The sequence below is a fragment of the Prionailurus bengalensis genome, chromosome A2 (assembly GCF_016509475.1).
Source record: "Prionailurus bengalensis isolate Pbe53 chromosome A2, Fcat_Pben_1.1_paternal_pri, whole genome shotgun sequence".
NCBI lineage: Eukaryota > Metazoa > Chordata > Mammalia > Carnivora > Felidae > Prionailurus > Prionailurus bengalensis.
The window spans coordinates 9,149,564-9,380,954 of record NC_057348.1 but is presented as its reverse complement, the minus strand read 5'-3'; the positions used below and the strand labels follow the sequence as shown (position 1 = coordinate 9,380,954).

The 231,391-nt window shown below is 57.6% G+C and overlaps 13 protein-coding genes, 3 long non-coding RNA genes and 1 other non-coding gene across 36 annotated transcripts; 7 read left to right on the top strand and 10 right to left on the bottom strand.

Moving 5' to 3' along the window:
* Positions 1-10,830: 10,830 nt before the first annotated feature.
* IER2 (immediate early response 2) lies at positions 10,831-14,768 on the bottom strand. Its single transcript, XM_043586738.1, has one exon. The coding sequence runs from the start codon at positions 12,505-12,507 to the stop codon at positions 11,836-11,838; it is 672 nt and encodes a 223-aa protein (XP_043442673.1). The 5' UTR covers positions 12,508-14,768; the 3' UTR covers positions 10,831-11,835.
* Positions 14,769-15,694: 926 nt separating this feature from the next.
* STX10 (syntaxin 10) lies at positions 15,695-18,481 on the top strand. Of its 2 annotated transcripts, XM_043586736.1 has the most exons (8): positions 15,695-15,805; positions 16,063-16,232; positions 16,375-16,469; positions 16,547-16,609; positions 17,505-17,612; positions 17,707-17,813; positions 17,911-18,005; positions 18,107-18,481. In XM_043586736.1, the coding sequence occupies exons 1-8, from the start codon at positions 15,771-15,773 to the stop codon at positions 18,181-18,183; spliced, it is 750 nt and encodes a 249-aa protein (XP_043442671.1). In that variant the 5' UTR covers positions 15,695-15,770; the 3' UTR covers positions 18,184-18,481. The 2 variants fall into 2 exon arrangements, with proteins under 2 accessions (XP_043442671.1, XP_043442672.1); XM_043586737.1 differs by lacking the exon at positions 18,107-18,481 and having other exon boundaries at positions 17,707-17,809; positions 17,911-17,999.
* Positions 18,482-20,050: 1,569 nt separating this feature from the next.
* TRNAQ-CUG lies at positions 20,051-20,124 on the bottom strand. Its single transcript has one exon. It is a non-coding gene; the product is annotated as a tRNA-Gln (tRNA).
* A 200-nt stretch (positions 20,125-20,324) lies between these two features.
* On the bottom strand, positions 20,325-40,008 carry NACC1 (nucleus accumbens associated 1). Of its 3 annotated transcripts, XM_043586720.1 has the most exons (8): positions 39,884-40,008; positions 38,985-39,118; positions 24,996-25,973; positions 24,735-24,908; positions 24,043-24,148; positions 23,847-23,944; positions 23,020-23,275; positions 20,325-20,512 (listed from the first exon to the last, which is right to left on the bottom strand). In XM_043586720.1, the coding sequence occupies exons 3-8, from the start codon at positions 25,963-25,965 to the stop codon at positions 20,416-20,418; spliced, it is 1,701 nt and encodes a 566-aa protein (XP_043442655.1). In that variant the 5' UTR covers positions 25,966-25,973; positions 38,985-39,118; positions 39,884-40,008; the 3' UTR covers positions 20,325-20,415. The 3 variants fall into 3 exon arrangements, with proteins under 3 accessions (XP_043442655.1, XP_043442656.1, XP_043442657.1); XM_043586721.1 differs by lacking the exons at positions 38,985-39,118; positions 39,884-40,008 and adding an exon at positions 38,662-38,855; XM_043586722.1 differs by lacking the exon at positions 20,325-20,512 and having other exon boundaries at positions 21,822-23,275.
* An 18-nt stretch (positions 40,009-40,026) lies between these two features.
* TRMT1 (tRNA methyltransferase 1) lies at positions 40,027-50,026 on the top strand. 3 transcript variants are annotated; one of them, XM_043586718.1, is made up of 17 exons: positions 40,027-40,138; positions 40,444-40,647; positions 40,752-40,807; positions 41,060-41,202; positions 41,367-41,554; positions 45,815-45,930; positions 46,008-46,120; positions 46,903-47,051; positions 47,228-47,314; positions 47,395-47,464; positions 47,576-47,710; positions 47,802-47,887; positions 48,205-48,313; positions 48,400-48,476; positions 49,355-49,474; positions 49,550-49,679; positions 49,853-50,026. In XM_043586718.1, the coding sequence occupies exons 2-17, from the start codon at positions 40,463-40,465 to the stop codon at positions 50,000-50,002; spliced, it is 1,914 nt and encodes a 637-aa protein (XP_043442653.1). In that variant the 5' UTR covers positions 40,027-40,138; positions 40,444-40,462; the 3' UTR covers positions 50,003-50,026. The 3 variants fall into 3 exon arrangements, with proteins under 3 accessions (XP_043442653.1, XP_043442652.1, XP_043442654.1); XM_043586717.1 differs by having other exon boundaries at positions 40,028-40,138; positions 40,363-40,647; XM_043586719.1 differs by lacking the exons at positions 40,027-40,138; positions 41,060-41,202; positions 41,367-41,554 and having other exon boundaries at positions 40,541-40,647.
* Positions 45,583-46,908, bottom strand: LOC122486957. Its single transcript, XR_006298282.1, has 2 exons — positions 46,160-46,908; positions 45,583-46,042 (listed from the first exon to the last, which is right to left on the bottom strand). It is a non-coding gene; the product is annotated as an uncharacterized LOC122486957 (long non-coding RNA).
* Positions 50,027-51,753, bottom strand: LOC122486956. Its single transcript, XR_006298281.1, has 3 exons — positions 51,638-51,753; positions 51,274-51,423; positions 50,027-50,963 (listed from the first exon to the last, which is right to left on the bottom strand). It is a non-coding gene; the product is annotated as an uncharacterized LOC122486956 (long non-coding RNA).
* Positions 51,466-55,274, top strand: LYL1 (LYL1 basic helix-loop-helix family member). Its single transcript, XM_043586735.1, has 4 exons — positions 51,466-52,176; positions 53,173-53,525; positions 53,609-53,700; positions 54,564-55,274. The coding sequence occupies exons 2-4, from the start codon at positions 53,194-53,196 to the stop codon at positions 54,983-54,985; spliced, it is 846 nt and encodes a 281-aa protein (XP_043442670.1). The 5' UTR covers positions 51,466-52,176; positions 53,173-53,193; the 3' UTR covers positions 54,986-55,274.
* A 245-nt stretch (positions 55,275-55,519) lies between these two features.
* On the bottom strand, positions 55,520-154,536 carry NFIX (nuclear factor I X). Of its 10 annotated transcripts, none has more exons than XM_043586725.1 (11): positions 154,369-154,536; positions 125,696-126,227; positions 79,683-79,745; positions 79,245-79,319; positions 78,757-78,877; positions 77,809-77,945; positions 74,850-74,972; positions 72,465-72,640; positions 66,483-66,630; positions 64,244-64,335; positions 55,520-59,879 (listed from the first exon to the last, which is right to left on the bottom strand). In XM_043586725.1, exons 1-11 carry the CDS (start codon positions 154,393-154,395, stop codon positions 59,865-59,867), a joined length of 1,509 nt encoding a protein of 502 aa, XP_043442660.1. In that variant the 5' UTR covers positions 154,396-154,536; the 3' UTR covers positions 55,520-59,864. The 10 variants fall into 10 exon arrangements, with proteins under 10 accessions (XP_043442660.1, XP_043442661.1, XP_043442658.1 ...); XM_043586726.1 differs by lacking the exon at positions 154,369-154,536 and adding an exon at positions 127,252-128,072; XM_043586723.1 differs by lacking the exon at positions 154,369-154,536 and adding an exon at positions 126,595-126,680.
* Positions 154,537-165,433: 10,897 nt separating this feature from the next.
* DAND5 (DAN domain BMP antagonist family member 5) lies at positions 165,434-169,429 on the bottom strand. The gene is made up of 2 exons (XM_043585800.1): positions 169,103-169,429; positions 165,434-166,387 (listed from the first exon to the last, which is right to left on the bottom strand). The coding sequence occupies exons 1-2, from the start codon at positions 169,427-169,429 to the stop codon at positions 166,142-166,144; spliced, it is 573 nt and encodes a 190-aa protein (XP_043441735.1). The 3' UTR covers positions 165,434-166,141.
* Positions 169,430-179,383: 9,954 nt separating this feature from the next.
* Positions 179,384-181,631, top strand: GADD45GIP1 (GADD45G interacting protein 1). Its single transcript, XM_043586716.1, has 2 exons — positions 179,384-179,778; positions 181,266-181,631. Exons 1-2 carry the CDS (start codon positions 179,429-179,431, stop codon positions 181,582-181,584), a joined length of 669 nt encoding a protein of 222 aa, XP_043442651.1. The 5' UTR covers positions 179,384-179,428; the 3' UTR covers positions 181,585-181,631.
* Positions 181,632-182,141: 510 nt separating this feature from the next.
* On the bottom strand, positions 182,142-188,387 carry RAD23A (RAD23 homolog A, nucleotide excision repair protein). Its single transcript, XM_043586715.1, has 9 exons — positions 188,182-188,387; positions 186,635-186,796; positions 186,280-186,461; positions 186,082-186,137; positions 185,821-185,948; positions 185,468-185,546; positions 185,220-185,350; positions 183,000-183,164; positions 182,142-182,919 (listed from the first exon to the last, which is right to left on the bottom strand). The coding sequence occupies exons 1-9, from the start codon at positions 188,251-188,253 to the stop codon at positions 182,806-182,808; spliced, it is 1,089 nt and encodes a 362-aa protein (XP_043442650.1). The 5' UTR covers positions 188,254-188,387; the 3' UTR covers positions 182,142-182,805.
* Positions 188,388-190,229: 1,842 nt separating this feature from the next.
* Positions 190,230-194,284, bottom strand: CALR (calreticulin). Its single transcript, XM_043586714.1, has 9 exons — positions 193,977-194,284; positions 193,507-193,608; positions 193,099-193,302; positions 192,572-192,666; positions 192,273-192,482; positions 192,080-192,193; positions 191,850-191,993; positions 191,099-191,191; positions 190,230-191,008 (listed from the first exon to the last, which is right to left on the bottom strand). Exons 1-9 carry the CDS (start codon positions 194,065-194,067, stop codon positions 190,808-190,810), a joined length of 1,254 nt encoding a protein of 417 aa, XP_043442649.1. The 5' UTR covers positions 194,068-194,284; the 3' UTR covers positions 190,230-190,807.
* Positions 194,285-194,388: 104 nt separating this feature from the next.
* Positions 194,389-195,922, top strand: LOC122486948. Its single transcript, XR_006298280.1, has 2 exons — positions 194,389-194,563; positions 195,659-195,922. It is a non-coding gene; the product is annotated as an uncharacterized LOC122486948 (long non-coding RNA).
* A 1,222-nt stretch (positions 195,923-197,144) lies between these two features.
* FARSA (phenylalanyl-tRNA synthetase subunit alpha) lies at positions 197,145-207,485 on the top strand. Of its 2 annotated transcripts, none has more exons than XM_043586712.1 (13): positions 197,145-197,765; positions 200,064-200,201; positions 200,284-200,382; positions 200,466-200,584; positions 201,518-201,610; positions 201,695-201,823; positions 201,900-202,015; positions 203,437-203,542; positions 203,638-203,737; positions 203,829-203,997; positions 204,100-204,177; positions 204,328-204,442; positions 205,116-207,485. In XM_043586712.1, the coding sequence occupies exons 1-13, from the start codon at positions 197,619-197,621 to the stop codon at positions 205,252-205,254; spliced, it is 1,548 nt and encodes a 515-aa protein (XP_043442647.1). In that variant the 5' UTR covers positions 197,145-197,618; the 3' UTR covers positions 205,255-207,485. The 2 variants fall into 2 exon arrangements, with proteins under 2 accessions (XP_043442647.1, XP_043442648.1); XM_043586713.1 differs by having other exon boundaries at positions 197,146-197,765; positions 203,458-203,542.
* A 1,501-nt stretch (positions 207,486-208,986) lies between these two features.
* Positions 208,987-223,785, top strand: SYCE2 (synaptonemal complex central element protein 2). Of its 5 annotated transcripts, none has more exons than XM_043586711.1 (5): positions 208,987-209,108; positions 209,745-209,860; positions 220,662-220,836; positions 222,283-222,471; positions 223,611-223,785. In XM_043586711.1, exons 1-5 carry the CDS (start codon positions 209,094-209,096, stop codon positions 223,656-223,658), a joined length of 543 nt encoding a protein of 180 aa, XP_043442646.1. In that variant the 5' UTR covers positions 208,987-209,093; the 3' UTR covers positions 223,659-223,785. The 5 variants fall into 5 exon arrangements, with proteins under 5 accessions (XP_043442646.1, XP_043442645.1, XP_043442643.1 ...); XM_043586710.1 differs by having other exon boundaries at positions 220,626-220,836; XM_043586708.1 differs by lacking the exon at positions 208,987-209,108 and adding an exon at positions 209,144-209,452.
* Positions 222,939-229,175, bottom strand: GCDH (glutaryl-CoA dehydrogenase). The gene is made up of 12 exons (XM_043586700.1): positions 229,055-229,175; positions 228,839-228,968; positions 228,714-228,749; positions 228,278-228,421; positions 228,065-228,127; positions 227,625-227,795; positions 226,793-226,922; positions 226,495-226,711; positions 225,853-225,956; positions 225,466-225,591; positions 224,977-225,137; positions 222,939-223,522 (listed from the first exon to the last, which is right to left on the bottom strand). The coding sequence occupies exons 2-12, from the start codon at positions 228,927-228,929 to the stop codon at positions 223,449-223,451; spliced, it is 1,317 nt and encodes a 438-aa protein (XP_043442635.1). The 5' UTR covers positions 228,930-228,968; positions 229,055-229,175; the 3' UTR covers positions 222,939-223,448.
* Positions 229,176-231,391: the final 2,216 nt, after the last annotated feature.

Genomic DNA, 231,391 nt, shown 5'->3' with positions numbered 1-231,391 from the left:
CTAGGCTGGCACCCGTGCTGGGTGTGCCTCCACTTACCGGGCCTCCTCTGGTTCCTCCCACTCCTTCTCCAGCTCCGGGGCAGGGGTGGGGGAGGGCGGTTGGGAAACCAGGAAGCTCTAAGAGAGAAGATAGGAGCCTCCCGCGCTGGCTCAGAGCCGGGACCTCACTCCTTGTGTGCACCCCTCCCCAGCCCAGGCCGACGCTGAGGTCTGCTGGGTACCACACACACAGTCTCTCGTCCAGGCCTAAATATATTCCAACCTCAGGGACATTCCACACCCCACACTCATTTCCGCCTTTCTGCCCAGCATAGTCTCAAGAACAAAAATCCAAGTGGAAGGTTGGGGGCCGTGGAGGAAGAGGAGGAGGGAGGGAGCCAGTGTGACCAGTCTGAGATGTGGCTTCAAGGGTCCTGGTCGTGATGGGGATGCTGGGAAAGCTGAGAATGAGGGGGCCTCCCCCCCCTCCTCTGCTCGCAGCTTCGTGAGTCACCATGCCGGCATTCGCTGGCACAGAGCCAGGGCTGGGTGGGATGTCAGGGCGGCAGGCGGGCGGGCGGGGAGACCTACTTTAGCCTTGGTTTCTCCCCCACGCCCACAAGGGCCTTGGGTCTCAGAGCACACACCCCAGCACCTACTCAGTACATCCAGAGGCCAGGCTGGGGCTTCCCACGTCTGCTGCCCTGGGAACCAGGAAGGAAGGGCTGCCTGTCGCCACCCACCTGGGGCACTGCGCAAGTCCAGCCACCAGGGGCTGGGGAGGCCAGCACCCCTGTCTCCAGGTAGAGCGGATGTGGCCTAGAAAGGTCGCCCTGCTGGCCCCTCCCCAAGATGCCAGAACCTGCCAATCACCTCCGTGCCCAGGACTCCAGCCAAGGCCCCAAGTTTGACTCCACATCTGTATTTGGGAAAAGACACACACACACACACACACACACACACACACAGTGGGGAGAGGCAGGGCAGTGGAAGGCGGGCGGCGAGCCTACGCCTCACCCACTCCACCCCAACATTCAGCCACGCTGGGGGACGTTTCTCGGCTGCCACAACTACACAAAGAGGCACTGGTGGCACCTAGTGGGTGGAGGCCACCGCTGATGCTCGACACCCTCCGATGCCCGAGGCAGCCCCACCACAGAGAGCCATCCGGCCACAAAAAGTCCAGAAATGCTAGCCATGTGCCCAGGTCCGAATCCAGGCGACAGCACTTTTCAGCTGTAAAGACTATTTGCAGGAGGAAGGCTACCTAACCCCATGGTGCCTCAGTTTCCTCCACGGGAAACAAGGAGAATGCCATAATAAGTCAAGCAGTGAGGACTCTGGGAGTGGAGCACTTTAAGTACTAAGCACTAGCTTCTATGGTTGTTGTCATTCTCCTTTTTTTCTTTTTTTCCTTTAAGTAATCTCTATCCCCTGCGCGGCGCTCGAACTCACGGCCCCGAGATCAAGATTCCTATGACGTACTGACTGAGCCAGCCAGGCAATCCCGCTGTCATTCTGAAGACCTCAGGCTTCAAGTCCCACAGACTTGAATTCGAATTTGACATTTGTCGTGGGGCACCTGGCTGGCTCAGTGGGGAGAGCATGAGCCTCTTGATCTCGGGGTCGTGAGTTCAAGTCCCATGTTGGGCATAGAGCTTACTAAAAAAACAGGTAAACAAACCACACACACACACACACACACAACCCCAAAAACCAAAAAATAACACACACACACACACACACAAATAAAACAAAAAACCCCTGACACTTCTCAGCTGGATTTGGATAAATGCTGTCACTGCCTGTCTCCGGAGTCACTAGGGGCAACAGATGAGCTACTGGGCACACAGCCTTAATGTGCGTTGGGGACACAGGGGTGCTGAGTAAACTCTTGCTGAGCTCAGGAGGGCCTGAGCCTGGAAGGGGCAGGAGGGGACATAAGACCATCTGGCTTCTGGGTTCCACGGATGCCATGGCAACGGGACAGGATGGGCTCAGGTGCAAGAGAGTTGGAGGCGAAGGTTTCAGGGAGGATTCACGCTGGCCACAAGCACCAAGCGGGAAGCATATGGCCCCGTGCGTGCGTGAGGCCAGGCCAACCTGGAGTGTGGCTGGCAGGAGCCTTCTAGCTGAGGAACTTTCCCCAGCTTTCTAGAACATACAGGCCAGCTGCAAGGAGGGGAAGTCACTGAGAGCAGGGAACAGGCACACTAGGGTAATCTAGGACAATCGGGGACAGAGAACTTCTCCGGAGCCGCGTGTGTGTGCGTGAGCGAGCGTGTGGGTAACCCACTGGGCCTAGACTCAGCTCACGGTGTTGAGGGGACTGAGCCCGCTCTCCCCAGCCGACCAGAAACCCGGGTCCAAGCTCAGGACATGGCCCTGGGGGAGGCTCCTCGCTCTGGCCTTCCCAGCCTTCAGGGATAGGGCTGGCTTGAGTCACAGCGGAACTGCTGGGAGACGGTGCATGTGTGTGCCCACACCCCTCCCATGATGAACAGTCATGAGAGAGAGGGGCAAGCCTAAGAAGAGAGGAGGGAGGCACAGGGAAACACGATGATGCCCGGAAGCAGCCATTGATGCACAGCGTCCCCAAGGGCCCTGCAAATGGCAGCCGGGGCTCCACAGAGGGACGCAAAGCAAAGCGGCAGAGGGGAAGACATCCCCCCCCACCCCGCACCCCCCCCATCCCGGCTGAAAGGAAAGCTTCGGTGGTCCCAGTGCGGGCCCCGTTCCCACGGCCCGCTTCTCTGTTTTCTTCAGAACCGGCCTCACACCCACCCCTCTCAGAAGAGAATGCCTTGTCCCAAACCACATGTGGCCTCTTTGAAAATTCCGGTGACTGTTTATAAGGCAGTGTCTGTGGGGATTTGGAGGGTAGCTGGGGAATACATGGAACTCAGTGCTGCAGACTCCAGCCGCTGCTCGGATTCAGAGCCTGAGCGGGAAAGGGTCTCAAGACTCCCCCCCCTCCCCACCCCGCCTCTACCCCCCCCACCCCAAGGAGTCTGAAAGTTGCCGCCTGCGGGGACTCGGCAGTGGGTTAACTGCAGGCCTGCTTTGCCTTCCCCGGTGGGGTGGCGGTGGCTACAAGCCAGGACAAGGTTCATTCCGGAAGGGCGGGCCACAGAAGGGAGGGGAGGAGAGGGGAAGGGGGCCTCAGGTGGATGCTGGCTGGCGGTAGGCTGGCCTGGGCCCGAACCCCAGCTGCTGGGCCTCTAACAGGCCCCCCCTCCTCCGGTCTGAAAGGCAAAGCAGTGAGCCACTTCCTGTCCCAGACACCAGCAAGGGGGCCTGGCAGCAGCCTTTGCAGTCTAGAAGTTTGGTTTTGCTCAGTAAATAATGATTACAAAAAAAAAACCAAAAAACAAAACACCCCAACCCCCAAACCAACTTTATCCTCCTCAAGCCCTTGGGTTGAACGTGCACATATTGGCCCTTGGGGAGGTTTTTGCTGTCAGAAAGGGGAGGAAAAAATGGTACAGTCACCCAGCAAGTGGGTGTGAAAAAGCTGAAGAGGGCATTTGGTGGGCCAACCTGGTGGCGGTGGGCCAAGGATGCAAGGAGAGAGAGAAAAGGCCGCCCAGTGGTGGCAGGGAGACCTGGGGCCCCGTGGCCCTCGCCCCACCCCACCCCACCCCAGCTCTCTTTCCTTATCAGTGAATGGAAGATAAGCCACTGGGTGTATACAAGCAAAAGTCCACTGGTGTGGACAAGGGCCTGTACGTGACCCCTGCCCCCCACCCCATCCCCCTCAATCCAGGAGAGAAAGAAAAACAATGCACTTTGTTTTACTAGACACACGTTTGCTCTAGGCCTTAATTCCCTCATCTGTAGAAAGAGGCCAGTGAAAGTGTCTACTTTAATTTTTTTGTTTCGTTTGAGAGCGAGCGAGCGAGACAGCAGAGAGCCCTGCGAGCACACAAGTGGGGGAGGGGCCGGGAGCAGGAGAGAGAGGATCCCAAGCAGGCTCCACACCATCAGGGCAGAGACTGACAGGAGGCTCGAACCCACGAACTGCGAGATCATGACCTGAGCGGGGATCAAGCGTCGGATGCTTCACGGACTGCGCCGCCCGGGGGGGCCCCAGGCCTACTTTAGTTCTGATTTAGGCTTGCAGTGATGGATAACTGAGAATGTGGGAGGGCCAGGCACAGCACCTGGCTGGGTGGGAGGCATCACTGTGTGCAGTCTCTTCTTAGAACAGGGCATGCTATCTGGCCTGTAACTACCCAAAAGCCTCCGGGGCCGGATGCTGGGGCTCCAGGGACCCTCAGAAGCTCCTGGAGCCCCACAGACTCTCCTGAGGGTGAACCTCTCTGGCTAGCTCTGTAAACAGAAGAGACTTCGCATGAATTCTCAAGGAACACAACAGCTAATTCCCCAGCGTATCTTCCCGGAGCTCCAAGAGACAGCAAAAGGTTTCCCAGACCCCCAGCTCAGGTCGCTCTGGCCCGTTAGGATCACGCTGTGCTCCTCTCAGGCCCTTGGAAGAACTTCCCAAGCAGGGAAACTGAGGCCCGGACCAGGGAGCCAACTGGCTGGGGGATCGTGACCTCCGGCTCATCTGGCAGGGCAGCAAGACCTTGGATTCACCTGGGTCCCTCGGCCGGGCCAAGCCCACCCCCCAGAGATCCTGGGATGTCTCAGCCCTCAGCACAGCAGATTCTCCCAGGCTAGCTATGCCCCGTCCCCCACCCCCGGGGGGGGGGGGGGCGGCCACAACCCTCAGCTCACCAGAGAGCAGAGAACAGGCTCTATCACTCCACTGAGGACCGCAAGGGGTGCATTCGCCTTGCCCTTTCTGATCATTTGTGAAAACAAGACCTGGGACGGGAGAGAAAGAGCTGCCTGTTCGCTAGCTCGGTGGACAAATCCCCTCCGGCTCCCCTTCCACAGGCCAGGCCCCCGAGATGCTCCCCCAAGCTGCACCCCCGAGGGAAGGGTTAACAGGAAGCGCCTGGCCGTCCAGCAGCTACAGAAGCCCATTGTTCTGTCAGTCCCCTCCCCCTCGTCCAGGATGACCCTCTGGGGAGCCCCTTCAAAAGGGCCGGACTGGTGTCTCCAGGCTGCTGGCCAGCCAGTCGGGAGAGTGAGCACAGGAAAAGGAAAGCCGCCGGGCGCGGGCTGGGGCACAGCTGTCACCGCCACATCCCCCGGGGGCTTTCCGAGGAAGGGGCGGGGGTGCTCAGCCTTGCCTGCCCCCGAGTGGGCAGCCCTCCCCGCGGTCCCCATCTGGAAGCCAGAAAGCTTTGATGTCGAGCCTTTAGGTACAACTGAAGCTCCCGCCTCCCTCCACCCCGCTTCCCCCCCTCCCCGCCCCCGCTCCTCCCCCCCCCCCCATCTCTGGTTCAGAAAGTTTCACACCCCGCCCCTCCTCCATCGGATTTCAGATCTTCTCTTCTCCAGGTCCCGTCAGCTTTTTCTGATTAGCAGCCTCGGGTGGGGGGTGGAGGAAGCGGGTGCTTTGGTAGGGCGTCCTGGGTTTGAGGGGCGCTAGGAGGAGGAGGGCTGTTAGCAATTCCCTGGGAGACCCTGGGGGCGGGCAGGGCGAGGACGAGCAGCTGGCCACCAGATGTGGGTGGACAGACGGAGGAGGAAATTAATTGGTGCCAGTCGGTGGCGGTGGCGGGCGAGGAAAGGCAGGTCCCCAGGGGGCCAGGGGAGCCGCCCAGGTGCGGGAGGGAGCTGAAGGAGTGAGGGGGGCAGTGAATGTTTAGGTTATTATTTTTAATGTTTATTTAATTTTGAGAGCGAGAGAAACCGAGCACAAGCGGGAAGGGGCAGAGAGAGGGAGACATAGAATCCGAAGCAGGCTCCAGGCTCCCGAGTTGTCAGCTCAGAGCCCGACGCGGGGCTCGAACCCACGAACCGTGAGATCATGACCTGAGCCGAAGTGGGACGCTTGACCGACCGAGCCACCCAGGCGCCCCTGTTGAGGTTATTTCTTCACTGAGAGCCAACAACGTGCTGGGGGAGAGGGGGTCGATCTTGGGACGATCTTGGGACGGATTGGGTATGTAGGTGGAGGGCCTTAGGCCTTGGGCTCAGCTCTCCTGGACACAGATTTCGAGGTGGGCGGAATAAACCTCCAGGCTGAGCCTGGGGGAACAGAACAGGTGCCCTAGTGAGACCCATTGTGGACACAGGTGGGAAGGTGTGGACCCCCCTGAGTACACGTGTGTGGATCCGAGCGCCACGAGACACTGCTGCGGGGGCTCTGGTTCCCCGTGGACACCGGTGTGGGGTTCTGGGCTCCTCTGGACACGTGGGGAGCTTCAGCAGCCTGCACGACAGCGGTGGGTAGCATGAACCCCAAGAGCTCCCTTTCCCTCCCGCTCCTTCCGCGATTTACCTGATTCGGATCAGGCCCCCAGCCCCACACGCCCCGGCGCGGCCTCCGCCTTCCGGCCCGGCCCCTAAGTCCCACTCCCGCATCCGCGGGGCGTGCTTTGTGGGGGGGGGGCGCCCCGCGCGGAGAGCCTGGGCGGAATCCGGTCCGGAAGAGACCGGTTTGGGGGGCGAGGGGCGTGGCCCAAGTCACTGACTACGCTGGGAGTTCTTGGAAGTCGCTCGGTGCGGCGCGCAGGGGCGGGACCCGGGGGGAAGAGCGCGAGACGAGGTGAACTCGTCTATCCCGCCCCCGTCTGTGATTGACACCCCGATCGCTCCGCCCCGCGTTGTGGTAGTTACTGACCTCGACCTCCCCGCCTAGGACTCACATTTCCTGGCGGAGATCGAGGCCCCGCCCCGCCTGGCCTAGGCCTGCGCCTTCCCGGCTCGGACGCGCGGACCTCGCCCCAGGTTCCTGGAACCGGGCAAACCGGTCCGGGTGCTGTTTCTGTGGCTCAGCCCTTTCCCAGGTTTGCGGAGGCTTTAGCGGGGCGCCTGCCCCTTAGGTCCTGCCGAGAGGAGAGTGGAGGGGATCTTGGATGGCCGACACGACTAGAGCCGTCCCTGACTTGCTCTCCTGCAGGGCGATCCTCTCTGGCCTCAGTTTCCCATCCGTAAAAGGTGGAGTTAAAAGGACCAGTCTCAAAGGAGAGGTTGCAAATGAATCATTCATTCACAAAAACCACTTAGTAAGCACCTGCTAGACTCGTCTCTGGCCTCGAAAGGAGGCCCCAGGCCAGAAGAAGAGAGAAACCCAGAAACGAATATAAAATTGCTTTGTGATGTTACAGGGGGAAAAAAAAAGCTCCTAATCTGAGCGTCCGTAAACAAAGGTCTTGGACCAAAATGGGGGGCATTTGTAGCTTTGTCTCTCTTCCAGAGGCAGAATTTTCCTAACTCTGGAACGGTGGCCAAACTGATTCAATGCTATTTAAATAAGAGGACGAATCCCTTTGTTTCTCTCTTTTCAGCTTTTAGACTTTCCCTAGTCTTCTGACTGAAGATAGGCCCTTTCCTGTCTCCTGTGGTAATAATGTGTCGTAAACCGTGGCTAATCTCTGTGCCTAACTAAGAAAGCTGTCTGGACCCTCACACTGGCTACTGTTTCAGCAGAATCTTATGACATTGTTTTGTTTTCACTGTAGCTTGTATTAAAGGTTACCTTCTAAGTATGGTCCGTGATTAACAAGTGGCTTATGTTCAGAAAAATTTTTAGATAAGTAATAGTACAGTTGTTTTGCAGATATGACAAAAATCCTGGCCATCAACGGTCTGAAATTTGGTAAATTCTATGCTAAGAGTCACGGGCAGCCACTGATTAAATGCGACAATAACTACTAAGCACTTAGCACTTGCCTCCCCCAGACAACCTCATCGACTCTTCCAGGCCTGGGTTGGGCATTCCTGGAACGGACATTTGAATACAGATGCGAACTAGAACATTAATTTACCCTTCCAGACGGTGAGTAGTGTTTGAAGGAAGGCTGAGAAGAGGGGTAAAGGGGCTGGGAGGCAGAGTGGGGAGCATCTTTAGATCAGATGGCCAAAGAAGGCCTCTCCCAGAAGGTGACATTCCGGCAGAGATCTGAACAAAGTGAGAATGGATGTCTGGGAGAGGAGCATTGCAAACAGAAGCAACACCAAGTGCAAGAAGCAAGGCCCTGGACCGGGACATGCCTGGCCTGTTCTCCAAGCAGAAAAGAGGCCACGGTGGATGAAGCCGAGGGGAGCTGGAGAGTGACATTATCCAACTTGCATTTTTAGAAGATCTGTGTGGCTGCGGGGTAGGACAGATTGTGGGGGCGAGAGCAGGGGGAAGCCACTGCCCCTGATCCATGTGAGAGGTAACAGCAGCCCACACCAACATCGGAGCCAGGAGGTGGAGAAAGTGGAGTGGGATGAGAGGTCAAGTTGACAGCACCTGTGACTGGGTGCCATGGGCGGGAAGGAGAAAAAGGGATCCAAGGAGGATTCCTCAGTTGGGAGGCCAGGGAGACATGGGGAGGGCCCTTGGACAGAAAGCCTGGGGGTGGGGGAGGGGGTCCAGGCTGGAGAGCAAAATTTGGGAGCCGGCATAGAGTGGCATTTAAGGCCCTGCGACCGAATGAGACTACCTACAAAGGGGTGAGTGTAGACAGCCAGAGGCCCAGGGCCTGAGGTGGGAGGAAACCAGAAGTGTGGAGGCCTGGGAGGAGGCAAGAGTCAACCCGGTCAAATCCCTAGGATGAAACCAAACTCTGGAGCCGAGCGGGGACGCTGACCCTCATGTACACGGAGCTGTTGGAGGCAGGAACTATTTCTCCAGCTCTCTGGGATGAGCACAGCATCTGTACCCACATTGCCACACCAAATGCCTGTATTGCTGTATGCGCCTTTAAATGGACGGCACTGTTATCATTCTGAGTTCTACCAATAATAAAATAACACCGCTTCCGGTGTGCCAGGCATCCCACCAGGCCCTTTATATGTATTATCTCACTTAATCTTCGCAACGGACCCCAAGAGGTAGGGGCTATTGTTGCCCACAGTGTACAGCCAGGGAAACGGAGGCCCAGAGAGGTGAAGTGACTCGCTCAAATGGCTCCAGAATCTGTGTTCCCACCCCCACAAGGTCTGCCGCCGGCCCTTGTCCCTCAGCGTCATGGTTCTGAGCCATTGGTGTCGCCAGAGAGTGTAGATCTGTCCCCGCTCAGGCCATTTATTCTCCGGGGAGGCATGGATAGTCCGAATTCTACCAGACAGGTTAGATGGATGGGCATGTAGGTTGTTTCCAATTTGTACTGTGGACAACACTGTAATGAACAGCCTTCTGGAGCCTCCTGCTGCAGGCCTGAGGTTCCCCCGGGGGGACTCTACTGGTCAAGGGACCTGTGACACTTTTAGTTTTCACAACTATTGTCCCATGAATTACTCCCCCAGAGGGCCTAGCCCAATGATCGGATGCCATGTAACGGTGTGAAAACCCAGGTTATTGTGAAGAATATTCAATGCTGCCTATTCGGAAGGGTGGAATGGGGTCTTGGGAAGGGGGATATATTAAAGGGATGGGGGGAGGGGGGCTTCTCCTGTCTCCCACTTCATCATCTCCAGCCCCCAGCCCGGAAACCCCCAGGAGGTGGGGCGGAGATCAGCCTGACCGCTTCCCGGGGAGGAAGGAAGGGCCAGGAGGTTCCTGCGACAGGATGCGCACTGAGGGCCCCCTCCCCAGCCGCCGGGGACTTCCCGGGGCAGGCCAGGTTCTCAGGGGAGCTGCTCCCACGCGAACGCACTGAACTGCCGCTGGGGTGTGGGGCTCCAGTCTCCCCGCCCCCCCCCCCCCACGTCCCACTGGGGAGTTACGGGTCAGGACCCCGAGTGGGTGGCGCTTAAGTCTCCGGTGTTTCTCCAGGAAAGAATCAGGTGGCCGCGGAGGCGAGCTGGGCTAGATTCCCCTGGGGGAACCCAGAGGGAGGCGGGGAGCGGGGTGGGTGGACGAGGCTGGAGGGGAGCCGGAGGCGGGAGCTCTGGGGCGGGTCCACCCTCCATCTCACCCTCCTCCTTCCACTCTGCGGCCTCGGGGTCAGGTCCCCCGGGGTCGCGGGAAGCTGGCAGGGCCGGAGCCAGCCGTCTGGAGGCGGGGCGGCTGCTTTCCCGGCGCCTCCCGCCGCCCTCACTGCCCGCACCTGCGGCTCCTTTGTCCTCCTAACAGCCACCCCGCCACCGGCCCTGGGGCGACGCCTCGCAGCCCCTCTCCTAAATCAGCACCGGATACATTACGAGCCTTTTCTCCTCTGGGGTGACTAAAATGGAGCTGGGATGCAGCCAAAGCAAACAACTAGGGCTCTCAGGGGGGGTGTTTCTAAATCTACAGCCACCTTTCGGGGAAGCTGTTTAGAGGCCCACTTCACAGATGGGGAGACTGAGGCTTGGGAACCTCCCCTCCCAGCCTGAGTCACAAAATGGTACCGCCCGAGATAAGAACAAGGGTATAAAGGGCGCCCCAAAGCGCACTTCAGCTCCCCCGCAAGCTGAGGGACCCCCGCCAAAGCTGATTCAGTCGGTCAAGTGGGGTGGGGGGGAGGTGAGATCTGCCTGCCATCCTCCGAAAGCCTCCAAAGGAGGCGTGGCCTTCCCAATTCTGTTTGGGGCACTGGACCCATCGGTAATCCCCCTCAAAGGTCTGAACTCGTCAAGCCCTCTCCGCTCCCCACCCCCCCGCCGCCCCCGCCTGCCCCGAGTTGCAGGATTTCGACGGAACCACCGAATGTGGGGGGGCTGAAGGAGTCAGAGGACCAGAGCACCCAGCACGGAAACGCTCTGGCAAAGAAAAGGGGACCCAGCCCCATCCCGCCCACTCTACCCACGTGATAGCCGGTCAGACCGGTTTCTGGGGCCCCAGCAAGCCGCCGCCAGCTCCTGACCCCTTAACCCCGCCCCTCCCCCACCAGGGAAGAAAACCAGACGGGCAGCACAGACTTTATTCAAATGGTCTTTTATTTTCCTATCTGGCGTTTCTAGCAAAAAGCCAGACAGATGAAATGAAACAGAATCCACCACAGTAAAGGTAAACAGACCTCAGCACGCCCTGGCAAGAATCTTCCCCTTCCCAAACTGGCCCAGTCTCACCAGCAACTGGTCCCAGCGCAGCCTTGCAAGCGCTCTAAACACCCCCACCCACTTTTGTGATTCAGACCAGGATCGTCTGGGTTGTGTCTGTGTGTCTGAGGGCCGGTCACGCCGCCGGAGACTGGGAACGTATTACCACCTCTCACGCACCAGATGAGGAAAATTGTAACCTGAAATTAAATCGGGCCCCCACCTTGCCCCCGCTATACAGCCGAAGGCGCAGGGGCGCGGGGCACAAACCCGCAGCGCGCGGGGCGAGGTGACTCAGGACGCCCTCCTCCCATTCCCCAGGGCGGTCCACACCCCAGACCCTCCTCCCAGGCCCCACGCCCACGCAAGGCAACAGGAAGCTCCCCACGTCTGCCCCATGACGCAACGATGACCGCTTGCACAAGTATGTCACTGGTGGGGGAAGGGAGCGCCTGCCTGGAATTCTGAGGTTGGAAATGCAAACACCAACGATTGAAAAACCTTGAACGGGCAGTACAGCTCCCGTAAAAAATAAAGTCCGACCCTGAGGAGTTTTAAAGAACCTAGCCTCCCTGCTCCCAGTCCCAGAAGGAGAGGGAAAGGTCCACGTCCCAGTCCGTTAAGACAGCACCTGTGGGCGCAGCAGGTCTCGGCGGAAGGCGCTCGCGCTCCCCGCTCAGGCTCCTCGGCGCCGCCGCTGCGCACAGGCGGCGACGGCTCCCCGGGGGCAGAGTCCCTCTTCAGGCCTCTCAGCAGCCCGGGCGGCAGCTCCTCTCCACGGTTTCAGCGGGCGCTCCCCCGGGGGCGGGCCTCGCCTCGGGTGTGCGCACTCCGGCCGACGGTTCGGCCCGCGCTCTGGGCTCCCGTAGCGCCGCTCGGGGACCCTCAGAAGGCCACCACGGCCCGCACGAGCACGTTCAGCATGCTGTCCGCGGGGCGGCAGGCAGGCTTCGCCTCGCATGCCGGCGGCGCCGTCGGGGGAGCGGCGGGGCTGCAGTTCAGGAGGCCAGAGAAGCGCCTCTGTAGGACGCGCGCCAGGTTGGGGAAGGCGCCCTCCGCTTGAGCGGGAGGTGGCTGCAGGCGATCAGGGACCTCCGAAGAGGCCCCTGCCTCCTCCTCCTCTTCTTCTAGACGGGCTTTCTTGCTTGGGACCAGTCCGACGTCCCCGCCGTCACTCAGGCTGCTGCTCCGCCGCTTGCGGCTGACTTTAGTGGGGCGCGGGGCACAGGGAGCTGGGGTCTCCGCGGCTCCCGGCGCCTCCCGCGTGTCCATGGGCTCCGGGGAAGGCTGCTCACCGTCGGGGGGCGCTGCCTCGGCTACAGCTTCCGCTTCCCGCAACTGGTGCAGGCGAGGATCAGGGGAGCGGACGGGCGGCAAGGGCACCTCGGGCTCGTGGGCTTCCACCTTGGCCGAGAGGTAGAGCTCTCGCGCGCTGCGCATGACCAGCGACAGCTGCAGACTCCGGTGCAGCCGCAGGCCACCGCGCTGCATGCGCGAATGATACATCTTCCACACCGACAGGGTCATGATGCGTTGAGCCTCCTTCTGCACCTCCATGGCGGCTAGACGGCGGGGGCGAGGACGGCGGGGGCTCCCTGACTGGGCAGGACAGGTAGCAGGTGCACTCCGGGCTACGCGCTCGTTCACGCTTCTCCCCTCGCGCCAACCCACGCCGTGACACTGCTAGGACGCTCTGCCCCGGCACCCGCCACCCGGGCCCTTTTGTACCCGGGGTGAAGTCACGGAGACGCCCCGCCCAATCCGAGAGCCGCATCCGGGCTTCCCAACGCACCACGGCGAGAGACTCCTTAAAGCGACAGGGTAGAATTTACCGAGGCGGGAGAAGGGAGGGAGTCGGGGCGTGGGGGAGCATTCCCCAGTCCACGCAGAGCTCTCGGGGTGGTCTCCTTTCCCAGGGCCCTCAATGAGCAGGCGCGCGGGCCCAGAAGAGCAGGGCGGCGGATGGGGGATCAGAGTCCACCCACGTGCTTGCGTTTGAAGCCCCAGTGGCTTGTAGGCAGCGAGTTTCCCTTCGCACCGGGGAAGACCGGGGTTCTAACCGGTATATCCCCCCCCCCCCGTGGGCACAGTTCCTAGCAGCTACTAGGTGTCTAGTTAATATTTTTTGAATCAGTAACCGATTCGTATTTTTTGAATCAGTAACCATGCTAACACTTACGAAAGCACTTACTACCCGTCAGGCGCTGTTAAGGGTTTTCCTTTACTAAATGTCTCACCTCCACTCCGCGGAGGGTACTGCTGTACCTGATTTCTTCCGCTGGGGAAATCGAGACAGAGTGACTCGTCCAATGTTTGCTAAACGAATAAACGGCCACTGCAGTGAAAGGGGACACTGGGGCCTCCAGCTCTTGCGTCTTTCTAGCGTAAGCCAGCCCTCCTCACTCCTTCTCTGTAGGCAGTAAGCAGGCGGGCAGCGGGGGCTGGCTCCTAGGCATAGCTGCCCACTCCACGGGCATTGGATGTCTGCCAGACACGAACGCAGCCCTGGGTGTCATTCCTGCGCTCCACACCGAACACCCCCCCGCCCCTTTCCTCTACTCGAGCTCCACGGGTGGGCTGGGTGCTCGCAGGACGCAGGACCCGGGCAACAGGACAGTCCGGGTGAACACGTGGCTGTGCCCCTTAGACAACACGGCCCTGCTCCGCCCCTGCGCCCCAGGAAGCGTGCTTGGGGTAGGAGCTGTAAACTCAGCAAGGCAGAGATAGAGCGGATAGATAGAAAACGTCGGCCCCACCCTCCGCTACGCCCTATTGCTCCAGTTCCTCCAAAACAAGATGCAAAATTGTTCCTATAGCTCCATTCATTCGTGGCAAGGGCCCTTTAAGGGAAGGCTCGTCTCCCTCCTCCCTTGCCGCGCCGAAGGGAGAGCGGAGTCTTCCGGCCACTGGAAGCGCCAGACTTCCACGACTAAATTTGGGTATAATGACGTAGGGCAGGCGCGCGAGCCGCTTCCGGCTGCCCATATAAGGACAGGGGCCGGGATCTCCGCTCTGAGCTGAGGCAGCCTCCTTCCGGGCGGGCGGGGGCGGTGCCTGCCCTCCGAACACGCCCCCTTCCCTTCCCTCCCCCGCTCCCAGCCGCTAAGGAAGGCTGTAGTCCCGGGCTTCCGGACCAGAGTTTAGCGGGGCGGGCGGGAAAGGAGGGGAAGGCTTCGCTTCCTTCCCTCCGGCGGCCGAGAAGGCGTGACGCCTCTCCGGGAAGTCCCCCGCCGGCAGGTAGGGGCGATCTCTGGGCTTCCACTGACGCCATCTCCCAGAGACCCTCCCCAAAGACCTTGCTAACACGAGGGCGATTCGCTGAACAGGAACATTCGTCCCTGTTCCCCCATAGAGACCCACACAATTATTTCTCCCTACAAGGTTCTCTTCCAGGTGTTCCTTCACCCCCCCCCCCAATCATGCACCCTTGGAGAACCCCACGCCCCGCCTTCCCACCCCCTGCACCTAAGGACTCAACAATTTTATCTTCGTGACCCCTCCAAAAACTGTCCCTAGTCATCGATCCTGCCACACACTACGGCGACCCGCTGAGGACGCCCCCATCTCCCCCAGGACCCCCACGGCGAATCCACAATGATATTCCCAGCCCAGATATTCTCTGTCTCTGAGAGACTCCGAAACACAGGCTCTCCAAGAACTTCAGACATCCTGCCCAGACTTCCCAGAGACAGACTAGGACCCCACTCAGGTGATGGCTCCCCCCGGCCCTCCAAAAAAGAGTGCTTTTCCGGAGACCTTGTCACACAGATCGCCTCTGTCACACAGGGATCCACTCTATGAGTCTCCAGACATTCCTGGTCCCTCCCCAGACGGAGACCCCACACACCGAGAACTTTCTTGTATACAGAAGCCACCACCGCGCCCCCTTTTTTCGACTCCTGCCTCACACGCAGAAGATCCCACACCCCAGAAGCATCTCTGGGGCTCCCACTCACAACCACCCCACCCCAGGGCGATCTTGGGGCGCCCTCCTCCGTAGAACAAAAGAGGAGGGGCAGTCCAGCAAGACTCTCCACCGGAGAATGCCCGTACCTCACTCCACCTCCTGCGGTAAAGTGGGGAGGACTACCTCTCCCTCCACCCCTTCCCAACTCTGGGCTGGGACGATCTCCGAGTACAGGATCAAGGTGCAGGCTCAGGAAGTCTGTTAAGAGCGTCTTCAAATTGGGGGCGCCCCAAATTGGGGGTCGTGCTGGGGTCACGACCTGGGGTTCGTGGGCTCGAGACCCGCGTTGGGCTGTCTGCTGTCAGCGTGGAGCCCGCTTGGGATCCTCTGTCCCCGCCATCTCTCTCTGCTCCTCCCCGGCGCTTGCTCTCTGTCTCAAGAATAAACAAACATTAAAAAAAAGAGAGAGAGAGAGAGGTTCTTCCAATCGAATGATCCCCTTCCCTAGTCATAATCTCTGATTTGAAGAAGGTTATTATTATTCACATTGCCCAAAAGGGAAACTGAGGTTGCTGCGGCAACAATGCGAAGGGCTAGCCCTCCAACCGAGAGATTTGGAGCTCCGACCCCCAACCCAGCCAGACTTAACTGGGACTCTGCTGGGGGCGGGCGCGACGAGCTACGGGGACGCGAAGCTGTTTCTGCCCACAATAAAGATGGCCGCGAGGAGGGCGGAAGCGCGGGCCTCCGAGGCCGAGGCCTCTCTTTCTACCCTGGCGTCCAGGTTCTCGATGGTGATGCGGGTCACGTGACGGGGGCGGGGGAGGCGGCGCTTTCCCTTCTTGCTGGGAGGGAACCCGCTACCAAAGCCGAGAGGGGAGGGGGGCTTGGCCTCGGGCGGGGTTTGTGTGACATGTCTCTCGAGGACCCATTTTTTGTTGTCCGAGGGTGAGTGACAGCAATGGGGGAGAGAAGAGGGTGCTCGGTCCCCCCGCCAACTAATGCCCGCGTGTCCGGCAGAGCGTGCTAGGCAGTTTGGGCACGGCCGTCGGGGTGCGCGGGTCAGGGAAGACCCGTGGCCGAGTGGGATGGGTGCGCAGGGGGTTATCAGGATATCCTGAGCCCTGACTCGTTGGGGGCGCAGTGGCCGGCGGGAGGACCGCCTGCCCCCAGCCGTGACCGCTGTGTGTGCCCCTGCCCGGCAGCGAGGTGCAGAAGGCGGTGAACACGGCCCGCGGGCTGTACCAGCGCTGGTGCGAGCTCCTGCAAGAGGACGCGGCGGTCGGACGCGAGGAGCTGGACTGGACGACCAATGAACTGCGGAATGGCCTGCGCAGCATCGAGTGGGACCTCGAGGACCTGGAGGAGACCATCGATATCCTGGGGGGTTGCAAGGCGTCCTGGGAGAGCCCACTGTGGTGGCAGGGGGCAACCGGACACCTGGGTGGAGTTGAGGGCTTGAGGCAGAGGAGGGGGTCATGTCTGGCTTTGGCCTTGACCCTTGACTCGCGACTTACGCATAGTGGAAGCCAACCCGGGAAAGTTCAAGCTCCCAGCCGGAGACCTGCAGGAGAGAAAGGTGTTCGTGGAGCGGATGCGGGAGGCAGTCCAGGTGAGGAGAGTTTTCGGTGGCGCGAGTGTGGGGAGGTTGGAGTATCTTTACTCTCTGATGGCGTCCTCACCCCCCAGGAAATGAAGGACCATATGGTCAGCCCGGCAGCCATAGCCTTTATGGAGAGGAATAAGAGAGAGGTAAGGCATCCGGACCCAGCATCCTCACCCACCCGAGCCCAAGCCTGACCCCTCTGTGTGTGTTCACTCGTCTCCCTTGCACGTGCAACAGTCGGTCTCTTCTGTGTCAGTGCCCATCTTCTCTGAGCAGTTGGTTCCTGGCTGTCTACCTGCCCGCTCTTTCTGGGTGTAGAATCCTTTCTGCCTCCTAGTGCGGGTCTGTATCCCACCCCCTCTCTCTCTCTTTTTTTTTTTTTTTTTTTTGCTTGTTGCGTCACTGTTTCCAGGATGTATGCCTACCTTTTTTTTCTGTGTCTGTACCTGGCACTTCTGAGCCTGTGAACTTGGCCTCTGAGTAGATCCCCATCTGCAGTCGGCTTGCATACCATTTCCCTCCGTGGGTGTGCCTGCCCTGTATGTGCCTGCGTATGCCTTTTGGGCGCACTCCCCCAGCTGCCTCTGTTGGTACTTTTTTCTTCTGTGTGTCCATCCAGCCTGTCTCCAACCCATCATGGGATGCCCATGTGGGATCTGGGAGGGTGTAGGGCCGAGACCTGCACGAGCTTGGGGTCCTATAGCAGTGCCCACGGGCTTTCCCGGTGTGCTGCCTTGAGGGTCAAAGTCCAAATTCTTAAATACATCTGTTTATATGATGAGTCCACCATGGATTCAGGCAATCCGCATTCCAGCCCCAGGAACTCCCTGTTTTACAGAGGAGGAAACTGAGGCATAGGGAGGTCAATTGATAGGACCTTGGGGTCACCTTGTTAGCAAGCGGTGGGCTTGGGGAACCCAGGCTATCCCATTCCTAAGACCACCTTCCTGAGCAACAGCCATCTAGATTTGCCACCAGTCTGTGTCTGGCTTTGCTGTGAGTGGCCCTGTCTCCCTGAACCTGTGGTCTGTGCCCCCATAGATGCTGACAGGCAAGCCAGCCGCCCCAAAGTCATCCAGCGACCTGCTGGACGCCAGCATGGCCGCAGCCACCTCTCGTTACATTGAGGAGCAGCAGGCCACACAGCAGGTTTGTGCAGGTAGTCGGGGATCCTGGGCCGGAGGGGCCTCCGGACAGCTCAGGGCCCCCCGCTGACGGCAGTTCCCACTCCTCCAATCTGCAGCTGATCATGGACCAACAGAATCAACAGCTGGAAATGGTGTCCGGGAGCATCCGGGTTCTGAAGCACATGTCTGGCCGTGTTGGGGAGGAGCTGGATGAGCAGGGCGTGTGAGGCCAGGATCCTGGGGGTGGGCTGGGTGCCCTCAGCTGGCCGCGCTGGTGTGCCCAGAACTTTTGGAGGCTAACGCCATCTCGGTATCAACAGCATGCTGGATGCCTTTGCTCACGAGATGGACCACACCCAGTCCCGGATGGATGGGGTCCTCAGGAAGATGGCCAAAGTATCCCACATGACGAACGGTAAGCCCCCTTGGGGAGGCAGCTCAGGGGTGGTGGGTGGGGGGCGAAGGTGGTACCTCGTCCCCCCACCCCCCCGTGACCTCTGACCCTTTTGCCCCCAGATCGCCGACAGTGGTGTGCCATCGTCGTGCTGCTGGGGGTGCTTCTTCTGGTTCTCATCCTGCTCTTCTCCCTCTGACGCCGGCCCGCCCCAGGGCGCCGGTCCCTCTAGCTGTGGGAGCTGGCAGGGTCCTGCCCCCTGGGAGAAGGGGCTCCTTCCTGGAGAGCTGTCTCGAGGTTCTCATCCGGAGCCAGTGGGACCCTCGGGGCCCTGGGCCAGAGCCCCTGCCACTGGTCCTGTCCCAAGTGTGCTTAGGAGGTGGCAGAGGTAGGGGAACCTCACACCCGCCCCTCCCCGTTTCTACTCTGGTGCCCCAAAGCCGTTTGCTCCTGTGCCTTCCGCGCGTGCCAACTTGGAAATAAAAATCCCAGCCTTTTTTTTTTTTTTTTTTTTAAATACACGTCTATACCTTACTGTGTGTTGTGGCTCGTTAACTCGTGCCCGTCCCCTAAATGGGACTCCCATCGCGAGCCCCTTGCTTGCACATGCTGGGGCCCGGGTGTGTACCTACGTGCACAGGCACGCGCCTAGTAGGGGTATCAGTGGTCAGGATTTGGTGCAGAAAAGACTAGTCCAGTTTATTTCTTGGTTTCACGGCGGATGAGGCTGAAAAACCCCAAGCCTGATTCTTCCTTGAGCGTTTGAAGTTTAGTCTAAACGTCTTCTGCTCGTTCTCGGCCCACCGGAGGCAACCGCCTCAGCAGTGGAGCTGAGCGAGCCACTTCTGAGGCGCCCGAGTACCGCCGGGCTCTAATGTACACCTGGTCACTGACAAGGCAGTGTTTGTAAATTCCAGGGCTTTGCCAGAGCTTGCCCGAGTGATTCCTATGAGCCAGGAAAACTCGTAAGTGCCGCGAACCTTAGATTGCCATCTCAGATGTTTCCATTCCGCGCGTGACGCAGTCCCGCATCAGAACCACGCGTCTTAGTGGCTCATTTACACATCGCAAAGTGCTGCCTGTTACAAGGGTGTTGTTCCGTTAGGCTGATTTGTCAAACCTTAAAAAGAACCCGTGTTCAATGTGCCGATTCCCTTTTTCATGCAAACCCACTAGAGGTCTGGGTTCTCTTGATCTCTCTGTACTCTGTTCCAAGTCTTCCTGAGGTTAAAAGGTGCACTTCTGGGAGGGGATGGTGTTCGCACGTACCTGGGTTTGCCCGCATGTTAAGGCAGACAAGACTTCCTGTTACCCAAGGTGACTGATCAGTCACCTCTGGATTTTTGGTGGTGGTGTTGCTGGCTGTCAGAACCCTTTCTGGCAGCCGAGGCTGGGGCTGGTGTTCCTCAAGTACAACCGAGCCTCCCTGGGGACTGAGATCCCACCTGATCACCTCCCCAGGACGTCTGTCTGGATGCTCTTGCTAGTTACTAGAGCGGCCAGACCTGCTCCGGGCAGGGATGAAACTTCCTTTTCCACCCCAAGGCAAACAACTTTCTGATTTGATGGGCTCCCTAACCTCAGTGAATAACCTTCCTACACTACTAGAGACATTTCTGAATCGGGGAGACCTGAGCACACATCTGCATCTTTCCCATCTGGTTCGAGAGAACATCTTGGCTTCATAGCCTCAGAACGTGTGGCTCTTCAAGGGATCTTAAAGGATGCCCACCGAACGGGACTTACCGTCTCAACTTCTGTGTTCCTTCTGATGCGTGCGTGGGCCCAACGGCTCAGATGCCGTGAAGGGTGTGGGTGTGCTCAGGATGTGTATCTGGGGCTGGGGGTGGCAAACAGACCACAGAAGGGAGGGAGCCAGCGGCTCTGTCATGCAGCCAACTCAACAGAGGCCCTTCTTGGAGGCGATCCTGTAGGACACTGAGGTAGGACCTAGGGCTCATGCGTGTGTAGGAACAGCCCTGGGGGGATGTATATACATCCCAGTGTCTACACTAGGGTAGCCAGAAGGGGGTTTTAAGCGGAAGCTACTTCTTAAGAATGCTCCATACCCACTGTGGGGCTCGAACTCAGGACCTTGAGATCCAGAGTCCCACGCTCTACCGACTGAGCCAGGTCAGGCACCCCGCCGTAAGTGGAAGCTATTGGCCGCTTGGCTTGGAGCCTGTTTCCCAGTGGCAGGGGCTCTGGCCCAGGGCCCCCCCTCACAGTGGCGTTCTGAGGTGTGATGTTTGCACTGGCTGTCCCGAGCACACGGTGCCCTAGTGTGCAGCGACCGTCCCTTCCTGGGCCCGGCGCCCCCAGAGAGCAGCATGCGGCAGGGCTGTTACAAAGGCGTTTAGTTTATTTTCCTCAGTGTCACTGATATTCTCATGGTTCACATTTCCCAGTGCGGCTCCTCTCCTTACAGTAGTTAATGTGCAATCTCACTTACGGGCCCGGGGAGTGGGGGGTCGGCCCAGGGCGGGGAGGGCGTTGGCACTTCACACGGACAGGGCGGGCGGTCTGTCCTGCGTGAAAGAGGCGGGTGAGTGGGCGGCCAGGGGAGGCGGAGGGGGGGGGCCCACAGTCTTTTTTTTTTTTTTTTTTTTGCGTTGGTTGGTGATTCTCCATTCGTGCTCCTCCCTGGGCTGCCCGGGGTGGGGGGGACCATGCAGCTCAGAGCAGGGCGGGGCAGGGGAGGGAGAGAAGGAAAAGCAGCAGGCCGCCCAGGAGGTGGGGAGGGCAGGGCGGGAGGGGCGCAGGGGTGGCTCCTGGGGTAAGGCACAACCCTGTCTTTGGCTCTCCTGGTGAGGAGTTTCCTCCCCGGCACCCCTGCCCAGCCCCTTCCCCCCCCCCCCCCCCAACACAGTCCCGGGAGCCAGGGGCACCTCCTGGGGTCCCTGAAACGAGGGGCTCTGCCACCCAACCCAGTGCTGCAGGGGCTTGGAGGAGGGACAGGGGCAAGCCCCACCCGAGGACAAGGCAGGGAGGGGCTGGGCAGGGGCCTGTCCAGGACAAAGGGGTGGGGAGGGAGAAGACCCCAGTCCCAGAGAGCCGGCCCCTGCTAAGGCCTGGAAGGAGGGGAGCGCCTGGGGACTCCTTCCTTGTGGGGTCTGGCTGGAGCCCCAGCCCGCCCCTCGGCCTCGGCCGGCCCGGCAGCTTGCCAAGTGACCAGGATATTGTGCTTTGGGATAGATGCTGGGGTGGGATGTCAAAGCCAGGACGAGGGCGTGGGGGAGGTGCGACTAAGGTGCTTGTGCTTTAGCTGGGGCGTCGACTCCCCCCATACACTGGGCCGGCTGAGGGCTAAGGTGCAGGGGCCAGGCCAGGAAAGTGGGATGCCAGGACCCCAGCCAGACCAGACGCCCCCCCACCCCCACAAAAAGATGTCAGGAGGGGACCCCTTCACAGACTGGTGGGGGCTGCTGGAGGCGGTGGGGGGGACCTCTGAGTCAGATTCCAAGGGTTGGGGCTGACCCCCACCCCACCTCCCACAATCCCCCTGCCTCTGGAGAGGCTGCCGGAAGCAACGGGCTGGTCAGATTGGGGAGAAGGCGGCGAGAGGCAGTGGGGACAGGGCTAGAGGGAAAGGTGAAATTGTAAAGGACACCCAGTGTGGGGGGACAGGGAGTAAAAAAAAAGAACCCTCCACAGAGTTCACATGTAAAACTCAAAAAAACACAACCCCCTCGCGCTGGGCGAGGACAGAAAGAGGAATGGTTAGAGAAAATTCTGCAAACTGCTAACAATGGAAGTGGGCCCTGCCTTGTCCCCAGAAGCTGGGCTCAGCCAAGAGGCCAAGGCCAGGCCACCCCCCCCCCCCCCCCCCCGCCTCAAATGGAGCCCCGCTGGGGAACAGAGGAGCAAGGGAGGAGCTGGTCAGACCCACAGGAGCCTGAGCAGAGGCCTGGCCGGGTCCCCACCTCAGAAATGCGCACCCACACTCCACACTCACGCACGCACGCATTCAGCCTGCCCCCATCCCCCACCCCGTCCTGCCTGCCGCGTCCCCCGGGGACCGAAGGGGACATCAGACAGTCCCGTTGGTTTGAAAAATAAAAGGAATCTTATACTTCAATATTTCATCAGCTAAAAAAATGCTTTAAAAAGTATGTACAGGGGGTGGGGGCAGCGTGGGATGTGGGGGTGGGGGGGGGGAGGGCAGCAGCCCCCCAGCCTGCTCCCCTGGCTGCTAGCCCTGGCCCTACTGCCTCGCATATCCATTTGTTTAAAAGCAAAACTTCTACACACACACACACACACACACACACACACACACACACACACACACACTTCTGTGAGCCCAGGAAACCTCTCGTTCTATTCACAGAGACCCTCAGTCTTTCCCCAAGAGCCTCCCACTCGGGACCTGCCCCACTCAGGCCCCAGGGGAAAAGTGGGGGCAACAGAGGTGGGCACAGGGTGGGGAGAGAGAGGGGCGCCGGGCCCGCCACTGCCCACCACCTTAGATCAGTTGTGAAGTTTCTCTGAGCCTCAGTTTCCTCAGCTGTGAAATGGGCAGTCCCCTCAGCCTCGCCTACCCCAGCCCCCAGGCGCAGGGACAGACGAGGGAGACAGGAAGGCGCTTTTGGAAACGTGGAAGCACTGGGAGGTGGTGGCAGGAGGGGTCCTGAGAACCCTGGGGCCCCTGCAAGTCCCAAGAGGTTGCAGCAAGGGGCCCAGGGCCTGGGGAGGGAGCCTTCCTGAGCCCCCCAGGCCGGCCCCTCCCTGCCTGGCCTGGTGAGTGGGGAGACCACTGCTAGGGGTTAGGAGAGGGGGAGCAGGAGCCCCCCTGACGGCGCCCGAGTGTGCTAGGGAAGGCAGTGCAGAGCTCGCACCGGCCGCTGCCCTCTCCCAGCCCGCTCGGATTGGGGTCAGAGAGTGGGATGGGGAGGCAGAGGGGCTGGGAGCATGCAGCGCCCCCCGCGGGTCCTGGGAGGGACAGACAGTAGCTCGTGACCAAGATGGTAGGTGGGCGTGATGGGGGGGGGGGGGGAGTGTGACGGCCCCGCGGGGAGGGTCCGGTGGTAGTTACTGGAGGGCCTCGGCCGAGGGGCCGGCCTCGCCGTCGTGGCTGGCCGTCTCGAAGCTGTGCTCCACGCCCATCATGTCCGGCTCGATCTTGCCCGTGTCGCTGATGAAGGTGGTGTAGGCATCGCCCTCCGCCATGAGCACCTTGAGCTTGGGGATCCAGCTTTTCCGCACGACGCGGCGGGCGTTGGTGCACATGTCAGCTGCGATGGCGTTCATCTCACTCTCCTTGAAGTTGGGAGCAAAGTTCTGGCAGTAGTCTGCGAGGGCACAGACACAGCGGGGCTCAGGCAGAGTGTGGCCCCGGCCGCTCACACTGCCAGCAGCCACGCGGCCACGCTGCTCCTTGATTCCCAAACACACACCGAGGGCAGCCCCGAACCCCCCTCAGAGGTGGCGGAACGGAGGAACCCGCGAGCCACGACGTCAGTTGACCCCATGCCTGACTGGGCTCGGCCGTGTGTGGGGTTTGAGAGGATGGCCCAGGGCTCTTGAAAAGTCTGGGTCATTTGCCAGAATTTAGGAACTGCGAGATTCCACACGAAAACCCAGACCTCTCTCCCGACAGCTGGCTGGGGCCTGGCTGCTTCACCACTCCCATGACTCCCCGAGGACCCCTCCCCCCGCACTCCCACCCCCACAGCTGACACAGGCTGACCTTCAGTGCCCCCCGCCCCTCACTGTGGGGAAATCTCTATCCAGTCACAGCCTTCTTCCCCACAGGCCTAGATTGAGCCTCAGAATCTTGACCCCAAACCCCACCCATCTATCAGGGCCAACGCGGAAGAGGACCATCGGCCTGCCCCGGGCCCCGCCCCTCCAGAGACTCACACTTGACAGCGTGAAGGACGCGACTGTCCAGCGGTTTGCGGCTGGGGTTGTTGGAGGAAGAGCGGATGCCGGTGCCACAGCTGTTGGCCAGCGTGTTCCTGGGGTGGAGGGCACGGAGGAGGGAGTCAGGCCGCCCGTGGCAGGGGGGTATGGGGCGGCCCCCCTCCCCTCCAGCCGGGCTCTGCGAGGGCCTCACCGGTCAAAGAAGGAGGCCAGGAGGCGCCGCAGCAGGACCTTGTGCCGCGTGCCCGCGCTGACGTGGCAGTTCATGAGCTGTGCCCTCGTGATGTACACATTGGTGCCTGGAGTGGGGAGCAGGAGGGTGGCCGGGGGGCCCCAAACTGCCACGTTCCCCGCTTGGCCGGGCCCCGGCCTGGGCCCGGCCAAGACGCTCCCTGACAACTCGCCCCGGCGTGGCCTCGTCAGCGGTCAGGCGAGGACAGATGGTGGTGCCGCTGTGCACGGGGCACCTAGAACATGCCGGGCCCTGCTTGCACACGGGGGGCTTTTGCCCACACAACCACCTGGGCATCAAAAAGAACAGGCAGTGGAAGCTCACGCCAAGGCACCCTGCCTCCAAGAGCCGAGATTCTTAGCCACCGTATCAGGTAACCCCCAAACCACCCTAAGAAGCCGCTCATCTACCCGCGTGGCCAACAGTGCCGACCCACAATTATACCAGCCTCTGGGGCAGAAGCCTGGAGGCCGGCCTTTGGGACGAATCAACACCAAGGGGTGTCAGCTGCCCCAAGACACGGCCAGCGGTGGCAGCGGGGCTGGAGTCAGATCCCAAGTGTGGCTCCTAAACACCGGGCCAGGGGCGCTGGCTCAGAGGGCAGACGTGGGGGAGGAAAGGGGGGTTCTGGGGAGGAAGTGACGCTGGCCCACCTGTCACCAGCTCCAGCTTCTCGGAGGGGTCCCCCTCGTCGTAGAGCTTGGGGTGGCAGCGGTTGCCGATCTGGTTGATGAGCTCGGCCGGGAGAGACGCCAGGTCTTGCCGCACCCGGATGCGATTCCGGGACTCGGGGGCCACCTGCTCAGGGAGGGCCTCCACCTTCTCGGCTTCAGGGGCAGAGAGCAGCACGTGTCGGGGACCGGGGCGGGGGCGGGGGCGGGGACTGGGGCGGGAGGGCAGGGCAGGCACCTCACCTGTCTGGCCGACGTTCATCATGCTGTACATGGTGTACATGTTGCAGATCTGCCGGTACTGCTCGTCCGTGCCCTCCTCGCCTGCATCCTCCTCCTCATCCTCCTCGTTGTGGTAGGAGCCGGGGCTGTCGCTGGTATAGGCACTCGAGGTGCCTGGGCTGGTCCGCTCTGACGTGCTGGGCCCGCTCACCACGCCCCCTGCCGCCACCGCCGCCGCCGCCGCTGCCGCCCCCCCAGCCGGTTGCCCGGTGCCGGCCCCCGCCGCCGCCGCCGCCGCCGCCACGGCCACCCCGGCGGGCTGTGCCGCCGCCACCACCGGGGCCTGCTGGGGCGGCCGGTTGGCAGCCAGGTCTGGCGTGGAGAACTTGGCCATCTTGCGGCTGCCGTTGCCACCGCCACTGCCGCCGCTGTCCCACAGCCGCTTGGCCACGGGCGTGCACTGCACGGAGTCCGACTCCTGCTGCTCCGTCTTGACGCGGGACACGAGGGGCAGCGGGGTGCCACAGGCCGGCCAGCTCGACGTCTGGGCCACGGGGCTCTGGGGCTCGGACGATGGGGCCTCCTCAGCGTGCAGGCCCTGGGAGTCGCAGCTGGGGGAGCTCACCTTGAGGAAGAACTCGGTGCCCTTCTCCATGATCTCCTGGATCTGCAGGAAGCCGGCCGTGTACATGAGCAGGAACTGGTCCCCCACGTTCATGCTCAGCCGGCCTGTGTAGCAGAAGCTGAGGATCCGCTGGAAGGACTGGGGCTGCACGGCAGCCGGCAGCTCCACCACCGCGCTCCGGCTGCTGTTGAACAGGTCCCGGAAGTAGGAGCTGCTGGCGGCCAGCACGGCCCGGTGGGCCTTAAAGGCGTGGCCCTTGACCACCACGGACACGTCACAGTACAGGCCCTGCAGCCGCTGCTCGTTCAGACACTCCAGAATGCTGTTGCCGAAGTTCGGGATCTCCATCTGCAGGGTCTGGGCCATGGCGGCAGCTGCGCGGGGGGGGGGGGGGGGGGAGGGGATAGGGAGAGACAGACAGAGGGACAGGGTCAGGCAGCAGACTCAGCCCTCCTCTCGTGAACCTCACCTGCTGCAGGGAGGCACGTGGGAGCAGCATCCACAGGGTGGACTCGGCCGCGGTTGCGAGAATCACCGGGAGCCACCCACGCCTTCAGTCCCGGCACAGACTTGCCTCCATGACAGACTGTCAGATCAGTTATGTCAGCCACAGGCCCGGGGTGGGGGTGGGGGGTGGGGCGTGCTGGCTGTCCCTTGCAGACAGGAGGGCAAACGCACACTTACACGTATGTGCCTGAATTTGAAATGAGCGAACACAGTGAGTGTCTGTGAGCATTAAGCACCACCAGCACGACACGCACAGATAGGGCAACCCCTAGAGAAGGGCACTGGCGCCAAAACACCAAGAGGCCAGGGTCGTCTGGTTTTTCACACTGCGTCCACAGGGCTGAGCACGTGACCCCCAATCACTGTTTGATGAATGAATGAATAACCTACTCAAGAAACCCCGAAAGCACATGAGAACATCACCAGTCGTCAGGGTAACTACGCGAGCCCAAACCACAGCGAAACACCATTTCATACCAACGGGGCTGGATGGAATAAAAAAGACAGACAAGTGTTGGCAAGGATGAGATCGGAATCCTCCTACGCTGCTGGTGGGGATGCAAAATGGTGCAGTTGCTATGGAAAAAGTCTGGCAGCTCCTCCAATGATTAAACACGGAGTTACCATATGACCCAGCAATTCCATTCCTTAGAATTATACCCAAGAGAAACAAACACCTAGATCCACAGAAAATCCTGTGCACCGTTCACAATCGCCAAAAAGGTGGAAACCCAAATGTCCATCAGCTGATGAGTGGATACATAAAATATGGTCCAGTCATACAACGGAATATTATTCAGCCACATAAAGGAACAAACACAGATACAGGCTAGGATATGGGTGAACCTTGAAAACATTACGCTGAAGGCAAGAAGGCAGACAAAAGACCTGTGTATTATATGATTTTATGTACGGATGGCTTCTTTCATTTACTTATTTAGCTAAAAGACCAGAAGTAATCTCTACACCCAACGTGGGGCTCGAATCCACAAAACTGAGATCAAGAGTCACGGGCTCTGCTGACTGAGCCAGCCAGGCACTCTTATATGATCCCATGTATACAGATCTCCAAAACAGGCAAATCCAGAGCTGGCAAGGTGGGGGGGTGGTGAGCAGAAGAATGCAGTGTTTCTTCTTGCCGTAATGTAAAATGGGCCAAAATTGTGGTGATGTGTGCACAACTCTGAATAAGCAATTGTGATCTTTGAATAACATAGGTCTGAACTGTGTGGGTCCACTTACACGCAGAATTTCTTCAATACGGTTCAGTACCATAAATGTTATTTTCTCTGCCTTATGATTTTATATTCTTTTAAGTAATCACTATGCCCAAGTAGTGGGGCTCACACTCATGACCCAGAGATCAAGAGTCGCATGCTCCTCTGACAGAGCCAGCCAGGTGCCCCTTCCTTATGATTCTCTTGGTTAACATTTTTTTTTCTCTAGCTTACTTTATCGTAAGAACACAGTAGGGGCGCCTAGGTGGCTTAGTCGGTTAAGCGTCCAACTTCAGCTCAGGTCATGATCTCCCGTTCATGGGTTTGAGCCCCCGCCTCTGGTTCTGTGCTGACAGCTCAGAGCCTGGAGCCTGCTTTGGATTCTGTGTCTCCCTCTCTGCACCTCCCAGACTCACTCTGTCTCTCTCTCAAAAATAAAATAAACACTAAGAAAAAAAAAAGAACATAGTATAGAATACTTATACAAAGTATGTGTTAATTGACTGTTTTCATTATCGGTAAGGCTTCCGGCCAACAGTAGGCTGTTAAGTTTTTGGGGAGTCAAAGATTTTGCATGGGCTTTCGACTTTGCACGCCCCCCCCCCCCCATCTCAACTCATTCAAGGATCACCTGTATGAAAACCATGGAGTTGTACACTTTAAATGAACTTCATGGTATGTGTCTCTCAATAAAGCTCAAATAAAGAAATAAGAATCCACAGGACCGGTTTCTTCTGGGCAGAAGACATGAGAAACTTGCCACGAACACTCCTGAGTCTTGCATTTTGAACCTGGTGATCATATTACACCTACTTACAAAAATAGGTAATATTTCAAAAGATGTAAAATGTGTGAAATCGTAGCATACGCATCTAATTTGTGAAAATTAACCCCAAAGTGCTAGAGGGGGATAGAAATGCCAATTTAAGAAACTGTGGCCCTTCTCAGGGAGGCCCAGGCACCTCTCAAATGGGAACTTCTGCATCACAGCCGATTCCATCAGTGCACATTCCAGCACATTCCAACCCAGAACTGGTGGGGTGGGATGGGCATGTCCAGTACTCTAAGGGCACTCATAAAAGGGCATTGAAGGACAAGGCGGCTTTATAACTGTACCCATGGTAAAAGTGAGTCCCCTGCAATTCTATGGAATATAGAAGGCAGTGGTCCTGAATGGGCTGGGTGAGTATGAAAAGAGTCCAGCTGGTGAGAAGGAAGAAAGTCGGTGTGCAAAGGCCCTGGGGCAGGTACCAACTAGAGCCCCCAGCTGTTTCCCCTCATTCTCAGATTAGCTCACCTGCTTCTTTCACATTTTTAATTCACTAGCGAGTCCATTCTGAGCTGCTTCCACGGGCTGAACCCTGGGACACAGTGGAACTCTGGTAACACCAGGTACCACGAGGACAACAGAAGCAGCCATGTGCCCATGGTAAGTCCTGGCTCCAGAACCAACTTGTTACTGAAGGCAGGAACTCCGAATCTCTGCTTCTCCATTTGGAAACAGATGTTGGTTAAGGCCAACCCGATTGTGCAAATCCAGTCTGCATTCACTAAGCTGCTACATGTGATGGACCCTGAGGGAGACACTGGCAGGCCCTGCCCCTCCCAGCACCCGGGTCACCCAAGAGCTGACAGTTGGTGACCTACAGGAGTTCTCTGAATCCTCTTAGCAAACCCACGGGGCTGATTTCATACTCCCAATTTTCAGACGGGAAAACTGAGGCCATGGGGGGATGTTAAAAACAGTCTCAAGGTCATCACTGAGGAAACAGTAGGGACAAGATTCAAATCAGGGTCTCTGTGGGCACTGAAACTTGTGATTTCCCTTAGCTATGCCCTCTGCTTCCTTGTCTTCATCAAAATCACTGTCACTCCCAGGAAAAACAATTTAAGGCAATCCCGGGGGGAAATAGGGACTCCACCATCAGAAGGCAGCACCTTCCTTCAGGAGTTCCAACTCAACACCAGATGGGCTAGGAGCTGGCCCTCTGTGTGTGGATAAGAGAAACTGAGGCACCAAGTGGAGGCAAAGGACGCAGCCCAGAGAGCCCGCTCCAGGGGCCTGGCACCCCCAACCCAATTCCCAAGGCTGCCAAAATGAAGCTACCCCAGGTACTGGGGCCCAAGTGACCAGAGCCAAGGGGGTCAAGGGTGAGGCCAGCTCCCTCAACAGGATCACTAGACCCCCAGTTGGGAAGGCTCTCACGGTAAGGGGAAGGACCAAGGCAGGAGAGGCGTGCAGTGGAGTCCAACCCCAGACCTGGGTTCCATCGCCAGGCCCTCCCCTCTGTGCCTTGGTTTGTTCATCTGCAAAATGGAGACTCACTCATCCAACCCACCCTGACAAACTGCAAGGCGCGAGGGACACAGCCCTAAAGGAGACTGGCTATTTCCACGTGCAGTTGTCTAGCGGGAAGACACCGGGAGTGACACATTTACCGCCGGGGTGAGTGTGTCAGAAGGGCTGGGCTGACTCTGGGAGTGAGGTGAAGACAGGGGGCCAGAGGGCCACCAAGTCTCGGGCAGGAAGGAGTGAGGTGCAGTCAGAAGACCCCAGGAGGCCAGCGGCGGCTTGAGGCGAGTGCAGGGCCAACAGGGCTGCTGGGAAAGGGGTGGGACCGGGGGCCCCGGTCTGGTGAGGGGAAGTGTTTCCGCGGGAGCAGTGGGAAGCTTGGAGCAAGGGAGACACAGGCCCAGACCGCCTTCGGGAGAACTCCCAACCAAAACAGGGGAGACACTGAGGGCTGGGCCAGTGGTGGGGCAGGTGGCAGTGGGGCAGCCACAGAGAGAGGATGGTCAGACTCAGCGGTGAGTGGCTAAGAGGAGGGAGCACCAAGGCAAGAATAAATGCCTCCAGTCTGGGACGTGGCAGCTGCTGGGGGAGGTGCTGCATCCCGGGGCTGCAGAAGAAATTCTGGGGGGTTCTCCTAACTGTGCTGGTGTGCCAGTTGCTGCTAAGGGCACAAGGACCGCCCCGCTTCATAGGTGAGGACTGAAGCGCGGCCCTGCCCCTCCCGAGGCGGCTGGACTTGAGGGCCTGACCGCTCACCGGGAACCGGCACCGGATGGCAGCTCAGCTCGGGGGATGCTCAGCAACGAGAGTGCTGAGGTCCCTGGGGTGACAGCGGGAACACACACAGGGAGGCGCTCCCAAAGGCGAGAACCAACCTGACATTCAGGCTGGGGTCCCCCAGGCCTTGTGAACCCCAGCCTCACAGCCCGGCACCCAGGGCTTTGACGCCTTAACCATTTGGCGGGGGGAGGCAATCAGTGCCAACGGCTCAACCGGTCAATGCACAGGAACCTCCTCCACGGTGCAGGGGAGTGGGGTGGCAGGGCTTGAGATGCAGAGACGCTGTGTGGCCTTGCTGTCCCTGCAAGGGCAGCGAAAGGCGAGGGCTTGGCTGGCTTTAGAAGCATAGGACAGGTCACCCCCAGGCTCCCCTCCTTCCCTCCCTGGGCAAATGCCCCACTCCAGTCCTCTGGACTCAGAAAGAACGGCTGTCCTGGCTCTCCCTGAAGCCCCTTAGCCACGCTAGCCCTGTGAGGGGAGGGACCGTGGAGCACGACGGGCTCCCAGAAAACAGGTCTGTAGTACCTGCTGCCTAGGCAGTGGTGATGGAGTCAAGAGTCGGGGGTTTCTAAACCATCCAGCAGTCCTGTCCCCGCCAAGCACACTGCATGGCTCTCCCACCCGCGCCAGGCGTCTGTCCGGCTGTGCACCCTGCCAGAGAACCCTCTTCCTCCCACTGCCCACATCTTCCTCTCCCACCGTTACCCCCTGGCTCCGAGAATTCTCCAGACTGGAGAAGATGCCCTTCTTCTGCACACTCTCCCCGGCTCCCACACGCAGAGCCCTAATGCTTACCTCTGAGAAAACTAAATCCCACTCGACTAGAGAATCCTTAAGGGCAGAAGACCTCACAATGTGGCATATTAGCCTGCCCATCTTCTGGGGTCCCCAGACTCCCCTCGAAGGAAGAGGCGGCTCCCAGCCCTATGCAGGGCCAAAGGGACCCTCCCAGCATCGCTAGTGTCCTGGCCCCAAACACGAGCAGGTCTCCCAGTGAGATGCAAGGGCCCAGCACTCCGTTTCCATGACCTCCCGAGTCACTCAACAAATATTTGCCGAGCGCCTGCCTGGGGCATGAAGTGCCTGGGAGCCCGGGGCAGGCCATGAGCGAGACAAGGCCTGCCTCCAGGGCTCATGGTCCAACAGGGAACGTGGTCTTACACCCAGAGTTCCACAGATCAACGTGCCGCATGTGTGGGCCTCTAACATTACAGCTGACATATTGGAGCGGGGACGGGGGGTGGGGGGGCAGACAGAACGAGGCGGTGGTGGAATGGGAGCATAGCCCCCAACGTACAGGGAGACCATGCAGAGTCCTGAGAGAGAAGCGGGCACAGCCCTTCCAGAAAGTGAAGGTAAATGAAGGCTGGTGCTGGGCCCAATCCTTGGTTAGTTTCTCTCTTCCCAGGGATTGAACCCAGACCGAGGGCTCTGCGCTGGACCCAACTGTGCCTCCTCGCCCCAATTCGTGGGTTGAACTCTTACCCCCAACACGTCTGTATTTGGAGATGCAGTCTTTAGGAGGTAATTAAGATTAAACAAGGGCCTAAGAGTGGGAGCCCTGATCTGCTAGGACCGGTGAGTCTTAGAGAAGGGAGAGATTTCTCTCTCTGTAAGGACACACACCAAGGCCGTGTGGGCACATCTGGTCTTGGACTTCCAGGCTCCAGAAGTGGGAGCCATGTCTGTTGCTTCGGCCACCCCGTCTCTGGCGTGTTGTTATGGCAAGCTGGCTCAAGACAGGCTTGAAATAGCACCCTCTCGCCTACAACTCCCCCGTGGAGCCCCTGTCCTGGGCTTCCTACGGGTGCCAGACGTGTATATGTCCCCAGTACCAACTCGACGTGCCTGCGGCCAAACCCCTCCCCACACCCCCAAGCCCGCTGGCCAAAGCTCTCACCAGCTCCAGCCTTCCTTGCTCAGGCCAACACCCTGATCTGACCCCCAAACTCTTTCAAAACCTGTTCTCACCACCTGCTCTTGGGACTTCCTAGAATGCTGTCCCCGAGATGGCCACAGCTCGTCACACCTGCCCAGTCACTTATCTCAAACTCCCAAAGACAGAAGCTCTCCCAACCCCAATTCCTTCGCTTCTCCTGCTTGATTTTTCCTCCTTGGTGCTTCCTACCATCGAGCTAGCTAGATGCGTCCTTGGCTTTGTGTCAGTTCCACCAGGGCAAGGTGCCTGCCTATCCGGTTTATACTGCAGTGTTCGGCTGCCCCTTAGGACCAGACAGGTACACAGTGGGTGCTCAATAGTTGTTTGTGGAATGAAAAATGATTTCCGTTACTTCCAACCTAACTCCCCTTTTTGTTCCACATGAATGTGACCCAAACAGGGTGGGAGCCCCCAGGGCCAGTGTGGAGGGTGCCGCCAAGACCGGTGCCCCCCCTCGGGCAGCCGCACCAGGCGGGTGGCCTGCAGTCAGGGTCCCGCTCTGAGCTCAGTGTCACTGCATTTCGGATTCCCACCAACTGTTCACACTACTGCCTGATCGTGCCGGGGTGCGGCAGGCTTGAACTGCAAGCGCTTGGGTGGCAGGGCGACTCCTGGGAGTGGAAACTGGCAGGGATTTGGAAAGGGAGCTCCAAACTCCCCAGGCAGCACAAGCGAGGGGTACAGATGTGCGCCATCACCAGGGACGGACTGTCTGTCTTCCCGGCTGACTTTCCAGGGAAGCTGTGAGCTGCCCGATGTAGTGCAAGCCAGTTCAGGGAAACCACCAACCCCAAGTGAAAGGACCAGAGGCCCGTGGAAAGCCCCACAGGACTTCAAGCAGCTCAGCAGGAGGTCAGAGTAAGGTGGGGGGAGGGGATATACCCCCAGGCTGCCAGAGCAGCCTTCCTGGCCCAGAGCCATTCTGACCCTCAGTAGGCGCCAACTGCAAAGCAGCTGAGGCAAACATTTGCTAATGAAGAACAAAGTGTTACCTGACTGTACAGATCTCTACTGCTGGCATTTAAAAAAGGACTTTATTATTATTTTTTTAGCAATCCCTACACCCAACACGGGGCTTGAACTCACAACCCCAAGATGAAGAGTCGCAGGCTTTTCCGACTGAGCCAGCGAGGCACCCCCCTACTGTTGGCATTTTTAAAGTAGGTGCACATTCCGCCCCCCCCGCCCCCACAAAAAAAGTGGCCATGATATCCACAGTGGGTGACAGGATTGTGACAGGGCATTAGCTGGCAAGTAGCATTTACATTGCCCCTACTGTGCACCTGCACAGGGCAAGGGCTCTGTTACACTTCTCTCTCTGGTTTCTGAGGAAGAAACAACTCTTCCCGCCATTTTCCGGGCGTAGAGAGCAAGGCCCAGAATTGCGCCCAGGCCCTCTGGCTCCTGTCCCAGAATCGGAGGTAACAGTGGCTGAGGCTTCCTCACCACGGCTGGCCCATGCCCAGCTCGTCCCCCACGTGGTCCCATCGCTCCCCGAGGCACGCAGGCCACCGTGACTAGACCCATCCCATGGATGGGAAAACTGGGGCTCAGAGAGGCCAGAGCTGGGGCTCTTTATCTTCACTGGGTATGTCTTCCCCATAAATGGGATCTCGGTCGCCCTCTGAGGGCTAGGCTGCGGGCCGTTCCTGCCTCCCCTACAGGAGGCCTTCTCCTTTGCCCAGCCTCCCCCAGCTACTCCCTCCCCTTCGCCCCTGCCACCTCTGGGAAATGAGCAGTCCAGTCCCCCGCTCGCCCCAGGGTCTCCCTCTCTCCTCCCACTCTCCCTTCCTCCACCCACAGCAGCAGCCCTACCCCCCACCCCAAGTCCACCTTTCGGAGTTACACCCTAATCCCTGTGTGCCTTCAAATTTGAAGGAGGAGATGGTGGCAGGCACACGATGGAGGGAGTGTCACATGCTAAGGCCCTGAGGTGACGCTGGTGTAGCTAAGGCAGGTGGTTCCTGGGAAGGGGCCTGTCAAAACGGGCTTGGAAGGCGCCGCAGGACCTTGGCACGGCTTAAGAAGACGAATCTTGTTATCTTACACAAAGCGCAAAGCTTCCTGCTTAGAATTGTGCTTCCTTTCCTCTACACTGCCAGAAAACATCTCCCTGCAGCGGCGCTGACAGCCTGACATCAGTCTTCCCAACTCGAAAAGGGGCTAACAGCAGCAGCCACCTCCTGCGGCCATTCCAAGGACTGAACCGGCAAGCAATGCAGGCAGACTGGTGCTTACCCTGAGTCCGGGACCCGGTAACACCAGCTGTTATTAGCCACGTCCCCTCTGTCCCTCCCCCTAAGCCCCTCGCAGGGCTGTAAGGTCTCTGACAGCAGCGGCCACGTCCTACACCCCCAGAACCTTATGCCATTTCATGATTAATCGAGCAGTACTTGCTGAGGGCTCCCTGCCTGCCCCAGTGCCTTCCCAGCATCATCAAACACCCCAGACACCAATCTCTGTGCTCCCCATGGTAACAACACAGCGAGGATACCCCGACCTTGTGGCCACTGGGACCAGATCACTCTTTGGCGGGGGGGGGGGGGGGGGGGGGAACGGACGGACGGACGGACCATCCTATACATTACGTACGATGTTGAGCAGCATCCCGGACCTCTACGCTCACTAGAGGCCAGTACCAGCCCCAGCTGTGACCACCAAACACGTCTCCAGACATTTCCCAAAACCCCTTAAGAGGAGGCAGAATCATTCCTCATTGAGAACCACTGCTGCACAGGCAAGCCTGCTTGTCCCCACTCATCAGAGGAGGACACGGGAGGTGCCCGAGGTCGCAACCTTTGCCCAGGGTCTCATGGCTGAGGAGGATGGCGCTGATGGAATCAGACTCTCCACTAGACCGTGGTTGCTCACCTTCAGCCACCCTCCGCCTAATTCAGAAAAGAGTCACAGTCCTCACAGAGGGCCCTTGGGTCTCGAAGGATGCGGAGACCTTCACCAAAGGAGGCAGCACAGGAGAGACGGGACGATGACCGCAGGCAGGCACTGGGCACGACCTCTAACAGCCAGCCACCGGACCGGATTCACTTCACTGCAGCTGCAAGCTGCAGCTCAGAGGGCTCTCCAGGGGGGACCCAGAGACCAGAGGCAGGGAGACGGGCCTCCCCCCCGCACACCCCTGCTAGGCACAATGGGCGCCGAGGGCCTGGGGAAGGAGGAAAGGGATCGGGGTGAGGAGGAGCCGGGAGGACCCCAGGAGGGAGCACAGGCTGTTCAAGCAGCGGCGCCTCGTCTTCAAGCCCAGGGGGGCTCGTCATCGCCTCAAACACAGGCTCCCCTCTCCATCAACCTGCTCTGGCACTGACACTGATGAACTCCGAGTCAACCTGGCTGGACCAACCCCCAACGCTCTTCAAACCCACGCCTGCAGGCTGACCCCAACGACAGATCCTGCAAGACTGACAAAAACTCAGCTGTCCTCACAGCCTTGCTCGCTGGGGCTCCCCACTGGCTGGCCAGACTTTAAAAGGCCTGGAGGCAGGCCAAGGGGTCTGGACTTTCATCTGGGGGCAGCGGGGAGACCCAGGAGACCCTGCGACCCGGGTGCTTTTCTGTAAATGGCACTAAGGGTCTTCATTTCCACACTGGGGTCACCCCCCTCACTCCTTCCCTCACGAGGACAAGATATTTAGAGTACTTAGCAGGAGGCTGGCACATGCTCAATAAAGGCTTTCAATGTGCTGTCCCCTCTGCCCAGAACATTCGCTCCTCCCCTGCCCCAGCTTCCCTCACCAGGCCGATTTCTTCTTATTCAGGGCTCAGCTCTCCCACAAGCCGTGCCTGACCACCCAATTTGAAATTCTCCACTGTCCCCCCCCACCCCCCCCACCGGATCTGTTATTCAAGGCTGTTCCCCCACCCCCACCCCTAGCAGGCAGTCGACACCCTAGTGAAATAAAACTGTCCCAAGGGTCCCCTTACTTGTTGTACTTGCTAGTTTGGCCTCCTCTGGCACCCCAGGTCTGTGTGCCCCGAAGTCCGCACAGAAAAGCAGCCTTTGAGCACCTTCTCCTCTAGCTCCAGAGGCAGCTCAGAGCCACTGCCCTCCTCTGCCATCCACACACCACGGCCAGCCCCCACCAGTCGCTGGCCCCATTCCAGCCATGTGACCAGAGGTAGCCACCCCCGGCCTCAGTACCCAGCCCTGAGCCCCAGTCTGTGCCACAGCAGCCAGCCTCGGCCCAGCCAGACAGGGAAAAGGCACCTTTAAGTGGGGCTGCCGGCCCAGTTCCTCCCGCTCCCAGAACCAGGAGGCTAGCCAGGGAGAGGAGGGCAGGGCCCAGGTGGGATGGGTTCGAGGAACTACAGGCCGACTGGGGGAAGGCAGGGAAGGAGGGTGACAACCCATCATTAAGCCCAGGCCCAGCTGATAACCACTCGGCCCAGCAGTTTGTGGCTCTTGCCTCAGGTGTGGAAGATCCCAGAACACACTGGTAACAATTAGCCCAGAGAGAGCAACGAACGCTGTGGACGTCTGACCGGGAACCAAAGAGGGGGAAAAAGACAAACCAGGCAAGCAGAGCTCCATGCAGCTCTGGAGCCAGGCTTCGTCCTCGAAACTGCCTCCCCGAGCCAGCTCACAGTTCCGTGACCCCTGACCTCTGGGCTCCCAGAAGGGAGCCGGGGGGGATGAGGTGTGACCAGGCCCCTGAGAAAGACGCTTCCACTGTTCCCGCCCCTGGAACGCCAGGAAAACTCTGTCCGCAAGGGCACGGATCCATTCCTTGGGAGGGCCAAGAGGAAACGCCCGGGCACAGAAGCCCCACCAGGGAATCCCAACAGCCATGCCCCTCAAAAGCCAGCTGGGGAGACTGTGGGTTTGAGCCGAGGGCCCGTCAGTCCCAATCTGCCACTGTCTAGCTGTGTGGCCTGGAGCAAGCCACCCGAAGCCTGAGCTTCCTCCCATCATGGAGAAGGCGGAAGCGGATCCAGTGGTGGGCCGGCAACCAACGAGCTCATCCCAGGGCCTGGCCCCAGAGGGCACCTCACAGGCAGAGCCGAGGGGCCAAGAGACCCAAAGGCCTGGGCCAGGGTGTAGACACCAGATTGGTATCATCAGGAGCCTCCAAGACCCGACGAGCAGAGCTTTATTCGCTCCCCTCCCAGTCCTTCACCCCTGGGGAGCTGGTGCCTGGGAGGCCATGGTATAAGATGGTGGGTGGCTGCGAGGTCCCATCGCCGGGGCTGGAGCCCCGAGGCTCTGCTCACAAAAAGTGGGGAAAGAATCTAGCACCCCAGGATACTCAGGTAAGGGCAGCTGGGCGGCCTCCCGGCAGGTATACATGCCCAGCTAGGTGTTGCGGACTTTCCCACACGAACACCCACCCGGTGGGCCAGCGCTTTGGAAGAGCCAGCAGAGGCTTGCTCCAAGGGTAGGTCGGGGACCCAGAGCCCGAGAGGGATGAGGACAAGAGGGCACAGCCCAGGTCTGGCCCGGAGCGGACACCTGGTGGGGGAAGGGGTGGCATGTGCCTTTGGATCGCACTAGTTTCTCGGGACGCCCCGTGTCTCCACTAGCCGAGCCCAAAGGCGCTGTTCCCCCCCCCCCCCCCCCGATCTCCTACAGTAGTTCCTCAACCTACCTGATGGCCCCCGGATCTGGCCTTCCCCCCGCCCCGCGCATCTCTCCAAGCCCTAACCTCATATGACCCCTGCAAACATCTCTGGGATCTCCTATCCGCCCCCACCCGAACTAACTCCGCCCACACCCACCCTGCCCCACTTCCTGGGCTTCTCCTCAGCCGCCCCCAGGCCTGTAACCTGACCCACCCACCTCCTCCGGCGCCCGGACACTACCTGCAGGTCGGCCCCTCCCCGCCCCCCCCCCCCCCCCTCCGGGCCCTTTCCCTCCGGCCGCGCCGCTCTCCCTCCTCCCCCCACTCGGCCGGCCCAAAGCCCGACTCCTCCCCCCTCCCCCCCCCCCCACCCGCCCCGGCCTCCCCGGACGCCTCCTCACTTTTCTTCCTCCGGCCTTCCAACTTCCCGGGCCTCCGGCACCTGCCCGGGCACAGCTCCGAGCCCCCCCAGTCGCCGAGAGTGAGCGGGGGGGGGTTTGGTCTGGGCCCGATCCCGCCACCCCCAAGCCCCACGGCCCGGCCCGGGACTGGACACTCAAGGCCGCTCGTGAGGGCCGGGCCTCTCCGCACTCGCCGGCCCGGGCAGAGTGCAGGCTGCGGACCCGGTTCCTTTTCTGTCGGAGGAGGTCCCCCCCCCGGCCCTCCCCGCTCAGCCCTCAGCCGGCCCTCGGATGCCCTCGGGCCGCCCCGGAGAGAGGAGGCCGGAACCGGGCCTGGGGCGGGCCGCCTCACCTGCGCCGTGGCCGCGCTCCGGGGGCTCCCAGCGGGCTCCGCAGCGGCGGCTGGGGCCGGGCCTGGGCCCGGGGCGCGCCCCCCCTGCGCCGGGGCCTCGGCCTCCGCCTCCGCGGCCTCCGCGGCCTCCGCCTCAGCAGCAGCGGCAGCCGCGGCGGCCATTCATTGTGGGCCAGGCCGCCCCAGCCGAGCGCCGAGCGAGCGCAAGCCGCGCCGCCGCCGCAACCCGGCCGGGGAGGAGCGGCCGCGGCCCCGCCCCCTGCCCGCCTCCGGCCCCGCCCCCGAGACGAGGCCAGCTGAGCGCCGAGCGCGCCTCTTCTCACCTCGGTTTTCTCCCTTCGCCCCTCAGGGTCCCCCGCCTGTTCCTTGATCTGCCGGAGAATTCGACTCCCGACCCCGCCGCTTCCTAGTTCCGCGACCTTGGACAAGTCTCTTCGCCTTTTCGATCATTCGTTTCCTGTAAAACGAAACAACAATGACTTCTATTTATTGTGCCTGGCACTGTTTTAGGCACTTAATGGGCATTATCTCTTTAAACGCCACAGTAACATTTTTAAGTAGAAATGACTACACACTTATACACCCTTCATAGAAAGAGAGGCACACAGAAGTGAAAAATACCTACTGAAGATTACCAGCAAGTACGTGATGGAGGGTGCCAGGATTCAAACGCCGAATCAAGAATCGACGATGAAATTAATGCTTTCATGTTTACGCCACACCTGGTTCTGTTCTAAGCATTTAACCTGCACTAAGTCGTTTAAAACTCACCACAACACAATAACGAACGTTAAAAAGTTATGTCCATTTTGCAAATGGGCAAACTTAAGCATAGATGGAGACAAGAACAAGTAGCAAGGCTAGCTGGGACTGGAATCCAGGCAGTGCAGGCCACTATGCTCCCCTCCCGTCCTACACGGTTAGAACCTCCTGAGAGAGGGGATGCTTTGCACACTTTCCAGGCATTCTGTCCCTTAATTTTTGCTCTATATTGGAAGTTAGCATTTCTATTTAACAGGTAAGGAAAGTGAAGCCCAGAGAGTTTAAGTAACTTGCCAAGACCATGTGATAGGACTGGGATTCAAACTCAATAAATCTGATTTCAGAGCCTTAATTATTCCTGCAGAGTGCCCTGAAATAATGTGCTTACAGCACTCAGTGCACAGAAGCCGATCAGTAGATGTTGAATTTCTCCGCTTACCGCCCCTTTTCTGAGCCTCACCTTCCTCATCCGTGAAATGGGGCGAGTGATGCGTCCCCTCCCAGGGGAGCCGACGTGATTAAGGCTATCCACACTACACTTTCCGAGCTTTCCGCCGTACATTTTGATCCCGGCCACCCACTGTAGGTAGCATCACTGACTGGCTAAATTCTATCATGTGACCTGCCCTCCCACTGTGCCAACATGGCGACGCCCAGGTCCTAATCCGGGAAACGTGCACCCAGGCTAATACGGTCCTGGACGCCGGGAGCGAAGGTGAGAAGGACGTGGGCGACGCGGGGAGGGATCCAGGCCAGTGTCGGGCCCGCTAGAGGGCTTCTGGCCTCTGGCTTCTCAGGGGCCGGTACTCCGAAGATGGGGTGTAGTGTCAGCTTACCGAGGCCGCAGGGTCTTAATCTTTACTGATGTATAGGCCACCTGGCCCGGGGACGCAGCTCCCTGATGCTCTTCCTGTGCCCTCCCCCGCCCCCCCAAACCAGGCTTGGCAGGGAGAGGCTCCCGCGGATGCCCCGTGCGAGAATCGGTCTGTGGCTAAGTCTAACTCTCCGCTCCACGCGCAGTCTCTGTAGAGCCAGGTTTATGGAGGGGCAGCCGCAGGGGCCGCCGAATCCAGCCGGCATGGAGAACGGCACCGAGCCCTGCGGAGAAGAGCGAGCATCCGAGGCTCAGGAGACGACGGTCACCGAGGGGGCCGCCAAGATAGCCTTCCCCAGCGCCAACGAAGTCTTCTACAACCCGGTGCAAGAGTTCAACCGGGACCTGACGTGAGCAGGGGTGTGGGGCCAGCTTGGCAGAGGGCAGTGCATCTGCAAGGTTGAGGGAGTGTGAGCTAACCAACCCCCCCCCCCCCCCCCCGTCTCTCCCGCAGATGTGCCGTGATCACCGAGTTTGCTCGCATTCAGCTTGGGGCCAAAGGAATCCAGAGTGAGTTGAGGTCCAGTCTCCCTGTGGGCCAGGGTCACGCAGAGCTCGCTCCCTGCCCTGCCCCGCCCCCTTTCCCTTAAAGTTCTAAAAGGCTGCAGGCACCTTGCAGGCCCTGGGTTCATTTCCTTCAGGCCTTCCCCAGGGGCTTTGAGGAAGATTTTCTCCCATGAATCTTCTGTATACTGAGGAATAGGGGGAGGTCTCTCAGAGGGAGCTTTGAGACCCCTGACTTGTGCTTCTGGGTGGCTGCAGTCAAGGTGCCAGGTGAGAAGGACGTGCAAAAGGTGGTCGTGGACTTGTCAGAGCAAGAGGAGGAAAAGGCTGAACTGAAAAAGGGTGCAAACCTGGCCTCGGGAGACCAACCTCGAACAGCTGCCGTTGGGGAGATCTGCGAGGTGGGGCCTGGACAGAGGAGGTGGCGGCCCCCGAGTCCTCCAGTAATGGAGGAAGGAAGGCTCCTAAGGCCAGAAAGCTATAGGAAGTGGGTGGGGGGGGCTCCTTGGGGCCCAGCAGAGGATAAGGTATCCACGTGAGTGGGGCTCCCTGATTACTCCAACAGGAAGGCCTTCGAGTGCTAGAGGGTCTGGCAGCCTCGGGCCTACGTTCCATTCGCTTTGCACGAGAGGTGCCTGGACTCCAGTCTGTAGTTGCCAACGATGCCTCTGCCCGAGCCGTGGATCTCATGTGCCGTAATGTGCAGCTCAACGCTGTGGCCCACCTGGTACATCCCAGGCAGGCCGATGCCAGGTAGGTTTGGGGCAGCCGAGCCTCATGGCTGGAACGTGCATGCCAGAGCAAGGCTGCCTGGGCTCAAGTCCTAAGTCCGTCATATTCTTGCTCTTTGGCCTTGGGAGAGTGCCTTAGCCTCTCTGAGCCCCCGTTTTCTTGTCTATAAAATGAGAATGTTAGTATCATAGGAGTTGCTCTGTTGATTAAGTGAGAGATGATGCTTAGATAGCCAGAAGTAAGTCCCATTATGGTTTCCATTTTATTTTCATTTGTATTTTCTTATTCTAGAGACAGAGAGTGCACGAGCAGGGGAGAGGGACAGAGGGAAGGAGAGAGAGAATCTCAAGCAGGCTCCATGCTAAGGGTGGAGTAGGGCTCCATCCCATGACCTCCAGGACCATGGCCCAAGCTGGTCACAGGTCACTGAGTGGTCCACCAGCTGAGCCACCCAGATTCCCCTATGGTTTCCATTTTACTTTTTTTTTTTTTAATTAATTAATTTTTTAATTCACATCCAAGTTAGTTAGCATATAGTGCAATAATGTTTGCAGGAATAGATTTTGTGATTTATCCCGTGTGTATAACACCCAGTGCTCATCCCAACAAGTGTCCTCCTTAATGTCCCTTACCCATTTAGCCCATCCCCCCCCCCAACCCCTCCAGCCACCCTCAGTTTGTTCCTTGTATTTAAGAGTCTCTTGTGTTTTGTCCCCCCTCCTTGTTTTTATATCATCTTTGCTTCCTTTCCCTTCTGTTCATCTGTTTTATATCTTAAAGTCCTCATATGAGTGAAGTCATAGATTTGTCTTTCTCTGGCTGACCAATTTCGCTTAGCATAATACCCTCTAGTTCCATCCCTGTAGTTGCCAATGGTAAGATTTCGTTCTTGATTGCCGAGTAATACACTATTTTGTGTGTGTGTATATATATACACACACACACACACATATGTACATATATGTATATGTATATGTATGTGTATACGTATATGCCACATCTTTATCCATTCACCCATCCACGGACATTTGGGCTCTTTCCATACTTTGGCTATTGTCCTTAGCACTGCTACAAACATGGGGGTGCATGTGCCCCTTTGAAACGTCACACCTGTATCCTTGGATAAATACCTAGTAGTGCAATTGCTGGGTCATAGGGTAGTTCTATTTTTAATTTTTTGAGGAACCTCCATACTGTTTTCCAGAGTGGCTGCACCAGTTTGCATGCCCTCCAGCAGGGCAAAAGAGATCCCCTTTCTCTGCATCCTCATCAACATCTGTTGTTGCCGGAGTTGTTAATGTGAGCCGTTCTGACAGATGTGAGGTGCTATCTCATTGGCGTTTCGATTTGTATTTCCCTGATGGTGAGTGATGTTGAGCATTTCTTCATGTGTCTGTTAGCCAGGATGTCTTCTTTGGAAAAGTGTCTATTCATGTGTTTTGCCCATTTCTTCACTGGATTATTTGTTTTTTGGGTGTTGAGTTTGATAAGTTCTTTCTAGATTTTGGACACTAACCCTTTGATAACATCGTTTGCAAATGTCTTCTCCCATTCTGTTGGGTGCCTTTTAGTTTTGCTGATTCCTTCGCTGTGCAGAGGCTTTTTATTTCGATGAGGTCCCAATAGTTCATTTTTGCTTTTGTTTCCCTTGCCTCCGGAGACCTGTTGAGTAAGAAGTTGCTGTGGCCGAGGCCAGAGAGGTTTTTGCCTGCTTTCTCCTCGAGGATTTTGATGGCTTCCTGACTTACATTTAGGTGCTTCATCCATTTTGAGTTTCTTTTTGTGTATAGTGTAGGAAAGTGGTCCAGGTTCATTTTTCTGCATGTTGCTGTCCAGTTTTCCCAGCACTATTCGCTCAAGAGACTGTCTTTATTCCTTTGGATATTCTTTGCTGCTTTGTCGAAGATTAGTTGGCCATAATGTTTGTGGGTCCATTTCTGGGTTGTCTATTCTGTCCCGTTGATCTGAGTGTCTGTTTTTGAGCCAATACCATACTGTCTTGATGATGACAGCTTTGTAATACAGCTTGAAGTCCGGGATTGTGATGCCTCCTGCTTTGGTTTTCTTTTTCAGGATTGCTTTGGCTATTCAGCGTCTTTTCTGATTCAGATTTTAGGGTTTTTTGTTCTAGCTCTGTGAAGAATGCTGGTGTTATTTTGATAGGCATTGCATTGAATATGTAGATTCCTTTGGGGAGTATCGACATTTTAACAATAGTTGTTCTTCCAACCCAGGAGCATGGAATCTTTTTCCATTTTTTTGTGTCTTCAGTTTCTTCCATAAGTTTTCTTTAGCTTTCAGCATATAGATTTTTCACCTCTTTGGTTAGGTTCATTCCTAGATATTCTGTGGTTTTTGGTGCAGTTGTAAATGGGATCAATTCCTTGATTTCTCTCTCTGTTGCTTCACTATTGGTGTATAGAAATGCAACTGATTTCTGTGCATTGATTTTATATCCTGCGACTTTGCTGAATTCATGGATCAGTTCAGCAGTTTTTTGTGGAATCTTTTGCGTGTTCCATATAGAGTGTCAGGTCATCCTGCACAGAATGAAAGTTTGACTTCTCCTTGCCGATTTGGATGCATTTTATTCCTTTGTGTTGTCTGATTGCTGAGGCTAAGACCTCCAATACTACGTTAAATAGCAGTGGCGAGAGTGGACATCCCTGTCGTGGTCCTGACCTCAGGGGGAAAGCTCTCAGTTTTTCCCCACTGAGGATGATATTAGCCGCGGGTCTTTCATATATGGCTTTTATGATCTCGACGTATGCTCCTTCTATCCCTACTTTCTTGAGGGTTTTTATCAAGAAAGGATGCTGGATTTTGTCAAATGCTTTCTCTGCATCTATTGAGAGGATCACGTGGTTCTTGTCCTTTCTTTAATTGATGTGATAAATCACACTGATTGTTTTGCTATGGTTTCCATTGTAGACTTAACTTCTCAACTTCTGGTACTTTTATTCATTCAAATGAGCCAGCACAAAGCCAGTATCCACCATGTGCCAGGCATCAGTAAACAAAATAGGCAAAATCCCTGACCTTGGGGCATTCACATTCTAATGCTGGGGTCCAGCAAACAGCAGCCTGGGAGGCCCCCTGGGAGGCCAGAGCCTGGGTTGTTGTGTTTTTTTTGGCCCACCAGCTAAGAATTTTTTGCATTTTCTTTTCTTTTCTTGAGAGAGCGCTCGCACTTGCTGGAGAGTGGGGAGAGGGGCAGAGGGAGAGAGAGAATCCCAAACAGGCTGCCTGCTCAGGGCAGAGCCCAGTGTGGGGGTTCCATCCCACGACCTTGAGATCATGACCTGAGCCGAAATCAAGAGTTGGACCCTCAACGGGCTGAGGCAGGCATCCCATGTTTTTTGCATTTTTAAAGGGTTTAAAAAAAAAAAAAAAAAGGCACCATCTGTGGCCCACAAAGCCTAAAATATTTGCTATCTGACTTTTTACAGAGCACAAATAAAAAGTATTTGTTTTCTGGACTGTATTAGAATCTGGTAGGAAACAAAGACAGTGACAGCCAGATCAATGAGCAAACTATATAGTAAAAGTGGTGAAAAAGTGAAAAGAAACGTAAAAGAAAAAAAAAAAAGAAAAGTAAAAGGTGAAAAGTGCTCTGGGAAAAAACCGGAGGTTGGAGGGGATGGAGGAAGGTGGTGGATGGGTTGTAATTTTATGTATTTTATTTCATTTCATTTCATTTTATTTTATTTTTTATTAAAAGTGTCTTTTCAATGTTTATTTTTGAGAGAGAGACTGAGACAGAGCATGAGCGGGGGAGGGGCAGAGAGCGACAGGGAGAGAGAGAGAATCCCAAGCAGAGCCCCGATTCGGGGCTCGAACTCATGGACTGTGAGATCGTGACCTGAGCCAAAATCAAGAGTCGGATGTTCAACCCACCGAGCCACCCAGGCGCCCCAGGTTGCAATTTTAAATAACAGTTAGGGTTGGCAACTTGGAGAAGAAAGCATTTGCATTTCCTCACCTACAAAGGTTATTTGATTGAATGAGTTAATCTATAAACGGCTTGAAACAGTTGTCAGGCATATGTATGTCACAGTCACCATTGGCTATTATCATTGCTGTTGTTAGACACGAGTACGCTGAGGCCCAAGGAAGAAAAGTCACGTGGTTGGTTAGCACATGGCCAGGCCAGGGTCCGAACCTAGCCAGCTGGCCTCCAAATGCAGGCCGAAACCATCACACCCAATGAGAGGACACGTGTAGGGGACAGAGCAGGTCCCTGATGCAGGGCGCTGAGGACCGGGGCCTTCTCGCTCCCAGGATGCTGATGTACCAGCACCAGAGGGCATCGGAGCGGTTTGACGTCATCGACCTGGACCCGTATGGCAGCCCCGCCCCCTTCTTGGATGCAGCCGTGCAGGCTGTGAGCGAAGGAGGTGAGGCCACACTGACCTGGGCACAGAGCAGGGTTCGGGGTTTCCGGAGGATCCTCACTGGTAGGCCTTCCTTGCAGGTCTGCTGTGCGTCACCTGCACCGACATGGCAGTGCTGGCGGGGAACAGCGGGGAGACCTGTTACAGCAAGTACGGGGCCATGGCCCTCAAGAGCCGGGCCTGCCATGAGATGGTGAGCCGCCCTCCCCCCACCCCTTCCCACCCCGCAGACCTGCTTCGCTTCCTCCAGGCAGCAGGGGCCAGATCCGTCCCAAGATGTTAAAGACAAGCAGGTCTATAGCCAGAATAGTTCTAGAGCCCGGACTTCCAGTTCTGGTCACTCGGACGGCAGTGGTTTTGCCCAGGTCGGGAGCCAGTGGCCGCATTATTTTTCCTAGTGCCCTCGGTTTTAACAACTCGTTCAAAATTGTTATTTAGGACAGTTTTCAGGAGTGGGTTTGGCTTTGGGTTCAAATCCTAGCTTTGCTGGCGCCTTTGGGTGATTCATTTCACCCTTCTGGGCCTCGCTTTTGGCCTCTGTGAAATGCCCACGATGGTGAATTGCCCTGGGGATTCGAGAGGGCGGGAGCCGGAAAGGAGGATGGCCTGGCTTTGTTCCGTAAGGGCCCTGTCACCAGGTCAGTCTGGAAAACCGGAACACAGGTCCTTGGAGCACATCACATAGCGCGGGGCACACGGATGTTGCTGCCCTGGATGGTGGGCCTGTGCATTCCGTAACCACGTAGCACCCCCAGGAGGCCCATAAAGAGACTTAGACTGTTGTGATCCCGTCGATGGGGGAACTGAGGCATTCACTTGGCAGGGGTCACACAGCCAGGACGCTTGGGCCTGGGCTTGCAACACCAGGGAGCCGCCTCTGAGCCTGTGCTTATGAGCACCTGGTGTGGCCCCAGGGTAGCTGGGAGGCGTCCGTGGAGGCAGGGCTGCTGGCTGATGCCCGCCTCCCACCCTCAGGCCCTGAGGATCGTCCTGCACAGCCTGGACCTCCGAGCCAACTGCTACCAGCGCTTTGTGGTGCCACTGCTCAGCGTCAGCGCTGACTTCTACGTGAGAGTTTTTGTCCGCGTCTTCACCGGCCAGGCCAAAGTCAAGGCCTCAGCCAGGTTAGTCTGGGGCAAGCAAGGGAAGCAACGAACAGAGGGGGGCAACAGGGCCTTTTGGGGCACGGGAGGAAACGGGACTCCTAACGGGGAGGAGCTGGGGTGCGGCGGTCAGGTTGGGGAGCTTATGAGCCCTGCCCCCCCCCCCCCCCCCCCCCCCCCCCCCCCCCCCCGCCCAGCAAGCAGGCACTGGTGTTCCAGTGTGTGGGCTGCGGGACCTTTCACCTCCAGCGCCTTGGCAAAACGTCCGGAGCCTCTGGCAGCCGGTGAGCACGGGTGAGCCGGGGGAGGAAGGTGAAGGAGGCGTCCTAGGGTCGCCGCCCCCTAACCACCCCTCTCTCTGCAGGGTCAAGTTCTCTGCGGCCTGTGGTCCCCCGATCAGCCCTGAGTGTGAGCACTGTGGGCAGCGACACCAGGTGAGGCAGGGCCGGGGAAACCAGGGAGACGCTGGGGTTCCGGCTCTCTTGACACCTGGCCCTTTGCCCCCACCCCCCACCCCCGCCCCCACCCCCGCCACGTGTCTGTAGCTTGGCGGTCCCCTGTGGGCGGAGCCCATCCACGACCTGGACTTCGTGGGGCGCGTGCTGCAGGCTGTGAGCACCAATCCTGGCCGCTTCCACACCTCGGAGCGAATCCAGGGGGTCCTGAGCGTCATCACTGAGGTGGGGGCCCGGGGTGACGGGGAGGGGGCCCCGCCTGTGCCCAGCCATCCTTCCCCCACCCACCCCGCGCCCGTCCTGTCCCCACCGGCAGGAGCTCCCGGACGTGCCTCTCTACTACACGCTGGACCAGCTGAGCAGCACTATCCGCTGCAGCACCCCCAGCCTCCTGCAGCTGCGGTGAGTGCCCAGTCCCGGGCGGGAAGGAGTCTGCGCCCTTCGCCCGCCCTCTGGATGCCCTGGGGCAAGGCCGGCCCCCCTCAAGGCCAGAGTCTTGGGTAAAACAGCTTTCCAACAGGCCTACGTGCAGGTGCTTAGAAGAGAGCGCGGAGGCCTTGAGCCTTGGGGAGGGAGATAGTCTCCCCAACACGATCACTGGCATTACCCGGGCCGCGTAGTCACCGTGAGACGTTCAGCTGCGTCACACCCGCACGGATCAGCACTGGCTTTGGGGTCCGGCCCCCCGCCCCCCACCCACGGCCCCTCTTGGTCCCCAGGTCAGCCCTCCTCCATGCCGGCTTCCGGGTCTCACTCTCCCACGCCTGTAAGAATGCCGTGAAGACGGATGCTCCCTCCTCAGCCCTCTGGGACATCATGCGCTGCTGGGTGAGGGCTGGCCTGACCAGATGGGGGTGCGAGGCCGGGACATGGTCAGGCCCAGCGTCCCCTGACCTTTGAACTTTACCTCCCAGGAAAAGGAGTGTCCGGTGAAGCGGGAAAGGCTGTCAGAGGCCAGCCCTGCGTTCCGTATTCTCAGCGTGGAGCCCAGGTACGGGCACTGGTGTGGCTGCCCGCGGGCGTAGGGGGCTCACGTGTGGGCAGGGGACAACGCAGATCCTTCCCTCCACAGACACATGCTCATTCACCTGAGATCCAGAATCTTCCCGCTTCCCCTCCCCTTCTGCCCCTGCCCTGGTCTGGCCCCATCACTGCCCAGCTGGACCAGTGCTGCTGGCTCCGCCCTGGTCCCCCCCCCCCCCCCCCCCCCGCTCCGGCCCCCAGCCTCTCCCCACAGCAGCCACAGTACATCGGTGAGGACCGGAGTCAGACCTGTCCACCCTCTGTTTAGAAGCCTCTGTGACTCCCACCTCACTCATTAGAAACCTAAGTTCTGCCTGCAAGCTGTGTGCCATCTCCCTGTCCCCTCCCGCCCCCTTCATCCCCACTCTCCCTACCTCCCTCCATACTGGGCCTCCGCACTCACACTCCTCAGACGCAGCGCCCCCTTAGGGCCTTTATAAGGGCTGCTCTCTGTGCCTGGAGTGCCCATCCCGGGTCCCCTGAAGGCTCTTCCCTCCCTCCTTCAGGTGTCTCTGACCGCTCTGTCCTGTCCTGCGCCCCTTCTCCCGCCTCCCCATTCCCTTTGTCCTGCTCTGTTTTTCTCAAAACTCTCATCCGTGCCCTAACACGATACACTTCACTCACCTCTGATCTGTCCCATCGTCTCCCGCACTGGAACGTCGGCCTTACCAATGGCAGATCTTAGGCTCGTGGTGGGCACTGGATACATGTTCATTAACTGGATGAGAATCCCGACCCGGGCGGACACGGCCTTCCCAAGGCACGTGGAGCTGCACGGGGGTTGGCAGGTGGTCCGTGCACACCCGCGGGGCACCTGCCCCTCAGCCCCCACTCCCACGTCCCCAGGCTGCAGGCCAACTTCGCCGTCCGGGATGACGCCAACCCCAGCTCCCGCCAGCGAGGACTCAAGCGCTTCCAGGCTAATCCTGAGGCCAACTGGGGCCCCCGGCCCCGTGCCCGGCCAGGGTGAGTGAGAGCGCGGGTGGCGGTGGGGCTTGCCCGGGGCAGGATGGGGTGCCAGCTACTCCTCTGCCTGCACAGGGGCAAGGCCGCAGGTGAAGCTGTGGAGGAGAGACGCAGGCTACACCAGAATAAGAGAAAGGAGCCAGCTGAGGACCCGGTCCAGCGGGCTGCCCGGCTCAAGACCTTTCCCTGTAAAAGATTCAAGGAGGTGAGGCACCCCCACCACCCCACACAGCAGCACCCAGGGATCGCCCTCCCTGCAGCAGGGCTGGGAGAACCGGGGCGGGCAGGGCGTGCGAGCGAGCTCCCCGTCTAGGAAGGGGACCCAGCAGAGGCTGCTGAGCACTGAGCCAGGGTTCACACCCACCGTTCTCCCACCAGGGTACCTGTCAACGCGGGGACCAGTGCTGCTACTCCCACAGCCCCCCAACACCCGAGGACACCGCTGCAGCCGCCTCCCCTGACCATCCCAAGACCTCTCACCAGAACCCGCCTGGGTCTGGCGTTGCCACTGGTCCGGGTGTAGACTGAGCCAATAAAGATATGTCACCTTTCCGGCTGCCATTTGTCTGAGTCGGGAGGCTGCCTGCGGGTCTGTCTGTCCATCTGCCTTAGGGGCTCTGTCCGTCTCTCCAGCTGCGTGTCTGGAGCGTGCGTTCCTCTGGGCATCTTTTTTTGTTTCACTCCCTGGGGAAGCGCTACGCATCTGGAGGTTTGTTTGTCCCTGCCCGACCGAAGTGCTGTCAGTATTGCCATCTGGAGTGTTCTGTCTGTATGGGGGTGTGGGAGCTGACCGTCGGTCAGCGGGATGGTCTGTCCCGCAGCACGAGGCGCTCAGCCCGCCGCCCCTTTGCTGGCGCCTGCAGTTCCCCAGCCGGCCACGGGGCGGCAGCCGTGCGCTCGTGTTCGTGGGGCCTCCGCCCCCCTGTTGGCGTGCACCCAGACACAGGCGGGCCCTCCAGTCACCCAGCCCCTACCCTGCCTCGCGTCGCCGCCCGGTTTCTCTGGCCGAGCTCCCCACAGGGCCGCGGTGGCGGAAGCCGGACCGGAACCAGGCGCCTTGTGCATCCGCTCCAGGCCAGGTGCTTCCTGCTCCGCGGCCCCTCAGTCGAGCACACTGAGGCACTAGCCGGCCTGCCGCTTCCCCTCCCCTGCGGGACGGAGGGTTAGCAACGTTAACGGAGAGGCTTAGGGCAGAATCCCCACCCCCGCGTGGTAGCCGTGGGGCCCCCCCGCGAACACCTTTCCCTTGGCTTCCTCCCCGCCTGTAAAAGGAACCTAATCCCAGAACCTAGTTTGTTGGGGTGATCCCTTAACTTGGAGGCTCAGAGCTGACCTCGCGCTTCCCTGGGGCAGTGGGATGGTTGTTGGCCGGCTGGCTCGGGGCTTCACCAGACTCCTGGCAGGGTGGTGGTAGTATCCGTGCTGGGCTGCTCCTGCAGGCCCCCAGATACACTGGAGGCAAAGTGTGATGGATGCGGGTGAGGGGGGCCTGGAGAAAAGTATAGTCTTGTCCCTGCTCCCTACCTATTCCCAGGGCCCTGCCTTCCGCCTTTCTAGCAGGCTCCAGCCCGGTGTTGAGCTTCCCACCACTGCAAGATGCTTGCCCAACGCCTCTTTATCACCGTCCTCAAAGCGGCCTGTGATGTGGGAGGAGGGCCAGAGACCATCAAGTTGGGGCTGTGTGACCCGGTGGCCTAGAGGATCCACATGGCCACAGGGCGGGCTGGGGCACCTATTGTAAGGTTCCGCCAGCCCTGGCTCCCTAGGAAGTCCCTCCCAGCCATGGTGCTTCCTCTCACCCTCCTGGGCCTGAAAAGGTGGTGTGGAGAGCAGGCCTGGGGGCCCAGGACACTTGGGCCAGGCAGGACACGCGAGGGCAGACTGTCAGAACTGCCTTCCCTCCAGTGCCCCAGTCTGGGGTGGGGGTGGCGCGAAGCCCGGCAGGCGGTCTGTAAAAAGAGGAACAAAGCAGGGTGAGGAGAGGAGGAGCAGGAGGGGGCCCTGGGTCACGAGGCCGCAGACTGCCGGAAAGGGCTCTCCTCCACCCCCATCAGCGCGGACACTTGGGCAGGGGGTGTTCAAAGCCGGAGGTGAAACCCAAGCGCGATACTGGAGGCTGCTGCTTCCCTGCCTCAGTTTCCCCCTCTGCGTGCATCCGGGTACCTCACTCCCAGCGGCGCGCTGGGTCGGGGTCCTCAGAGACCCTGGGCCACTCCAGTGCCTGGGAGGACGTAAGGTGAGGCCCTGAGGGGTGACGGCCCTGTCCGTCGCCGGCCGGGGGCGGGGCCGTGAGGCCCCGGCTCGGAGCTCCCCGCCCGCCGGTTTCCTCCGGGGTCAGCCCGGCTCCTTATCAGGCGCGGCCAGTCGGCCAGGGCCTTATCTGTGCCGGGCCGGCATCCTCCGGCGCGGCCCGGGGGTGAGAGGGAGGAAACTGGGCCGCCGGGGGCGGGGAGAGGGCGGGCCGGCCAGGAGCAGCTCACTTTCCCTCGAGGGATCCACGCCGCCGTCGCCGGGGCCCTAGCGAGCCCGGGAAGAGGCGCGGCCCGGCGTCGCTGCCGGGAGGGGGCGGCAAGCTCCCAGCGGCCCAGAGCGCAGAGGCCGGACCGGATCAGGGCCACGGAGCCTGGCCTGCAGCCGAACCCGCATCCTGGCCCTGCAGGACAGAGCCGGGGCTCTCACCAGGCAGCAGGACCAGTGCCGGGGTAAGAGCGGAGTCTGCCTGAAGGTGGGGTATCCTGGGACAGCCTGTATTCATTCATTGCATCCATCGTTCATTCATTCATTCAACGGGGGTGGGGGGGGGCGCGGGGAGGGGAGAGCCCAGGGCCTAGGTAGGGAAGACAGGACAGAGGGGCCAGGAGTCCCAAAAGTTGCTGGGACACTCCAAGCCGTGGGGCCAAGAGTGAACAGGGACGGCTACCCAGGTTGCAAAGGAGTGGATGCTGATGGGGTGGGGAGGGTGGGGGAGGCTGCTGATAGGGCCAGAGAAGGGTTGGGACATGACCCTGTCTACTGGGCAGTGGAGTCAGTGTTTGGGATCCTGGGTCAGCATTTTTTATCATCATGTCAGCAGTGGGGTTACAGGGTTAGTAAGGGGGACATTTTCAGTGGGGGCGGGCGTCAATGGAGCGATTATAGAGGACTTTCAGGGTGTGACAGGGAGGTGTTGGGAAGAGCCTCTCGGGGTCATAGCTGAGGGCCACATGGTCAGCTGGGGGAGGGGTGGGGGGAATCGGTGAAGGGCCAGAGTCAATTACAGAGGGATTCTAAGGTCACATGCTACCGGTGAGGGGTCTTGGGATCAGATCTGAAGGTTACGGGGGTCATCCTGGGGGCCGCAGGATCCGTCATGGGTTCCTGGCCTCGCGCCTCGCTCCCGCCTCCAGGTGAGAAGGGATTCTGGAATAAGGGAAATTTGCTCAGGAGCTGGGCAGCTGAGGCCCTCGTGGGTCACAAACAGCTCAGAGATAGCACTGCCCAGCTCAGCGCTGCCCAGGGGGTCACTGGGTACCTCCTGCCCTTGCGTCAGGTCCCCTCCCGTGTCCTGGTGGTTTCGGAGCCCGCCTGCTTTTGCCCACCGAACCCCCACCCCCACCCCCACCCCCACCTTTTCCCTCTCATCTGAGGGCTCTGCTGGGCTAAGGGATGTGCGTGGCATCTGAGTCTTCCCTCCCCACCGGCTTCCTTGTCTCCCGCAGGTGAGCACCCCTTCGGGGTCCATGTGCCCTCCCCAGGCCCAGACAGAGGTGGGCCCCACCATGACTGAGAAGGCGGAAATGGTGTGTGCCCCCAGCCCAGCGCCCGCTCCGCCCCCCAAGCCTGCCTCACCTGGGCCCCCAAAGGTGAAGGAGGTTGGCCACCGAGGCTCCTCGCCCCCCAGGCTGCCCCCTGGCGTGCCAGTGATCAGCCTGGGCCACACCAGGCCTCCCGGGGCAACCATGGCCACCACGGAGCTGAGCACCCTGCGGCCCCCGCTGCTGCAACTCTCTACCCTGGGAACTGTCCCGCCCCCCCTGGCCCTGCATTACCACCCTCACCCCTTTCTCAACAGGTCAGTGGGGGGCTGGGACCTGGGGGGAATTCGGGGCCAGGGTCCTTGCCCACAAGGCGTTAGTGACCCACGACCCCTTACAGCCTCTACATTGGGCCGGCAGGACCTTTTGGCATCTTCCCCAGCAGCCGGCTGAAGCGGAGACCTAGCCACTGTGAGCTGGAGCTGGCCGAGGGTGAGTGGGGGTTCGTGTGTGTGTCGCCATCTCTGCGGGGGCTCGCGTCTTCCACGGGGAGAGCTGTTGCAGGTGCGCCCAGGCACACACAGGATAGCCCACACGGGGGCTCAGTGCTCAGGTTACACTCCTGTGCAAAAACCACAGGCCCGGGGCCGGTCCCACACGACCACAGCCACCCAACAAGCCACGGAGAGTCATGGCAAAAACGTACCGTGGCGTGGGGGCCGCGAAATGACAGCTCCAGTCGAATGCACGGCCACGCAGGGAACAGCCACAGGACGACCACCACAGCAGGGACAGCCACACAACCACAGCCACTCAGGACCATGGCCCCACAAGAGTCAGCCACAGAACCACAGCCACACGACCACAAGCACCCGGCAACCACAGCCATTTAGATATCCCAGGAGTTCAGCCAGCCACCCGAGACGCGCAGGTCCACGTTCACACCCAGAGAACCTCCCAGACCCGTGTGCACATCCAGCCACGTGCAGGGCCACACTCAGAATGGGGACCGCAAGGACAGCTCTCCAGACTGACAGCCACAGGAAACATGTCCCTAGGGAGTCTCGGCCATTGACATAGAAGTGTGGACAGTCGGGTTGGGAAGGCTTCGGCTGCCTGCAGCCTGGGCGGGTGACGGTCCTTGTCTAGGCCGCTGGGGTGAGTAGGGTGGGAGAGGGGTGGCTACCCAGCAGGGGAGCTACCCATGGATCCTACTTGTGGAGCCCTTGCGTGGAAAAAGCCCCAGCCCGCGCCGCCTGTGTGGAAGTCCCCTCGGAGATTCTGGGCGCTGAAGTGAGGGCCCCAGGGGGCGCCCCCTGGGCCTCCGCGCCAAACCTGCCCCTCGTGTTCCCCAGGGCACCAGCCCCAGAAGGTGGCCCGGCGTGTGTTCACCAACAGCCGGGAGCGCTGGCGGCAGCAGAACGTGAACGGCGCCTTCGCAGAGCTCAGGAAGCTGCTGCCAACGCACCCGCCCGACCGGAAGCTGAGCAAGAACGAGGTGCTCCGCCTGGCCATGAAATACATCGGCTTCCTGGTGCGGCTGCTGCGCGACCAGGCGGCCGCTCTGGCCGCAGGCCCCGCCCCGCCCGGGCCCCGCAGACGGCCAGGGCCAGCGCACCGAGGCCCGAACGACAGCGCCCGCCGCGGGCCGTGTCGCAGGGCCGAATCAGTGATGCGCTCGCAGCCCGCGCCCCCGGCCGGCCCCGACGGCAGCCCCGATGGGGCGGCCCGGCCCATCAAGACGGAACGAGCGGCCGTGAGCCCTGAGGTGCGGTGACCTCCGCGGGCGTGGCCTCGGAGCCGAGGGGCACCGGGAACTCAGCCCGGGGCGGTCGAGAGAGGGGCGGCCGATGCTCTGCGCCTGCTCTGGAACGAACTCCCCGGAAGAGGGACCAGTGAGGACGTTCCCAACGGGGGAATAGGGCCCGGGGATCTGGAGGGGCGACTGTCGCCCGCGGGGGCCCTGTAGGCCTTTCTATCACCCACCGCCCGCTGGAAATGACCTTTCCCGCGTCTTCCTCCGGGGGACGAGGTCCGGGAACCAACATGGCAGACAGGTCATCGGACTAAAGTGGTGCCTTTTTTTCCGGGCTGGGGTCACCGAGAGAGGTGGGGAGGGACGGGGTAGGGGGCTGGTCTTCGCCCTTCTCGCCGGCGCCCCCTCCTGGAGACTCGTGGATACGCGCTCCTGGACCGCGTCTGCGGCGCGCCAGGTGCGCCGAGGGAGGCGCAGAGAATCGACGCCGGGACCCACCCCCCACCGATCCCGAACGGGTCCCGCACGACGGCGTTAGCAAAGGCTCGGGCGCTCTTACTTTTGTTTTTCTTTATTTCTTTATTTCACATACACATTAGCCATTCAATGGAGAAGCCGGAGAGAGTCAGGCAAAGATGGTATAACAGAAGCGCAGTGACGGGGGCGGGGCGGGGCGGGGCGGGGCAGAGAGGGAACATACGGGCTGGCTGCCTACTTGCATTCCGCTAGGACACTGAAAACCCAGAAAACAAAACAGACAGTAAACTACCCTTGTTTCTTATGTATCTCAGTGCAGAGACGGGGGTGGAGGGCAGAGAGAGGGGGAGACCAGGCTGAAGGAAGAGGAGCGGAGGGACGGGGGACGCTAAGGGGGAAGCACACCAAATCCATTAGTACTATATATAGAGATACTCGTATATACTGCGTTTCTTAGCCTAAGAAGAAACTTGTTTGACGGGACGGGCGGCCTTTGCGGTCCGCGATGCTGGTGCTGGTCGGGCGCACGGATCTCCCGGGAGGGGCCGAAGCGGGGCTGGCCCAGGCTGGCTTGGGGGGGAGGGGGGCGCCCCGAGAGTGGGGGGGTGGGGGGGAGCAGAGGCGGGGCTGGGGTGCCCCTCGGGCTCTCGATTGGGGGACGAAATTTCTCGTGACTTTATTGCTCCTTTATTTTCTCTCATGTGGGGGGGGGGGGTCCGTTCAGCACGGTCGGGGTGAGGAAATGGTGGGTCGTCTGAGCCACCCGGCCCCTCTGGGACCCAGAGCGCGGCGTCCGCTCCGCCAGCACGGGGGTGAGAACAAGGCACTAGGTCGGCCGGCCAGCGCGGGGGCGGGTGTGTAAGGCAGTCGACGGGGCTGGTTGCAGGGTGGGGTGGGGCTGTGTGCGGGGCCGTGTGCGTGCGTGCGTGCGGGCGCGGGCCTGGGCGAATCGACCTGTCGGCTTGGCTGGTCCTGTCCTGGAGCTTCGAGCCTTCCTCGTGCTCCCCGGTGGGTGACGGGGCTAGGGGTAGGGGTTGGAGGAATGATGTTGAGTTGGGGGCGCCGGGGAAAAGGGAGGGTAACTACCAACTTGCTGAGCGCGCTCCTGATAATGCTGGTGAGGGTCAAGTTGGCGTCTGGCTCAAAGAAGGGCGCTCGGGGCGGGGAGGGAGAAGGAGAGGGAGGGAGGGAGGGGACGTTTGTTCGTTGGCATTGACCTCTGCGGGGGAGGGGCTGGGGACCCCCCCGCCGCGCCCCCGTGCCCGGACGGGGATGGGGCGAGGAGGGGGGCGCTGGGCCCTGGGGAGGGGGCGCCCGGGGAGACCCGCGACCAGAGCAGCCCAGCCGCCGGGCGTATGCCGCTGTCCCGTTCCGTTAAACTCAACAAAGAAGGGATATGCGTGTTCCTAACAAGTGCAGGATATTTAATTGATTCATAAACTTATGTATAATAGTTTGTGGGTTTTTTTTAAAACGTACTTTATAATGTAAGAAGCACCAGGGTTTTTATGTTGAATTATCTTAAAAATAATTTTCTCTCGTCCTTTTCCTTTTTGATCTTGTTTTTTTTGTTTTTTTTTTTTTTTTTAGTGTCGAGGTGTGTTTTTTTTTTTTAAACTCTAAAATGTGAACGTTTCCTTCAGCCCTCCCACCGAAACCGAGAACGAACGACGAAACAAATAAAAACCCCAGATCATCCTCGTCAACGCAGGAAAACGACTTAAAAAAAAAAAAAACAAAAAAACTTAAAACGAACAAAAAAAAAAAAAAAAAAAAGGAAAAAACACTCAGCTTTCGTTATCCCCGCGCAGGGCGGGGCGGGCCCAGTTCTTTTAGCGTCCCCAGAGCCGCGAGGACATTACAACAAAAATAGAATTTTTCTTAACAATCTCTTAACATACAAAGATAGGAAAACTCTCTGATGCATTGCACTTGGTTCAATGAAAAAAAAAAAAGTTCATTTCCCCCATATATATTTTTTGTGGGTTTTTTTCTCTTCTAACACGTCCCCACATCTCCTGTCGCCCTCGTAGCCCCTCGCCTGCCCCTCACAACGACACTTGGGAAAGGAGCGGCCCCCCACCCCCACCCCACCCCTGCCCGCCCGGGCAGCCCCGCCGGGCGCGCTCCCGCCCCGGCCCAGCTGGCCTGCAGCTTCCGACCTCGCCCGGGCGGGCGCCCCGCCGACCCCGGCTCCCGCGGGCCCACCGCGCCCGCGGCCCCGATTGTCTTCGAGGGAAGGGGCGCGTGCGGCCGGGCAGGGGGTCCCTTCCGCTCCCCTCTCAGCTCTGACCCTGTTTAGCCAACCAAACTGAAAAATCATTGCACTTTGACCGCGCGTCACGCCCGGCCCACCCGGCCCCCCCACCCCCCGCCCTACTCCCCACGCCCCCCACCCCAGGCTCCCGTGGGATCCCCTGTCCCCTGCTTCTCAGTCCCAGGCTTCCCCGAGGGCTGCACGCGGATGGGGGGAGGGCCTTCGCTCAACTTCCAACAAAAGCCACTCCTGGGGCCAGCCGCCTTGTGGCTTCCAGGCGAGGACCGCACGGCGCCGCGCGCTGGCCCCTTCTGCCCCAGGTAAGGGCCCTCCTTGCCTCCCCAGCCAGCTCCCCCCCCTCCTTCCCTCCCTCCCTGCTGGGGCCACAGCCTCGCAAACTAGATTCACAATAAATAAAGCCCACAACCCGCCCCTGCGGTGCAATGTTGGGTTGACTGACTTTCAGAGGATCCTGACCTGTGCTTTGTGTTTTCATACAGTTAAGAAAGAGAGAGAGGCACGAGGACTCGAGAAGGGGGCCTAGGAAGGGAGATGCAGGGAGGAGGGAGTAAGGCACAGAAAGACAAGCCAGAGGGGCCAAGTCACACCCTGGAGGGGGGGCTGGGCATGCTCTCGCTTCCCTCCCTCCCAGGGGGCTTCTGAAGACCCTCTGGACAGGCCCCCGTCCATCCCTTGGGAGGAGGAAGGGGCTGCAGGGAGGGGGAGAGGAGGGCTACTTCCTGTCGTGTGTTACCAAATTGTTCCCAAGTTGCTCAAATGGAGGAGTTCCCAATTGCAACAGCAAAAGACCCAAACGATGAATGCCCCACCCCTAAATAAAGAGTAAAGACATTACAGCTGAAATCCAGAGAGAAGTGGCCGGGAGGCCCGTGTGGTGGAGAAAGTGGGGCTGGGGAGGGGAAGGGGGGCGGACAGAGAAAGCTCCAAAACACTTTTGAAAAAGGACAACACCCAACACCCTCCAAAGGAACTGAAAGTCGGCGAGCAGGACGCCTACCTAGCGCAGGTGGCGGCTTAGCCAATGGCAGTGGCGGCTGCCTCGTCCTCCTCGCTCGGCTCCGGGGTCCCCTTTCTGCTCCACTCTCCGGGCCCCGGCCACAGCAGGGCTGTCTGTGTGAGGGGCAGGGGCAGGGACCGGTGGGGCGGAGCGAGGGCACCTGCATGCGGGGCTGGGGTGTGGGGGCGACCTAGGGCCCGCCTCCCCTCACTGGTGGCGTGGCAAGAGAGTGATTTTCCTGGCCTGCAGAGAGGAGGGAAGAGGGGGCCTGTCCCAGGCTGGGACGGGCTGTTGTAGCATTCCGACTTTTTCCTGTGGACTGTACAGAGAAGTCTGGGGCCCTGAAACTACCCCCGAAGCTCAGGGTGGAGTGGCAGAAGGCCCTCCATTCCAGGAGCAAGAAGCTAGCTCCAGAGGACGCTTCCTGGCCGCCCCGGCGGGAGGGGGGGGGCCTTCTAGCCCAAAGGTAGGGCAGGGAAACCTGGAAGCCACCGTGCCTCACCTAGTCCAAAGCAGCTGGGGGAGGGGGGGGGCGGAGGGGGGCGGGGAGAAGCCAGAGGCCAAGGCAGTGGGGGTGGGGAGGGGGTTGGGAGAGAGGGAGACAGGCAGGGAGGAGGCAGAGTCCGGAGGGAGAACCCTCTGGATCTGCACCCCGTCATTTGTACAAGCTTGTCCTCTGAGCTCCCTAGTGAAGCTCCCGGACTGAGTTGGGGGTGGGGTTCCCCTAGGAAGGGTGACGGTGGAGGAGAGGCCCTTTAGAACCGTGCTGGTTGCTTTGTTGGGTTGATTTTGTTCCTTCCCCGGAAGGTTGGGGCGGGGTAGGGAGGGGAGAAAGGCAGTTCTGCCGCATCCTTTCTTTCTTTCTGTCCTCTACTTAACAGAGTCCATGTTGCATGTTTCTTTCTGCTTGGCTGCTGGTGCACAGCTCCACCGAGACCTCTTCCGAGGGCTCTCCGAGAACTGGGCTGCTTCTGGGGGCCTGCAGGGGTCCCCGGGCTGGAGGAGAGAAGGGCTGAGTGGCTGACGACGTCTAATTTTTGCTTTTTCGGTGGGGCTGGGCTGGGGGATTTTTCCACGTCTCAAAATTTCTTCTCCCCCCGTTTGAGGAACCTCTTCTTTACATTTTGTCATTTCTTCTGTCGATCTTATCAGAGGAACCAGGACTGAAACGGGACAAAAAAAAAAAAAAAAAGAGGCGACATTGAAAAGAGCGGGGGGGGGGCACCGCTCTTCTTGCCCCCACCTGGCCAGCTGACTGCAGGCCAGTGTCCAAGGTCCCTGGAGGGCCCGGTCCCAGCAGAGCCAAGGACACCGGCACCCCACGAAGAGGGACCTCCCCATTCTGTCGGTACCTCCGATGGGAATCCTGCCGCCCCCAAGAGACCCTGCCCCCAGTGCCAGAGTCCAGCTGGCCTTCCCGTGGGCACGGTGCCCAGCGGGTGGGACCCCCGTGGCTGAAGCTGGCACAGGCACAGACCTGGGATCTGGCCATGTTTCCAATTGTTTAGGTTTTTGTGTGGGTCCTGGAGGGTGGGGAGGATGCCAGGCTGGAGCTTTTGTCCCCAGAGGGGTTTTGGGAGTGGGGTGGGGGGTGGCACAGCTTCTTGCTGAGTTTTCTTTCTGTCTCTTTGGATTAAAAGCAGAAATTCCCGTCTGTACTCCCCAGCCAAGGTCCCACAGGCTGAAAGGCTGGGGAGGGGGCGGGGGATGCCACATGGCTTTAGTCCCTAGCGGGACCAGGCCTGGGGGAGGGGCTCTGTAGCCCACTGTGCCTGATCCTCTATCCTCAGGGCACCTGGTGCTGGGGAAGGACCGCAGTCTCCCTGGGGCAGGAGTGGCTTCCCTAAGGGTGCCAGCAGGGGGAGCCACCTTCCCACAAACGAGCTTCGGTGGCTACTGCTCACAAAACACACCTGACCCGGAGGCCGGGCCGCCTGGCAATGCCCTCCACCAGAGGCTCTGGCCCCACCTTGTGGCCAAGGGGCAGTGGGGGAGGGCTGGAAGGGGGACGTGTTCTCTCCGGCCTACAGTACCTGGGTAATACCCTTGGGGCCAGAAAGGGGTCCCTGAAAATGTATTTCAGGGCCCCTCTGGGGCTCTGGGCCGCAGACTCAGATCGGCAGGGGCCAAGCCGGGCTAACAGAGCCTGCACTGGGTAGTGACCCATTCTCCCCTTGCTCCAACCACACACAGAAGCCAGATGAAGAGAGGGTGGCTGATCTGCCTGAGGCTACACCGCCCACCCGCGTGGCCTAGCCAGGACTCAAATGCAGGGAACAGTTCAGAGTCGATGCTCCTAACTGCTTCATGTGGCATGCTCCCAGGAAGCCCAGGGCCAAGGCTGCCACATTGGAGTGAGGGCCGGGGGGGGGGGGGGGGCCGATCGGCCAACTCTTCAAAAGAAGCCAAAAGGCCAGACGGATTTTCATGTGAAAGTTGTCAATGTTTAACAACACTTGTTTCAGACACACAGATCACGCCTGCAGGCCGGGCCTGCCCCGCCGGCTCTGGTTGGGGACCGCAGGTTGTCATCTACTGTGAGATAAACACGTGGAGTTTTAGTGTTAGAAGGGGCCTGGAAGATCACCGAGAACCTTCGGTGATGACGGAAACATTCCCTGTTTGCTCTATCCGATCTGGTAGCCAGTAGCCACGCGGTGGCTTCTAAGCAACTGAAATGGGGCTAGTGTGGTTGAGGGACTAAAAGTTTTCTCTAGTTATTTCATTTAAACTTCAACAGCCACACGTGGCCAGTGGCTGCCCGGGTGGATGGTGCAGATGGAAGGCATTGGGAAACATGGGGCTCTGGGGGTACCCCAATGACTGGGGTGCTGCTGGCATTTACCAGACGGGCAGAGATGCTCACTGCCTGCGATGTGCTGGACGGCACGCACGGAGGAGACCGGCCGTCCTGCGGCGGGGCTCCCAGGGGACCTGCCCGAAGTCCAGCCCCATCCGCTGACTGAAGGCGAAAGGGAGGCTCGTGGGACACGTGGCCGTGCGTGGGGGAAACCCAGGCACAAGGCACCCCCTGAGCTGTTGGCGGGGCCTGAGTCGGCAGCTAGCCCCTGGGCTTCCAGTCCCGGCCTGAGAAGGTAGGGGAGCTGTCTGCAGTGAGCCCCTGTCACTCAGGCCTCGGTGTTCTTTGGAGCCCCCTTCCCAAGGGGAGACCACACGGGAACCCTTACGCCATGGCTGTGCGAGCCTGGTCCTCACCCTCCCTGTGACGGAGGGGGCGGGGGACAACCGGGACACGGAGGGCCTGCTTGGCCCCTGTCTTTGTCGGACCAGGCCCAGACCCCAGGCTGGTCCCCTTGGGGTCCCCTGAGCTGCACAGCAGGGGGACAACCACCAGTGCTCGGGACGGGGGAGCCCCCCTCCCTCAGAGGAAGACGACTCCAGTTCAAGGCCTGGAGTTAGGGACAAAGGTGTTTCCAGGAAAGCTCCCCAGCACCTCCTCACGGATCCCAGGAAAGGGGGGGGGGGGCGGGCATCGGCTGCCAAGCACAAAGTGGTTTTTTCTGCTCACCCTCTCTGCTTCCTGAGCCAGGTCCAAAATTGATTAAAACTAAGTAAAAAGCGCTGCCCAGGGAATGACAAAATTGCTAAAATTCTCTTTTCTTCCCTCATTCTATTGTTCTCTCTCCATCTGGTGCTCCAGAGATCAGCTAAAGTCACTGGTTACTGTGGAAACCGCCCCCCACCGTACCCCCTGCGCCCGCTGCAGTCGCCTGCCTGCCCCCAGGCCCAAGGGCTCTCTCAGCGGCTGGGCCCTGTCCGGCTGCAGTCTCCCCCACCGGCACCCCCAGACACACCTGCCTGCTGGGGCCCGGGGCCCAGGCCCCTTGCAAAACAAGAGGGAGGAAGACCGTTTCCCAAACTTGACTCAAACTCTGACTTGGCCCCAAAGTCTAAGCAAAGTGCGCAGAGAAAGTGAAGAAGGGAAAGCACAGGGAGGCGGAAACAGGGTGAGTGGGGGAGGCCGGGCCGTGGTCCCCAAGAGTGAGCAAGTAACACAGTCAGAGCTATAGGCGGCTGGGGCGGAGGGAGGGAGGGAGGGCGGGAGGGCGAGAGTGCGACGCGGCCCTGCTGCCTGGTGCCGGCCCACAGCCAGGAGGGGAGGCCCACCTGCTGTCCCTTCCTCTGGTACCCCCTCCCGCCCTCTGCCAGCAGGGCTCTCTCTGCCTCCCTGGCACAGAGCAGCGGAGGGGGCTGGCTCCAGCCCCTGCTCGGAGCCATTGTTTTTCTTCTCAACACCCCCAAGTTCAAGTTCATCTGGGTGTTACATCATGTCTGGTTGCTCCTGGAAACCAGACGGGTCAGACGTGACTCTGGGGAAAGGGGGTGGGAAGCTGGAGGGGGTTGAAGTTCCCCTCCCCTCCCCTCCTTGCCACTAGGGAGCTCTGAAGTTTGAAGTTTGACAAAGTTTTTTGGGGTTTTTTTTTTTTTTTTTTTTTGAGGGAGGGAAAGGAAAAGGGAAAAAAAAAAAACAAAAAGAAAAAAACAAAACCTCAAACCACACACACAAAACTTCCATCCACCAACTTTCTCTGGACTCAGGCCTCAGAGCAGTAAAGGAGCAGGAGCCAAAAGAGGTGGCCCTGGGGCCCTGGGCTGAGGTGGATTTCCTGGGGCTGAGAAAGCCTCCAAGGCCTTGGGCTCACAGGGTGATGTTTTTGTAAACCGTGAAAAAGAGAAAGATATTTGCATGTTCTTTTCCGAGAAGCCCCGCGCTGTAAAAGCTGCCTCTGCCCGGCGCCTGAGGTGGGTCCTCCCTGCACCCCGGGGCCCTGGGCTCCGTGGGCTATTCCCAGCCTCTTGGGGACAGGCACAGGGAGGAGGGGGCCCACGTGCGTGTGTGTGCACAGATGCCTGTACAAAGGCGGATCCAGGAGATTCCAGCAGGAGGGCTGGAGGTTTCCTTGTGAGGACTGGGGACAGACGGGGAGCTGGACTGGAGGCTCCGGCAGCCCAGCCTCCCCTCTAACGGGATTCATGGGGACTTGAGGGAGGGGCCTCCAGGGTGGCAACAGGCCCTGCCCTACCCTGGGTGCCAGAGTCTCTGGGCACGCAGCCCACCAGGACGGCTCCGTCCCTCCTCCACCCCTCGCCCAGCCCACCCAAAGCCAAGGAAGAAAGGAGGGCTGGGGGCCAGGGCTTCCAGCTGGAGCGGGAGGAGAGCAACAGGCAGACGCTGTCCTCTTCCTGACGGGGCCTCGGGCTCCCACCAGGCCTGGCCCAGAGCGCCTCTAGCCTCAGGTCTTTGGCCGCCTTCCCCAGGGCCGGGGCTGTCAGAGCTAATTATCCAATTAGCTGATTAGCCAGAGGACCTGGGGGCTGCCTGGGGAGGCAGGCTCAGCTGGGCGCGCAGAAGCCCGGGCCCTCCAGCCCTGCCCTGGCCCTTTCTCCCGGATTGGCCCCAAGGAACCGGCCTCTTCCCCAGATGCCCCCGCCGCTGCCTGTGCGGCGCCCCCCCCCCCCTCCCCTGCCCCTTGCCCACATCCACAGCGTGGGTGGGGCCTCCTACCTGAGACTGCTGTGGGATGTTCAGAAAGTTGCCGTCCCGGGGTCCGATGCTGACAAACCGGTTGGCAGAGGAGGCGCCTGTCGTTGCGAATGCTGTGGGGAGCAGGGAAGAGAGGGAGAGACCCCGTGAGGCCTTGGGGCCTGCCCGGGCACTGCCCTTCGGGGCTGCTGAGAGAGGGAGAGACTGGATTAGACCATGTTGCCAGGGCTTAGGCTGGCAGTGGGAAGGACAGGCCGGAGGGGTCCCATCATCCTCTCACTGACCAGGAGCACACTCCGTCCCCCACCCCTAGCACCCCGCCTCAGCCAGGCGTCCTCTTTCCTGGCCCAGGGTGAGGGAGGGGCCCTGGAGGCTTCAGCCGAGGTCCCACGGACCCTGTTCTGTTCCCTAGCCAGGCAGCGAGCAGGACTGAGGACAGCCTTCACGGAGGCAAGGCACCCTTGCTTTCCCACTGACCCTCCCGGGTCCGGAAAGAGGGAGCCTGGGAGGGCGGGAGGGTGGGAGCTCTGGCGGGCTGGCCCCACCCTGCTCAGGGAAGGGCGGCTCAGCCAGGCCACCTCTCCAGCCAGGTCAGCTAGGTGGGTGCTGCACCGCTCAACCCCACTGGGCAGTCCCAAGGATGGGGCCGATGGCTCAGGGAATTTGAAGGGGCCCAACAGAGGGCTGCGCGGGGTGGGACAGGGTCAGAGAGAGGAGCCGGCTGCCAGCTCGGGCCCAAAGGTGGCAAGGCTCAGGCCCAGCAGACGCTCTCGTCCTCTGATGGATGAGCCGGGCCCTGTGGTTCCCAGGGCCTGAGGTGGGCCAAGGCACCAGAGGAGGAGGACGCTGGGGGGCCTGGCAGAACCCTCGGGCTTCGGTGCCCCGGGGTGGTTGTTCTGGAGCCTGAGGGGGCAGATGGGCAGCCAAACGGCCCCGAGCTCTTCTCAGGTTTTCCGGCTGGAGCCCCATGGGAGGGAATGGGTCCTGCACCCCCGGTAGAGAAGATGTCCCCAGAAGGGACAAGGAGTGTCACAGGCTGCCGGGGACCCCCCTCCCCCCGCCCCCACACACCCTCCCCACCAGACACACTCCAGGGACTGCGTGCTCACCAGATTCTGTCCAGGGTGCCCCCCCCCCACCGCCACCCTGCAGCCTGGCGCCTCCTCCCCCCACCCTGCCCACCTCCAATGACCATGACCATGACTTCGTGTCTTATGGCGGATGCAGATGGGAAGATGGCATGAAGAGGATGGAAGGGGGAAAAGAACTCAAACCATGAGAAAGAAGGCAACAGAGAGCGCGAGACGGAGAAAAGTGAGATGGGCCGCCCCTCCCACTGCTGACCAGGAAGTCCTGCCAGCCCCCAGGGCGCCCAAAGTGCTGCCCACCCCGCTGCCCGAAGACGGCACGCTGCCCACCCTCCACCTCTCCTGTCCTTCACGCGTCGGGTCTACCTTGGGCCTCCCAACTCAGATTTTCTTTTCCCTTTGACAAAAATTGTCATTGGTTAAAAGAGAGAGACAGAGAGAGAGAGATGAAGGAAGCCAAGGCCCAGAGCCCGCCCTTGTCCTCGGAACATTCAACCTGGGGAAGGGACAGGGATGGGAAGGGGGGAGGAAAAAAAGGAGGAACAACGAGAAACCAAATGTGAGATTGAGGGGGAGGAGGTCAGGGGCTGGCCTGCTGTACCGTCAGAGGCCCACGGGCCCACCGAATGGAGGTGAGGGCTCAAGGCCAAAAGGGGATGGTGGTGGCGTCGCCTTGTGGTCACATTTAATTTTTTTTTTTTTTTTTTTTTTTTTGGTGTAGCGGGGCACAACGAAACAACAAAAATCAAAAAACAAAAAACAAAAAAAAAAACGAAAAATGAAAAAAAAACAGCAATCAGGCATGAAGATGGCATGGCTGCGCCTCCCACCCCCCTCCCACCCTGGCCAGCACCCCTGGCCTGCGTGCCCCACTGTGCTCCCCCTCCCGCCCCCGGGAGGGGCCTGGGCCGGGGGGAGGGGGGGGGCGCCCCGGCTGGGAGCCGCGGGGGGGCGGGGGGGGGCTTGTGGGGTGCTGGCTGGTGCAACTGAGGCCCAGGAGGCCGCGACTGGGGGGCTCAGCTCTGCTCTTGTCCGGGTGGGAGGCTCCATGGCGCTCTGGGTTGGGGTGCTTTGGCGGTGGGCGGGGCAGGGGTTTTTCTTTTTGCAGTGGAGACTGTTTGGATGGGCCAGGGATGCTGGGCGTTGTGGTTTCGGTTTCATCGTCCACTTACAAGGTGATGGAGGAGTCAAGGCGGCGCCGTCTGGGGCAGTGCTGGTGGATTTGGAATCAGGCATAGGAAGGGGCACAGGTCTGGCCACTGGAGGCGGCGGCGGTAGCAAAAATGACCCCGGGACTTTGCCCTGGCCGCTACCGTTGGGCTGCGAACAACATAAATAGAGTGACGCATGAAGGCACATCACACACAGACACACGCTCCCCTGCGCGGCCACGCCAGCTCGCTCCTGAGAGCGGGCGCTCCCGGTAGAAGATGCAGGATGGGGTCCTCTCCTCCGGGGCACAGGGTGGGTGAGGGTGTGAGGCTTCTATTTGGTCTCTCAGGTGTTTCTCTCTTTTTTTTTTTTTTTTTTTTGTGGTCCTCTTTTGAAGTTGAGGGAGGGACGAAAGGGGGCGTCCGACGAGCGGTCTGTTATTTCTCAGGGAACATGTTTTAGGTACTAAAACACGTCACCTAGCCATATAAGCAGCTGCGCCTAGAACTCTCACGCTCTTGAAGACCTTCTCCCTCAGCAGGTAAGATGCGCCAGCTCGCCCCCACCCCACACACACTGTCCCCGGAACACACACGCATGCCTCCCTCTGTGGGCCCCCGGGGTGGGGCCGGCTGACCCAGCCAAGAACTACAGGCCCTCCAGCGTCCATCCCACATCGCGGCCTGGGGAGATGCTGGGCGCTGGGGGGCTCGCCCTTGGCTCCGGCAGCCTGAGGATCCCGGGGTGCCGGCCTCTTCTCTACAGAACGGCCCGAGAGGAGCATCCGTCGCTGCTCAGGTTCCCACGAGGCTCTTTGAGAGGACTTCCGTGTCCAGTGCCCTCGGAAGCCTGGGCTGCCCGCTCACCAGGTCCACTCCTTGTCTCTCTTCCCTCTCTGGCGCCTCAGAGTCAAGTTTCCTCCCCAGACCCGGACGTGGCCTTGGGTGCGTCAGCCTCTGGGATTCAGGGGCGCGAAGGCACCACAGGGAGGGGCGGAGCACAGCTTCCCTGGAGAGGCCTCCCTGGAGCTCCGCACACGCATCTCCCACCGCTCCGGGCGGCGCTCTCAACCACCACCTACTCCTGCCTGGGCTGGGCCAGACCTCTGGGTCCTGAACGGGCCCCTGTCCCGAGGGGCGATGTTCTGCCACCCAGCCACCCGGGTGTGAGACCTTGGGAGCTTCCTGTGCTCCTTCTTCTGCTGGTGGGCGGAGCCTGTGGAGTCCACTCCCTTGATGTCTCCAGCCAGCCCCACTGCTATCCTCCCTGGTTTCACCCGGACGAGGACAATGAGACTCCCAAGGGGTCGCCCCTATGCCAACGGTATACTCGTCAGCCCAGGGTCTCGGCCTAGCTCTGTACGAGGCACTTGACTCACGTCGCGTCCAATCCTCAGACCCAGTAAGGCAGCACTTTTTGCTTGGGGCAGGGACGGTGCGGTGGATTCTGCCCCGGCAGGGGACACTGGCAATGTCTGGAGACATTCTGGGTGGCAAAACTTGGGGAGGGGGGTGCTGCTGGCATCTGGGGGCCGGGGCTGCTCCTACGCACCCTGCGGCCCACGAGATGGCCCCCAGGACAAAGGCGCAACGATCCAATCGTTAATAGTGTCACAGGTGGGAATCCCTGATGCAAGGGGAGCTCCATTCTCCCCCCTTTCACAACTGGGGAAACTGAGGCTCTGTGCAGCTAAGCGGTTTCTCCAAAGTCACCCAGCTGTAACTGGTGAGGCCTGAAACTCACAACCGTGTCTGTCTGATTCTAGGGATCCTATAGATTCTTTCCAGCAGGCTCATCCCCACCCTCTTCTCCAAATCCAAAGGTTCTCAGGCTTCTCCCCTTCCTTTCCACAGCTCTGACCGCGTGTAACACAAAATACAAGCTCCCCAGTTGGGCATTCAAGGCCCATGTGGTGGAGCCCAAATGGGGGGTCTCCACCATTCATGCCCCTATACTCCCTTCCCGCCAAGTACGTCCCACTGCCGACCACCTGGGGTTTCCGGAACACAGCCTGAGCAGGAGTTGCACACGCGCTCCCTGCAGAACGTCCTGTCTACAACACCCCTTCCCACGCCCTTCAAGGCCTGCCCAGAAAACACCGTCCCCGACGTGGGGCCAGCCAGATACCCTAAGCCACCATCCATCTCTCTCTGCCCCTGTTTTCTTTTTTCTTTTTTTTTTTTTAATTTTTTAATGTTTATTTATTTTTGAGACAGAGAGAGACAGAGCATGAACGGGGGAGGGGCAGAGAGAGAGGGAGACACTGAATCCGAAGCAGGCTCCAGGCTCTGAGCCATCAGCCCACAGCCCGACGCGGGGCTCGAACTCACGGACCGCGAGATCGTGACCTGAGCCGAAGTCGGACGCTTAACCGACTGAGCCACCCGGGCGCCCCTGCCCCCTGTTTTCTAAGATGCTCTTGACCTCCACCAGAGCCTTTGAAGTAGGCTGCCTCCCAGGCTCCCCAACAAGCCTGCGGACTACCACCTCTGCGTGGCCCATGCGGCACCTGTCGAGTCCCACTGACTGAGTTGAATCCACTCGTCCATCCGGCCGCACTTTAAACCGTCGAGCCCCATGGCTGACTCGTGCAGGCCACACCCTTCTGAACTCTGGCTGTTGTACCCACTACCCTTCACCTCTGATGACCGACACCAAGGTCTAACACCATCCCTCCATATGGTTCCCTTGACTTCATCTTTCCTGCGCGCTCAGAGGCCCCTGACCAAAGCAAGCCGGGGCTGCTGGTCCCTGTTTGTGTCCTGGGCTGGAGACCCTTTGTGCCAGGTGTCATTTCAGAAACAGGCAAAAGCGCAGGCCAGAGGGCAGGGGTCTCCAGCCCTACAGGGGTGAGGCTGAAATGCACACGGCATCTGCCTTTCTCCATTTCTACAGCCTATCTTGTGCCTATCCAACATCAGGGCAGGAAACAGACAATCGCAACAGATCACAGCCTCACTCCTTCAGGCCAGGTCATCCTGAGCTTGGGCCCCCAAGGAGCTGGGACACGTGGCCTTCCAGGCAGCCCTTGCTCCCATAGGGTGGCCCGCGCCTCCTCCTAGTCCTCAGACCCTGTCTCCCCTCAGGAGGATCTAAATCGTTAATCGCACTTGATAAAGCCAATCCCAGCCCCATAGGGCCGGACGTTGAAAACCGCTGATGTACGACATTTAGTTTCTGGAAGCTACTTCCAAGCAGGCTAGGATGTCTCAGCTCTGATTGGGGTACAAGTTGAGGTTTTAAAATCGCAAGGTCTTGTGATTTTGTGGTGCCTGAAAACCTCAGGAGTTAAAAGCTAGAAGGAACCTGGAGGCTGGGATAGCTCTTCATTCTCCTCTGACAGGTGAAGACGCAGGCCTGGCTGCTCGGGCGCTGCTGGATGAGGCCGAGCTACGACCAGTCTTCCCGCCTCCCAGACTCACGCCATCCCATCAGGCCCTGTGACCTCTCCATCGCGGTCGCTTCGTCGTCTCTTCTCCGCCAGAAAATACAGCGAACCAGGCATCCTCCTTCTGCCCTTTGCGTCTCCTCCGAGCGGTGTCGCCACTTGGCCTTGGCCGTCAGTGATTGGGCGCTTCTCAATTAGGGGCTCGCGCTGTGGTCCGAGGATGAACACAGGGGTGCCTGGAACCCTTCTGCAAACGGTTAACATTTCTGGCTGCGTGTATTTTTCTGCAAAGATGGTCTGTAACTCCAGATTCTCAAAGAGGTGAGGCACTTACTCCTTCAGGCTGTAGATCGGTGAGTCTCAAAGCGGGGTCGCCCGACCAGAAGCAGCATCCCTGGGGAACTTGGGGAGAAGTGCGGATTCTTGGCCCCACCCTGGACCTGCTGAATCGGGATCAGGCGAGGCCCAGGTAGCTGTGTGTTAGCGGGCCCTAGAGGTGAGTCTCTTGCATGCTAAGACAGAACTATTGCTCTGGAGGTAGCCACGGAACAAGTGCAGCCTGCTACTGCCACTCCCTGTCACCAGGTCAGCTGTGGAGTCTGGGGCCTCTGGCTCTGTCCTCCTCCATAGCCTGGTGACGTCTCTAGCCTCCTCTCAGAAGCTGAGCCCCATGGAGCAGGCTCACTGAAGACAACCCTCCTCCCTACCACCCCCCCCGCCCCCCAAACCCCGGCTCTTGGCACAACGGGCCACAGGAGGAAACCCAGAGAGACTCCCCAGCCGGGCTAGCCTCTCTGTTTAACCAGGGTGACTGTTGGCCCTCCTGTCTGCAGTGTTTTATCCACGGAGCAAGCATCTGCCTTGAGAGGAAAACTTCCGGACCCAGTGAGCGCTTAATCTTGAATGGTCAAGTCAAGGGAGAGGCTCAGGACCCAGCCAGGATCAGGATGCTTAAAGATGACTGACCCATATTCTCGAAGGTCCTGTGGGTTTAGGTTTGGCTCTCTGGGCTAAAATGGTCCTTCAGGTCAGTCTCATTTTGATTCCAAACCCCAGCTGCCTCTGTGGGCGAGAAGGCAGGCAAGGTGGAGCTTCTGGCCTCTCTGATCCATAATCCAGACCCCAGGCCTCTTGGACACTGGGACAGGGGCCGGCGGCTCCCGCAGACTCGGCTGGCATCTCTGAAGGAGGTGTCGTAGCTGTCGGGGGGTCATGGCCACCTCTCCCTCCATGCCCCTGAAAGTGGACAGAGCTTGTCCAGAGACGTGGGTAAGGCTCCGAATGTGCTAAGGAGCTACAGAGCCAGCAAGAGAAGACCTCACAGGGAAAAGGGGAAAAGGGAACAAGGAAAGCAGAAGGAGGGAGAACAGGAGACGGAAGAGGACTGGCTTCCGTTCTGGACAGCGAGAGCGAGGAGGCCGAGCTGCAGCCCTGCCCCAAATCAATACACCAGCACTTAGAAAATGCCCACTCTGCACAGGGCGCCCCGAGGCAGTACTGGGCTGAGTCGCCAAGAGCCGCCCACGGCTCTCCCCGGGCTGCCCCTGGCACGGGCTTCCGAACGCCTTTCCCCACCACGGCCCTTTGAGCATCCCCCCCCCACCCCACCCGACCTCTCACAGCAGGTTTCCAGCCTGGACCAGTGGCAGGGAGAGGAACTGGGCCCTCTCACAGCGCAGTGTGCTGCTGGGGCTCTAGAACCTTCGCAGAGGTCTAGAGACCACCCGTGTCCCAAGCCAGAGTGGTCTCCCAGGGACTAAGGCAGAACCACTGTCCCACTGAAGGGTCACCTGTGGCCCAGCACTGTCTGGAATAAGCCCTTTGCCGAGTGGCCTTTGTTTCTGCTGGTCAGCGACTGGGCCCTGGGGCTTGCCGACGGACAAGGGCAGTGGGGCGGCAGAGCTCCATGGGGGAACCAGTGTCTCTTCTAGGCTGAGGAGCGCAAGGGCTTCGCTCCAGAACAGCGACTGGCCTGGGAAACTCTTGTTAAGAGTTCTGCCAACAGGAGACTCCGAACAGCTCCCGTGGCAGGGGGCCTTTCCTCTACTCAGGCCTTCTCACCAGGAAACAACGATGCCCCTGGGGCCCACTGAAGTCTGGAGACATCCTGGTCATCGGGGCTGGGAGGGGGTGATGCTGCTGGCATTGAGTGGGTAGGGGCCACAGAGGACACAGCTCCACAGAACAGAGAATGAACAGCCCCAAATGCTAACAGTGCCGAGGCCGGGAAACGTTGGTCTAGAACCTACCAAATCCCTGTAGCCCTGAGGTTTTGAGAGGGGTGTTAGGAGGCAAGGAGCCCAGGTCGGGTCGGATAGATCACGGATACACTCCTACCGGGGGAACAGAGACCAGGGGCGGGGCAAGGAGCCCGAGCAAGGTGGGCCCAGCCACTGCCCCGCCCTTCTCTAGACCGTGACAGACAGACCCCGGCATCACACACAGACCCCTACCCCCAGATCCAGGAGATCGAGGCGTCTGGCGTTACTGGCTGTCTGCTGCTCCAGCCCCAGGAGGGCTCCTGGCTTCTGGACCCTCTCCCTGTGAGCCCCGAGACAGACGGACAGATGCAGAGATGAGCTGTGGCGGGGCTCCTGGGGCCCTCGGGACTCACCTGTCCGGTAGCCTGGCCCGAGCCGTCCGAGCACACAAACTGCACAAACTCCTTCAGCGAGTCCTGCCCGTGGTGGTGGTGGTAGCGGATGGTCGGGTGCGTGAAATACGGGCTCGACTGCTGGATGATGGACGTGGAGGGGAAGTGCAGCGCTGATGCTGTGGCCCGAGGGCTCCCTGCGTGTACATGAGCGGGAAGAAAAGGGCATCAGGGCCTAGGAGGCGGGGGGGGGGCCACGATGGGCGACAGCGGGGGGCGGGGGCCGCTGGTCAGACAGAGAGCACTGAGGAGCCAGAGGAAAGGGGAGAATGGGGTAGGAGCAGGGCCAGGACCAGGGTGAGGAGAGTGAGAGACTCAAGGCAGCGCCTACTAACTCAGCAACCGGGGTGAGGAACATCTTTTTCAACGTTCTCCGTCTTCTTTATTTACGTAATCTCTGCACCCAACGCGGGGCTTGAACCCATGACCCCAGGATCGAGAGTCGCAGCTCTACTGACTGAGCCAGGCAGGTGCCCCGAGGTAAGTAACGTTTCCTTTCTAACTGGAGAGAGAGCGTGCCTGCTTTTCCAAGCACGACTGAGGGAGGTGCAGAGGGAGAGAGAGAATCCTAAGCAGACCCCGGGCTCAGCGCAGAGCCCGACGCGGGGCTCGATCCCACGACCCTGGGATCACGACCTGAGCGGGCATCACGAGGCGGGAGGCTCAACCGACCGGGCCACCCAGGCACCCATGAGGTAACTAACATTTCAATGCAATATTTTTAAAAAGTCAAATTGGCAAACTAGGGCTAGTCAGCCAGCTGCCTGTCTTCGTAAATATTGATTCGAACCAGGGCTGGAGTTAGAGCGACACGAACAAAGCAGGACCGTGCAAGTACAGGGCCAGCCCCGTCTTTTGTTGAGAACGTTGATATCTGTTCGTCGCGTGTTTTTCGCACTGGTTCTAATTTTTAAAAATACGACGCTACGTTATCGTGTGTCTCGACGGCTAGGGTTTCGGCTCCTCGTGACGTCCTGCATCCTGGTGAATGCCGCACTGGCTTCACCCCGGCCCAGGGCCCAGGTGGGAGCCTGGATGAGGGACAGAGGAGGCCAACAGCTCCTGGTCTCCGGGTAGAGACGGGGCCCCTTGCCTGTGTAGGATGAGCCCTGGACACGCATACCCACCCCCCGCCCCCCCCCATCCCCCGCCCCTGCATACAAATGACCGTGCATCTGGCCGAGGCGCCCAGGCCACGTTCTGGAGCGCTCAGCCCCACCGTCCTCGCACACGCGTCCTCCCTACATACAACTCCCACCCCAGCGCAGGCCCCGGCTCTTCCCTGAGCCGAGTCCTCCCCCTCCAGTCTGTTTCCAATCAGCTCGCTCTTGCTCTCGGTTTCATTAGGGGGCTGAGGAAACTTGGCTTCTCTCTGGAGTTCATAAAAGCGGAGCCGAGCTGGGCCTGCCGCCCTCCCGCTGCCTGCACAGAGGGCCTGGGGTCCCCGCCCCCACCTTGCGGCCACCACACCCTGCCCCAGTGCAGGCTGCCTCTGGGCTCTCAGCCAGGAGGCCCTGAGGAGGAAGCCGGGAGGGTGAACCTCACTCTTCTCTGCATCCTACAGAAGGGCCCACAAGACGGCGGGCGGGTGGGCGGGTGGACACGGGGCAGGGTCCTCTTTCTGCCAGAAAGTTACCAAGGGGGTGGGGGGCAAATGAGGGAGTGGCTAGGGTGAGGACTCAGCTCCCACAACTCCCTGCCTGATTCCATCCCCTCGGGAACACTGAGGTGTTCCCCCCGCCCCCACCGAGCCCCCTCTCCCAAGACTGAAGCGAGACAGCCCCCCACAGCAGTGGGCCTGTTCCTCTCCCCGGAAGACAACCCAGGAGCCAGCATTCATCCCCTGTGGCCCAGCCCTTCGCTTTCGGGAAAGGGCAGGGAGGGCCTCAGAAGGGAGCCTGGCTTCCTGCGAGTGCTCCTGTCAATCTGTGCCCCCACACCGTCCTGGGCTGGTGCCGGGGACACCGGACCCCCGACCCCGGGCAAAAGGGGGACGGAGGGAGGAGTCTGTGCTTCCCCACCCGCCGCTGGCAGGAGGAAAGAACTGGGCAGGCGCAGGCCCGAGGCCTCGCGAGTCACACGGCAAGCCGCAGAGGGCCTCAGGACGGGCCCGGGCGGCACAGCACACACGTGCGCACACACCCAGGCACACACGCAAGCACACACGCGTGTGAGAAGCTCGGGAGCGAGGTGAGGGGGTGCCGCCTGGGACGCAGGGCCCGTTCCCGTGCCCTCTGCCTACTCAGAGGGCCTGGGGCCGTCACTCGGGGTGGCCCTAGCTCCCTCACCTGGCCAGCTGGCCCACCGCCTCCCCCGCTGCCCCCCCTCGGGGCCCGCAGTTCTCACCTGGTCTGACTCCAGCAAGCACAGGCAGCGGGTGGTGAGTGAAAGCCATGCGCGGGGAGCTGCCCTGAGAGGAGAGGGCACTGCAGAAGTCCAGCTTTCCTGACTTCTTTAGAGAAGCCGGGCCTGGGGGGAGGAATCGGCAACACAGGGCAGGTTTAGCTGGGCTGGGGGTGAGAGCAAGGGAGGGCGGGAAGCCAGCAGCTAGCTCCTTCTCTTCTCAGGCCCCCTCCCGGCTGCCCCTGCCCCACCACACCCCTTCCTGCCTCCTTTGCCCACTTCCAGCTCTGACTGGCCAGCTACTTCTGAAGGGAGAGGAAAAGGAGAGCCCTCGGGTGTGCTGGGGAGGGGACAAACCCGAGGGCCCATCTTGCTCTCCGCCGAGCGGATAAGTTCAGAGGGCACAGAATGAAGGGTGGGATGCGGGGGGCGGGGGGGGGTGGAGAAAGGTGTGCAGGAGGAGCCCTAGAGAGCTAGGTTCAGGGTGAAGGAGACCTCGAGGAAGCACGTGCCGGGGTCTGCTCTGTGGGGCCCTGCAAGGGGGGAGGCTCTGGTAGGAAGAAGCCACCAGTCCTCAGGAGGGACCGAGGGGGTGATACCACACCCGACAAGAGAGTGGGGAAGGGGCTGGAGGGCCTGGGTGGGCCCTGGGGACAGAGCTGGACAGGAAAGGACTCCTCTGCCAGGGGATCCAGAGGCTGGGCAGCCCCAGGGAGGGACATTCCAAGGCTTTGCTCTGCTCCCGCTGCCAGAGATGGGATGGCATTCAGTGGGAACCGGGGCACAGAGCACACCCCATCAGAGCTCCCCGCCTGTAGGATGCTGACGATGCCAACCAAGTTCATCTCTGAGCCCAGGGGGCGCGATGTCCAAATGGTGCTATGACACAGCAGGGCCCCTGGGCCAGGTCCTCCAGGGGAGTCTGTCTCCGGTCCTGGGCTGAGCCTTGAGGCCGTGCCCAGGGCTGGGGGGTGGGGGGTGGGCGGGTAAGATGGTGTGGAGCCCTCCAGAGCTGCCACCTTTGAGGCAGAGAATCGGTTTGAATGGGGGGTGAGGGGGCTGCAGTCTTCACTGCAGGAAGGGTGGGGGGAAGGGCGAACTCCCAGCCGCCAGCAGAGGCGTTATCTGGCAGCAGCTGTGTGCCACCTGATAGCTGGCACAGTGAGGGGGTGGGGAGCACCCCCACCAGCTGTGCACAGCTGTCCCCGTGGCCGCACAGCGCCTCCCCAGCTGTTCCCTGTCCTGCAGCTGGGCTGCTTAATTGGCGATTTGTCGCAGCACGGGGAAACAACACAGCGGGGGGGGGGGGGGGCGGGCATGGAGGAAAAGAGGGGAAAGCGAGGAGCCAGGGGTGCTGCAGGAGGATGTTGGGGGCCGTGCGCGGCAGGACAGCTAGAAGGAGCAGAAACGTCAGGCACCAGAGCAGACAGCTGAGAAAAGAGAGCGGGAGCCAGGGAGGGGACATCTCCTCGGGAACCAGGTCTGGGCAGAGGGACTTGGGGGCTGAACCCCAGGAAACAGCTGTGGATGTGGCTCTCGAGGCGCTTGAGTCCTTGAGGGGGCAGTCCCTTAACTGAGGCCCTGGCTGGGGAGTCTTCAGGGCCTTTTCAACCCCTTCTCTCTCCCCCGGGGAAGTATCTGGGCTGTGTTGGCCCAGGCACCTGCTTGCCACGAGGGAACCCTGGGGGAGGCACCCAAAGGCCTGCCAGGGAGCTGTCCCACAGGGATGAGCTTCGCAGTGGTTACAGCCCGTACCCTCAGACCCCCCTCCCCCCCTCCCAGGGAGCTGAGAGCAGGAGCCTGTGTCTGGGCCGCGGGAAAGCAGGAGCGCCTCCCCGCCCTTCTGCCTCGCTTTCCCCCAGTTCCTACCCCTGCCCATCCACGTGGCCCATCTCTGTAGACGCACTTCTGGAAAACACCAGGCAAAGGGACATCGGGTCAGACCCTTCTCTTCCGGCTTCGAGAGCAAAGCCCCAGGCCCGACCACAGCAGACGTGCCCCACGTACAACGCCCACACATGGGTCGCACTCTCTGGCCCCGAGAAACCCACACCTCGAGGACACACACAGGTTGTACCACCCGTGCGTCAGGCAGAAATAGCCTGCAGCCAGTCTCCTCACACATTTATATGTGCATGCACGCGCGCGCACACACACACACACACACACGCGCGCGGGAATACACATGCACACACTCTCCCTCCTTTCCATCTGGGCTCTCTGGGTCTGCTTATGCCTCCCGTCAAGACTGGAGGTGAAGGTGGGTGGGTTCACCAAGAAAGGGGTGGTTGGAGGCTATTGGGAGGACTGAGCTAGCTTCCTTTAGACCTCTGCCCTTCCCTACCTTTCCTGCTTGATTGGAAAACGATTCTGGTCATTCTTTCCTAGGCTCTGCTCCTCTCTGTGATGCTGGCCCCGTCAGACCAGTGGTTCTCAACTCAGGATGATTCTGGTCTCCTCTCCCCCTATGCCAGAGGATGTTCAGCAATGTCCAGACGTTTCTGGTCATTAGACTTTGGGGAGGACGGGGGAGTTGCTACTGGCTGGCGGCTGGAGGCCAGAGCTCTGCTCAGTGCCCTGCAGTGCATAGGATGGCCCCACCACGGAGAACGACGTGGCCCCAAATGTCAACAGCGCCCGGATTGAGAAACTGCTTTAAACCATGAGGACCGTAGGAGCTAGGGCAACCCCTCCAGAGAAACAGCAGGAGACGGAGACCAAGGAGGCTCGAAGTCTGGGGCCTCTGCCTTCCTTCCACCGCACCTGTGGGCTCTGCGGCCGAGTTAGCCGCAGCCCAGCTCCTCACCTCCACTCCCTCCTTTGGCCCGGTCCGCCCTCCTCTGGGAGATCAGGAGGTAGCGCCTCCCACAGCAGGGGAAGCAGAGGGAGGCGCGCCAGGTAAACCGAGAGGGAAAAAGAGGCGCCAGCGCCCCGCTCGGGGTTGGCCCTGCAGCACCCATACCTGCATCCACATCGTTGGGCCACCCACTGGACTGGCTGCTGCCAGCTGCTGGGGAGCGGCCTGTGCCAGGATAGAAGACATCATCGACAGGGCTCTCCATCTCGCTGTCATCGATGGACTTGGGGCGCTTGGTGGTGCTGGGGAAGAGGATCAGGCGGGACAAGGGAAGATTGACGTACCGGCCCCCGAACTGCTCCCCGGTTCGCGCCGGTGACCCGCCGGGTGGGGAGCAGGCGCCTGATGACAGCAGCGTTCCCAAGCACTCGCTAGGTGCCTTCCCCTGAGACCAGACGGGCCCTAGAGTCCCTGGGGACCCCGCAGGTCTGCTCCTCCTCTTCGAACCCCTTCTCGGCCCGTGATACCTTCATCCGCAAAACCCCCCTCAACTGCTTCTGTGGTCCCACTGCCCAGCTGAGGCCCTCCCCTACTCCAGCCTGCTGGGAGGGCCTCTAACTGGCTGTCAGCCCCGCCCACACGTGCTGCTGCTAGGGGTACTTTCTAGAACACAAACCCCCAGCATCTCCTGCTTAAAACCTAAAACCCTTCAGTGGGTTTTACGCCTAAACACCTTCCGCTGGCCTCCAAAGCCCTCTTTGGGGGTCCCACCCGCACGTCCATCCTTGCCTGGGATAGAGGCTGCTCTACCTGGAGCACCCACCCCGTGCCTGTACCAGCCCCCCGTACGTCTGGGCTCATGTCACTTGCCCAAGAGAGAGGCCTTCTCAGATCCCCACGGGGAGTGCCTTGTAGGCAGAGCTGTGCCCCGTGGGGGCTTATGTCCCCAGCACCAAATGCCCAGCGACAGCACAAAGCAGGAAGCTCAGGGGGCTGGCGGCACGCTGGGCCCGGGCTGCTCTGGAGTCAACACCCTCAACAAGGGGTGATAGCTGCCTGCAGCCCCCGAGACGGCCTGGGGATCGGAGGGGAGGGCCAGGGTCCTGGGCTCACCTGGTGGAAGGAGGGGAGGTGATGGACCGCCGCCCCAGGGTCACCTGGTTTATGTTGTAGTAGCTGGGACTCTCCAGGTCCGCCAGTGAGAAGTTGGGCCCTGATGCTGTGGCAACAGGAGCTGGGAAAAGGCGAGAAGGTGATGAGGTTTGGAAGGTGTGGAAGGCTCAGTGGGGCCTGTTTTGTTGTCACGAGCACCTCCCCAGAAGCCTCGTCCTGGCTGGGGTGGGGGGGGGGGTGTCTTTGGGGAAGAGCCCTTGGTTATGATTTTGTTTTCCTCCAAAACAGTGGAGATTAGAGATAGGGCTCTCTGGGCACCTCTGCTCCACCTAGCCCAGTACCAATGGGCAGAGTGTCCCAGGAAATCCTGTCTGCCCCCTACTAGGACCCCACCAGCTGGAGGGGGGACACATGGGGTCCGAATCCCCCCCCCCTTACACCCCCGGTCTGCTGAGCTCAGCCACGGCTGGAAGAAAGAACTCACTTACTCTGTGATACTCTCACCAGCTCCGTCACATTCCAGACCCCGGAAGTCACAAAACAGTCCTGGAAACTTAAGTGCCCTGAAGAGTGGAAAGGACAAGTGAGTGAGTCAGGCAAGGCTCGGAGGGGCCACCTGCCCGTCTCCCCAAAGCTCTCCGCACTCTTGCTTCGACTCGCTTCCTCCCAAGCCTCGTGTTCCAGACACAGGCTGGCCCTCAGGGCCCTCACATCTACACGGAGGACCGAGCAGGCTTCAGGGGAGCCCCCACCCCCTTGGCCATCAGCTGAAGTTCAGCTGAGGAACAGCTGAGTCGAGGGGAAGAAACGGGGGCAGACAGGAGGCCAGGTTGGCCAGGGTGTTGGAGGGCAGAGGAGGGCGAGGGGGGCAGGGCAGGCCCAAGAGGCCAGGCGTGGGCCAGCGGGAGTTGTGGAGGGGCACTGACCGTTGGGCAGTGGTTTGATGTCCGCATCTCCTTGCTGGTTTGAACTATCTGATTGTCCGGATTCTGCGGGAGACACAAAGGGGAGAAGAGGTCAGGATCGAAGCGCCCCACCAACGCCAGCCAAGGAGCTGCGCCTTCGGCCCTGCAAACACCTTCACAGCACCCTCTCCTCGGAGGGGAGCAGCCTGGGGGGACCTGGAGAGAGGAGGAAGAAAGTGCTACTGACAGTGAAGCCAGACCATTCTCCGCGGCGGGGCATCCTGGGCACCGCAGGGTGTGTCTGGCAGGAGCCCTGGCCTCCACATTCTAGATTCTAGTAGCACCCCAGTGTGCCAACCAGAACTGCCTCCACGCACACTGCCCCGTGCGCCCCGGGGGGCGAAGTCGCCCTCAAGCGGGCAGCAGTGGCTGAGAACCAGGGCAAGGCGGGTGCCCGTGAAAGAAGCCAGTGACCGCCTCTCTGCACAGCTGGGACGAACCCCAGGGTCCCCCCATCCTCCGCTCAGCCCAAGCCCCCAGAGGAGCAGCCCTGTCCTCTCACTTCATTAATTACAGCCATTCCTGTCAGCCTGAACCACCCCCACCTCACCTTTATGCTTACAGGCGGTGCCTGGCAACACAGAGGGGGGAGGCCTGCCCTAACGCTGTCGCCCGCTCTGTGCCAGCCTGTCTGGGCTGTCTCATGCCCCGGTGCCACAGCTGCTCAGAGGGAGCCCCGAGACAAGGGCCCATTGTGCGGTGGGAGCTCACAGAGGGCTGGGGCAGGGTGGAGTGTGTGTGTGAATATTTTGCTGAGCTTGGGAAAGCCCCCCCCCACCCCCGCCCCCCCCCCAGGTCCTCAAAGCTTTGTGTGCCAGGGGCACAATGGGGACCTCCAGAATGCCTGCCCAGGCACGACAGCTGGCGAGAGGGTGGCAGAGGGGGGCCAGGGCAGGTTGTGGGGCAGGAGGAAGGCAGGCATTTGGTAAAGAAAGGGCTGCTCACAGGAAGACAACGTGGGGGTGGCATCAGAAAACCGTGCCCTGGTATTGGCCGGGGCTTTGCCCAACTCTGGCCCTGCCTCCTGGGGCTCATCCACCGCCCCGAGGTCAGCCTGCTGGCCGGAGAGTCCACCCCTCGCTGGCCTCACCGCCAAGCTGTTCACACTGGGGACTGACCAGCAAGGAAGTTCCCAAAGGGCAAGGTGTGGGCCCAAGAGATTGCGGCAGGGGGCCCCGCGGCCACTCGGGAGGGACAGAGAGTGATGGCCACAGCGGCTGGTAAGAACAGCATCCCTATGGGAGCGAAGGCCCAGCCTCGGCTCAGGCCGAGTTCTCGGCCACCTGCCTCAAGGTGACCAGTGGGAAAGGACAGGCTGCCTCCAGGACAGGTTTAGGCCCCACTCCCCCCCCGATTCTTTACCTGTTCAATTTTTTTTTTTTCTCTAATTCCAAAAAAGAACAGTAAACCTTGCCACACATCAAACACCCAGAGAGGTTCACAAGGGAAGTGCTAATGGCGGTCCTTCGCCCCCCCCCCCTCCAGTTTGGGGTGCAGCCTTCCACGGTTCCCCTTGTGCTCACCCCTGTGGGGTGCGGAGGGGTGGCGAACCCTATCCCAGGCCGCTCTGGAGGGACTCCACAGGACCTCCCCCCACGCGCTCCCAGGAGGGCAACCTCTCTGTGCCACGGTGCCTCGTGGGTATGAATTCCGTCTTTCACCTTGGCCTCTTCCCGGCTATCTCGGTCTGATTCCACCCCCAGCTTGTCCAGGAAGGAGCGGCTGAGGGGCTAAAGTCGTGGACACCCCACGCTAGGCCCTCCCTGGCCCCTGAGCCTGCTTCCCCTCTCCTCCATTCAAAAACTCAGGAAGGGCACAGCCAGGCGGCCAGCCTGTGGAGCCCACCGAGGGGCACACACTCCAGGCTCTGCTGCCCTGGGGTGCCCGCTACCGACCCCACCCATCCTGGGACCAACTCTCCCCACCGGCCTTCCCGGGGCCGGGTTGGCGGAGCTGGGGGAGACAGAGGAGTCCCCCCCCCACGGGTGCGGTCCCGGGCCCCCTGAAAATGGCCACGTGGAGACAGAAAGCTGCGCGCACGCGCACACCCAGCCCAAGGACAGAAAGGCTAGAGAGAACCCGACAAAGAGATGGAGATGGGCCAGCGACTAAGGCAGAGACAAATGGGGCTCCAGGAGAGCGCGATAGGCAGGAAATCCTTCTAAACCAGGACACTGCCCCGAAACGTTATTGCTGTTATTACTATTAGCTTGATGTAAAGGAGCAAGCGGGAGCGAGGACCCAGCGCGGGCAAGGCCCGCTGCCACGCGCCTCCAGGCGCTGCTGGCAGCCATTTTAGCCCTTGGCAGCCATCTTACGGCTGGCGGCCCAGCCAGCGTCCCCACAATGCCACCCCCGCCGGCCCCCGGCATGCTCAGCTCGGCTCCGGGACAAAAGGCAGAAACACTGGAAATCTGGACCCAGGCTCGGAGGCTCAGGAGGCAGCCCTGCAGCAGGGGCAGCTTCAGCCAGGGCCCCACCGTCCTGCTCCAGCGTGCGGCACCCCCTTCACCCTCGGGGGGGCCAGCACCCAGCAGAAGGAGAAGGGAGGGTTGAGGCAGGGGCCCTGGGGACGCCACGTGCTACTCAAAGGCAGCCGAAGCCCCCCATGGGCCATCGCCGGGCCCAGGGGCTCAACTAGGACCCCTGCCCTGGCAGGACAGGGAGGGACACGAGGCGGGGCAGGCCCTCGTCCACCCAGTGGGCTTAGGGGTGCGCCTTGGTCGGACGGGGGCAGGGGACTGGCAGGAACCCATACAGCAGCCGTGGGGCCCAAACCGGCCACCGGGCCCTGGTGGACAGGCTTCTAGGGAGGGTAAGGAGAACCCCCACCTCTCCCGCCCCAGGAGCGGGAGCCAGCTGGGCCGGCCTTTGTGGGCTCTTTGGGGAGCCGCGCCTGGAGGTCGGGGCTTGCTCTAGACAACCCTCTGGGATCAGAAGCCCTCTGGGATCAGCCTAGCCCACCGGGGGGCACGCCAACCCAGCATCGTGACTCCCTTCCCTGTTGGGCTCCCTGGGGGAGGGGATAACCCCAGGCCTCAGGACAGACAGGAGGAAGGTCCCTTTATGACACCCCTCCCCACGCCCCGCCTCATGGCTGCTCAGCTTTTATCTGGCAGAATGGGGCTTATCAGAGCCACCAGCTGAACAAACATACAAATCCACGGTTAGTGAGAAAAAACCCTCTGCCTGAACTCTTTATCTCCTGTTCACAGGCCCCACGCACTGCCCCCTGCCAACAGCACAGGAGGAGACCTGACTGCTGCGCGGCGGGGGCTCCTGTCTCCGCTGCCCCCCCCCCAGCTTCTCCCCTCGCCCCCGACCCAGAACAGGGTGGCTCTCCCCTGGCAGTCCCTGCCGGGCGGGTTTGCATGGGAGCCCCCCTCCAGTGTCTGCTTTCTCGCCAGGGATAATGGGCCAGCTGGTGGCCTGTGGGCCAGTGGAGGGGCAGGGACAGTGTTGGCTGGCACAAGGCAGACAGGTGCCCAGCTCCATCTTTTATCCTCCCTCCCCCAACCACCCGGCCCACGCCCCCCCCCCTCCCCGCCCCCAGAGGCTGTTACTCTGGTTCCCCGGGCTTCCTGGGCCACATCCCCTGGAAGCCTCTGTGGCCTCGGCTCTCCCCAGCCTGGCTGCCAGAGCAGTGGGGACCCTAGGTACACACCCCCAGTTCAGGGCCACCCTGACCAAGGTCAGCAAAGCAACCCTAACCCCGCTGCCTACCCCTCTCTTCAGAGACAACTGCTGCCTTCACATCCTAGAGACCGGAGAGGGGATGCAGCAGCCGGGGCGGGGGGGGGGGGGGCACCACTACCCGCTCTTGGCCTTGACGCAGCTCAACCTTTCCCTCTTTCCTGGCACTGAGGACCAAAGCACCTTCCCTGGTTTGAAGCCTATATGAGGCCTATCAAATATAGCCTCCTAGGAACAGTCCAGCCACTGTGTCTGATGCCCTGGGATGCACGCCCTGGGCAGGCAGGCATCAGGGTCCCTGAGCCCGGGGCCAGGTTTGGGGACGGAGAGAATCTCAGAGCCCACAGCTTATTCTTCAGGCTGCCGAGGGTCACGCCAGCTCATGTCACCCACAGGAGCACGCTCTGCTGACTGCCCTCTGCTTGGGACCTGGCTTCTCATGTGATCCACACCTTTGAGGGAGAGGCCACCTGCCAGTAGTGCCTTAGGGCTCTGGCCGCTGTGGAGGCTTCCAGAAGGGAGGATTATGCAGAGGCAGGTGACAGATCTGGACTCTTGTCTCAGCATGGCTCCCGGGTCTGGGGCTACTCCCCATTCGTCTGCACACCTGTCATCGGTCACCCCCCTGCATCAATGGCTTGTGGCCTTCTGCAAATACCCGGACCTGGGCCAAGCTCGGCCAACGGTTGGCAGGCAGTGTGGACCCCTCTCTTCCTTAGGTCCCTTCACATCCCCTGGAACAGCCACGAAGCTCCCCCTCCAGCACTGCCTCTCTCGACCCTCCACCAGCCCTTCTCAGCCCTTGAAGCCCCACTACTTTTTTATGGAGCTCTTCGCCGTTCCCTCTGGAATCCCATTTCTGATCTCCTTTTTCTCTGTCTTGGCTCCACACTCCTCTCCGTCCTTCCTTCTCCTTCATTTTCCCTCTCTCCAGCTCTCTTTCCTCTCCTGACCTTGCCGTTTCTGTGTGTGTGTGTGTGTGTGTGTGTGTGTGTGTGTATGTGTGTATCCAAAAGGGACACTTCACTGGAGCTCTGGAGGGGAAGCTCCAGCAGCCAGGAAGAGCCCAGTGTTGCATCCGAACCCCAGTTGACAGCATGTTATATATATATATATATATATATATATATATATATATATATATATACATATATATATATATATGTATATATATTTCCACTCACAGACGGGGAGATATTTACGGCTCCCGCTAGGTGAAGGACAAATTCCTGCTCGCTGCAGGGAACGCTCTGCCTCAGCTCCCACCCGAAACAAACTCTCTCCGCGAAAGGGGCCACATGCAACTTGCTGGCCGGCTGCCTCCACGCACATCACTGACAGAGTGAGCTCTTAGGTGGCCAAGAGGGGCGGAAAGACCCAGCTCAACCACACCCACGACGTGCGTCTACTGAGGCAAGCGCAGTCAAACGCGCACGCGCTTGGACACACAACAAGCGATTTCCTGCTGCCCCGTAGGGGTAGGAGCAGACGATGCACGCAGAGCCGTGGTCCCACCGGGCACGGCACGTTCAGTGCTAAGCACTGGGCCAGACAGGAGGCCACCACCTCTAGCTCGGCCGGACCTCTGACCTTTGGGGGCTAGCGAGGACAACCCCCGGAGTTTGCAGTTTGCTTGCCCCTCCCCAGGCTTTCTCCAGGTCTGGGGTTCGGGAAGCAGGCGGGAGCGTGCGCTGTTCTGGGGGGTCCTCTGAAGGGCCGATGCAATTCAGGAGCTGATCCTGGCCCTCCCCAGTGTGACACTCCCCTCCCCCTACCTGGCTCCCCCTCTTCTGTGATTCCGGAGCATCCAGGGCACTGGAAACCCAATCTCAAGGGGAGCCAGAGGCCTGGCCTGCGGCAATCAGAGCCGGAGAATGTAACTATTGTGCCTCTTGAAACCTAAGTCTGAGAATCTGAGACACCCTGAGGAGGGGAGCCGTGGACGGATGGGGGGCTAGGGAGACGGGTCACAGAGGGGTTCTCCCCATCTCTGCCAACAGGAGACCCAGGGACCGAGGAAGTCCTTGAGAGTGCAGGGCAGCCAGAGGGCAAAGAGGGGAGGGGCTCGGCCTGGGCCCGGCCCAGGGGGCTTCTAGGATCTTTCCTTCCTTCTTTCCACTCTGTGCTCCGCCCCCAGCTTCATGCCTACACACGGGCCCTGGAGCCATCCTGAGGTTTATCCCTCTTCTGTCACCCCTAGAGCCCCACGTGGTGGGGCAGGAGCATGACCAGGAAGCACAGCCCCGACGATCTGGGCAGGGGTGTGGCCAGGGGCAGGATAGGCACACACGTCACCCCCTCATTACCTTCCTCTCTCCTGTCCTCACTCCCCCTCTACTCGTGGATCTGAAGGGGCCTGAGCCTTTGACCTGAGTCACCAGTGCAGGGGGGGGAGGTGGCGTGCCGGTCACACCTGCGTAGGCTAGACCTGCTCTGGCTGCCCCTGAGGCCTGAGCTCAAGAAGGCCATGAAGGGAGGATGGGGCAGGGACAACAGATCAGGCCGCAGGGAACATCTGGATGGGACACGGCAGTCGCAGGCCCTGGCCCTGGAGGCGAGCACGACCGTTCCCACCTCCACCCACCCTGCCTCCGCCAGTGCCGTCTGTGATCCTCCCCTGGTGTGAGCTGCTCAGCGTTCTCTGCCCCGCACCCGACGGGAGAACCTTCCTTGGCATTGCCCCCAGCCCAGGGAGAACTAGAGACGCGACCCGGTCACTGAAGCCCAAGGGAACTGGGTGGCCGACTGCTTATTCCCATGAGAGGACAGACAGTGGCCCATAAAGGAGACAAGAGGAAGGATACACCGTGGTGCAGAGCACAACACCCAGCAGGTGGATGGAGGGGCAAAGGCCAGGTCCGTCCGCGAGTTGGGGGCCTCTCCGCGCCCAGCCCGGCAGGCAGCCCTGGGGGATGCGGGCGGACCCACGGGCTCCTCCCGGATCCCCCCTTTGCAGGGGACTCAGCACCGACCTGCGAGACCTCAGACGTCAGTGCTCCGTGGCTCTCTCTGAACAAACAGACCCAGTGCCTTGCAGTAACACCATCTGGGGTGTTCCAGAGGTGCCCAGGGGCCAGCAAATCCCATCAGATCAGAATTCCTGTCAGACAGGGATTGGGGGTGAAGTGGCCACTACTGAAGAAGCCAAAGGAAGGGGTCTTTGGGGAGGAGGGAGGAGGGAGGAGGGAGGCGGGAGGCGGGAGCACCCCCGCCCCGGGCCCTGGCCCACCTTTGCCCAGAGCCTGCCTTTGGCCTATCCAGGGGAGATGTCCTTGGTCTGGACCCCATGTCTGCTCTAAGGGGGGGGGCCTCACCCCAGCACAGGGAAGGCAGAGGGGGATAGAGGTGGATAACCAGCGACAGTGGAAAGGGGCTCCTCTTGAGTTCACATCCATGCTCTAGAATCTACCAGTGCAGTGACCTTGGCCAAGTTCTGAGCTGTTTCTTCCTCTGTTAAACGCAGGTGCTACCCACCACCTAGGGTTCCTGGGCGAGGAAAACGAGAAAACAGGTAAAAAGGTGCTTCACCTCCATGAGCTGAAACTGCTCCTCCTCCTCCCACTCTGCTCACAGGCTGAGAGAGCTGAGGACACCAGAAGCATAGGTGCTGCCCCAACGGGTGCCCAGCTGCCTCTCCTGGGAGCGCCGGCTGGTGCCACGGCTCAACCAGCAGCTGGAGCCAACACTTGCAAGAGGGCCTGGGGCCAGGAGTCATGTAATAGCGGGGTCCAGAAGAGTGGCCCCCAGCCCCTAAAGCTTCTGTCCCCTCCTCAGCCTGACAGACAGAAACTGACAGTGGGCCCAGCACACCAAGAAAAGGTGGGCCCTGTGGAGGGTGTCCCCCCGCCCCGTCCAGGCTAGGGGCACGCGGAGCTGCTCCCCCACCCCCACCCGCTCTATTTCCAGCATTGCCCTTTCTGGCCCTGTAAGCTGCCCAGGCCTGGCCAGACAACTGCCCCCACCTCCAGCTGCTCTTAGGACTATTAATAGTGTCCCCACCTCCCAGGGTCAGGCATCACCCTCCCCCCATCCCCCAAATACACTTGTCCTTGGTCTAATTATTTGTTAAGGCACAGAGTCCTCTGGGCGCTAATGCCAACCAGGGATGAGAAGTGGGGGGGGGGCGGCGCAGAAGCTCTGGAGGGACACACCTGACACAAGTGGCAGTTTGGGGAAAGGAGGGAAGCGGTCACTGAGCCCCCGAGCAAGAGAATGACAAGAAGACAACATGAAAACTAAGAGAGAGAGAGAGAGAGGCCAAGACAGCACATCGGAACCAAAGCAAAGTGGTTCCAAACAAGGCTGCCATAGAAAGAAAGCAGAGAAGGAGAAGGTTCCAAGAGGGAGGAAAGAGGGAAGAAAGCAGAGAGAGAAAGAGAAAGGAAAGGAGGAAATGACTCCTTTAAAAAAAACCAAAAAACAAAAAAACAGAAGGGGAGAAAACTTTCCTGAAAATACTCAGGAGTGGCCTCCTAAGCACAGCTGTGCTGCAGCCAGCCGTTGGCTGCAGAGGGCACTCATCAGGGTGAGGGCCTGGAGAGCCCCCAGGCCAAGGAGCCTCTACCCACACACCCTTGCGATGTGCTGGGGAAGGGAGGGGAAGCAAAGAATGAGAAGAAGGGGCAGAAAAGGAACAACTGACCAGGAAAAGAAGGTGGCAGAAGTGAGTCCCCACAGAGAGGAAAGGTACCCTCAGCCCTGGGCAAGGGGAAGCCTCCCACATGTGGAGCTTCCTTACCTGTGGAAAGACGGACAGACTGGCCAGGAGACGGCGAGGATGGGGCAACACGAGGGCTCCCTGGCCTCCTTGTGTTCCATGCTACCTCTCCCGTTGTGGCCATGAGCACGGTCTTACCCCACCTGCCCCCCTTTCCTAAGGAGAATCCAGGGGGCCTGGGAAGGAGAACCCACCTGAGCGACAGCAGGCCGAGGCCACCTGCCTCCTCCCCTCAGGCACTCTAACTTCCTCAGCCCCCTAAGGGGCAGCACCTGACATTCAGGCTAAAGGAGGCTCTTTAGCAAGGACTTGCCTTCTGCGGGGAGACAGACTTGGGCTCACGGAAGGGCAACAAACACAAACATGTGCCACAACCAAAGGTCTAAGTGGAGGACTGCTGTCTGGAGTCTGGAGGCCAAGTAGCCCTTCCTTCAAATCCCATCCACGCTGGGAGCCTCTGGCTGGGCCAGGGCTGGAAGAGTGGAAAACTCTGGCTTTGGAGGGCTCAGGAGCCCTAAGGACTTGGCCACCAGGCCTCCCAGGTCCAGGGGTTCCTGCCTGGGAGCACCCCACCAGACCATCATCCCCTTGGGGTCAAGGCCTATCAGTGTTTTGTTCACGACTATATCCACCACACCTGGACGTGCAGTTGGGAGCGGTTGACAAGACTCTAAATAGATCCTTCTAGATCCTTCTTCCAACTGTGGCTACACTGACCCCCCCGGGGGACAGAAGCACCAGGTGTTTGGCACCTTCCGCGTCCCGAGAACATTTTTTCCTGCAGGTCCGTCCTTGACGCTCAATACCCGAGGAATTGATGTGGAAACCCCAGTAGCACTAATTCTCCTGCAAAGCCCAGGTGGGCCCGGAGTGCAGGCCTGGCCACACAGACCCCCCGCGCCCGAGGGCTGCACTAACCAGAGGAAGGATGCAGTGTCTCCCTGTGGAGGGCAGGGCAGGGAGACGCTCTCGCCAGCTTGCTCTGCTCCCCACTCCCCAGCCCCCGACGCCTTCAGGCAGCCACCGTCCAGAGCTGTCCAGATAAGACGTGAAGAATCTGGGCCTCTGACTCAAAATCTCCAACTTTCAGCCCTGAAAGCCCAGGCTGGGTTGAATAAGTGGGTAGGCAGGTGGCCTCCTGAGGGGAGGAGACGGCTCTGGGTGCCAGAGCGAGCCCTGAGCCTGGAATCCAAATCCTAGACCTGCTGTTATGAGGCACCCGGTGGTCTCCCAGGCCTCCTTTCCCTCCCGGTCCAACCCCTGCCAGGCTTGCCTTGGACGCCACAGTGAGCTGTGAGTAGGGATTTTTACAGAGAAGACCCGATGGTTTTATACTCTATAAAGCGCGAGGCCCACATAAAGACAGCACAGATGGGGCAAGGAGGTCAGCTCCCAGGGCCCTGTGTCTCAGCTTTGCTGTGATCCTGAACAGCAGCTTGAGGGGCATCTCCCAGAAGCTTGGACCTGCACACAGTACTGAGGCTGGCCACCTGTCAAAGGGCAGCTACACAGAGTCACAGGGCTGGGATGGTCCGGGCTGCTAGATATCGACCCTCCAGGTTGGCAGGTGCCGAGTTCTCCATTGACAATGCCCCGAAGGGCCGGATGGGGGCTTTCCGGAGAGTGGGGCAGCTGGGCCCAGGGGCCGCACCCCGGGGGAACGGCGCGCTGCATTCCCGGACGCCGTAGCTAGGTGGCGCAGCGAGTTAACACTAGCTGCCCTCCGCCGGCAGCGCCGGGGACCCGGCCGGGGGCGGGGGCGGGGGCGGGGGCGGCGAACCTGCGCGCCGCCCGCGGGAGGCTTCAGGGGCCCGGGTTCCCTCTGCAACACCCACGAGGCCTGAGCAGGAAGGAGGACCCGGCCAGACCTAGGCCGCTCGAACCCAGGGCTGTGCTGCCCGAGGCAGCGGCTCCCGTTGCTGCCGTTGCCGCTGCCAAGCACATCCCGTGATGTAATGTGAGGGCCGAGCTTCCCGTTCTCATTGATTAGGAACAGCTTGCGGTGCGGGGGCCGGATGGAAGGGGGCCGGGGAATGGGCGAGCGAGGAGGAGCGGGAAGGGGGGAGCTGCCAGGTGCATGGCTGTGGGGGTAAACCAGCGAGCCCGGGCCCACCCTGCACGGCGCCGGCGCGCCGCTCGGTCCCTACCTGCCTTCCCCGGAGCGGGGCTGCTCTGGATGTGGGCGAGTCTGCGGCCGCGTGACCCCAGGACTGTTCCCAACACTCCCACGACGCCCCCACCTTTGGGCAGCACAGACCTGCCCCTGTACTTGATAAACGCTTGTACTTGATAAACGCTTGAAGAGGAAGATTTCCGCCTCCCCCCCCCCGCCCCCGCCTCTCAAAAAGTTAAAAATGGAGACTAAAAGTCAGAGATCAGGCACCAAAATGAGGGAGAGAAATGGAGAAAAGTCCAGAAGAAGAAGAAGAAGAGGAAGAAAAAAACAACAGCGCTCTCTGCAGTGGCGGCAGCCGTCGGGCAGGCACACCCTCCCAGGCGGGTGTGGAGAAAGGCCCCTTTGTTCGGCAGGGAGGTTAGCCGAGGTGAGGCCCGCTCCCCCCACCCCCCTGACCCTGGGCAGTGCAGATCGCTGCTCAGGGCTCCGGACTGGGTCTGGCCGCTTCCCTGACCCCCCAGTCCTTCTCCCACTCCTCCTGTCAGCCAGTGGAGCAGCCTAGCAGTGGGGGGTAGTGGGGGGAGCCCTGCTCCGTACCCCCTGCCTTGTCCAAGTACCTAGGGTCACACATGTGGGGCTGGGCTGGGCTGGATCCTCCAATGGGCCTTCTGGACGCCTGCACTACCGGCCATTAGCAGTTTGCCCTGGCTGCTCTTAAGCTGTGGGTGTTTTTTTTTTGGGGGGGGGGCAGATCTGCATGCAGCAGCCCCCCCCCCCAAAAGCATGGCCAGGGAGGGTGGCACATGCTAGAAGATGGAGCCCCAGGAGGCACAGGCTGGCTGACTACACCCCTCCCGCCCACAGTGAGGCCCAGGGCGTCCCCTGTACCTATTCTAGACATGGGACCTTTCTAATACCCTTGGGCTCTGGGCTATAGACGTGGCTCCTGCAGGGCTTCCTCAGAGTGAGGGCTGGGTTCTGGTGCTGGAGTCATCCTCAGATGAGAGACAGGGACTGAGGTCACTCCTGTTTCCCAAGAAGGGGCCAGAGCGGGGTTGTAAAGGGAGACTGAGAACAGGCCCACCTCCACAGCCTGCCAAAGCACAGGCTGACAGAGGGAGCCTGGCAGCAGTGGGAGGGAAGAGACGTAGAAAAGCATCCCCTTCGCCTTGCACGCCCTATGCCCTACCCCACCCCATGGGCTCAGGTTGGGGAAAGGACCTGAGGCACGGTAGTCCTCCCACCCCAGCACTGTGTGCCCTCTGCTGGCAATCCCGCTCTGCCCATTAGGGCGGGCGGGCGGGCGGGCGGGCTCCCCGGAGCCCTCGGGCCTGGCAGACAGAGCTGGATGGCTGTACGTGGGGCCAAGAAGTGCGTCCATTTCCAACCAGTGACACCCTGTAGCTCCGGACCCTGGCACGGGGCAGCAGGAGACCTGGAACGAGGGACTGGACTGGACCGGTCTGCTCCAGTCCCCTGGCCTCATGCTAGGGGGTACCTGCTTTTCAGGAGGCCCGACCCCCTGCCAGCAGTATCTGAACGCAAGGCAGGGAGCGGAGAGGAGTAGGGGTGTCGCTGACCTGGCCCTTCCCAGGCCCCTGGCTTGAAAAGTGGGGGAAGGCGAGGGGAGAGGAACAGCAGGGAGCCTGGACCATCCTGTCCAGAGCTGAAACGGCTGCGAGGAGCTGCAGCTCAGATACACAATGTCCTGCCAAACCCCAGTCCTTTAATTCAATTAAGCGCGGGACAGACTTCCCAGATTTTTCTCTGTGTGTGAGTGCATGTGAAAGTCCTGATGTGTGTGAATCCGGGAGCTGGGAGCGTGTGGATGTGTGAATCCTGACGGGGGCAGAGGAAGACAAAAAGGATGCAGATATTGGGGGAGGAGAGGGGTGGGTGGGGCAGGATGGCTCTTGGAGAGGGTGGGTATCTGAATCTTGCCCGAGGGCCAAACTCCAGGGTTCTCAAAAACCCCACCCCATGGCCCATTCCCTGTGGTGGGGCAAGATTTGAGCATCTCTGGCCTCCACCCACTAGATGCCAGTAGCATCACACCCCCTCAAGTAGTGACAACCAAAAGTGTCTCCGCCATTGGCGAATGTCGCCTCGGGGAAGAATCAGCCTGGTGGGACCCGCCACTCTGGGGCACAAGATGAAAACTGAGACTCTCGTATTTACTACCACGGCCTTGCCCTACCTCTCCCCCTTTGGGCTTAAATCCCAGGGGCTTGACTTCCCAAGTGTCTCAGGTCTGGCTCTTTTTTTCGGAAATATTCTCCCCACCTTACCCATCTGGCCAGAGGAGTCTGAGGGCAACTCCAGCTCAGCAATGGTCTGATAAGCAGCACGGAGCTAGGAAGTGACTTGCCCCCACCTCCACAGAGGAAGGGAAAGCTGTCATGGTTAAAGTCAGAAGCCAAAGTCATGCCCTGAACCAGACCTGAAGCCTGACCTCTGTATCGCTGGAGTGGGGGGACAGCGGAGTGGGGGGACAGCAGAGTCCACAGGAGAGGTGGGGACTTGCCTGGGGACAGACCCCTGGAAAGGTACGCTACCCTGCTCAGTCCCTGGAGGTGGGTGGAAGGAAATCAATGCACCCCCCTCTCAGCATCCTACCACCCCTCCTGCTTGGGGGCTCCAGAAATGCTGGAGCTGGGTGTCCCCAGCTCAGCCCTAGCAGAGGCCAACTCGCCTCCCCTGTTCCCGGGGTCACCTGTGGCTGTCCTGGCAGGGATGGGGGGAGGGGAGACTTAGTTCCAGCAGCCCTTCTCCCCGGGCCCAGGGAGCTTGCTTCTCTCCCTAAGCCCTCCTGGAGCCTCGAACAGCCCCCTTCTGGGAGCAGAGCCAAAAAGATGGGAGAAGGATGTTTATAAGCTGCTAAAAGGGAAAAGGAAAAAAAGTGGGAGGTGGGGCAGAGAGGCCCAAGCCTCCAGGTAGTGAAGACTGGAGACTCAGGTAGGGAGAGAAGCAGGGAGGCCACCTTCCCCAGTGAGCCAACATCTGGCTAAACTGACAGGTGGTGCCCCCCCGCCCGCCGCCCTGCCCTGCCGGACCACAACCAGGCCTAACCATGTACACACGCAGGGGTCTCTCACCCCACGCTGACCTGCCAAGTGACTCTCATCCCACCCCAGAGGACGCTGAGACACTACTGGTTTTAGCTTGTTTCCTCCGCTCAGCCTGAGAAGGACAGAACCAGGGAAGGGTGCAGGGCCCTGGGGAGCCCAGGCTGGGGGTGTTGTGACAGGAGCCAGGCTTGGCGGGAGCGAAAGCCGAGTCCCCAGCTCTGGGGCTCGGCACACAGCTAATGGGAGGCTGGCAGCGCAAATTGTTGTTTACTTTTAATTAAGTAAACAATGTCGGCTTTCCGCCTCCTCCCCTGCCATCCCAGCCAGTAATTTGGGGGATGACAATGGGGTTGTTTCCTTCCCCCTGCCTCCTTCCCTCCCTCGAGCACTCCTGCTCACTCCCTGCTCTGCTCAGCCTTTACAACTTGCCAGTGCTGGGTGAGGCCCCACCCAGGGGGTCGGGGGGGGGGGGGCAGGAAGGTCCAGGCTGACGGGCGGGCTCTCTGGGGAGCAATCTCATGGTCAGGTTCACCTCAGGTGCCAAGGGCAGCTAAGCACTTGGATGCGGCCCATTCTCTTTCTGCCCCCTCCCCCCCCCCACAACCCTCGTCCCTAACCACCAGCTCGAAAATCTAAAAAAAACAGGTGATCCAGAGTCTGAGCAAAGCAGCAGCGGAGACCAGAGCCCCAGGTGAGGAAAAGTATTTTCCCAGGAGTGGGATAGGTCTTCCCCGCAGGTAACCAGAAGGTGGACCTTCTGGTTCACTGGGGCAGGGCAAGGGCACGCCCCGAGGCTGGTTCATCTGTGGGGCTGGAGTTCACGGAGCCAACTGGCAGCTTTCCTCAGAAGCAGGGCTGGCTTCGGGGCCTCGGTTTCTGCTCTTCCTGTAGGTGGTTCTCCTGAAAGGCTGGAGCAACCGAAGAAAGCAAGCTAAGCTGGCTTTTCACTGAGTGGGTCCCCTAGCCTGGGGGGGGGGGGTGGCGCAGACACAGGGCTCCCCCCCGAGTGCAGGGGCAGCAGGCAGGAGGGGCTGAACCCTAAGTCTTTGGGAGAGGCTGAATTTCAAATTACTCCTGGCGGGATCGACTTGCACCCAGGATCTCTGTGGAGACAAAGCGCTCTTCGCACCCTTTCTCAGTAAACCTGTAAATGGGTCCACCTCTCTGAGGACCTCCGCCCGCAGTGGGGGCTCTACGAATGTGGTGGAACTGAGAGGAAGGGAGAGGAGGAGAGTCTCTCTGTCCCCTCTCCCGCCTCTGCCTCCCAAGGATCAAGCTGTAGGGTCCTGAGCCAAGCCTGGCCCTGGAGTTCACTTGAGTCCCCTCCTCCCCCGAGAGGCCGGAAGACTCTCTCCAAGGTGTTGGGGGGGGGGCAGGGAGGAGGGGGTCTGAGTCTTGTGCAAGCCCCGCTCCTCCCCCTGCCCAGGGCTGCTCCCCCACCTCCTTCCGAAGGGCGGGACTGCGGCAGCAGAGTTGGCTCGGGCTGGATGCAATTTCAGCCGCAGAGCAGGGCTCCCTGGCTGGAAGCAATTTTCTCATTAGGACCCCAGGCCTGCCTGCCCGTTGGTTCTCAGCCCTCACTCCCCTTCTGCGAAACCGCACCCCACAGGCCTCCCCACAGACCACTCACACGCACAGGGAGCCACACGTGTACAAGTCAGAGGGGGCGATCACGGGGTCACCACAGTGGAGCCGGGCGCGGGAGAGAGGTGCTGGCACAAAGCCGTGGCCGGGGAGGCCCTAAGCGGAGGTCGGAGCTCCCCCTCCACCTCCTAGGCGCCCACTTCGGGCTCCCAGACCCAGACAGTTGGCTCCTCCCTGCTGCCCCAGGGAGAGAGGATCGCGGACCCCAGAACCGGCAAGGGAGGCCGGCGGACCTCGAGCCCCGCGGAGCCTCAGGGCCGGCCTCCTCGCACAGCACTCCCGGGAGCCGCGGGCACTCAGCCGCCTCCACGGCCCTCCTCGCCCAGCTGGGCCGGCGACAAGCAGATGGGCTCTCGGGAGGCAGACCCCCTCCCCCAGCCCCGAGGCTGCTCCGAGTGGAGGGTGGTCTCCGGCGAGGGAGGGGAGCCGAGGCCCTGCGAGGGGCGGCTCCTTGCTCCGCAGACACATGTGGTTGGACTTAAAAAGCTATTAGGGAGCGAGGCGCTGGCGGGAGTGCGGCCGGCCCTCGCACCAGAGAGGGGGAGGGCAGATGCCGAGGCGGTGAGCTCAGCACCTCTCGCCTCCTTCCCGGAGGGGCCCCAGGACTCCTGGAGGACTCGGGGGACCCTCACTCAGCAGGGGAGTGGGGCAAGCCCTGGGGGAGGGCGGGCACGGCTGGGGCCCGGGGCGGATTCTGGGAAGGGCTGCTCTCTGAGGACTCTAGGCCCAGGTCAGAGATCTCTGGGGGCGAGGGAGGTGGTGCTGGGGTTTGGCTGGGGCCCAAGGCGGGGGGGGGGGGGGCGGGGGGCACAGACAGGTCCCCAACCTTCCTTCAGCTTTCTGGGGGTGACAGCCGGCTATAGGTCACCTAAAGCGTGTGTGTGTGTGTGTGTGTGTGTGTGTGTGTGTTTAGTGGGGCTGGGGGAGGGGGATTATTAGGAGAGCTCGAGAGAAGGAAGGGAAAAGTGGGCCCCACCCATCACGAGGCCAGAAAGAACCCGACGGAAAGTTCCCTAGAGCCGCCAGCTTGTAAAAAGCTTCTTTTCTTTCCAAATTATGAACATTTTTTTAACAAGGGGGGGGGGACCCCAGAGCAGCAATCTAGGACTTCATTAGGACCGTGTGTGACCATGAGTAACTGGTGACTGGAGGTGACCGTCGACTTTCCAAAGTGCTCTATTGCTAAAAGCACAGCCGTCTCTCCATTGGGCTCCCTGCCGTCACCCTTCCCAGGTCCCCTTATTCAGAGGTCTAGCCCCTGCCCTGGCCCACGTCTAACCCAAAGAGGGCTGCCCAACGCTGTTACAGACTGAGGTAGGTGCCAGGAAGGGCAGGGGGCACAGGGAACAGGACCATGCCTGGTATTGGTGGGCCACTGTTAAGGACCTAGCTCTATCCCACAGGAGGGCAAGGGTTCCCCTAGAGTAAGCCTTGGGTTCTGGGTCTCCCATGGGACTGCAGGAAGTGTCCCACTCAAGGCTCTGGAGACCCTCTGAGCTCCTTAGCCATCCCCCGAAGTTACCGCCGGCTCCCCAAGCCCCCGGGGTGCAGTGCCGGTGCGGGGAGCTTGAGTTACTTGGTACAGCCACTGTGTGGCAGGCAGGAGCTGGGTGTTTGGGAGACATTTGACCGGTCTGATAGTTCCACGGGGTAGTTATTTCCCCCATTCGCACAGAAGGGAACATTAAGGCTCAGCGGAACGGACTGAGATCAGTCAGAGCCAGGATGGCTGGAATCTCCGCTTGCCCCTGATAGCTCTGTGGGCCCAGAGGCTGAGCTCCTAGGGCTCTCTCCCTTCTCGACCCACATCTGTTGACAGGAGGGATGGGAGCTGTGGGAGGACCCTGGGCAGGGCAGCAGAGAGGGGACTGCTCTGAGCCCAGAGGAGTTGGGCCAATGGGGGAGGAGCTGACCACTGAGCTGGGATCTGTGCTCAGGAAACACGCAAAGAATGTGGCTGGCAGCGGGCCAGTGGGCCAGGACCACAAAGAGGCCTTTGTTTTAGGAGGTGTCCAGGGAGTGGATGGACAGAACGGCAGAGGTGGGGGCAGCGCCCCTTATGGGTGCGACCAGGGGAGGACAGTGGTGCCTGCACGGTCCCCCCACACCACCCCCTCATGTCTGTCCCCCCCACCCCTCGTTCCAGCAGTGGTGGGTTCTCTTATCGGGCCCCAGAATATGGGGGAGGGAGCCCTTGGGGCCAGGTTACCTCTCTTCTCAGCTCCTGACCTCACTCAGCTTGGGGGGTTGGTGCTCTGTCCCAAATTCAATCCTACTGAACCCCAGAAGTCACTTCCTTTGCAATGTGATACTGCAGTCCCTAGGAGCCCTGTGGACATTATCCTCTGCTTCTGCCTCCCCACACTGGCGGGGGGGGTGGTTAAGTGAGGCTGGGCACGTGTTGGGGATGGCAAAGTGGCCCTCTGACCTCCAGGTGGGCTGTCTGAGGTTCCAAAGTCACCCTGTTCCCCTAGTTTTCCTCCTTTCCACTGAGCGGCGGGGAGGCCTTGGAGCATGTTCCCCACCCCACCCACCCACACCCCCGCAGTTGCAGGGTTTCTCTGGCCTCTTCTTGGCATCTGGAAAAGTTTGGGAAACTTAAAAAATTTTTTTTTGAAGAGTTCGTCTATTTCTCTCCAGCCTTGCCAGGGAGCCACAGCCAAGAGGAAGAAGGGAAGGAGGGGTCTGGGGGAGTGGGGGGACAGAATAGAAAGTCACAAGAGAGTAAGAGCACCCAGGGAAGGCGGGGAGCACCCAGGGGTGCCCCACTGGCCAGCTTGACCCCCAGCTGGGATTCCTGGGCCCACCGGCACATCCACAGGCAGTAAGAGAGACCCCCGCAAAATGTCAAGCCCACCCAAGCACACAAGGCCTGTGGTGGCCTCTCCCTGCTGGAGCCCCACCAGCGCTCTGTTCAGCACGCTCCCAGGGGCCATCGCCGGCCGACAAGTGTGTATCTAGTCGAGACGCGTGGGGCAGCCTGTGGCTCTGCCCCCCACAGAAGGAGAGAATGTTACGATGGGCGAGCGGGGCAGTAACAGAAGCTCAAAATGGGGGCAAAGAAGGCAGGCGGACTCTTGGCCTGTGGGGTTTCTTCTACCTGGGTGTCCTTCTTGCTGTCAGCAGGACGAGGCCAACGTGGGAACTCAGACTCCTGGGTGTCAGGGGCCATACGGAACAATGCCAGAGGTCAACGTCCGTGTGCCCAGCATTCTCCCTCCCCTGGTGTGTGGGTGTGTTACACGCACGTGGGGGTGGGGGAGGCCCCCTGCAGCACGCAGCAGCTGATGCTATGCGGAGATGGCCTACGGTTCCATCAATGGGTAGAGTTAAGGGCACATTCCAAGAAAGGGGACACCGGTGGGGCACCTGGGTGGCTTAGTTGGTTAAGCGTCCCAACTCTTGATTTCAGCTCGGGTCATGATCTCACAGTTCGTGGGTTGGAGCCCCGCATCAGGCTCCGCGCTGACAGTGCAGACCTGCTTGGGATATTCTCTCTCTCTCTCTCTCTCTCTCTCTCTCTCTCTCTCTCTCTCAAAATAAATAAGCTAAGCTTAAGAAGAAAGAAAGGGGACACATGTGACACACAACTCTTGAGAGGACCCAGATTGTCTTGTCTAAGTCAGGAGGGTGGCCCCTCATGCTGACATGGCCCCGAGCAGAGTCAGGGCCAGGGGGTTCTCCCTTGCATGACTCCCAACAATACAGGATGGGTCCCACCCGGAAGACCCTGCGTTATCTTTTTCTTTCTTTCCTTTCCTTTCCTTTTTTCTTTTCTTGTAAACTCTACCCCTAACGTGGGGCTCAAAGTCACGACCCCAAGATCAAGAGTCTCATGCTGTACTGACCGAGCCAGCCGGACGCCTCAACCCCTGCATTGTCACCCTTCAGGTGACCCACTCCTGTGCTCTGGGAATACAGTGATTGCTGGAGGGGAGGGTCCGTGCCCCACAGGGATGACTCCCGTCTGAGCTTCCCACCAAGGTGGCCAGCAGTTTGCCTCCTCAGCCTCCCAAGTGTGGCCTCACCCCTGGGGACAAAGGTGCAGACGGGGGGTGGGGGGAGTGGGCAGCTGGCAGAGGCTGGGGTGGGGAGGGGGCAGCCCGGAGGGCCAGCAGCACCTGGCAACTAGTTGGAAATGCAGATGCCCTCAGGGCAGGCCCAGGGATCGATGTCTAACAAGCCCCCCAGGGGATGCTGATGTAGACTCCTGTGTGAGAACCACAGGCAAAGTGGGAGGATCCTTACCAGGAATGAAAATGAGAGGAGGAGGAGGAGGAGGAGGAGGAGGAGGAGGGAGAGACAGAGAGAGGGAGAGGGAGAGAAGGAGTACAGATGGGGGAACAGCACAAGGGGAGCACGACCTGGACACAAGGGGGCATTTGGTCCTGATTTCTACAAGGCAGAGTGGAGAGCAAAGGAAAGACCGGAGGAAGTGGTGGCAGAGAGGAGGGGACCGTGGGCTGGAGGGGGTCTGCAGAGTAAAAGAGAATCCCAGAGGGCAGGAAAGGGGGAGCAGGAGGGCGGGGTGAAGTGGGGAGGGGGCGGTGCTAAGGAAGCTCCTTTCTGCCAGCCGCACTCCCAGGAGCCACCCTGCCCCCTCCAGGCACCTGCTAAGGAGGCAGCTCAGCGGTTGTGTTTCTTTAACCCCTGGGGCCTGTTGACACAGATTAGTATCGCTGGTCAGGGGTCAATAGGGAAGGCTCTTGAGGTCAAGACCTGAACAACTGGAGTTGTAATGAGCCACGTGGGGAAGAGGCCCAGGGAGAGGAGAGGGCTGCTGAGGGAGGCGGAGGAGGAGGAGGGCCAGGCAGCGCCTAGGAAGGCGGCGAGTTGCCAGGAGCGGGGCCACTGGGCCTCCAGCTTGTCTGGGGAACCTGCCTGTGTGTGGCTGGCTGACTACAGCTAGACCCCCAGCTAGGAAAGGGCAGGGTAGGATTCGGTGGCAGTGGGGGGGGGTGGGTAGGCCATAGGGAGAAGAGGGTGGCCTCCCCTGCCTGCTGATTGGTGCAGACCCCCCTCAGGTGCAGACTGCATTTCCCCTTCTCTTTCCATCCCCCCCTACCCTGAGTGAGTGCGCCCCTGCTTCTCCCTCGGCCTGCAGTGGGGTGGCCGGCATGTCCCCTTGAGCCACCCACCCACCCGGGCCACCTGGCAGAGCCTGAGTGGGGTTGGTGCAGGGGGGGCAAGCAGGGTCCTTTACACCTTGTGGGACAGCCTCAGCCCTACCCTCTGTGACGGCATCTGGGATCCAGGCACAGCATCCATCCAAGCCTGGGGCAGCTGCCTCCTGGCTCCTCTGCTCGCCCCCTGCCCTGGCCTCGGGAAGGTCCCCAGGGTGCACAGGGCCCTTCAGGCGAGCCCGTGCTCATAGCCAACAACACTGGGCCACGGAGGCCACTCTGGGGCCACCTCCAGACCGGCTGGGTCTGGATGGGAGGAAAGAACAACCCTTCTGTGCTTAGAGGAGGAGCGAAGAACAGCGAGAAAACAGGTCACAGGTGACCTGCTGTTCACCTATTTGGGTTAAAGGGGGCTGGGTTCCCTCAGAATCACCTCTGGGGCTCTTGGAATCCTGTCCCATACGCCTCCTTTCATTGCTCCCATGGGGCCATGGAGAAGCGAATGGGAGGACGCTAACACCCTGGGGCCCAGAAGGTGATGGGAGGCATACTGCATGAGTATATTCATTTGTGCGTCTGCAGGGGCACCCAGGTGGTTCACCCAGAGACCTGCCCCTTGCAAGGAAGGCACATACGATGCCTTCACGTTAATCCAACAGGTTTGTTAAGCACCTATTACCTGCCAGATGCCCCTGAATACAGGACCAGAGAAGCTGCCCTGGGAAAATCCCCCCCCCAGTTCGAAGCTGGGGGGCATAATGGCTAAAATGCAGGGCCTCCCAAAGGAGGGCTAGGCTCTGGGGGCGAGGAGTGAGGTGGGAGAAGTCTGCACCAAGGGTAGGTGACAGCTGGGCTGGGGTGTAAAAGATAGAGGTGTTTGGACAAAGGGGTAAAGAGGAAGGTAGATGGAGAGAACCGTGAGCAGAAGCCGAGAGGGGAGGACCAGCACAGCATCCTTGAAGCCTGCAGGGAGCTCTGTTTGCAGGAACACAGTGCCAGGGACAGTGAGGGGAGATGATGCTGGAACCACCAGCAGAGGCTAGACTGTGAGAGATCCTGGGTTCCCACCTAAGAAGACGGCAGCTGGTGCGACCAGAATGGTATGGCCACCTGCCCAGTCGAAGGTGGTCACAAAACTCTAGAGGAGAGAGCAATTTCCCTCCTCGGTATATACTCGAGAGAATTAAAAAAAATATATATGTCCACGTAAATTACTTGTAACACACATGTTCACAGCGGCCCTGTCCACAATCGCCCCCAAGCGGAAACACCCCAAATGATCATCAGTGGGAGAACGGATTTAAAAGATGTGGTACGGGGCGCCTGGGTGGCGCAGTCGGTTAAGCGTCCGACTTCAGCCAGGTCACGATCTCGCGGTCCGGGAGTTCGAGCCCCGCGTCGGGCTCTGGGCTGATGGCTCGGAGCCTGGAGCCTGTTTCTGATTCTGTGTCTCCCTCTCTCTCTGCCCCTCCCCCGCTCATGCTCTGTCTCTCTCTGTCCCCAAAGTAAATAAACGTTGAAAAAATAAAAATAAAAGATGTGGTACACCCACAGCCGAATATTACTCGGCCAGAAAAAGGAAGGCAGTCCTGATCCACGCCGCCGCGTGGATGAATGACAACAGGGTGTTCGGTGAAAGAAGCCAGGCAGGAAAGGCCACAAAGCGTATGATTCCATGGATGGGAACGGGCACACGCATAGAGACGTGGTTGTGCCTGCACCATACTGTGAATGCACTAAATGCCACTGAATCATACACGTTATTTCTCTTTTTCAAAGGTTTTATTTTTAAGTAAGCTCTACACTCAGAGGCTCACACAACCCCGAGAGCAAGAGTCGCATGGCCTTCCAACTGAGCCAGCCAGGCCTCCCTAAATCACATACTTGAAAGAGTAGCATGTGGGGGCGCCTGGGAGGCTCCGTCGGCTGAGCGTCCGACTTCGGCTCAGGTCACGGTCTCGTGGTCTGTGGGTTCGAGCCCCGCGTCGGGCTCTGTGCTGACAGCTCGGAGCCCGGAGCCTGCTTCGAATTCTGTGTCTCCCTCTCTCTCTGCCTGCCCTCCCCTGCTCGTGCTCTGTCTCTCTCTCAATCTCTCTCTCTCAAAAATAAGTAAACGCTGGAAAAAAAAATAAACCCAATGGACTCCTCTTAAAAAAAAAAAAATAGTGGCATGTGGGGCGCCTGGGTGGCTCAGTCGGTTAAGCGTCCGACTCTTGGTTTCGACTCAGGTCATGATCTCACGGTTCCGTGATTTGAAGCCCTGCGTCGGGCTCTGTGCTGGCAGTGCAGAGCTTACTTGGGATTTTCTCTCTCTCTCTCTCTCTCTCTCTCTCTCTCTCTCTCTCTCTCTCTCTTCTCCTTCCCGACTCACGTTTTCTCTGTGTCTCTCAAAGTAAATAAATAAAACTTTAAAAAAATAATAAAATAGTGGCTCGTGTTATGCGGATTATTTCCCGATAAAAAACAAATCTGGAAGAGGGAAGCTGAATTTGGAAAGCAACGGTGATGGTGAAGAGGCAGGGATGCTTCAGAGCCACCACAGGGCCACATTAATTTGGTTGCAAGGGCTCACAAGCTTGGGTAGTTGGTGACAACCCAAAGGAGACAGGCATGGAATGGATACAAAAGCGAGGAGCAGGGAGTGTTGTGAGGTCACTATGGATACTGTTTCAACTGGCTGTTGGCCGGGGGGAGCTCGAAAGAAGAGTTTGGAGAAATCAGTCCTGAGATGAGCCAGGGAGATCAGAGGTTGGGGGCAGATGTGCATGGAGGGGACAGGCCCCAGGCTGCTGCTCCCTAATGCACGGCCTCCAGCAAGGTTCTTCTGTCCACAGGGTTTCCAGGCATAACTCGGGGTAATCCTTACAACAGTGGGAGGGGACTGTCGTGGGCTTAGGTGAGATGGGGCTCAGTGACACTGACAGCATCATCAATTACAGGAAGAGGAGAGGAGAGTGGGAGGACCCTGGGGAAATCAACCTTTAGAAGGCAGACGGAGCAAGAGAACCTGGGCGAGGTACCTGGAAAGAAAGGAGCCTGGATGCCGCAGGGCAGGTGGGGGCGGGTGTGTGTGTGTGTGTGTGTGTGTGTGTACCTGTCTGTCTGTCTGTCTGTCTACCCGGGGTCAAGGGACTAACGGGACCACAGGCAATCGCAGATGGAAAGCCAGGCCTGGGAGAACAGGCCAAGCGGCAAGTTCTCGGATCCTTGACCAAGGCACGTGGAATGGGCGGCAAGCAAGGCTCTCGTCCCCAGAGCCTCCGGAGGCCGAGCTTCCACCCTCCTCGCCCGGAGCAACGCCCTGCCCGTGGTGCTGGGCCCCGGAGCTCAACACGGGGCACCACTCAATGGTTTCTGGCACCGGAGAGGAATTTATTTCCTGGACGAAGCAGCCAAAATCGTTCTGCACCTTTGTTGGCAAGACGGTGTGGTTGGAGCCGACATTTTCTAACAGGGCCGGGGAAGAGCAGCGCAAAATGGATTCAGGGAGGGTGTCAGCTGAGGAGCAGCTGAAAGGGAGGGTATTCCGCGGTCTGGAAGGCTGATGGCGGGGAAAACGGATGTGGCTGAGCTAGTAAAGTCAAGGGCACCGGGGTTTTTAGTGAGTTTACTATGAGCCCAAATCCTGGGATAGGTAAGCCACCTGAAGCTTAAACAGGGGGCCAATCTAAGGCAACGAGAAGCCTTACTCTATTTATTTTTTTATTTTCGAGTAGGCTCCGAGCCCAACGTGGGACTTGAACTCAGCCCTGAGATCACGAGTTGCGGGCATTACCGACTGAGGGCCTCAGAATCCTAGATACCCAGAGTCACAGGCCCACCGTCCCATTCCAACCTTCTGAACAGCCAGCCCAGACACACCATAGTACACAACAGCTTCTTTCCGGACATTCTCCTTGGCCCTCGAAGGGTTTGGGCCTTGGGCCCTCTCCTGATCGGGGCCTGTGATTTAGGCCAAGACAATGTCCCAGAAGGAAGGGAACCAGGACCCTCAGCCGCGATCCCTCTCCTCTCTCCTCCTCCTTCTCTTTCTCTCTGCTCCTGACATTCACACGCACGGAGACGTGCACAGACACAAAAAGACGCTCTGGTGCACAGGGATCCGTGTAGAATTAATGCCTCACAGCCTATTTACAGACACTTTACCAAACAAAACATCAACTCCCAATGTTTGACAGGAAGCCCCACCCCTCTTGTCAGGAGCGATTCCTCCTAAAGGGGGTTCCCAGAGACGAGCCGCAAAAAACCCCAGGAAGGGGAGAGGGAAGGAAAGGAGCAACCACGAGACGGGAGAAGGTAAAATTATAAGGTTGGACCTGTCAAGGCAGAAAAAGGGGGGGGGGCAGGCAAAGTGACTCCACTATTAAGGACTCGGTGTGAAACACAGAATTCACAACAGCTGAAAAGCTCAGCGCTTTGTCTGCGGAATAACAGAGACTCGGCTGCCTGAGGGCGGAGAGGGCACCAGAAGCCGCTCCACACACAGGCCGCTCGCAAGGAGTGCACACACCCTAAGAGGGAGGACCGAGAAGTGCCCACATCCACCTTGCCCGGCACCACGGGCCCCTTCCTAGTGTGCCTCCTACTCGACCACCCTGTCCTCTCTCCCAAGGAGCACCTTGCGGCGGCGGGGAGGGCTGGGGGGACAAAGTTGGGAGCAAAAAGTGGAAACAGAAGTGGAAAGGGGGCAGCAGTGTCTCTTTTGTGGACAACAGCGAATAGTGGAGGAAGGCTTCCCGCGCCCATCCAGAGAAGGGCAAACTTGGGTTCACTGGTGAGGCCGCTGCCCTGCTCTGCTCCATGCCTCAGAGCAGAAGCCGGGCCAGATGTGCATTCCGGAGAAGCCAGGGTGTGGCTGGTGTCCTCGCAGGATGGCAGCAGGAGGGCGCAAGCCCTTCCCACCCGGAGGGGCCCGGGAGGCTCCAACTGAGGGAGAATATCTGAGCCCCTCCCTTCCAGATGCCTCAGTGGGCCATGAGGACGTGGGCCGGGGGCAGTGCGAAAGGGCGAGAACCCCAATCTGGGTCTAGCTCTTGCTGCCAGAAAAGGGAGCCAAATGGCTAGGAACGCCCATAGCCTGTGGTCCCCCGACATGGGGTCAGGACACTGGGTTGCTGGCCTGGGCTGCCACCAGGGACAGACTTGCTCAGGTCTCCAGGAAGTCCTCAGGGCCTTCCTCTAGTCTGACTTGCCCGCTGCCATTCCTTTCCTCTGCTGTGTTGAGGGTTCCCCTGTGACACCTGTGACATTGTGACACCTGTGACATTGGGGAAGGATCATTCTCTGCTGTGGGGGGCTATACTGTCCACTGTAGGACAGTTGGTAGCATCCCTGGCCTCAGCCCACTGTCACCAGTAGTGACAACCAAAAATGTCCCCAGACATTGCCCGAAGTCCCCTGGGGATAGAATCTCTCCCTCTCTTTCTCTCTCTCTTTTTCACACACACACACACACACACACACACACACACACACACACGCTGAGAACCTCTATGTCATATGATCACCCGGGTCCTTTTCTAGGAGCATGTCACACACAACTCTGGGCTGGCACAGACCAGGTGCTCCTGCGTGTCCACACAAACCAGTGGGGGGCTGGTGACTGCGGAGCCCCTTCAGAAAGAGCCACTGTCCCATCCTGACAAGTGCCACCATGTCTCCTCCATTCTCGGCCTGCAAAGGCTTATTCCTTCAGCATGGGGCCCGTGAGGTCAGAGCGGCCGGGGGCCCTCGTCCCGCCCTCCCCGTCCTTAGCCCCGTTGACCTCCTGTGTCATGCCAGAGCCCACAGTGGGAACCCATCCCACCCCCTCCCCCCGAGCCCCCCTCCCCCCGAGCCCCCCTCCCCTTCCCCCTCCCAGCCCCGGGAAGGGCTGTTGTCCCTGTGCCATATCAAAACATGGGGCTTTTAATAGCAGCTTCCTGTGGGGCTGGACTCCCCCCACCCCTCGCCTCTCACTCAGCCCTGCTCCTGACGGTGGAGCCATAGCGCCCTGTAATTATGGCAATTGTAATCTCTTTTACTAACAGGTAGATTAATAGCGAGGCAGGTTCACAAAGAGCCCCAGAAAGGAGCTGCTCAGGCGCCGAGCAGGCAGGGCAGGGCCTGACACTTTGTGGCAAGTGCACACGCTCCCTCCGTGGACGCTCGCTTCAGGCCAAAGGGGCTCAGGGCCTGGAGTCCTCCGGCCGTGCCCCTGGGTGAACCTGGGTGCCACTCACTGGGTGGCGGGGGTGGGAGGGGCAGGTAACCGCACTCTCCTTGGGCTTCTGCGTCCTCATGGGAGCAAGCACAGGGCGAACCGGGTGACCCTCCAAGTTGCCTCTTAACGTCCCCAGGGTGTGATTCGCGCTGACATTTACGCACACCCTCCAACCCACACTCACACACAGACGCCCACCTTCTGACACTCAGACACACAAGCACCGCACAGGCACTCACAGGGTAACACTTGCCGAACCCTCGCGGAGGAAAAGAACGGGCTAAGTTTCATAAACACGCGTGCCACCCACGGTGGCGTGGCCACGGGCCCTGGAGGCAGGGATGCCACACCACAGCTGCTGCGGCGAGGAGGGAAGAAAGGCCTCCCTGTCCGCGGCTCCCTCCGCCGCTGCACCTCACAGGCCTCCCGCTGGGCCGCAGGGGTCACGAGGAGGCTCCGACCTGACCTTGCCGTGCCTGGGGACGGTCCAGTTCCTGGCGAGACGGCGCACCGAGCAGAAGGGTGGGGGACGAGAGTCGCCGGGGGTCTGAGACCCTGCAGCCTCAACGGGCCAGAGAGGGAGAGAGTGACACAAGGCCCGGGTTCAAGGCGAACCAACACCCGCGTGTGCACACGCAGAGGCAGGGGCACGGGGCAGGTGCCGGTGGGGACGGAGCCTGAGGAGAGCAGCTCACGCACGCGTGCCTAGACACCTGGGGGAGGAGACAGTCCTGGTTCCGGGGTAGGGCACGGGGGCTGTGTGGCCCTGGGGGATGCCATCTCTGGGGCATAGGATGCACGTCCGTGTGTGTGTGTGTGTGCGTGTGTGTGTGTGTGTTAGTGAAGACAGCGTCCACGGCCCAGAGTGAGGGATTCGCCCTCCCTTAGCCTCCCCTCCAGGCACAGGAGGAATGCACCTCCCCAGGCAGGCCCAGGGTGCTGGCGGCAGACGGCCGGCCGGGCTGGCCTCGGGGGTCAGCAGCAGCTGCTTCCTCGGGAGCTCTCGAGGCGCTTGCCGGTGGCCACCATGGGCCCGCGCCTCCGCCGTGGCGCTGGGGGCTGCTGCCTTTCAGATGCTGTGTCCAGCACCTGCTCACTGCCAGGCGGTCCTGGGGCTCCCCTGCCAGCTCCCGGCCCGAGGGAACGGACACTGCCATGCCAGGGCCCTGAGGACCCCTCCCCTGCCAGCAGTGCTAGCCCAGAGGTGTCCAGGGGTGATGTCCAAGATTAGCTCTTACAGCGGATGACAGCGCCATGTCTCCTGGGGACACGTGAGCTGACGCAACAGACAGACGTCTATGACAGGGACGGGAGGGTGGGCTCATACAAAGCGCATCCTGGGGGCACCCGGACACGGTAGAGGACATGACTCTTGATCTTGGGGTTGTGAGTTCGAGCCCCACGCTATGGGGTGGATTGTATCAATTAAAAAAAAAAAGAGACATCCTCATGTAACATATACAGGATGGGCATGTAATGTGTGTAAATGATGGTGGTGTCTTTCTGGGGCTCTGGGTGGCATGAACGAAGTCCTCATGTGTCGTCTGTGGGAACCAAACTGCCAGACAGCAATGTAATAATCCACGTGAAGAAGAGTCTGTACCCCTTGCCTGGCAATTCAACTGCTAGGAAGTCTTGTCTGAAGTTCATACACAGAGCTGCAAAGTTTGCTGCACCAGGATGTCCGCCCCAGCAGGCTGTGCCCCGTAAAGGCTTCCACCGATGAGGGATTACGTCAACTCTGGCCCGCTCAAGTCTCATGCAGCAGTTTACAAAGCATGTCTGTATTTTTTTAAGTTATCTGTACACCCCACGCGGGGCTTGAACCCACGACCCCAACATCAAAAGTCACATGCTCTTCTGACTGAGGCAACCAGGCGCCCCTGTATTTTTTTTTTTAAACAAGCACCAATAATAGGGCACCTGGGTGGCTCAGTCGATTAAGCATCTGGTTCTTTTTTAAAAAAAAAAAAAATTATGTTGTTATATTTTTTAAAATTTTTTTTAACATTTATTTATTTTTGAGACAGAGAGAGAGAGAGAGAGCATGAACGGGGGAGGGGCAGAGAGAGAGGGAGACACAGAATCGGAAGCAGGCTCCAGGCTCTGAGCCGTCAGCCCAGAGCCCGACGCGGGGCTCGAACCCACGGACCGCGAGATCATGACCTGAGCTGAAGTCGGACGCTTAACCGACTGAGCCACCCAGGTGCCCCTGTTTTTATTTATTTTTGAGGTGGGGGGCAGGCAGAGCATGAGCAGGGGAGGGGCAGAGAGAGAGAGAGGGAGACAAAATCTGAAGCAGGCTCCAGGTTCCGAGCTGTGAGCACAGAGCCTGATGCAGGGCCCGAACTCATGAACCGTGAGATCATGACCTGAGTCGAAGTCGGATGCTTAACTGACTGAGCCACCCAGGCACCCCAGCATCCAACTCTTGATCTTGGCTCAGGTCATGATTTCACAGTTCATGACTTCGAGCCCCATATCGGGCTCTGCACTGACAGCGCAGAGCCTGCTTAGAATTCCGTCTCTCCCTTTCTCTGCCCCTCCCCTGCACACACCTGCTCTCTCTTTCTCTCTCTCTCTCAAAATAAATAATTTTTAAAAACCCAAGCACCTCTTACATTAATAATAAAAGGTAATTTCTCATTTCCAAAATGAAAAGAGGATAGAACTCATCAGAAATGTTGAAAATGAGGGGAAATGCAGCTAAGAAAAGACGCTAAACCACCAAAAATTAGTTTTTGAAAAATTGTGATACGGCTGAATACACAGAGGTGTTAAAATTTTAAAAGTAGCACCCAAAAGTGTTAGTATCATAAACTCGAGAATTTTTTAAAAATAAAACGTGCACAAATAGGTACAAAAAATACAACAAAAGCTTAATAGTGGCTATTTAAGTGGCAGAATGGTGATCATTTTAATTTTTTTAATCGTTTTGATTTTATTTTTTGAGAGACAGAGACAGACAGAGTGCTAGTTGGGGAGGGGCAGAGAGGGAGGGAGACACAAAATCGGAAGCAGGCTCCAGGCTCTGAGCCGTCAGCACAGAGCCCGACGCGGGGCTCGGACCCACGAACCGCGAGATCATGACCTGAGCCGAAGGCGGACGCTTGACCGACCGAGCCACCCAGGCGCCCCAGAATGTTGATAACTGTTGACCCCTCTAGACTTTGTGCTTATGTGGTGTTTTTATGATGAATGTGCACGAGTCTTAGAATCGGGAAAATATCTTTTTTTTAAAGCAGCGGATGGATGAGAGACTGTATGTAGGTGACCGCCCCCCACGTCGTAGAAGAACATAACGAGGCAATGGGAAACCACAGCACTGCGGGTCCGTCGGTGTTCACATGAAACTTTCAGGCTCACGTGGACACTAGGCCAAACGACACAGATCAAGGAGGAGCGTGACACCCCCAAACTGCTGCCACACCGCAGCACGCCGTACTCCCACCTGCCCCACCCCCGAGACCGGGCAGGGGGCCACTCCTCTGGACAAGGGGGACTCTGGAGGGGAAAGGGGCCTCCTAGAATGTATCGGGCAGGCGCGTGGGGCCTGAGGAAAGAGGCTCAGGGAAAGGAGGAAGCAGCTGGCTGGAGAGTCTTCAGGCGGAGAGGGAAGAGCTGGGAATTACCTCGAAAACGAATGGGACCCACTCTGAGGTCTGAGGCCAGCAAAGGGGCAGCAGCAGCGGAAGAGACGTTGGGATTGGCCCAGAAAGGTGACTGTGCGTGTGCCACTGTGCGAGAGACTGTTCACATTCCTTTAATAATTTATCGTTAAGAACCAAATCCAGCCATCAGAGCCAGGAGCACAGGTACCAGCTGGGGGACGGCGGTCATCTTCGGCCGGGGAGGCCAAGGCCAGAGGGGTCTTCCCGAAGACAGGGCTGGAACAGCAGCCACGAGTCTGCCTCCACACAGGGGCCTGGAGGCCAGGGCTTCTGAAGCAAGAGGAGGGGGGGCGAGGGGGAGAGCAAAAGGCAAACACTTCGGATGCCTGAGCTCCACGCCAGCGGGAGCGGATGCTCCGGGCCCGCAGCCTCCCAGCCTACGCTGCAGGGCATCTACGAGGTTAGCAGGGGGGGAGAGGATCTGACACGGGAGGAGATCCTGTCACGGGTGAGCTCGGCAGCCCCGCAGGCTGCCTCTGCAGAGGCCACAGGCTCAGGGGACCATGTGCTTGCCGCAAGGCCAGGAGGGGGGGGTCGCCCCTTCTGGTCCCGCAGGGCCAGCCAGAGAGACAGAGGGAAGGCCAGAGAGCGCGGGCCGGCCGAACCAGGGCCGGTGGCCCACCCAGAGGGGCTCCTCTAACAAAGGGCCAGGGGAAGGAGGGGGCCAGGAAGAGAGCTGCTCTTTCCCTATCTTCTTGATATGTCAATGGCCATAAAGCAAAAAAAAAAAACATATACATTTTTTGAGAAACCGAACCCCTTTCAACCCACTAACCCACAGCTTCTCACTTGCCTGCCGCTGTCCTTCCAGAAGCTTCTACCACTCCTCATCTGTCAGAATGCTCCCCTCGTGATGGCTGCTTAGCACACCGGCCACTCTCCCCTGCCTTCAGTCCCTTCCTTCATCAGCCCCTTCTCTGATTTGTATGCCATTCGGTGCCTTTGTGTCATCTCAAGGATAGGCAGTGGGCTACTTCCCATCTGAAGGTAATTCAATATTCAAAATGGGTTTGGGGGTTGTACAAAGCTACACACTGGGCAAGAGACCGATGCAAAGGCAGATACAACACAGTCTTAGTTCCAAGATTCTAGCCTAGCGAGAAAAACCTACGAAATGAGCGCAAAGTGTCCCAGGGGAGCAAAATTTCCCGGCCACCCGCCGAGCCCGGGTCAAACTTGCATTCAAATGGGGCCTCGCCCAGCTGACTGTTCACTTCTGCCGGCAGACTCTCCAGAGGTGCCCGTCTCCTAATGAGACACATCAAGGCAGGACTTGCCACCATGGGATCGCCCAGCCTCTCCCAGAGAGGGTGTGCCAAGGAGGCCAACACATGCCTCTGCCCACAGTCCGCAAACCAGTGAGTGGGGCTCTGGCACACCAGGGGCATCCCTGCAGCCAGAGCGCTTTGTCGGAGAGGAACACAATTCAAGAGACCTTGCCAAGCCAGGCTGGCATCTGAGTAATTATATTAATGAATCTCTGAGTTACAAAATCTAATATTAAATGGTGGCTTCAGAATCATCATCCTCAGTTACTGACCCACGTGGCCGAATACTCCTGGGCAGCAGCACGGCTTGAACAGACCGGGTGTGTGTGTGCGTGCGTGCGTGTGTGTGTGTGTGTGTGTGTGTGTGAGAGAGAGAGAGAGAGAGAGAGAGACAGAGAGAGAGACAGAGAGACTGCATGTGTTGTTTAATTTAAAAGAAATGTTTGGATTTGAAACTGTGCCCAGAGATCCGTGTGCCGGGCCCGCTTCATAAACCACAATACCATAAATAAGTGAGAGAAATCTGGCCCATCCTCGGGGCAGGGGCCTCTCATTTGGCCATATTCTCGGGCTGGCAATACCCTGAAGATTACTCCTCCGTGGAGCAGCGGCCTTTGTGCTTGGAGCCAGCACTGCTCCCCACAGAGTTCCCCGTGGCACAGCAGGCAGGGCCTTGCTTACAGACTTGTGGGCCCTGCCTCCCCAGCCCGTGCTCATTAGCTATCTCGATCCCAAGTCCAAACTCAAAAGTTGAGCTCAACACACATAAGGGGCAGCCTGCAGCCCAGCTGATCCTCCTGCTCTGGCCAGCTACCCGGTGCAGACGAGACCACCGAACCACCATATTGGCCATCGTCTGTGGGCCCCCTCCCGGCAGAAACAATGACCTAATTGGCCACACTATGCATGTGATCAGGGCCAGAGGGCGCCAGGCAGGCCACAGCCAGGCAGGCCACAGCCGGGCAGTGAACGAAACAGGCACGAAACACAGGTGAGAGAGAAAGTGCTATATACTCTCGTGATTACCTTTCACGCACGAAGGCAAAATGTTCAATCTGCCACCAATGACATCAGGTAAACCAGATTTCTGTGAACCCCACATACCAGAATAGGATTCAGAGCTTCCTCATCTGTCCCATTTGCAAAGTGTCCCATTTGAGTGGCAGAGTCCTGCCCTCGTTGCCGGGTCTGGGAGTGGGCTTTTGTGGAAACAAGCTCTTGCCCTGGGACTGGTACACTCAGGGGACCCCTAGGGCCGGCAGCCACGGTGGCCTGCTCAGGTCTACACGGGAAGAGCTTGCCTGAAAGGCGAGGGAAGCAGGCAGGTTTTGCCTCTCGGGAACTCTTTGGTAGGCAACCAGGGACGGCTATTTAATGGCTTTTCCATTTTTATTATTTTTTAGTAACAAGCAAACGATCCACACCAGTGCCATGCTGCCTAGCAGGCCTCATGCTCAGCACGGTCTTAGCTGCAAAAGCCTCTGAGCTTTGAGAGGGGGAAGGACCCTCTCAGAAGCCCCAGGATTCCCTAGAAAAAAGCCTCCGGGCCCCAGAACCCTGCACATAACCAATCAAAGCACAAAAAAATAGAGCTGCAAGAAATGCAGGGAGGAGGCGGGGTAAGTAAGGGGCTCTCTGCTAGGCAAGGGAGGTCTTGAGGAGACCCAGAAGCTCTGCTTACCACACCCCCCGCAACACAGGGCTTCTCCGTCTCACCACTAGTGACATTTGGAGCCAGACGATTCCTTGTTGAGGGACTATCGACTACCCTGCGCCCTGGCCTCGACTCACTAGATGCCTGTGAGCATCATCCTCCCCTGGCTGTGACAACCAAAAGTGTCCACGGACATTGCCAAAGGATCCCTGGAGGGCAAACTCACCCCTGGTTGAAAACCATCGTTCTAGGATGACCAGCCGTCCTGGTTTGCAAGGGACAAAAGGATTTCCTGGGACAAGGGACCTTTAGTGCTGAAATCAGAAAACTACCGGTCATACTGTGACAAGTTGGCCACTCATCCTTCCTTCCTCCCAGCTAACCTCAATCCCACCACCTGCCAGCAAACGGATCTCTTCCTCTACCCTCAGGAACTCGAAGAGTAGCTCTTGGCCACCCAGTACGAAACTACTACGTCTCAGACACATAAATAGATTGCATCCCACCCCCTGGCTTCTTCTGGGGCCAAACACTTTCCGTGTCCCCTCTTTCTTCCCGGGCGCCATCTCCCAGTGCCATGACTTCCACAAGGCTCGCTGAGATGCGCTCCAAATTGTTCACATATTTCTTATATTACTAAGGCCAAAACTGGCCTAAAACCTCTGGTAGGGGAAGCAGTCCCGCCCCGTGGAGGATATGACTGGGGTGCAGAGCCCTGGCTTGGCCCTGTTCAACTCCCCTTCGGCGAGTGGCCCCAGAGCCACGAAGAGGTCACCTGGGAGAGGGAAGGATGGAGAGACCATGTGGCTCCCCCGGCTCTCTCGCTAACAGGCAGCAGAGTCAGCACAACCTGCCACACAAGGAGGCGCCCTGAAACCCTCTGAAGAAGAGACGAAAGAAAATGGAGTTTCCTGCCCCGGCGTTTCCTATACCTGCGGGGAGATGGCCTGTCTTACTCCGGCAGCCCTCTGCCCAGGGGATCCCACCCTGGTCAGCCCCAGGCAAAGCACCCCCACCCAGCTTCCTATCCATTTGCCTCCTCCCTTTAAAGGCCTCTCTTTGCTTGGTCCCCCAGGGAGCGTTCTTATTACTATGGAAACAATGATGTCATGTGGCCGGGTGGGGCTGAAAGTCCCTCCCACCACCTCCTAACTAGGTATCATGTCTGCCTACGTCACCACTCAGAAATTTATAGCCCACTGCTGGGTATTTATAAGGTGCCTCTGGTGTGACCACAGATTCAGTGCAGGGCTGGCAGCTATTTATAGCCAGAGAATATACACTTATTACACACACACACACACACACACACACACACACACACACCCCGTATTCTGGGCCACGTGTTATATAACTGCCATTATGCAATAACACCCATTATATAATAATTATGCGCTAATGGGGATATAATGAGGACACACTCCTCAAAGGCTGCACTCAGTCAGCCTCCTGCAGGCCACCTCCGGGGATCTCCTGATCTCTCTGCACACTCTGCCCAGTCCAGAAGAGTCACCAGGTGTCACCCTACTCCCGGCTGTCATCTGCAGCTTCCCCTAGACCGGCTGACCCAGCCGCAAAGCTCTCTCCAGATTCCTTCCAGTCTTGTCCCTGCCCCTGGCCTGGAGAGGACACTCTCCTCTCTGCCATATCTTTAAGCCCAACACAAAGAATTATGATGGGATAAATCCTGGAAGGCTGAGGGACATTTCACCCCCTTTCCTTTAAGAAAGGAAAAAGGCAGCAGCCACCACCAACCCTGGAAGGAGACTGGAGGGTCCAGAAAAGCCTCCAGGATGCCAGGCTACTTGAAGAGTCTACCCCACACAGAGGATCACTCTGGCCCTCTAGGAAGGAGCTGGGAAGCTGGCTCCAGAGAGGAGAGGCCGGGGCCAAGCGGGGCACAGCCAAGCAGGCCACTTCTCATCCGCCCCTCCTTCCCTCAGTGCCCCTGCCACACCCCAACCCCCATGGTGGCTGAGCCTTTGGCGGGGTGGTGCTCAGCAGGGGCTGGGCCTCAGGCCCTGACTTCCACCATCGGTGTTATACTGCCAGCAGAAATGCCCACAGCAGGATCCTGGCTGCTCAGATACCAACGTACATCCTGCTGGTCATCATGCTCCCGGAAGGATAAGCAGAAACTGTCACCTGGCGGGGGAGGGGTCAAAGAGGACAGATAGCGGCTCTGCACCTGGGGTGATGGGGGACACATTGCTGGAACGGGCAGGGAATGGGAAAAGTTAAGACCACAGTGGCACTCCCTGGACCCGGTTCAATTAGCCCAAACATACCATCTGCTCTTAAAATAGATATCTCCATATTTAAAAGTTATTTGATACGGGAATTAATGAAAAGAAATGAGAAGAACTTACACAGACCTGAGAAGTGAGTTTCTCTCTGGCTCAGGAGGGTTATTTGGGGAGCTTGTCTGTCTCTCTCATTTCTCTATTGTTTGAATTTTTTAGAAAGAGCGTGTTTTACTACTGTAATAAAAAAAAATCAAATACATCATTTAAAAAGAGTAGTGCTGAGGCTCAGGCGACACTTCTGGTCTCTGCATCCCACGCTGCAGAAACAAATGTCTGCTGCTCTCTGGGGTCTGGGATGGGCCTGACGGAGCCGCTGGCTCGCCACATAGGCCTGGGTCAACTGGAGAGCAGAGCCCCCTCTTCTAGTCCCCAGATCAGTGGCCTCAGCCCATGGAGAGACCATGATGTGAGCGATGAGGAGCGATATCCGGTAGGAGACTCTCAGATGGGCTCATGATTCCCAGGAGGGAGAGCAGCCCCCAGATGGCTTCAGCCCAGGGTCCTGCTGCCCAGAAAGGGAAAATGGCATAGGACATACAGGGGAACAGCCAGGGCTCAGAGGTTCTGTTGCCACGCGACTGAGGGGAGAGGCGAGGGGTGAAGGCGGGCAATGTTCTGCCTGAATCCCTCTGTTTCTTCTACGCCAGAGGCTCTCAGCTGGGGCAATCCTCTCCCCATGGAAATGTCCTGAGGTATCTCAGTTGTCACACCCGGGGTGCAGCGTCGCAACTGACATCTAGCAGGTCGAGGCCAGAGATGTTGTTAACCACCCCGCAATGCACAGGACGGTCTCCACAACACAGAATGATCTGGCCCCAGGGCCGAGAGAGCCGTGGTTGGAAAACTCTGCTCTACAGGAGCTGTTATCAGTGGTTAAGAGGTTATGTCCCTATCTTACCAGCCACGGAAACAGGAAAATCTCTAGCATGGGCTAGCCTCTCCTATAACCCAACCCCTCCACGTGCTGGGAGAGTTTTCACGTACGCAGATCCAAAGTTTTCAAACTTTAAGAAAGGGGTAAGCGTGAGAGTTTATGTGAAGGAGCATAAAAGACAATGTAGGGCAGATTACTGCAAAACGTCCAGCCATCATCTGGTTAATTGGGACAACTGCATTCATTCTTCTTATTTCAAACTTCAGTTCCAAGCAGACTCCCAGGAAAAGGGCGTGGATCAGGGATCCCAAGATCCAGCCGAGCGGCCTGGCCCCAGGCCTGGACTTCCTGCCCACTCTACCTGCCCTTCCCCACACTCCAGGGAGAGGTGCCAAGAAGCCGGGCTGGCCACAGCAGGGTGGAGGCATCCAGTGGGCCCAACCCGTATCATGCTGCCTCTTGGGTCAGAGGCAGGGGGCCAGCTGGTGGGGAGGCCAGTGTCAAGGACAGGCCAGGTGCCCGATCACTGTCTCCACCCCACGTGCTCAGCAGCTGGGGGAGCCCTTGAGCTGAGCCACAGGCTAGGCTCCAGCCTCACCGGCTCAGCTCCTAGAGAGCAACGGAGACCATGGGGACCCGCACAGCTTTCTCCTCTGAGACTCTGCCAAGGCCAGCAATCCCCGTGAAGTTCAAGGAGCAGCAAGGCCCACAGGTGGCAGCTGAGGTGCTCCATGACCTGGATCCTGGGGTCCTTCTGCTGGAAACTCATCGTGTGACCTCAGTGCCGTGACATCTCTGTACTTGGGTTCCCTTCTCTGTACAGTGGAGATAATAATACCTGCCCTGCCTATATCACTCCACCATTGTGAGAAAGGGGATCAGCTTCGGGCGGCTGAAAAGGCTCAGCCAGCTGACGAAAACGAGCTAATTCCTCACTGTCCTTTCAAGATGGGGTTCAAACAGGTTATCTTCCAGGAAGACTCCCAGGCCCCCGGGTCTGATTCACTGATCCCCCACTGCACCGATCCCCCGCTGTGTGTCACCTGAGCACACACACACACACACACACGCGGCCAGGAGCACAGATTCAAACTCGGAATCGGTGTGAGAATTTGGGTGGTTAACACACAGACAGGACTCGGCACGATGCCTTAGCCACACGGGGCCTTCGGTGGAAAAAATGGAATTAAAGAAGGGGATGGAGAGCAGGGGTGTGCCCCCCCCCCCGCATCGACGGGGAACAAGAAGTTGTCGGGAGCCCGAACAAATGGGTACCCCTTCAGTTAGCAACCCCAAAATATTTTTGTACTCCCCAGAGGACCAGAAAATCAGTTATGAGATAGCCATCCGGACAGAGGCAAAAACACAGGCACCCGGTGTGGGGGGGGGGGGGGCGAGGCAGAGTCCAGCCAGACCTCCCTGCCGCAGCCCCTCCGCCTGCTGGGACCCTCTTCTAACGCCAGCCACCCCTCGGCTCCAACATGCTTAAAATGGCGACGGCGGCCTGTGGGGCCGGCGTTTGTCGTGCTGTTTTCCACGGTGCCCTTGGTGCCAAGAAAAACCTATCATCAGAAATGCCATCAGCTATATTTATCTATCTCTCAGCCCCCCAGCCTCCTCCTCCCGTCTGCCAACCAGGCCCTGCGGAGCCCCCTCACCCAGTGGGCACGCTTCCCTGTTGCTGACGCCCGTGACCACCTGCCCAACACTCACTCTCGGCGCTCCCTTCTGAGCCGCGGCAGTCGGGCCTCCACACAGGCATGACAACCCATGGGCTGCCCCTCTTCTTACTGTATGTTGGGACGCACCCACGTGTGCTTGAAGCAGGCACCCCGACGGGCATCGGTCTGGGTGCCTCTGGTCCCAGACTGCTGGCGAGGGAGGCCCTCCGGCTCCTTTCGGCCTCAGCCCCCTGTCCTCAAAGTCCTCCGCGAGCCATGGGCCTTGTGCCCTGGGAGGGGCACCCGCGCTGCAGCGGTCTCAAAAACCCTCACGGAGAGAGGCAAGAGGTAAGGGGAGGGCCGGGGGGGGGGGGGAGGTGAGAGAGCAAGCCTGCGAAGACAGGGGCTTGTCCCAGGCCTCGCCCCACAGGACACCAGGCTGCTGGGTAGACCGGTCACCCCTCTACTTCGCGCCCTGACAGACAGTGGGGAGGCCAGTCTGTATGTACAGGATTTCCAAGGAGTCCGCAGGCTAGAAGGGCCCCCGCTCCCTTCCCATCCAACCGAGAGGGAAACAGCAGAATCTGGGACGATAAAGGGAAAACGGCAAAGTCAAGGTTCAGGACCACTCCAATCCTACAGCTGTGACAAAGGCCTCTACAGGGGACGTGGCTACCAGGGGAATGTACTTCGGTCCCCGGCACGTCGGACCTTTCCCTACCCAAGCAGTAGGTTCTGACCTGCCCCTTCCGACCCTCTGGCCTAGCACAGGCCCGAGGTGAACCAACGACTACATCCTGAACCCCCACGCTTCCCCCTCTTGCTTGGTGGGGGCAGCCCCCACTTCCTGCGTCAGCCCAGAAGACCGCCCATCGCCTCGAGCCCCCAACTCAGAAAGGAGTTCCAGGGACCCGACCCCTCTGAGAATGAAGCAACCCAAATAAAAATTTTAAAACCCAGAAGCTCTTTCTCTCCAGCCCCCTCCCCCTCCACTGGCAAATGAAAACAAACAAGAAATCAAAGAGGCCTTTTGTGCGAGCACCGCGCTGACACGGCTGGGGCCTTTGAAAGGACTTCTGAATCGGACACTGAAGGATAAGATAACTGAAGCGTGGCAGCTCCTGAGACAGGGGTGGGGGGTGGGACTGATGGGGCAAAGAGAAAAAGGGGTGGGGAGGGAGCCACCCTCTCCCTTGGGCAGAAAAGGGGATGCTCAGCTGTGTCCTCTCCACACAGCTGCTGCGGACACCAGAACAGAGGGGGACCATGGCACGGCCCTCTGGCCAACCCTTCCTTGGCACCCCAGGTCTCTGCAGCACTAGAAAGCGGCAGAGATGGGCCCTGCCTCCCTCTTCACGGCCCCTGGTGAAGCCCCAACGGGTCTTCCCTCCCTCCCCGCACGGATCACTGCACACTCAACGCCCACGGGACCGCATCTTCTAGAAGTCACTACGAGGCCCTCACCCAAACCCTGCCAGCCGAATGCGGGAGTCTCTCATTCTTAGACCGGCCTCGCTCACAGTAGGTTCACCCAGCGCGTGTTTCGTGAATAAAGGAAATTCGACCACCCTCCAGCAATGCCAAGAAGTAAACTGAACCCTCAGGAAGTCCTTCCGCGTGTCTGGACCCCGGCCCTCCTGCTGCAGAGCGGCCCCGTTTCCTCTGGGTGGGTGGTGGAGCACAGCTGGTCCCCATGCTCGGGGCGTCCAGGTCCCCTCTGGCTTGTTCACAGCCCACAGCGCTGGTTCAAGCTCAGACGAGGGTGATTCTTTTTTTCCCCTTGAGCTATAGCTTCCAACTCGGCCAGCAGAGTGAGCACTCCACCGAGAACCCCTGTGCATCGCAACCAGCGTGGACCCGACTGGTTGAGCAGACAGGCTGTGGACAAAGGTGACACGAGCAGATGGTCAGGGGAGTCCTAGAAGGAGACCAAGCCAAAGGACTGTCCCAGGCCTGTAGGCAACAGCTCGCCTGACTGGGCATTTCTCATCTCCTCTTTGGGGTCACATCCCCTTCTTGAGACTAGCCTGAGCCCCGTCACCCTTCCACCCCACCAAGCAAGGCGTCCCATGTCACATTAACAGAGCACAGGCGGCCCGGGCCGGCTTCACAGGTGTGCGACCCGGACAGTCACACGCACCCCGTGCTTGGTCTTAACGCTCTCACTGTCGTCCCGTCGCAGTCCCTCATCACTCTGAACTAGGAGCCCCACACTTGGCGTTTCGCGCCGGGCGCCACACATTACGTAGCCGGAAGGCCCCGCAAATCCCGCAGCGACCACGGGACCGGATCGCGCCTGGCGTTTCTGTGTCCCATACCAAAGGCTCCAGTTTAAGAGGGCCTCCAGGAAGTGGTGACCAAAATGGCAAGGGCTCGAGGAGCTGCATCCAGTGTGGGAGGCGTGAGGGACTGGCAACGTTGGGCCTGGAGAAAGGACAGCTTCCTGGGGAGAAGGGTGGAAAGGAACCACGAGGCTTCAGCATCCGAGAGGCTGCCGTGTCCCAGAAAACTCAGCGCTCAGCTGAGCTGTCCCCTGACAGAAGTGAGACTGACAGGTAAAGGCGACAGGGAGGCAGCCTTGGGCTCATGAGATCCTAACAACAGCAAGCACAGCCAGCAGCGGTGATCCGCCACCTGCCTGCTCTGTGCTGGTATCTTTACAGGCTAGCTGCAACCCTCTAACCGTTCTCTGGGTTGGACGAACGGAAGAATTTTACAGTGGCCAAAGCTGACCTTTGAACAACAGTGACACCTCCTCCAGGATGTTCTAAAGGGGACCTTACGTTGGGTTAAAAGATGATCCGCGCCTCTCGCGAGTCTTACGAATCTGGTTCCTGGGCCCTGCAGTCTACGCCAGCCCTGGTACCAGATGGTGCTGCCTCAACGACGCAGACCAGTGGCATTTCTGGGCCTTGAAAAAAGAGGCAGTGGGTGAGGTGGCCCAGAGGCCGCGCTAGGGGCCAGTCCCCCAGGAAGGCGGCTGGCGCTCCTGTGGTCTCCCCCATGCACTGCCACCAGAGCCACCAGATGGGCCGAGGGTCCAGCAAAGGCTTAGGGGCATCGCTGGCATCATCTGTATCTTGGCAGGGCTAACATGGCCGAACGATGCCCTGTACCACCATGGAAGGGCCCAGAGGAAGAGTCCTCCCTCGGAGGACATGCACCTGAAAACCAGCACTCACTGCAAAGCCCCGAGCTCTGAAGCAGAGAGCAAAACCAGGGAACTCTTACACCTGAGAAGGGTGACTGTGCGCTTGAAAAAGTTCACTTAGACAAATCCTTAGGTGCTAATCCATTTCCTGTGACAGGTAAGGTCCGGCCGTCCCAGGACCCGGAGGTGAGGAGGGAGGCAGAATCTCCTTTCAGAGTGTTGCACAAACAACCCAGGGGAGCACAGTCTGCAGAGCCCAGATGGAGAAACCCTACAGGACAAATGACCCACTTCCTTCAACAGCAACAACCCAAAAACTGCCAGAAAAGAAACCAAGGTGGAGGAGGACCGCCTAGAGATCGTGAGTCTGAAAGACATATCGACCCGTCGCAATGCGTGCACCTGATTTTCTTCCTTCCTTCCTTTCTTTTTTTTCTTTTAAGTAAGCGCTACGCCCAGCATGGGGCTTGAACTCACGACCCGGAGATCAAGAGCCCCATGCTCCACCAGCGGAGCCAGCAAGGCGCCCCTGTGTGCACCTGATTCTGATTTTGATTCTGATCCTGACCCAGACAAACAAAACTGGGAGATAATTAGGGAAATGTGAACGCTGACTAGCCTGACCATGCTGAAGAAACGGTTGATTATTTTTAGGTATAGTGATAGCGTGGTTGCGTTCTTCAAGACTCCTCATCTTTAGAGACACGCACAGATATATTTACAGATGAAAAGCTACAATGCCTGGGTTTTCTTCTAAACAACCCAGCGTGGGTGGGCAGTGGGGGGTATGGATGAGTGAGTGGAGCCTGACCGTAAGTCAGTCAGCAACTACCGGCACTGGTGATGGGGGTTCCTTCCACATGTGCATTTCTCCATCGTGAACCAGCCGAGATAAAGAAAAGAATCACCACCCGAGTATCTGGACTTCACGGGCTTCCACTGGGGCCTGTCAGAGGAATCCGACAGGGAGAAGCTGACATTTCCATTCGGTGAAGCTTTTTATTACTTTCAGACTCTTTTTTAACTTTTAAGGAATCTCTACACTCGTTGTGGGCTCAAATTCACAACCCCAAGATCAAGAGTCACATGCTCTACAGGCTGAGTCAGACGGGCGCCCCAGATTTTTCCATTTTCTAGGACCGAAGCCTAGGTTAGGGCAGGTCCGAAGATACCAGATCACCTTCAGAGCCCTGCAGAAGCAGCTCTGGAGATAGCCCAGCAGCACTTCTGGACCAGCTCAGCCATCCTTCCTCACATACAAGCAGAGGCCTCCTAGACCCACGCTCCCCTATATCTCCAACCACCTGCCTTCGGGCAACCTCTTTGGATGGAAGGACATCACCGGGAACGCACCACTACTCCCCATGGCCGGGTTCTCTGACCCCACTCTGCCTCAACCTCCCCTCCCGAATGGGACAAACGCATGGCAAGATTCCTTCCCAGCAGGAAGGCCACGCTCAAGAGGCCCTAACACACCCTGGGCGGTCTTTTGGACCCCACGCTCTGGGAGTGGAGCTCCCGACACACACACACACACACACACACACACGCACACGCACACGCACACACGTCCTTTATTTCCTCCCCAGCCACGCCACCTCTCGAAGCTTCAAGTGGGGCAAAACAAAAACACACGAGGGCCATGGATGATGATGGCACTTGGAGGTAAAGCAACGCCCCCATGCTTACCACCGTGTCAAGTTCACTTGTCACCAAACCCGGCACCGTCAGCTCGGCCCAGACTGCGTCCTTCAACCCAGTCTTAGGGGAAGAAACGTACTTTAAGAATCCAAAGCAACTCTCATCTGAGACCTTGCCACCCTAGCCCCTACTCCTGGTTTACACCAGGAGGAAGGAGCAAGGGGCACCCTGCTGAGCATGTCCAGGGGTGGGGTGGGGGGGGGGGAGCATGGGCAGGAGAAGGCTGTGCTGTCAGATCCATGCTGTTTGAGGGCTCGGCCAGAAGAAGACATTTTCTAGCCAACTGGGGTGGCTTGCAGAGAAGAAGGCTGTGGCTGCACCTCACTATCTTGAGACCATCTACCCAAGGCCCATGCTGCACCGATTCACCCCTACCCCTTCAGTAAGGCACATGTGAATTAAAGCAATTCCAGCAAGAAATCCTACCTTCGTCGAAACTATCTGGAGTCCAGGGAGCTAGAGTATAGACGAATTCTTTTGAAATATCCCCAGTTCTCCACTCAGCTTTTATCAAGGAACTGGACCTCAGCCGGGACAGAAATGGCCGCGGCCACATTCGATGGGGCAACGAATTCACTCATAGTCCTGGGCAAATGATCTCATTATAGCTCGGGGGCGGGCGGGGATGCCTCCTTTCTCACGACAGACACCTGCCTGGTTAGTCCAGGAGCCAGGAGGCTGGCCAGAAACGGTCTCCTTCCTCACACACACTTCATCCTACCTTAGCCTCATGCTGGCAGCCGTCAAGAATTTGGCCTAAAATAGGGGCGCCTGGGTGGCTCAGTCGGTTAAGCGGCCGACTTCGGCTCGGGTCATGCTCTCGCAGTCCGTGGGTTCGAGCCCCGCGTCGGGCTCTGTGCTGACAGCTCAGAGCCTGGAGCCTGTTTCCGATTCTGTGTCTCCCTCTTTCTCTGACCCTCCCCTGTTCATGCTCTCTCTCTCTCTCTCTCTGTCTCAAAAATAAATAAATGTTAAAAAAAAATTAAAAAAAAAAAGAATTTGGCCTAAAATAAAAGAGTCCAGGGAAACAGCTCAGCTACAGGGATCTAGCTAGAGAGCAGGGTAGGAGGAAGCCAGAGAGAGGTGAGTATTGATTTCCATCTCAGCGGCCCTAGTTCCAAAATCAGAAGGTGCAGAATGCCCTTGCAGAGGATCTATCCGACAGACACAAACTCAAGGCTCCAAGCCTCCCCCAAGCTCCCTTCAGCACTACCAGGCACACACCCTCCCCACTCCGACTTGCTGTAGAGACAGAGAATGAGAGGATAACTTTAAATTTTGTTTCTTCAGTCTCATTTCCAGAAAGAAAAAGGGCGAGCAGAGGAGAGGACTGGCAGTTGGTCATTCTTCATGAGGGGTCACGATGGTCACACCGGGCCAAGTGCAAGCCTAGAAACATCCACGGAGGGAGGGATGTCCGCTGCCTCCAACAAACTATCAAAGCCACCTCTCAGAATGAGAGAGAGCGTGAGTAAGGAGAGAGGCCTCAAATACCACCTTTGCATCCCCAGAGTTCGCCAACATAGAAACCCTCAGTGCTGATCCTAGCGGAAGTTACTTTCCCGACGCAATGCTAAAAGTTCCCCAAAATTTCATTTCTGGATTAAGTCATACGACTCCTCCCAACTTCCCAAACAGGCAAGGGAGTGACCACAGCAGAAAAGTGAGTTGCTTTTCTTTTTTATGAATGAACAGGAAGGAAGACACACACACACACACACACACACACACACAAACACACACACACACACACTTGCGGGAAAGAACACTCACTAGAGTTGAAGTTAAGCCACATTCTGTTACATTTGCATAAAGACAGAAAGAAGGGAAACAAGGGAGAAAAAATACCGGAATAGTGGAAAGGGAAAACACACACACACACACACACACACACACACACACACACACACACACAGAAAAAGGTTTGGTAGCCCTCTCATTACAAGTTGGTTGGGCATAATGTAAACACACTTCTGCCTTGCTTAATCACAGAGTGCCGCCCGTTTAGGTTTCAAAGGCGGCAGTAAATTGGGCGTAGCTGAGTGGAGGCTAAAAATTAACCAGCCATCTCTGTTTCAATTTGTAAGAAAACAAAAGCGGAAAGAAATTATAGAAAGGGAAAGGGTGGGGGGAAGGAACGGAGGAAGAGAACTGAACCACCCCGACCCAAAATGCTGGGCAAAACTGGAAAAGCAAAGCGGGGAAGTGGAACTGCTTGGAACACAAAAGGAAAAGGGAAATTTACAGAGTTTTTGGATTGTTTGTTCCTTTCAGACCACTGCTGCAACTACGCCACTCCCCGACATGCCTGTGCTGGGGACTGCCTCTCCGCTTCCCAGCAGAGGGGTGGGGGCCGCGGGCATCCATCCTGGGGTCTCCCCACTTCAGCCGGCACACCTCGGAGGGGAGAGCGGAAGGAATCTCACGCGCCTTTTCACTCTCTGTGGAGTCAAATGACTTTCCTACTCTCCCACAGTCAAATCCCAACGATCCCAGCCCAAACGGCTCCGGCTCCGGCTCCGGACTGGGCATCTGGGCCCCAGAATCTGCCCACCTCTGCCTTCTCTCCTCTTTCCTATTCATTCTGGCTCATAACCCGGGCTTTTACACGCCCCTCTCTCCACCGAACCGCTGCCCACCCGGCTTGTGCCAAATCCCTCTTTTCCCCAGGACTTGCGGGGAAGCCGCAGGCAAGCCAGCACCTGGCTCCCGGTGCCTCTTCTGACTCATTTTAAATCTGAGCAACGAGTGATTTTTGTCTGTGTGCAGTAGTGTTCATCACCAACTCTCACCCTGGTGGATAATTCTGGGGCAGCCTGGCCCCGGTCCTGAGACGTGCAGCGCCTTTGGGGTAAGATGAGTCCTCCAAAGACAGAGACGGCCGACAACCCCGCAGGTAACAACGTGGCAAGGGAGCAAAAGAGGGAGCATGGAGAGCGTGGAGGGAAACGGAAGAAGGGAACAGGGAACATCAGACGCGCTGCAGCCCTGGGCAGGACAGGCGCACTCGTGAGGCCTACCGCCTGCATCCCTCGGAAAGAAGAGGAACCGTACACAAAACAAACGCCAGCGAGTAAAATAAAATGGGGGGGGGGGGGGGGAGGGGGGGGTTGGAAGTGACCTACCTGGAGTGTGGACAAAGTAAGCCAGATAAAGATCCAGTTCTTTGATTGTGACTCCAATGTGATGTGGCTGGACGCAGAGGCCGGGGTTCGAGCACTGGGGCGACTTGTAGAGCCGCTCCCCATCAGTACTTTCCAGGGGGATCCCCTTAAACAAAATCACCATGACCAGGTCCAGCCGCCACACCTTGTCGGCCTGGCGCAGGCAGTCAATCCGCCGGATCTTGCCCTTCTGGTCGGGGTTGGAGAGCACGCAGCAGGGGGGCTTCTTGCCCGTGATGGTCAGCACAAAGTCCTCTCGGAACTCGGGCCGGATGTCTTTGCGCAGCTTGGCCAGCAGCCGGGATGCCCACTTCTGCTTGATCTCGGGCTTCTCGCCCAGCAGCTCGTCCTTCACCGCCCGCTCCTCGTCCTTCGACATCCGCTTCTCGTGCTTCTTGAAGTACTTGCGCTTCCGCGCCTGCAGGTTGAACCAGGTGTAGGAGAAGGCGCGGACGTGAGGCAGCAGCGCCTCGATGAACGGGTGGAACTCATCCTGCAGGCGGCAAGCCGGGAGCATGCGGGGCGAGGGAGGACGGGAGGAGGGGAAGACGGGGTGAGGGGGAAAGAGAAAAGGAGAAAAGAAGCGTTAGAAGGGGGGCACAAGAAAAAAAATCGCCGCCTCCTCCTCCTCCTCCTCCCCCCCTCCCACGACAATTTTCTCTCGTGATTGTTCTACGAAAGTGTGGTCTGGAGCCACCGCCAGCCGAGCCAGCCGCTCGCTCCCATCTCAGCCCCAGCAGCCAGACAGAGGCACCCAGAGCCTGAGCACACACCTATTCTCTCTCTCTCTCTCTCTCTCTCTCTCTCTCCCTCACTCACTCACACACACGCGCGCACAGACAACGTTGCCGTCCACACACACACGCTGCTGGTATCCCCGCCAGGCTCTGTCGCGCCCATGACATCTCCATGGTCTATCGCAGCCGCAAACTCCCGTCAGCTCGCCCCGGTGGCGCGGCGTCCGGGTCTGCGCGGACTCCCGTGGACGCACAGACGAGGCGCGCGGGGGCCGCCTCGTGTCCCGACACCGGTCGATTTTTGGCCACCCCCAAAAAGAGAGAACATGACATCCAGGAGCCAGCGAGGAACCGGATTTGGCTGTCCCCTCCCCACGCTGTTTTCATTCCCTTTTCTCCTGCTCCAATTGGAACATCCACCCCAGCATTTTTTTTTTAATCAGATCTAAATCCTAAATATGTGATTTCAGCTTTGTTACCGACACCGATACTAATGTTAATCACGGTAATAAGGAACAAAACACTTCTTGTTAGCACAAATGAGGTGGTTGCCTCGGCCACATTAGGGTTAAAAGCCTCGTGGGGCGTCCTGCAGCCCCTTCCCCACTGACCCCTTCACCCTCTTTCCCACTCAGGTGACAGAGGGCTGGGCTCTCGCTTTTTGGTTTTTTTTTTTTTTTTTGGTTTTTTTTTTTTTTTTTGCTTGTTTGCTTGTTTGAAGTTTAAATAATAATTGATTTCTGTTTACAAAAATAAAACTGGAAAAAATTAAATAATTACCATTGATCTGAAGCACCCGGCAAAGCCCAACGCCCGATTCTGAGCTTCTGGACTCAACAGAGTTGTGAGTTGGGGGCGGGTGGGGGGAGGGGGGAGGGGGAGGAGCAGGGGAGGAAGGTAAATGTTTTAAAGGGGGTTATTATTGGTGTTCTGGGGAATAGGGGCCGGGCTTGGGTGGATTCTCAAACCCTTCCCCCTCCTCCCCCCTCCACGCTCCATTGCACAGAAGGGGGAAATTAATATTTTTTTTGAAAAGGAGCAAAAAGAAAGAAAGGTCAGGGATAGCAAGCAGAGAGAGGGAGCGAGCCGGTTGCCACACACGCCAGGTAAACAAAAGCCAACAAAAAAAAAATGTTCAATTTCGCCTCCTGTGCATCCTCTTTCAGTTTAAGAAAAAAGAGAGAGAAGGAAAATATGCAAAATTTCAAAATCAAAACCTACCTCCCAATCACCACCCCCAACACACAGCACACCCTACCCCACCCCCCACCCCACTCCACCCCCCCCCCCACCCCGTGCAAAACAAAACAAAAACAAAAACCAGGAGGGGGAAGGCGGCAGCTGAAGAAAAAGGCTTTCGGCTTTGGCAGCGGCACAGGGATGTAAACTTCTGCCGCCTCCCTCCGCCTCTGAGCCTGATCACAGGCAAAGGGGGAGCTCGCAGATTCCCGGGGAAGAGGACGAGTTCGGACCGGCTGCAGACCGTCGCTGGCAGACGCGTGCAAAAGAGAGAGAGGGAGTAAGGGAGGGAGGGAGGAAAGAAGAGAAAGAGGGAGAGAGCGAGGGAGGACGTGGATGGGATGGTGCTGTGTGTGTAAGTGTGTGCGAGTGTGGTGTGTGTGTGTGTGTGTGTGTGCGTGCGTGTGTGTGCTGGTTGGATTTTGGATATATATATATATATTTTTTTTTTTTTTTTTGCTTTTCTCTCTCAAACTCCCTCTCTCTCCCTTTCATGCTCAATCCCCATCCATTTGCCTGTGCCAAAGCCAGTAAAAAGGGGGGGAAGGAAGAGAGAGAGAGAGAGAGAGAGAGGGAGAGAGAGAGAGAGAGGGAGAGAGAAGGATCCACCTATTTGGCAATGAGACATCCTCGAGCAGCCAATGGCTGTGTCCAAGGGGAGGAGGGAACCAGGCGAGCCGGGAGGGTGGGGAGAGCCCCCGGCAGTTGGAGACCAAAAACAATTTGCCCAATCGACAAGTTCACGTCTAATGAACAAGCAAAGTCCAGCAGTTATGAATTTTTCATTCCAGGCTCCCACTCGGGTCCATTTGGCAGCAGCCAGCCAGCAAATTCGGAGTGGGGGGGGTAGGGCTGGGGGGACCAGGATTGAGGAAGACACGGATTTTTTTTTTCTTTTTTTAAGCCAGGAAAAGAAATAAATAAAGGCCTGGCTCGGGCGGGCGCCCCAGAAGGCCTTGGGGAGAGCAGCTGCGCCTTCTCTGTGTTTTGGTTTCAGTCTCTTTCTCTCAGGCCCTCACACTCTCTTTCTGGTTCTATTTCTTTTTTTATTTATGGAGCGCACAGGGGCGAGTGGAAGTTTTCCTCCCTGGCCAGACCCGCGAGCCTGCGGTGCTATGAATAGAAAGAGAAGAAGAAAGAGAGCTCGGAAAGTGTCCATGCCAGCCGCACTTCCAGGGCAGGGACCTGGCGCCCAGGGTGCGGCCACCCCTTCCTCCCCGGGGCCCGGCTGCCGCCGCCGGCAGGAGCACTCCCAGACGAGGTGCACCCCCACCCCCAGGCCCCCAGCGAGCTCGACCGCCTCCCTCAGCCCACACCCAGCCACGCACGCTCCATTAGCGGTGACGAGGGATGCCAACGCAATGCAGCTCGGCTCGGGGAAGCTGCAACAGTTTATTAAAATAGCCTCCTGTCACAGCACTCCGCTGACAAGCACTACATGCAGCCACAAACACAACAGCCAATCCCAGGGAGAAGTGACAAAGGCAGGAAGATGGACACTGCTTCCGAACAGTCACAGAGTCTTACGATGATGCCTCCCCCCAAGCCCCAGGAGCTTCATTCTTTGCCGTCTCTAGCCCTGCCCCGTCCGTCCGTCCACTTGATCCGCGTCTGGGGTTTCTTGGCTGGAGCAGGGACGGCACTCCCCTAGCCCCCAGTTCAGTTCAGGCTAAGGGGCCCGAACCCTACGGAGCAAGGTGCAGGAGCATACAGAAAGAAACCGATGTGAGAGGGGAAAAGCTAAGAAAGGAAACAACAGAGAGGAAAGGGCTCTAGCAGGAAAGGGAGGGCAACTTTGGGGAAACCAAATCACAGAGAAGAGCCCTCCCCGTCCCTCCCGCCCCCCCCTCCCGCCCTTCCAAGCCAGGCAGGACCAGGCAGGAAGGTGGGCACGGGAGAGGGAGGCCAGGAGAGCCATCTCCACGGGGCTGTCTCTACGAGGGGCTACTGAGCGGCCTGCCGTAGGCCTTGGAGAGGCTGTAAGGAGGAAACAGTTATGAGAGGCCGAGCAGAGGAGTTCACAAACAGACATGGAGAGACTGATCCCGCTCAGAACTGTCCCTACAGCTCCCCTCTCCCCAGGCGAGGCTCAGCCCTCAGCTGGCAGCAGAAAAAAGGTCACTGCTCACTCGTGCCCCTTTCTTCCCCATCTGAAACCCTGTGCTCAATGGCCTTTATGCTGGCAGAAAGGTTCCCGGAAGAGCGCCTGGGGTGTGCCAAGGCAAAACATGCAGCCCTGGGCTGGCGCTGAACCCTGACAATGAGAAAGGTGCTGGCCAGCACCTGGGACCCCAGTCCAGGTCCCCGAACGGCCTGAAGTGAGCCCACAGCTGACCCCAAGAGAAACAGAGGTGACCGAGCAGGAGGCAGGTTCAATAATTAACATCATGTTAATAACCAGCTTCAGTCCGATCAGCCAAAGATGTTAACTGAGTGGCATAAGATACCAAACGCTGCCTTTCCACCTGGAGAGAAGCAATCTTTCTAAAGTCAAGATGCGATGGTAAAAATGACAAGTGAATTTATATTTGGCATGCGGGTCTTTTCCGGGTATTTTGATTTATACTGAATACTGGACACCGCACAGAATATGACCAACGTGAGCCTCCTGGAGAATTCTGGCATATTCCGTCCCACAGACCACAGGGCCGAGTGGAAGAGATGTGCCGAACACGGCTTGATTCCGAAGCCGAATCCCGCTGGTACGGCTGGGTGGGTGAGGGGGAGATGGCAGGTGGAAGGATCCACGTGGAAGTTAAGGAAATAGGACAAGATCCATGATTCACTCCTGGATGGATGGAGGGGTCAAAGGTCGACGGCGTGGCAGAGAGACTGGACATAGAAGAGGCCCAGGAGGGCCAGTGGAGCGTCTCAGTAGAGCCTCAGGGATCCACACAGGGCCCACTGCGCCCCCTCAATGATCCCTTAACAGGAGAAGCAACAGGCCCTTCCCAGGGGAGTAACACGGAAGGAGAACAATCGCCAATTGTCCTTCTCCTGCCAGTTGCTGTAACCTTGAAGGTGGGCAGAGTGGATCCCCAGGGTGTGCTCTCCCCTCACCCTGTTCCCACGGGCCCGCTGTCTGCGGTGTGAGGGAGAGTTTACTGGAAGAGCGGCCAGGGGCCAGGGTATTCCTAACTCTTGGAGAGGGAGGGGAGAAGGTCTCTCTCTCTCTCTCTCTCTCTCTCTCTCTCTCTCTCTCTCCTGTGGGCACACACAGAGAAGAATCACTCGGGTTCCATTAGAAACACTTGGTGTGCCCCTACCCCTGCAGCCTCCTCCTCCTGCCTGCCACTGGTGGTGGTTCCAGGCCCTGGCCACGCCCCTCAGGAGCCCCAGACAAAAGGGGACTGTCCCCCTTTTGTTAAGAGAGTGGAGGCTCTGTTGGAAGATTACCTGTCCCAGACTCAGCCTCCTTCCCTTCTCCCCTCCCGCCGGGGCTGAGAGCTTCAGAGACCGTGCACCCTGCACACGGACAAGAGCCAAGACAAAAAACCCTCAGACAATTCAAGGCTTCTCAGGGCTGAGTCACCCACAAGTACAAGGGTTAAGGGGATGGAGGGAGCAAGGGGACGGGCAGGCCTCTGAGCCACAGAGGGGAGGGGGGGACGAGAATGACAGAAAAAAACAGGGAGGGGGAGAGGAAGCCAGCGGTGCTGGGAAGAGAAGTGAGCAAAAAAAGAAAACTAAAGACAAGAGGGAGGAATGAATAAAGGAAAAGCAGGCAATTTGGGGGGAAAGGTATTTTCTTCACGTAAAAGAAAAATTGAGAAGCCAGATATAAGACTTTTAAAAAGCAACATAAGGAATTATTCTGCCTTTGCAAGAGGAGGGCCTCTCTTATTCTGGTCAAGTATACAGAATTTGATTTTTTTTAAAGCACCAGTTTTCACTGGAACATTTCTGAAATACCCAAGCCAGTTTCAGCCATCGCTAGGAAAAATGTGCCTCCAAAAGAAAAAGACTGATTAGACCACAGAAAAAGAGGAAAAGAAAGAGGGTGAGAGAGAGAGAGAGAGAGAGAGAGAGAGAGAGAAGAAAGCCAAACCTGGAGAGAGAAAGCCAAGCTGGGCCCAAAACTGCAAAGAGAGAAAGAAAGACAAAGATGGACGGAGAGAGGACAGGGCCGAAAAGAAAAAAGAAAAAAGAAGAAAGAAAAAAAAGAAAAGAAAAGAAAAAACAGGAGCAAGGACAAAAGACAAGGGCTCTGGGTCAGGGGCAAAAAAGAAAATCCAGCTAAGGAGAATGACCACTTCCGTCGTAACAAAGTAGAGTGTGTGCTTTTCCAGAACGCCACCAAATAAATGAAGCCTTGTGTATTATTTAAGGGAAAATGGGGAAATTCCTATAGAACTTCACTCAGTCTTCAAAAGTCTTCAAGGAAACAAAATAATTTTCCTAGCCCAAGACAGGTTTCGAAAGCGGCCTATACCTGCCAATAATGAAACACTGAGAAGGGTAAGAAGTTATATCTTTAAGGGCAGGGCTGCTGTTCGAACGTTTCTTTATCGTTAAAAATAATCCTATTTGTCCACATCCTGCTTGCTTTAAGACCCAAATTTATTCTCTCAGACCCTGGACACATGCTAACTATGTGTGTGTATATATATATATACACACATATATACACACACACACACACACACACACGCTCACTCACTCCATGCTAATTTCAATAACTATACACAGTGAGCGCAAATAACTGACAAAACCCAAGGCCTACATAGGAATAACCAGATATTTCAGTATCCATTTTACTACTACATTATCTGCAGCCTGGGTGAAAAAGGAAGCAGGAAATTTTAAAAAGCCACGAATAGAGCCCTGATTAATCTGCCCAATTCCTGGGATTTTCTCATTCGTCCTTGGGCCGAAGCCAAAGAGGCCAACTTCGGATCCCCAACATCTCCCAGCCTGCCCCACAGAAGGAGGGACACAAGAAGGTGCAGGAGAAGGCAGTGTCCGGACTCTGGGGCAGAGATGGAAAAAAAAAACAAAAAAACAAAAAAACAAAAAAACAAAACTGTAGGAAGCAGAGGGAAGGGGCCAGGCTGCTTATCCTGGAGGTAGGTGGGGCCTCCCCTCTGGGGGGGGGGGAGGCGGGAAGGGGCTCTGCAGCCAGAGTAAAATCATCCAAGAATCTGGAAATGCCAAGCATGGAAACCAGAAAATGCACATTGCGAGGAGGCTCAGAGAATTTGGACAAAGCGGGTTTTTGGCTGACTTGGGCCTGTTTTCCTCTGCTCAGGAAAGGCAGGCCCACACGGTTTTTCTAGCGTCCTCACGCTTGCTGAATGGAATCGCCCCACACCCCCGTGCTGGGTCTAGGACAGGGCCTGCATCAGAACCAGGCCACTCATTCCTCTCCTATAAGACCGCCTCCCTGTCCCTTCTTTTTCTCCTCCTGTCTACAAACCGGGAACGGTGGCCTGGGACCGGGCCAACAGGCAGCTTCGGTCTGGCTCCCAACGCTACCCTGTTCCAGGCACATCTCCCCTCACCCTCCTGGCACCAAATAAAATAGGGTAGGAAGAGAGGTATTGGGGAGACCGTCTATTCTCTCTAGTGCCTCTGTAAATTCACTTCCATCCTCTGCAGAGAATACAAACACAAAAACTCTAGGCCCTAATTCACTATTTAGCTTCAAACTTCCTTGTGTCACTGAATAGAAGTCAAAGCCAGGGAGGCCAGAACCCAGACCTCCGCCCGAGCACACAGGGCAGATGACAGACAGGCACCGGCCTCCTCGAGGGGCAAGAGCGGTGCAGAGCCTGAGTCTCACCCACTGAGTACCACTGGAAAGTGTCACCCCATGTGGCCAAGGCGCGCCCCCCCCCAGGAAGGAAGAACCCCCACAAGCCAGCTTCATAACTTTCTCTGAGAACTGAAAAACTGCTGAAAGGCAAGGGGAAGAGGAGAAACCAGCACGTCGAGATGAGGTCCCTGCGGGGCCACTGTAAAAATACCCAGAGGCCAAGAGAGAAGGCCGGAGCAAAAGGCAAAATGTTGAAAATTCGCCGGAGGCCAACTGTAACTCCCGATCCCGGAAAAGGCTTGCGGAGCGGATCCTCCCGAGGGGATGTCCCCCTCCCTCCCCAAACCAGTCATCCCCGCACCTCCAAGACCCCTCTTGCAGCCTCCCCAGGCCCTCTTCGAGAGAGCTCCGTCGGCGTCCCTTGTGACACCCCTTTGCTTTACCTGGTCTGCTCTCCCTGCCACAGGACAGAAGGGCCAAGGGCAAGAGGAGAGCTTCTCCAAACCCCCGGTGCCCTCGGCCGGTCTGCACTCCTCACACCCTTGGCCCACAGAGAGAGCCTATTTCTTCAGTTGCTGCGGCAACAGGCAGTGCCCAGAGCCGGGGGGCAGAGAGCAGGGTGGCCAGGATAGGAACGGCCTGGGATTTTGCACTGCTTGAGGGCTCAGGGTAGCTGGGCCGGCCCTTGTCTGGGCAAGCGGCTTTCCCAAAATGTACAATTTTAGGAGTTGGAAGGAAGACATTTTTTCAATCCCTCAAAATGTATTGCTCCCCCCCCCCCCCCGGCCAACTATTTTATTATCAGGATCATTGCCAAGAAAACCCGAGAATCCTCATTCCCCCTGGGGTCTAGCCCTTGCAGGGGCTGGCACGGGGCGGGGTGGGGGTGGGGGTGCCGGGAGCTCAGGACCTGACCACCCCTCGGCCACAATCCATCCCTCTCCGGCTCCCTTTCTTTCTCCCCCTCTCTCCCCCTCTGTGTCCTCCAGCTCCAACACAAACTGTTTGCACGGGAAGTCTCCCTCTATGACCCGATTCAGCACACACAAGAGAAAACTGTGGGCGACAGACCCAACGTCCTAACGAACTTGAGTTAATTAATGCTAAGGAAGAAAAGAGGCGCCCTCGCTCTGTTGAATCACGGTTCACTAGCCCTTTCAGTTTGCTGTGGGTGGAGGAAAAAAAAAAGAGGCTTTTTGGTTCAAATATTTTTGGGGGGCGAAGGGAAAACAAAAACACCGCAGAAGGGCCGTGGAGGGTGAAGCCGGTAGTACCTGCCCAGAGGAGCAGAGGCGAAGGCAGCCCAGAAAGCCCTCCCTGGAAGCTTCTGGCCTAAACAGTCCCGAGAAGGCCGAGAAGGGGAAAGAAAGGGGAAGGGATTATCAATTGATTGCCAGCCTGCTCAAATAAACTGCTCAAAAAATTATACTGTCAGACTAGAAGATTACATGTGTATGTATTTAAAGCCCAAGCCCAAAAACAACTCGATTTGAACGGAGCCGTGAGGATGTTTTAGCAGAGCAGAAAACCGAAATATGGATGGCACGCGTACAAAAATTTAAGTGTACATAAAAAAGGAGAGGTGGTAATGGGGGGGGGCAGGGATAACAGCTGCAATTTCGCTTTCCAGATGTTGACAGCAAAATGTAATTGGCAAGTAACTTCTTCCTTAACCACTTTGCGTCCTTTGGTCCTGAGATGTGAAAATCCTACGGCTAAACCTGGGTCTGCAGGCAGTTTCCTGGCACTCGGCACACACGTGGATGGGTCTGGAAGCCTCGTGGGCCACACGCCTGTGAGCTTTTTTATCAGCCCACTAATTTTTACAAGCCCTCCCACCGTTCCTTAGCGGGAGACCTGAGCAAAGCAGGCTGGAGGACGTCCTTATTTAAATCATCATTTATTACCATAATAATAATAATAATAATAATTATTATTATTATTATTATTTTGTGAGGTGATGCCTTTTCTTTTGAGGCTGGGTCTTCCTTGCTTTCGTAAAACTAAACTTTTTAATTGAAGCGTGTGGAAAGAACAGCAGGTCGCACGCTTGTAAGGCTGGAGCGCGATACACGTTCACAAAGTGAACTCACCTGTGTAACACCACCCGGATTAAGAGATCGAACATATTCGGCACGGCTGAACAGGCCTTCAGCGTTTAAGCTATGAAGTTCTCATAGTTTATGTGCCTTAGAAGGAGCTCCTGCCCCACCGGTAGTGTCAAATGCGAGCACCTCTGCACACACGTGTGTTAACAGAGCGGTCCGTACTCCTCCTAGGACCACAAAAAAATGCGTGGTGAAAAGAAGCCCCTCGAATCCTCACTGCTCCAAAGGGGTTTCGCCTCTCTGTCCCTCTTTCTCTCTCTGTGCCTGCCCAGCTCTGATCCCATCAACAGGGCAACCAACTGTGCAGCGGGGTGAGCAGACCAGCAGGGCATGTGTATGGTGGACAAACAGGGCCCACCGAGCTGAAAACCAAACAGCCACGGTGACCAAGGGGGGAGTAAGAGACCCTCCGTTCACCCTGCCCGCAGGCGGGCAGAGATTGGGGGGGAGGCTCGGGTGTGTGTGGGTAAGGGGGGGGGGTAGCTCCGTGGAGTCAGAGATTCCTGAGGGGTAAATGAGCACCTATCCAGGCAGGCTGCCCTCATGCCTGTCCCCAAGAGTCTAGCAGGGAGAGGAGTGAGGGGGTCCTGGGGCAGAGCTGCCTCGGGAAGGGAGGCCCAAACCTCCTACATCTGCCTCCCCCTTCCCTGGCTCCAGCCCCAGCTGGCTCCCCCCCTCACTTTCACTCGCACTAAATTTACTTTATAATTTTAAAATTAAATTTTAAAAAAAGCAGGAAAGAGAAAGCACTGAAGGCAAAGTACCTCCCACAATATCTCTCCAAGGGGTGGGGGGGTTTTGCTTATGTAAAAAGACAAATGCAAGGGATCGCTGAAAAGTCTAAGCACCAAATAACAAGGAAAATCAAAAGAGAAACACATTTAATGAAAAACACCTGAAGCAAATAAAGAACTCCTTTGCAACGCGAAGGCACTGCCTGTGGTGCCTGTGGGCACAAGTCTCTACCCCCGTTTCTTGCCCACTTTTCCCTTTCCTTTCTCACAGGGAGCTGTGACTTCCCCAAGCACTACAGAAACCCCTCTTCCTTTTGAGCCCATCCACCCCACGACTAAGGGGAAGACCAGGGGCAGCCACTTAGCACCCCACCAGCCTGAAGCAGACCTCTGCAGCCCTAGTGAAGAGCCCTTCCCTCTATTCCCACATCTCCCCAGGCCGTGCCCGCCACTGGCCCTGTACCCTGTTCCCCTGCCTCAAACCTAGGCCCCGTGGGCGGTAGCACCGTCCTGGGGCTGGACGCCAGGCCCAGCCCCAGTGGGCAGCTCGCTCCCCTACCACGGCTCCTCCGGGCTGCCAAGGCAGGCTCAAGGACCGAATTTTCACTTCCTATTGCATATGGGGCCGAGAAGAAAGAACTGTTCAGCTTAATTTAAAATATGACAAGGGATCTGAGCTCTCTAATCCTGCGATCTTTAGAAATACTTGATTCTTTTGCGGGGGGGGGGGGCGCTGGTGGTGCTGGAGCGCAGGGTAGGCATCAAGACTCTGCCTCTGAGACCCCACACCCCCCACCCGGTTTGACTTTCCCACCAGCCCGCCGCCTGGGAAACGCGCCCTCGGCTGGCACAGGGGTACCAGAGCCCGGCTTTCTTCCTTTCTTTCTTTTTTAAATCGCTCTAGCGCAAACCAGGCAGTGGGTCAGGGCCCAGAGGCGGGGGAGGGAAGAGGAGAGGGTTGTCTCTGAAAGAGGGGAAAAAAGGAAAGCGAGGCTCCCAACTCCGGGAGAAGAACGGCCTGCCGCAAGTTTCCCGGCTGGTGCCAGTTTGGGGATTTGCGAATCAGACCGGAGCGGAGGGAAAGGCAGGCGAGAAAAAAAAAAAAAAAAAAAAAAAAAAAAGCCCGCATTAAAACTAACCAGCTCTGCCTAAAAGCACGCTTTTCACCCTTAAATAAGACAATGACGAGGGGAGAGAAGAGACGAGTTATTTCTCACTCTTTAATTATTCCAATGCTTAGCATTATTTAAAAAAAAAAAAACCACACACATTAGCCAATGATACATTCTAACCCTCAACAAAGCTGGTATTTTTCTCTGATTACAGACTTTGCCGCGGCAAACCCGGGCTCCGACGACAGAGGCAGCGCAGAAGCGCGCTCCTAAATGAGACACAATTTTATTAAAATCATAATAATTCCTTGCATTTCTATAGCGCCTTTTCAGCAGCGGAGATCCCAGGTGCCCCCATGCCCGGTTCTACAAGGGAACTGGCGACCAAAAAGCTCAGTCGTGAGGCAGGCGAGGCTCGCCAGCTCCACAGAGTGCCACCGGCATGTATCTTTCTTTCTTTTTTTAACAGCCCGTTTCCATCAGCCTCTGTCTCACGCTTAAAAAAAAAAAAAAGTAATAAAACTCCTTTAAATTAAAAAAATATATTTTTAAAAAAAAAGGGAGAGAGAAAATGACCTGAAATAGAAAGTGGAGGGGGGTGGGGGGAGGGGGGAGAGCCAAGTGTGGTCTGGGAGCCTGGGGCCCTAGGGTGCTGCTGGGATGGGCCGCCTCTGGGTTCAGGGTGCAGGGTCAGCCGCTGCCCGGGTCACCTCCCCAGGCGCAGCTGGAGTAGGCTGAGTCATCTGCACATGGAAAAGTTAAAGGACCTAACACCACCAAAGCGCATTTAAGTAATTTGGGCGATAAGAAGTCGGGTTAATGACTGGTTTCCGCGGGCCGGCTGGGAGGCCCCCGGGGCAATTTCTCTGAATGCCAGGGTGCTGCTCGGAGCTCCGGAGGAGCGGCTGGGTGGCTTTATCCGGACACCAGCCTCCTCCAACAGGTTAAGTCGGGCCCACTCGGCGCACACGTTCTTTTCCCACTTTTCCATCCTCTTCCCCCCAGGGCCTGCCCAGGTAGTGCTGCAAAATGGCTGGCAACGGTGGGGGGAAGGGGGCTTAGCACCCCCAATTCAAGAAGTCAGCCAGGAGAGAGAAGGCAGTGTGGCTCAGAGGGGATCTGGAGGAAATTTTTTTAAAGGTTCTTGGAGACTGCGCAACTCCCGCGGCCTGAAGGCAGAGGAGAGGGGAAGGGAAAGCACATTTTCTGCCACTTAGTCACATTTCTTCCCCGTGCTTGCTGGAGGCCAAACGCCCCCAAACCCAGCCAACCCTCGAAACAAACAAAAATCTCCCCTGGTAAATTTCTCCTCCCTCGTTTCCCCCCCCCCCCCCCAAAAAAAAGCGGCCTGGGGAGAAGCGGGGAGGCTCTTCGGAGGCCTGGGGTCCGGAGACAGCGCTGCGCGCACACTGCGGCGCAGAGAAGGGACCCTCTCCAGATCGAGGACCCAAAGTTGCCGTCGGATTCTGGGGGCATTTAACCCCCCAGGTCCTCCGCGCAACCAAAGAATAACAGGAATTATCAACATCGCATTCATTCCAAAGCCCTCGCGCGCATTATCCCCTGTCGCGTATCCGGACGGGCACGAAAGAGGGAAACTTAGGCAAAGGCGGCCCACAGCCCCACCCGGGGCGTCTGGGGACCCAACCAGCTTACAGGCCAAAACGCCGCCATTTGAGCCCCTTCTGGCGGCGGCCTTTGCCGCTGCAAATGGCAAGGGCCTCCGAACGCGAACCCGGCCGGCCCTCGACGCGGGGCCACTTTTGGGTTGTCGCCACGAGGGGTTAGGCCGCGCCCGGGCGGGGAGGGAGCCCGGGCGGCTTGATGCTGGGGCGGGGAGGGAGCAAGGACACCGAAGGTTCCGGACCTCAGGGCCGCATCGTTCAAAGCCTCGCCTTGTGCCTCCGCTCCTTCACACCTGCTCCCGGTTTCCCCTCACCTGCCCTCGGGGGGCAGTGGTCCTCACTCCTCTCTCAACGCCCGGCGCGGTTCCGCCCAAGCGACCCAACCGTCGTCGTGTGCACAGGCGCCTGTTGCACGACGGCTTCCCGCCTTTTCCCCTCCGCGCACGCGCACGCCCGACTTTGCGCAAGGCCCGCTCAGGGCCAACGGCCCTCTTGGTGCCCTAGGGCCGGGGCCATTCGCCCCGTCGAGGGGTATGTTGTCCTTTCCCACCCCGTGGTGTGTGGCGCAAGTGACCGTGACTGTCAGCACCCGTGTTCTGCCGGGTGGAAAGAATACTGCCCTCCTCTTGCCCGAGTCGGTGTGGGGGGGGGGGTGCTCCCCATGACCTCCACCCACCTGTGCCCCACCCCCCTACCCCTTGGGGCGTGAGCTAATTGCAGCGGGTCCGGAATGCCACGCAGAAAAAGAACACCTTGGAGGCGACAATGAAAGGAGCTTGTAGGCGGTGGGCACCTGGCAAGGGGCATAGGCTGGGGCTAGTACGTGGCACGGGTGGCACATTTCTGGCGGGGTTTGCAAAGGCACACGATTGTGATGCAGGGCGCACTGGTGGGGAGGGGGGATATCTTCGGGGCGACGTGGGAGACGGCCTGGTTGGGGCATCAAAGCGCCACAGTGGGGCAGTGGGGCCATCTACGGAGTCCTGAGGCAACCCCACCACCACCTCTACTCAGCAGTGTGCTTCTATTTTAAGATTATCTCCCACTCCTCCAAAATCCACCCACCCTCGCTCCTGAGGTCCTGTGGTGCGCACCAGGGAAACTCCCTCCGCCCCAGGCACACCTGAGGGGAAGGCCAGGAGGGCAGCGCCCGGGTCTGAGTGGCCCAGCTGGACTCAGGGGGGCAAAGGGAAGTTTCGGCGGAGGAGGGGGCATTAAATGGCCTCTTTGTGGAGAGGAATTGTGGGCCGTCACTCAGGATTAATTTAAGCAGCAACAGCAAACACACACCAAAAAGCAACGTCTGGCCGCCAGCACCCACCCCCGCGATTGTGTTTCGGGGGGAGCAAGGCAGGATTCATTGGTGTGGCCCGGCCTTTAAGAACGTGGGGTGTCCACAGTGGGAAGGGGGAAGGCTGCTGCCGCCTGGCCCCACGTCCCCGCTTGGCGAAGTGGGTTTGCAGGTTTGGGACGAAGCCGAGTGGGGGGGTGGCAAAATCCAAGTAGAAACGTGGAGAAGAAATGGGGGGGGGAGGTTCTATATAAATTATATTTAAAGGTACAAATTTCCAATATAAATATATCACATGCAGGGGCGCCACTGGGTAGCAGTTCTGGGCGCTCACCTTCGCCCCAGGGACATTTGGGGAGGCGGGTGTTCTAAGAGAAATCCGGCTGGCGGCTGGCGGTGGGAATCAGGCCTCCGCTTCCCGGTCTCCTCCCCCAACAACCTGAATGCTGCTTTGGAGCCAGGTGCCCTGGGCGGCCTGGCAGGTGTGCGGCTCACGTGAAACACACGCGTGTGCAGCCTGGGGAGGTGAGTACCTGCGTGGGCCTGGAGCCACGTGTGTGGGCACCGGCAGCTCCCCTAGGCTCACTGACCCACCTTGGCCCAGCACACCCATGGGGGCACAGGGCAGTGCCTGTGCTCGCTCGGAGCCAGGTCCGGGCACAAGCAGGAGAATGCGTGTGGGGTGTGTGTGTGTGTGTGTGTGTGTGTGTGTGTGTTGGGGGGACCCCATCTGATGTCGGGCAAGGGGCATGTTTATGGCCATGTGTGCTCCTGGCAATCTCACTGGGGTGCCAGGCCTGCGTGTGCATATTAACTGGTGGTGCCTGGGATCCCCATGGGGGGAGTGCCAGGCAAGGGTGTGCTTGAGACCCATCTGAGCCTCTGTGCAGGACTGTGCTTAGGTGTGCACACGAGAGCCCGCCTGAGTGCCCTGCTGGGTGGTCAGACCTGGGTATGCGGGTGCCAGGGCGCACCGTCGGGATGCTGTGCAAGGGCGTGCACATGTGCTTTCAAGCCCCCTAGGAGTGGCCACGTGTGCTGGGGCCACCGTTGAGGCCAGCAGAGCCTGAGCAGGCCAGGGGGCAGGGCCAGCTGCCCGGCCAGCCTAGGCGGGAAGTCATTGGAGGCGTGTTGGTTTTGGCCAGGGCAGCTCTAATGGGGGAAGCCCCGGGGAGCGGCAGGGGTGGAACAAAGAAGGGGAAAGTGAGGGAAGGCGGGCAGCAGAGGGGGAGGAGGAATCGCCCTGGAATGCGGAGGGCCTTGGGGAGTCTCTGGGCCCTGGCTAGGGCTGAGGGACTTCACTGGTGCCTACAGCTGCCAATTCCCCGCTCCCCCGCCCCCACCCCGTGGACAGAGACCCTGGCCCCAGTCGAAGGCTCCTACACACGGAATCCTGCCACCACGGGCCCACAAGGAGCCAAATAGCATTCGGAGTGGAGAGCATGGCTCAAATTTCCTCAGCAGAGGGCAGACAGTTTGAGGCCCCTTCCCCTGTTTCTTGGCTGGACTGCTCAGAACCTCAGTTCTGCCCATCCAGGGAATGGGAAGGGAATTCCCACAGGGAAGGCCAGGAAGGTGAGTACTGGCTGAATAGGAGTGAGTTGAAAGGCAGGGTGACCTGTTTAAGCCTTGCTTGCCCCTGGGGGCCTGACTAATTCCTCCCCCACCCCCATTTCTAGCGCCATGACCTTGGCACTTGACCTTGTGGCCTCTGTTTCCTCATCTGTAAAACAGGTTACTCATAGCCGCCTCAGGTTGAGAGGGTTACAGGAGGTCACGTGCATCCGCGCGCGCACACACACACACACACACACACACACACACTCCGCCTGCTGCCCAGGCATAATTGCTCTGGAGTTGGTAGCTGTTATTTTTATTGTGAGGAGTCTATGGCTGTGACAAGCTGTGACGCTTGGTGTGATGGCGGGAGGCTGGCTGTGCGTGCGACTGTGCCGCTGTGTGTGTGTGCGTGTGTGTGACAGGTTGTGTGTGAGACTGTGCGTGGACGACAGATTGTGCCGGTGTGCGGCAGTGCCTGTGACAGGCTGTCACTGCGCGACAGACTGCGGGTGGCGGGGTGTTGCGGGTACCGACTGTGAGTGGAGATGAGGCAGTGTGTAGGGCTGGGACTGGGGGACTCCCGAAAACCTACCTCAGTGAGGGTCTGGCTGACAGTGAGAGAGGGAGGCTCTCGGGGACCACAGAGAGTCAGTCCAGTGTCTTCTCGGGCCTTGGCTTTTCTGTTGTGTCCAGTGGACTCCACTTTGCTTGTGAGCCTCGGTAGGTGACGGGTCAGAGGGACCCTACGATAAAGCCTCCCCTTTACCCTCTGTGGTCAACTCAGGTGCCCACCGCTCCCCCCCCCCTCCCCCAGCTTCTTGCTTGGGTTCAGAGGATCCCGGGAGGGCCATCGGGGATCTCAGGGTGCGCAGGACCCCCCGGTCAGGCTGGCTTCAGTGAGGGACACAGACCCCAAGCCTGTTTCCCACACTTTCCCTGAGCTCCAGGCCTGGGCAGGGCTGGTGGAGACCAAGAGAAGGAGGGATTTGGGGAAAGCTCAAGAAAAACCAGGGGAGAAATGGAGGGAGAAGGTGAGAAGACCAGACACTTCTTCCCTGGGACCTGGAGAACCCGGGGCTGCTTGAGGTTGGGGCCTCCGGTCGTGGTGGGCACGTATCAGGTTTTGGGGGGTGGTCGGGGCTGCCAAAAATGCCCGCTAACACTTAAAACCGCTGCTTGTACTCTAGGCTCGTATCAGACCCTGATTTTAGGGACTCGCTCCTTCTATCAACCCTGCCGGAGGGACGAGAAAACCCCAGGCCCTCTCCTGATCAGCGTGGGATTTCCCCTTCTCACACCACCCCGGCCCACCTCTTCCCTCTACAGCTGGGGAAACTGAGGCCGAGAGAGGGGAAGGGACTTGTCTGAGCACCAGCTGGTGCCCAGGAGACCTGAGAATACAGGACTTCAGGTTTCGAGAAACCTCACCGGCTGGAAAACTCCCAGGCCCTGTGGGCTGGGGGCAGCACCCTGTGAACCCCGCCCCCCTCTCGGTGTGTCAGGACGTGTATGTTTTGTGTGCTATATGGGCTGTGGTCCACGGCTGTCGTGCGTGTGGTGTGCAAGACACTGCATGATGGATGCGTCCCTCTGTCGGTGCGGGCCTCTGTGCGTCTGTGTGTCCATTCAGGGCCAGCCCCTGCCACAGAGGGGGGAGAGACATCGAAGCACCCCCCCCCCCCCGAAAGCGTGTCTTTGATACTTGGAGCCTCGGCAGCGAAAAACAAGTTTCCACAGGGCCGCCTTGGGCTGAGGCCAGGCCGTCCTCAAATAACATTTGAAGTTACTTAGCAAACTTTGTTTAGTGCCGAGAGAGAGGCAGAGAGGCCCGGGCAGCGAGCTTGGGGGGGGGCGGGGGTAGTAAACCGGTTCCTCCAAAGTCCCTTGCCCCTCTGGGGGCATGAGTGCCCAACATGGGGCTGAGTTCCCCTCCCCAAAGTTCCAGGAGGAGGAGCAGGAATCTTGAAGCCCTGGGGGGACCTGGGGGCGGGGGAGGAAGGATCTGGGCACCCCACAGATAAAGCCTTGCCTCTGCCAGTCCAGGCCCTGGACATTGGCGAGAAGGCCCACCCTGGTCTCCTGGTGGCCCAGAGGCTGACTCTGGGTCCCTGGGTCTGGTGAGAAATGGGAGGGTCTACACTTTCTGTGCTGCCCCCTTTCTGCAGCCCAGCTCTGCCAGCCTTGAGGCAGGTTGTACGCGCTGGCTCGGAGCACGCGTCCCCCTCCAGACAGACAGACAGACACACACACACACACACACACACGCGCGCACCCAGAAGGCCCCTGGTGCCCACGCGCCTGGCCCTCCCAAACTCTCATTTCCAGGGTCCCAGCCCCAGGCAGCAGAGAAGGCCTGAGAGCCAGCGATGGCGGGCGTGGAAGGGAGGTTGGTGCCTATGGGAGGGGGAGGGGGAGGAGATGCCAAAAATGGTGAGCCATTACAGGCAAGCAGGCGAGCAAGGGAGGAAGCGAGCAGGGATGATGGAAGCCAGCCGGGCATCCTCGCCGAGCTCTGGGCTGCAAAGGGGCGGCGAGAAAGGCAGCCCGGGGCCTTTCCAGGCAGCAGGCGTGGGGGCACAAGCCCCAGGTGGCACGGGACAGGCAGGGGGCCGGGAGGCGCCCAACGCTCCCCCACCCCCACCCCAAGCTTTGAAATGGAGACTGGCAGCAGCAGCCGCTGGGCTCTGCCCGGGCGTGGGGTGGGGGTGGCGGGCAGGCAGGGCGCCAAACTGAACGCCACCAGGCTGGGCACGGTGGTTGCCGGCCGGCGGCGCCGACCCCACCGGCCCCGGCCCGGGACCCCTCACATCTAGAGCTTTGGGGTTGGAGGAAGGCGGGGGCCCAGCGGGGATCAGAGGTCCGGCAGACAAAGCCAGGTCCCCTCGAGCCGTGGGCAGGTCCCCAAGACCCTAAAAGATGGCGCGGCCTGGCATGGCCAAGGTGACGGGCTGGGGTAAAAATAAACTGGGCCCGCCCCGGGGGAGCTAAATCGAGGGGCCCAGGTGGAAGTGCCACTCCGGGCCACCAGCTGCCCCCGCCCCACCCCCAGCTCAGAGCAGCAGGGTCGAGAACACCGGGTGCCCGTCGACGCCCAGTTTCTACACAGGAGAAACCCCGGCCATCTTGTCTCCTGGTCTTGGGGGGGCAGCCTACGGTGTAGCCACAAGCACGGGGAACGGGTGATCTCGGGCCGCACCGACGACAGGCCGCGCGTTTGGGGCAGACGGTGGGGGCACCCGTGCTAAGCCACATATCCTTGACCTCCAGGCTGTCCCCTCTGAGAGGGAAAAGGGCCTGGGAGGCCACACTTGAGCTGTGGCAGAGCTGCGTGGGGTTGAAAGTCAGCACCGTGCCGCGAGGCCTCCCAGATCACCTCTGCTAAAACCACGGCTGCCCAGCGCTTCCGTGGGCCCTACCTGTGCCTTCCCTCTTAGCACCTGTCACTGTCTCAAGTACCGGGCACTCCCTTGTTTATCAGGTTCACTGTCTGCCCTCCCACTGGGGCCGGCGCCTCTGCTGATTTTGCTCCCTGCGGAGCCCCCAGGGTCTAGAACAGGGCCTGGCACCCAGAGGTACTTGGTAAATATTTGCTGAAGGAATGCATAGGCCCCCAGCTGCACCCCCAGCACTCAGGCTCCAGCAGGGTGCCCAGCGAGGTGTGGGAGAAGGCATCGTGCCCATTGTCAGGGTACCGAAGGCGAGGCGAGCCTGGCCAGTGGTGGTGCAGGGGGGTGAGGCAACCAGCCACTGTCACTCAGAGCCCCGAATGGAGGAAGATCTGAGGGTCAGAGTGGTAAGGAGGCTTCAAGGGCTGACAGCTGGGGCAAGCTTCCAACGGGAGTGTGGGGGTGTACCGGCCCACTCTGAAATTTTGGCAAAGGCCAGAGAATAAGCTGCCGAACGATTCTGTTCCATCGGTGGGACTTAGGGTGGCGGCCACCAGAGAAGAGGCGCAGGCTCTGCTACCTCCTAGCCCTTGACCCTGACGCTGGATAGGTCTCTCGGCTTCTCATCTATAAAATCAAGCACTTATTTCGCATCAAGCACTACGTTAAAGCACATTCTACAAGCCAACTCCTCTGATCCTTACCATAACCTGTGAGAGGAAACTAGAGGCCCAGAGAGGTTGAGCGACTCGTCCAAGGTCACACAGCTAGTGAAGAGCAGAACCGGGATTCAAACCCAGGAAACTGGCTCCGAGTCCCCACTCTCCTAATAATGACTAAATGTCCCAAATGCCTGCCTTATTAGCACCCACATGGGCACAGCTAACCCCTGCCACCCCTGCCTCACGTGGAAGGATTCCACGGGGACAAGCTGGGAAGACACTCAGCACAGGGCACAACATAATAAGCACACACACGGCACACTTTAGCCAATCACTATGGCTTTTAGGACATGTCATTAGAATTCTAGAAAATACTCTCTCCCTGCACAATTCTGCCAGCCATCTTTCTTGTCTCTTTCTGCGGAGTCAGAAATGAAGAGTCCATGGCCAGAGGAGTAACGAGACAGCCCCACGGAGGACAAGAGTTTCAGAAATTAGCCTCGCCTCCATCCTGGACTGTCTCGATGGCTTCCAGAAGCGGGACGGTCAGAGCAGGGCCGCGAGGCCGGAGGGCTGGGGGTGCCCCGGGGGCAGGGTAGGCATATGGCTCCCCAAGCTTCTTCCCCAGGCTGCGACAAACCGGCCCAAGGGATTCAGAGTCCCAAATTCCACCAGGAGAGGTCAGGGTGGTTGAATCTGCCGCTCAAAGACAGCCAGAGGGCAGGCAGGCAGAGGGGAGGTCCGAGGAGGCCAGGTGTCATCTCTCAGACACCATTTCCAAGCAGGGCCAGGTGTAAGCCAGGTGTGAATGTCTGTGTGGGCGTGACGCTCAGCCACATGGACCCGGGCAATTCGGGACTGTGTACCGCCAGACCGTTTGTGCCCGGGCTTATGTACAGGGGGTGTTGCATCTGCGACAACCTCTGGGTCCTGATGAGCAAGACTGTGTGTGCGGCTGTGCGTGTGTGTGCGTGTGTGTCGTGGGTGTGAGTTGTGTCCACGTGTGTGTTACTGACAATACGAGGGCTGGGTGTCTCCATTTCGGCGCTGGTGACATCGGGGGCCGGATCGGTGCTTGTGGTGGGGGCGTCCTGGGCGCTGCGGGGTGTTGGGCGGCATCCCTGGCCTCCCCCCACCGGCAGCAGACGCCCCTCCGAGTGCGATGACCAAATGTATTCCCAGGCGTTGCCAAGTGTGTGCGTGTGCGTCACGGCATGTCTGAGGGTGTGTTGCTGTGTGCAACACACTGTGCACGTGCACGCTGAGTGCATGTGCTCCTGTGTGTCTGGGGAGGGGGGGGGGTGGGTGCGGGGATCAGGGCTCTCGCGTGCGTTTCTGGGTGCCTGGCACGTGCACGTGCCTCTCGCCGAGTGTCTGTGGGTCCGTGAGACGCTCCACACCCCTGTGTGTTTGCCAACAAGCAGCGCGTGTGTCTGCGCCGTGTGCCGCGTGGCGCGTCTCCGTGTGACCGTGCGCGGCCGCGGGTCTGCGCCCAAGCGCACGTCCCTGCGTGCGACGCCCACGCCAACGTGTTCGGGTGTGGTGGGCGTCTCTAGGCGTTGGCGTGCTGAAGGCAAGTCCCTTTGTGTGGGGACGCCGGTGTCTGTGCGCTCCCGATTCAGGGAAGGTGTGCTGTGCCTGTGTGTGACGGCGTGATCCTTTGTGCCCGCGTGTGCCGGTGACGGGGTGCGACTTTGTGTGAGATGGGCCCAGGATAAGCCGCCCGAGACGATTTTACGGGAGCCAATATTTCGATGGGATCTCCCGGATGATCTGCCCCCCCCCCCCAGGTCCCGACTGCCCCCGGGGCTGGAAGCCACCTCCTCAGGTCAAGGGGGTGGGGTGGGCCTCTGAGCTGCCCCTTCCTCCGGCTGGGCTCCCGCAGATTCAGGTGGGGACAGACCCCCGCCCTTGCCCGATCCGTGCCAGGAAGACTGGCACCGAGCTTTCGGCCAAGGGGGCAGGGTCCTCAGCAGCGGTGGTGGCACGGCCCCCTGCCCGCTGCTGGCCACCACCCCCCAGCTTCCCCTCAGGGTGGGGCCCCAGTAGGGGGAAAGCTCCCCAGAGCAACCCTGGCTTCCGATTGGCTACGGATCGCCGCAGTGCCCGCCACCCGCCTCCCCCTCCCCGGCTGGCGCAGCCACATCGGTAGTGGTGGCAAACGCAGCTCAGAGTTCTGGGCACAGCTGCGCCTCACAGAGGCCTGCCAGCCCCACCAGAAGCCAGACACCCCAGCTCCATGCCCCCGACCCCTCCCCACCTGCCCGCCCGGCCAGCCAGGCAGCACGGTCACCCTGGCGGCCGCCCCCCTCAGGCTGCCAGGCCCTGTCCACCCAGCCCCCTCACCCATCAGGCCTGTGCCCCCTTGGCCCAGCCCACTTGGGGGGCCCAGGCCCCTACACACGGCCACTCCGCTCTCAGAGGGGCTCCTCAGGAGGGGGGAGGCAGCGAGGAGGGGGGGTTAGGGAAGGGGGGAGCTAGCCCTTCTTTTAGTGAACGCGCCCAGAGCTGGAGCCAAAAATCGAGGAGGAGAGATATTCAGACAGAGCCAAGACGCGTTTGGCAGGAGGAGAGAGAGAGGGAGAGAGGGAGCGGGAGGAGGGGAGGAGAGAGGGAGGAAAGACAGAGAGAGAGAGAAAGAGAGAGAGAGAGAAAGAAGGGGGGGCCCTCAGTTTCCAAATCTGAGCTCTCAGAGCCTCTGAGGGACAGCGGGAGGCACAGGAGGTGTGGGACTCAGGGCAGGCTTGACTGTGGGGGCAGTGGGGGCGGAGGGCTCAGCCCACAGAGACAGCCGGACACCCCAGCTGGCCAGGCCAGGACGGACACAGGCAGAAGCCAAGATCAATGCGCACCCGGCAGACAGAGGGAGGCCTGTGGGCGGCCCAAACACACACCCGCACCTCGCCACACAACGGGCTTCTGTCCATGCCGGGCCAGGGGCACGGGCGGGGCCCACAGCAGGGCCACCACGGCTGCCCGACCTCATGGGAAGCCGTGGAGAGGCCGGCCCGCTCCCGGCCGCTAGCCTGGCCGCCATAGTGGGCATTTCGCACACTGCCAAAAAGCCAAGGGAGGCCAGGGAGAGAGGCCCTTGTGGTGAGATGCACATTGGTGGTCAGAGGGACGAGCCCAGCACGCAAAATGCCACGGGGGAGGTGACACCTGGAGACCCGGGCACGGACACGGTTGCTGACACAGGTCGACACGCAGAGTAAGGCGCACGGATGCGACCTTTGCCACACATCCAGAGGATACACTGGGTTGCACAGGGACATGCCATGCCACCGCAGCGCCGCGACACAAAGACGACATCAGACACCCAATGGGCACACACCCTCAACCTCACTGCTGCCAGAATACACAGAGATCGAGCTTCGGATGACCCCCGGAGACACAGGCAGGCAGCACCCAACGATGCACACCTGGAGACTCGGGGACACTTGCAAAGGGACCCGTGCAGACATTCGCGGCCACGTGGCCGTCTGCAGCAAAATGGTGGCTCTGAAGCCCAACACGCCAGTGACCACATGTGGATCAGGGAGAACCCCGTGGGCCATTCACAGCCCTCCCCCTGGCTCCTGCGCCTCCATATCTGGGGCTTTGTGGACGGGAAAATGAACACACACCCTTCTTTCCCCCACCCCAGCTTGGGGGGACGGGAGCCCCGTCCTCAGCACTTTGTTGGAGGAAAACACAGGTGTCCGTGCCTCCTCTACCTCTCTTGGTCCAGCTGGAGGAAAGCGAGGGACCCCAGATTTGTGCTTCGAGAGCAGAAAAGCAAGGACCAAGCCGACGGGAAAGACCAGGCTCCCAGCAGGTTGAACATGGAAGGCAGCAGTCAGACATCCACTACCAGGGGAATTTCACCAGCAGGCACAGCTGTGTGCCCACCCCCTGCACACACCCGCAATGACTGCCTGACCCTGCCGAGTGCCCACATAGGACCCCCCCCCCATATGCATCCTATCCCCATCGTGGGCCCAGGTGACACCATTCGGGTGCAAACGCAGAAACGACTCTGGAGCCACACAGACATCCCTAAGCCACCATCGGGACCCACCCCCAACCCCAGGCTCTTCGCCCCACTCACATTTGGACACTCACGTACACACACATTCCTGCACACTCCAGAACAAGACCTCAGAGCCCAGCCCCAAAGTGAGCCTGGTTGAGGTCAAGGTCAAGATTAGGGAAAGGGTCAAGGCAACCAGTGGTCCCCCAAAAGGTATCTGGTCCCCACAGGGCAGTCAGCGCGTGGCTTGTCTCTCCCCTGCCACCCCCTGCCCACGCCCCATCATCTCCGCTGCCCTCTGCCTGGCTGATAGGACCCCACCCAAGGGAAAGGAGCTGGGCCATGAGCCGGCTTCCCTCCTCCCAAACTCTTCTCTTGCTTCCTCCTCCAGGCAGTCCACTTGGACTCCTATGGTTGGGAGGCACTCACTCCACTCTGCCTTCCACCCGCCTCAGGCAGTTTTCCCTCAGTCAGGAAGGCCTACGGGTGATTTAACGATGATAACCAAAATGACAACAAGTCATTCCATTTCTGGAGCACATGCTACGTACCAGGCGCTGTGCTAAGCCTAACCACAGCCTGAGAGATACCCATTTTGCAGACCAGGAAGGTCGTGTGGTTCAAGTCACAGGATTAGAAGATGCAGAGGCAGAGCTCAAACCCTGTGCTGTCTTAAAAAAAAAAAAAAAAAAAAAGCCCAATTCTTGATCTCTGCACCCACAGCCTCCATCTGGGAGCCCTTGAGGCCACGCAAGACATTCCTGGCTCGGCCAGGACCCCTGGCTCCAGCAGCCGGCAAGAAGGGAGCATCCAGCCCCCCAGATTAACCCAGCCTGCCCCTCGGCTCCAAGCTTGGCCTGGTCCAGCCTCAAAACATCTAATGGAGCCTAACGTAGCCCCAAGCATGGCCCGCCCCATGCCGGCTCCGGCCTGCGCACACCTCCTATCCCAGAAGTGGGCATGAAGCAGGCAGGGCCGGAGACAGGAAGAAAATGTGCCATAAAAGGGGGGGCGCTGCACTGTGCCAGGGGAGCAACAGCATCATGGGGGCAGCAGGGCGGCCACAGTGACCCAAGGAGACAGCTGAGGCAGGGGCTTCAGGGACACCCCAGCCATTCCCCCTTCCCTGGAAGGAACGTGTGTGTAGCTGCCCAGAAACAGGGGTCCGTGAACATTCTACTGCCCACGTGGCTGTGTGGCAGGAAATGTCAGCAAGCATGCAGGTCTATGTATGCACCTAGGTGAGCTAACAGCATGGCGTCTTACATAAAGGTGTGTGTCTGTCCATCCCTCGGTCCTTGAGTCTATCTGTCCTCGAGTCTATATGAGCGAGAGCGGGGTTGGGGGCGGGGGGACACACACTTGAGTCAGCCTCTCTCGGACTGTCTCTTGGATATGTCTTCATGAGCCTACATCGATATACATGTCCCATCACAAGGCGGGTGTGTGTGTGTGTGTGTGTGTGTGTGCGCGCGCGCGCGCGCGCGTTGTGGGTGGGAGCGAACACAGGTCCACCATTTCCTGTGTCTGTAAGTGTGTCAGTGTCCATGTGTCTGTCTGGATGATCAGCACGAGCAGGTCATTTATGTCCGCATTTTAGGGGCGACGGTGATGTATGTGTGTGTCCACGTTCTGGAGCGTGTCTATTTGCCGGGGAAGGGGGTCCCATCCGTCCATCCCCTCCTGTCTGCCGAGGACTCAGGCCTACGGCTGCAGTGGGCTCATGCAGCGCCAGCAAGCGCCCCGCCCAGCCGCCCTGGATTTCGATGCTTTTTCCAGAAGGAGATTTCCCCCCCCCCACCACCACCACCGCCCTTCCCCCTCGCCCACAGTGCCTTTCCCCGCCAGGGCCCCGCTGCTCCAAGCTCGTTCCTGCTCAATCATTTATTGACTTTAAAATCGAAGCCAATTCTGGGTTGAAAAAAAGAAAAGGGGGAGAGGGAGAAAGAGAGAGAGAGAGAGAGAGAGAGGCCACAGAGACAGAGAGAGTCCGAGACTCATGGGGAGGGGAGAAGTAGAGATGGGGCCAGAACCAAAGTCAGAGACAGAGACAAGGAGAGACAGGGACAGTCAAAGATCTAGAAGGACAGAGGCAGAGAGAGAGAGAGAGAGAGAGAGAGACAGAAAAGGGGCAGAGCAAGCCAGATATAGAGACAGAGACAGAGAAAAAGACAGAGAGTGGCAGGGCAAATTATGGAAGCAGAAAGATTTGTAAAAACAGACTCTGGATCCAAGAGATGTGACTGTCGGGAGGGGCAGACCAGACCCTGCTGACCAGCTGACAGCAGCCGCCGGCATAGAGCTGAGGGATGCAACCCAGAGACACCATGCCCGCTCTCCTCCCCATCCACCCTGGCACACTCAGGCCTGTGACAGAGCTGAGCCCTTGCTCCCTTCTGGGGTATCATAGAGTCAAGCCCTGGCCATGGCCCATGGCCATGGTGTGCCCCAGCCCTTTCCTAGTCTTACCACCGGGGGATCGGCTGGCATTTTCTTTCCCAGGGGCCCAAGCCCTAGCCAGGTCTCCGGGGGCAGGCCAGGGCGCCGGCGGTGTAGCTGGGGGGCAAGGAGACACTCGAGCATGGGGTCTTGATTCCACTAGGCCCCGAACACCGGCACGCAGTCCAGCCAAACACCGCCCCAAAGGCAGCCACAGCTCAGACCCCGCTGGGTGGACGGGGTTGTCATGCGGCCCAAGACAGAGCGACTGGCCAGTCAGAGGCACAGATGCGGGGGCCGGGGCGGGGGGTGGGGTCCCTCATACTGACACAGTGGCCAGAGCGCCTGCTCACACCTGCATGCACACTGTGATACATACATGTGCGTGTGCACCTCACCGACACTCACGACACCCAGTTGCGAAACAGGAAAACCCGCTTTCCGGGCCACACACATGTCCATACCACGCAGGCCTGCCCACCGCCACCCAGAGGAGCCACAGGCAGACCCCAAGACTGACACACACATACACACTTGCATCTGTGGATACGGGAGTATGGTGTGGCCACGGCTGACACGCAGCCCCTGACATGCTCTCTTGCCCCCTCGCCGCACATCACCACCTGGTAGCAGCCATATTCACTTGGACTCCCACTCCCATCTGTGGGCACGCTTGGCAGAAGGCTGGCAAGGCCCAGGCTGGGCAGAGGAGACAATTAGGACCCCAGGCCCGGCCTAAAGATTCCCCTCACACACGCAGGCCTTGCTGGCAGGCAGGGCGAGGCAGCCCCCAGGTGTCCCCTCTTCCGAGTCTGTGTTGCCAGCAGCGGCCTGGCCCGGCAGGCAGCGCTACCAGGGCCACTGCGGGACTCTGGACAGTTCTTGTGCCCTCTCGGAGCCTGGGGCCACCGCCCAGGGAAGGCAGAGTGGCAGGGCAGGCATCCCCCGCGCTTTTGCCTCCGCGGAGCGCTGCGCAGGGAACTTCGCTGGAGGCGGGACGCGCTCTGCTCTCGCAGCGCGCCAAGGTCGGCTCTGTAGTGCCCGCGGCTGACCCGACGGCGTGGCCGCAGCACCGTCGGCCGCATCCACGGTTGCCTCCCGCCCCTCCCGCCTCTGGGCGGCAGGACAGGATTCCCCCACCCGGGCCCGCCTGGTCCACCGCGCCGCAGCCGGGGTAGCTGGGGCCGGAAAGTTTGCGCCGAGGAAAGTTTGGGGCGGTGGGGGGGCCGCGGCTGCGACGTCCAGGGTCGGCCGAGAGGCGCGGCCCCGGCTGGCAGCGCGCCCGTCCCTCCCTCCCCTCCCCTAACCCTCCGAAATTTGGGAGCCCCGCCATTTTCTTAGCCCCGCTCCCATGTGAGGCCTGAACAAAGACTTTGGGGCGACGCCCGGGCCGCTCGGCCGGCCCCGGGCACCCCGGCTGCACGCAGGGGCCGCCGCCACGCATGCCGGCCGCTGCCACCCTCGGGAAAAGCTGCGCCCGCCCCAGAGAGCGCCGCGGGACCCAGTCCCCGCTCTGCGCCCTTCGGGACCACCCCCCTGCCACTCTGTCACCCCCGCAACCACTGCCAGTGGCCACGCTGCCCGGGTGCACAGCACAGTCGCCCACAGGTCGGCGGGAGTCCACCGCACCCCAGTCGAGCGCGCGCGCGCACACACACACACACACACACACACACACACACACACACGCACTCCCGCTCCGCGCTCCAGGGGCAGCGCCACGCACGCAGCCGGCCACCCCCAGAGCCCCCAACAGGAGTCCGCCCGGTGGCCAGGGTCGCACGCGCACCGTGACGCCCGCAGGCGTGCCGGGACTGCCCACAGCACGGCTTGCACCCCTCGGCCGCCCGCAGGCTCACTCCCCCCCCCCACCCCGGCCGCCGCGCGCCCCCTCCGGCCGCCCGCCCGCCCGCCCGCCCGCCGGCCTCCTGCGCCCGCTCCCCTCCCCGGTCGCCCAGGGGCGGCGGCCGGTACCTGGGTGAGGCAGTACGGGGAGTACATAGCTGGGCGCCCGGGCGGGAGCGCGGCGGCCGGCCGCGGCGAGGGGAGGCCCGGCAGGCGGCGGCCGCGCTCGGGCTCCGGCTCCGGCTCGGCTCCTCCGGCCTCCGCCGCGCTGCGCCCGCCCGGCCCGCGGCCCCGCGCTCGCCGCTCGCAGGCTCGGCCCCGCCGGCTCCGGGGCCGCCGCCGCCGCCGCCGCCGCCGCCGCCGCCGCGCTCGCCGCTGCCTCTCGCGTCCGCTGCTGCCGCCGCCGCTGCGCGTCTACTCCATGCCGCCGCCGCTCGGCCGGTCACCCTCGCCCGCCGCCGCCGCCAACGCCGCCGCCGCCGCCGCGCTGTGAAAGTGAAAGTTTAGACAAAGTTTGGAAGCGGCGCACTCCGGGGAGAGGGAGCGGGCGGGCGGCGCGGGCGGGAGGAGGGGCGCGGGGAGGGGCGGGCAGGGCGGGGGAGCGGCGGCCGGCGCGCACACACACATACACACACACTCTCACACGCACACACGCACACATGCACACACACGCGCGCGCGGGGGCGCACACCGACACAGCCACCCCGACACGTGCTGGCTCGCGTTCCATCGCAGACACATGCTGACACACAGCAGGGTTCGGACCCCGCCACACATGTCACGTACAGAACGCATTGCCACACGTTCCACGTTCCAACAACCGAGCACACACAGACCCCTACACACACACACACACACACACACGGCATGGACACACGCCCCCGCACACCAGCCCACGACCCACACGCTGACGGGCACCCAGGCCCACCATCACAGGATGATAACCTGCACACCCGCGTTCCAGTTACGAACCACATTTACACATGCCAGCAAGGCCCTCTCATGGACACACACCGATCCACACGAAGACACACACACCAGCGCATGCTGGCACATACGTATTCACACTGACACACTGACAGGCATCATCACACAACCACACTCTGACGCACTCCAGACACACAGCTCCTATACATAGACACCCAAAGGCACACACAAAGCCACACCAAAACATCTTGGCAGCTGTGGCATTGCAGAGGACACAGCCGGGCACGCAGAATGACACTACTAAAGGGGAAATGTGCTAACACGCTCTCGTGCAAACATGCGCCCTCAGATACCTGGACACACATGCCTAATGACCCAGGGAAGGAGCACACTGACCCTGATACAAAGACATACAAGGTGTCACTGACACTGGCAAAGTGTCACTGGCAGTCACAACCACACAGGGACATACATAGCACACACCTGGTGCCCAGATGTCCCCTTGGGCCTTGGGCACACTGACCAGTCGTCCTTCAGAGGATCACCCAGCCATGAACACGGGTATGACATACATACACCCAGGCCCCTCCCACACCCCACCCTTATGACACTATACAAACACACACACACACACACACGTACTTGGATCTGATCATGGACATACACAGATCTAGCAAGGGCCATAGAGCCCAACCCGCAGGGACAGAAATGGGCATAGACATGTGTCACCCCCCCCCACCATGAGACCAGTCTCTCATGCAGGCCCCTGACCCCTCCTTTCCAGAGCAGAAAGGAATGGAGGCGGAAGTTGGTGCTGAGGACCCTAGTGTGTGGGGGCAGGGGGAGCCCTTAGGTGACCCCCAAGGTGGGCGGGGAGGCGGTGCCTGCAGCTCCTGCTGAGACAAAGCTCTCTCCTGCTGCCAGGTGCAGCCAACACCTTCTTGCCCTCCCGGGCCAAGAAGCTGTGGCAATTCTAAGCCATGCATTGTCTGCTGGAGGGGTGTTGGTGCCCAGGTGTGTGTGTGTGTGTGTCTGTGTATGTTTGTGCAGGGCTGGCTGTGTGGGGGCTACCATGGCTGCGCCCATTGGGTCCCAGAGAGCAGGCACAAGAGTGTGCATGTGAGAGAGAGAGAGAGAGAGAGAGAGAGAGAGCACGAGCACACCTGAGGGGGTGTACTTCTGGTCGCATTACATCATTGAGGCAGGGTGACTAGACTTGTGTCCTCAGGTCTGGGTGTTCTCTGGGGGAAAAGAGACACAGGTCAGTGAACGTCCAGGAGTCTCTCTGTGTGGCCCTGTGTTACATAGTGGTGGGTCTCTCGGTGGCGGGGGGGGGGGCTGGGGGGTGTCTGCGAGCCAGAGAGGGTGCGCGTCTGCCAAACCCTGTGCCAAGCGCTGGGGACATCATGGGGAACAAGACAAAAGAGCCTGCCCTCAGAGGGCTGACATTCCAGGGGGAGTTAGGTGTAGACGGGGTCTGGGTTTGACACAAAGTACTGGGTGAATAGACACGTGTGTTTCAAGCTGCCCACGGTGTGTATGCCAGCTCTGGGGATCTTTCCATCAGAAAGTGTCAGTGTGTGTGATGAACTTGTGCGTAACGTGGCAGGGATGTGAGTCAGTGTGTCCCAGAGTATGTGCCACCAAGTGGGCAGGTGGGCGAGGGTCCCAGCGAATCTGTCTGTGATCGGGGTCCGTGTGGCGGAAAGTGTTAACGGGCGTTATTAGGCGTGTGCTTCTGTGGGGTGGTCTCTGTGGGTCTGGGGCGGTGATGAGGATCTGCGGGAGTGTGTGTGTGATGTGTCACGGAGGGGGGCTCTGTGCGCCCGAGGGTGCGTCTGGTACGTGTGTCAGTCATTCAGCGCTTTGGGGGCTCCGTCCCTAGAATCCTGCGGGTCCCACATGGCCTCGCCCGCTATGCCGCAGCCACTGCCGGCGCGAGGCCGTGGCAGAGGGAATCGATACGTCCTTAAAAATTCAAGGGCTTCTCGTAAACAGAAACTTTTAACACCGTTTAAAGTTTCAGGGCCATTGCTGCCTGCTCCTCACCGCTGCAGGAGGAATGCAGGGGCGGGGGGGGGGGGTCATGAGCAATGGTTTGGAGAGAAGGGGCCGGCTGCATGATGCATGGGGGACCGGGGTGGGGGTGGGGGCTGTGAGGGGCTGAAAGAAGAGACCGGAAAGGGATTTAGAGATCAAGGGGGCCTGGGGCCTTAACGGCTCAGGGAAGAAATTGAGAGGGTTGGGGTGTCTGGGACCTTTAATATAGCTGGAGGCTTGGGGCATCCTAAGAGCCAGGCAGACCCTCCTTGGCCCTCTGCAAATGGCCACAAAGGGCCACGCCCCTCAGAAGCCTACCCCCCCCAACTTGGGTCCAGTTCTCCCCCCACCCGATGGCCTGTCCTCCCAGACCCATCCACCAGTCCTGCCGGACCCCGAGGCTGGGATCCGCCCACTCCCTTGTCACCCTCCTAGTCCTGCATCTGGCCCCAAACACCTAGGCTCTTGACCAGCCTCCCATACCCACTTACACCCACACTCATATCACAATTCCATTTGCACACACACACACACACACACAGGCACATTATTCATCCTCCATTTACATACACACTCACACCACAATATTCACCCCTCTGCTCATACTTACATGGACACACACACACACTCACACACACACACAGCAGCTATATATACACACATACAGGACATCCTTTCATTGACACACACACACACAGAGGACACCCATCCTTTCATTCAGACAGACAGACATATACACACACAGAGGCAACACCCATTCATCCATCCAGACACACACAAATATACACAATATCCATACACACACACACACACACACGCACAGGACATCCATCCTTCCAGTTAGACACACACAGACAGACACACAAATCCAACATCCAGATACACACACAACACCCCTCTCGCCATTCATAAACACACAATACCCATGCTCCCACTTACACACACTCTCGCACCACCGTGGGCACCTCCCCACACTCGCTTCCTTCCGCGGTCACAAACTACACCCAGTCGTGTTCACACAAATACTCGCCCCCGTGTTCGTGCACGTCCGCCCTCAGAATTCCCCCCACGCTGAGACCACCTCCCCACCTCCCACGACACCCCCACCCTGTACCCACACCCACCCACACATATGCACGCACACATCCGCTCTGCTCCCCGCTCCACAGCTGCCAGCTGGGAGGATTTTTGTGAGGCAAAGGAGGGGGGCGGGCTCTACAGGGCACCCGTACCCCCCCGCCCCCTCCCCCACAGAGCCCGGGTCTCAGGGCACACCTGGCCTTCGAGAATTCTCGGGGGAGGAGGGCACTGCCAGGGGGCTGGGCACAGCTGGGATGCCGCAGCTGGAATCCCCCACATTCCTCCCTGCCGGGACTGCCCACCTGGCTGCAGCTGGCAGCAGGTGTGTTCTCACAATGCAGGTGTGTGGAGTAACGAGGAGGAGGGAGGATCGGGAACCAGGCCGACGGCATTGCCTGGCCAGGGCGCTGGGGGTTGGCGGAGGGGAGGGCACTGAAACATCTGGGCTCTGGCGGCCATGCCCTGGGCCACTGAAGGCGGGGCCGGGCACCGCTGGGCTCCGAGACAGCTGGGCAGGCCTCCTGGGGGAGGCGGGAAGACATCTGGCCCACAGGATAAGTGAAAAGCCAGTCTATAGGTGTGGCCAAGGTCAGGGAGAAGGGTGCTCTAGGCCTTCCCGACAGCACTAGGGATCCCCACTCTCCAAGAGGGCCTGACGTCTCCCCTGCCCAGCCTGGCAGGCATGGTCTGCGCCCCAAACCTGGGGTTCTAGCTTTGTGCTCGCTGCCCTCACCCCGGGCTGGGAGCCCCTGATGGGTGGGGTCTGAGCCTGAGGTATTGCAGGCCTGGCTCCCAAGGCACTCACACCTGGCCAGGCACCCGGGACCACGGCTCTCACGCGAGAGAATCCCAGAGACACACAGGCATACTCAGACGCACAGAGATGCGGACCCTCCCCCTCTGGGGGAGGACATCCAAAACGCCATGATCACACACAGACACACAAACACACACAGAGCCACACAGAGAATCCCACCAGACCTTCCCAGATCCGTCCACAGAATAACACCAGGAACGCTCCAGTGATCCACAAAGACCCTCACCATCCCAGAGACCCCCACAGAGACCGAAACCCACACCAACTTGCAAAGACACACTCAGACATAGGCAGCCATGGTTGTACAGACTCCCAGAGTCAGTCACCCTGAGCCCAGTTACACAAAGTCACGTAGGGCCCCCAAATCCCGTACGGGACAAGCCCATGCGGTCATCCACGCCGATCCTCTCAAAATCATCCATGGAGGTGGCACGCGCAAAGTCACACAAAGGTACAGAGATCACATACATACAGACGCACGGACACCCAGATACACAAGATCACCTGTGATCACAAATGGTCACACGCACAGATAGCTGGTCGCGCCAACACCCAAACGCACACACGCACACGCACACACTCCTAAGTCACAAATGGGAACATACAGGCCAGCCCACAGCTGCACGCAAGGCCCACAGGCGCATATTCCCACGCGCCCCTGGTGGCACAGCCTGGCCGGGGCCGAGGAAAGGTGGGCAGCAAGGCCTCCTGTGGCCAGCACTCATCTGGAGGCAAAGGGAAGGAATTGGGGAAATGTTTCATTTGCAGCCGGCAGGAGACCCACCCCGCCCGCCCTGGAAACCGAGCCCGGGCTCCTGAATGGGGCCTCTGTGTGCCGCCACCGCCCAGCTGACCCAGGGAGTCGCTATGGGGCGGGGGGGGGGGGTGAGGCTGGCTGCACCATGTCCCTAGCCAAGCCTCAGGGGCCACCCAGCCACACACCAGGACCCAGGCTGGAGTCCCCCAGACCGGAGGAGCCCTCCCCGCACCCGTCCCCAGTGCCTCTGCGGGCCGCTCCCCAAACCCAGCCTGCACGCAGAAGACGGATGAGCGAGTGGTTGTATCTCCAGGTGTCCCTGCCTCAGGCCCACGTGCGTCCCCAGCCTGGGCGGCTGCCCGTCTCCCGCCATGAGGCCCCTTGCTCCAGCGCGAAGGTATGACAGCAAGGCTGTCTGTGACAGCGTGGTTGAGGATGTGACCGTGTAGTCGTGGGTGACAGTGTAGCCGGGCTCCCTGTCGCAGCCTGGGGATGGGGGTGGGGCAGTCACAGCCCCTTGGCTCGTGTCACCACGCACACTTGTCACACACAGCGTCACTGTCACACCTTCGATCGCACAGCCACACACACAGCCACGCTATCTCATCCTCAGTCACACTGTCACACACAACCACACTGTCACACATGCTGTCACACATAGTTATGCTGTCACACCTTCAACCAGCGACACTGTCTGTCACACCCTCAGCCACGCTGTTACACGCAGAGACACCATCACGCCCTCAAACAATTCTGGTCACACGCGCCGTTAGCCACGTGGTCTCGTGCGTCCTCACGGCTAGCCTGACCTGCTGACCCTCACCCTGCACCAGTGTCACGCTGACCAGCAGAGGCGCACTGACATACTCGGCCGGGTCCCCCCTGCAGCTGCGGTAGCCACGTGGCCACGCGGAGTCACCGCCCCCGCCCCCCCCCACGCGGAAGGGAAGCAGAGCAATCACTTCATCCCCAGGGTGTGGCGCACAGCTGTCCCTCAATCAGCGCTTGAAGCAAACCAGTCCCTCTGACAACACGACAACATACCCCCCCTGTCACGGTGTCACAGAGCAGACGGCCAGCAGGTAGGGGCCCCTGCAGAGCTGCTCAAAGACCCTCCGGAGACATACACTCAAGGCCTCGCTATTGCAGGTGACGGGCACACATCTCACGTCGCCGCACAACACCCAGAGTCCCCGGACAGAGCTACAAAGAAACGGTGGGTGACAGCCGCCACCACTGTTACAAGAACATCCTGTCATCCAACAGTCTCTCTCCCCGGTGCCTGTCACAACATTGAGACAGCCCCTTAGCTGTCCCACCCGGCAGCCAAGCGTTCTGACATGGCCCCCACGATAGTCCCCAGGATACCCCCCCAGCTTCCCAAGTCCTCGTGGAGACGGGCACGGGCCCACCCTGGCACCCCCCCCCACCACTCCGCTGCAGCCAGTGTGTGGAAAGCCAGGGGGCTAATGGACTCTCAGCTGTAGGCAGTGGGTGTCAGCCCCCCCCCGTTCATGAATATTCATCATCTGGGGCAGTCCTGAACCCGTGGGGAGTCGGAGGTCCCAAGCAGCTGGGCACCCCCTTCTGTGCCAGGAGGCCCCCAGGTGACGGGGGGGCTCAGCCAAGCCCCGGCAGTCCTCAGAGCTCAGCCCCGGTTCCACACACACACACACACACAAATCTGTGACCCAGACCCCCAGACACACAAGCAACAATCCCACAAACTCAAAACCACACCCAACAACACAGCCATCCAACACACACACACACACACACACACACGCACGTCATGCAAACACAGGGGTATGCAGTCACACAGCCACAAACACACAGAGACACCATCACCCCTACACTGCATAGACACTATCACACACAGGTGTTTATCACATATAAAACACACACACACACACCCATACACACACACATGCAATCACCTCCAAACCGCAAGCTCCTTCCCACAAAAACACGCACGTAAGCGTGCAAACATGGACCCACACGTTCATACATGTATAGTCCCACTGACTTTCAAATGCAAACTCGCAGACACACAACCATCCCCAAACGGCAACTTCATGGGCCATCTCGCTCTTTCTCTCTGTCTCACTTTCTCTCCCTCTCGCTCTCTCTCTCTCTCTCTCTCACACACACACACACACACACACACGCACGCACCTATTGCAATCTCACTCTGCGCACCACTGCCGTTTTAAAGAAGGGGAAACTGAGGCACTGAGTTTCTGAAGGCCCCGTGGAGGACGGCCCCTCCTGACTCCCGTCAGAGGCTGCGGCCGGGCGCCCCCTGCTGGTCTGGTCCCTTCAAGAGCGCGCGGGGCGGAGGCGCGCGGGACGGGCACGCGCCTGACGTAACCATGGCATCCTCTTGGCACGCGCGGCCCGCGCGCGGGGAGGGCGGGGCGGGCGCGTTGCCATGGCGCCGACGGGCCGCGTGAATGGGGCATTGTTCGTCGCGGCGCCCGGGCCGGGCTGTCCAGGACCCACCCGGACCCACCCGGTCCGGCAGAGACCGGAGACTGGGCGGGGAAAGACAGAGATGGAGAGAGATGGAAAGACAGGGAGAGACAAGAGGTAGGGAGAGACAGACAGAGCCCAGGGCCGTAGAGGGGAAAAGAAAGACACTTAGAAGAGACGAGGGAGAGACAGAGGCGGAGAGACAGAGAGATGATCTGGAGAGACCTGCGAGATGGAAAGACGTGCGCAACCGAGGAAGGACGGACAGAGGAAGAGGGCCACGGAGAGGCAGAGGAGGGGATCGAGATGGAAGACGAAGGCTGGGTGGGAAACAGAGGCCCACTGTGCCCGGCGCCTTGCCTGGCAACGGGAGGAGGCAGAGGACCGAGACCCCCCAGGCAAAGTCGGAGATGCCGAATGGGGGAGCCAGCCAGACGGAGGGTCAGAGAGACCCAGGAAGGAAATAAAGGGGAACGCTCCGAGGGTCTCTGGTCCCACCCACCTCAGTCCCTTCTCCACTCCCTTTATTTATTTTTTTTTTCCATTCCCTTCTAGAGGACTCGCCTTCCCCTGCCTGACGCTCTCAGAAGGCAAACCTGTGTCCTGCACATCTTTACAACCCGCTACAAGACGCCATCAACACAAGAGATCCAGCCCTTGGGGACGCCGCCCCGGACACCTTCACAGACACAGTGACACCTACGAACATGCCCACAGTCACCCAGAGACACTCACAGTCACGGTTACGGTCAGACACACCCATGACAGGGACTCCGGCCTGCCATCAGTGCGACAGTTACACATATAGTTCTATAGATGCACCATCGTGCAAGGACCCTACCAGACATGTGGTCCTAAGCCACACATCACCCCACAGGCTCACACTCCAGGAAACGCTGTCATATGTGCCTACCCTAGAGACAGAGTGCTCCTTCACACCTACACATGTCTCCCTACATTCATTGACACCTTCATAGACACACATGTGCCTTCCCCCTGGTCTGACTCACTGACTGGCTCCCTGTCCCCTGGTCCAGATTGGGGGTCTGTGGGGCTGCTGGGTCCAGTTCTCCATGTTTGACATACAGACTTCTGTCATCAGTGGAGGTTGGGAAGGAAAGGGACGGAAGCAAAGCCCCACCCCACTCTGCCTCAAAGGGCTGGGTCAAGCCAGGCCAGGGTGTTCCCCTACTCCGGGCTAGCTGGGTCAACTTGGCCCAAACCTGGACCAAGGGTGGCCCCTGGTGGCCATGTGTGGTCTCTGCACCCATCACGTGGGGAGACGGTGGGCGGCCCGATGGCCCAGGCTGAATAGAAGGGCAGAGAGGACAGGCCCAGGCTCAGCCCAGATCCAGAAGCGGGAACCCAGACCGAGAATTCAGAGCTTGAAATCCAGATCACGGTTTTCAGAACCCGATCTCAGAATCCAAAATCCAAAGCTGGATTCCCAGCTACTAGATCCAAGAACTCAGTTCCCAGAATTTAAAATCCAGGTCCGAATGCCCAGAATCTAGAATCCAAAAATCCTATCTTCCAGAATCTAAAGCCAAGGACCCAGAGCCCAGAATCCTCCTGAGAGCCGACTCCTGCCTTCCCCAAGCCCCCCACACTAGACCCTGGGCCACAGAGGTTGTCGAGGGCAAGGACACTCTGAAGGGACAGGAGAGGGGCCCTGCGGTGACTCCACAGAGCCCCTCCCAGCTGCTGTCCCCGTGTGTTGACACACACACACTTCAACAGGATCTTACAGACCCCGCGCCCCAAAACACACAGCCCGTGACCATCACAGGTACAACACCACACACAGCGTGACACAACCTAAAGAAAAGAACCGCCATAGGCTCCTCTCCCCAGCGCGTGGACGCATGGGGGCCCCCGCACCCATACAGCCTCAGCGCCACCCCCAGCCCCCACCCATCCCACCAGGCTCAGACGCACAGCCACCATACCCAGAGATACACAAAAACCCAGGACCCCCAGGGTGTTGTGCTCCGCGTCCAGACACGCTCACAGAATTGTGGAGGCTGTCCACACACGCGCACGCACACACACGCTCCCCCAAGCATGGAGAAGCCCCGTGCCTTGGCAGCAATGCAGCCCCTGGGAACGGGACCCCCGGGACAGGCCTTGTCGTGCACCCCCGTGCCCACCCCAGCCCTCCCCTGCCCGGCCGGCTGGCGGGCTTTAATACAGATGCCAAACTCATAATTGTAACTGAGGGTGACAGGGTCACCTTGAGCCCCAGATGCTCGCGCGGTGACAGATGGCGCTGGCAAACCTGATTAGCGGCCCCCGTGCCAGCGCCTGTGGCACCTGCATCCCTCGCCCCTCCCCCGCTCCCCCAGCACTCATTACTGGGCCTGGGGGGGCGGGGGGCGGGGGCCGGCTGGCACTGCCCAGGAGGGGGCAGGGACTCCGGGGGCCCCCTGGCACCAAGGCTCCCAGCTGGCTCCCCGGCTGGCAGGAGGTGGGCACAGCTGAAGGGGGGGGGGAATCAGGCGCCTCGTGCCTGCCAGAGCGAGGGGTGCCCGCGGTGCCAGGGCTGAGCTGCCCGCTCGGACTCTGCCTGGGGTTTGGCACAGAAGCCTGGAGGGAGGGGGGGAGAGTGCGCCCCCTGTGGGCCCCTGGTGACCCTGCCCCCCACCCAGGGGCCCTTGAAGCAGGGCCTTGGGAGCTGGCCGCCTGGCCTGTTCCCACCCCTCTGTGCAGGCCTGTAGGGTCAGAGGTCGCAGGCTCCCACGCCCTGCTGGCCCATCTGTTTCCTCGGGTCCCCTCACCTGGGGCCTTCCTTCCTGAGGCAGGAAGAGGGCTGAGAGGGGCCTGGCCGCCCCCCCCCCACCCCGCCCCACGCTCCGGGGGGCATTTGGAGTCAGCCCTGACAGCGCCACATGTCCCCACGTCTGTGCCAGACGAGCCCATCTGCCAGGGCCCCGGTTCCAGCCGCCCGAGCCAGGCTGCCCTCATGCGCTGCAGACCCTGTGCCCAGCTAAGGAGGGAGCACCCCTGACGCCCACACCCCAACACAGGGCCACCCGTTCCCAGGGAGCCCCAGTTGGAGGAACACACACACACACACACACGCGCACGCACACACGCGCAACTGGGTTTGGCCAACCTTTATGGTTCCTGTTCAATACCACACTGTGCGTGGGGCTGTGTGGAAACTTAAGGGAGCGGGGCAGGAGGGGCGCTGGGATCACACGGGTCCTGCCTCTGACTTGGGGAGGCCCAAGTCTCCCCCAGCAGCTATGTCTGCCTCCCTGTCTTGGTTTCTTGGGGGGGGGGGGGCGTCCCTAGGACGGGGTCATCCCTGTGTCTCCTGGTCCGTGTGGGACCATCTGTCCTCCCTGTAGCTGGGAGCGTGTCTTTCATTCTAGGAGAGGAGATCCAGCCTAGGGGTCAACGTTGGGTGCCACACTGTCCAGGATTCGAATGCCAGACCTGCCGCTTACTGCCTGAGCGAGTGGCTTTGCCTCTTAGAACCTCAGTTTCCTTCTCTGTAAAATAGGGTGATACTAACCCCCATCTCATTGGGCTGCTTCGGGGATGACGTAAGTCAGCGTGTGTCAAACGCTCAGCGCAGGGCCTGGTAAACTGAGTGCTATGATTATGAGCGGCCCAGCCCCACAGCTGGGGACGTGCCTGGTGTCCCTGGGAGCAGGGCAGGGACGCTGGAGACCCGTCAGGCTGTCCCTGTGTCCCTAGTCTCTTGACCCAGCATACATGATCCAGGTTGGCATCTTTCTGGGCGCGTCTGCCCCCGTCTCCCCAAGACGTGTACATTTGCGTGTCCCTCCATCGTGCTCAGATCACGCCTTCGGGCTGCACTGACACGCTTCAACCAACACAGTAGACGTCTTCATCCGTCGACGGGAGCCGGGGCCGCTCGCCCGACACCACAGGACCACGGGTGCCCAGCGCTTTCGAGCGGGCACACAGCTGTTGCAAAGGACGAGCGGGGTGGGGTCCAAGCCGGGGACGTAGAGGGACGAGCAGTGGCCAAAGCACAGGTGGTTTCGGAGGTGAACGGCCGTGCAGCCGGGCTGGGAGATCACCTGGGACAGGGAGATCGGTGAAGTGTGGGGCCAGAATGGCGAGAATAATCTCCCATCCACTCCCACCCCACCTCGAGAGGCCAGGGTCAAATCCCGACGGCCATCGGCTGGCTGTGTGACTTGGGGCAAGCTACCCAGCCTCTCTGGTCCTGTTTCTTTACCTGTGAAATTATGGAAGTTCAACCAGGAAAAAGAGAAATCAACCTACGCTTTTCGTTGTTGTTTTGTTGTTGTTGATGTTGTTAATGTGTGTTTATTTTTGAGAGACCGAGCGTGAGCGGGGGAGAGGCAGAAAGAGAGGGAGACACAGAATCCGAAGCAGGCTCCGGGCTCTGAGCTGTCAGCACAGGAGCCGGATGTGGGGCTCGAACCCTCGAGCCTCGTTTGGTGCCCCAATCTACCCTTTCAACAGAAAGGATTAATACGGGGAAGGGCCGCTCCTCCTGAGCAGGAGACGATGATGAAGGAGGCACCTCTCGCGATAAGGGATTGCAGAAAAGGCTAGCATTACAGGAACCTGGTGGGGATTAGACAGAAAGCCCTAGCCTCTTGCCTAGCACACAGTAAGCGTTCAGTAAAAGTCCCCCCTATGGGGGCCCCTGGGTGGCTCAGTCAGTTAAGCATCTGCCTTCAGCTCAGGGCATGATCTCGAGGTTTGTGAGTTCGAGCCCCGCGTCGGGTGAGCTCGAGCCCTGGTTCAGGTGAGCCCCGCTTCTCTCTCTCCCTCTCTCTGTCTCTCTCTCTCTCTCTCTGCCCCTCGCTCACTTGCACTCTCTCTCCCTCTCTCAAAAAAAAAAAAATTCCTCCTCTGGTCCCCTCCAAGCAAGTGGCTCTATCAACTCGCCCCAACTTCTCTGCTTCAACCCTGTGTTCCTGCCGCCCTGCGAGCCCCGTCCTCCTCAGTCATTCTGCCCCAGCCACCCCGGCCTCTTCCCTGTTCCAACACAGCACCATGCCCACCTCTGGTCCACTGGTCCATTGCCCTTGCTGTGCCCTCCACCTGAGTTCATCCCAACGCGAAATGTCACCCTCCTGGTGGTCTCTTTCCTGGGGCTCGGAGTAATTTATAGTTGTGTCTCTTCTTTTAATGTTCCTCTCCTAGAATACAAGCTGCCTGGGGACGGGGACTTTCTCTGCCTTGTTTATGGCTGTAACCCCAGCAGGTGCATCATAGCAAAAGCTAACACTTACTGACTGAGCCCTAACGCCATGCCGGGACCCATGCTACTCACCTTAGGTGAACTCTCTCCTCCCACAATGCTACAAGCTGGGGCCATCATTGTCCTCATTTACTGATGAGGGAACCCGAGGCTCAGAGTAGTCCCTCACCTAAGTCCACACAGCTGCCAAAGGGGCTGCTGGCCCTGGGAACACCTCTGTGCCACCCCGGGGCAGTTGCCGCTCTGGGAGAGGGTACGCAGCTGGATCCCAGGCCAGGGGTCCCCTCTGCTGGGCACAGCGTGCGTGGCCGTGCGGGGCAACTGGGGCACAATTCAGGGCCAGGTAGCTGGCCCAAGGCCATGCAATCGCCACCGTATCACCTTCGGCGAAAGTTTGCTGAATGAATAATGAGCCAAGGGGGCTTGGGAACTGACACCCTGCGGGGCATCGTTCCAAACACCTTGCGTGCATTCACATCTGTCATTAAGTCTGTTTTGCCAAGATAGGAAACGAGGCTCAGAGAAGGGAAGCCACTTCCCCTGGGTCACACAGAAGTCATCGGTTAACTTGAAGCCAGGTACACGGAGCACCAAAGCCCGGGTTATAAACACACGGCATGAATTCCCACAGCTCTTAAAGAGCACTGGCTGAATGCCCATAACCATATCTGTCTCGTTCTGATGCCCAACAGCCCTTAGGAGGCAGGCACTATTATTCATTTAATCACTCATTCACTCAACAAACACTGAGTGCCCACTGCGTGCCTGGCTCTGTTCACAGGCCTGGCGATGGGGATACAGAAGTGAACAAGGCATAATAATCCATGCTCTGCTGGAGAAGACATCCTAGTGAGGGAGACGTCATAAATGCAACCACAAAATCAGCTTTACGTGTTAGGCGATGAGGTGTACTACAGTGAGAAATAAAGCAGGAAAGAAGGAACAGGTGAAAGGTGTTGCATCTTTAAATTGTGTCTGAGAAAAAAACCTGAAGGAGGGAAGAGAAGGAGCCACAGAATATCTGGGGGTGGGGGAGTGGAATGGCAGAGGCAAAGGGAGCAGCCAGTGCAAAGGCCCTGAGGTAGATGTAGCATTGGTGTGTCCGGAAAAAAGCAAGGGGGCTGGTGTGGCAGGAGTGAAGCAGGTGAGGAGAAGAGCAGGAGGAGGCGAGGTCGGGGAGGTGACAGGCAGGGAGTGCCGGGCCTTGTGGGCCCCGGGAGGGACATGGCTTTGCTCTGACTGGAGTGGGAGCCGTGGAGGGCTCTAAGCGGAAGAATGAGGACGTCTGACTCAGGTATTCACAGGTGCCCTCTGGCCACCAAATGGAAAAATAGGCCTGGGGGAGAAGGCAGCCATAGAAGGGCGGGAGACCAGGATGGAAGTAACTGCATGGTTGGGTAGGAAAGGCTTAGGCCTCATCTTCTAAGGGAGGAAACGGGACAAGAGACGTTTCGGTGGAGGGTGCGAGGCCGGACCCCAGATCTGTGCAGGACCACCGTCTTGTGCTCTCCGCCCGTGCTGAAACTCGGCCCTCCTCTCCCCCTGCCACCCTCACCTGGGTGAACGGCACAGCCTTGCACCTCTCCCGGGTCACTTCGTGCGGGTCCAGGGGCAGAGACATGGTGGGGGCCGCTTCCTGCCCCTGCTGCAGACTACCTCTCCCCAGCCGGCCAGTTTTCTGCAGGCCCAAGAAGGCCTTCCAGCTGCTGAGGGCAGAGGATTGTACCTGGGAGGCTGGGACCCCTCGGCCCAGAGCCCGGGTCTCATTGGTGGCAGCCCAGAGCCGAGATGGGGGCCCCTGGGGTCCGGGCCTCCCAAAGCCTGTGGGCAAGTGGGCCCCACTGAGCAGGCTCAGGAGAGCAATCAGCTGGCGGAGGAACATCTGTCCGTCTGTCAATCTGGGACTGGGCTCAGGGTCCTGGGCAGTCGACCCTGCTGTCTGGTGGGTGGAACCGAGGCCCTTCGGACCTGCTTTAAATGGCCTTCCCCCAACCTCTGCAAACCCACAGTGGGAAGGAAAATAAACTGAGGCCTGCTGGGTTCCCACCCCTCCCCCCACCAGCCTGGCAGGGAGCCGGGGGGCTGGGTCTGTGGGTGTGTGGGCCTTGGGGACTGGGAAAGGCAAGTCTGGAAACAGGGACTCAGGGGCACCATGCCTGGAGGCTCTGAGGGGGCTCCTTTCTAGGTCTGGGGCACATCTATCCCTCCGTTTAGCAAAATCAGACAATTCCAGCCACGCCTCTCGGGTTTCAACCTGAGCATTGCAACTTTTTTTTTTTTTAATGTTTTTATTTGTTTGAGAGAGAGAGAGAGAGAGAGAGCGAGCATGGGTGGGGTAGGGGCAGAGAGAGACACACACACACACACGCATGCAGAATCTGAAGCAGGCTCCAGGCTCCGAGCTGCCAGCACAGAGCCCGATGCGGGGCTCAGACTCATGAACCGTTGAAATCATGACCTGAGCCCAAGTCAGACGCTTCACGGACTGAGCCACCCAGGCGCCCCAGCATTGCAACTTTCTGGCTGTGCAACCTCTGTGAAGTCCCTTCACCCCTCTGGGGGCTCAACGTCCTCTTTGGTTCCGGGGATGTATATAATATGTTATTAACTCTCCCTACCTGGTGGGGCTATTCTGAGGACTCAAAGGAGATAATTTGCGCAAGCAGCTTACAATAGAGGCTGATACACAGTAGAACCATGAGTAAACTATGATTAACTTCATTATAGCTGTTTTTCCTTTAGCACCTATTAAAGGCCAGGCGTGATTCCCAGCCCTGGGGACTCGGGGTGGGGGTGGGGGGGGCAAGACAGAAATGGGTTCTCGCTGTGGATGTGACACTGCAGTGCAGAAAACAGGCAGTACAAGATAAGACGATGTCAGGGTCTGAAGTGTTAGGTTATTTAAATAGCATGTGCCTATTTAAGTCAGGGCGGGGACTTCTGCCCCCCAGGGTGGTCAGAGAAGGCCTCCCCGAGGAGGTGACATTTTTGCAGAGCCCCGAGGTGGTGCTGGAGGCGATGAGAACAGCCCGGTGGGGGGTGGAGGCTGGAGGGCTGGAAGCACATGAAGAGGGTGGGAGCCGTGTCCCAGGCTTTGGAGCCCCGGGGACGCCTGGGTGGGGGGCCGGGCCGGGCCCTGGCACCCCCGTAGCCCCCATTTCGCACCCAGGCGAGGAGCTGCCGGCGCAGGGGCCGTGAGAAGCCGCACGGCCGGTCCTTCCCGCGCCCCGCGGGGCTGCGAAGTGCGACGGGGCGCGCTCGCCCTCTGGCGGCCGCTCTCGGGACTGCGCGGCAGCCGCGCCCAGGGCATCTGCCGCCTGGACGCCCCACCTGGAGGTGCGAGGGTGCTTCGCCCACACCCCGCTGCATCCGAGCTCCTGGGCGACCCCAGCCCGCCCCCTCGAAGTCCTCTAGACCCAGCTGATGCCCAGTGCTAACGCCCCAAACTTTGGAGCCCGTTGAGCCCCTCGCTTTCTCTGATTGCACCCGCCCCCCCCCATCTGCTATGACGGCAAATCCCGTCTGCTCCAGAATCTACCTAGAATCCGTCCACTTCTCACTCCTCTCTCGCCCCCCGCCCAGACACGGCCCCTGTTATTTCCCCGCTTGAACCAGTACGGCCCCTCCACCCTGGGTTGGTGCTCGAGCTCCCAGCACCTCTCCGCAAAGTCTGTTCCCCCCACAGCAGCCAGGAGGCGCCGGTGAGCACTTGGGTCCGGGCACTTTTCTTTGCTCAGAACCTTCCAGGGCTCGCACCTCGCTCGGGTGACACCCAAAGTCCTCACTGCAGCCCACGGGTGTCGCCCGTCTGCTCCTATCACCACCACCCCTTCCTCCTCTTTCCCACCCTCTCCCCCTTTCTCACTCCCTCCAGCCCCTCCAACTGCCCCCCCCCCCCCCCCCGGCCTCCTTCGCTCTTCTCCAGACTCAGCAGGCATAATCCCATAATACTACACAGTGGTAGAGGGCTAAGGAACCTCTTTTTTTTTACACGGAAGGATATCCAAGAAAATTAAGTTTACAGGTTCTTTTAAATGTTTATTTTGAGAGACAGCGTGCACAAGCTGGAGAGGTGCAGAGAGAGACACAGAGAATCCCAGGCAGGCTCCCCACTGTCAGCACGGAGCCCCACACAGGGCTCAAACTCAGGAACTGTGAGATCACGACCTGAGCCGAAATCATGAGTGGGTTGCTTAATGGAGTGAACCACCCAGGCGCCCCCAAGAAAGTTGAATTTAAAAAAATATCCGGATGTCTATTACATGCTGACCTTTTGGAGGAGGAGAGTAAGAATTTACAAGCTGGGGGTGGGGGTGGCTTAGTTGGCTAAGCGACAAACTCTTGATTTCAGCTCAGGTCATGATCTCATGGTTCCTGAGATCAAGTTCTGCCTGGAGCTCTGTGCTGACAGCACAGAGCCTGCTTGGGGTTCTCTCTCTCTCTCTCTCTCTCTCTCTCTCTCTCTCTCCCCACCCCTCTCATGCGCTCACACACTCTCTCAAAATAAATAAATGAACTTAAAAAAAATTTTTTTGAAAAGAATTTACAAGCTATGGTTTACTGTACTTGCATTAAAAATTTTTTTAATGCATGTTAATTTTTGAAAGAGCATGAGCAGGGGAGGGGCAGAGAGAGAGAGAGAGAGAGAGAGAATCTGAAGCAGGTTCCAGGCTCTGAGCTGCCAACACAGAGCCCGACATAGGACTCGAACTCACGAGCTGTGAGATCATGACCTGAGCCGAAGTCAGATGCCCAACCGACTGAGCCACCCAGGGGCCCTAATGACCTCATTTGAATTACTTTCTTAGAGATCTTACTTCTAAATATGGTCACATTCTGAGGCACTGGCAGGTGGCACTTTGACATGTGAATCTCGGGGGGACATGACTCAGTCCAACAAGGACTGATACATGTTACAATATGGATGTGCCTCAAAAACCTGCAAATGAAGAATCCAGACACAAATTGTCACAAACGGCTCCATTTATATGAAATGTCCAGAATTAGGCAAATCCAGAGAGACAGAAAGGAGTTTACTGGTTGCCAGGAACTGATGGGAGGGGGGACTGGGGAGTGACTGTTCATGGGTATGGAGTTTCCTTCTGGGGCGATGGGAATGCTCTAGAACTAGATAGCGGTCCTGGTTGCTCGATATTGTGAATGTACTAAATGCCACTGGAGAGTTCACTGCACATGATTGATTGTATGCTGTGTAAATTTTAATTTAAATGTAAATTAAAATTTCAACTTAAGACCTGCCCTCAGGGGGCGCCTGGGTGGCTCAGTCGGTTGAGCGTCCGACTTTGGCTCAGGGCATGATCACGTGGTTCGTGCGTTCCAGCCCCGCGTCGGGCTCTGTGCTGACAGCTCGGAGCCTGGAGCCTGTTTCGGATCCTGTGTCTCCCTCTCTCTGCTCCTCCTCCACTCATGCTCTGTCTGTCTGTCTGTCTGTCTCTCAAAAATAAGTAAAGCTTAATTTTTTTTTTTTTTTATTTAAGACCTACCCTCAGAAGCCTTACCCCTTCTTTCCCCCTTGCTCCTTCCCCCCCCATCCCACCCTCCCTCCCTCCGGCCTGTGCCATTTGGCCGCTGCTGTGTGCAAAGCCCTGGCCAGCAGTGGGGGTGGGGAAGCTAGTTTGTCGTCAAAGTGCCTGCTCTTAACTTCTAAGCTGATGTTTCCCAGAGTGGATCCGAAACCTCCTGACCTGGTAGGAAACTGCTGTTCAGAAATCCTGCACCATTGTGGGGACTTCCTTCCTCTTTCACCGTTGTAGTTATTTGTGCGTCTCACCCACAAGACTGTGAGCTTGTCTTTGACTTTGAGGTCAAAGACCAGTTATACTTCATTACCTGTCTCTTCAAAGGTTCAGGAAGTAGAGAAGGTGACCACTGAGTTAAACCTGCATGACAAGAAAGAGCCCACCATATAAAGATCTTGGGAGACAGTTCTAGGCATAGAAACAACAGAGGTGATGCAAAGGCCCTGAGGCCAGTGCGGGTCTGGGACCATGTGGCCCCTTCTGCCACCTAATGGGTCTTCCTGCTTCTCCATGTTGCTCCACTCATTGTCTTTTCTTCTCAGCAGCCAGAGGAGAACTATAAATCATATCCATCTCTTCTTGGCTCAAAGACTTCCCATGGCTCCCCATTGCCCTTGGAATAAACCATATTCCTCACCATGGCCTATAATGCCCGCAGGGCTGGCCCTTGCCTATCACTCTTCACTGCACCTCCTTCCCCAACCCCCTTCGTTCACTGGACCTCAACCGCAGTAGCCATATGTCCCTCGGCAAATCCCGGGGAAAGACTTGGATTTCTTGGGCACTTCAGGGAAACCTCCTCGTGGGCACAGGGGAACACAGATAGGGAGGCTCACTGCAGGATTATTTCTGCAGTCAAGAAAAATTGGAAACAAACGTCCATCAAAAGAGCCTGCTGTAATAATTATAGTTTATTCCTACCATGAACGATACGGAGCACAGATTTTTTTTTAACTTTTTTTTTTTTTTTTTAACCACTACGCTCAGTAAGAAATATACTTCAAGCCGCCTGGGTGGCTCAGTCAGTTAAGCGCCTGACTGTCGACTTTGGCTCAGGTCATGATCTCACAGTTTGTGAGCTTGAGCCCCCTGTCGGGCTATTCACTGACAGCACAAAGCCTGCTTGGGATTCTCTCTCTCTCTCTGCCTCTCCCTGACTCACGCACACTCTCTCAAAATAAGTAAACAGTAAAAAAAAAAAAATTGGGGCGCCTGGGTGGGTCAGTCGGTTAAGCGTCAGACTTCGGCTCAGGTCATGATCTCACAGTCCGTGAGTTCAAGCCCCGCGTCGGGCTCTGTGCTGACAGCTTGGAGCCTGAAGCCTGCTTCAGATTCTGTCTCCCTCTCTCTGACCCTCCCCCATTCATGCTCTTTCTCTGCCTTAAAAATAAAAATAAACATTAAAAAAATTTTTTTTAAATAAGACACATGCTTTATACTGTGAACCAGAAGCAGATTATATTTTCCAAAGAGACCTCAACGATATGCCCCATCCTCTGTGCTTTACATACAATCTTTTGTATGTGACCTTGAAAATCGTTTGATTGCATGACAAAGTCTTTGATCCCTCCCCTTGAACCGAGGGGTTTCAAACCCAGACTTTGTGACTGGCTCCACCAATAGAATCAAACAGAAATGATGTCATGTGACTTCTTTTTTTTAAATTTTTTTAACATTTATTTTTGAGAGAGAGAGAGAGAGACAGAGACAGAGCATGAGTGGGGGAGGGACAGAGAGAGAGACGGAGACACAGAACCTGAAGCAGGCTCCGGGCTCCGATCCGTCAGCCCAGAGCCTGACGCGGGGCTCGAACTCACGAACCGAGAGACCATGACCTGCTCCAAAGTTGGATGCCTAACTGACTGAGCCACCCAGGCGCCCCATGTCATGTGATTTCTGAAACTCAGTCATAAAAATGCCACGCACTTCGGCCTTGTTCACTTGGGACCCAGCTACCATGTTGTGAAGCGGCCCAAATTGGCTCACACGGAGAAACCGCTATGCAGACGATACTCCGCCCAACAGCCCAGCTGAGACTTCAGCTGGCGTCAATAATGAGACACGAATGAAGGAAGATGCCTGCCGAAGATTCTGGAGGCTAGGCATCAGGTCATTCAGCTTCAAATTCTCCCCAGCGAGGGCCGCAGAAAGCATGGAACAGAGACAAGCCCTCCCCACTGGGCTCCGCCCAAATTCCTGATCTATAACACTCTTTGAGCATAATCAAAACGGCGGTTTGGGGCCGGGTTTGTTAGCAGCGATCACGACTGGAACATTAGTCTATCCATATACGTATATGTGGCAGAAAGTTTTCTTTTACCAGAGGATACTTACCCTTACTACATGTGATACAATCTGGTATTTTTATTCTACTCTTTTTTTTTTTTTCTATTAAAAATAACCACTCGAGGGGCGCCTGGGTGGCTCAGTCGGTTAAGCGCCCGACTTCAGCTCAGGTCACGATCTCTCGGTCTGTGAGTTCAAGCCCCGCGTCGGGCTCTGGGCTGATGGCTCAGAGCCTGGAGCCTGCTTCCGATTCTGTGTCTCCCTCTCTCTCTGTCCCTCCCCCATTCATGCTCGGTCTCTCTCTGTCTCAAAAATAAATAAACGTTAAAAAAATTTTTTTCAAAAATAACCATTTTACATTCATGTTCATGGGAACGTTATTCACAGCAGTCATAAGGTGGAAGCAGCCCAAGGGTACGTCGATGGACGAATGAACAGACCAAACGCGGTAAACACATACTCCGGGATATTATTCGGTCTTAAAAAGGAAGGAAATTCTAACACATGCTACAATGGGGACGTTGTTGAGGACATTAGGCTCCGTAAAATAAACCAGCCACAAAAGGACAAATATAACATGATTCTACTTCTATGAAATCCCTGGAGTTGTCAGATTCATAAGAGACAGAAATAGAATGGTGGGTGCCGAGGCTGGGGGAGGGAGGAATGAGGAGTTAGTATTTAACGGGGACAGTTTCTGTTTTGCAAGGTGACCAATTCCAGGGATGGATGGCGATAAGGGTTGCCCAACCATGTGAATATGCTTGGAGACACTGAATAGTACACTTTGTTACTTTTTAAAAGTAATCTCTGCACCCAACACGGAGCTCGAACTCACAACCCGGAGATGAAGAGTTGCATGCCCCACCAACTGAGCTAGCCAAGCCCCCCTAAATAGGACACTTTTTGATGGGGCGCCTGGGTGGCTCAGTCAGTTAAGCATTTGCCTTTGGCTCAGGTCATGATCTCACGGTTCGTGGGCTCGAACCCTGAGTTGAACTCTGTGCTGACAGCTCAGAGCCTGGAGCCTCCTTCAGATTCTGCGTCTCTGTCTCTCTCTGCCCCTCCCCCACTCGCGCTCTGTCTCTCTCTCTCTCTCAAAAAAACCCGAATAAACATTTTTTAAACATTAAAAAATAAAGTGATGATGATGAGGTGCGTGGGTGGCTCAGTCGGTTGGGTCCCTGACTTTGGCTCAGGTCATGATCTCATGGTTCGTGAGATCAAGCCCCACCTCGGGCTCTTGGCCGACCCCACGGAGCTGTCAGCAATCCCGGTTGCTTGGGATCCTCTCTCTCCCGCTCTCTCTGCCCCTCCCTTGCGCACGGTCTCTAAATAAATAAATAAAAATTTAAATAAGTAAGTAAGTAAATAAAAGATCTGAAGCGATCCAGTCAAATGTTAATATCTGTTGAGTCTGGGTGATGACGCATGTGACTGTACTCATCTGTCCCCGTGAAATAATTCGTTAACACCATAAGTGACAATGCATGAAGCGAGGCTCTAGGATACATTAGAAACTGACACAAGTTGGGGAAGCAGCTCAGGGGAGCGGAGGATGGGCGACAGGTGGGCGTAAGACTGCTCACTGCAATCGTTTTTGTTGCTTGTATTTTTGTTTTTTTCACTTGCAAAATATAATAAATCTACAGGAAAGTATGCAAGCCACACATACACAGCTTAAAAAATACTTATAACTCAGGCGTCACTGTAGCCAAGAAAGAACCCTGAATCCAGTCTATCTGGAGAAAAGCAAACAGAACAGGACTGCCCAGCCCAATGACCTGTCACGAAGCGGCCCCCTCCCCTTCCCACCCTGCCACGTGACCCACCAGATGCCTACTCCTCCCCGCCAGAGGTATCCCACCTGGACTTCCAGAATGATCGCTGCTGCCTTGCTTTCATCGGTCACCCCTCAAGGTGCGCATCCCTAATGACACCACTGGTTCTCCGCATTCCACAAAAAGGATGACTTGTGAAACTTCGCACAACGAAAAACAGCCCCTTGTGAAAAGGAATCACGTGGGTCCTGCTTGTTACAAATGATGTCCCTGGGAACCACTCGCGTTGCTGTGGGCGGCTGTAATCTCTGCGCTTGCATTCCTGTGTAGTATTCTGTTGGTTGAAACATCAAAACCTAGGTCTCCGTTCTGCTGTGAATGGACTCAGGCACCCGCTGTTTCCGGTTTGGGATTGATATATACACGGCGCTGTTGCGAGCTAGGGTTCTTCTCCAGGCTTCCTAGTTCACTGCGCAAACTGCGATTCATGTGTGTGATAAAATACACGTAACGTAAAATATACCATTTTAATCATTTTCAAGCGTCGTGTCCAGTGCTATTAAGCACATTGACATTGTTGTGCAACCACTGCCACTCTCCGGCTCCAGAATTTTTTCCTCTTCTCAAACAGAAACTCCGTCCCCCTTAAACACTAACTAACGCCCATTCTTTGTCCTGCCAACCACCTTTCTGCTTTCCGTCTCTACGGATGTGGTTCCCCCAAAGGACCTCATATAAGTGGAATCACACAATATATGTTCTTTTGTGACTGGCTTATTTCACTCAGTATAATGTCTTCCAGATTTACCCATGTTCTTCATCCCATTTCCTTCCTTTTGAAGACTGAAATCCTGTTTTTAAAAAGTAGTGTTGGGGCACCTAGGTGGTTCAGTCGGTGGAGCATCCGACTTCGGCTCAGGTCATGCTGTTGCACTTAACGAGTTCAAGCCCTGCGTCAGGCTCTGTGCTGACAGCTCGGAGCCTGGAGCCTGCTTTGGATTCTGTGTCTCCTGCTTTTTCTGCCCCTCCCCTGCTTGCGCTCTGTCTCTCTCTCTCTCAAAACTCAAAAACATTAAAAAAAAAACTTTGTGTAAGTAGTATTTAATTTCTGCACCTTGATCAACCAATTTAAACATTTTTTAAATATGAAAAATTAAGGGGCGCCTGGGTGGCGCAGTCGGTTAAGCGTCCGACTTCAGCCAGGTCACGATCTCGCGGTCCTGAGTTCGAGCCCCGCGTCAGGCTCTGGGCTGATGGCTCGGAGCCTGGAGCCTGTTTCCGATTCTGTGTCTCCCTCTCTCTCTGCCCCTCCCCTGTTCATGCTCTGTCTCTCTCTGTCCCAAAAATAAATAAACGTTGAAAAAAAAATTAAAAAAAAAATAAATAAATGTTTAAAAAAATATATGAAAAATTAAAAGGCATAAAGTAACAAAATATTTACAATAAAATTTAAGATCGAATTTCTACATAAATGTCTTAACCATAGAACTTTAAATAAGTGTTTTAAATAGAAATTTAAACATTTTAAACAATTGTCTAGGTAAGGTTTTACATAATTCTTTAAAATAAAAATCTTGAGGGCACCTGGGTGGCTCAGTCAGTTAAGCATCGGACTTCGGCTCAGGTCACAACCTCACAGTTACCGCGTTTGAGCCCTGCACTGGGCTCTGTGCTGACAGCTCAGGGCCTGGAGCCTGCTTTGGATTCTGTGTTTCCCCCTCTCTCTGCCCCTCCCCTGTTCACCTTCCCCGCTCACACACACTCTCTCTCTCTCAAAAATAAATAATCATTAAAAAATAAATAAATAAAAATCCTGAAATAGTCAAAATCAAATTTAAAGCATAAAATGAAGCATAACAAATATTTAATGTTATGAACAATATTTTAAGTATTTAAGATGAAATTTAAACATTTTAACGCATACCTTAGATTCTAAATATTTAAAATATAAAGTAATATGTAGTTTAAACTTCACATGGAAGTCATATTTAAGTTTTTAAACATTTCATATTTACACTGTAAAATGAAAAATCAAATGCTACTTTAAGAATATAAAATGAAAATATAATGCGATTTTAATAAATAACTGGTAAAAAAAAAAAATTCTAAACTATACTTGAAGACGGATAAAAAAACTTTTACCCCCTCCTCTCCCCAGCCGGGAGCTGGGGCCACGGGGACTCCCCCTCGCCCCGCCCAGCCCGTCTCCGGACCTCGCGCGCAGGCAGTGTTGTGGCCAGCCCGGCCGGCCCGCGAGGACCCCGCGCAGCCAAGATGGCGGCGTCCGTGCGGCGGGCGCGCAGCCTGCTAGGGCCGGCGACGACCCTGGCCCGGGGCTCCCGGGACTACCGGGCGCCGCCGCCCCCACGCCGCTCGCCAGGGCCCTGGTGGCCGGACCCGGACGACCCACTGACCCCACGCTGGCAGCTAGGGCCGCGCTACGCGGCCAAGCAGTTCGCGCGGCACGGCGCCGCCTCCGGGGTGGCCGCCGGTTCGCTGTGGCCCTCGCGGGAGCAGCTCCGCGAGCTGGAGGCCGAGGAGCGCGAATGGTGCCCGAGCCTGGCGGCCATGCAGGAGTCGCTGCGGGTGCAGCGGCTGGCGGAGGAGCAGAAGCGTCAGGCCAGGTGTGTGCGGTGGAGTGGGCGCGGGGCTGCGGGCTGTGTCCTCTGCGGCCGGGCGGATGAACTGTTGTGCACGGTGCTTAACTCTATCCAGCGTCCATCGCAGGGGGGTTTGCGTGCTGTATGTAGATTTACCTGTATGCTCACCTAGCTACAAAACAGATTTTTGAGTAACAATTCGTTTAGCCACTCATCAAATCTTTACTGAGGGCCTCCTGTGTAAGGCCTTGTCCCAGGTGCCGGGCACAGAGCAGAGAACAAAACAAGATCATTTCAGGTGGGGGCAGAGAACCATGAGGAAGAGAGATAAAATTGAGTTAAAAGTGTGCCCTGGAGAGCGACTTTGGCTTGCAAGACCTCGAACCTCGGGCTCTGAGGACTTGATACTTAGAGACTCGAGTGGCCAGACATAGCCGTGGGGAGATCGTCGGGAGAGTGTTACTGGTACTGGGAACAGCTGGTGCAAAGGCCCTGAGGTAGGAATATGCTTTAAGAACTGCCAGGAGGTCAGTGTGACTGGGGAAGAGTGGGAGGTAATGGGGCCTGCAGTCAAGGGCAGAGGTCAGACTTGGAGACAACTCTGAAGAAGACTTGAAGAATGCAAGACCAGGGGCATCAGGACGGTACCACTTCCCAGAGGCAGTGGGCAGGCAAGTTGGAGGAGCAGGCCAGGCATGTTCCTGGTTTTCACTGTTCTTGTCCTCACAATAGCTCTAAGAGGAAAAGGGGATCACCTTCATTTTAGAGATGAGAAACCGAGGCTTGGAAATTTGGAATCACTTGTTCAGTCACCCACGCATTGAACAGTGGATCTAGAATGTGAATCCCAGGCTCTACCCCATCCCAGCGGGATAACCCTGCCATCAGGCTTCAGATCTTTCACCTTCACGTCTCTAATCTTTAAAATGGGGCTGTGCCGCTTAACCAGCTGAGCCACCAGGCGCCCATGTCATTATTTTTCATCTCTGATAATATTCTTGATACTGAAATCTACTTAATCTGGTATTAATATAGCCACCTTGGGTTTCTTAAAAAACAAACAAATAAAATAAAATGGGGCCGTGCCTCACAACTACTCCTAGGATCGGAGGGAAAGGTCCAGGCCATTTCTTGCCTTTACAACTGGGCCTGGCATACAGCAGGTGCTCAAGTGATGTCTGTAGGAGGAAAGCGCTGTGGGAATGGCCATACGGTGTGTGGCTCTGGGACGGCTCAGTAGACAGCTCAGTGAAATGCTCAGTTGACTCTGGGTCTCCTCCTGGGGGTTCTGGGGATCTGGCTCTCTTGTGCTCAAGTTAGTTCGTCTCTCCTGCCCGTTACTTCAGTTGTCAAGGATTTTTCCTGACAGTTTTCACGACCTCCGAGTCTTCCCAGTTTTTCATCTCCGCGGGGAAGTCAATGTGGGCAGACTAGGGGGTGGGCTGTGGGTAGACGGGTGCTCCTTTTCTGGCTGGGCGTCGCTGTTCTCACCGCCCCGCCCTCCGCTGCAGGGAGCAGCTCATTGCCGAGTGCATGGCCAAGATGCCACAGATGATTGAGAGCTGGCGGCGGCAGCAGCAGGAGCGCAGGGAGAAGGAGCGGGCGGACAAGGAGCGGCGGGCCCAACTGCAGGCTGAGGCCCAGGAGCGCCTGGGCTACCACGTGGACCCGAGGAGCGCCCGCTTCCAGGAGCTGCTGCAGGACCTGGAGAAGCAGCAGCGCAAACGCCTCAAGGAGGAGAAACAAAGACAGAAGAAGGAGGCACGAGCTGCTGCGCTGGCCGCTGCCACAGCCGAAGACCCAGCAACCTCCGTGGCACCCGGTTCCTGACTGGTCTTCTCCCAATAAAACCTGCCGCCTGATGGCCCCACCCCTGATTTTGTCCTCCTCTCTCATCAGGCCCCCTCCTGGGCCCCCTGGTTCCTTCCCAACACCTGGGGCCAGGGAATCCCCCACCTTTCCTGGCTCTGCTCACTCGGGGACTCTGGGCCCTGCTAGCTCAGGCTTCAGGGGGAGAAAGAGAGACGCAGTGGGGAAATAATGGAGGAGCAGATGGCAGAGGAGAAGAAGGCTTCTGTTTACCAACATTAATCTCCAGTAATTAGCCAATTACTAAGGGGGGAAGTGTAGCCAAAACAGACTGTGGTGCTGATGGTGGGGGGGGGGGGGGCAGGGAGAAGCAGCCCTTCCAAGGCTAAATTGGGGCTGGGGCCCACTGCCTGGGAACGAGCTGGCCTCAAAGGAGGGTGTGGAGACGGGGAGCCCCAGTCTGCAGAGGCTGACAGACCACTGCCCCTTCTTGGCACCGCTGTGTCAACTGTGCCCAACCGGCCCCCAGACCCAGATGAGCCAGAGTAGGAAGCCCCAGTAGGCACACACCACAGGACTAGCGTTTAAAACTTTATTTGCTTCAAAACCTTTATCAGAGACACGTTCTGTCCTGGGGTGGGGGTGGCCTCGACCTCCGAAGCAGCTCTGATGTTACCCCCTCCCCAGGCAGGACAAGCCAGGCCTCCTCCTCCTCCCCAGCAAAGGGATGCAGGCCAGAGGCCAAGGCCAGACTAGGGAAGGGATCCTTAGGCCTCCCGAGGTGCTCACCCGAGATGGAAAGGTTGGGCCACTCCTATGGAGGATCAAAGTTTGGGGCTCCAGCTTCCCCTCACCCTGGAAGAAGGCGGGTGGGGGGGAGGTCTCAGGGGCTCTTTGGGGGAGGGGGAAGCAGGCAGCCGCCTCTCCATCTGGCCGCAGAGAGCTGGGACAGAGGCCAAGAGGGGCCCATCTGTCGCCTCCAGTCCTGCCAGTTTCTTGGAGCAGGCAGGGCTGGGGCGGGGGATCAGGGACAGCTGTCTGGCCTGGGTCTTCTCAGGCCAAGATGGGAATAGGAGCCACTTTGGGAGGGTGGGAAGTTGGTTTTTGTTTTTTTTTTTAAGATTTTTGATTTTTTTTCCACTTCTTAAATAAACATGAATATATATATATTTTTTTCTTTTATAAAACTTTTTGGAGCTGGGGGGGTGGGGAGGTGGGGGGGGGTGGCCTGGCCTCCCTGCATCACTCGTCCTCAAAGTTCTGACTCAGGAGGAAGTTGGCTGCCAAGTTCTCGTTCTTTTCACAAGCGAAGTAGGCCTGGATCACCAGGCTCTCTGGGAAGCCCAGGGCCTTCAACTGTGGGAAGATGGGCAGGTATGAGCAGGGGGTGAGGGCCTGGCCCACCAGGGAAGTCACCCCTCGGCCAGGCCTCTTACCCTCTCTATAGCTTCCTTCTCCTGTGGCGTCACCTGGATGTAGTTCATCTGCGGAGCCTCCTCACCTATGGCGCCCACCTCACCCTCCACGTCCGAGATGTCTGCCAGCTCCCCGGGGGGCTCGTTCAGCATCTGGATGAACTGCTCCTGGTGCCGACTGATTTGCTGTGTGAGACGGAGAAAACGAGACTGTGACTCCTAGCCCTTGATGCCTTCCTCCCCAGGTCCTTAGCCCTTTTTCATTCATTCAGCATATATTTAAAGGGTGCCTGTTCTGGCCAAATAGCAACATAATGGTGGATATAGGCCCCATCCTGGTGGAGCTGATGTTCCAGGGTAGGAAGATAGACCACGAACAAGCAGACGAGTGGATAACGACTTATAATGTAAACAGTGGCCCCAGCATTCAGTAGGGTAAACGTTGGGCTAGAAAAAAAAACAGTCTGCCAGGAAAGGGAGGTCTGTGATCTGTAGGATGGGAAGGGAAATTTCCTCCAGATAGAACAATTAAGTGCAAAGGCCTGGAGGTAGAAATGTACTTGGCAAATCCCAGAAACAGAAGTCCCATGTGGCATGAACAGAGTAAAAGAACAAAAAGGGGACAAAACAAAAGATGAGATCGGAGAGGAAGGTGCAGGGACCAGACCTGTGTTCTTCTGCTTTCTAGTATGAGGAAACACCACAGTGATGGTTAAATAGCGAAAGATGTGCTCCATATACTTTTTAAAAACATTAACTCACCCAGGTGTTCTACAACTCTATTTACGTGTGACAACTTTGTTTGTTTGTTTGTTTATTTATTTCTGGGAGACAGACACAGAACGTGAGCGGGGGAGGGGCAGAAAGAGAGGCAGACAATCTGAAGCAGGCTCCAGGCTGTGAGCTGTCAGCACAGAGCGTGAGGTGGGGCTCGAACCCACAAACCATGAGATCATGACCTGAGCTGAAGGCGGACGCTTAACCAACTGAGACACCCAGGCGCCCCTATGTGTGACAGTTTTTAATTTCAAGGTAAAGAGTGCTTTTTTAGGAATCTGGCTCCTGGTGCAGCATGGACCATGGGGCGGTGCAGAAGCCAAGGCCTGGGTGGTAGCTGCCAGAAACCAGGTGGGAGATGAGGTGGCAGCCACAGAGGTTGGGAGAAGGGCTGGGCTGAGTGAGATGTTCTGGCAAGACAGGTGATGGATGACCCCAGCAAGCCCCCAGGGCCTGAGGCTCAAGCAACCCCAGGCTGGTCCTTGCAGGGAAGGGGAGGCATGAGAAGAGGGTCTGCTCTGAAGTCTTAGACCTTTAGAAAGCACTTTCAGGGGTGCCTGGATTGCTCTCAGTCAGTTAAGCATCTGACTTCCGCTCAGGTCATGATCTCGTGGTTTGTGAGTTCGAGCACTGTGCTGGGCTCTGTGCTGACAGCTCGGAGCCTGGAGCCTGCTTCCGATTCTGTGTCTTCCTCTCTCTCTCCCCCCCCCCACCCCTACCCCTGCCCCAAAATAAACACTAAAGAAAATTTTAGAAGGAACGTAACATTTGGAGGTCCAGATTGGTCACGTCGATTTGAGGGGCATCACTGCCCAAGACGATATGCAGGAAGGACTAAATAAAGACAACAGAGGTGTGCAGCCTGTGCCCTACAACATCTGGGGAAAGTAAAAAGGAGGAGCCAGGACAAGAGACCGAGTGAGAAGTGGAGAAGCAGCAGACGACAGGTCTTAAACCAAGACAGGGAGGCCTTCACAGAGGATCCAGAAAACCCTGTCACACCCAGGGGCCACTGCCCATGTGCACAGGAACCTTCGAGGGCTGGATGGAGCCTCGTTGAGCACAGTGGTCCCAGAGCCAACTGGGACACAGTGGTTCTGGGCAGTGCCACGCAACCCAGTGGGCGCTTATGATGCACCAACTGTATGGAAGCCAGACACAAAGGACCCAGAGGCTGGAGGCAGACACACACCACACCAGCTGCCAGACTACTCCAAACTTCTGGCATCTGCCTCCATTACAGAGGAGGACAACAGCACTTACACCTCACAGGATGTTTGGGAAAATTACATGAAACCAAGCAGGGCATCATACTGCCTGGAGCATCAGGGGGCATCAGACCTGCTTTCCAAACAGAGACTCCCACGTACCAGGCCAGGCCAGGCTAGCTTTCTGGGGCCGTGACACCCGCACGGGGAGTGGAAGTGGTGCCTGCCCTGGCTCCCTCCACCCCCAGGGCCGCACCTGCAAAAGCTGAGGATTCTCCTGGCCCAGCTGCTGGAGCAGGGCGGGCAGTAGTGCCGGGTTCTGCTGAATCACCTGACGCATGTTCTGGAACTGGGGCTGGTCCCGCAGGAACTCCAGGGGGTTCTCTCCTGCCGGCAGGAGGAAGGTGTGTAGTCAGACGCCATGCTGGACTCCCAGAAGCTCGGGAGCGGGGGAGTCAGATGCCTTGACACACACCCCACATGCACATCTCCCAACCCGCTCACCTCCTTCCGTGGCTGGCTGCTCCGACACCTGGCTCTCCTGGACAGAACCATGTTCTGGCTCGGGGCTCCCAGGAATTCCCTGTCAGGGGTCCTATTTAGTTCTAATGCGCAGATTGCCCGCTGCCTCCCTCCTGCACGCATGGCCCTGGCAGAGGTCAGGTGAGGCCTCGGCCCTGCCCTCCCCAGGCCCACCCCACCCGCTCATGCCCAAGCTCCTGCAGGATGCCTTTCCTGGCTGGAACCACAACCCAAAAGCTTCTGAGGGCAGGTTTTGCCTCTCTCACCACCCGTTAAGGTATTTAAGCCCGAGTACTCCCTTGAGGCCTCCCCAGGAGGCAGCAGCCCCACCTCACCGTGAGTAGATACTCCACGGCTCGGTGGGGGTTGTTGTAGCTGGCTCTTAGGGCGGCCACGACCCGCTCCCGCTCATAGCCCATGGACATGATCTCTGTCAGCATCGTCTCATACTCAGAGCCAGTCACTGTGGAAGGAGCAGCAAGGCCTGGGTCACCAAGGAAAGGAAAGGGCAGCTCCCAGGCCCTCCCACACCCACACAAGGCCCAGCTGCCGGCTGGGGCACCCAACTGCTGCTGGCCTGGGGACCACCCACCCACCTAGCGTGGATGCCGCGTCTTCCTCTCGCCCGCTGCTACCTGAAGAGGGAACAGAGCTGCAAATTCAAGAGAGAGAAATCGGACCCTGGCTTCCGGTGCTTGCCCTCCCCCAGATAGATATGTGGGAACATGTATGAGGGCGTTGGAATGTACTGGGAGGACAGGGCCCAAGTTGGGGCTGCTGCTCCCTTGCCTTACCCTGACACAGACTCCGGGGATGTCGTGGGGACTGATTCCTCTGACGGGCTCTTGTCCTCTCTGGCAGTAGGTGAGGGCTGGGACATGCCTGAGGCAGGGGCCGGAGGGAAGGATGTGGAGGACTCCGGGGCAGCAGTGGGTGAGGCCTCTGGGGGAACTGAAGTGCCTGGGCTAGTTTTGGCCTGTGACACCCAGAAAAAGGAGCAGGCATCAATATCCCTATCTAGCCCCAACATCCCATCCTGTCTCTGCCCCGCCCTATTCATAGCTAATCTCTCTGGGGCACACAGGCTCTTTACCAACTCCCCAGCTAATTCACCCACCCCCCCACCCCCAACCAGCACACTTCACCCACCTTGGTCACCATGACGACTACAAAGTTCTTCTCGTCGATGCGATAGTCCCTGATGGGGACGTCATCACTCAGGATTTTGCCAGCATAGATGAGCTTCTGTCCGGCCACGGGGAAAGCATCACGACCCTTCTCAGCTTCTATCTTCTCCTTTAGAACCTTCACCTGGAAGGAAGGGCACACTCATTGCAAACCTCAAGATTCTTTCTTTTCTTCTGGGGGCAGGGGGAAGCGGAGGGAAAGACACCACAAGCTTCGATGGCACAGAGGCTAAGCTTCATAGTCAAGAACACCAAATTCGAATCTGTTTGCTCATCCCACCACGCAATGGAGCAGTTCCTCAACACTTATGACATGCCGGGCGCTGTTCTAGGTACTGAGCACACGGCAAGGAACAAAACTCATCCGAAGTCCCTGCTTCCGTGGAGATAACGCTAATGTGAGAAGAGGGAAACAAAACAAACGTAACTTCAAAAGATGTAAAGTATGCTAACCATAGAAGGAAAAAGAAATAAGATTCTTCACGGCACGCTGACGACAGCGCTCAGTTTTTCCAAAAACGCCTTACATACATACTATGTATGCACATCACTTATAAGACCTCATCGCTGCATAAAACAGGTATCGTTAGCCTTATTCTATATTTGAGGAAACACAGACACAGAGGAAAAATTAAGTGGCTTGCCCAAAGTCAAACCGTTGGGCTAGTCAAAAACTGAGTGCTTCTTCCTTTTCTACAAAAAGTGTACTTCGATGTCTCCTTCATGAGCTAGTTGTGCAAAAAGTACCAAACAGAGTTTAGACACTCAATATATTTCTTAGGTCCTAAGTCTCTTTTCAACTAAAAATGCAGCATAATGTTTACACCACGGGCTCTCACCCGAGGCAAAACCAAATTTCAATCTCCATTCCGCTATTACCGGCTTTTCTAATGGTGACAAAGTTCTCTAATTCCTAAATTTCCACATCTGTAAAACGTGGTGGATAAGTCAAGAGTGCTCAAACGACAAGCCTGTTTTGCAGATTTAGTTAGATTAACACTAAAACGCTCAGCGGCTGGTAAAGAACAAACCACCAACCAACAAACACAGATCACTGAAAGTCAAATGGTTTATCGTTTTCATCGTCACTGCCGTCACTACTTGGAATCTCCTGGTCACTACTCCCAAACTCGGCCACCAACGTCCCCAGGAGACGCCTGCAAAGCTACGAACTCGGAGCTCCCGTCCGGAAGAGCGTGGCCTGTCCCGGAATCGGAGCCAGCGGCTCCAGCGACCCGCGAGGGCACTGACATTGGAGACGGGGCCTGATGGGTGCCCCGGGGGGTGGGGCCTCGTCCAGAGACCGGCCCACAAACGCCATCAGCACGAGTCGCTGGGGGCTGGGCCGAGAACCAGAGGGAGGCTCGGGAGCCAGGCGAATAGGGAGGGGTGGGCAGGGCCCTGCCCGCGCCGTCCACCCCGCCCCTTCAGTCGGGAGCCCGTCCTCCCCGCCCCCACCCACCCCCGGCACCCGTCGTTCCCGCCCCCGGGCTCCGGTCCAGCTCCCACCGTCTCGTCAGGCTCCATGCGGATTTTGAAGGTCTGCTGCTGCAGCGTTTTGAGTGTGATGGTGACGGCCATGGCAGGGCCCGAGCGACGCGGCGGCCCCGGGATCCTCACACAACATGCAACTCACGCCGCCGCCATCTTAGCGCCCAGCCGCGCCGCGAGCCGACCGCTTCCGGGGCAGGCGGTGCGCGCGCCGACCACCAGGGCACGTGACCTGCGCGCGCCCCCTTAGCCTTGGTAGGCATGCGCAAGAGAGAGCCCTTTGGCCAGGCATGCGCAGACTACAGTCTGCGCCTGGGGTCGGGGCGAGCCGCTTCTCAGTCAGCACGCATAACGTCACGTGGTTTCCTGCGAGTGACGCCATGCCCGTTAGCGGTGACGTCATACAGCCACAAAATGGCTCCGACGACCCCACTTTCGTGCTCCTGAGTTTGTTGATTACATTGAACAGTTTTTCATGTACTTATGGATATTTATATCTCTTCCATAAAAACTTCATTTTTGTCTTCCAAATGAGTTTTAATTCTGGTCTGGCCACCCTCACAGGAACCCTTACTCAGGGCTGGAAAAAATACTCCAAAGGTCACCAACAATTAAATAAAAATTCGAGAAACCACATTTGGCTGCGGAAACAGGAACAACTGGCATTTTGTGACCTCATTCGTTACTGAGGGAGAGTTGGATTTTGGGAATGAACCTACAGTACTAGCTCCTGGGTGCCCCATCTCTCTCTTGCTCCTTCCCTGACCACTTTGTTCACCCCAGTATCCCCAGTCTGACCCAATTATTTAAGTAAACTTTCACCTTTCGAGGCCTCCCTACACTGAATACAGAATCTCTCCACCAACTTTTCCTGGATACATCAATTCTAGAGGCCTCCCAGAGGGATGGGGCTGGACCACAGAACACAGTAGGGTAAAGCATGGTGAACCATCCAATGAATATGGACTTGAAGGATTGCTTAGCCTAAGCTGAATATGGTGTTTTGTGGGACTGGTTGGAAGCAAGGTTGGGCTTATCTCCCAGTTACTAGGTGGCCTTCCCATCCTGCATCATTTCCTGCCTCCAAACCTGCTCTTTAGTTTCCAAGCACTCAACCCAAGCGCAGCACCAGGCAGTTACCAGATACCTCACGCATTGCTCAACTGTAACAAGGTCCTGCTGTTTTTCTCCTCTACGGCACACCAAGCCTAGATGTTTCCACCACAGGCCAAGCTGTTGAGGACTTCTTGCCTCTCCCCTGCAACAAGGGACATGAGCTCCAGCCTACTTACAGGACTTCAGTGACAGCCTTGTGGTCCACAACAAGAGATGGGCCTAGGAGAGCCTCAGAGGCCTAGACTTCGTTGACCTGTCAAATCTGTACCATCCCCCCCGTGGGACCATCTCTTTCCCTCCAAGAATTTAAAGACCACCAGCAAAGTATTTACCACCCTTGAACCTATATTCATGATTATAAAAGGAATAGCTTTTAACACCAGCTGAGACTTTTACAACGTGGTTAAGGGGCTCCTGGGTGGCTCAGTTGGTTATGCACCCGATGGCTCAGGTCACGATCTTGCAGTTTAGGAGTTCGAGCCCTGCGTAGGGCTCTGTGCTGACGGCTGAGCCTGGAACCTGTTTTGGATTCTTTGTCTCCCTCTCTCTCTGTACTGCCCCACCCCCCTCACTCATGCTCGCTCTCTCAAAAATAAACATTAAAGTGTTTTGTTTTTTTTTTTTAAAGTATATATGGATGAGGGTCCAATGGATGGCATGAAATGGTGCTAAGGTGTGGGCTCATAGCCCTGCTCTACCTCTTACTAAATTCTGGCACACAGCCTCAAACCAAACTGGTAATAGAAACAAACACCAATTTGGTGCAGAGACTCAACGAGTTCTCATGTGGAGTATCTGTAATGGCACTTAACAATTGCTCTCCTCCGACTGGTTTGGGGTTGTGGGGGTAAACAACAACTCCTATCACCTTATGGGACATTTAATCAACACTTCAGCTGCTGAAAAATGAGCCTTACTCAAGTCCCATCCCCCAGAAGGAGACACAGGAGGAAGACACAAAACTTAATTTAATAGAAATTTTGTTTGTAGTTCTTACATTCTCAGTGTGACCCAAGCTGGAACCCACTGCCCCACCCAGAAGTGGCCCAGTCCTGGGAACAGGGGAGGAAGGGAGGTGGTGGGTAGGGGTCAGAGCTCAGGCCCTAGGAGCCCTGTTCTTCCTCAGTGCTGGGGGGGGCTGGGGATGCCACCCTCTTCTCCTGCCCCCCTCTGGGATCCAGGAAGGAGAGCAGATGGAGTCTCGGGACTGGGGCTTCTCCTCCACATTCCCCTGCCCCCTCAGGTTGGAGGGGGACTAAGGGATCTGGGGAGAGAAGGGGACAGAAGAAGGCAAAGATGTCAATCAAGAAAGAGGAGGATCAGGAATAAGGACTAAGGAGAATCAAAGACAAAACACCAGTTTAAAAAAAAGGGGGGGGGGGAAACAAAACCAAAATCCACCCCAAATCACAACCCGCCTGGAAAAAATGAAAGTTCTCCAGTCTCATAGAGACATTATTTGGCGCAGCCGGCTCTGCGGCGGGAGCGCTCAGGCCTCAGTCCAGCCCTGGAGGCGGTGGTGTGGCCCCTACAGCTCGTCCTTGGCCTGGCCAGTGGCAGCATCTTCCTCCTCCTCTTCCTCCTTCTCATCCTCGTCCTCCTCATCCTCATCCTTGTCTTCCTCGTCTTCCTTGTCTGCCTCCTCCTCTTCCTTACGCTTCTTGTCCTCCTCTTCCTCCTTTAGTCTCTGTTCCTCATCTTGCTTGTCCTTCATCTGCTTTTCCGCCGCCTGTACACACACCACACCCGTACTTCAGGGCCGGGCCCCCTCCCACCAGACCTGCCCACCCCCAAGCCCAGGATCAGACCCTGGTCCCACCTTCGTGACACCCCAGGTCTCGTTTCCAAACTCCTCTGCGTACGCCTCGTCGTTGGTGATGAGGAAGTTGTCAAAAATGGTGCCAGACTTGACCTGGGGGGGCAGGAGGATGGGTGGACGGGTGGTCAGAGGGGACAACACTCCCACCCCCTCTGTTCCCAGGACCACTACACAAGGCCCTTCACTTTCTTCATCTGTAAAATGGGGTCTCGGTCCCTTGTTCAAATATTTTTCCAGTACCTTCTACCACCCAGGCTCCATTCTAGGCACAGAATATTTGTCAGTGAATAAAACGTCAACCTGGTCTCTCTAAAGTTAATTTTCTTCCTTTGATTTTTTTTTTCTAAAAGTCACATTTATTTATCTGTTTATTTATATTCTTTCAGCAAGCTCTACTCCTGATGTGGAGCTTGAACTCATGCCCCCAAGTATCAAGGGTCGCATGCTCTACCAACCGAGCCAACCAAGCATCGGTGAAACTAATTTTCTAATGGGGTGATCCAATTAACTTCTAGTTGTTGAGGACACTTGAACAAGCTCCTTTGCATAAAGGGACCGAAAATGGTAGCTGGCACATAAATAAGCAAAACCTCAAAGAGAGTGCTATGAACGCTCCATAAGACAGACCACGAAATTCTTCAGAAAAAGCACTGCTTTTGGATCAGACCAGCTCGGGGTCGAATGCTACCGTCCCTTTCCTCCCGGGTGACCCTGAACCTGTGAAGTGCTCCAGGTATCCCCTCGGTCTCACCTGCCAGAGATCTAAGCCCAGGACAGCAAAGTTCTCATAGGCATAGATGTTGCTATCAGGGGAGTACTCAGGGTTGTCGATCTCTGGGTGGATCCAAGTGCCCTTGTAATCTGGGTTGTCGATCTGCCGGGGCTTCCACTCGCCCTGCAGAAGGGGAAGGTAACCAGTGGGTGAGTGGGGGTCAGCATACTCCCCACTGTGCGTCCCCCCAACCCCGCTCAGAGCCCCACCTTGTACTCAGGGTTCTGAATCACTGGTGGTTCCCACTCTCCATCCATCTCTTCATCCCAGTCCTCTGGCTTTTTAGCATCAGGGTCAGGAATGTGCTCGGGTTTGTCCCAGTCCTGAAGGTACACAGAGAGGTCAGTCAACCCAGCTGTCCTCTACACCCTCCATGTAGGGAGAACCTGCCCAAACACCAACCTCAGGCTTGGAGTCTGTGGGGTCATCAATCTTGGCCCGCTCGTCCCAGTCTTCAGGCTTCGCAGCATCAGGATCCTTTATCTTCTTGGGAGGCAAGAAGTCCCAATCATCCTCCAAGGAGCCTGACTCCACCTGGCTGTTGTCGATCTTCACCTCATAGGTGTTATCCGGCCGCACAATCAGCGTATACAGGTGTGTGAATTCATCATCCTGAAGAGAGTGGGAGATGAGTGGCCCCGCCCACCAGGCTGGCCTCTGACACTCCCCTATCCGCCTTTTGTCACCACCCCCAGTCACACCTTGCAACGAATGTCCTTGTTGATCAGCACGTTCTTGCCCTTGTAGTTGAAGATGACATGAACCTTCTTGGTGCCAGGGCCACAGATATCCGGGCCTACGTGAAGAGTTGGTCCAGTTAGAGCAAGAGGATGCCCACCGTAGCAAAGCTCCCCGCCCCCCCTTTACAAAGCAAGACTTGGTTCTTAGATACAGATCTGCAAAGGGTCACAACACAGGAATCAGCCTCTGACTGGCTCTAAGGGGCCGTAGGTGGAAACTTTCAAAAAGGAAATAACCAACCAACCAACCAGAGCTCTAGAATTTGATACGGCTAATATCAGGAAATAACTACATAAAACACCGCAAGTTAACAGTTTCACACCAACAAATAACAATGCAATCCTCTCGCTTCCCCTCCCAAGGCAAGGCTCAACTACATAAATACAGTCCATATCCTCACAACTACCTGTCACCAGCTTTAAGGGTCCCTGACATTTAAGTCTCCCTGTAACTAATCAGAGGTCAGCACCAGGGCGGGGCCCCTCACCAAACATGATGTTGTATTCAGAGTCTCCGTGCATGTCCGTCTGGTCCAAGCCCTCTGGAAATAGCTTCACGTAGCCGCCCCCACAGTCGATGTTCTGCTCGTGTTTTACTGTGAACTGCACCACCAGCGTCTGGCCCTTGTTGCTAAAGGGCTCAAATCTGGCCGACAAGGCATAAAAGCGGGCATCCTGGCTTGTCTGCAGCCCTAGCAAGAGACCAGAGTGAGGTCATGGCTCGGCCCCAACCTCCATAGACCCTAAGTATTGGCCGTACAAACCACTGCCCCTTCCTCCCCCGCTGCCCCGCTCGTGGGGATCCCAAGCTATGTCTGTCGTGTGCAAGAGCTTCCTCCAGGAAGTCCCCCTGAATCCGATCACCGCCCCCCCCCCCAACTCCGCCAGGCTCTTACCTTTATCCTTTTCCTGGTCACCATAGAACTTGCCGGAACTCAGAACAAATTTTCCAAAATCTGACTTGTGTTTGGATTCAATCCAGCGGTCGGTCCACCCGTCTAGAGGATCAAAGGGGCAGGCTCAGTGCGGCCGTACTGACCCACTCCACCCCCACCGAATATCTGCCAGTAGCCTCAAACTGCTGCGGATTGGAAAAGGGATAACCCCCGACTGCCCCCGCCCCAACCTCTAGTTTGACACCTTGGATAGCTTAAAGGATCCTCCGCCAAACCCTAACTCACGCCGCGAGAGTCCGCTGCACCCTCGACGCTCCCCAAGGGACACACAACGGAGGATCGCCTGCGGCTTTAGTCCCCGGAGGCCACCGCATTGGCCCTCTAAGCAGTAATTACAAGCGACAACGCAGATCCAGGCTGGGGGACCGCTTTCGTCGTCGCGGCGGCCTCGAGGCGGGACCAGGCCTTACCTCCGTCCAGAAACTGCTCCTTGAAGTAGACGGTGGGCTCGGCGGCGGCCAGGCCGAGGAGGCCGAGCAGCAACGGCACGGGTAGCAGCATGGCGGGCCGAGGGGGCGGCGGCGCGCGGGCCCTTTAAACCTCTCCTCCGGCGGCGACTCTGCAGTAGGGACGGACGCTGCCGCCGGCCGCGCGTTTTTATACCCTACTGTCTCTCAAACCAACCTGGCCCGGCCTCTTGTCCCGCCCTCCGCACCTGATGATTGGTCAGTGGTCACGGCCCTGACTTTCCATTGGGTCCTTGTCGTCTGAGCAGGTTAGTATGTGCCTCGGAACGCAGGGTTCCCAGATGGCCGATTTCTATTGGCCATACAACTGGCCAATGAAGGACGACCACGCGTTGTGGGGGCCGCCCACCGATGTGGTGGGGGCCTCGAGCCCCTCTGGCCAGGTCATGTGACCAGACCTCGACCCAACCCCGCCCTAGCCCGCGCGCTTAGCTCCCGATCTGGGAGTTTAAAGAACGCGCGCGAGTGCCGCTGTCACTGCTCAGGACCGGGGTCCTGCCCCAGCTCGCCTTCTCTCGTCCCCTCCGCGGGTAAGGGTGGGCAAGGTTTTCCCAGCCACTTTCTACCCTGCAGTTGGGGAACCCCTACTGACGCGTTCGCTCTCGCTCGCCCCCGCCCCCGCCCCGGGCCACGGTGGGGCAGAGGGCGCCTGAACTCAGAGGCCGAGTCCTTGGGTCTTCACTTCATCCCGGTGCCACAGCCTTGCAGGCCAGAGAGTAAAATGTTAGCTCTCTCCTCTCTGGCCCCTAGTGCCCTGGCCGCCTGTCAGACTGCTGCTGTGTGACCGGGGCAAGTCACTTAGCATCTGAAGACACAGGAGCCCCTAAGAGGCTAGGCGGAGAAACTTTGGCTAGGTGCCGCCCTACAAAACCGCTTTCAGTGCTGTTAGGGTTGTCCTGGGACAGAGGGAAGGAAGCCCAGAAGGCTCCAAGATGTGACTATAGGCTGTGGTTCCCAGAGTGGGGTAGGGTTGTTCCTCTAATTGCGGCCTCTCCTTTACCCCTCCCTCAGCCAGTAAAGGGGTCGCTGCCTGTGGTCTCCCACAAACGGCCTGCCTTTTGCAATTAAACGGCTAAAGAAGAGAGGATGGGGGTTCCGTTGGGGAGGAAAAAAAGAGACAGATGGTGGGGAAGATAAAGTCCAAGGGAGATGGGCAGGACCCCTGCGTCTAGAGTCTTCTGAAGCCAAAGGCACGTGACTGACAGTGACAGACACCATCTCCCTGCCCCCAAGCTGCAGGAAGCAGGAAGGAGGGCTGGGGGTTTCCCAAACCCTGAGCAAACAGGCTCTGGACCTGGGAACGTGGGCTTGGAAGGGGGAATCCTGGCAAAAGCAGGGAGGGGGGGGGGTGCTTCGGGGATAGTGGTGGGGACTCAGAAAAGGGAGGAATAAGGAGTCTTGGAGAAGTTGGGGTTCTGCCCCAGGCAGTATCCAGTATCAGCCAACCTGAACCCCCCCCCCAATCCCTGGTCATGAGGAGCCCCAATCTGGGGTGGGCACTGCAGGCCTGCCACTGACCCTCCAGCCTTCCCTCCCTTCCGCCATATGTCATGCACACATGAGCTTGGTGCTTCCTGCTCGAATGTGGACACTCTGACGGTCTTACTCACTTTACCATCCCCCAGTGTCTCTTGCAGCACCTGGCACCCGGCAGGCTTAAAATCTACTTGCTATGTGACAGACAGAAGGAAAGACTCTTGGAGGAATTCAATAAACAAAACAGGAAGAAAGTGCCTTGAAGCCAAGAAGGGACTTTGAGGGACACATCCCGCATTTTGATCAGGAGCTTACCGTAGGGTCAGGATTGGGTGATGTTGCGTAAACCCATCTTCCCGGCTCAAATAGTAATGGTGATGGTTAAATGGGTAAAGGTGTTCTGCTTAGAATCGTACTTGTCACATGCTCCACACAGTTGACTCTTAGCAAGTACGTGTACATGTGTGGGTAGTATTTTCACTTAAATAACCTGTGTTTATAGCATCTCTATCCAGGCAAGGAAACAGGCACAGAAGGATTAAGCGATTTGGGTGAGTGGCATAAATGGGATTAGAATCTTACACTGCCCACTATAATCTCCACTGGCCACATGTGACTGTTGACCATTTGAAATGTAGCTTGTCCCAACTGAGATGTGCCATAACCGTAGAAGCACTCATCAGATTCTGGAGACTTAGTATGGAAAAAGAATGTGAAGTATTTCATTAGTAATTTTGCAGTAAGTATGGAAATAATCATTTGGACCTGGCAAGTTTGGTAAATTCTTCCAATTAATTTCACCCATTTTATTTTTGACACTGCTACTGGAAAGCTTAAAATTAGATTTGTGTCCCGCATTCTATCTCTACAGGCCAGAACTGGTTTCGAGTATGCATTATTGCCCTGATATTGATCTTCTCTGAGCATTCAGGGATGGGGGGTGGGATCGGAGGTGTTTATAGCTTCTGGCACCATATCTAGCAACTGTTTCTTGCTAGAGACCTACCACCCTCTTGAGCCTCCATTTTCACATTTGTGAAATGGCGATGATATCAATATCTGTATCAAAGTTTTTGGGAAAATGAAAAAACACACCTGAAGCACTTAGCACTGGGCAGAGCACACAGGGATGTCCATGTAGGTTAGCTGCTACCTTGACTGTAACTATTATTAGTTGACTCCCTCTCCCCTTTGTATATAGGGAGAGTCCCTACCTAGTCTCCCTTTAAAAACTTAAAAGTAAGGGCACCTGTGGGGCGCCTGGGTGGCGCAGTCGGTTAAGCGTCCGACTTCAGCCAGGTCACGATCTCGCGGTCCGTGAGTTCGAGCCCCGCGTTGGGCTCTGGGCTGATGGCTCAGAGCCTGGAGCCTGTTTCCGATTCTGTGCCTCCCTCTCTCTCTGCCCCTCCCCCGTTCATGCTCTGTCTCTCTCTGTCCCCAAAATAAATAAACGTTGAAAAAAAAAATTAAAAAAAAAAAAAGTAAGGGCGCCTGAGTGTCTTAGGTAAGTGTCTGACTTTTGATATTGGCTCAGGTCATGATCTCACAGTTTGTGGGAACAAGCCCAGCCAGGCTCTGCGCTGACAGTGTGGAGCCTGCTTGGGATTCTCTCTCCCTCTCTCTCTCCCCCCCTCCCCCACTGTTTGTTTTCTCTCTCTTAAAAATAAACACTAAAATTTAAGGGGGGGGGGGGCACCTTAAAAGTAGTTGACCAGGGAATGACTGTCCCTGAAGCCCACCACCTACAGCCCTCTCACAGGCCAATACAGAAAGGCAGAGGGCTCCTGGGCACAGAGAGACAGAAGTCCAAGGTCACACCGCCTGCTGGAGGTGGGGCTGGGTGACACTTAAAACAACTCTGTGATTCTGTCCTTGAGGTTTGCAATTTGGCCTCTCTAGTCCACCAGACACCACTATTGCAGCTAGGGTGGAGGTGGGCACGGTGTCCCTCCCACCCCCTAAGTTTCCATCGCCACACTGAAGATGGCGGCATTCTGAGCCCGGCACTAGGTCCGCCACGCTCAAGATGGCGACACACACTCCCGGCGCCGGTTCCGGTTCCGGTTGTTCAGGCTCCGGCGGGATACGCCGAGCACGCTGGGCACAGCCATGGCGGACGGCCCGGTGGCGGAGGTGCTGCTGAGGCAGCTGGCGGCGGCCGATGGCGGCCTGGACAGCGCGGAGCTGGCGGCTAAGCTGGGCGTGGAGCACCAGGCAGTGGTGGGCGCAGTGAAGAGCCTGCAGGCGCTGGGAGAGGTAAGTCGGGCCCGTGACGCCTGGCCTTCTCGCTTTTGTACCTGCAGTCCTCTTGCCTGGAAGGCACTGCTTCTTGGGGAGTCCTTCAGGAGTCCATCCTGGGGTGCGCGGGCAGGGAGTCGGAAACAAGCGAGAGCCCGGGAGCGCTGACGTTCCGTTCGCAGTAAATGTCCATTGAGAGAGAGTTGGCGGGGGCGAGGGGCACGTTGGTGGACCAGGAAGAGGCGGTCCCTGCCCTCACGGAGATTGCGATCTAATGAGGGAGACCCTCAGGTGACCTGCAGAGTGATGGAGGAAGCACAGGCAACCCAGAGGTGACAGCTGGCCCAGCCTGGGGAGTCAAAGAGAACGTCCTGGAGGAGGTGGCAGCCGAGTCGGGCCTCTGCACTGAGGAGGAAAGCTTCAGGATCAATGGTGGGAACGGGAAACAGGCGTAGAAAGGCATTAGTAGAGCCAAAACTTACAAGGCCTCGTAGGTCTTTATCTCAGGGGGGTACTGGGGGAGCTGGAGCCAGTCAGATGTATGTGCTGTCTGCATCACTTTGGGGAAGGATTGGCAGGGGCAGGACTGGTGGTGAGGGGAGGAAGGCAGAGGCTGGCACATCCCCAGGGTAGAGGGCATGGTGTCTGGCTGTAGGGAGGCGGGTGGAAGGGAGAGGGGATTCCTGGCAAGGCAGGGGGAGCATGGATGAAGCCCAGCCTTTTTGACTTGGACAAGTGAAAGGTGACAGAGCCATAAGAGGAGATTCCGAGAGGCCTGTAGGCCCCCCAGGAGGCTGGATCCTCAAGGCTAGGAATCAGAAAATATAACTGGGGTATGTATTCATTGAACTCATATTCTGTGCCCCACTTTGGTCTCAACTTCATTTATCCTCTAGTCCTTGCCATAACCGGAGGATGTTAGCACTGTTACGCCCGCTTTGCAGATGTGACAGTTTCTGAGCACTGGTCAGTAACTTGATCAGCGTCATGAGAAGGGACAGGCAAACCTGGATTTGAAATTAAGCATTCAGGGGAGCCTGGGTGCCTCAGTCGAACATCTGACTTCGGCTCAGGTCATAATCTCCTGGTTCACGAGTTTGAGCTCCACATCTGGCTCTGTGCTTACAGCTCAGGGCTTGGACCCTGCTTTGGATTCCGTGTCTCCCTCTCTCTCTCTCTGCCCCTCCCCAGCTCATGCTATCTCTCTCTCTCTCTCTCTCTCTCAAAAATGAATAAACATTAACAAAAAATTTTTTTTTAATTTTCTTTTTTTTGAACGTTTATTTTTGGGACAGAGAGAGACAGAGCATGAACGGGGGAGGGGCAGAGAGAGAGGGAGACACAGAATCGGAAACAGGCTCCAGGCTCCAAGCCATCAGCCCAGAGCCCGACGCGGGCTCGAACTCACGGACCGCGAGATCGTGACCTGGCTGAAGTCGGACGCTTTAACCGACTGCGCCACCGAGGCGCCCCAACAAAATTTTTAAAAGACAAAGAAATTGAGTATTCAGGCTGCAGATCCTGAGGTTATCAGTGCAGGAAAGGTATTTTGTGGGGTGACAGTACCTTGTTTGATGTGGAATTGACTTGTGCTGGTCACAGAAGGTTAAATAGTGGCTATTTGATGTGGTTCAGTTTCACAGCAGAGATGGTAATAACAATGATAGGAACAGTGGTTAGAATTTATGCAGTATTTGCTGCTTACTGAATCCGTTACTTGTCAAGAAAACTTCCTGTGGTAGAGCCCATCACACCCTTGTCTTGTGGATAAGAAAACTCGCTCAGGGAAGTTTAACAACTTTCCCAAGTTCACACAGGGAGTGAGGAGCAGAGCTGGGAATTAGAATGAAAAGGGAGCTAAGCCCTATGGGCCCCAGCCGGCCTTGCCCCTCTTTATACGACCTGGACCCATCCTTACCGTGGAGCTTTGGGTCCCTGTGTGTCATGTGGACACGGGGGCCCTTCTCTGACACTCCGGGCGCTGAGATGTGAACACGTCAAATGTGGAGACAAGTCAATTCACCTGGGACCTTAAAAATCTTTCTTGGATTCGAAAGCAATCGAATTTATTTTTTTGCTAGGTACCATTCTTAGGACTTTACCTCACTCTGGGAGGTGTGAGCCATCTCTCATTATCTGCATGTTACAGAAGGGAAACTGAGGCTCAGCAAGGGGCAGTCAGTCACTCAGCTGGGAAGTGGTGCAGCTCGGATGTGAGGCAGGCTTCAGGCACTCTGCAAGCCCAGTGCTGTGGTGAGGGCGTGCCTGGCTCTGAACCCTGTCTCTGTGCGCGCCCCCTCCCCCATTTCCCTGCAGATCATTGAGGCTGAGCTACGTTCCACCAAGCGCTGGGAGCTTACCGCTGAGGGCGAGGAGATAGCCCGGGAGGGCAGCCATGAGGCCCGGGTGTTTCGCAGCATCCCCCCGGAGGGCCTGGCCCAGAGCGAGCTTATGGTAAGGGCCTAGGGACAAGGCCCAGGGAGGTGACGGGGTCAGGTGGCCCCATGCTCCACTTACTGTGGCCTTACTCCCCCAGCGACTGCCCAGCGGCAAGGTGGGCTTCAGCAAGGCCATGTCCAACAAGTGGATCCGCGTGGATAAGAGTGCAGCTGATGGGCCCCGTGTGTTCCGAGTGGTGAGTCCCTGCGTACAGGCGGGCAGGTGTGCACATGGGCACCTGGCCCTCACAGTGCCTCACACCTGTCATCATCACGGCAGGTGGACAGCGTGGAGGACGAGGTGCAGCGGCGGCTCCAACTGGTCCAGGGTGGGCAGGCTGAGAAGCTGGGTGAGAAGGAAAGGAGTGAGCTCAGGAAGAGGAAACTGCTGACCGAAGTGTGAGTGGGTGCCCCCTTTCCATCAGCCATCACCTGTGTGGTCCCGGAGGCGTGGGGGGAGGGAGCCGTCCTGCCCACACTGGGGCAGTGCTGTCAGTGTCCTCCAAGCTGTGTTTTACCCTATGGTTGTCAAGCACTCACGCCAGGTTCATGCCGCCTCAGGGCCTTCGCTCATGCCACGAGTTCTGCCGAGAACCGTCTCCTCTTAAGCCCAGCTTGCGCATCACACCTGTGCCTGTGTGTCACCTTAAAGAGGCCATCCTGACACCGATCTCTCCCTTTGAGTTCCGTAAAAGCTGCTCGCTTATACTTTCCATTCTGGGTGCCATGTTTATTTCCTTTACGGCTCTGATTTCAGTGTCTGAAATTGATTGAATGCTGGGACCTGCACAGGCTGGGGGCTCTGCTCTCACAGGGCTGACGTACCCTTTGAGCAGGTACCAAGTGGCATAGTGGTTATGAGAACACAGACTGGAGGAGGGCTGCCCAATCCAGGTCCGGGCTCCTGGCACTTACTAGTTGGGTGACCTTTGCCAAGGCATTCGATCTTTCTGGGCCTCAGGTTCCTCATCTGTCAAATGACCTCTTTTCACAAAGTAGTGGGATGATTGCAGTGGAAGAGAAGAGAGCCTGGCACGGGATAAACCCTTGAGGCTTAACCTATTATTCTTACTCAGCTGAGTGCTTAAGTACCTTGAACAGGTCCTGGCACATAGTAGATTCTAGTTAAATGCTTGCTGAACGAATAAGTGAATGGGCACAGCAATGTAGGTGTGGGCCAAATAAGAGAATTTCCGGTGACGATAAATGTTGGGAAGAAAATAAAGTAGAGCGACTGAGTGGGGAGTGTTGGGGTCAGCCTCAGATAGGAGTTCAAGGGAAGCCTCTGGAAAGAGGTGACAGTGGGCAACCCCTCCTCTCCTCTGGCCTCAGGACCCTGAAGACCTACTGGGTGAGCAAAGGCAGTGCCTTCAGTACCAGCATCTCCAAACAGGAGACAGAGCTGAGCCCAGAGATGATCTCCAGGTAGGGAGTGGCCCCAGGGACTGGGGTAGGTCGGGGAGGGAGGGCAGCCCTCACCAGGCCCCTGTGCCCTGCATCCTCTGACAGCGGCTCCTGGCGGGACCGGCCCTTCAAGCCGTACAATTTCTTGGCCCATGGCGTCCTCCCAGATAGCGGCCACCTGCACCCTCTGCTCAAGGTCCGCACGCAGTTCCGGCAGATCTTCCTGGAGATGGGGTGAGCACAGGGCCGGGGGTGGGGTCGGCCCAGCCACAGGGCTCAGGCCAGACGGTCAGGCTTCATCTCCCTCCAGGTTCACGGAGATGCCGACCGACAACTTCATCGAGAGCTCCTTCTGGAACTTTGATGCACTTTTCCAGCCCCAGCAGCACCCAGCACGTGACCAACACGACACCTTCTTCCTTCGAGGTAGGTGGGGTGGGCGCCACCATCAGAGGCGCCAGGCCCGGGCAGAACTTTTTGGAGTGGCATACTTACTTGACGGAATAAACTCCATCCTCGCTGTGGCCCAGCGGGCCACTGTGAGCTGGGCCCATTGACCTCTGTGACTTCCTCCCACGTCCTGTCCTGTCCACTTTGTGGCTCTGGCCCGTGCTGCCAGGCAGCTCTTGGCCAAGGACCATCTTCTCCCAGATCTTCGAGGTGGGCTGCAGCATCAGACCTCTGCTAACGTGTCAGCTCATAGAGGCCACCTTGACATGCCTTTGTCCCCCCCCAAGGTCAAAACATCCCTCGTCCCTAGTCTCTAAGCTTGGTTCCCGTTTTTTTCTTTTTTTCGCAGTGCTTAGTACTGTCTGAAATTGAATGATTTTCCACAGTGATTGTCATCGTCCCGCACAGGAAGGCAGGGGAGGCCACTGAGTTGGGTGCCTGTTACCCGGCCAGGAGCAACAGTGGCATTGCTGTCATAGTTACCATGGCCCCCAAAACTTATTAAGTACTCACCATATGCCAGCCGCTGTTCTAATTCTCCTGCCAATTGTAGGAAGTACCGCTGTTAGCTCTCTTATATAAATGAGGAAAGTGGGGTTCAGAGAAGGAACATGGCTTGCCAGGGTCACACGGCTTATAAGCGGTGAAGCTGGGATTTGATGTCAGGCTTTTCAGGTGCACCAAAATGATGTTTCTGGAAAGGGATCTTAAGAACTTGCATATTCACACAACAAGTGATTGTTCGGCCTCTCCTGTGTGCCAGGATCTTTATTAAACACCTGGGTTACCGCAGGGCGCCTGGGTGGCTCAGTCGGTTGAGCGTCCGACTTCGGCTCAGGTCATGATCTTGAGCTCCGTGGGTTCGGGCCCCGCATCGGGCTCTGTGCTGACAGCTCAGAGCCTGGAGCCTGTTTCAGATTCTGTGTCTCTCTCTCTCTCTCTCTCTGACCCTCCCCCGTTCATGCTCTGTTTCTCTCTGTCTCAAAAATAAATAAACGTTAAATAAAATCAAGCCTTTGTTTAAGTAAAGGCCAAAGGACATAAGGATGAGAACCATATCTGGGAAGGAAAGTTCCAGGAGAGAATAGCCAGTGCAAAGGTCCTGAGGCTGGAATGTGCCTGGTATGCTGACGTATCAGCTGGGAGGCCCTGTGACTGGAGGGAGTGATCAGTTAGGAAGGAATGGGAGGTGACAGGACTGCATCACCAGAGAGCGAGCTTCGTCACCTCCCCCCACCCCCAGGGAGACGGAGGGCTCTGGGCAGAGGAGGGATGTGACTGACTTGGATGTTCGCCAGCACCCTCTGGCTGCCGTGGGTGGCGAGGGTGGGAGCTGCACGCGTTGCTGTCTGTCCTCTGTGCAGTGGCTGTTTGAGAAATGCTCCTTGACTGACCAGGTGATGCTCTGTCCTGCCCAGATCCAGCTGAGGCCCTGCAGCTTCCAATGGACTACGTCCATCGGGTCAAGCGGACCCACTCTCAGGGTGGCTACGGCTCACAGGGGTGAGGCGGGCCCAGGGCTTCGGGGTGTCGGGATGGGGGAAGAAGGTCGGGGACCTGAAGGCCACAACGTGGACTTGCCATTTGTCCCCCCGAAGGTACAAGTACAACTGGAAGCTGGAAGAGGCCCGGAAAAACCTGCTGCGCACGCACACCACGTCGGCCAGTGCCCGCGCCCTCTACCGCCTGGCCCAGAAGGTGCAGCTCAGCCTGGGCAGTGGGGGAGGCTGGGGGCTGTCCTACCGGCCTTCTGACCTACTCCCGGGCCTGGCCTGCCTGTCGCCCCCAGAAGCCCTTCACGCCGGCCAAGTACTTCTCCATCGATCGTGTGTTCCGAAACGAGACCCTAGATGCCACACACCTGGCCGAGTTCCACCAGATCGAGGGTGTGGTGGCTGACCACGGCCTCACCCTAGGCCACCTCATGGGCGTCCTGCGGGAGTTCTTCACGAAGCTGGGTAGGCAGGCGGGGCCACAGTGGGCGGTGTTAGTGGGGCCGAGGATGCCATGGCCGCCAGGCTCATCTTCCACTCCTCTGTTCCCCCGCTTCCCCTGCCCAGGTATTACCCAGCTGCGCTTCAAGCCGGCCTACAACCCCTACACGGAGCCCAGCATGGAGGTGTTCAGCTACCACCAAGGTCAGGGTGGAACCTGGTCCTGGGAGGGGGAGGGATGTCTCAGGCTGCCTACGCTCAGCCCGGGTCCCTTTCACTGCCAAGCCCACTCCCAAGCTCACTGCCAGACCCGGCATCATCCACACGATCTGCCCTGTCCTTCTGCTTTTACAGGCCTGAGGAAGTGGGTGGAAGTCGGGAATTCTGGGATCTTCCGCCCCGAGATGCTGCTGCCCATGGGACTCCCCGAAAACGTGTCAGTCATTGCTTGGGGCCTCTCCCTGGAGCGGTGAGTGCCCAAACCACTCAGGGTGTCTGACTTGACGGGCCCGGGGGCCTGCAGACCTCCAGCACCGTCCGTCTATTCACTCACTCGATAAGCCTTTAGTGAGCATCTGCTGTATGCTTGGTCCTGTGCTATGAGGATGACAGCCCACGTCCCTGCCTCTGTGAAGTTAGGGTCGTAGTGCAGTGAAAAGGATGATAATTAGTAAGATACATAAGTAAATCGAACAGGTAAAGTCTGGAGTGTGTCTGAGGCCAGTAAGTGCTGTAGGGAAAATGCAGCAGGGAGGACTAAGGAGACAGGGTTGTCAGGGAAGGCTTCGAGGAAGAGGTGGTATCTGAGCAAAGACTGGAGGTGAATGGGGTAAGCCAGGGGAATACTGGGAAGGGTGTTCAGTCAGCAGGAACAGGCAGTGCAAAGGCCCTGAGGCAGGAATGTGCGTGCTGTGTTTGGAGAACACTGAGAAGGTCGAGGTGGCTGGAGGGAGTGAGTCACTGAGTGAGATGAGATGAGGGTGGGAAAGGGGCAGGACACAGGACACGTCAGGGACTTGTGAGCCCTGGGAGCAACTCGAGCTTTTATTCGAAGGAGATGGGAACCGTCGGAGAGGGTCTGATCAGAGGAGAGTGTGACCTGACGTGGTGCTAAAACTGTTTCCTCCCCTCCCCACCCAAAGCCCAACAATGATCAAATATGGCATCAACAACATCCGGGAGCTGGTGGGCCACAAGGTGAACCTGCAGATGGTGTACGACAGCCCCCTGTGCCGCCTAGACGCTGAGCCGGGGCCCCCACGGACACAGGGCGCCGCATGACGTGGACCGCCCCGGGATAGCCCGCCTTCCCTGAGCCCCTGCCGTCCAGCCCCTTTGCATCCCTGCCAGTGACCCTCTTGTATTTATGAGGCCTCTGTGAGGCCATCCCCCGTCCCTGGTAGCTCCTCTTTGCCCATCTGCCCCACGGTCCCAGGGGTGGGGGGTGGGGGGCAGGTAGCAGGTATGATCTATGAAGGTGGGCCCTAGGGAGCCCTGCAGGCCAGCTGCTGGCTAATAAAGTGGGCATTTGTCCTCATATGGTGCCTTTCCTTAGGGATGGAGGAGTGTGAGGAGTCCTTGGTGTGAGGGGTGGTGGGTTGGGGATCCTGGAACCTCAGGAGCCCCTGGCTTGCCTGAGCCTGCTCCATCCCCCTGGGGAGGACTGGCTCCATCAAGCATTTACCCGTCACCTGGTGGTGCCAGGCTGTCCTCTAGGTGAATGGAACAGAAGCCCCCCTGCCCCGGGCGAGGGGCATTTGGGAGGGGAAGGTCAAGGCAGGTGCCAAGATTCCCCCTGGGAGCCCAGCATGGTGGGGTGACAGGGGCAACTTTAAGACACCGCCCCTGCCCCTCCTCTTTTTTTTTAAAGAGCAGTTTCTGGCGCACAGCAAAATTGCGCAGAAAGTACGGAAATTTCCCCGTATACCTTCTGCCCCCACGCGTGCACAGCCTCCCTTCTGTCAACATCTTCGCCGCCAGAGGGGTGCATTTGTTACAATGAATGAACTACACAGTCACCCACGGTTGGTTCATGGTTTACATTGTGGTTCATGCTCGGTGTTGTACATTCTCTGGGTTTGGACAACGTAAGATGATGTGTTTCCATCGCTACGGTATCATGCAGAGTGTTTTCACTGCCCTAAAAGTCTTGTGCTCTGCCTGTTCATCCTTCCATCCTCCCCCTAAAAAGCTGCTCTTTTTATGTTAGGAAAACAATTCTCATAAGGGGCACCTGGGTGGCTCAGTGGGTTAAGCGTCTGACTTCAGCTCAGGTCATGATCTCACGGTTCGTGAGTTCGAGCCCCATGTCGGGCTCTGCTGACAGCTCAGAGCCTGGAGCCTGCTTCGGATTCCGTTGTCTCTCTCTCTCTCTCTCTCTCTCTCTGCCCCTCCGCTGTTCGAGCTGTCTCTCTCTCAAAAATAAGTGAACATTAAAAAAATTCTCGTAAGGATTTCACCGGGGCTCAGAATAGGGAGATGAGTAGGACAGAACTTCGTGAGCCCACCTTGAACGGTGAGTGGGATCTCTGTTTCTGTGCAGATGTTTTAAAGCAAATCTCAGCCTCCACATTGCTCACCCCACATCTTCAGGGTCAGTGCACTTTGGAAATGTGAACAGTTGTATAACCATGAAGCCGTCGTTAAACCCAAACAGTTGGCAGCTGAGGCCGTGGGCTTCTCCAGTCCCAGGGCCTGTGGGCACCAATCTCCCAAGGGCTACTTGGTCGATTTTTTTTCCTTTATTTCAAATTAATTCACTCATACGGAAAAATACTCATTCATGCAACAAATGTGCACCTCCTGAGTCCCAGCAACGTCCTGAGCTGAAGACCGCAAAGCTGATTCAGGTCCCTGCCGTTGGGAGCTGGCGTGGGGGGGGTGGGGGCGGGGGGGAAGGGAACACAGGAGGCATAAACAGATAAATGCAGAAATGGAGGGAGAGGTGAGGCCACAGAAAAGTGAAGGTGGGTGGGGAAGGTGAAGCATATATAATGTTAAAATTAAGCCTAACGGGCGCCTGGGTGGCTCAGACGGTTGAGCGTCCGACTTCGGCTCAGGTCATGATCTCGCAGTCGGTGAGTTCGAGCCCCGCATCAGGCTCTGTGCTGACAGCTCAGAGCCTGGAGCCTGCTTCGGAATCTGTGTCCCCCTCTCTCTCCGTCCCACCCCTGCTTGTGCTCTCACTTTTTCAAAAATGAATAAACATTAAAAAAAAAAAAAAAGCCTAACACCATCTGCCCAGGTTGGATCAAATCGGCACATTGTATTTGTTTTGGGTCTTTCACATTTTAGATCCATGTGCCTAATGGTTTGAAGAGCCTGTGGGCTTGTCCTATCTCCTTTAGCCAGCACCTTGCTGAGATTGCTCCCTCCTAAATTTGGTATTTCTCATTCTCCTGTGTTTTTAAGCTTTTGCTATTGTATATATTATTTTCACAAAACATGGTTGGACTTTGCTTGTCTTCAGAAGTTACACAGACGCTGCACCATTAAAAAAAAATTCCAGCAAATTGCGTGTTGCTTTTGTTCCTGGTCAGTGTGTACGTGTTTGTGTGTGCATGCTTAACAGTAAATCTTTGAGATTTTTCTCAGATAATCCTCAAATCTTCAAATCTGGTGCTGCAGGAAGCTACATTTTGCTTACATTGTGGCTTTGCCACAAGATACCAACGTTAGCTGCTTTGTATTAAACTCCTATTGTGTTCCATATGTTTTTCTCTGAATCCCTTACAGTAGTCTGACGTTTTAGATTTCATTGCCTCAGTTACAGGCAAAGAGGGATTTTGAGATTGAGTGGCAGTTTTATGCCCCGCCCCCCGCCCCCTCCAGCCCGTCTTGCTGGTAAGAGAGCCCAGATTCAAGCCACGTTCTCCAGAATGTAGGTGTCAAGATGTGTGCCCGTCCTTGTGTGGCAGGAGACAGAGCCCTGCGCAGGATCCCTGCTGCCTCTCCTACCTGGACACTATGCCAGGTGTTTCAGAGAGCAGGTCCACCTTACCAGTGAACTGGAGCAAAATCCTAACCCCTTGCTTCGGCTCCCAGCCCAAACCTGCCGAACATTGATCCCTCACCCACAACCCCTGTTCTCCCTCCCCACTAGGCCTAGCTGCTCAAGCACACTTGAGTTTGCTCCCCTCAGGACCTTTGCACTGCAAACGCCTATTCAAATCCTTTGCCCATTTTTAAGGGGGGGGGTTGTCTTATTATCTCCTTTGCCCATTTTTAAGGGGGGGGGGCTGTCTTATTATCCAGTTGTAAGAATTCTTTGTAGATGCTGGCTGTGAGTTACGGGTGGATACATGTTTTGCAAATATTTTCTCCCCATCTTTGACGCCTCAAGTGTCCATTGTTATTGTTATTACTACCATTTTCGTAAGGGGTATGGGTCCGAGTCTGTAAAGGCCAGACCCTACCAAACTTTTTTTTTTTAATTTTTTTTTTACAACGTTTATTTATTTTGGGGACAGAGAGAGACAGAGCATGAACGGGGGAGGGGCAGAGAGAGAGGGAGACACAGAATCGGAAACAGGCTCCAGGCTCTGAGCCATCAGCCCAGAGCCCGACGCGGGGCTCGAACTCCCGGACCGCAAGATCGTGACCTGGCTGAAGTCGGACGCTTAACCGACTGCGCCACCCAGGCGCCTCAGACCCTACCAAACTTTTAAGAAGCTGACAGTTTTAGAGTGCCCAAGTAACTCTGACTCAAGGTGGCACTGCATAAACTTTTTCACTTAAGGCAATGGGTCACAAAGAACAGCAACCGTGAGGCCTTTTTCTTGCAAAGATTTCACGGGACAGCGCGGGTGAAGTGAAACCTAAGCACTAACGCCGAGACAGCTCGATGCCCCCCACCCACAGAGCGCCCAGGATCCTCCCTTCTGGGCACACGCACGCACAGAGACCGCCCCCTCCTCCAGGCGGCGCCCGCTGCGCGCGCAGCCCCTGGGACAGCCCAACGGCGGATTAACGGCCGACTCCGCCCCTCTGCGCGCGCAAGTTCCCAGAAAGAGGCGGAACCAGGCGCGCGTGATGCAGCACGTGCCCGGGGGGCGCGCGAGCCGGGGGGCGGGGCCGGCGCGTGCGCAGAGAGAGTGAAGGCGAAGGCGGGAAAAGGCAGGATGGAGCGGCAGGGAGTACGCGGCGTTTGTTGCCTTCGCGTGGGCGGCGGGCGGACAGACTGGGAACGGCCGAGATCTCGGGCTTCCCTGGGGGACCAGAACCCGGCCGCTTGCCTCCTACCGTCGAGGCCACGCCTCGCCCGGCCGGGCCCCGATTTCTTGACCGACTGACCGGGCCCTGACTGACTGACGGGGGCTGTGTGACTGACACGGGCCGGAAGGACAGACTTCCACGCATGGCGCGTGGCAGGAGCAGGGTAGAGAAAGTCTCAGACACCCAGGCGCCGCACCTTTTTCTTTTCTACCTTTTCCCCTGCCTCTTCTCCTTCCTCGAAGGACTCGAGCCAGCACACACCCCAGTTAGGAGCCCGGGGCCCCCAGCGCCCCTCCCGGAGCCCCTGCCCTCACCCCAGCCCGCCCCGGTCTCCCCGCCTCCGTCCTCCGGCGCTCCAGGCGCAGGGCCGTCCCAGCGCACGTCCCCGACCTCGTGGTGCCCGTCCCAGCCCCGCGCGTCTCTCCTGGGGGGGTCCCCGGCCTTGCGCAGCGGCACACGGAGGTGCCCGGGGTCGAAGGGACGGGAAAGGGGAGGGGGGGTCTGACCCCTTCTCGCCTTCCCTCCTCTGGCCTCTCAAGCGCTGGCTGTGCTCACAGGTGGACCTGCCCCACGTCGAGTGCAAGGACCCGGAGCCACAGCCGCTGGGGGACAGCAAGGAGCGGCAGCAGGACGAGGAGAGCCGCGAAGAGGAAGCCGGTCGGGGGCCAGCCAGGTGAGGAAGCCCCCCCCACCCGGCCCGACGGGGTCCACACCCTTCTCGTCCCCCCCCCCCCACCCCGGTTCTTCCGCGAGCCCCTGCCTTTGGGTGTCTGCTTTGGGTGCCTTTGCCCCGCGGAGAGGTCGCGCACCTGCTACGTGCCCAGCATGGTGCAAAGCGCTGGGACACAGTCAGGAGCTGACACTGGAGTGGAGGAGACAGACTGGGGGGGGGGGGAGCGGGAGGGGATAGGGAGAGAGTGCAGGTTCAGATCAGAGAATCGGGGAAGTCTTCGCGGAGGAGGTGACGAGTGAACTCTGAGGGTAGGCAGAACTGTGCGGGAGGAGCCCAAGAGGAAGCTGGTGAGAGAGACAGACAGGTAATGGGACTTTGGGTGTTCGTTGCCCGTGAAAAGATTTGAAATAGGGGGACACGAGGAGACGACAAGCCGGGCAAGGACTATTGTTAATAAAGCTTTATTGGCACATAGGCACGCTCGTCCGTGGCTGCTTCCGCCCAGTCGAGTTTTTGCAGCTGAGACCACAGGGCCCCCAAAGCTGAAAAGGTTTACTACCCGGACCTTTATAGAGGTTTGGAGTCCTCTGGGCGAAGGCATTGAAAGTCTCCCTCCGGCTACCGTATGTAGAGAACAGATCGGCGAGGGCAGGAGTGGAATCTGGGAGACCAGTGAGGAGGGAGTCGGGGTCATCCAGGTGCCAGATGATTCCAACGTGGCCTGGGGTGGATCTGCTGAGGTGACGAGAAGTCGGATTCTGGATATATTTAAGAAGGTGGGGGGGCTCCTGGGCGGCTCAGTCGGCTGGGCGTCCGACCTCAGCTCAGGTCACGATCTCACAGTTCGTGGGTTCGAGCCCCGCGTCGGGCTCTGTGCTGACAGCTCTGAGCCTGGAGCCTGTTTCGGATTCTGTGTCTCCCTCTCTCTCTGACCCTCCCCCGTTCATGCTCTGTCTCTCTCTGTCTCAAAAATAAATAAACGTTAAAAAAAATTAAAAAAAAAAAAAAAAGAAGGTGGGACGGACAGAAACAGCCAAGGGACTAGCTGCTGGAGCCAAAGAAAGAGCAGCATATCAGGGATGCCCCACACAGCTTTTCTCTCGCACATTTATTTATTCACTAAGTAAGTTTCTTTATTGAGGGTCTTCTTTGGCCGGACGCTGATGCCGAGCATGCAGCAGTGAACAAATCGGAATTTCTGCTGTCCTGGAGCTTTCTTTTGCTCAGCAATATGCACTTAAAGTTCCTCTGTGTCTTCTCATGGCTCGATAGCCCATTTCTTCCCGGTGCTGAATGACACTCCACGGTCTGGCTGGACCACAGTTTGCGCATCCGCTCACCTGCTGAAGGACGTCTTGGTTGCTTCCACGTTTGGGCAATTCTGAACAAAGCTGCTGTAAACATTCACGTGCAGGTTTTTTTTTTTTTAATTTTTTTTTCAACGTTTATTTATTTTTGGGACAGAGAGAGACAGAGCATGAACGGGGGAGGGTCAGAGAGAGAGGGAGACACAGAATCGGAAACTGGCTCCAGGCTCTGAGCCATCAGCCCAGAGCCCGACGTGGGGCTCGAACTCACGGACCGCGAGATCGTGACCTGAGCTGAAGTCGGACGCTTAACCGACTGCGCCACCCAGGCGCCCCCATGTGCAGGTTTTTGAGTGGACCTGAGGTTTCACTTCCTTTGGGTGAATACCAAGGAGCACAAGTGCTAGATGAGACGAAGAGTATATTTAGTTTTGTCAGAAACTTCCAAACTCCTTCCAAAGTGGCTGTGCCAGCTTATATCCCCGTCATCAATGAGAGAGTGTTCCTGTGGCTTGGCCTCCTCTCTAGCATTTGGTGTGGTCGGTATTTTGGATTTTTCACCATTTTAATAAGTGTGAAGTAGTGTCTCCTTGTTGTGTTGACTTACAGTTTCCTGAGGAGATACGAAGTCAAACAGCTTCTCATTTGCATGTTTGTCATCCATATGTCTTTTCTGGTGAGGTGTCCAGATCTTTTGCTCATTCTTTAATCTGGTTGTTTATTTCCTTATTGGTTGGTTTTGGTTTTTTTTTTTTTTTTTGAGACAGAGAGAGAGAGAGAGAGAGAAAGTGCAAGCAGGGGAGAGGCAGAGGGAGAGAGGGAATCACAAGCAGGCCACACACTCCGCGTGAGCCCAGCGTGGGGCTCGATCTCATGATCGTGAGATCATGACCTGAACCAAAATCAAGAGTCAGACACTCAACCGACTGAGCCACCCAGGCGCCCCTGTTTCCTTACCGTTTCGAAGAGTTCGTTGTATATTTTAGGCCAGTCCTTTCTCAGGCGTGTATTTCACAACGATTTTCTCCCAGTTTGTGGCTTGTCCTTTCATTCAGTTTGTTCACTGTGTCTTTTGCAGAGCAGAAGTTTTTCATTTTAATGAAGTCCAACTTACCAATTGTTTTCTGTTGATATTATATCTAAGAAGGTCCTCTAGATTCTTTCCTTTGATCTCTTCCGGAAGTTTTATAGTCTTGTGTTTGACATTCAGGTCTGTGATCTAGTTTTTGTGAAAGTGTGAGATCTGTGTCTAGTTTTTTTTTCCCCCCTACAGCTCTCCAGTTATTTCGACACCATTTGTTGTAAAGACTCCTTTCTCCATTGCATTTTCTTTGCTCTTTTGTCAAAGATCAGTTGACTGTATATGTGTGGGTCTATTTCTGGGCGCTCTACTCTGTTCTGTTGATCCATCGTCTGTTTGTTCGCCAATAGCACACTATCTGGATCACTGCAGCTTTATAGTAAGTTGAGGTCAAGTAGCATCAGTCCTCCGCCTTTGTTCTTCTACTTCAGTATTGTATTGGCTATTCTAGGTCTATTGCTGAGCTGATTTTCTAAAAGACAATAATGATAATAGAAATAATAATGTGATTTCAATTGGTGGCAAGTGCTGTGAAGAAGCAAAATAGGGTAAGGACCAACTAGAGTGATAGGGAGTTTGGAGTAGTCGGGGAAGTTCTCTAAGGAGGTCTCAGGAGAAGAAACAGCCGCGAGGCCTCGGGGGCCCATATATGCCAGGCCGGGGATGAAGTCTCTGAGGTAGGAATAAGCTTGGTGTGTTCACAAAACAATGATAAGCCCAGCATATCAGGCGTTGTGATTGGCAGCAGGGATCCCCTGAGTCCACCGGGCAGATGTGTTCATACCCTCCCGGTGCTTCCATCTGACCGAGAGGCAGATGCCGAACAAGCACTGACAAAGAAGAGACTGGGGTGCTGGGAAAACATTTCCCCCGGGGGCAGCCAGCCTTGAATAGGGAGCCAGAGACAGCGCCCTTGAAGAAGCAGCGCTGAATCCAAAGGTAAGGGAGAGTGGATGTTGGATGTTGGGTAAGGGAGAGTGGATGTTGGGAGGAGGAGTTTAGAAGAGTTCATGCAAAGCCCCTGTGCGGTTCAGGGAGCGGAAGGCAGGTCAGTGTGGCTTGGTGTGGGTGTGGGTGTGGGTGGGAGTGCAACAGGAACACCGGAGAGCTTGGCAGACGCCAGGTCACAAGGCGTTGTGTCAGCTATGGACTTACTCTGAGGACTTTTTTGGTAATGACTTTATTGAGATATAATTCACGTGATTTACAACTCACGAACTTACAATGTACAATTCAGTTGTTTTTAGTATATTCACAGAGCTGTGCGACCATCACCACAGTCAGCTATAACCTTTTCTTCGCCCCAAAAAGAAATCTTGCACCCCTTAACCATCATCCCCTAGTCTCTGCATCTTCCCCAGCCCCCTGGTAACCACTACTTTCTGTTTCTATGAATTTGCTTCTGCTGGACATTTCATATAAATGGAATCCTACACTTATGTGGTCCTTTGTGACTGGTTTCTATCACTGAGCACAGTGTCTTCAGGGTTTATCCATGTATCAGAACTTCATTTCTGTATGTGGCTGAATAATATTCTATATTATGGGATCCACCACATTTTATTTATCCATTCATTGGTTGATGGACATTTGAGTTGTTTCTGCTTTTTGGTCCTTGTGAGTAATGCTGCTGTGAAGATCCATGTACAAATTTTAGTGTGGACATATATTTTTTCATTTCTCTGGGATAGATACCTAGGAGGGGAATTGCTGTGGCAGAGACGCACCATGTTCTGGTTCCTATATTCCAAAGACACTGGCTGCGTTGTGGAGAATGGGTGGGAGGGGACGTGAGTGGACACGGGGAGACCTCCCCTGGAGGTAGCATCTAGCAGGGCAGATGGAGAGGAACTCTTGAGAGGGTGGCAGGATCATTTAGTGAGGCACGAGGAAGGGGAAGAACCAAGGATGCCTCTCGGCTAGTGTGCTACAAAACAGTGAAAATGCCCGTGAGTCAGGCATTGTGATTGGCACCAGGGACCCTCCTGCTGTGGTGTGCTGGAGCCAGCACCTCCCAGCTCCAAAGAGCTGGTTCTACACATCTCTTCCCAACATAGCACTTAGTGACTTTTTGTTGGTAGCTTGAAATTGGCTATAGTGGGAGTCTGCACCATGGAAATTGGCAAGCATTACAGATCAGACCTTTTTTCTCCCCCACAGAGAGCCACTTGCTAAGTGTTTACTAGCACACCGCTTTAGACTGGTTTCCAGCAGGTAGTGGTTTCGGTGGCAGAGGCAAGAACACGGGTTCCATTTTACCCTTGTTGAGCTTGAGGTGACTGGGGACATGCATGCGAACGCATCCAGAATACAGCTGGACTTGCTGACCTGGAACTCAGGGCGGGACAAGGGACTACAGGTGGACTGTAGGTGTCACTGTTTCAGAGGCAGGGGCAGGGTGAGTGAGCTCACCTGGGGAAGGAGTGAGACAAGGCCAGGCTCAGGACAGGACTCTGAGGACTCTGGGTATAAAGCCAGCTTCTCCCCACCTCCCAGATTCCTCAGTTGTAAAGCAGGCTACAAGGTGGGGTGGTTTCTAGATGTGTGTTATCAATTCAGGACCAGAAAAAAAGAAGGAAATGACTGAAGTCATTTGCTTGATAACATCTTCCTGCAAATAGCATGTTTAGACCTGGATTTGAGTGACAGACACAGACAATAGCATATCAAAGACTTCATAAGTTCCACAGGAGCTTTGGGCCGAAAAAACAGATGGATTAGAACCGGTGCAAGGGCCAATTAATAGATCAGCAGCAGACACTCAGTGACATGATTAAAATGTGAACACATTTTGGGAGAGAAAAGCAGAATGTGAAGAATGGGTTCAGTAGCTTTGAGTCAAACCTTCCCCCTTCCTGGCTGTACTTCAGCAAAACCTCATTTTGCCCAAGCAGCGGAGATTCTGTTGTGTTCCTCCTTGAATGTTTGATTAGCTTGCCTCCCCTCCTGGGCCTGCCGCCTGCGGTGGTCAGAAGTGGCTGGCGGATTGTTTACTTGTATATCTGTTAGAGGCCACGGAGGGAGGGCCCCGCCAGCGGGCGGCTCTGGCTCAGACGCCTGCCAATCACAGCTTTACCTGGAGCGAACAGATGGTCTCTTTACTTAGACCCATTTCCTCACCGTTCCTGGGCCCCCTGCCAGCGCGGGCCCTACTCGGGAACTGTGTCCTAATCCTCGCAACTGAATTTGGGACTCCTTAGGAGGACAGATCGTAAAAGATGAGCGTGGTAAAGTGTTCACAGCCCCCACCCCGAGTCTCCCCCACTCGACCCCTCTGCGGGCCGTGCACACCCAGCCTGCTTTGTTGGACCTACTTCCATTCTCTGGCATCCATCCAGAGTTGGGCAGCAGAAGCAGGCCTGGGAATGGGGGAAGCCAATGAAGAGGACACTGTGCATTTTGTTTATTAAAGTTAATTGGTGAACGCAGGCCCAGGGAAGCCTATGATTCATTAGCATCCCGATTAATATGCAGCTGCTGAGTATTAAGAAAAATGAAATGGAAAGAAGGAAATCCCCAAAGGAGAGGTTGGAAAAAATCAGGAAGCTCTCTGCAGACATCTGATGCAGGCCTTTGTCCCACCACGAAATTTGAATGAGATGAATTCAAGTGATTTTTCACCATTTGCATAGCTGCCATGAAGCCCGCTCCAGCCCCATCCCTCGAGCCTGAGAAAGGAGCGACTTTGAACTGTCAGCAGCTCCAGCAGCTTGTGAGCAATTACATAAAAAGAAGCACCTGTTTTTATCGTTGATTTTAATTTCAGGATCCTTACACTGTCGGGACAAGGCATCTATGGGTACAAGGAAGTTTGTGAGCAGGAATGTTACACCTGGCTCTGGAAGAAGTTCCTTCCTTTAAGCATTCAATGACTATCTGTGCCGCCTTGGGGATGTGCAGAATGCAGTCCCCATCCTGACCGTGCACAGTGTGCTGGAAGGATTGAATGTGCATAAACCATGGGAGTGTTGTGATCAGTAAGTGGAGGTGCTGTGGGTGCAGTAGCAGGAACTCCGAATGGTGAAGTTGTATGAAGGGAAAGTCATTTCAGGCAGAAGCTGATGGGTTTGGTGAAGTTGTTGAAGGTTCCAAATTGCTCAGAGTGGAGGGTAGAAAGGGAAGGTGGCAGCTAGGGCCCTCCCTGGAAGGCCCTGTGTGCCGTGCTAGGGAATGTACTTGGTCCCGTGGCAGGTGGGAACTCTCATAAGCTGTCAGGCAGGAGTAGGACATCAAATTGCAGTTCAGAAGGTCCCTAGGGACCGGGTGAGACATGCTAGGTGAATTGCACGTGATGGAGACGAAATGATAGATTTGGGAGAGATGAAGGAGTTGGAAAGGAGGGCTTTCTCACAGGATGTGGAGGATCAGAGAGAAGCTGGACTCTAGACTCACTGCTGAGTTTCTGGCATGGGAACTAGGTGGCTTTTGGTGTCATAGGAGGATGTTGATATCAGCGTGCAAATTCGAAGGAGTTTCAGATGCTTCTGGGACAGCTAAGTAGAGAAGGTCTGGAGGTAGTCAGATATGTGGTTGGGAGCTCAGGAGACAGACACGGACCAAGAATAAGCTTGAAGGTTGTGGTAGCTTGAAGATGGATGGTAATGAAAGCCCTTGCTGGCCATTCATTTATTCCATGCCCCTTTACTACTGCTATCATGAAGCGTAGGTGAGTGACACATAGCCCGGTCCTCCCAGAGACTATGGGGGAGAGGCTAAGGTGCAGTCGGTGACACGGTAGGTGCTGTGTGCACGTAACTCAGCCAGAAGAGAGTTTCTAGAAGAGGCAGGATGTAGGCAGGGAAAAGGACTGCCAGGGCATTCCAGCTACAAGGGTGCCTTTGGGGAATGACAGGTTGTGCATTGTGAGGTGGTGGGTTAGCAGGAAAGGCCAACAGGGAGGAGGTTTGAGGGTTCTGGCCTCAGAGCAAGGATGTGAACGATGGTGTAAAGGGAAGAGAGCAGGGCCAGCAACACAGCCTGGGGATGCCACGTGATGGGAATGGCAGGGAAGGGTGGAGCCAGAAGGTCAAGGGACTTATGGTCTGAGGTGTCTTCCAGGTGCCGCTGGGGACCTTGGCAGGAGGCTCTTCATTTGAGAACTGGGGCAGGAACAAGTGGGCTGAGAAGAGAGTGAGAGGTGAGAAATGTGCTCAGAAAGTGTCAGCAGCTCTTTTTAGAAGAGCTGCGTGTCTGTGAAGGGGAGGAAAGAGGAAGGTGGCTGGCCGAGGGATAGCTGGTGTTTGAGGGGAGGGGTATGGGCATGTGTGTTGTTCTAATACGTAAAACTGGAGATGCCATGCCTTGGAGAGGGCCAGCCCGGAAGAGAGATCAAAGGTACAAGAAGAGGGCAAGGTGCAAAGGGGATTGGGATCAGGAGCCTGGCAGAGGCAGGGAACCCTTCACTGACTGCCAAGCTGGGAGTTTGGAAAGAGGAAGGGTAGTTGTGGATGCATTTACGGGGGGTGCAGTGGAGGCAGTTATTGGCCTGCACTGTTCCTGTGTCTGCTCAGCCTGAGGGGAAGCAAGTGTGGGATCAGGGACAGGAGAATTATGAAAGTTTGGGATGACTTGAGAGGAATGAGAAGGAGGAGACCAGAGCACAGACAGGATTCCCAGTCCTAAGGACTCCCAGAGGCTCGAGAGCAAGATTCTGCAGGAACCCTGTTCACGGGATCATGATTTCGTCCAGTGTCATTCAAGTTCCTGAGTTTGAGAAAAAATACAGCACTTGGTTACGAGAGTCAGGGTGGAGTTTTGGCGTGGGTGTGACACAGGGTTGAAGGGAAGAGCAACTGAGGCCCCCAGCTGGAGACTGAAGTAATAGAGCCCCTGGTTTAGGCTGAACAGGAGGGCAGTCAGTGCTTGAGGTCTCAGGGAAATCACACGCCAGGTTTTCTTGACCCTGTGTCCCCAACTTCATTACTATCATGCAAAGCATCCTGTCTTTTTAGGAGCCATCCATTTTGTGTTTTTCACATGCATCCAAATGTTACAAAAGTCTGAATGTTAAAATACCAGTGTGGGGGTGCCTCACAGTCTCAGGGTTGTGAGTTTGAGCCCCATGTTGGTTGTAGAGATTACTTAAGAATAAAATCTTAAGGGGCACCTTAAGTCAGTCAGTTAAGCATCTGACTTCGACACAGGTCATGATCTCATGGTTTGTGTGCTTGAGCCCTGCTTCTCTCTCTCTCTGCCCCTCGTGGGATTCTCTCTCTCTGCCCCTCACTCACTTGAGTCCTTTCCTCTCCCCCCCCCAAAAATAATAAATTTTCTAAAAATCTTAAAAAATAAGAAAAAAGTGACAGTGTCCAAGGTCTGAATTAATCTTCTTTTGCCTCACTTCCCTGAAGGAAAGGAGTAATCGCAAGCTAAGGGGGTCATAAACTCCTTTGGTAAACCTTTGCCCTACAGTAAAATGACTTTTTATGAGAATGCTCAGGAAGCCTTTAGTTGCTCTGTTGTTTTCTAGTTGACATAAGTCTTCGCTATAGATCATCTGCCTCAGGGACACACTTTCCCATCTTGATAAATGCACTGGCCACACGTGTCCTGCCTTGGAGGCTGGTGAACTTGCATGTTTTGTACAAAGCCAGAGGAGGAAAGAATAGATCAGATGGAAGGTGTCCTTAATTCATTCGACAAACAATGGAAGATTTACTATGTGGTGAGTGCTGGGAATTCAGAGATAAATAGGACACAGCCCTCTGGCGGGGGGGTGAGGGGGGGGGAAGGGATGTGAGCTGTGACAAGCACATGCAGTGATAGAGACAGGCACAGGGTCCTGGACATCTTCTCAAAGGAGCATTGGCCTGGGCTAGGCCTCATAGGTCAAGTCAGAGAGTCAGCACATGCCAATGAGGCAAGAAATGATCTGGCAAAAGGAATACTCAAGGGCCAGGGCACTACTGAAGTCTTGGGCCTGGGAACTTTCATGCAGATGAGAGCTCTGGACACCCAGGCTCTTGTGCTCAGGGATTTTACTGTGCTTGTATCCTGAGCCAAATGAAGAGCTTAGCCAGTCAGGAAACCACCAAGAAAAAATAGTTTTATGGGGGAAGCATCCAAAACTCAAGATGTAATTTTCTAAGGAACCGGTGCCTGGCTTGTGGTCTTGGCTGACCTTATGGTTGCTCGTCACCTGGTGTGTTTAGGAACCGCTCTCTTGGCACCTCTGAGTCTCAGCCATTAAGACCTGGGAGGACCTCAGAGGGTGAAGAAACTGAGGACCCCAGGGGCAGCAGGACGTGGGCCGCGAGTCAGGCCACCTGGGTGCCACACCCAGCTCTGCCACACACTGGCAGAGAAAGTGACATAACCACGCTGAGCCTGTGTCCTCAGCTATGAGGTAGGTAAAGATGATGAGTGGACCAACCCCAAAGCATGGTCAAGAGGATGCAGCACAGGCGTTGAGCTTAGCACAGTGCCTGACAGATGGAAGGTGCTTACAGATCAGATAAACCAGAGATGAAGGACAAAAAGAAATGGGGCCCAGAAACAATGATGCAAGTCCCCCTAATCCTGTTTAAAGAAGAGAGAGATTTGGGGCACCTGGGTGGCTCAGTCGGCTAAGCATCCAACTTTAGCTTGGGTCATGATCTCACCGCTCATGAGTTTGAGCCCCATGTTGGGCTCTGTGCTGACAGCTCAGAGCCTGGAGCCTGCTTCGGATTCTGTGTCTCCTTCTCTTTCTACCCCTTCCCCACTCCTACTCTGTCTCTCAAAAATAAATAAACGTTACAAAATTAAAAAAAAAAAAAACAAAACTCTTGCAGGTCTTGAGAAAGCAATCTACATGCACTCTCCTTTTAAAAAATTTTTTTAAATGTTTATTTTGAGAGAGAGAACACACACAAGAGCAGGGGAGGGGCAGGGAGAGAGAGAATCTCAAAGCAAGCTTCGCGGTATCCGTGCAGAGCCCAACATGGGGCTTGATCTCTCGAACCATGAGATCATGACCTGAGCCAAAATCAAGAGTCAGACACTCAACTGAATAAGCCACCCAGGCACCCAATATATGCAGAATCCTTCTAGATTTTTACAGTCTCTGCCCCGATCTATAGTTGTTTATATACTATAAATAGTTTAACTGATGCTTATTTCAAAGCAGCAAGTGGTGTAATGAAATGACTGTGGGTTTTGGACTCAGGCAAATCCCCCTGTTCTGGAACCTTAAGTGGATTTTGCACCTCTGGGTCTGTTTCCTCAATTATAAAATGAGGATACTGCCCCTGCCTCTCAGGGCAGTGTGTGAATGAAATAAACAAGCGTCGCCCACAGGAGACACACAACACTGGTTCCCCTCCCACCACAGAGCTAATTCAGATCAGCAGCACTCTCAGGAGAGCTTGGTGTTGACCTCAGTTTCCTGTACTTTCAGAAGTCAGGTTTCTAGCCCCTCTATCGCCACCTCCAGTGCCAACCGCCAGCTGATGATGCTAGAAGGGAAGTCAGGACCCTACTTTTCCTCTCTGGACTCGAGCATCGACATCCTGAAGAAGAGGGCCCAGGACCTGATTGAAAACATCAACGAGAGCAGGCAGAAGGACCATGCACTCATGACCAACTTCAGGGACAGCCTCAAGATCAAGGTGACAGATTCTCCCACACACTGCAAAGCCTCAGTCTGCAGGGAGAGGGAGTCCTATGTAAAGGGTGAAAGGGGAGGGAATGAGCTGCTGCTGCTAAGCGAACTGCATATAGTACCACATGACAGGGCCAGGATGAGGAATGAAGGTCCCTCTTGCACCCACAGCCCAGCCAGCCCTCTTATTTCATGCCAGTACTAATAGCCAGGGGAGTAGGGACTGAGACAGAGCCTTCATTGTCACACCCATTTGTCCTCCAAAAGTTGAATGGTTTGTGGGGTGTCTGACTGGGTCAGTCAGTAAAGCCTGCAACTTTTCTTTTTTAATGTTTGTTTCTTTTTTTCGAGAGAGAGAGAGACAGAGTGTGAGCAGGGGAGGGGCAGAGAGAGAGAGGGAGACATAGAATCCAAAGCAGGCTCCAGGCTCTGAGCCATCAGCACAGAGCCCGACGTGGAGCTCGAACCCAAAAGCTGTGAGATCATGACCTGAGCTGAAGTCAGACGCTCAACTGACTGAGCCACCCAGGCGCCCCTATAGCCCGCAAGTCTTGATCTTGAGGTTTTAAGTTCAAGCCCCACATGGGGTGTAGAGATTAGCTAAAATTCTGGGGCACCTGGGTGGCTCAGTTGGGTATAAGTGTCTGACTTTGGCTCAGGTCATGATCTCACTGTTCATGGGTTTGAGTCCTGCATTGCACTCTGCTGTCAGCGCAGAGTGAATTCTGTCTCCCTCTCTCTCCACCCCTCCTGCATGCATTCTCTCTCCCTCTCGCTCAAAAATAAAAATAAACATTAAAAAAAATTTCTATGATCCCACTACCCAGAGGCTACTTTGTCACATTTTCTTTTTGAGAGACAGAGACAGAGCATCGGTGAGGGGGGGGGGGGGGGGGGGCAGAGAGTGAGAGGGAGACACAGAATCCGAAGCAGGCTCCAGGCTCTGAGCTGTCAGCACAGAGCCTGGTGTGGGGCTCGAACCCACGAACTGTGAGACCGTGACCTGAGTGGAAGTCGGACGCTTAACTGATTGAGCCACTCAGGCACCCCTGTTACATATTTTCTAACTTGTTTGAGTCTGTTCAATATATACATACATACATATATCTGGGTGACTCAGTCAGTTGAGCATCTGACTCTTGATTTTGGCTCAGGTCATGATCTCACTGTGGAATCGAACCCTGCATCAGGCTCAACAGCACGGAGTCTGCTTGGGATTCTCTCTCTCCCTTCCTCCCTCTCTCTCTCTCTGCCTCTCCCCTGCTGTGCTTTTTCTCTCTCTCAAAATAAATAAACATTAAAAAAATTCAAAATATAGGCAATTTCACCTCCAGTCACTGGAATTTTTTTACCATTTTTATAAGATATATTGCAGAAATCTTAGCCATTTAAAACAAATGTCTTGTGATGTCCCTTCCTTGATTTTCTAAAAATATGCCTTATTCTTTAAAAGGTTTCAGACCTGACAGAGAAGCTAGAAGAGAGGATGTATCAGATTTACAATCACCACAACAAGATCATTCAGGAAAAGCTCCAAGAGTTCACCCAGAAAATGGCAAAGATCAGCCATTTGGAGACAGAGCTCAAACAAGTGTGCCACACCGTGGAGACAGTGTACAAAGATCTGTGCATCCAGCCTGAGGTACGAGATATAAACTCCTGCATGGGGCCACCTCCTGAGGAAGGAGAGTTGTGGAGGCTAAGACGAAAGCAAATGTCAACACAAACCAAGTCTGTCAGCACCGTGCCCAGCCCTAAACCCCACAGGGGCCACTGTCACTGCAAAAATCCTTCAGATGCTCTTGCCATCTCACTGGTGGCCCCAGGTTCCCCTCTGCGGTGGTGTGTCTGAGCTGAGAAGCCGGACCGCTGTTATTTCCCACCACTGTGTGGTCAGCTGTGTGGTGACAGAAAGGACAAAGGCCTCTCTGTCTACAGCCCTCAGCCCTGGTCAGCACCTAACCAGGGTTATTACAGCAGAGCCCAAGACTCAAGACACAGGCCAGACCGCTTGAGGGGGGAAATCCCCACCACACAGCCCCACATTTTTCCTGTGACCGAAATGACTTCTCGGGTGCTTACGATTAAACATGGCCCAACACTGTGGGGTCAGACATGCAGACTCTTTATTATTCTCTCTTTCGCTTTCATTCTGCTCCAACCTCCAGCATAAGGCACTTACCCCCAGGATGGGAGGATCAGAGGGCACACAGTGAACTCTTGCTGTGGCAGGCGGGGGGGGGGGGGGGGGGGGGGGCGTGGGGAGGCGGGATTTGCTCAGTCAGACATCAGATCAGTGTCACAGAGACTGCTTCCATGTCACTCTCCTTCCCTCTCCCTGCTCCCCTGTCAAGAGAAGCTTCTGTTCCAAGATAAGTGGAATCCATTCCCATCCACAGTTAAAAGTGGGCTGAGAAACTTGGTACAGAGAGTCCCATCTTCTTTTTAAGGAACACATTTGAATGACTTCAAAGGGAAAATTTTGATAATTAAGAATCAGTGTCTCTCACTTCCCACTATAAAAATTGGCTCCATCTGCCATCTCCCTGAGTAAGCTCAGAGCGTAGCATTTCCCTGGGAAGGAGCCGGAGGCCATCTGGGCTCCCGGGTGAAGTGTGCTCACTTGCTGGCCGTGAACGCTTGGATCCCCGTGATTGCCCTTCCAAGGATCAGAGCATGAATGTCGTGAGTGCCTGGACAAGACAAATGCAGAGTTGGTTTGGAGTCTGAACAGCTCATGACTTCCCTTTAAGTCAATCTTCATGTCTCTCCTCCCCCTAGGCTATTACTGCGGAAGAAGAACAAACCCACAGAGATGGTGAGAGCTGACAGCTTCTGGGAGAGTCCCCTCTTAGGCTCAGAGGCCACCATTCAGGCCATGCTGAGAAAATTGTTTTTCACAGTTCTGTAAGGCATCTTGGCAAAAAATGAAATAAAATAAAATAATCCAAAAGTCCTTGTGCCAGACCCAAAACTTCAGCAAGCCCAGCTCTGGCCATGGGCCCAGCTTTGGCACTCCCTACGCTTGGCAAATTCACCCCCTCCCTGCACAGGTGGTTAAATGTTTGATTTTCAACCCATTCATGCTCCTTTCCCAGAGGCTGAGATTGCTGCAGAGCTCTGTGGGGATAGGTCAGGCCCTTCTTACCTACAGATGGGATGGGAAAGCAAGTATCAGACAGATTGCTTGTCCCAGCTGATCTCCCCTGTCCTAAAGCCACTATCCCCATGTCCCACATCCTCTGCTCTTAACTCTGGGTAACATTTTACAGCCCTCAGTGCTCTTACATGCTTTTCCTCAGCTTAAAGGGGTAGAAGGCAGGGATTACTGCCTCCTCCTTATGGAGCAAAATAAGTGTGTTTATTTCCTAAAGTGTATATCTGACCCGGTCCCTCCCCTGCATAAAACACCCTGAAGGCCCTCCTCTGCTTGTCTTCAGGGTCATTCCCACACCTCAACCCTCCCTCTTGCTTTTTCTGGAATGTCCCATCCAGAATAGCACACAGAAGCTATTTCAAAAAAAAAAGAAAGAATAAGAAAAAGCTATTTCACTGCCTCTGCCCAGGGAGCTATACCTCTCTTAAGGCCTAACATGCTCCCACTTTCTTCCCAAGATAAGCACCCGCCTCTTACAACTCCCCCTTTTTCTGCCTGGCTCATACTAGACTGTACTTTTTTTAATGATTTTGTTTCCATGTCTGTCTTCCACAGGGGTTCTGGGCCCAGTGTTAGTCACAACCGGTTCCCAGGTGCAGACACCACAGCCTGATCATGATTTATCTTTTTTTTTTTTTTTCTCTTAACATAAAAGGGAGTGGTGATTCCTGTGTGCAGCTGCACTCTTGCTCCCTGGCATCCACCAGCTCACTCTAGGCATCGTGCCCTACTCTGGGGATGCCCAAGGAGGTTGGAAGCAGTCTGGGGAGCACCCCTCCTCCCGAGCACCGTGGGGGAAAGGGCTCAGAGCATTTCACTTCCACAGTCCCAGTGTGAGCTACCCCTAATAAGAATACAGAGTGGGACTTGTCCCAGGTCACACTGCTAGTGATGAAAACTGGGAGCAGGGCTCAGGCCTGCTGTCCCCACCCCCCTTCTCTAGACAGTGAGGCCGCTGTAATACTCCTCCCCACAGAGCCCCAGCCCTACCTTCATAGGTGTTCACAGACTCTAGGTTCATGACATGCCGGATCACGTGATACTCATCAGAAATCCCATTCCCCCCTAGCATGTCTCGGGCCTGGCGGGCGATATCCAGGGCCTTCCCACAGTTATTCCTCTTCAGCAGGGAGACCATTTCCGGAGTGGCCCTGGGAGTGGCACAGACATGGAACAAGTAAGGGGTCACAAAAACCTGACCCCAGGCATCCCTAAGCCCTGGGCAAACCCCCCCCTGGGCAAAGCCAGGGGAAAAGATTCCCCAAGTCACAGACACAGCAGCAGACACTGAGCTCCCAGTTAGGGATAAGCGGGCAGTCTTGTCCCATCAAGGCCAAGAGGGCAAGAAGAGATAGGTCCCCAGGAACCACGAGGCAGGAAGGACATTTCTCCCCAGGGCCAGCCACCACCATGTCCAGGAGGGGCACGGCGTCCCTTCCTTGCTGCCTCCACCCTGCTTCCCCGATATGCGGCCCCTACTTGTCTTGGTCCTTTAAGCGGCCAAGCTGCAGGCAGGCGTGAAGGCCCAGCGTGATCTCAGTGAGCATGTCTGCCAGCTTCTTCTGAATCAGCTGGTTCCTGGCCAGTGGGGCTCCAAACTGGATCCTAGGCAGGCAAGTTTAGGGTAAGTATGAGCAAGTTCACGCCCCAGTCTAGGAAGCCTTCCCAGGCTGCCTCGGCCCTCGCTAAGTTCACCCTGGCCCTGCCATTGAGTCAGCCCCTCACTGCTCAAAAGGACTTCCCAGGCTGTTATACCGAGTGAGAAACTTACGTCCAGTGGGCGGGGAATGGGGAGTCACCAGTTGGGTAAGGGATGGAGCCCCTGCCCCCCCATCCCCAAGAGCCCTCCTGGCAACCCCCACAAACCTATCCAGGGTGTACTGCCGGGCTGTGTGCAAACAGAATTCGGCAGCTCCGAGCACGCCCCAGGTGATGCCAAACCGGGCATTGTTTAGGCAGCCAAAGGGCCCCTGTAGGGTTGAGAGAGGGGCCTCAGCCCCACCGGGAGCTGAAAGGCCCTGTGCAGAACTAACTCTCAAGTAGGGGGAAGCCCCCTCTCCAGACACGCAGTCGGTATAAACAGAGGGACTCAGGGCAGCCATTTGGATCCCACACGGTCCTGGCACCAGAGCTCATGCACAGCAAGTCTTGCTCGGCGCCTGCTCACCCTTGGTTTGCACGCAGTTTTATCCAGCCCAGGATCTGGGTTGGATGCTCAGGTCTAGGAGGTGACATAAGGAGACAAAAAGATGCACACGCATCAAAGGGTTAAACTGGTTCCGGACTGTATGTGTCCAGGGCAGAGCCGGTATATGCAAGATGGTCACCAAAGGGGCAATTTCCACACATCGGAGAGCCAAGCAGAACCTCTCAGAATCACTAGTGTGTGGGCTCCACAAGCACAGGGACTGTGTCTGTTCCCCAGCTGGGTCCCCGGCCTGGGGCCTGCCCAAGAAAGCTGAGCCAGCAGGTGACCTGATACCAGTTCCCAAGGTGGCCATTGCTCACCGACAGACCAGATACGTCAGGCAGCACATTCTCCTCCGGCACCTCCACACCGTCCATGACGATCATGCCTGTGGACGACGCCCGCAGGGAGAACTTGCCCTCAATCTTGGGCGCTGAGAGGCCCCGCATTCCCTTCTCCAGCAGGAAGCCCCGAATGCGGCCATCTTCACATCGAGCCCACACTACAAACAGGTCGGCCACAGGTGAATTGGTGATCCTGGGGGAGGGACAGGCAGTGAAGATCTGGCCACCTCCCCCCTGCCCCTGCCCACCTGCCCGAGACACCCAGACCCCTCACCAGGTCTTGGTCCCGTTGAGGGTGTAGCTCTTGTTAGATGGGTTGTGACGGGCTCTGGTCTCCATGCTGCCAGGGTCACTCCCATGGTTGGGCTCTGTGAGCCCGAAGCAGCCCAGGAGCTCCCCCTTGGCTGCAGGCACAAGACAGGGTCACAAATCTGCCTGTCCCCCACTCATCCCCTCAACTGAAAATTGTCAGTCTCTCGATCAAGCCAGGCCAAAGGCAGACCCAACCCCGCTCTCGTGGCACTCCCAGGGGGTATGGGGACAGCCTCAGCCCCCCAGGCCACAGTAACAATGCCACGATGGGGAGAGGCCGCCACAGGAGTCAGGAAGGAGTCAGATAATCTGTCTTAAAGTCAGTAAAAGGAGTTAAGCAGGAGGAGGAAGGACGGAGAAGAGTGGTCCCAGCAGGGGTATAGACATGCCAAGGCCCAGTAGTACATTCCAGGAATCCCAAGAAGCCGAGTCTGGCTGAGGAGAAGCAGTCAAGAGAGTGGCCAAAGGTGAGTTGGAATGGTCAGCAGAGGCCTACTCATGTGCGGCCTTGTGGACTCAGAAAGTTAAGACTTTAAACTCTGGGCTGGGGATGGGGGAGCAAATTAGGAGGAGATGATGGTGGTGAGAGAGCGGCAGAGTCGAGAGAGACCTAGGAGGGGACAGTCCGGATCAGACGGAGCAGCGGGGCCCCGGGGTCTGCAGGGAATCTCGGTGGCCACTGGGGCTATCTTGGAAGTAGGGGCAGAAGGTAGGCTCTGGGGACAGTCCCATTCCTAAGTTCCAGACCACTGGGGTGGTCTGGTTTCCGGCAGGCTCCACAGGCAGCTGCTCACCCAGCCGGGGCAGGTACTTCTGCTGCTGGGCCTTGCTGCCATAGGCGTAGATGGGGTGCATGACGAGGGAAGACTGGACACTCATTGCTGACCTATAGCCGCTATCCACCCGCTCCAGCTCCCGGGCTAGGAGCCCATAGGCCACAGAAGAGACTCCAGCACAGCCATACCCTGAGGGGAGGGGAGGGAAGATAGGGCAATGGGAGACAAAGCCCAGTGTGATTCCTGGGGTCCAAGAGACAGAGCTACATAAGGGAGCCCAAGGAGGGGGCACCAAGCTGGCCCTAGCTTGAGGGTTTATTCATTTTCCCTCGCAGCCACTTTCAGAAGGAGGCATAACAGCCTCGCTTTGCAGATTGGGAAACTCAGGATCAGGGATAGGAAGGGGCTTTCCAGGACACAGTGGGGGCAGCGGCGTGTGGAGATAAATCTGTCCCTACCTTTGATGGTGGGGCCCAGCACACCAAGCTCCCCCATCTCTGAGATGATCTCCCGGTGAAAAACTGCAAAGACACGGATGCCCACATTCAGGCCCAGCCCCAGCCCACTGGAGCCCCCATCCCAGCGGCACAGGAGTCCAGGGGCCCAGCTAAAGCAGGCAGAGCAGGTGCGCACGGTAGGGAGTACCCACCCACCCCCGCCTGCCTGGGCACCTTCGTTGCGATTGGCCAGCAGGATTCGGGGCATGAGGCGCTCCTGGCAGTAGGTGCGGAAGGTGTCCCTGATGAGGATCTCATCCGCGGTCAGCTGCTCCTCCAGCAGCAGCGGGTCCCTCCAGTCAAATTCAGGACGTGAGGCTGGGACAGGGAGCAGAGAGTGGGGCCGGGCTTGACTCAGCCCAGCCCACCACGCACCCTCCTCTCCTGGAATCCTCAGCCCCACTCCTCCACTCCCATCTGGCTCCTGGTGGATGTGGGTTGCAGAAAAGACTGACAAGATGGCATTTCTCCGGGAAACTCACTGCCTCTGGCCCTGGCCACGCCCTGCCTCCCCGCCCTGGCAGTCGTCGATTCTGGGACAGAACCCACCCGGGGCAGACAGACAGCTGGACAAGGGCCGCAGACGCCCGGCGCAAGGAGGGGTCCTTACACTTGGCCGCTCGGTTCTGTGTCTTCCCGCCCTTTTCTGGAAACACAGGACGGGAAAGTCACCCCGGGAATGTTCCCGAGCCTCCAGTTCCACCCTCCCCGCCCTGCCCCCGACCCGGCACTGACCAGTTTGCGTCGCCGCCGAGCCCCACCCGCGCAGGAGGCTCAGGCCTGGTCCACGGCTCAGCAGCCGCCCGGAAACGCCTCTCAGGGCCATTTGAGCAGCGGACGGGCAAGCGGAGCAACCACGGCCAACCTGGAGGAGCAGGGGCGTCAGAGCGGCGCGGCTCCCACCGGCAGGCCTGGCCCCTGGCACCAATCGCCCCTCTAGCCGGTGCTTACCTGAGGCCTCCGCGCTCACCGTACGGGCCACAGAACAACAGGCAAAAGCTTCTGACCTCTGGAGGGGGTGGGAGGGGCGGATGCCGAATGGGGCCTCTCATTGGTGTGTGCTCGGACTCGGCTCCTCCACAGCTCTGCCTTTTAAAAGGGCCACGGTAGCCTTGCCGGTGGAGCCAGGAGCGCCCAGGCCAAGTTTTATTAGCTGCTTTAAGAAGCAGAACAGGGAGGGGGCGGAAGGTGAGTGCTGGGAGCCAATTGGCCAGCTAGATTCCTGTCCTGATTGGCCCTAGGAGGGGGCTCGGCCTACACCTGATTGGTCAGTTGCAGGGGGCGTGTGCGGAGGGATTCTGGCGCTTAAGAGAGGCAACTGAGGCCCGAGAAAAAAAGAGTCCTGGAACCCAGACCTCGATGTCTCCTCTAATGGGTGCTGTGGGGGTGTGGGGTGGGCTCCAGTGGGCGATCTCAGAACAACCTGCCAGTCTGTTCCAGGAAGTATGGGTAGCCACGTGTGACTGCGTGCGTGACTTGGAGTGATTCCATGCGCTGTGCTTCAAACGTCTACGTGTGTGATTGTGGCTCTGCATCTGTATGTGGGTGCGTGTACGACGTTGTGGGACGGTTGACTGTGGGGCGGTTGTGTGCCACTGTAACTCGGGCTGTGGCTGCGTGCCTGAATGTCTGTGCAGTTGTAAGCTGGTGTGACGGTGTTCTGTGTGATCGTGTGTCTGTATGTGTGATTCTACGTTGTGATGGTTTTCTCTCTAGGTGTGTCTATTATTTATGTGACAACACGGCTGGATATTTGTGTGTGTGTCTGTGTGGTTGTGTACCTACATGTGTCAGTGTGATTTGGCCTATGTGCACTTGTGTGTGATTGTGAGTGTGATACGAGTGTCCACCTGAGTGAATGGCTAGGCTCACCCAGGTCACTTTTACAAGCATTTGTGCGATGTACATTTGAATCTGGGTGCACTGTGCTTAACCCTCTCTGTATCTAAGAGGCACGTATCTACCATGACATGGCCTTTTCCCAGGTGGGGAAAGTAAAGCCCAGAAAGCAGAATGATCTTACTCAAGGTTACAGTGGGCCAAGTGCAGAGCAGGGACCAGCCCTGGGATCCAGGCCTCCTGGTTCCCAGGACAGGCCCCTCCCTGCCCACCCAGGAACACATCTTCCCACATAGACATTCTGGGTAATTGTATGTGTGTATTGTGCTCTACCTCATGTATCGGCTCTAAATGACTTATGGGATTGCGTCTGATCACCGGCCTGTATGTCCCCAAGTGCCTGGGGCCTGAGTGTCCCTGGACCCTCCCACTTTCTGGGCCCTTCTTGCCTTTACTTTTATTTTTTTTTAACATTTATTTATTTTTTTTTTTAAATTTTTTTTTTTAACATTTATTTATTTTTGGGACAGAGAGAGACAGAGCATGAACGGGGGAGGGGCAGAGAGAGGGAGACACAGAATCGGAAACAGGCTCCAGGCTCGGAGCCATCAGCCCAGAGCCTGACGCGGGGCTCAAACTCCGGGACCGCGAGATCGTGACCTGGCTGAAGTCGGACGCTCAACCGACTGCGCCACCCAGGCGCCCCAACATTTATTTATTTTTGAGACAGAGAGAGACAGAGCATGAACGGTGGAGGGTCAGAGAGAGAGGGAGACACAGAATCCGAAACAGGCTCCAGGCTCTGAGCTGTCAGCACAGAGCCCGATGTGGGGCTTGAACTCACAGACCGCGAGATCATGACCTGAGCTGAAGTCGGACGCTTAACCGACTGAGCCACCCAGGCGCCCCTTGCCTTTAATATCCAACTAAAATAGTTTGAACCCTCCCCTTCATGGTGGAAGGTTCTCTCATTCTTCTAGTCACCTTCCTCCTCCTGCAGCCAGTGGCCTCTCTCCTTCCCCAAAGCTCCCTGCCCTGGAGCTGGTGTGAGTGTTGGAGTTCTCTGATGCTCCGTGGTGTCAGAGGGTGACGTCAGTATACACAGCAGGAAACCCAAACTGAGGTTCAGGCCTTGCCACCTTGGGAAGTCCATCATTCCTCTTGGCCACATGCTCCTGGGGGACAAATGCTTTCAGCCAAATGCTCCCCTCTCTCTGGACCTTCACCTTCTTGCCTTGCGTTTTAGAGCCAGACATGCCTGTTTAGGGCCTCATCCAAGGAGATTTCTCTCCAAGAGACACTCTGTTTTCCAGGAAACCACTGTAATTCCAGCCATGTTGTTTACCGAAGTGAAATTCGCATGACATAAACGAACCATTTCAAAGTGTACAATTCAGGACACCTAGCACATTCACCATGTTGTGCAACCACCACCTCTATCTAGTTCCA

What these genes read in the sequence shown, in the direction of transcription:
- NACC1 (XM_043586720.1), bottom strand. Translation starts at nt 25,965, where the DNA reads ATGGCCCAGACCCTGCAGATGGAGATCCCGAACTTCGGCAACAGCATT. An exon ending in GATGAACGTCGGCCAGACAG is followed by an intron (nt 24,909 to 24,995) that starts GTGAGGTGCCTG and finishes CTGCCCCTGAAG; the next exon opens with CCGAGAAGGTGGAGGCCCTC. An exon ending in CCCTCGGCCGAGGCCCTCCA is followed by an intron (nt 20,513 to 23,019) that starts GTAACTACCACC and finishes TCTTTCACGCAG; the next exon opens with GACAGACCGCCCGCCCTGTC.
- LYL1 (XM_043586735.1), top strand. Translation starts at nt 53,194, where the DNA reads ATGTGCCCTCCCCAGGCCCAGACAGAGGTGGGCCCCACCATGACTGAG. An exon ending in CCTCACCCCTTTCTCAACAG is followed by an intron (nt 53,526 to 53,608) that starts GTCAGTGGGGGG and finishes GACCCCTTACAG; the next exon opens with CCTCTACATTGGGCCGGCAG. An exon ending in TGAGCTGGAGCTGGCCGAGG is followed by an intron (nt 53,701 to 54,563) that starts GTGAGTGGGGGT and finishes CGTGTTCCCCAG; the next exon opens with GGCACCAGCCCCAGAAGGTG.
- NFIX (XM_043586723.1), bottom strand. Translation starts at nt 126,645, where the DNA reads ATGGAGATGTCATGGGCGCGACAGAGCCTGGCGGGGATACCAGCAGCG. An exon ending in CATCAAACCACTGCCCAACG is followed by an intron (nt 79,320 to 79,682) that starts GTCAGTGCCCCT and finishes TCCACTCTTCAG; the next exon opens with GGCACTTAAGTTTCCAGGAC. An exon ending in GCTTGCTGGAGTCAGACCAG is followed by an intron (nt 72,641 to 74,849) that starts GTGAGAACTGCG and finishes ATGTACACGCAG; the next exon opens with GGAGCCCTCGGGCCACAGCA.
- IER2 (XM_043586738.1), bottom strand. Translation starts at nt 12,507, where the DNA reads ATGGAGGTGCAGAAGGAGGCTCAACGCATCATGACCCTGTCGGTGTGG.
- GCDH (XM_043586700.1), bottom strand. Translation starts at nt 228,929, where the DNA reads ATGGCCCTGAGAGGCGTTTCCGGGCGGCTGCTGAGCCGTGGACCAGGC. An exon ending in CTCGGCGGCGACGCAAACTG is followed by an intron (nt 228,750 to 228,838) that starts GTCAGTGCCGGG and finishes CTGTGTTTCCAG; the next exon opens with AAAAGGGCGGGAAGACACAG. An exon ending in ACAGAACCGAGCGGCCAAGT is followed by an intron (nt 228,422 to 228,713) that starts GTAAGGACCCCT and finishes TCCCTGTCCCAG; the next exon opens with CCTCACGTCCTGAATTTGAC.
- TRMT1 (XM_043586717.1), top strand. Translation starts at nt 40,388, where the DNA reads ATGCCCCGTGCGAGAATCGGTCTGTGGCTAAGTCTAACTCTCCGCTCC. An exon ending in GAGTTCAACCGGGACCTGAC is followed by an intron (nt 40,648 to 40,751) that starts GTGAGCAGGGGT and finishes TCTCTCCCGCAG; the next exon opens with ATGTGCCGTGATCACCGAGT. An exon ending in GCCGGGCCTGCCATGAGATG is followed by an intron (nt 46,121 to 46,902) that starts GTGAGCCGCCCT and finishes TCCCACCCTCAG; the next exon opens with GCCCTGAGGATCGTCCTGCA.
- FARSA (XM_043586712.1), top strand. Translation starts at nt 197,619, where the DNA reads ATGGCGGACGGCCCGGTGGCGGAGGTGCTGCTGAGGCAGCTGGCGGCG. An exon ending in GGCCCCGTGTGTTCCGAGTG is followed by an intron (nt 200,383 to 200,465) that starts GTGAGTCCCTGC and finishes TCATCACGGCAG; the next exon opens with GTGGACAGCGTGGAGGACGA. An exon ending in TGGGGCCTCTCCCTGGAGCG is followed by an intron (nt 204,443 to 205,115) that starts GTGAGTGCCCAA and finishes CCCCACCCAAAG; the next exon opens with CCCAACAATGATCAAATATG.
- GADD45GIP1 (XM_043586716.1), top strand. Translation starts at nt 179,429, where the DNA reads ATGGCGGCGTCCGTGCGGCGGGCGCGCAGCCTGCTAGGGCCGGCGACG. An exon ending in GAGCAGAAGCGTCAGGCCAG is followed by an intron (nt 179,779 to 181,265) that starts GTGTGTGCGGTG and finishes CCTCCGCTGCAG; the next exon opens with GGAGCAGCTCATTGCCGAGT.
- DAND5 (XM_043585800.1), bottom strand. Translation starts at nt 169,429, where the DNA reads ATGTTCCTCCGCCAGCTGATTGCTCTCCTGAGCCTGCTCAGTGGGGCC. An exon ending in AGGCTGTGCCGTTCACCCAG is followed by an intron (nt 166,388 to 169,102) that starts GTGAGGGTGGCA and finishes TCCCTGTCCCAG; the next exon opens with GTGATCTCCCAGCCCGGCTG.
- STX10 (XM_043586736.1), top strand. Translation starts at nt 15,771, where the DNA reads ATGTCTCTCGAGGACCCATTTTTTGTTGTCCGAGG. An exon ending in CCATTTTTTGTTGTCCGAGG is followed by an intron (nt 15,806 to 16,062) that starts GTGAGTGACAGC and finishes CCTGCCCGGCAG; the next exon opens with CGAGGTGCAGAAGGCGGTGA. An exon ending in TGGAGAGGAATAAGAGAGAG is followed by an intron (nt 16,610 to 17,504) that starts GTAAGGCATCCG and finishes GTGCCCCCATAG; the next exon opens with ATGCTGACAGGCAAGCCAGC.
- CALR (XM_043586714.1), bottom strand. Translation starts at nt 194,067, where the DNA reads ATGCTGCTACCCGTGCCGTTGCTGCTCGGCCTCCTCGGCCTGGCCGCC. An exon ending in TGAATACAACATCATGTTTG is followed by an intron (nt 192,667 to 193,098) that starts GTGAGGGGCCCC and finishes CTCTTCACGTAG; the next exon opens with GCCCGGATATCTGTGGCCCT. An exon ending in CCACAGACTCCAAGCCTGAG is followed by an intron (nt 192,194 to 192,272) that starts GTTGGTGTTTGG and finishes GTGTACCTTCAG; the next exon opens with GACTGGGACAAACCCGAGCA.
- RAD23A (XM_043586715.1), bottom strand. Translation starts at nt 188,253, where the DNA reads ATGGCCGTCACCATCACACTCAAAACGCTGCAGCAGCAGACCTTCAAA. An exon ending in AGACGCGGCATCCACGCTAG is followed by an intron (nt 185,949 to 186,081) that starts GTGGGTGGGTGG and finishes CTCCTTCCACAG; the next exon opens with TGACTGGCTCTGAGTATGAG. An exon ending in AGAATCCTCAGCTTTTGCAG is followed by an intron (nt 183,165 to 185,219) that starts GTGCGGCCCTGG and finishes CGTCTCACACAG; the next exon opens with CAAATCAGTCGGCACCAGGA.
- SYCE2 (XM_043586707.1), top strand. Translation starts at nt 209,330, where the DNA reads ATGGCGCGTGGCAGGAGCAGGGTAGAGAAAGTCTCAGACACCCAGGCG. An exon ending in TCGAGCCAGCACACACCCCA is followed by an intron (nt 209,453 to 209,744) that starts GTTAGGAGCCCG and finishes CTGTGCTCACAG; the next exon opens with GTGGACCTGCCCCACGTCGA. An exon ending in GGGACAGCCTCAAGATCAAG is followed by an intron (nt 220,837 to 222,282) that starts GTGACAGATTCT and finishes ATTCTTTAAAAG; the next exon opens with GTTTCAGACCTGACAGAGAA.